Source organism: Amblyomma mixtum, chromosome 4 (genome assembly GCF_055824585.1).
Source record: "Amblyomma mixtum isolate Tamu chromosome 4, ASM5582458v1, whole genome shotgun sequence".
NCBI lineage: Eukaryota > Metazoa > Arthropoda > Arachnida > Ixodida > Ixodidae > Amblyomma > Amblyomma mixtum.
The window spans coordinates 80,143,349-80,401,263 of NC_143015.1; the positions used below are offsets into that span (position 1 = coordinate 80,143,349).

At 45.6% G+C, this 257,915-nt stretch overlaps 2 protein-coding genes and 3 pseudogenes across 8 annotated transcripts; 1 reads left to right on the forward strand and 4 right to left on the reverse strand.

Moving 5' to 3' along the window:
• Nucleotides 1–2,412: 2,412 nt before the first annotated feature.
• On the forward strand, nt 2,413–4,569 carry LOC149347158 (uncharacterized; annotated as a pseudogene).
• Nucleotides 4,570–14,941: 10,372 nt separating this feature from the next.
• LOC149347159 (uncharacterized) lies at nt 14,942–38,751 on the reverse strand (annotated as a pseudogene).
• An 8,619-nt stretch (nt 38,752–47,370) lies between these two features.
• LOC149347160 (uncharacterized) lies at nt 47,371–51,337 on the reverse strand. The gene is made up of 3 exons (XM_089541508.1): nt 49,973–51,337; nt 48,785–48,873; nt 47,371–48,008 (listed from the first exon to the last, which is right to left on the reverse strand). Exons 1-3 carry the CDS (start codon nt 51,335–51,337, stop codon nt 47,465–47,467), a joined length of 1,998 nt encoding a protein of 665 aa, XP_089397634.1. The 3' UTR covers nt 47,371–47,464.
• A 14,529-nt stretch (nt 51,338–65,866) lies between these two features.
• Nucleotides 65,867–169,210, reverse strand: LOC149347161 (uncharacterized; annotated as a pseudogene).
• A 13,398-nt stretch (nt 169,211–182,608) lies between these two features.
• LOC149347162 (uncharacterized) lies at nt 182,609–241,360 on the reverse strand. 7 transcript variants are annotated; one of them, XM_089585508.1, is made up of 17 exons: nt 241,282–241,360; nt 238,995–239,027; nt 235,620–235,661; nt 222,596–222,625; nt 222,471–222,494; nt 216,722–216,763; nt 212,735–212,767; nt 210,701–210,727; nt 204,932–204,964; nt 202,431–202,472; nt 201,661–201,744; nt 199,519–199,599; nt 196,481–196,504; nt 195,349–195,375; nt 193,471–193,529; nt 193,290–193,361; nt 182,609–183,204 (listed from the first exon to the last, which is right to left on the reverse strand). In XM_089585508.1, exons 1-17 carry the CDS (start codon nt 241,322–241,324, stop codon nt 182,983–182,985), a joined length of 918 nt encoding a protein of 305 aa, XP_089441634.1. In that variant the 5' UTR covers nt 241,325–241,360; the 3' UTR covers nt 182,609–182,982. The 7 variants fall into 7 exon arrangements, with proteins under 7 accessions (XP_089441634.1, XP_089441633.1, XP_089441635.1 ...); XM_089585507.1 differs by lacking the exon at nt 222,596–222,625 and adding an exon at nt 230,656–230,688; XM_089585509.1 differs by lacking the exon at nt 222,596–222,625.
• Between the last annotated feature and the right edge of the window lie 16,555 nt (nt 241,361–257,915).

The window sequence follows — 257,915 nt, forward strand, 5'->3', positions numbered from 1 at the left end:
AAAGCCCATTTCTCCCCTGCATAGCAGAAAATATAAACCATGCATTTTAACCTTGAAGGTTGTAGCACACGTTAGACGTCCACCCAGGAGGGGCTGCCATCCCTGTGCCAGACACACACACTTCGACGCACGGGCCACTACATTGATCACTCTTGGTATTCATTAACGAAACGAGCACGTGCCTTTTCTTGTAGCTTGTCGAAAAGCACATGTGCAGAATAATAATTAAAAAAAAAGATTATGGTGATACGGCTGCTGCCTGTGGGTAAAGCAACTCGACAGATACTTGCTGAAGCGGGAAAAGGTTCTATTGAAATTTTCTGCTATCTCCACTCCCATCGAGCAGGGAACGTTGCAAAGTTCGCTCCTAACAAGCTAATAAGCGGTGACAGCGACTGCGTCAGAGTTCCCGGCCCACATTTGTCGAACCACTGATGTGTAGTAGTGATGCTTTGTACAATATTTGAGAGAACTGTCATGATCCTCCATACTGGAATTGCAATTGACGGAGTGCATATGCAGGATGCCAACCAGGACAGCTGTGCGAATATTTAAATATTTTGATGCAGACATCCATGCTGATTTGTCTCCATGAATAGGTATACAAAAAGAACAGTTTTAATTTGCCCCGACGAAGTAGTGTTCACCCGGTTGTGAAACTCGAAAGACGGCACTATTGTTATAGAAACCGAAAAAGGCGGTATTCTCGTAACTAGAAGTGAAAAAATATGATCCGCACACAGCAACATGCATGGGTTACGAGCTCGGTACAGTTCGCGTGAAGTAGAATTCTGCGATAAATCTGGCTACTTGCACTTGCCAAGGTATGGGTTGAAGCCTGTTTCGTAACAAGCATTGCACGGACGTACACGAGTGCTGTTAAGCGATAGAAAAATGTATCTCATATCATATGTTTGTAATATAATTGTATGCAGCTCTATTATGCTGACTCCTGGCTATCCAGCATTACCCATCTCGCCTTGGCTTCTTGATCTCCGCGCCTCTCTTTTTTTTTCAAGCATTTTGATGTTCTGAAATGTACACCTAGCGGAACTCCTCAGAAATTGCGTTCTCAGTAGAATTCGATGGCGTGGCTCTTTGTAGACTTTTTTTTTTTGGTTTTCGGGCATCTAAGGTGCATTTCTTCATAACAAATTTTATTACTTTGAAATGACATTGTGACGTTTAAACCCGGAGTAAGATATCGCAATGTTCCAACCCACGAAGCGCAAACAGATCAGCTTTGCCGGCCGCTGCGCGAGAGGACTAGGCAATCGCCGCATCCGAACAGGCCTCGCGCTAAACTGCATTGCACATCGTCTTCTCCATAAACTAATACTACTCTTTAACATTCGCGCTTTGAGCTATGTGGCGGTAATGAGAGAGGTGAGCGCTGCATGCGTTGGCGAGGACAACGTTTTGGCCAAAACACGGCGCTAGAACAATACGGATTGGCGCTGACAGCACTGCTGTATAAACGCCTGCGTACATGGCGTAAACTGACATCGACAATAAAAATTTCAAGACGCGCATAACTGGCTCCCTGGATCAGTGGACACTCACTCGGGTTGTCGGGCACTTGGCAGTGGTCTGTACCAACAAAGAACTGCTTTCGCACAGTTTTTCGTGCTTAGCATTGTTAAACTGTCAGCCATTGTTTTAAAAATGGAATAGTTTATGTCGCCCCTTAAGCAACAACTGCTATCTAGAACAGAAAAGCACTCTATGATTGCCATTTCCAAGTCAATGGGAACAGCCGCCCGCACACAGAGCTAACTTCACGCACTGCTGTTCGCTTATGAGGATGGCTGGTAGAGTCACTAGCTCTATTTCTTTTCTTACTTTTCTCCATATCCTAAGAGCTTCTCTTCCGATTAAATTATCGTGTATTTCATTTCAAAGGAACGCGGCAATGTATCTCTAGAAACGAATTTAAATGTTATTGGAACATCCCTTTACGTAAACGCGTTTTTCTTCCTTGCACCGTTTTAAACAAATCAGCCTTATAAAAAAAACTAGCAGTGGCTTAGCTCAGCAGGGTCAGGATATACGTAGCGCAAGCAGTTTCGTCTACTGACATTTCGGTAGCGATACGCGGTCGTTGTCGTTCATCAGCTTGGCGGCGTCTCTTCGCAAGACGTTCCGCCTCGTTTGCACGCTGTCGGCCGGTCGTGTACAATGCGACGACTTTTGAATCGGAAGACCCAATTTCACGCAGCCTGTACTGCTACCGTGACGAGCGCTGCCGCCCTACTTCTTCCATGGTGCGCGTCTGAGGAGCGAGCGCATCGCTTCCGGCTTATATTCCAGCTGCACGGCGTGACTCTGCGCATGCGCAGTGCGCAGAGTCACGTGGCTGACGCCATGGTTGCTATGGTACTGGTTGCCTTGGTAACCAGTACCATAGCAACCATGGCGTCAGCCATGGTTGCTATGGTAGTGGCTGACGCCATGGTTGCTATGGTACTGGTTGCCTTGGTAACGGCGCATGCGCAGTGGTGGCCTTTGGCAGGCACGGCAGAATGCGCTTCTGCCAGCCTAGCGTAGCTTTCGCTACAGAAATAATTACATCTCAAGCCGCTTCGAATACCTAAATTCAGTAAGTGCTTCTTTTCAAAAGCGGGTTAGGAGTAGCGTCATTTTCTTTTTGTCTACCGAAAGCGCAGGATCAGAAGCTGTGGTATGCCCAGTGCTTTGAAACCTTGCCGCTACGTGATGTGATTAGAAAAGAGGAAGCACATTTTCAAAATTTATAAACATATGAAGAAATTATACGATACCAAATTAAACAGAAGACATAGCACTTTCTTAGTTTTCTGTTGTAAAAGATTTTGGAGAACATTGTACTGCTACATTTCTGTGTTCGAAAATAAGATATTACGGGATGCCCTACAATTCATACTGAAAACTGCGCAAAAAACGAAGACGCAGAACGAGAAGGCACGACACGGGCGCAGTTCTGCGCCCGTGTCGTGCCTTCTCGTTCTGTGTCTTCGTTTTTTGCGCAGTTTTCAGTATGAATTCCTACCAACTAGTCCAGTTTACCGTTCTTATGCCCTAAAAGGCGTTTTCAGGCTCTGCATGGAACGCATTTATTCATGCAAAACAAAAGCTAATTTAAAAGTACGAATGTTTGTCACGAGTAAAAAAGTACGATTCTAAAGTACAACTCTGTGCGCGGAGTAATTTACAATGCGTACAACGGATGCCCACTGGCAGAAATTCGCGCAGGATTCTTGAAGAGGAATGAAGACATAGAAATTTTGGATGCCAGACCTTTGGGCAAGTCAAAGGCGATTCAGATCACGTTCGGGGGGAAGCGCGTTCCCCGGCAAGTCATCTATTGGAACTGTCTGTACGCTGTGATCCCATATAGAGAGTTAGTCGAGACCTGCTATAACTGCAGACGAGTGGGACATCGGGCGGACGTTTGCTATCGTCCGAAGACTAATTTGTGTCGCCGCTGCGGGAAAGAACATCCTGCACCACCGGAGGGAGAGTCGCTGACCTGCACGCCGGACTGCATCGTGTGTCATGGGGCGCACAGCACGGGAAGTCGGAACTGCAAGTTTCGCCTAGCCCGTCAGCAGCCGATGGGTCTGCAGCAGAGCAACGAGGACAAGAGCCAAACTGGCAAGGAGGAGCGACGTTCGAGGCCCAGGAAGCGGTCATCTAGCGGTGTGAGAGGCGATAGCAAGAGCAGGGACCGGTCAGCTTCCTTCCCGCCACTGCCCGGACCCGAGCCTGGCAAAGGAGGAGGGCAAGGTTCCGGTCATGGACGAAGCCCAAGTGCCACGAGGAAAAAGGTGAGCTGGCCCAACGCGGGCTCCCAAAATGAGACTGCTCGAGAGAAGGAGCTACAAAGGCAGGTGCTGCAGCAGGCCGAAACTATCAAAAAGATGGAAGCTAGGATAGCAGAGATGGAACGCGCGCTTAAAACCGGCAGAGTAGAAAGGGTACAGACACCGTTGGCCCAGGCCCCACAGCAAGCGGCGCAGGCGAACGTTTCTCGCGTGGACGATAACACAGCTATGGAAGTGGAGAAAATGGAGAATCGGGGGACGGTCAAAAGGCCACCTCCGGCAGATGAGGGAGCTCAGGCAAAGAGAGTAGCAGAAACTTCGGCGGCGGACACGCCGCAGCCAGTAGTTAAAGTCACTTGTCTTAAGAGGGACATGCTTACCCTTGCGGAGAGAGTAGGAAAACTGGAAGACAGGATAGGTTGGAAGGCCGGGTCGACAGGATAGAAGCTAGACTAGGCAACATTGAGCAGCGTCTTGACGCCTTCACCAATGACATGCGGGGTTTCCAGACCCAGGTAATGGACATGTTTAAACAGCTAAATGCTATGCTAGAGGTTAGATTGCCTCCCGTAGTCGGCCAAGCGCCGATGTTAGTGAACCTAGGGCCTCACCATGGCCCCTCGCCAGCAAATTGAGGTTTGGCAGTGGAACTGCAGGGGCTTCCGTCGCAAGCGGGGGAACCTGCAGTTGCACATACAAAATCTGGATAGTAAGCCGGACATTATAGCTTTGCAGGAGGCTAGCGGCTCGGTGAAATTACCGGGATTTAAGACATTTACACCACCAGAGATTGATGGAGGGGGCGTATCGAGCGTCTTCACGGCCGTGTTAGTCCATCGCAACACCACAGTGATTCAGCATACCATAGATAGCAGCAGGGAGGACTACGTCCTGCTGGAGATTTTGCCCAAAAGAAAGGACGATAAGAGTCTATTTGTTCTTAATGTGTACTCTTCTCCAAAAGATAAGGGGGTGGGCTTGCCAGACCTTCTGATAAAGACGCAACGGCTAGCGGCTAGGTCTCAACTCATCGTGGTGGGAGATTTCAATGCGCCTCATCCGGAGTGGGGCTACATCCGAGCCAGCCCGAAGGGAAATAAGCTTTGGCAGGTTGCCCAGGACCTGCGATGGACGATCTTGAACAACCCGCTAGATCATACCAGGATAGGCAACAGCGTGAGCATAGACACCTCTCCAGACCTCACATTTGTGAATGGTATCAGGGATGCAAAGTGGGTAAACACGGGACAGCCACTTGGAAGTGATCACTATATCCTTTCCACGATATTTAGTGCTGCTAAGCACAAAGACACGGTGAAAGGAACTCGAGTGACGGACTGGGACCGATTTCGGCAATACAGGAATGACACAGTGAACGGGGAAATCGAGGACTTAGGAGCCTGGATTGTCACACTCAAGCAGGCCGTGAAGAGTACCACAGAAGAGGTTCCGACGGAGGAGGAGGGCTTTACGGCTGACTCTAGATTGTTACACATGTGGGAAGCACATGCGAGTCTCCTTCGGAGGTGGAGGAAACAAAGGCATAATGGTGTCCTCCGTAGGAAGATGGCCAAGCTAGAACGAGAAATCGAAACGTACACATTGGAGTTGCAGTGCAAACAGTGGGGGCAGATTTGTGACCGGATGAATGGGCAATTCGGATGCAAAAAAACATGGCAGTTGTTGAGGCACCTTTTAGACCCGGCGGCAACCAAATCTGCGCAGAAGGGGCAAATGGCTAGGTTAGTGCATCGGTATCAAGGCACGATTGGGGAATTTATACATGAACTCCGAAGTCGTTACATAAACAGAGAGGCGGGCGGTTGCTTGCCGGATTATTCGGGGGAGGAAAACCTTGACTTGGATGCAGACTTTACGGTGGCGGAGGTAGAGTTTGCAATGGGCCAGCTTCGTACCACGTCAGCAGCGGGTCCGGACGGGGTTACTAATAAAATGCTGAGGAACCTGGATTTCAAGTCAGTGGGGGCACTCACGAATTTAATGAATAAATTTTGGGCGGCCGGGGAGAGTCCGCCAGAGTGGAAGCATGCTAGGATTACATTTATTCCTAAAGCAGGGAAGAAGCTCTGCATTGAGAATCTGTGTCCCATCTCGCTAACGTCGTGCTTGGCCAAATTGATGGAGCATGTAGTCCTGAACAGGCTTCAGGGTTATGTAGAGGACAATGAGTTGATACCTGAAACAATGATTGGCTTCAGGGCTAATTTATCGACGCAGGATGTCCTGTTACAGCTCAAAAAAGACGTGGTTGATCCTGGGTACGGCACGGGCACCAAGGCTATCTTGGGGCTCGACCTCACTAAGGCCTTTGACAATGTTACCCATGAGGCAATATTGAGGAACCTATCGGACATAGGACCGGGGGGTAGAACCTTCCGGTACATCAGATCGTTTCTGGAGGGTAGGACTGCGGAGATTGTAGTCGGAGAAATGAAATCGGATCCCTTCCCATTGGGGGGCAGGGGGACACCGCAAGGGTCGGTATTATCGCCCTTCCTATTTAATCTCGCCCTGATCAAGATACCACCCAGGCTGCAAGGGATATCGGGACTTAAACATACATTTTATGCGGATGACATTACTCTATGGGTAACAAGAGGCAGTGATGCACAGTTGGAAGAAACTCTACAACAGGCGGTGGATATTGTGGAGGAGCTAGCAGGGGAAGCAGGACTCTCGTGTTCTCAGCCCAAGTCCGAGCTTTTTGTGCTGAGGGATAAACCAAGAGGGATACATGCGAGGCACTATGTGCCGCCACCACCTTTAGAGGTGAGAGTGGGGGGAGTACCGGTCGCTGAGGTCCAAACGATCAGGATCCTGGGTATGTATCTGCAGACTAACAGGAAGAATAGCGAGTCATTGCAAAGGCTTAAAAATACGGTCAATGCTACCGTGCGGCTAATCAGGAGAATCGCCAATCGTAAGAGAGGTGTTAAGGAAAAAGACTTGTGTAAGCTAGTGCAGGCATTTGTGCTCAGTAGAATAGTGTATGCGACGCCTTATTTGAAGCTGGACGCGGCGGAAAAAGGAAAGGTGGAGGCTATGATTAGGCAGGCGTATAAAGCGGCCCTTGGGTTGCCTCAGAATGCGTCTACCGAAAGGCTGCTGGGATTAGGGGTGCACAACACCCTGGAAGAACTACGGGAGGCGCACTTGGTTATGCAGCTCGGTAGGCTTTCAAAAACAAAAGCAGGGAGGGACATATTGGAAAGGATCGGCATTGGAGTTGACGTTCCAGCCGGTGACACGAAAATTCAGGTGAGGCGGGAAATGCACAAGGGCTTGTACATAAAACCTTTGCCCAAGAACATGCATCCAATACATCACGAGGACCGCAGGAAGGCAAGAGCCAAAGCTTTACATGCTAAGTACGGGAAGTACAACGGGGCAGTCTATGCAGATGTCGCCGAGTATAAGAACAAGGATGCATTTGCAATTGCGGTGGTGGACGGGCGGGGCCACTTGATCGCCTCTGGATCAGTCAAAACCCGCTCCCCAGAAATTGCAGAGGAAGCGGCAATAGCACTAGCTATGACTAGTAGTAATGCTGACCTGATCTTCAGCGATTCAAAAACAGCCATCCGAAATTTGGCGAGGGGCAGAATATCTGTCACAGCGGCGCGGTTGTTGAATCGGGCCACGGAGCGAGGGATTACGGAGGCGGAAATTGTCTGGGTACCTGCACACTCTGGGAACCCTGGGAACGAGACGGCTCACATGAATGCTCGAGGTTTCGTCAGCCGAGTAGGTGAGCCGGACGTCCCGGGAAGGTCCACGAGAGATGGGCTGGTATCGTTTCATGACATTACTACTCATTTCAGACTTAACCGGAGGATTTACCCACCCCCGGACAAGCAATTGGTGAAGGCGCAGGAATGCGTCTGGCGCCGATTGCAGACCAGATGTTTCTTCAACCCATACGTGTTGAGCAAAATCTACCCGGACATTCAGCCGGAGTGCAAATGGTGTCACGAATTGGCAACCTATGACCACGTATTATGGAGCTGTAGCATAGCACCGCCACCGGCGGACATTATGCGTGATCCTTCCCTCGAGCAGTGGGAGGCCGTGCTGGCCAGCTCAGACCCGGTCGTCCAGACCAGGGCCGTGGAGTGGGCCACCCAGGTCGCCGTCAGCCACGGGTTGATGGCCATCTAACACGGAATCGTCCACACATGCTCTCTGACGAAAATAAAGTTTTTCCATCCATCCATAAAGTACAGCTGTGGTTACAGGCGCGAAAAAGCACAGAACACAAGACAGAAAGACGGGAGGAAGCGCCTAAAGTACAAGACGCCTTTGTTTCATAAGTGGCAAAAGAACTTAACTGACGTCGATGATATAACGCTTCGCCATACAACTTTTATTGATTTAGTATCGCTTATTATCTCCACATAACTGTGACTTTAAGTGAAAGAGCGATGGCTGCAACAGCATTTAGGATGTGGCATCGCGACAGGTCATCGTCTACAACAAATATCAAGATAGAGTCACAAACATTTATGCTTAATACTGCCTACGCTTAATAGAGCAAAAGGTCTATTACCACATTTCTTCCAAGGTCTATCCTGATGCGCGTTTTACCTTGAGGCCCCGGAGCGCAGGCAAACCACGTGACTGCGCGGGCTAGCTGTCTTCGCAGTTGTGATACCACGTGACCAGGAGAGGGTGTAACAACCGCTACGTTGGCGGTTTCTTCAGTTTGACGATGAATGAGGCGCGCGCCGCACCGAGTGTGTGAACTCTTCGGCACCGCCCTCAAGCCACATCCGATCATCCAGTGGATATAGCTCGCCGAGAAGGGGAACTGCAGAGGACGCGAGCTAAAGAGCTGCTGAAACCGAGGAGGAACTTGAAGCTAGACTTGCGGAGCGACGGAAGTATGACTAGGAGAGAAAGCCAAACGGTTAACGGCGGAGGCTGCCGCTGATCATTACAATTAGAATTAAGCCAAACAAAGCTTTCGCTCTGTATAACTAGGTTTAGAAGAGTTAAACCTGATCAAATTTCATACTTTCCCCATTGTGTTTTAAACATGCCCTATGTTGTTCCTTACATGAAAATGATTGTGCACAAGAAAGGATGCATGGACAGTTCGTTATCTTTTGTGATGAAAGCTGAATAGGATGGGTGTATTTTTTGTCGAAGTGTTACAGCCGACAAGTTCTGCCTGGTGGGATGGCTTTTTATATTTTCATTAAAGCACCTGAGATATGCGTGTTGAGCACGCAATTGTTTCTTTTCTTTATTCTGCGAATACGCTCCTGAAAAGTTGCCGGGCAATTAGGTGAAGCGTCCACGCGTTCGCCTCATCAAAAAAAAATTACTGCTAAACACTAAATAACGTGCGAGAGGAGGTTTCTGCAGGTGGACACCAACGCCACGTACAGCCGGCCAGATCTTTAGCTAGCGGGCGTGTCGGCCGCATTTTATCGCACCTTCGCTTTGCGACGATTCAAACTTGCTGAAAGCTCAATATTAAGCGAGGGCTTAGTGAGCCTGCGCTTATATTTGATATTTGCGCAAGTTTGCTCCGTGATCAGCTGCAGGAGTACGGAAAACGAGGCCCTCACGCACGCCAACTAAAGATTTGGCCGGCTGTACCTGAAAGCACGATTGTAAGTGATTGTAGAAGGTAATCCGTTCGCGCTTTCATGGGTTCGAAAACCATTTGCGGCAACATTTATTTTATTTCTCCAGGTTAGCCAAGAAGGTCACCTTATTGAAAGTGTCGTTTATTTTTCTCCACTTCCCGCATCACGCGACTATAGGTTCAGACGCTTCAGCACGCAGCGGCATTCGCCACGTTAGGAAGCCAACAGCGCTTTCGAGCTAAAAATTATAGACAATCGATTCGATTGGTGCGGCACAATATGAGCATGCTGCTGACGGGTTCAAACTGCGAAAGAGGGTGGTGTTATCCAGTACGTCGATCACCATGTGCTGCGCAGTACTCCCTCCACCACTCTCAACCCCCAACACCAGTCGCCTCCCATCCTGTCGTCATTTACCCTCTCCCACGTTTCCCCTTCTCCAGCGTATCAAGGAGAGATTTTTCTGTCTCGCCACTTTGCCGTCTGTCAAACGAGGCTTGAGACGGACGGACGGACGGACAGATAGATTTTTCTGACATTGCCGTGCTACAGCTATCGTAATAATAGTCAATTATTTTTTTCGCTCGAAAGAGCAGGTGTTACTTTCTGCTGCCTCGTAGTCGTCCTACTCCAACGCCTGCATCCGCTATGCACGACACTCTCAGCTCAGACATGGAGGTTTAGATGACGTTTAGATAACGATCTAGAGTGACCTTTGGAAGCTATGCCAGTGCAATAGCAGGGTATAATTTATTTTTCTTTTTCACCATTTACCGATGGCGCCAGAAGAGGTTCTCTTACTTCAAAGAAATTGGTGTCCCTGGTCCCGAGCCCAGCCTGATATACGGAAACCTGCTGGAAATAAAAAGAAGGGTGGGTGAACTTTCATGAAAGGCATGTGTGCGCGAGTGCGTGTTAAAAGGGAATATGTATTGAATCCTTTATTAGTATCAAATTTAGCTATTCCTTTAAGCCTTTGTTTCTAGTTAAGAATATGCGCTGTCAGATCACTTTCCAGCAGAGGAAGAACTCGATGGTTCTGAAGTGTGAACAGCAGAGGCGCCTGTCTCAAGCTGTCGTATTCCAAAGAGCTTCCTCCAAAACTCGCGACGACTCGCAGAGGCACCCGCTTGTCTGAGCATTTTTGTCTTCTACTGTTTCGGGCTTTCCTTTGGTTCCTGGACAAAAATTGGGAATGAAGGTGGCTCACTGCTGCACAGACGAATTCGGCTTTGTGATTTCTTTGCTTCAGCGCATTCTTTAGGCTCTACAACAATTTTTTTGCACCAGCTGTGGCTCGGCAGTTCAGTACTGTTTCCCTAAGCATAATATCCATTCGTGAAAGCCAGCGGTACTGTGCGCTTTTTTATATTATGGCGCTTCATTTCTTCTAATGATAATGATAATTTTTTATTAGCTCGAAGGCAGCTTTTCCCGAACAGCGCATTGCAAAAAGGTACTTTGTCTACACAATGTGCGCTGAAAGATTGATTTTTAGAATAAAGGAACTCAAGCTAAGCCGAGAAACAGGCCAGGAGAATACTTGCACCCATTGTAGCACCGGTTGGCATCCGGCAGCATATTTGTGTACGTCTTCCAATTCTTTTTTTTCACTTCGTGGTATTATGTTCCAGTGTGTTGTTCAAATTTCTTGATCGCAGTTTTATCAAATCAATCTGACTTCCTATATACCAAGCCACCTATCGTAACTGCCTTGCCCAGGCATCTTACAACCCTCGCCGCTTCCACGTATTTTGTTCCGCTGAGCTTTCGTCTCAATTTACCACATTTTTATCAAGTAAACTGTTCCAATCCTTTTTACCATGTCCCGTGTCACCGCTCCCATTCGTGACCAGCCGTTGTTTCAAGGGAACGTTTCCGATCTAACAACCGTTCCCACTTCACAACTCTTCCTCCTTACAGGTGCTTCGTTCTCAAAGAGAACGCCCGATTTAACCCCAGGTTTTTAACCCCTCCATCTATTAACCCTCTGGCCAGACGGAGTGAAGTCCTCTTGTAGGACATATGCAGAGATATTCACTTGGCATACCAACTACCAACATAAGCGACAACCATTGATAACTAAAAAGACTGTATAATCTATTCCATAGGGGTCTTGAGCAAAGAGGTAGCGAACAGCCTCGACTGTGAAGCGTTCTCATGAACGCCGGCACTTAGAGTCTCTCATGATGTTGCTATTCATTAAAGAAACGGTGCTCAGCGATCGAGACCCCTGTGGTCTGAACCCATGTAGCATTTGTGACGAAGGGACGCAAAATGCCCCTGGCCACTATACTACACCGCATTTTCAAGGGTTCTCGTACTCCAGAATGGAGGCGTAAGACACATTTGACATCGTTTCCGCTGTATTCTTCGTGTAATGTGTGCGAGAGTATAGGACCATTAATATAGGAACATAGGCGTAATATGGCAATCTTACAACGTGGAGACGTGAGTCCTGCACGCTTCCTACAAAAGGGCTGTGGCGCCACATGGTTTATATCCAGACATTCTTTTCCAGCGTGGAAGCCGCTCACATAGGGTGGACGTTTCACGCCTTCTTATCACTTTTTTTCAAGACTCTGACTTAAACTAGACACACTGGCAGCAGCAGGTGATGATTATTCTAGGTGATTATGCTCGTTTTGGCATTCACCTGCAACGTCAGAGATCTGTGCCTCAAATTTCAGAGCTTCATTAATATCAAAGTGTCTCAACCATGCAGGAATTTCCCGACGGAACAACTTGAAGGCTAACTCCTTGAATAGCTGACTGTAAACTCAGCCTCCATGTCGAGTGGGTCTACGAAAACTGCTCGCCATCTTTTCACGCCAACTAGCCCCCTGAAATTATCATTGATAGCCTTGTTCTGCACGGTGCTTCCGACAGAGCCCTGTGATCTTCTCCTTGGGAAAATTTTTGCCCTATGAATCACCTGCGGCACTGAAAGCTAAACCTCCACTGAACAGACCCTCACACACAGAATGTACCGTTTTCGTACCAACATAACTCTCAACTTGGGGTCACAACTCACTTTCTTCATGTTGGGGATCAATTTTATACCTCGTTGCCTGTGTATTCCCAGTCTGAGAACAGCAAGAGGTCAATGACATGCACCTTCAGGCATAACAATTATTATTACGAGAATGTACCACCAAATAGTACTATTTTTGCCTGACTATAGCCTAGTGCTGGAAGCATTAGCATGTCTTCTCGTATTTACGAGCACTACGGAAGGTAACCCGCAACACTAAAACTCTTCTGACTTTCTCAAACGATCTAGTTTGCGTAGATTGTATTGCCTATTATCACCTCTATAAAAACTTGACCTCAGACAGGAATGAATGAAGGGTAAGCGCTATCTCTCGCTAGCACCCTTCGGTACTCAAGCCCTTTTGATCGCACTCTATACCGATCAATCTCTCGTTTTTTTCAGGGAGCGGCTGAATTGTTCGAAGAATGGATCAAGAAGTACGGGAATATTGTAGGCTATGAAGATACTTCTTTTTTAAACTGAGAATTCAAAGCATTCGCCGTCGTCTGTTCTCCACAAAGGGTGTCTAGAGCTAGTTAGGAAGAAACGTGAGTCTTGTTGGTATTGTAGTTTGAATTCATAATCCCAAGCGCTTTTGATAACCACAAACCGCAATATAGAAACACAAGTAGGCGCTCCCATCCACATTTTCTCTGTCTTTTCCTTGGTGTTCTTCCAAAGCGCTCAGTGCAACGAATTCAACCTACGGAAGTCAAATTTTAGACAGTGAATCAAGCTCACAAGGATAGGAATATTTGGGATTGATGGGAGGCAAACATAACGGTGTCGTATGTATTGGCCAGCAAGAGTTGTGATAACTCTTAAACTGCAACTTGAAGGAATACAACAGTACCATTGAAAGCCAACAAAGGCAGGGATGACTGTAATCATTTCTAAAAAAAATGTAAGTCGTCGTGCTGGGAAACCTGTTTATGTCACTTGGTAACGAAGCTTTATTTTCAGTGCCCGAGCACTGAAGCTTCCTGTGAGCTGCTTCGCCATTGTCTATGCATATAGGCTCGCTCCTGTACAAACTATGCAAAACAGATAACAAGAATGTATAATTGTGCCATTTTTTCGAACGCACCTGCCTATCTCTGCAACGGCTCTGCGGTTTCAGTAATAAGACTTAGGGCGCACTGTCCTTGGGTATGCACTCTAGTCTGTTCCGTTCCTGTGGCTAACAACTTCAACGCTCTCCAAGCAGAGCGCAGCCAATCGTTCCACAAGTGTTTTGAGCTTGACAAACGAACACAGGATTCTTTGTAAAGCAGACATACTGCTGGCGACCATTCTGGTGGGTGCTTTATCCCTTTAATTTTGTGCGGCCAACAACTTCTTCGCTTACAGCAAGGTTTGAGTTTTTATTCATATAATTTCGACATGATTCAAGAACGTATTGCGATAAGAAAAGCTACTTGTTGTTATTAAACGCAACTGTAGTCCTCAATACGTAGTTTCTTAATGTAGCATTGAAATGTAATGAGCCCCGTATCCGATATCCAATGTGATCAGGAATAGACTGAGTTACGTAAATATACAGAATGCCGCAACTTTAACAACCAGAGCTGTATCACAAAAATGCTAAGAACAACTGAGAAAAAAAAAACGGCGAGGCCTTGCTGAAATGTAAGGCGGAGACTTACGTTTCTTTTTAAAATGAAGGGATAGCCCTCACAATAATCATTCGGCCATTTTTAACACTATTTACACTATTTATGTAGCCAATATGGATTCCCCATCCAAAGTGCTTTCAGTCCGGATTTTCATTGGTTCGAACCACGGTGTAAGAGTAGGTTAGGTGAGAGAACGCCCGCGCCCAGCGCCCTGTCATAACATTCTACTTTTCAAGGCAGCCGACAGATGGCGCGACCAACTATTCCCCGCTCCGCGAGCGGCCGGGCCCCATCGGCGCGAGCGCTATACGTTGCTTTGGGCCTGTATTTTCTTGAACTGCGTGGTTAACTGGCCTTAAGATTTCCTCTTCTGGTAATTTACTTTGGGGATATAAGTTATCTTTATTTACACAAAAACATTTCACCTCTTTTAAACAAAGCGTCGAAATCAGTATAAGCAGCCGCTTAGGAGGGCCTAGGCGACGTGGCGTTGGTGGCATGCATATGCGTTTAATAAAACACTGCCGTTTATTTCGCACTGCAGGCTTCTTACTAACTCCACCAGTTATTAGATATTGCCAAATATTACCCTATGCAAGGAAAGGACCCATACCAATGCCGAAAATATACACGGGCGCATCACCTCGGATGTTAGCGCGATATTACGATAAAATGAACTATATCAATACTCGCCCCGCAAAGATCATGAAGACGCTTCACTGCACAAAAGTCAAAGCTCTTAAAAATTTATTGAACAATTTTGACAAAAGCACAAAGCGCGGAAACAACAGGTTAATGTGATAGAATGAAGTGAGGAAAATATGCGCTGCAAAGTAAATTTCAGCTCTCGTGCAGTCGCTTCGACCCATGGGCTCACACAACTTTTTACAACTTTCGCAAGTCCTGGCTCTTTTTGTCTTTCTGACTTTTCAACTGCCTACAATATTGGCGCATACGCAAGCACACGTAGTAGTGGATCAGTTTCGCAAGCATGTCTTCTTTGTGAAGACTGCATGGAAATGTAAACTGGAACTTTTCCAGAACAGCATCAATTGTCCTATCGAACGCATGCCTGTCACATGCATATTTTTGAAACTTTTCCTCGCAGTATTTGAAAAGATCAAAAAGATGCATATTCGGGTGCGTCAGCCTGCCTCTCGTTTTTAAATTCACCAGGTCGGCTTCAGGCACGTTTGCGATCCCTTTTGTTCCCTCAAGCGCCTCCTTGCAAATCGTACAGGAGGCCTCATTTGCAAGTTTTCTTGAGACAAAGCCAGTGACGTAGTATACAATGCAGTCTACAACGTCTGCGTCGCAGTCATTTAGCTCAAATATGTCATCACATTCCCAGCTGCCTTCTTCGATCAGCCCATCAAGCTTCTGCTTCAATTCTTGAAGTTTATTTGGGCGCTGCATATCAGAACTCTGATATATCTCCCTTAAATCCGCCAGAGTACACTGTAAAAAAAAATGCTCCTCAGTACAGAGAAACCCGCTGGTAATGCGTTGCCGGAGGGTTTTCCGCAACATGAATACAGCGACTCCGTCCGACGGTTGTCACATTCTTGGTAACGGAAAGTTACGCTATGCTATGAACGAGAATGAAATCGTTTCTTTGCAACGAATGCTTATGTTGTGTTCTTATTAAAGGTCCCGTAATGTGTATGCATACTTCCTCCGTTCACTTGGAAGTCATCTGATCGAGAACGGAAATAATCTGCATTGTAATTATGTACTATCGAGAGCAAAAATAATAGACCCCTGCCAGCGCGTGCCGATCCGCGCCAAACTGCATGTGAGCACCGCCTGACGAAGCGCTCCTAGTGCCGAGACCAGCGCAGTGGCATGCGCCCATCTCGAGGGGCGCTACGCATTGCGTGCCACTGTGCTCGTCTCAGCATCTGGAGTGCTTCGTCAAGCGGCGCTTGCATGCAGTCTGGCACAGATCGGCACGCGCTGGCAGGGGTCTGTTATTTTTGCTCTCGATAATACATTCAGTAGTACATGCACATGCATCTGTGTATAGCTTCTGCCCAGAACGTTCACTGCAGATATAGCAGTCCAGAGGCCGAGGAAATAAGTATTATGTACAAGACTTTCATGCATTTTATGTATTGCACACGTACAAAGAATGCAACTTAGAATGAAAGAGTGGCAAGTGTTTGGTTGAGTACAAGTACATACGTTTTATTTTCATGACAAATTGCACACATTGTACCTCTAAACATTGCTGTCGGATCCATCTGAAAAGATAAAAAAATCCTCATTTAGTAGCCACACAACACCTATTATAAATTTCACAAATACATTTGAACCATCTGCTATTGAACAATCGGCTTTCGTAGAAGCTTGTAAAAGCCATTTACTGAGAACCAAACCAATATGATTCATTGCCTAAAATTCATTTCTCATAACAGTAAACAGCAAAAACCACAGGGCCAGGAAGAAGCAGACAAAATGTGCTTACTCGGACACCACTGTGTGCATGAAAGTCTTTACGGTTGTCTACAATTTTGTGCAAATAGAAAGTAGCTAAGGATGGGTGCCAAATACAATTCAATGCAGACGCCTTTCATTACATAGTACTCAATGCACAACTTAGTGAGCAAGGAACATTGGTAACATCTGAAAAAGGCCAGACACTTGTCCACAAGCATGATGATGATTGTGATTTTTGATGGTGCGAGGGAATCTGAGGGCAAAGAGCACCATGGCACAAGGTATTTTCTTCATCTCAAGGTGGGGCAATGAACCATTTGGCAGGCATTTCACCCTAAAGAAGACGAGCACCAGGTGAGGAGGAAGCTTGTACCCATTGGATTGGTGGTTACACAGCACTTGCCCACAAGCAATCAGGAAGCATACTTCCCCGAAACGTTATGCTTTCAGTCATAGTTTCCATTATCTCAGCATCTGCACGAAAATGTACTAATCTATGATGTCAGTGAAAATGCAGCCACAGGTGCTGGTTGCAGCTCACTAAGGTATTCAAATATCTCTGCAGTGCGCCTCACGAGGAACAGATGCTTAAGTTTCCACAAAGGGCTGCTTGCAGAAATTTAACCGAAGGCCGCTGCCATGTTAACCTTTTCAAAATGATGGCCCAGAAAGACAAAGTGTAGTCATGTGTCTGATGTAGAAAAAGGATGAAGGCATGAATTTTTCAGCTTCTTCAACAGCTCTGATGTGTTTGTAACTGGTATCGCTTGGTTTGGTTATTAGGGTTTAACGTCCCAAAGCAACTCAGCCTATGAGGGACGCCGTGTTGAAGGGCTCCGGAAATTTCGACCACCTGGGGTTTTTTAACGTGCACTGACATCGCACAGCACACGGGCCCCTAGAAATTCACCTCCATCGAAACTTGGCCGCCGCGGCTGGGATCGAACCCGCGCCTTTCGGGTCAGCAGCCGAGCGCCATAACCACTGAGCCACCACGGCAGGGCTGTTGCTGGTATTGCTTCGCACAGCTTCAGGCTTCTCTTTGACATTTCGTGAAATCATTCCATATCTGTGAAAGATCTCGCTCGCAAACATTTTGGTTCTAATGAAGGAGCAAAAAAGACCCATGTCCTAGGCCTTTTTTTTTGTGACACTAAAGGAAGGCTCACTTTTAGGGTCATTATTACGAAGAGGTCCATGTGGCAACAAACTTTGAAACAATTTCTGCAAGGGCTGAGTGTTCTGAAGCCTAAGAATTTCTCATGAAGCGCCCTGTAGATTGAGTGCTCTGAAGCCTAAGAATCTCTCATAAGGTGCCCTGTAGATGCATCAGAACACCTAAGCTGTTACTGAGTCCTGTAAGTGCTATGTCATTTGACATTAAGGGTATGTACTTTTCCTCGACACATGCAGTGATGATGTATATGTCGAGCGAAAGCATAAATGACTTTGAAGAGTTGCGCTTCCAGATTGCTTGCGGAGGAAAGCACAAGAGTCTGGCCATGCTCAGCTGTTACCTTTGCTTCTTTTTTGTTGAGTTCTGCAGTGAGTACTACGTAATGACAGAAGGTATCTGCATCGACTCATGTTTAACATCTGTCTGTGCGACCTCCATCTTGCACAACACGACAGGCAACTCCATAATGCCCTTCATGCACCGAGTGTCAGTGTGTTCTGTCAGCTTCCTGGTCCTGTGTTTTCTATTCTTAAAGTTATTACTGCCTTCATTCTCCACTCCATGAAGCCTGAATGTGCTACACTGGGTTGCTCCACGCGTCATGCAGTAACCTGGCCATTTTTTTCATACATCGGAGGCACTCAGGTCGCAAGCCATGCTTACTATATTCAGCAGACAAGCGTACATGTGAGACATATCATTTATAACCAATTTTAACAGTGGTATTTCGTGCAAGAATATCTAAATGCTACTCAATTTTTGCTCAAATTTTCAAATACACACTCTTATTCAGATTAAAAACATAATTTGGCTACTGTGCTCTCGTGATGCCACGTCTTGAGTTTGCATCAGTAGCTTAGAATAGTGCCTCTGTTACCTCTGGCGATGAAATCGAAAATGTTTAGCAGAAGATTGTATGCATCTTTTGTGATAGATATATTGAGCGCTGTCGTTTCTAAGACTACGACTTTCTTCTAGCAGACCTTGGTTTGTTTTTGTTTTGTTTTGTTTATGGGGTTTAACGTCCCAAAGCGACTGAGGCTATGAGAGACGCCGTAGTGAAGGGCTCCGGAAATTTCGACCACCTGGGGTTCTTTAACGTGCACTGACATCGCACTGTACACGGGCCTCAAAAATTTCTCCTCCAAAGAAATTCCAGCCGCCGGGGCCGGGATCGAACCCGCAGCAGACCTTGCTATGTCTACCCTTTATGACATGGATTTTCTACATAAAGTTGTGCTCGGCTCTACTGACTGTGAGCCGTTATTGATGTCACTGCGATTTCGTGTGCCTTAGGGAAAAACCACCAAATGCTATGATAGATTTTATCCTGACATGCATGCCATTTCACCAATGACTCATTTGCAAATAACACAATTCAACTTTTTATGACACAGAAATATTTGCCTAATTTGCTGTTTTCATTGTTTACTCATTATGCTTGTTTTTCTTTACTATTATTATCATCGTATTTGTGACCATTTTTCTGTATTATGTCTGGTCACGTCATGGTGTTTGTATTGACTTAGTGTGCACTCGTTTAGGCCAATTGGCTGTTCAGGCACATTTAAAATCAAATATTTACCTATCTAAGCAGAAGCAAAGCACCAAGGTACTCACCAACTGTTTGAAGCACTGTGCGCAAGTTCTCGTGCCGACATGAATGCAGGTACTTTGGAATGCACACTGTCCAAGTCTTCATCATGCCATGCCGCTCAGACTCCCTGGTAGCAAAATTTTCCACTAAAAAAAAGAGCAATTTTGTTTATGTTAAACTAGTAATATTAAATTTTACTATATACTAGGTACTTCTCATCATTCTACCCCAGACTAAACCATACACCAGTGATCATCATGTTTTAATTTTGTTGTATATGATCACAAAATGTGGTGTAATTAACATGTTAGAAATTCCGGTCAAAATAAATCTGACAAAGTATTGTTTAAAAAAATCTGGGCACAAGGAAGAAGGAAGCTAGCCAGATAGCCTGGGCGAATGTTTTCAGTTTCATGCAAGCATCAGTACCCTTGCACACAAAATGTACAATTTAGTGGGTTTACCCTTCAAAAATGGAATTTCATGCTGCAACCATCTAGCTACGCAAAAAAAAAAATTAACTTCCATTCCAGACAAAGGAAAGAAAATTCCTCTGGTTTTTCTTCACAAGCCTCTGCAAGTATACAATTCAGTGAATCTACTCTGCAAGTACGTGAACATACCAGCACGAGACAATGACAAGAAAGGAGACAAAGCAGGCGCTGACTCGCAACTGAAGTTTATTGAAGTAAACAGGGAGTACACAGAAAAGCCAAATAACACCACAAACCACACAGTTACAGATATGCTATACCACAACATGAGTAAAAGATCGCTCTTAACTTTCCTCTCATGTAGATAGTCCAACTCGTTGCATATTAACACGATGGACAGCACACTCACAGATTTGTCACCGAGTCATAAGATGTGTCTAGCCTCGATAATTTTCCGGTTAATCTGCTCCGAATGTATCGCCAAAATGAGTGTTGCCAAAAGGAATGGCTAGCAGCCTTCACATTCCTTGCGATGTACAGATAAGTTAGAACCCCTACCAATATCCAAATATCTCTTGTGCTCCCGTAGTCTTACAGTCACACACTTTCGAGTTTGACCAACATAAACCCAACCCCAAGATAACAGTATCCGATGCACCACAAACATTTTACAAGGCACATATGCTTTTCCAGGACCAAATTCACAAAATTATTCTTAACAATTTTACAGTTTGTAGAGAACTTATTAGGGGCCAAGAGCACCATTTCTGCGTCATACCTTCTGACCACATTTTTCAAATTGTGCGACAATCTACGTATGTACAGTAACACAGTCGATCTTTTGGTATCTCGATGGCTGGCCCCGGCCGTATCCTGCCAATCCCTGTGAAGGGGTTTTAGCTTTAACATGCTAAAGGGAAGAATGGCGCAGCATCAAGTAATAAGGACAGCAGGACAACAAGCACACGCACAAGTGCCAACCTTGGAGTGTGTACAGAATCCAAGAGCATGAGCTTGGCAATCAGCACTGACAATCAAGGAAATGAGAAAACACTGATTTGAACATTCAAGATTGAATGAGCCCGACCCTTGACTGCCAACGCTGAATGTCAAGCACACGCTCTTGGATTCTGTATCTGCTCCAAGGTTGGCACTAATGCGTGTGTGCTCTCCTGCTGTCCTCGTTACATGATGCTATGCCATTCTTACCTTTAGCATGTCTGACCAACTTGATCAATCTTATATGCTCAGCTTTAACAATTTATCACACACTCCTGCATGGTTGGGGAATAATGCTTTCATAAGCCTTAAAATCTGCTCATGGAGACCACTTGTCATGCTGTGAAAGCATCACTTCATCAATACCGAGCCTAGCCTACATGACGCAATGCTATCTTTCACTAGCTTAGAATGATTCGGCCAATAGTCAAGTAGCTGCTTGACCCTCCTGGGTGAATATCGGCAGCATACATGGCATGTGCAGAACATCAAGGTGAAGCCCAGAAACCGCAGCTCTTTTTGATGGGACATTTCCTCTAAGGAAATGCTAAGTTAAAGAAAGGCCTTGCTCCTTAAACAACTTGGCAATATGCACAGGTCCCACACTATCGCAACCTTTTGTAAAAGACCAGAAAATCAGACGCAGAGAAAGATTTTCCCCCAGCCCATGCAAGTTCTTGGCAATCACTCCATCCACCCTGCTTAAGAGAATATTACTTAGCACAGAGGCATTCAATCGATACATATACTAGACTTTTGAACATATGCCGCACAGCCATACTCCAGAAACATGCTCTTCAAATAAAAGGAGGTAAGTCCAAAAAAAAGACTATTACGCACCTGTTCCTAAACACAAGCTCATCATTGTGCTCCGATATACACATTCACAAGCTTTTCATAAGGTCCTCATACGGGATGGAATAAAATAGTTCTACATCGACACTAACCACCAGACAATCTGCTGGATTGCCATTCTTCAGATACTCAACCACGCTGCGAATGGAGTACAAGAAACGGATCTTCAAGATGCGAAGTAGACAAATGCTTTTGCAAATAACCACACAAAATTTTGCAAGAACCCTTTTCTGAAATTTATCTAAGAGCATGCTAGTGAATAGCATTTATTTTAAGAGCATGGCTGTAGAGTACTGCAGTGTGGTATGTGTTCAAAAATCTGGTATATGTAGTGGTTCGAAGATGGGCCTTGTGCTAAGAGATATTTTAAGTAGGGTGTATAGAATGATTGTCAAGGACTTGCATGGACTGGGGGAAAAAATCTTTTGCTATGTTGATGATTTTCTGGTCTTTTACAAAGGTTCTGATAATTTGGGATGTGAACATATTCTTAGGTTTACCTTGGAGCAAATGTCGCCACAAAAAGAGCTGCGGTTTCTGGACCTTACCTTGATCTGCACACACCATGTGTGCTGGTGATATTTACCTAGGAGTGTTAAGCTGCTACTTGGACACAGGTTGGCTATTACAAGCTAGTGAAAGATAGCATTGGACTGTCAAGCCTAGGCTCAGAATTGATGAAGTCATGCTTTCTTAGCATGACGACTAGTTTCCAAAAGCACATTTTAGGTTAATGAACGCAGGATTTCCTAACCATGTTATTGCAAGAGCATACAATTAATTGTTAAAGAAGCCGAAAGCTTTTCACGGCGACCGGCGCAATCAGGCCGGGGCCAGCCAGCGAGATGCCAAAAGACCGGTTGTGTTACCGTACGCACATAGATTGTTGTACAAATTGAAAAATGCGGCCAGAAGGTATGATGGAAAAGCGATTTTCTTGGCCCCTAATAAGTTGTTTAAAATATGTAAAATTGTTAAGAATAATTCTGTGAATGTGGCTAGAGAAAAGTACACATGTGGTGTGAAATGTATATGTACCTTGTAAAATGAACATGGTATCAGACACTATCTTGTGGTCGGGTCTATATAGGTCAAACTGGAAGGTGTATCAATGTAAGATTACAGGAGCACAAGAGGGTAGGGGTTCTAACTTTTCTGTATATTGCAAGGGATTTGAAGGCTGCTACCCTTTCCTTTTGGCAGCACACATTTTGGCAGTAAATTCAGAGAAGATTAAATGGTAGATTATTGAGGCTAGACACACCTTACGACTCGGTGACTAATGTGCAAGTGTGTTGTCTATCGCACTAACACGCAATGAGCTGGACTATCTCGATCAGGGGAATGTTCAGGGCCATTTACTCATGTTGTCATGTATGCTTATCTGTAATTGTGTGGTTTGTGGTGTTGCTTGGCTTCTTCATGTATTCCCTATTCACTTCAATAAACTATGGCCGCGACTCAGCGACTGTCTTGTCTCTTGTCTCGTCTTTCGCACTGGTAGATTCACCATGATGTCTCACCTCTGCAGAAATCCAACACGACATTTTCCTCTTCACATTTGAGGTTCAGTGCATAATAAAGCCAACACCAGTCATCCGCAAGAAAAGTTCATGGCTCCATTAACACCGCCTCCTGCTTACAAGACACAGTGCGGCATTCATTGTAGATTCTAATTGCAACACAGAAAGCAAAGTTTTAGTTTGAGTGGACTAGACTAGGAAAGCAGCACAAAATATCTACAGCCAAACGGCCGAGCTGAAAGAAATAGAGGGTAGCATAATAGTGAATATACTGATATAGTTTTGTGTAACATCTTCTATTCATATTGCCACGCGCCTAACGCGCCGCGTGGCCTCCGCGCTGAGTCGAAGACGACGACGAAGCGGCAGTGGGCTCTCGTGGCACGCTGTTCTGTTCTGTGTCGTGGAAGCTGGCTCCATAATTAAAAGAAGGCTCCCGGTCTTGGGTTATTCTCGACGTCTACCTTCACGGCTCCTCTGGTCGTGACACTGGTGGAGGTGCGGCCGATGCTCCCTACTCCTGAGGACGACTCGACACGCCCGCCTCTTGTGACCACCCCTGTCCATCGTGCCAGCCGGAGGATCCGAGGCTTGTCCCCCGAGGCCCTCCCTTTTGTCGGTGAGCCCTCGACTACCCCTACACTCATGGCGACGCCAATACCCGCCCTGCCTCCGACTGTTCCTGCAGCCAGCCCTACCTATCTCACTCTTCAGACCCCACGAACGCCTAAGCCCTTTCACGGTGACCTGTTTGAAGATGCAGAAGATTGGTTGGCGCACTACGAACGGGTTGCGACCTTCAACTGCTGGGACGCCGCTACAAAGCTGCGTAACGTGTACTTTAGCCTTGAGGACTCTGCACGTACCTGGTTCGAAAACCGTGAGGCTACTTTCTCGACGTGGCAGGACTTTCGACGTCAGCTCCTGAGTACGTACGCCAACAGCGACCGCCGGGAGAGCGCGGAGCGTACCCTGTCCTCTAGAATTCAGCTCCCCAATGAGGGTGTTGCCATGTACGTCGAGGATGTGACGCGTCTTTGCCATCGCGCCGATCCGGCCATGCCTGAAGAAAAAAAGCTGCGGCACCTCATGCGCGGCGTGAAAGACCAGCTCTTTTCCGGACTCGTGCGGAACCCGCCCAACACCGTCGCGGAGTTTCTGGCCGAGGCCGTCCACATGGAGAAATTGCTGCAGCAGAGATCGCAACAGTACGCCCGGCAACTGCGTCCGTCGTCGACACTGTCAACGTTGGACCGATTCGACCATGATCCCAGGACGAATCCGGACTCCCTTCGCGAACTCATCCGTTCAGTGGTCCGCGAGGAGCTGCAGCACCTTCAAGGAACCTTTGCCCCTCGCGTCGATTCCGTCACCAGCGTCATCCGCGAGGAAGTCCGGCAGGCCCTCAGAGCACCAGACGCTGCAGTTGTGCCGGCGCCGCAACCGACTCCATACGATCCCGCGCCGTACCCGACTCCGGTCCAGCCAGTCACGTACGCGGACGTCGTGCGCCGCGCGGCCCCATCTCCTGGGCCTTTGCCTTACACCGCACCATTGGTCGCGGTGCACTCTGCTCAGCCTACTCCTTACTGGGCGGATCGGCGCCAGGCACCGCGGAAGACTGACCTCTGGCGCACTCCGGATCAACGCCCGCTCTGCTACCACTGTGGTGAGGCCGGCCATCTCTACCGGCGGTGCCCCTATCGCGAAATGGGACTACGCGGTTTTCCTGTCGACAGCCCCCGTCCACGCCCTGGAGAGCGCCCTCAAGACATCGCCGAGTATGTCACCCGCCAGCGTAGTTCACCATCTCCTCCGCGCCGCGAGTCGCGATCGCCCTCTCCACGCCGGTCTTCGCCCTCTGGGTCCCGTTTCGCCTCAGGACAACGTGGTTCCTCGAGCCCTCGTCGGGAAAACTAGCTCCGGCGGCCTTTGGAGGCGAGGCCGCCGAACGCCGTTCCGACGCAAAGCTTCCACCGCCGCAGCAACTTAATCGCCCCGACGTCGGATGCCGCAACGCTGCGCAGTTTTCCCCGACGCGCCTATCGACTCGCCGCGATGCCCTAACCCCAATCGCCGACCCGCTTCCGCCGCCGCACGTACCCAGTCGCCCCGACGCCGAACGCCGCATCGCCGAAGAGTTTCCCTCAACCCGCCGCTTGAATCGAACCGACGACGCAACCCCAGTCGCCGACCAGATTCCGCCGCCGCACCGACTGAGTCATCCACAACAGCCATCGACGGGCCGCGCTCAAAGAAGGGTCTCTTTGGATATCCCTGTTCTCGTCGACACAAAGGAGGTTAGCGCGTTGGTCGATACGGGCGCAGATTACTCTATCCTTAGCGGACGGCTTGCGACGGCCCTGAAAAAAGTGACGACACCCTGGGACGGTCCCGACATACGCACGGCAGGCGGACATCTTGTCGCACCACTCGGCATGTGTGCGGGCCGGGTTACGGTTCGAGGCTGCACATTCGTTGCCACGTTCCTCGTTCTCCGCGAATGTTCTCGCGATGTCATCCTTGGCATCGACTTTCTTCGCGAGCACGGTGCGATCATAGACCTCCCGAACTGCTTGGTGACGTTTTCTACCGCAATGGCCACAGAAGAACCAGCGCACCAGGGTTCTCGGTCCGCCCTGCGAGTCGCCGACGATAACGTTACGGTGCCACCACGTGCCAGCATTCTCACGAGAGTTACCTGCGACGAGCCACAAATGGGACTCCGGGTTGTCGAGCCTAATGTCTCCCTCGTACTCACTAAGGGGGTTGCGGTGGCACGGGGCCTTGGATCCTTTCATGAAGGTTGTACAGAGGTCCTTGTCACCAACTTCTGCAATGAACATCGACATCTGTTCCGTGGCACAGCCATCGCTTACGTCGACCATGTTCAGGAAGTGGCCGAATGCTTTGTTTGTGCGGAGGACACACCTGGAGCTGACGCCGAAGCGGTCACCAGCGTAGACATAAATCCTAGCCTTCCACCCACTGAAAAGAGGCAACTCCAGGACCTCTTGCGGGAGTTTGGTGCGTGTTTCACGTCGTCGTCCAAAGTGCGCCAAACGTCGATCGTTAAACACCGCATTATCACGCATGAAGGAGCCCGACCCATCCATCAGCAGCCCTATCGTGTGTCCCCTCGTGAGCGAGATGCTATTCAAACACAGGTCGAAGAGATGCTCACAGACGGCGTCATCCAACCGTCAAGCAGTCCGTGGTCGTCTCCTGTCGTCCTCGCGAAAAAGAAAGACGGGACACTACGGTTCTGCGTCGACTACAAGAAGCTGAACAGTGTGACCAAGAAAGACGTGTACCCGCTCCCACGTATCGACGACTCCCTCGACCGACTTCGTCAAGCCAAGTACTTCTCTTCGGTCGACCTCAGAAGTGGTTATTGGCAGATAGAAGTTGATGAGAGGGACCGTGAGAAAACCGCATTCATTACACCGGACGGGCTGTATGAATTTCGCGTCCTCCCATTCGGGCTCTGCTGTGCTCCTGCCACGTTCCAAAGAATGATGGACACCGTTCTCACCGGTTTGAAGTGGCAGACCTGTCTTGTTTATCTTGACGATGTCATCATTTTTTCCGCAACGTTCACGGAACATCTGCACCGCCTCAGGACTGTCCTCAAAGCCGTTCGATCCGCCAACCTCTCCCTCAAACCAGAAAAATGCCACTTTGGGTTCACCGAACTGAAGTTCCTCGGGCACGTCATTAGTGCTGACGGAATCCGCGCTGACCCAGAGAAGCTTGCTGCCGTTGCTGCCTTTCCGGTCCCCTCCCACAAAAAAGCAGTCCAACGTTTTCTGGGCCTGTGCTCCTATTATCGCCGCTTCATTAGAAACTTCGCCCAGCTCGCCAGCCCTCTGACTCTCTTAACCCGTGATGACACGTCATTTTCCTGGGGCAACGAACAACAGACTGCCTTCGACGAGTTACGACGCCTACTCCAATCACCGCCCATTCTGGCACATTTCGACGAAGATGCCGATACGGAGGTGCACACGGATGCGAGCAACGTCGGTCTTGGCGCCGTTCTAGTTCAGCGGCAAAACGGTGTCGACAAAGTAATTGCCTACGCCGGCCGCGCGCTGTCGCGTGCTGAGTTGAACTACTCTACCACGGAAAAAGAATGTTTAGCGGTAGTCTGGGCCGCCGCCAAGTTCCGCCCATACCTCTATGGCAGACCGTTTCGTATCGTCACCGACCACCACTCGCTGTGCTGGCTGAAAAATTTAAAGGACCCTTGCGGCCGCCTAGCACGTTGGGCATTACGCCTGCAGGAATTCGATTTCACCGTCACCTACAAGTCAGGCCGGAAACACACCGACGCTGATACCTTGTCACGCGCTCCCGTCGAACCTCCTCCGCAAGACACCACCGACGATGATAGCTTCCTTGGAGCGGTCAGCACGTCTGAGCTCGTTTCCAGACAGCGTGCCGACGCCGAGCTCCGTCTGCTCATCGAACATCTCGAAGGTGGGTGCCCTGAGATACCACGAAACCTAGCTCGTGGACTATCGTCGTTCTGCCTGCGGAGAGGGGTGCTTTATAAAAAGAACTCTACTTCAAGTCCGACAACTTACCTGCTCGTCATACCGTCTGATCTGCGGGATGAAGTCCTCCTTGCCTGCCATGATGAACCGACTTCCGGCCACCTTGGAGTTACCCGCACCTTATCCCGAATCCGGCAGAACTATTACTGGCCCAACCTAACTTCAAGTGTCAAGCATTATGTCCGGACATGCCGGCAATGCCAGCGGCGAAAAAAACCCGCGCTCAAGCCTCCTGGACTGCTTCAGTGCATCGAGCCGCCACAAATACCATTCGACAGAGTCGGCATGGACCTTCTGGGGCCATTTCCTCTCTCGTATTCCGGCCACAAGTGGATCGTAGTCGCCACAGACTACTTGACCCGCTACGCTGAAACGAAGGCCCTGGCGCGAGGTACTGCCGCCGAAGTTGCCCACTTCTTTATGCACGACATCGTGCTTAGACACGGCGCCCCATCGGCCATCATTACTGACCGAGGCAAGGCGCTTACAGCCCGACTCCTACGTGACATCTTAGCGCTTAGCCATACTGCTCATCGACCAACAACAGCGTATCATCCCCAAACCAATGGTCTAACGGAACGGCTCAACAAAACATTGGCGGACATGATCTCGATGTACGTCGACGTTGAACACAAAGCCTGGGATGAGGTCTTGCCGTACATCACCTTCGCATATAATACCGCGACGCAGGAAACCACCCAGTTCACCCCGTTCCGTCTCGTGTATGGCAGGGAGGTCCGCATGATGCTAGACGCCATGCTGCCGTACGGCGACGCAGAGCTTCCCCCTGAAGCTGGCCACTTCGTGGAGCAAGCAGAGCAGGCCCGTCAGCTGGCCCGCTTGCACATCAAGGACCAGCAATCCGCCGATGCCCGACTCTATAACCTTCGGCACAGGGACGTGCACTACGAGCCGGGCGACCACGTGTGGGTGTGGACACCAGTGCGCCGCAAGGGATTGTGCGAAAAGCTTTTAAATAGGTATTTTGGCCCGTACAGAGTCCTGCGCCGCCTGAACAGCGTCAATTACGAAGTTGTCCCCCATGGAACTGTGGTCGCCGGCCCTCAGCGTCAACGGCCTGAAATCGTGCATGTAGTGCGCTTGAAGCCGTACTTTTCGCGTGACTGAGCGCTGTGTTCACGCTGTTTCGTACCTTTTCCCCTTACCCCACGTGTGAACTTGACTCTCCCTGCATGTCATCTAGAGCGCACTGTATAATTCACCTCACCCCCAGTCTTTTTTTTTTGTTCCTCCTCCCCTCACTGTACATACCCCATTCCACATCGAGACGATGTTTGCTCTCGCGGGGGGGAATAATGCCACGCGCCTAACGCGCCGCGTGGCCTCCGCGCTGAGTCGAAGATGACGACGAAGCGGCAGTGGGCTCTCGTGGCGCGCTGTTCTGTTCTGTGTCGTGGAAGCTGGCTCCATAATTAAAAGAAGGCTCCCGGTCTTGGGTTATTCTCGACGTCGACCTTCACGGCTCCTCTGGTCGTGACAATATAAAATGTACACTTTTTTTTTCTTATGCTGACGCCTGGGCACACTATTTTGTGCACTTATCGCACGGGCCCGAACTAGCAGCTTGCTAAGGGCCCAGATGCTTTTATCACCCTGTTTGAATAACCTTCATCCAAAGTGAATAAACTGATACTGATATTGCATGCAAGATATATGCATGATATATTGTGATATTCAACACTGCTACCATTGGCTTAGCCAACTATTTATGCATAACAAAAAATGCAGTATCACATAAATACTGATACAGTACTATTAGTGTTAATATTAGCAGTGCAGGTTCAATGAAAAAAAAGGGGCCTAGTGTTAGCTGCCATTCCCACAGCAGGCTTGTGACCAATCGCCAGTTTAAAGGAAAAAGGAATGACTGAAAAGGGAGAGAGCCAGTAGGAAGGAAGACAGGCATAAAAAAAACATAAAAAGGACATAGGATACAATAGGCAGGCAAAGTTATTTAGACAGCAACCACAAAAGAAACATTAACACCCAAGTAAAGATGTACAAGACCAACCAGACCCTTGTCCACAGTGGATAACTTGTTAACCTCATTTAGCCCAAAATATATTTTCATATATACTTGTGCTATAAAGTGATTACATTCATTAATAGCATAACTGACCGACTGAAACCAAAACAGGGATGAAGGGCGGTGAATGAGCCCTAGGCGTGATGCTTTTGCCTTCCTAGTGGGACACAGAAGGATCATTCAGTCGAACATCAGGTCTCTGAGATTAATATGTAGTTTAATATTAGCGGAAAAATAGAAGTAGTAACAACAAAGCAAGCAATGTAGCTGAACATTGTTCTATGCACATGAGAAAAAAAAGCATTATGAATAACCAAGTATGCAATGTTTGTAGCTGCAAATTTCTTCATACACGTGTCTAAAACATATGCGCATGATTTGCCACAAGATAGTGTCTCGTTTAGATAGGGTACCTGCTATGGCAGTAGTGCGCAATCATGCTGGAATGAAATGCAAACAGCGCCTATGAACAAGACAAAATATTTCACCTGTGTGATTTCAGCTTGAGTATGCAGCTAGCCTGATTCCTGTTTCAGGTTAAGAGATCTACCTAATACACATATATGAACCCTTTCTAAATGTATACCTCGCTGCAAAGTAGAAAAGGCTGTCACTTCCAACACCAAGCAGATATGTGAAACCTGTAAGAACTCCTTGAAGGCAAGAGTCTGGAGACAAGCTTCTAGACCCACTCTGAAGGATGTAGATTTGGTGTTTAGTGTGGCATATAATTACTTCTGCATTAATAGCGAGCATGTAAGGCCAATACAAGGTGCTTCTAAATTGGTGGCCTAAAGTTTGCTTGGGAGAACGCAAAATAATGCTAAAGAGCAATCTATAGACACAATATTGCATGCTGAATAAACAACAATAAAAAAAGAAGCCAATGCTCTGGAAGCACCTTCAGTCATTCAAGACAAAAATGATGAGGCATGCTGATGCTGCTGCTTGAACAATAGAAAAAAGCCACTACTGCTTACTTACAATAAACGCTTTCTCTGAGCAAGCAATGAAAGAGAGCTGTAACTCATGAAACCTCACGTCATTCTTGTTACAAAAAAGGAATTTAAAAGGTTGCAATGCAAGAATCCCTGCCATAATAGTATTCTCCTCACACTTGGGTTACACAAGCCAAGGCTTTTAACAGCATGGGTTTTTGCATGTGTTCATTCTGAAGCATTACCCGGTTGAAGCGACACAAAATATTTACTTCCCCATGAACCTGTGCGTGTAGCATAATCACAGAAAATATTTTTTACACTGGACAGAAATACAACAGCATAGTGGCGTAACTGACACACAACAGGCTTCGGGGACAGTGCAAGACAATGATCTGAAATCCTACACAACAGACCTGCGACATTACAATAGCTAAATCCTTGATAGTAGTATTTAACAGCCATCTAAATGCTCGTGCGCAACAGGTGGGAGCACTATACTGCGAAGCAACAGTAAACCTTTGCACTAGTCTAAACAAAAGTGCGCCTCATTGCGACTTCCACTAAACTTTTTTGCTCCCAGTGCAACAAAGCAAATACACAGGGGGCTCGAATGGCAACGATACGATGTGTTAGGCTATCATGTCATCATCTTAACATAAACAATGCATGTGGTCTCTGTTCCGGACTGCCAATCAGCCTCGAGAAGACAAGAATGCTTATAAAAAAAGAACAAAGCAACAAGCTCTCAAACCTCACAGTGAACATAGAAGTAGTAGAACCATGTAACCTAGCCAATAGTTCGAAGCTAAGCAGCAGAAGAAAATATGTTAAGGCCAGGACTGAGCAAACAGAAAATCATGGAGGGAACCTAAAAGCAGCAATAAGCAATGAGAGTGGAGTTGCCTTGATGTTCATTGTCAATACCTACTGCTCAAAGTAAAGGAAACCAGGGTATAAGAAATACAGCATTTCATATTATGCTTTGAGCAAATGCAGTGAGAATGAAACAGACTAGAGACTTGTCTTAGAACATTTTCACTCTTTACTTTGCACCAGAGGAAAATAAATTTGTGTGCAGTTCACCTACTGCTTGGCACTGTCCTGGAAGGAATGAATCCAGGTCTCGAAAAGTCTACAGAGAGAATACTGATGCTGCATGTGCATTTTTCTCTAGACTCCCTCGTTTATTCCTTCCCTTAGGTTCAGGAGCCCACCGAGACACAGTTACTGCCCCATTTCCTTTCCTCAAAAACCAATTTTAATTTCATTTCTCTCAACTGTCCTGAAATGTGTATAAGTTACCATTTTTTTAGTGCCTAATTACATACTGTAATTTTTGCAAGGAATTTGAGATTGATGGACAGGAAAAAAAAGTCTGGAATGGTACCTTAGGTAACTTTGCACCTGGACAAACAGCTGACCCACTGGGCGTCCCCAAGGGCTCTGCTGCGAGGCGTCCCTAGCAACAGTAGCCGGTTGTCCAGATCCAAAGGAACCACGCGAATGATTACCGAAAAGTTTAAGGACAGCAGATGCATGAACACAAAACAGCTTTTCAGCACTGTTGCAGTGGGATGAACGGTTCCAAGTCTCGACTATACCTGGTAATAAATAAATTATCAGAAGACCATCTCGAGCGCAGAATGATCTCAAAGCACATTCGACACGCACTACCAACATGGACAGCCTGTGCTTAATTGAATCCAAAAGTTTACGCTGATCGACCAATGTTACTTCAAATAGAGACAGAAAGCGCATGCACGTTGTGCTGATGTTACCGTGAACATAACATGCGACGAGACACAGGATTACTATAGAAACAAAAAACCGCTTTCAAAATCTGATAACAAATTGCTCACCTTCTCACAAGTTCACAAAACCGGAGACGATGCCGTGTGGCTGCCGCCAGTCACTCGCGATGCACAGAAACAATAAAAATGCAATTCCGCTGACTTTCCTTGAGCAATTTTCAGTCGATTAAACTTCAAACTGTTCGTACTGACCACCGTTCACCTCACCAAGCATGTGTGCACGGAGGAAGCAAAATTTACGCGGGCAAGTCAGCCGCGCAAAACGCCGAGCACGATGCCATTTGCAGAGCTATGGCATAGGCTATGGTGGCTAGCAGAGTTGCACGGGAAATTCATAGCGTCATTCGCGTATTCGCATCCATGCTTACATCGCTGACGCCGCAAAAGCGCACCACCTTGAAAACATATCAGATGTATTTAATTTTACCGTAGCTTTTTTAGCTGACAATTTTAATGGTTTTACATATTAAAATTTTCTTTTCGTTTCATGAGCGTTGTTACCACAAGAGCGCAGTGCATGCAGCTTGGCCGTGACGAGTCGAAGCGCTAGCCAAGCCCGCAGTCGGAACCATGTGCGGATTGTGTGTGGTGTTGAGTGAACAGGTGCTTTAGAACGGTTTTTGTTCTTCCGTGTTCGCTGCGTGCGTCCTGCGCGCTGTATTGTCGTTACGGTGTGTGTATGTGTGCGGCCCGTACGCCGCATTGGAGTGTACAACCGCTTGCTGTCCCATGCGGCATCGATGCATATTAAAACGACCGTGCAGAATGTGCGTTACAATGCCAGTGGCCCTGAACGAAAGAGGAGACTTGAAGCCGGCGGAAAAGCTGCTCACCCTCGTGGGACTGCAAGAATCTGGTGAGGAACAGTCGACACACGTTTCGGTGGATGATTGCGTTTATCAAGCTAAAAAATTCAGCACTGGCCAATAGCACTGATGAGCTGCTGCTGCATCATGATAAACACCTGTCTAAAGTTTATTACAAGCTTGTTGGATGTGAACGTGGCCTTGAGTGGTATTCGTCGAGCAGCGGCCCTCAGGAGGTGGAACCAGTCGATACCTGAAGACGATTACTGTTTGCCCGCGCCTTGGCGCCTCGCTTCCAACCGCATGCGTTGGCGTTATTTATATCTGAATTTCACACGTAGTTGAACTTTCGCAAATATTACAGCCGCATCTTTCAAACGTGCCGTGTGAAGAGGACCCTTTTTCATATTTTTTTTTGATGGGAGGGGGTGGGGGAATGAGCGGCTGCTCAAATGTCATTCTTTATAATTTTGAGCTTATTTTCCATATATGTGCCAGGTTGGCCCATTCTTGCCTCTTGGTTGCATGTAAGCAGTGCATTTATTGGGCATAAATTTCTTTGCTGTTGTATTGGCACAGGGTTAATGATTCTCATTGTATTGTGGTGACACATCATTGTATGCACTCCTTGCAGAATGTCTAAGGGGGTAATAAATTACTGAGCAGAGAGTATACCTTGTGATAAATGCGAGGAACATTACTGATTTACTTCACACTTGGCATGTTCCGTTGTCGTTAGTGGTTGCAAATGCCTTGCCTGCTGCTTTCCAGTGTAGGGGCGAGAGGCATGTCAAGCTCTACTTTGCAGCTTTTTTCTGTCCACTCTTTACTGGTCAACATGGTAAAATAAACTGAACATAATGCATGCTTGCTGAGACTTAGCTTAGACTACAATTCATTTATTTACTCTCAGGGCCTATCAGCGCCAGATAGAGGAGTGGGTGGCTAACAAAAATACATGTGTAATAGGCAGATTAGTTAAGGTGATTATACACAGCATACTATACTTGAAGGCGTCGGATGCAGTGATGGACATGACGAAGGCAGAGAAGATGTGACAGTTGGAAACGTAGAAAAGTAGAGATCTGCGTGAGCTTACACATGACTTAAGGTGAACACTAGCAAAAAATTAAGAAGGTGCAGAAGACTGAGGTCAGAGTTAAAGCTAGTTTAACAAAGAAAAGAACCTCTCAGCAAGCCAAAATGAGCACATGCAAGCAGTTACGTAAACATGGAACATAAAACTTTTTGGATGGAAGAAAAGCCAAGGCACATTGCTCATTGTGACGTTGCTTAAAAAGTGGGTGTCTAGTTGTTCACCTTCATATCCGGTCCTTCCACACCTAGCAACTGAAATGCCATCAATGAGGAGCATCTCCAATCACTCTAATTGCATGGGAGGTACGCATCTCCAGATGTCACAGGCTTGGTGTCTCATTTTAGTCTAGATAGTTTGGTAGATATAAACATTACCACATCTAAGAGGCATGTGGTAGCCTTGCAGGGGGTGTGTTTTGTAAGTCTTACAGCATGTTGTGCAATGCTGGCATGTTTCATTATTTACATTGCAGTAATATGTTAGCACAGGCGAGAAAGTTTGTAACTGAGCAGAAAAAAACAATATTCATGCCATGTCTTAGCAGCATTCTTAGTACCATATAAAACATAGTGCGTATAAGGAACTCCTCATTTTTTTATAATTTTTCTTTCTGAGCACTGGTTTTTTGCAAGTTAGCAGGGTTCTACAGTCTTCTGTGGCTGTCGACTGGCCCGCATGTTTGTCAAAGCTGCAGAGTTTATGATGGGTCATGTCAGTGCAAGCTAAATAAAGGTGGATAGGAAATTCATGCTTCCAGAGTACATTCCAGAAACAACAGCTATTATTTCCTAGTCAGGATGAGGGAGCAGCACCGACGGTGCACATCCTCCTTGTCACTACAGCAATTATGGCTGCTCACTGCTTTTTTGCAGCGTTTCATTTATCCGCAGGAAGACCAGGCATGAATGGTCGGCTATAGGTACCTAATAAGTTGAACATTGCAATTAGCAATATTTTCTTGTGCCTGTGCTTTTGTTATCCGTGAAGGAGTTAGCGTTTTTGATTGATGGTTGTGTAGCAAAGATGTGACTGCTACATTGCACTTCATTCACAAATTTGTTTGCCCATGCTTTTGGCTTTCTCAGTGGTTCGTTTCCTTGTCAAATGGCAGACGGAAATTCGGCTTTCACCTTGTTTGTAATGTTTGTATGTAATGTTTGTAATGTATTTTCAGCTGGTGTTCAGTTTCAATTTAGAGAAGTTGTCTAACCATTGTCTGTGTCTAAATTTTTTTTATCTCTTGACCTCATTAAGCTGCATTTCTAAATTATTTATTAAATGCATTTATTAATTGTTACCCTGTCATGTGGTTAGCAACATCGTGAAAATATTTTTTTATGAAGTCAACGTTCTGCTTTTAAAGTTATAGCAAAGTAAGTCCTTTGCTATTTAATGTTGCTCACAATTTGTAGCAATCCCTCAACGTTGAAGCAACATTATGCGTCACTTGGGTCTAATTTGATTATCACCCCCCCTCGGATCTTCACCTTTGCACATGGGGTTAATCTCATTTTCGCCATGCTAGTTTGTGGACATTGTTGAACAAGAGTAAACCACACAGATCGGAAATGGGACGTCATGTGGTGCCTAGTCCGGGGGCCAACAGTTACGGCGAGTAATACGTTTCAGAAAATGCATAATACGGCCAGCCACCTTCACGAATGGGTTACGGATGGACCCTCCATTTCAGATGCAACAGAGCAAGCGTTTGTTCTGTTATGGAGAGTTTGTACGTAACATTCACGGAATTTTTTTGCAGTGTAGCAACGGCAGCCTGACTGGTATCAGGCGCTGCACAGTTTCCAAACTGCGGAGGTTTTAACAAAGAATACATGCTTAGCATGCGATATAACTGCAAGAATGTGGGAAAGGTCGGATGTTCATTTTGACCTCCCGCCTGTCTGATAATTCCGAAAAAGTATTCCAAGGGGTCCTGGTTCATTTTGGCCGACAACACGTACTTGAAACCGCAGTCTTTCAGAAGGTAGGTAGAAAGTTGTTGGACAGATTTCAGAGTAACGCGCAAACCTTCGGCAGTCGACTGGGTCAAAAAGAGGTCTTTTGGAATGTCTCCGTTTACAACCTGTTGTTCCCATGAGTCGAGCCATTCAGATGCAGTTTGGAGAGTAGTGAAATCTCTGCTTCCTAGTCGAATGCCCTCGGCAGGGTACCGGCGGTTCAGAGCATCGAACAGGTCGTTCAAAAAAAGTGTAAATTTAGCTGTCGGTTCAGCATCAGCCAACCTTGGCGCACCTCTGCGTGCATAAAACATGATTCCTTTGGCAACGGAATTGCTGAAAAGCTGTGTCGCCAGCTTCACCCTCATCTTGAGCATGTTCGATGGGTTTACATGATTGTAAGTAAGCTTGGGGCAGACTCGAAGCGCACCAGTGTTCTTGCTGCCGGCAACAAAGACAGCATCGTAGCACGACCATCTAATAAAGTGGCCATCTTTTTTAAGAACTTTCTTGTCGTGCAGACGGTTCCTAATGCACTTAAAGAGATGGGGTGCGTCGGAAAAAACGTATACCTTTCTTGAAGTGTCCGTTGGGTGCTCAAAGGAGTTAACCACTTCTCCCAGTATGCCACTGATGCCGAGCTGTTTCCACATCGCGCGGTTCGTGGAAGCACCGTCGCACACAACTCCGTCGACAAACAAGCCGGCGTTCTCTAGATGTACAATACACTGAATCAAGAGCTGAGCAAGGAGCGTTCCCTTTGTTGACCCTTTGGATGCAAACACAGCCACCGGCTGTAAATAATTTTCTCCGAAAGGAGAAAAGGCAAAAACGAGACCATGATCCGCCAGCTCACTGCTTTGATTTTCTCTTCCCCCATGATCGACGAGACCAGCGTATGTCATCGTTTTTGAGTTTACAGCCAACTCTTTCCTGACTTGAATTTCGTCCATTATCAATATTCCTCGGCGATGAAAAGGAGTTTTCTTGGAGACCTTCAGCTTCAAGGCTTGGAAGAAGTTTTCGTCGAAACCACATTTCAAGCCCACCAAGCTTATGTACTTCCTTGCAGTACTAACGCATGGCAAAGGCAAAATGTCGTTGCTCCTCAAAAAAGAGTACGTAGCAGGGCTGCGTATGTGTAGAAGGAGACACAAGAGAATCCAATCATCTGTGTATCGCCGGTTTCTTTTTGTCGTGCTCTTGGCAGCTGAAATGCATTCCTCTAACAAAAGCAGCTGCGCTGGTGGCATATACAGTGCCTGGAGTTTATCTTTGACCTCTTCCTCCTGCAATTTTATTAGCTCTTTCCGGGCGTCCTGTACCTGCTTGATCAACAGTTTGTTGCGTTTGATAAGCCGCGCTCGTGACTGCTGGAGCAGTGACTTTCCCCGGCGCAAAGCATTGAGCTTTTCTTGCTGGGAAGGCTGCACAGAAAGCCTGATGCGTTTCCATGGTCGCTCCTCTTTCGTTCTCGCAACTTGCCGGTCAGCGTGCCACCTCAAGGTGTCGGCGAGACCGCTGCAGTGATGACATATGGCTCCTCGAGGTAATAGTAGTAGGCACTTGTTGTGCCTCCAGCTCTGCTGGGAGTCTACCGAAGCACACTCCGGATGCACACTCGGGAAGTCCTTCAAGCTCGGCCCTCCCCGGCACACGTTAAGGCTATCAATAGTTTTGAGCATGGCTTCGATCTCAGATGGCGACGTGGCAAACGAACTTACACAAACAACAGCACAATCAATTAGCCTGCCAAAGACATGCACCTCAACTACGAGGTCACTCTTCACATGCAGAGTCTTCCTATTGAAAATTACAGAAGAACCGTCCCTTTGCCTGTGTATTACCTGTGCGTCAATATACACAATGTCTCTCACCCCTTCGACGTCGGTGCGATGAGCTGCCCATGAATGCTGAGGTAAGCAAATGCTGCCCACTTCATTGAAAAGTGTTTCAAACGGCGAGGCCTCGCAGGACTTCGCAATGTTGTCGCTTTCATCGGAAGAAGAGACAGGTTGAGTTGTGTCGGCGAGCAATCTTGATCCGACTGCGCTGGTGCTCTTTTGAGAGGCTGAAGACGAAGCTGCGCGACCAGACAGTCGCTTCGCTGTCTTGCGAGGGCTCTTGATCCGTTTTGAAAGGTAGCTCGGCGCCCCTTCGAAGATAGATGGGATGGCGTCTTTTGTAAGGCCCGCTCTTCTCTTGCCGGACATTATCACGTGGCCATCAATTTCAGCTGACCACGTCTTCAGGATGAAGTGGGGAGCAAAATGCCTCTCGCAAACACGATCCGTTATTTGTAGTACACGGTCCTTGCGAAGTATTGCTCGCCGCCACGCTTCGAGCCTTGCATCATCCTGGGGCGGCTTGAAAAGCGAGTACTTTTCCTTACACGATTTGTAGCCGCTGCTACAAAATGGCACGAAGCACTTCACCATCGCATTGCCGCATAGAATAAGTTGATCTGAGAGTCAGATTTAACAAAACGCACGCGTGAAAGCAGGAACAAGCCGAAGCAGTCAAAAACAAGCCAACGGCGCGAAGGGCGAAAGCGGGAGACCCGGGGAGCATTCAGTAGCGCCCTCTGTTGACCCGCCGTGTAAGCAGAATGCTCCCACCTCCTCTCTACGTAGCGGCTCGCTCGCGCCGTTCCGTCACCTAAACTATTTCTTACACCGTGGTTCGAACCCAGCCGTAGGGCCACGTTTCCGTGAAGGCAAACAGAAAAGGCGCCCGTGTGCCCTGTGATGTTCGTGCACGTTAAAGATCCTCAGGTGGCAGTAATTTTTCGCCAGCCATCCTCTACGTCACTACTTTCTCTCTTTTTTCTTCAACGCCCACTTTCCGCCCTTCCATCGTGGCGCGGTTGGGACGTCCGAAAAGAATAAAATAACGGCATAAGATCTTCTTGCAAAATTACCCGATACCTTACGCAGGGAAACGTCAAACCTGGAGCTTTTTGGTCACCACTCAGTTTCACTACACAATAGAATATATGTGCAGGAGATGTCGCATGAGCCGGAAAAAACTCATAATTGTAGCTTATTCTTCCCTGCACTGTGGTGATTAATTTTAAAAAAAAACGCAAACCATTACTCACGCACAAATACTAGGGCGCGTTGAGATACGTAAAACCCCGTCAAAAGTATACAGCCCAGAGGGGTTTGCTTGGGAGACCTGCAGCGTGCCTCGTTATATGTCTTCAGTGATCGTAATCTACTGAAAGATCAATGGCTTCGTGTCCTACATCCTACCAAGCTTTACACTTCTTGAGGTGGTAGAGAGCCGCGCTAAGCAGCTTAGAAGCAAATCTCTTGGGCTGTATACGTCTGATGGGAGCTGTACGTACTAAACGCGCACCCATTCCCATTAAAGACCTGGATGCCTGGAGAGCCTCATTGCTTCAGGACGCTCAAAATGCCAGCCCCGCGGCCACACAGGTGGAGGATGACCCCTGCCCTGACGCCAAACCCATCCACATCTGGGATGCACAGCGTAGCCTTCATGCTCGCTGGCTCCGACGCAAACACAACTCTTTCCAGCTTCGTCTCGCCCTCCTGGAGCGAGAAATCGAAGCTTACGCCACCGAGCTTAGTCGCGAGCAATAGAATCAATCATGGGACCACCTGAAGAGACAGCGAAGCTGTAAAAACTGATGGTTTCTCTTTAAACATCTCCTTGATGCGAACCACACTAAAGCCAGATCCCACAAGAACCTCACTCGAGTAGTACTCGCCTTTAAGGGTACAAATGCGCAACTGCTCGACACCCTCAGAAATAAGTACATTAACACCCAAACCGAAATCAGCATCTCCTGGGCCTACATAGAACTTCCCTACCCCGACATGGACACAGTCATCCCAACTTCCTAACTCCGTGCTGCAATGATTCACATCAAGAACACCGCATACACAGCTGATGATCATATAACCAACAAAATGCTCCGCAACGTCGACGACCAGTCCATCGAGACATTCACGTAACTTTTCAATTAGCACTGGCATGATGGCCGCCTTACGGATACCTGGAAGCATGCCAAAGTGACCTTCATTCCTAAACCGGGCAAAAAAACCTCAGCTGGGCAATCTCCAACTCATCTCTCATACATATTTCCTAATTAAGATCATGGAGCACATCATCCTCAACAGACTTGAGACCCACACAGATAAAGTTCTGCTCTCACTCACTATGATCGGGTGGCCCCAGTCTCCTTCCTAGCCACACGGGCTATTATTGAATTAGAAATATTATAGCGCAAACAAAGACACGGACAAAAAAGAGAGGAAACACACACACAAGCGCTAACTGTCAACTGACACGGGCTATTACCGGCCTCGGCGTTAGCAAGGCGTTTGACAACGTATCACAAGCCTCCATTTTGAGAAATCTCGGAGAGGTGAAGGTAGGTACTCGCACCTATAGTTATGTCTCAGACTTCCTATGCAACCACACCGCAGAACTCCACATTCGAGAACAAAGCAGTAACAAGGTCACCTTAGGCACCAGAGGCTCCCCTTTGCTTTTTAAAGTAACCATGAGCGGTCTTCTCCCACCCCCCCCTCCCCCGTCACCCTACTTTTGAACGCCATACCTCACGTAGAACGCTCCCTATACGCCGACGATATCGCCCTCTTGACCAACTCTGGCTCAGACGGGGAGAGATCCAGAGCTCTCTCCAGAGAGTCATTCACACCGTCCGCACCTTCGTATAGGTGAATTGCCTGACATGCTTTCCAACAAAATCGAAACTGCTTGTCATCCGTGAAAACAGAGTTCGCCGACCCGCCCCCGAAGCACGCGAGCTCATTACGCTCCACATCGACACGCACCCCATACCTTCCGTCCAGACCATACGGGTCCTGGGCAGGCTGGTGCAGAACAATACAAATGACGCAGAAGCACTACAGCGCCTCAACACCACAGCTCACCGTTTAATCGGCCTTATCAGCCGCATATACACACTCCATAGAGGCATGAAGGAGGACGACCTCTGCCGGCTATCACAGGCATTTCTCATCACCAGGATAGTATACTCCTGCATTTACTATCACCTTCGCCGAAAAGACGACGACGTGATACACAGCATCACCCGCTCAGGGTAAAAGGTTGCCCTAGGGTTACCACAATACGCCAGCACAAAACACCTCCTCCAACACGGCATTTAAAACACTTTTACGGAAATTATAGACTCCCGCAAAACAGCCCAAATTAATTGCCTCTACTGAACCAAGCACGGACGTCTCATTCTTGACCAGGTAAAGGGCCGGGTAAATACCCGTGCCACAATCCCCCTCCATACAGGCGTACATAGCCGCCTCGTTGTCCAACCACTACCAACTGAATGCTTCCTGGCCGACACGATACGTCCCGTCACCACCAAGCCCGAGCACAGGGTGATTTCTATCTCGCCTACCAAGACGCAACATTCGTGGACGCGGCAATTCAAAATGAAACAATCTTAGTGGTCTGTGCTACCACGAAGCAATCTTCCCTCATCTCCGCCGCAAGGGTGTGCGCCCCCTCCCCCACCGAAGCTCAAGAGACAGCGATAGCGCTGGCCATCGCTGACCGCGTACGCGCACAGCCCACAGTAACTCAAAACGAGGAATCCTAAATTACTCGGGAGACTACATCTACCTCCCTGCCGCATGCATCCTTGCGCGGCTGCAGTCCCGACCGAAAAATTAACCTAATATTGTCATGTGTGTTATTTTCCACTTAACGTCATCTTCAACCAGCGGGGAGCCGATCGCCGGCAAAGAGGAAGAGGCTCGGTGGGAAATCGCTCGTGAGCCCGGCCGCGACCGCTTGGACTGCTTGGACTGTCCCTGGCGCCTGCTCTCCTGTGGTCTCTAGCGTCCCCACGACCCGCGTCGTTTGAACGAGCCGTGACAATATGGTACACGCTCACGCGGGTAACTATCAAACCTAAAGGCCCTAACTACTTGTCCAAGGGTTAACAATCCGGGCGGCGGGCCTACGGATCTAGACATCCTCGCTGAAGCCCCCCAGACTTTTGCGGAAGTCACCAATTTTCATAAAGAAACGGGGTGCCGTTTTGCCTCATCCCCACCGCGACCTTGACCCACACCCTTCTCCGCAGAATGCAGACGCACTCAATTCTTACACACTCCGGGCTATCACTAATCCACAACGGGGAATATGACCCTACATGCCCAAATTGCAGCCACGGTGAACCCGCCACTCAGGCGCACATCTTCTGGAGATGTGAAAATACCCACCTCCCGCCACCCCCACTTCTCCAGCCCCCATGGGCCCTCTTGCCAGCTCCCTGTGCGCAATACTGGGGCCAACTTCTCACCCAGCCTGACAAGACCACTGAAATTGCACTGATTTCACGAGCCCAGTACACCGCCTCCACCTGAAGGCCCCCAGGTCCCACCTACCTTAATTTCCGACACATGTGGCAAAGAAAGTTGTGTCTCTACCTAACTTTATTGCGCTGCAGCAGGCTTGGTCTTGAAGGGTTGTTGCCGTGGTTCTGCCCAGACGTGGCTCCATCTGCTCAGCCTGCAACGCGCTTGACCTTTACTTACGGCACTGTATGCAGCTCGAAGGTCAGAACGCGTGCCGGTCTTTGTGCACAACAAACCGCGCCAACGAAGACTCGCAGAAAAGAGTTGAATGAAAGAAACTCGACCGCGCAAAAACTAACGCTTTCGCATTGCCACGCATAAACAGTCTTAAGAGTGTCTACCGAATTTTTTTTTTTATCTATTATACGGCTTCTAGGAGCACAACGCCGTGTGGAATGGAAGTTCCTTGAACAAGCGTGTATCCCTCATTCATAGCGGCTGTTAAGAGTACCTGTCAGCGCAAGCATGAATGGTTTGATAAACTTCAGCCATCGTTTTATTATACAATCGTAGGCGAGTGCAGCGCTTTACACTTTCCGTGCGGCCTGCGTCACTTTTCTGGTAGTGTGGCGTCTGTGCTCGACATAGATAGCTGTGAGCACTTCGCGACGTGTGCATGCTTCACCATGAAGCAATACTTAGGGAACGCGTATGTTAGCATTTTCTCGTTTGATGCTGATCACACACAATCGTTTGCAACAAAAACGGCATATAACAAGCGTGTCATATATCGACCCCCTATATTGGTGCTAAATTGAGCGGTGCCCTTCTAAGTGATTTCAAGCTCGTTCTATGCCAACAATTCTAAAACTAACCAGGCTGCCGTGCGCAAAGTGCATGCGCAAGAAACTTTTTTCTTAGTGATGTCGTGTTCTCTACGTACGCAGCCTAACATAGAAAGGATCAATGTATAAAAGAAACAGATCTGTTAGTTTAAGTTCGTAGGGATAAAATCTCTCGCCAAAATTTATCAGCAAAAGAACAGTGACCAGAATGTGAGCGGGTACCATCGGCAGTAGACTTGTCACGGCCACTAACTAGTTTATTCGTTAGAGATTCGTACAGCTTATGAGTTTTTTTTCTGTCCTGGGCTAGCGAAACTGACTCAGCGGTTTCCCAAACTCTGCTTCTTGCTATGCTACCTTATTGATGTTGATGTCCTGGAAACATTTCAACAGTGCGGCATGAATTACTGTGAGTAAATTTTCCTTGCCGTAACCATGAGGGAAACGTACTCAGGCGCTGTTTCCTTGCGCTGTATCCCATGCAGGTTCTACAGTGGTGCCGTACCTTTTTTACTGATCAGTGACCTGACACTCTTGAAGAGATTGCAGATCGAGGACTTCCAGAATTTTGCTGAACGAGGGGTGAGACCATGTTGATTTAGTTCGGTGACAAACATTGAATGTTAACCAGACTCCGCGTTATTCTCTGCAGGATGGCTTCCATACTCACAACACAAAAGGCAACTATGAAACTTTCGGTATTGCTGGTTAATTCTGCCATGTGTCTTAAAAACTGCGAGGACACTTTGACAACTAAAGTGTTGAAAGGCGGTAGCCGAAGGCGCTATGCCGTAACGACTTCCGGTGGATGTGACGTCACACCGTTCCCGTGGCTATATCGCTACCCAAATTATACATCTTTCGGGGATCTTAATTGTTAATTACGCTTAGTTAGATATTTTTCCATCTAATTTGACGCAAAATTGACGTTTTTCCGACCATTCTGTGACAATTTTCACTATGCCGTGAGGACTTACGGTGGATGTGACGTCACACAGTTCTCGTGGCTATATCGACGTCTGCGCTATTTCGACACAATTTCGACATTTTGCCTATAATTAATAAACTAGTTAATCTACAATCATCAAACGTGGCTTCTAGGTTAATTTTTTCCTCCTTTATCCCAAACAACAATTGGTTTTCTTCTATGTTTTTAGTTCTCGAGTTAAACACGTGTGACACGCTTTGTTAAAGGACCACAGTATGAGCCATTAAAGACTCTCGCCTTAAAATGTGAGAATAAGTGCCATCCACCAATTCAGCCCTGCACTACTTCCTACATGCCCCCTAAGCGACTCACCCATTTGATAATAGCGGTAGAACGAATGTGCTCAAGCATTATAAATCCTCCATAGCTAGATCAAGCTTTATGAGATGTATGTGCTACATTCTAATCCTAAATATTCTTGCATTGCTGGGTTTCCTCAGGGCCTTCAGTGCGCAGGAGACAGGTGTTGAGGACCTCGCGTGCTGTTTTCACACGATTTTATTTTCGATATTCGTCACGAGTACAAGTGTAACCTCCTCTGACGTTACGTCAAGACTTAGTTAAGTAGCGTTTTATGTCACTGGTATTACTGTTGAAGGTGATACGGGCCAAAGGCAAAGTGCAAAAGAATATATGTACAAGCAGTCAGCACAAAATATGTTTGCTTAGCTTATACCAAGGCGGAGGTGGCTCTGAGACTAAGCGCCCTTGCAGCCTCTCCGACAATTCTGCAGCGTAATGAACATTTGATAGTCATCCATTTTCTTACAGAACCTCATGTCCTGAAGTACAGGAACGACATGGTAGAGAAAGAGGTTAACAAGTGTTCGTGTCGTTCCTGAACTTCACATGACCAAATAGCCCGATATGCCATCTTCCTGTCCAGAGTGTCATCGAGATTCAGGCCGTGCCAGACTTTCACAAGAAACTCATCGTCACCGCTCCTGTCATCCGATGGCGCGAAATGCGAGCAGTGTTGAGTCCGGCTTTCACGACCAAGAAATTATCTCAGGTGAGCCGTTCTTAGTTCTCAGCATTCTCTGCGAATAGAAATGGATCATTCCGGAGACCTAAAGCCTATGATCAAATGGTAAACATTTTCCTCTTAAAAGTAGCGATTCAGTCAAAACCAAAAAGTTACGAAGTGATAACTAACGAAACTCTGACAATACATATACCAAGTGTTCAATTTCAAGTTTGCCCAATATATAGCTAGACGCTGTTTTCTTGCCCAGCAGGCGCTCGGCATGCTTGCGGTGCTTCGAGGTATTTGTATTGAGTTCCTCGGCTTCCTACTTAATTACGCATTATACTTAATTATTCATGATACGGGGCATAAACAACGTTTCTAAAAGCTTTGGGTAAGCAAGTAGCCTTGCCATGCGGAGAGGAAATGAACGCTGCCAAACAGGTTAATAAGTTTAGGAAAGATAAGGCGAGACGCGGACCTTTTTCAAAAGTACCAAATACAAAGTGTAGCGCTAACAAAGGCAGTTTTCTTTACTTCTTGTGTCGTGGGCTGCACCTAATTATAAACGTCTATCAATACATCTTCTCTGCGTTAGAGCTCTGTTTTCTTCGAGGTGTTGAAAAAACAATCACTTCGCGTGAACATTAGGCGAATTTGTGCTACTTTGGCGAACTTTGTGTAACTTGTTAAGGCATAAATTTTTCGGCATGCTATGACAAGGTTTCGGGTTGATTCTCTCTCCGAAGAAGCATAAGTTTAAACTGCAGTGAGGATCATTGTTTCTTTAGGGCGCCAGTTAACCTCACCGGGATGCAACTTCGGAAAACACATGTCTCGTGCCGGCACTTTCACCTTCAAGATCATACAAGGTCAAAGCGGTATTTATTCATTTCGCTACTGCCTAGAAATGTGTCTAGGCATAGCATATGTCATATAATCAACCATGAGTTTGGAACTTGAGTTCGGACCAATGGTTAATTGTTCACTTATATTGATTAATGAGTAGGTTGTGATTAATTAGCGTGAATTAGATAATAAAAATGAACAGCAAACTTTGCCCTATAACCTATACCACTGAAAAGCTTAGATCACGTGTAAATGCACGGGGCTAGTTAGCGACCAGGAGCAATTAGCGTTAATTAATTATTTACAATTAAAACCGAAACTTCTGCTACAGCACCGAGTCACCAACTGTTGGAAGGCTTAAATTAAGTGTAAGTGTATTCTGCTAGTTAGGGACTCGAATTAATTAGAGTTATTTAATTGCAAGAAAACCAAACTGTGAGCTATAGTATCGAGCCATATACCTGGGAAAGCTTATGTCAGGTGTGAATGCACTGTACTTGTTGGTGGCCCGAATTAATTACAGTTCATTATTTTAATTCAACTAGAACCGGAACAGAACACAACGACAGAGTTAATCCTCTACTAACTAGCTTAAACAGAGTTTAACCGTTGCAAATTTTTTCTCGTGGCTCGTTCATGCGTATGAGAATACGCTCATCTTTTATTTCTCTCGTTGGAATTCAGCCTGCATCTTAGAAAGCAAAGGCAGGCTGTAACTGAAGGATTAAGAAGCGCACAGCGCCATTTCCACAACCGGTATGGTTGCTGCGAAGGCTAGTGCATACATAACATTTTAATTATAAGAGCTGTTGCTTGCCAGTTCCTCCATAATCTTCTCACTTAGGGTGTTGAACCGCTTGCAATGCTGCCACAGTGTATCGGCTGTCACAGTCGATAGAACATGACAACACGGTTGCAGGGCAAAGGAGCCTTCGTGCTTTATTGCGCGCTGGTTTTATAGCCACCACTGGAAAGAAGGGCGACCTCCTCTCCCCAGAAGCCGACTGTGTGCGCATGTCCCGTGGCTTCCGGGACGATGACTTAGCTACCGATACATCCTCCTTCGTTTGGAAAAAAAAGAAAGAAGAGGAAAAGAGAAAAGAGAAGAAAACTCTGTTACAAACAAATCTGAATGGTGTATGGCCCTCGCACAGACGCCTTGTTGACTTCACTTGCATTGGAAATTTAGGGCACCTGTACAAAGTCCTTGTTGTACGAGAGCCGCCGAGGTGGTGCTATTTGTCTTGTTGATCTCCTTAGTGCTGGTGCTGGCGAGGCAGTGCGCGGGGGATCCTGCGTTGGAGGCGCTGTGCCGAGCTGTGGCATGATAGTACGCGACTGCGGTGGACCAGTGCGGGCCGAGGTTGCCGAATTGTCCGAGCTGTTTTCGTCGTCGACGAAGTCCGGCAGCTCCCGCTCAAAGGGTTCACTGGTCGGTAGCAGGTGCCGCCGGTTGCGTCGCAGAACTCTTCCACCTTCGGTGAGTACGTCGTACGACCTGGGAAACCTGGACTGACGCAAGATCCGAGCTTTCGGTGACCACGTGTTCTGCCTCACCCGAACGACGTCACCTTTCTGCAGTGGAGCCAACGGCCGCTTGAGGCTTTCGGTCTGGCGATGCTTGTACACCTGGTAGTTGGCACTACAGCGCAAGTCCGGCAATGTGGTGCGAAGCTCGCGGCCTTGGAGGATCTCTGCAGGGGTTCGACCGCACTCTAAAGGTGTGGTCCTGTAAGCAAGAAGTCCCAACCAAAAATCTTGTTTAAGTTCGGTGGTTTTCTTTAGGATGCGCTTTACAATTTGCACACCCTTCTCCGCGAGACCATTTGATTGAGGGAATCGTGGACTCGAGGTGGTGTGTTTGAAATCATATCGCTTTGCAAAGGCAGCGAAGTCGTTACATGCGAACTGCGGACCATTGTCTGTGCATACCTCCATTGGTATGCCGTATCGTGCAAAAATGGAGCTAGTTGACTCTATGACGCTCCTCGCTGACAAGTCGTTAAGCAGTTCTACTTCGGGGAAGTTTGACAACGCATCGTATAAACACAAGTAGGATTTCCTACCATACTGGAAGATGTCGATGCCCACTCGGTACCAGGGCTTTTCAGGCACAGGACGCATTTTCAATGGCTCTCTTGGTTGGCTGTAGGCGTACTGCATACATACGCTACACTTCTTCACAAACGCCTCAATGTCCGAGTTCATTCCAGGCCAGAAAACTAGACGCCGTGCCCTGAGTTTGTTCTTATTAATGCCCATATGACCATGATGTATTTTTTCTAACATTTCCCGTTGTAAAGTAGTTGGTATTATAACCTTGCAGCCTTTTAGCAGGACGCCTCTAACTTCGGACAGTTCGCCCTCGCTTGACTTCAGCGGCCCTTCGATAGGAATACCATTACTTAGGCATTTTAGAACGGAGCTCAGATAAGGATCGTTCCTCGTCTCTACGGCCAGTCGCTTCCACGTGTCGTCGCTGACAAGTGAGCAAACCACACTTACGGCATGAACTTCCACGTCATCGCTCTGGATGCTCTTATCGTCCTCGGCGGGGGCCCTTGATAGCATGTCGGCGAGCAGAAGTTTTTTTCCTGGAACGAAGAATATTGTGATCTCATAACGCATCAGCCTAAGAAAAAACCGCTGCAGCCTTGGCGGCATATCGCCAACTGCTTTTTTGTGGATGGCAACTAATGGGCGGTGGTCTGTTTCCACAATAACCTGCCGGCCGTAGAGGAAGTGGTGAAACTTTTCGCACCCGTATACGATAGCCAGTGCTGCCTTCTCTATTTGAGAGTACCGCTGCTGCGCGTCAGTGAGCACTTTGGAAGCATAAGCCACGGGTTTCCAGGAATCGCTATGACACTGCATTAAAGCTGCAGCAATCCCATTCTGTGATGCATCACAGGACACTTTTGTTGGTTTTTTGGGGTCAAACATTGACAGGAGCGGTTGTTGGCTCATGCTATGGCATAGCAGTTTCCATTCACTCGCATGGTTATCTGTCCATTCAAAAACTGCATCTTGTCTGATTAGGCTCCTGAGAAGAGTCGTTCTTTCCGCCAGCGTGGGTAAAAATTTTGCAAAGTAGTTTGCGACCCCCAGCATTCGCAGAACTCCCGATTTGTCAGAGGGGGCGGGCATTTCCAACATACTTTTCACTAGTGAAGGGCTCGGTTTTATACCTTCTGCACTGATAACGTCGCCCAAGAACTCAATTTCTTGAACGCCAACTGTGCACTTCTCACGATTAAATGCGAGACCGGCCTGCTCAGCTGCTTGCAGAGCTGACCGAAGGCGTACGTCGTGCTCCTGCCGGGAAGTGCCCCAGACTAGTATGTCGTCGACGTACACTTTCACGCCGGGAAGAGATTCAAAAACTTCATTTAGTGTTTTCTGAAACACTTCAGATGCCGACGAAATACCGAAAGGCATCCGTAAAAAACGATATCGACCGAACGGTGTTGCAAAAGTACAAATCCTGGAGGTTTCTTCGTGCAATGGGATCTGATGGAACCCCGAGTTTGCGTCAAGTCTGGAGAACACTGTTGCGCCCGCTAGCTCGGATTCTATATCTTCTCGCCTTGGCATTTCGTAGTGTTCTCGCTTAATGCATTCGTTTATCTTTCTAGGGTCCATGCACACTCGGATATTGCCGTCTTTTTTGCGAACGATAACGAGAGGACTCACCCAGTCTGTGGCTTCTGTGACTTTTGTGATGATCCCAGCCTTTTCCATGCGTTCAAGTTCTAGCCGAAGCGGTTCTCGCAGAGCCAGAGGTACCCGTCTCGCTGTTTGGACAACAGGTGTGGCGCCTTCGCTCAGGGCCATGCGGTATTCGCGTCGAACACAGCCTGTGCCGCTGAACAGGTGTTGGTAATCGTGAATGACTTTATCAGAACTGTTCACTGTTACGTTGTGAACTTCCCGCGGCAGAAGACCCAGTTCTTCGCTTGCTTCAAGACCAAGGATTGCTTGATTTCCTTTGCGCACTACAAAAAAGTTGCAAACGCTCTTTCGGTTATTCAGCTCCACTTGAGTTCTGAGGACACCCATATGTTTGATAATGCCGCCGCCATACGATCTCAGGATCACACTACTCGGCATTAATGATGGCTTGGGATTCATCTTCCTGTAAAGACCGAAGGGCAACAGGTTAGCTTGGGATCCCGTGTCCACTTTCAACTTCACCAGCAAACTGTTCATGCATACTTCAACGGTCCATTCACGTCGACTGCTGACGCTGCTAACCGACACGTCGAGTACGTTAAAGTCTTCTTCGGATTCTTGCAGTGCGTCCACCTGATTATTTGCCTTGCAGGAGACCGCGAAATGGTTCCTTGCTTGACACTTTCTGCATGTACGTACGAACGCTGGGCAGCTTCGCGGCGCATGAGTTCGGCCGCATTTTCTGCACTTGAATTGCTTTGATTGCGCTTTACCCAAAAACGGGCTTTCCTTTCGCACCAAGTCCACCGTTTGCTGCTGGCGCTCATTCCATATCTTTTGGTGTTCAGCTGCGCTCTCAGCGGCTTTGCAGATTCCTTCTGCTTTTTTGAGGGTGAGCTGGCTGTCTGCGAGCAACTTCTCTTGTACTTTGCTATCACTGGTGCCAAAAACTATTTGGTCTCTAATCATTGACTCCGTCAATGAGCCGAAATTGCATGAATGGGCTTGAGTCTTCAAATCACGCAAAAAATGTTCAAAGGGCTCACCGGAATCTTGCATCCGTTTCCTGAAGATATACCGCTCGTGGACTTCGTTCCGTTGGGCAGCACAGTATTCTTCAAACTTTTTCACCACCGTCGCATAGTCGAGCTTGTTCTCGCCATCCGCAAAGGTAAACGTGTTGTAGATTGCGATGCCTTCCTCACCTGCGATGCTCAAGAGCAGCGCGGCCTTCGCAGACTCTGGTCGAGGTTTTTCGGTTGGCTCCGATGCAGTTAAGAAGAGCTCAAACTTCTGTTTAAAGAGCTCCCAGTGCTTGCTGATGTCCCCTGTCACACGCAGCGGCTCCGGTGGCTTTAGGAATTCCATCTTGTTGGTCGGTGGCATCCCACTTCTGACACCATGTATCGGCTGTCACAGTCGATAGAACATGACAACACGGTTGCAGGGCAAAGGAGCCTTCGTGCTTTATTGCGCGCTGGTTTTATAGCCACCACTGGAAAGAAGGGCGACCTCCTCTCCCCAGAAGCCGACTGTGTGCGCATGTCCCGTGGCTTCCGGGACGATGACTTAGCTACCGATACACACAGGTCGTGCATTCAAGCCTTTATTTTGAGAACATTACTCGAGTCGTGCGAACCCTCCTCCCCTCCCCCCCCCCCCCCCCTCCTGTTGTCATCGGGAAGCCGTGGCAGTCTCGCGCGGCAGCCTCTTGGACCAATAGGCAATCACAAAAGTCGCAGCCGCCGCCCATTAAACACTCCTCCTCGCGCTGGGGAATGCGACTCTCCTCTTCCACTTTGTAGAAGCACAACGTTACACAAAGAGAAAAGAAGCTCGCGGCCACAGCTGCTTTTAGGGGAGAACAAAAAGCTTAAACTTGTCAGCATGGAGAAGGAAGCAGGAGGAAGAGTCTGCAGTTAGAGATTACACAAAAGGAAAAGTTTCCGCCGCCAATGTCAGCTAGCGTTGAGCTTTCGGAGAGGGAGACGGCGGCTCTATAGCGTCGTTTACGTGAATAGCAAGGTTTCCATAACGCCGACAAAGTCTCAGTGAGACCGGTTTTCCTCGCGTCGTTCGCTCACTTCACTACGGGGTTGTAGCGGAGTCGCACCGAAGTGGATGCGCCTTCCAGAAATGCATGTAAAGCCGTAAACGCGTCGCAGCGAAACGAGCGGACAAAATATTAAGTCGAAACTTGCGGTAGCCCATAAACGCCGCAATGAAGAATGTCAGTTTCTCCGCATGACCAAAATGGGAAGCACTTGTAAGCGCAAAGTGGCGTTTCTGTACATAGCGGACGTAGTTCGCAGGAGCCTCTGTCTGCACGAGACGGCCTAGAAACCGGAGACCGCAGACTGTGGAAGCGAAAGGGGACAAACCGAAGCGTCCTAACTCCCAGCTGCAGCACAAGGCGGCGCCACCAATGGGAAAACCTGGACGGGCTCCGCTTTAAACAGTGCTTTATAGCAGCGGCAGCTGAGACCCTGTAGCTGCCCTGTAACCGCGGCTAATGAATGGCCGTCATGTTAATTCGACAATGAAGGGTAGGTCGATAAAAGCCAAGTCGACTTGCGTGCTGCATGCAGAAAGGTTTGGAGGCGCCCTTCCTCTTTCCTACGGTGGCTATACGATAACCCTCCACCTGGATAACGAAGCAGACTGCGCTCATGATGGGGGCGACTGGACCCCTCCCTCGAGTGCATTAGTGGATAGGTCACCGTTCCGAAAGGTTTGATGTGGTATATGTAAACACTGGCGGGTCGTCTCCAAGGGATGCGTTGGGAACACGATGCACCACTGTCGTATTCACGTAAACGCGTATTATGGAGTCTGAATTGTCTGCAGTTGAACTGCTCGCGTCTACATCATCCAGCGAGACAGCAAAGCATGGCCGGAGGCTGCAGTTCAGAGCCGAGAAAGTACGAGACCATCGCAATGCAGCGGAAAAAAACTTCAGCCCCCAAGCCCCGAACAGCTCAGATACACACTCAGCGACAAGTAATGCTCTCGCCTTTACGCATGATAGGAATTGTTTAGGTGCCCCCATAATTTTTTTTTATTATAGCGATCTTGTTTCGCCTGCTGGGAACTGTTTCTTGCACTTTGGCGTTGCTTATTTTTCCAAAACATCTCCTATTGTAGCGTTCTTAATGTTCTTAATGCGCAAGATACTCGGGACCATTTACCTCTTGGTCTAAAGGATATGTTAAGGAAGAATCAGTGTGTCTTGTATACCATGTCAACACATCTTTGGATGCAATGACGAGCTTGCCTCTGTCAACCTATATTTACTGAGACAGGCGTGCCGAACAAAGAGAACGCAAGTTATCAAGAGAGATAAACGAGAAATTTCAAATTATGAAGATCAGTGAAGACGGTGTTAGCACTCTAACTGTGGCAGTACCTGAAATGATCTGATTTTCTTCAACACGCGAAAGACGTTGAGATGATGTCGACGCGACTCCTATGTATATTTATGGCCTTTCATTTTATTGATAAACCACTACTAGTCCTATTACGATAAAATCGGTGCCGTTTGTATGCGTGTATTAGCAGACGGTGCAGAAACTTCCACTGATGGTAAAAAACACGGTGACGTCATCAAGCGGCCGTATGACGCCCACAGCAAGCCGAGCACCACTGCATCATATGATCATCAACACATGATGATCATACGAGCATCACCATATGATCATCATATGATGATATGATTCATATCTCATATGCATCATATGACATGTAGTTCGTCTATATATACTCGCCTGGTATATACAGGGTGTTTCACCTAAGACTTTCTGCAATTTTTAAAAATAAGCTATTTGAATTAGATGCGCGCTTTTTCTGGCATAGCATTGTCAGTGGTGTAGTACATCATAATGCAGCTAAGACGTGCTAACTAGCAGGCTTGTTAACCAATATTTAATAGTTAACTTTTAAACTATTACCGTTGGGCTCCTTAATTATTGAGAGGCATGTAGCCCACCGTAAGTGATGTCCATATCCGTTTTTAGAATTTCGAGAACGCGATTATCCTCGGCGCTGTGACCCAACAAATTTTGGCTATTTCGACGAGTTACGTGCACTGGAGAGGTTGCTTTGCCTGCAAGCTTCTCAAACCGCATGTATTTTGGCGCGATGTAGGCGAAATTTGTTGGGCCACAGCGCCGAGCATTATTGCGTTCTCAAAATTCTAAAAACTGATATGGACATTACTTACGGTGGGCTGCATGCCTCTCAATAATTAAGGAACCCAACGGTAATAGTTTAAAAGTTAACTATTAAATATTGGTTAACAAGCCTGCTAGTTAGCACGTCTTAGCTGCATTATGATGTACTACGCCACTGACAATGCTATGACAGAAAAGCGCGCATCTAATTCAAATAGCTTATTTTTAAAAATTGCAGAAAGTCTTAGGTGAAACACCCTGTATAGTGAACCTCCATGAGGCCCCAGTTTTCCCGACAATCACTTCAAAATTCTGACGCAACCTTTAATCTTCGAGCCTTCCGGGTGTCGATGCTAAATCGAGGGTGGGCAGATGGTTCTTGATAATCACCAAGTGAACGAAGGAGGGAAGACCTCAAGCTTTCGCTCCCTTGTTCACTTTGTGATTAGCCTTTCGAGTGGTGTCATGCGACATCTCCGTGCAGGTAGCTTACGTGTTCTAGTCAAGTTGGGGGCTAGCTTGCGACATGGATTCGAACCAACGACACATGTACCTTGAATTGTACGCCCTCCGAGACATTCGTATACAAAGTGTGATGAAACACTGCGTCGTGCACTGTTCAGGGTGGTGTCACACGGGCGTCTGTGTGGGTGGCGTCGCACACCGTGCCACCGGAAACGGCTCAGACGGTGCAGCGAACTGCCTACGACGCGTCACAGTAATGGTTTCTCATTCTCACACGTAAAAAGTCTCAAGTGCCTCTCAGGATTTTTTTTACTCTTCCTGTGTTCTATGTATAATCTGCAAGCGCTGTTAAAAAAAACGTGCGCTAAAATCAACGACTCTTTCTTTGTTTCGTCCGACCTGTTTTCTGTGTCAGCGCTTTATCTACACGACAAATCGATCTCAGTACAGCCCCGATAAACGCGCCCAACGTTTTTCTATGTACAGATTAAGAAACAAATTGTTAGGTAAATGAAAAAGGCGGTGCACTGACATACTTTCCCCCTCTGCCTTACAGCACGCAGTACGATTCCCGTCGTTCTGTGCACATCTTTGTAGTTCGACTTGAGCATGATTTTTTTTTGCTCACACTGTTCGGATTGTTTTAATCTAGCGCAGTGGGCCGTCAAATAGCTGAGAGTATTGCTAAGGATGCAGAGATGTACTTGTGTTCTCTAAGCCATTCGTTGAGGCAGCGAACAGTTTGAGCTACATAAAGCATGTCACACAACAACTGTATTTTGTATACCAGTGCTTTATCGCAGTTTACAAACTTGATCTCGTTCCGGAAGTCTCACTTTTTCCAACCAGTGCACCTTCATGCAGCCATTCTAACCAGCCCGTTTGAGGCCTTTTTGAACCACTAACGGATAAATTAACTTTCACACCTTTTGGTGAATAATGAATACACTAGCACTAAGCACTTATGCTTAGGAGACAACTGGTTCACCCGCCGCGGTGGCTCAGTGGTTACGGCGCTCGGCTGCTGACCCGAAAGACGCGGGTTCGATCCCGGCCGCGGCGGCTGAATTTCTTGAAGGTGCAATTCTAGAGGCCCGTGTACTGTGCGATGTCAGTGCACGTTAAAGAACCCCAGGTGGTCGAAATTTCCGGAGCCCTTCACTACGCCGTCTCTCATAGCCTCAGTCGCTTTGGGACGTTAAACACCAATAAACCAAACCAAACAACTGGTTCACGAGACCTGTATCATCGAGCTTCAGAAACCCTACTGCGCAATATTTGATGGTAGCACCTATGAAATTACATTCAGGGCAAGGCAACTCTTTGTAATAACGCGTCGTTTACAGTCCCTTTAAGGTAACAATTGTTTATGCGGCAAGTCAGGGTTTACTTTCCCTGATCGCAGGGCTCTCATAAGAAACTTGAAAATATATCCAGTCTTGCATTTCCCGGTGTGTGCACATGCAGGTTCAGCTCGGAGAACAGGTCTCGCATCCACCCCGCCAGCTTCCAGCCTTTCGGCAGAGGTCCAAGAGAATGCCTGGGTCGCAATTTCGCACTTCTTGAAACTAAATTAATGCTTTCAAAATTCCTGGCAAACTATAAGATGTCCGTTGACGAAGAGAATCACAAGGTGCGTATAACTTCGAGTGCATCATGGCATTAATGCCCAGCATGAATTCACACTGTACGCGAAAGTGCTGATGCTAGCCTAATGGCGAAACAAATATCTGAAAGCGTCACTATATGTCTACGGCCATATAAGCAACAAATGAATAAGAAACTAAATCCTTTAAGCAACATTACAGAATTATTGCGAATAATTACCAGATTAAGAGGCAAGAAAAAGGGCTAAGTCCGTCGGAGTACGTTTTCGGTTCGCAGATACACAGCGGCAGAAAAAAAAAAGAACAAAAGGGCGTAAAGGCAGTAATGTACGAACCAGAATCTCGTTTCGGCAAATTGGGGGCCGTTCATGTTGAGTTGAAAGTGCGAAATACACAAGCACGGTAGGTTTAAAAGCGGCAGGTGCGGCCGCCTACTACAAAATGATTTTATTGAAACGTACGGATGGTTTACAGGAGGTATTTCGAGGCCTAGATTGGCAACAGTTCGGGATAAGAGTTAACAGAGAGTACCTAAGTAACATGCAATTCCCTGATGACACTGCCCTGTTAAGTCACTCGGGAGATGAACTGCAAAGCATGAAGAATGAGTTAGACACGCAGAGCAGAACGGTGGGTCTAAAAATTAGCGTGCAGAAAACCGAAGGGATGTTCAAAAGTCTCGCGAGGGAACAGCAGTTCAAAATTGGTAGCGAGCTACTGGACATGGTGAGCGAATAAGTCTACTTAGAGCAGGTAGTGACCGCTGATCGAGATTATGAGAGGAAAATTACAAGAAGAATAAGGATAGGGTGGAGCGCATATGGCAGGTTATCTCAGGTCGTGAACGGCAGGGCAGTTTGCCCAGATTCCTCAAGAGAAAAGTATACAGGAGCTCTATCTTACCAGTACCCACCTATGGCGCAGAGACGTTTAGGCTTGCGAAAAGGGTTCATCTTAAAGTGAGACAACGCAGCGAGCTATGGAAAGAAAAATTACACGTGTAGCAATGAGAGACCGGAAGCGAGCAGAGTGGGTGAAAGAAGAAACGAGTGTTAATGACATCCCAGTCGAAATCAAGAGGAGTATATTGGCTTGGGCAGGGCACGTAAAAGCCGGTGGTCCTTAAGAGTAACGCAATAGATTCCAAAAGAAGGCAAGCGTAGGAGGGGACGGCAGAAGATCAGGTAGGCGGATGACATTAAGAGGTTTGCGGGGATATGGAGGCCGCAGCTGGCAAAGGAGAGGTATAATTTGAGAAACGTTGGAGAGGCTTTTGCCCTGCAGAGGGCGTTGTCAGGCTGATGATGATGATGATTTTCAACATGGTGAAAGAGCATCAAATTTTTGCTTGTCGAGGTGACTGTATCGGAGGGAGTAGCTCCGCTTGCCTTTAGGGGCTCAGGGGATGTAAAACTCCAGACACCATTGGAAGACGACATCGACGAAAGCGTGCTACAATACTGCCGCATTAAAGTGACGCTTACGTTTCTATCTTAATGCGCAAATTAAGTGGTAGCTGGTAAGCTGTCCTTGCTGTGCGTAGATGAGCATGTGCAGCGCGGCGGTTCCGCACCAGTTCTGCGCCACGTTGACCCGAGTCGGCGCTGGCTAAATGTTTCGTCTTCCGCTCTGGCTCGCGATGCAGAACATCCTTACCCAACCACATAGCAGCGCATCCTTCGGCGGAGAAAATGAGGCTACTCACGTGGTAAATTGGCTCTTTCTTTAAACATATTTGAGGTCATCTTGACGGGGGCGCCTAACTAGCGCGCAGTATAGTGACCACGGTAGCCTAACTGCGCTATGAAAGCAGAGAACTCAGAGCGCCCGCTATACCCATTGCAGGAATGCTTGCACGCGACATAAAGAGGCCGTGAAAACAGCTCGCGCCGTGAAATATTTCCAAGGCTTCTTCGCAGGACAGCGCTCGATGTGATTAGCCAGTTTTCCCCGCGCGGGTTAGATGGATTGCCGCCCCTGAAAAATCATACAGGCTAGCTTGAGACCGAAACATCATATTCTGTCCTCTAGGGCACACCCTTTCAGCCTAATTTATTTTTACACCTTTTAGTTTAGACTGCATGGCAGTGCTGTCAGAAATAGCCTTCTTCAGGAACCAATCGTATAGGATCACATCAGCGGGTGGTGTCTCCGACACGTCACGAACTGGCATGGAGGACTTTTGGTGTCGAGCGTCATGGTGCAGCGGGTTGTCGAATTTGTTTGGCTGGAAGCCATTGGCCACTTGAACAGACCCCGGTTTTTTTTTTCTTCTGAGTGCGAGCCAAGGCCAGGTTATTCAAATATATAACCTGATAGAACTCTATTACACGCAGACGGAAACAATAAAACGGAACCCTTACAAAAGAAGTTTTAGACAGTCTATGGAGTCTTGGTAGACATATTTCTATAAAGTCTATAGGCAATACAAATACCATAGACAGGCTACAGACAATCTATATGATGTAAAAAATAGCGCACAGGGAACACACGGGACGGAAAGTAAACGACGCAGACAAGCGCTAACTCGCAACTGAGGTTTATTGCTGACGCGCGCAATATAAGGTAGTCACTTTAAAAACATAAAACAAAAACAACCACAAACAGTCCCTCCTGGAAAGACCAAGTCAGAGGAAAAAATTGAAATTGAAGCATCAGGCGCCACTCATCGCTGTGGAAGATCAGTTAAAAAACCATTATCAAAAAAGGAATTCAATGCAACGCTGAGGCTAAAAAATCGATTTCACAGTCTGCCAAGTTAACAGAGGGCTCACTGATACACGGATTCCGACATTTCCTAATATGGTATGCCTCCATTATCTCGCGTACACGCTGATCTCGATGTCTGAAAAGTATGACAGTACTAGAAAAAATCGGTTTACAAGTTTTCCCCTTCTGCTCTTCTTTTTTGCTACATTCAACGTACAGGGGTTTGCATCGGTTCGTGCGTAGCCCCCATTCTTAGTAACATTTTCCTCGCACAGGTGGACCGAAACATTGAACTTAAATCACCAGGTTTGGTTAAAAAAATTTGCAGATATGTTGACGACTACCTAGTGTTTTCATATCAGTGTGATCTAACTCATAGCATACCTGTCATTTTGAACGTTTTTAAAGAATGCAGCTCAGGTTTGAATTTCACCGTTGAGTCACCCAAAGAAGGGGTGCTACAGTTCTTAGACTTGTCGTTGTCCATGTGCAAGGATCACATTTGCTGGACTTACAGCCCCCGTTCTGCCAAGGCCCTTCTTAATTTTGCTTCGGGACACTCAAAAATCGTGAAGAATGGTATCGCGACGTCCTGCATTAAGGCAGCCATCACCAAATCGTGCATTCACTCCTTCCAAAAGAGCGTCTCTGCACAGGTGAACAGGCTCAAGGAATCAGGGTATCCCATGCATGTCATCTCGATGACGTGCGGCAAACTAGTGCGCTGGATTAAAAGTGCACAAAAATCCCAAGACGTTGGAAGGGAGCGGCAAAAAGTCGGCGTGGTGCCCTACGTGCATAGAATGGCACATGGGTTAAAGAAGGTAGGGAGCCGCTACGGCGTCCAGGTGGTTTTTTCCGGGCCAAGCAAGCTGAGCAGTTTATGCTCTCAGATACGGAACAGGCAAGAAGGTGTTGGAGATAAGCGAAAAAAGCGCGGATGCACCGTTAGGCACCGCGCCCCGTTTGTTCCCTGCAGCTTGGGTGTAGTGTACAAACTACCGTTGTCCTGCGGAGCTGTCTATGTAGGACAAACGGGGCGATGCCTCAACGTTAGGCTTGGTGAACACCGTAACTCCCTAAAAGATCATTATGGCAATCTTCCTGAGCATTGCCGGGAATGTAGCAAAAAAGAAGAGCAGAAGGGGAAAACTTGTAAACCGATTTTTTCTAGTACTGTCATACTTTTCAGACATCGAGATCAGCGTGTACGCGAGATAATGGAGGCATACCATATTAGGAAATGTCGGAATCCGTGTATCAGTGAGCCCTCTGTTAACTTGGCAGACTGTGAAATCGATTTTTTAGCCTCAGCGTTGCATTGAATTCCTTTTTTGATAATGGTTTTTTAACTGATCTTCCACAGCGATGAGTGGCGCCTGATGCTTCAATTTCAATTTTTTCCTCTGACTTGGTCTTTCCAGGAGGGACTGTTTGTGGTTGTTTTTGTTTTATGTTTTTAAAGTGACTACCTTATATTGCGCGCGTCAGCAATAAACCTCAGTTGCGAGTTAGCGCTTGTCTGCGTCGTTTACTTTCCGTCCCGTGTGTTCCCTGTGCGCTATTTTTTACATCATGAACGTTATCCAACTTGCCCAACTTTCCGCTTTGCTAGACAATCTATAGATTTATGACCATACACTTTTAGTAGACTTTTGTCTATAGACGGTCTATAGACTATGAATAGACAAAAATAAATATCTATAGGAACTCAATAGAGTCAATAAGAAGTTTATAGAATGTCTATAGACCATTTTTATAAGGGAAATAATAATAATAATAATAAATAAACAGCCAGCAGCAGCATCGCCTGCAACCTTAGCGACTACCGCCTCATTTCTTTCCTGCTGTGTTCTGGGATAGAATTTAAAATTCGGCCTTTCTAACATTGAAGCTCTTTCCAAAAAGAGAGCTATGGTTTGTCTTTATGTATTAGTGTTTGCAGTTAGTGTTTGTATCTTGTGTTTTAGTCTTTTTGTCTTAGATTAGAAAAGCTTTCTCTGAGTCCCACTCGGCGAGGCGATGTCCATTGTTTCTTGCCATCTTCATGCGCACAGTCTAGAACTATTACTGAAAAACAACTGATAAATATTTCTCTTCCCGCAACAGGAGCCTATCAAGCTCAGCTCGACGTTCCTCGCTGCTGTAGTACCAAACGGCGTGTGGATGAAGCTTGAGAAAGTCCACGTATGGAATGCTTTTTCATCACCGTCAAGATTCGAAACCCCGCAGAACAATAGCAAGATCTCCAGCTTCACCGCAACTTAAGCTGTTTAACGCATGGTGCCAATGCAAGCAAGCTTGTCCACCTATTCGCTCCTCCTCAAGCTCTGTCGCTGTTTACTTAAGTCGGTGCTAGAATCTAGCCGTCAAACAGTGAGACCACCAGCTCTGCACAGTATTATAGTCCTCCTGATCTCGTGAATTTCAGCTGGAATATACTCGTGCAGTAGTTCTTTAGTTTTGTGTTTTTTTAAGGTGACTTCTTTGGATGCCTTAATTCTGACCTTACCGTATCTTCCACTTGCGCTCTATTTTTGGGGAGTATAGGGGCCACTGAAGGTCATTGAGGCTTTGCTCTAGTCACAATGTAGTGTACCAGCACCGCGTTAAAATATTCTCGGGCTTCGTAGTTATGGAGTCATGTTCAGGGGAACTGTGTGTTCAACTGTGTTCTGCCTGAAATTAAGAGTTTCCTGTATTCGAATAACTGGAAAACTCTTTAGAAAATTTACTTATGGGGTTCGTAATACTGACGGCAATGAATCGTTTTAATATGACAAACCACAGCGATATTCGTGAAATGAAGTACCTTTTTTTAAAGGTTACTCTTCAAAAAACACAGGAGCAAGAAAGGCACTGCAGTTTTCACCAGGGAAACATAGCTAATGATGACCAGTCGCCAAACAACCGTAATGGAAATCGGAATTCTTGATACAGCATTCTGGCATTTTGGATGTTATACATGGGCGTCATAAAATGCATGACAATAAACGTGAATTCTTGTCTTTTGTGTCTGCACGGAATATTTCGCACTTTTGCCCCAACTATTGCCGCCTCTATGGGTTCTTGTCATAGAGTTACGATATCAGCATTTTGTAATTAGCTATATTTTTTCCGCACTGTGTGTGATCAAAGATTTCGAAAAATGGTTAATAGGCGCTATTCTCTTTGCCTATATCCTGCATACTATTTTGAATATTTTTGTTGCACTGATGCGTAAAAATAAAAGATCTTAAATGAATATAAGTACGTGTCAAATGAGCTCATGCGCTCTCAACATCCTTGACATAACAGGTGAACATTTTTATCGCGTACTGGCCTCTCTGTCAAAACGATCTATGTACTAAGAGGGTTGAGAACCACTTTTAGTCTTTTAATAAAACGTGTTATGGATGAGTGAAAATCGGGTCCCATGATTGAATACGCGTCACGCCACGGGAGGGAGCTTCAGCGTTTTTGCCGTACATATCCTAAATGATATAGACGGAAAAAGTAAAATATTTGTCTAGCTGCCAGCCGCTTTAAGTACTTTGATTTATATAAAATTTCCGCGGTCTCCAATTCGAAATGTCGAACTATGCTTTTAATTTAATGTCTACAGGCATGCGTTCACAATTTTTTGAATGAGGCGCGAGAATTGCGTGATGCTGAGTGGGATATCATGTTTCATGACGTAGTAAAGGTTTTAATGCAATGTAGTAACAGATACCGCCCTACATTTAGCACAGATAATCTACTAAAGTACTTAAGGTGTGGAGTTCATGTAAATTTTCGACATACATAACTACCAGGAAACGAATCTTTGCCGGCATCTTTCTCTTTGTACGACTGACACAGGCATTGGAGCTTGCTGACCCGTTTTCCCGCTCACGCATATCAAACAGAGGTCCCATCCCCCTCCCCCCCCCACCAAAAAAAAGGAATCTAAGAAACGAGCAAATATTGAGAGAATGATAGGGGTGTGCGAATATCAAATTTTTCGAATACGAATCGAATACGAATACTTAGTTCCAAATATCGAATCGAATATCGAATAAATAAGGACAGACGCATTTAATCACTACAAAACATTTATTTGGGCACCCAAAAACATCACAGTTCAACTATCGATGATTAAATAAACACAAAAGGCGTGTGTGGCTGCACATGGTCAGACAGAAGTAGTTCCCTTCTAACTGAAACGACTCCTCCAGCCACAGGAAATGCCCTCTCACTTGGCACTGACCTGGCACGTATTGCGAGGTACTTCGTGCACAGCTCTGACTATACCAGCTTCGCAGGTATAGCTCACCAGTGCAGTCAGCCACGGCATGGCCCTGAAAGGAAGAAAGAATTTTCCTTCCGTGTAGGCGCCGCCATGTTGTTATGTATCTGTCGATAGGGCTTGTGGACCGAAATGAACGCCGGTGCTCACGATGAATATTCGGTTAGATAGGAATATTCGCGTCGGGTCGAATATTCGAAACAACACGAATACTTGGATTTCGAATCGAATTCGAATACTAAAAATATATTATTCGAAATATATTCGAAAATTTCGAATATTCGCACACCCCTAGACAACGATATGATGTCCAATGCATGAATCTGTGAAAGTATTGCGCTTACGCGATTGTGATTTTGAAGATTTATGTTCTGCGTATAGTGCTTATAAAAGTTTGCCGCATCTCTATGCTTAACTCGCGATATTTAATTTCGTCTTACACCTTGCTTTCTGAATTCGCGCTGTAGACTCCATCATTTATTTGTTAGTTTATTGATGAAGGTTCCGGTTGGTGGTGGGCATACGCTTAACTACAGGGTTCCTGCAGAAAGATGGCTCGAGTGTGGTACTCGTGATGGGCAGCTGGCTTTTCCCATGCATTTTTTGAATTGAATTTCACCTTCACTTTTTTGTTGAGATGCTCTGTGGGCATATATTAGATAGAAGCTGTGTAGAAAGTAGAGGCAGGTAGGTTGGTGGTGGATGCATTGCTGAACGGTATAGTTGGGATTATGGTGGATGGTACTTCTCGGGTGGCGGTGAAAGCGGGTGGGGCTGGATCGGGGAGATGGATCTAATATGTCGATGGGCAGTCGAGAATTTCCCTAGCTAAGGGGCTGCAGCGGGGATGTGGCTGTTGTTCAGACGGGAGATGGCCGGAGGTCGCCTGGGCTCCAGGCTTGACTTCAACAGACATTAGATTTACGGGTATACCTGGGGAGGTTTGGGCACTTCAGTATTGCTTTCGCAGTTAACGTCGTATTTTGGCCAGCTCTAGCAGCGCGTGCGCGTGTATACAGTATAAGCGCACATGGCATATCTAGCTGTCCTGTTATATGCTTCTGATGGTCACTTAATCAGCAGCGAGTGTGAATAAGTCTAGTTTTTCCACAGACGCGTGCGAAGTTTTACTTTTGTGGCGCCTGGACTATTGTAGCAATGTGCACAGTCTTTAAGATTAGTAGGTCTGTCGTTGCCGAAAGCAATTTCTACGGCGTACTCCGGAATCACGCGATCGGCGGGATTAGGGTAATCTTGAGAATATCAACGCCCTAAAGAAACAGTTCATACGAAGGAATTCTTACTAAATGTAGATAAAATATTGAAGCGACGAAAGTTGCTTGGCTCTTTCTCACTACGTAATAATCCGGTGTATAAAGTTCCATCCGTGCAAACAACCGTCACCGCACATAACGCAGTTCACTTGCCTGTTATTGCCACGCCTTGTGAGAACACATCGAAAGCCTTGCCGTGCAAACGAGCAGTTAGTTCTGCGTCAACTGTATCCTGAGGAAGAGCGTATTCACGACTGGTTTGAGTGAGGGCAGGAAAAATGACTGGATTGCAGCAAAACGGTTCATTAAAACGAGTGCTTCAGACACTGACCCTGCATAAGCCTGCTTCCAAAACGAGACCAGCACTCCTCAGGCGGGCAACATCATCTTTCATGATTCCACAGTGTCCGTTGTTGTTCCAAGGCTCCGCGTTGTTCCAAGGTTCCAACATCTCCAACGCATGACGTTCCAGAAAGAAGGACCTTTTCGCTAAATATAGTGAAGGGAACAATACCATTGTCTTTTATATTTCGCGGTGCATAGAATCGACCATCCTGGCTTTGTATCGTGTCCCTAGGTAACTGTCCAAATATGTCACTTTTTCTTTCCCCGCTTTTAGGAACAGAAATCACTTTGGCTTCTTTCAGCCCAACCGCAACAGTTTGTGTAGTGATCCTCTGGTTGTTAATGCTGACCAAAATTTTGTTTATTACTTCGAAATGTTTTAATTCCTGGGCAAGTGGTGTGTTCAGGATTTTTTGCGAGCGCCATCAATGTATGTCACCATGAATTCATCATAATTATTTGCTTCTGTAAGCGCACCATTGTAGGTGCATTGCCCAAGCGGTAGACAATTCCCTTCACAGATTTAAAAGGGTGGTTTTCGGTATCAAAACGGGTATAATAAGACGGTTGGTGCTGGATACGCATCTGGCCTGAACTTCTTGATATTCAAAGCTAGAATAAATAAAATAAGCACAAATGGACTGATAGTTAAAAAAAAAGCTTAATATGCCGCCCTCAGGCATAGTATTGTCCATCTCTGTGTGATCAAGGCCGGTGCTGAAAAGTGTGCGGTCAGATAAAGCTCTCAGAACAATGCGGCGCTGCCAGTTCTTTTTCTAGCATTTTGTTTTACAGGTGAAGAAGCACAGTCTTTCAACTTTTCTAATTTCAACAAACAGTGCTTTTAGTCATGCAGAACTAGAATTCACAGCCGAAATGATATTTCCACACGAAATACGATAATTTTTTGTGTGCGTGGGAGTGTCATGAGTTTGAAATGAAAGAAAAGATGCAGTATTGTTGTTTAATGGGCCAAAGAAGGTAATGTTCTCCGGAGCGATGGTCTGCCCGTGGTCTTTCATTACACATTAACAACACCCCGAGAGATTAAATTTGAATAACGACCCAACGGGTTGTTGTCATTTCAAGCTCCGCTGAAGTAGCCGATAAAAATATCCTTCATCTCTCGATGAACTCCTCAGACAAATCATTTGAATCAGGGCATCCTGTAAGGAAAGAAACAACGTGTATTCGGGAAATGAGAACAAACGCGGTCCAAAGCTTCTCCAGTAAACTACCTATAGCACTTGTTTACGGGGCTTATTGAATACCATGACAGCAAAAGGCCGCAGTTAGTATCTCTTTCTGCATAATATGTTGTACATTTTACACGTTGCAATGATAGGCACTTAAAATAGGCACTCTAAACGGAGAGTGATGTAAAGACGCTGCACTCTCTAATAAGAATGATGATTAACGCCGTAAGTAATATTCCAGCGTATTTTGTTAGCACCTAAAATCTGGCACTCAGAGCCGCTTCAGACGCTTAAGTATTTTTCTGCGGAGTCAGAGTTGTTGATGCGCATTGTCACATAGCATGTACAGCCGCCAATATGATTGCCAAATTCCGATGACGCTTCGCTGATAACCAAATTCTGGTTTCCCTTTAGATGTTCCTCTGAAACAATTGCTCGACTGTGTTTAAAGGTGAAATGATAATATCCGCTATTACCTGATTGTTTTCCCAACTACGCGTACTAACAGCTTGGTCAGAGTGTTTACAGTTTACCAAAAAGCCTTTACATTTTTCCTTGCTTTAGTGCCCTTACAGAAAGTAGAAGTTACATCCAAAACTTTGATTTCAGGCCAATTTGTATTTTGTGTAAAAATGCAAACAAAATCTGAACGTTTTCTCTATCCAGAGTAAATCGCGAACCTCAGTCAAAGTTCAGTAATACATGCATCGTAGCGCAAGCGCCATGCACTCTTAGACTGTCTTCGCTGTTCTTCAAGAAGCGGCAGTACCCGATACTTTTTCAACAAATGACAACATAAATACATATTACGTGCTCGCGTAGTAATTTGGGCATACAGTCTTCAGCAGCCTCAAAGGCTGCTGAAGGTCTTTTTGCCCCCTTTCCGAGAGTACTCTTCATGCACAGGCTTCGCGCCTTCATGACTGCGTGCTGAGCGAAGCTGACGCAGTTCGCGAAGCTGCCGGCATTGTGTACTTTGCTCACCGATTCTACTCCCCCCCCCCCCCCCCCCCCAACAACGGCTCGAGGGCAGCGTCGCCGACCAATCGCGCGCACCGCTAATCCGCAAGCTTAGAGGGTGACGCCAGAGTGCGTGAAGCAAGACTACGAAATATAAAAAAAACACCCATGCAGCGTGGAGCTGTAGTTTGGAATCTAAACTGAGTGCATCGATGTTCTAATCAATGTTTCAACTTTCCTCTTTGGATATGTGTCATATACAGTAGATTGCGTACAAGGTAAATAATGAGGATATTTGTTGCTGATTATGTTTCCTGCCTAATAATGGGTGACGCTGTCGATTATAATTGTCGTTCTTTCATAGCAGATCCTATGTGGGTTGATTAATGTTGCTCACAGCAGCTTTGGCGGCTTTTGAGAGCATATATTCGTCAGAAGGCGGCCGAATAGAGATGAGTAGCAATCTCTGATTGTATCGGTTCATACTTCTTTTCAGCGAACATTCCAATAAATTTTGCACCCGAGCTATGACATAATTTCAAAATATAAGGGGGTAGTGTTGGAGCTTCCATTCTTTCCTTTCGACGTCTTTCGTGCTCTCTTTATGGGTGCGCTCGCACGCTGGCTTTGCTAACGCAAGTGGGTGGTGATTGGCGTAAATTGCAGCTGCAGATGCCAGCAGCACTCCGTTGACTCGTGTTTTGTGAGCAAGCAGCAGACAACACGAAATACAATCTAGAAAGCCATATTTAGAACTGACATAAGTATCCACGTGAACAGCTTTTATTATTCTCTGTGGGTAAGTTTTTGCTGTCAGAAAGCGAAAACAACGCCTACCAGAAATCTTCAACAACCCGTACCTAAGTCGCCACTTGAAAAAAAAGTCATGCTACAGCACAAAGCAAAGCCTTTTAAAAGGTTTGAGAATGACGAAACTGTGGCCTGAAGTGCGCATACGCAACAAAGTTTCTGCCTGGAATGATACACACTTCCTCCACTTGATATTTAGCGTCTAAGGAAATGATAAAGAAAGAAAGCAAGGTTGTCAGCTTTAAGAAATCACTCAGAGCTGAGTAATTCATTTAACTTCTGACTCTTAAACAGCTGCGCAAAAGAAATGTTTGCATATTTTGGCTAGGACAGGGACATCAATCCTTGTCCATTACAGTTATATACAGTTACAATTATTAAATTTACAGTTATATACCTTGATTGTAACGATATTCAGCCCTGGCAGGAGTCCAGACTACTTCCACTATAATGGATAAGCCTCTCCCACTAATCTTAAGCTCTCTCCTGCAAATGCGCCACCCCTGTGCTTCCGGAAATATCTTTAAACCATCCTCCTTCTAATTTGCTCTCTCCTGCGGATGTGTTTGTCTTCTGTTGAGTCCGCGTTGTTACCGTAAGACACCATCGCTTACCTATTCTGCGCATCGCATACTGCATGAGTGTGTGCATCTGTCGTGTATGTGTGCGCGTGCACTTGTGTGCGTGCATGCGTGCGTGTGTTCGTGCATTCGTGCGTTTTCTCGACTCTTGTTTGAAATTGCAGTAGCCTTATTTTAATGCATTGAAGAAACCATGAGAAGTAGGAAATTTCACTTTCTGGTGGCTACCCATCCCATTACTTGTCCCGGAGATATTTTCACGGGAACTAAATAACGCTCCCGGCATATAGATTTCGCATCCATTTTACGCTATCCTGCAGGCAAAACTAGTGGTCCAAGAAAATTAATATATAGAGGGCATAAAATGGTGCACTGAAAAAAAGAATTTTATTCCTTGTTGCTCACCCTCAGTCCTCCAACTATAGAAAGCTTTTCGTTCAGTCACTATCGCAAACTAATTTCGATACTGGATAATTAATGCACAGAGCATATCTATGTGGTCCAAAAGCGATCATTGCGCTTCCTCTCGAATGATGTGAGATGGAAAGATGGTTGAAGTTGAAGTTGATTTTATTTACTCAACAATGATAGGGAACATCGAGAGAAAGAAGCTCCATTGAGCTTGACAGGCTCTCGAGCCGCAAAAAAACAAACTAGACGGCAGCACTCGAAAGACAACAAGTACATCGCTCAAGTAAAACAGTGATACACAAAATGTGGAAGCATAAGATTTCCTATTTATCCTAAAGGCAAACGCAAGCGTGGCACTAGGAGCGGCTGTGGTTTATGTTACGCATAACTGGTAATTAAACCATTGGAGAAGCTTCAGCAATGATAATGATGATAATTAGTGGCTGCCTGTGACAGATGAGGCGTTTCATCAAAGCACTGAAGACGTACTCGTTTGCTATTAAAACATTTTTGCATTCACCCTTTAAAAATCGCCTGATCTGCATAGCCACAACAGCGCACTCCTTCTCCTGAGGCAGGAAAGGTCTGCAGAAAGAAACTCATTTGTTTTTCATAAAGACATATGAGGCAGCCTCACTATATTAATATATTCTATACGGTAACATGAACGCAGTGAAATCTGTAAGGACGCAAGCTCAGATTCCTGCAAGGAAAAAAGAATTAGGGAGAAGGCAGCGCAAAAAGAGCGGAAAATTAAGGATATGTCGATGTCGTGCGGAAGGTGGAACACTTACCGAGGGATTGGATTGTGTGGTTAAGTTCTCTCCACAGTACATCCAGTACCTTGTGAACTCCTTTCTTGCCCTGATTAACCAGAAAGATTGCCATAATATATGTTAATTACAACTCTAAAACGTACTTTTAGATCAGGTGATACTTTTTTTTTTGCTGCACTTATAAAGATTTTTTTTTTCAGTAAATTCTAGATTTTGGCACAATGTGCATCGTTTTTTTTGTGCGTTGTTCATCATGATTCACACATGCATTGGCGGGGTAGATAAGAAAAGATAAGACAGGCGTGCCTTCAAGGGTGGAGTGGTTTCTCATGGAAGTGAGTCTACATACGGTGGAAAAAAGGACAACTAGCCATTCGTACGTTGTAAACGAGTCCCCAGAGCGCGGGCCTTCCCACGAAGACCGCGCGGGCTCCGAGGCTTAGGGCCTTGGCGGCGTCTGCTCCCGAGCGCACGCCGCCGTCCAAGTATACCTCCATGCGATCTCCTACGGCTGCCACCACCTCGGGAAGGGCTTCGATCTAGATGGGAAATGTCGTACGAATTTCAGACACTGAGTAAAACTCAGAAAATCTATAACAAGCAATTTCTTGAGGCACCTATACGCAACATGATATCTTACCCCGCACAAAAGAAGCATAGCACATGAGGTCTGAATCTCAGTAAAGGTAAATCTAGAGTAAAGGCCAGAACCGAAAATAGCAGATTTTAGCGGGTGTTCGTTGAGAATGTTGTACAGGTGGGTCTAGTGCAAGCAAGGCGACGGGCATACGCGTGAGCCGCACGGCAATCGCCTGGTGCACGCTACCGGCTGGACTAGCTGACCTCGGACTGCTGTTGGCCCTGCTCCTGTTACGGAGCTCCTACAAATAAACCCCACTTTACACTAGGACATTTTGATGAGGAAATGGCAGTCTTGAGCGTGCGGCATCCAAAATCATGAAACCTACGTAGTCCTGACCAATTATGACTGCTCAGTGCGTAGCCTGTATGAGAATTAAGGTGAATGCGCAAAGCCGGAATCTAGATTAAGGTGATTATAATTCACCAGGGTGGAAATTTGGGCAAGTCAGTAATGATCCATAACATAAGAGTAGCGCAAAACCAGGACGACGGACAAAAGGGGAGAAAACACACACCAACAACACAGGCGCTGTGGCTAGCGTCACGCCCTGACGGGAGGAAAATGAGGCCAGCACAGTGATCTTTCGTTGTCAAGGAAAAGGCGCAGGTAGCCGCAGAGGGCCGCATTGAGGTCCTTTATTTTGATAACATAACAAGTTGCTGTCTTGCAAAAACCGCCCCGTTTCTCAGTAATAGGATTCCCTGGTTGACCGAGAGAGTCGTGACACTCACCATGTCGGCAAAATTTGAAAATTTGAGTTCTGGAATGTTCGAGTAAAAGGCACTGTACTATAACATAGAATTTTACTTACCAGGCCCGCTTTTCCACCTTGACCTACCCACTGATCCCCACTAAGCACCTTAATTCGATTTTCTGGGTGGGCCTACTTCCAGAATATTTTAGGTCATTTGGAATATTTAGGGTCGGTCAGCTTCCCAAAGCTATCACATTTTGTTCTTTAAGAAAGTGGTTTAAAAGGCTCCAAGTTTATTTTAATACCATCTGCTGTATGCCGGCAAGTTCAGTTGCTATTGAATGGGCGAACATTGCGAAGAATACAAGAGGCAGAAATGCCCGTAAATTGCTTATGGAAAGGCAGCTTCCAAGAGAAGGTGGGCGTAGCACTGGGCGGCAGAAAGTTATGTCAATAGGCAAGATTAAGAAGTTTGCCCCGCAACAGGCAAAGGAGAGGCTTGATTGTAGAGACATGGAAGAAGTATTTTCCCTGCAGTGGGCGAAGTCAGGCTGATGATGATGGTGACCTTCTTTTCTAGCTGCATATATAACCGGCGCAGCGAGACCTCAATTCTTGCTGCAAGTGTGTTTCAGAAGTAGAATAAAGCAAGTTCGTATCTCAAGCTCACTGCACATTGAAGAAAGCTCCAAAGAATACAGGCAAGAATATAAATAAACTGCCCTTTATTTCTGCACGTTATCCGGCTTCAAGTGGTTCGGGAACAAGAGGAGACAATGACCGGGTTTTTGGTATAAAATTGCCGGCAGAGCCGCTTCGCGTCGTTACTTTCCAGGCAAAAATAATTGCGTACGCTACAAATAATTGACTCCTCAAGCGGAGAACCACAAGCAACTAGTGTCTGTATATCGTCGCTTTCGTACTTTATTTTATCCTATCTATGCAGTCGCTCAATGAATAAGCGAAGTGTTAGCTGCTGCAAACGAGGAACTGAAAATTAAATCAATTCAGCACCCCGCATCCTAATTCCATTCAACGAACAGGTTGAAGAAAAGTTTTGAGCTGATCTCCAGGCACAACGAAATTTGTTTCTGGGCAAAGGGGGCGAAATGCCTGGAGCTACTTCAAATTATTCAATGAAGGAACGAACGAGAAGTAATTTAAAACTTCGCCTCATGCAAGTAGGTTTCGAAAACAGCGTCGCGTGGCGCGGTGTAGGCAGCCTGCTTCTTTGCCTATATAGTGCGTCTGCCGACTGCAGCACCGCTGCTGTTGACAAACAAGATGTTTTTATACATTACCATGCAAACCGTACCAAATCTAAAAGAATGTCTGGCTCCTTGGGGCCTGTATCCTCCTTCATTGTCACTTTTTTCTAAAAATGAATGTCGCACCACACTTGCAAAATTATTGGGTTTGATTGAATAGAGCAGCAGCAATCAACTTTGTATATTCGCTGAGTCAGTCTAAGAGTTTTATGTTTTGATTGAAGTGGTCAAGTATATCAGAAGTTTTATTTTTTTACCAAGTTAATGCTTTTCGCCTGGAGGAGATGTTTCTGATTTGACTGTTTTGTGAACGGCAGTTGATTCTTTGATAAATATGAGATGATTTAAGGGAAGGCCAGTTGCTGGAATGACGGCATACTGCTTACGCGGTAAGTATGAGCCGGAACTATGGCATTATTGTGAAACATACGATACAGAAAATATAGAAAAATTCGTGCTTTTCTAAAATGACTCTAAAGCGGATTTCATATCCTTTCGCTTCCAAATCTTTTTGCTCATGATGAAAATGAGGCCCTTATATATTTTAGGCTCTGCGTATTCATCGCCCAAATAGTCCGCAAAGCATCCGTATGTCCACTGTTTTCACTACATGAGCCTTAGAAAAAGAAGTTGTGTTATGAAAATCGCTATACAGAATGTTTTGGAAACACTTGGAGCTTCGGAGCGGAAGCAATGCTGCCGATGTTTTCGAAAAGGGCTGACACAATATTTGAATGTGTGAACGCCTGAAAGAAAGTAATATTTACTCCATGCACCGCTCAAAGGTTTTTTTGAACAGTTTGGCTGCCTAAAGCAACCGAAAGATGGCCCGGATGAGCTCCGATTTATGGTTCCGATAAAGAAAACGATTTTGGCTCGTATTGATACACGCCTGGTATAAATAATGACCCACACATTAGTTAGCACAGAACGCCGAAAAATACAAATTTGCGGGATGTTTTGCATCGTATTATTCGAATGATCAGTGCCTGCTTGTGAAAGGCCATATGGGATCAAAATATAATTAATGCTTAAATTATTCTAAGTTTTTATATATTTTGAAAAGTGTGTGCAAGGTCTTATGCCATTAGAATTTATTTCCTCTACGTATACCTAAAACAAGGTATAAAATGGTAAGTGGTGATCCCTTGCTATTGCCGAGCAGTGGTGCGTTCAGCTGACATTATCACGAGATGTCACAGCGACCTGGCTTTGTCCGCCCACTAAAATAGTCGTAGGGGACACATACCTCAGGGGCCGTAAAAGATATGCGTGTAGAAAAACTAACCTACACCACGTAAATGCTGTACTGAAGGTCTGTGAGTACTAGTTGGTTGTCCGGACCGTAATATTAATTTCTGATCTACCTAAATTTCGGCGTGGAGTTGATAGTTGTCAAAAATCATTGTTTGCAATATCGGCTTAAAAGAACATGAGTGTTTCCACTGATCGAGATATGGTCTGCTAAAAACTACGTTGCATTGAACAAAACCGGCACAGAATCTCTGCGTCACGAAATTTTATTCTGTGCCGGAAAAAAAGAACTCAGCTCCTCAATATTCAGTCGTCTGTCCCATTCTAGATTGCAGATGTGCGCGAGCAACGGATTTAATTTGAATATGCAGAAAGGCCAAATACTGTTGGTAAGGTAATGAAGGACGCATTTACCATAGGCATTGTTGTACTGTTGGCAGCAATATATTTCGTCTCGCTTGCTCACGCAGTGAGCACTAATTTCATTGATGAAAAAGGTATTACGCAGAAAAACAGAATGGGTTCCAGTGCACATGTCCATCAGCCTCAAGTTATGATCACCACCTTCACACTATCCCAAAAGTGAAAAGCACCTTACAGGTGCTTCCTGCCTGCTTTCACTTCGGGGTTTGGTACTTGGGGGCCAACTAGAAGGCCTAAAACTAGAATTAGCGCACAGTGTGCTTTCTTTTTTAGCCGTATGGCGGCGGTTGGGTTGATGGCAGTGAGTGATTACTCTCCTATTACAAGTCTACTGGACACTGGGTATTCCCCTAAACATTTTAACAGCACTGTTCCCGCTTCGAGTTATTGATGAATTGGCTCTCGCTCTGCCATATGCCAGGCGTCCCAGTTGCCTCAGCTGGTAGGGCGACTGCTAAAGTGTTGCGGTGGTCGCAGATTCGAACCACGGACCAAGACGAACTTTTGCTTAACTGTGAAGCTTCTGAGGAAACTGTACAGGTTTCCTCTGTCGGCGTATGGCTGTGCTTGGATGGATGCCAATGAGTAATTACTCCACTGTATATAACCCCTGTCAAGTGTGAGAAACAAACGTAGAGTATTGACGCTCATTCATGGAAGGGAGGAGCAAGGAATACAACTGGAGGCAACGATAGCCGGCCAGCAATGAAGAAGAGATAGACTTAGAGGACGGGTTTGTACCGTGGCCAAGCAGATAAGTCATTGTCTCTCAAGGCAGCAGAGAGAGCTTCAAGGCCATGAAAGCGCTGTTATGTGCTGAAGTAACATGTGTAGCAGTGGTTTCGAGACTGGCTGGGTTGGAGTGAGCGCATATCGCGGAATGACCTTTAACTCTTTTGCATAGATGATCGTATCAAATACTTCAGCTTGAGAAGCAGTCAAAGCTCACCGTTGCCGGAACTCCGTCCAGCTGCCGTCCACCGTGATTCGAGACGAGTATAGCATCGGCGCCATATTCCAGTGCTTTCTGTGCTGCATCAGCTGTAACCCAGGAAAGCGGTGGCATTTGCTACTTAGGCACAGTTCGAAACTCTGAGGGAACAACGCATCAAAGGTGACACTACATGTATGCATTCCAGAAGACAGCTCACGGGGTCCCTTGCTTGTAAGTCTTTGCACGAGTATAATGTCTAAAGTTTTAAAGACAAATTTCTACACTTAACACAACGCAGATATTTTCTAGAGATGTTCTGTGCCCAAACGTCCAGAAAAATATTTCGAAGAAAAATGCGAGCGTTTCGCCATGACGGCAAAACTATACTGCTGTACTCAAGACGTTCATGTATGTTGTCCAAGTACCAACCAGTGAGGACTCCCTTTACAACGATCGGTAGCTTAGAGATGCGCCGCAGCCAGAGGATGTCTTCCCACGTTGTGGAAGGTGAGATTAAGTTGTCTACGGAGTTCGCATTGCCCGGCTCTAGAGTGAACGAATGTCCGGGGCCCGATGCATCCAAGTTTGCAAGGCTGCACAGCAAAAGAAAGAAATAGAAGCCACTTGAGTGCTCCTTTACAAGTTGCTGAACATCAGAGTAACCGTCCATGGATCTGCTGTGCAGCAACGCATTCTTGCGTAAGTGGATGCATAAACGAGATGTAAATTTCGTCTACGAATAGATTTTGTACTTAACCTATGTTGGCAGCGCTCACACAAAATATTTTTCCTGTTCGTTACGCCGTATGTTGCTCACGAACGTCACATAAACGCTGTATATGGTAAAGCCTTTGCTTCACGGTGTTTCATATCGGTGAGCTGCTGAATCACGAAAAAGGACTATTTATGCGCCATTGCCAGCAAATAGGAAGCGGTAGAGAAAATGCCTCAGAGAAAAATGACTTTAGATGAGCGAAATTTTATCACAGCTCTCCAGCACTCCTATTGAAGAGCCCGATGAGAACGACATTGTGTATTTCACCTGATTAATTAAAATTTAAGCTTGGCTTCTATATCATATCTAAGCCTTTAAACTAATTATAAAAGTTTTACGTGCACTAGAAGGTTCATGCTTGATACTATGGGTTTCTCAGTGTTGAAAATACTGGTATGCTTTCTGGCTACCACGTTTATTAGCCTTAAAATAAAGGCATGAAAAGTGGCAGCTTGCTGTGGTTTTGAAAATAAAAGAGGTACTAAAAAAAGCGTCCACTTTTTGCTTTCAGCAAATATGTATTCTCTTGTTATTCATGGCTCCGAAGATGCTTTTCTGGAAGCAAAAGGTGAATATGCTGGAAACAAAATTTTGTTTCTGCACCAAAAAGTCTGCACCAAAAAGTACTCCCGGTTCAAATATAGGACATGAGTTCAGGTGCAGCCTAGGCACAAAGATTTTCACCCAGATGGCACTCTCATCGTACCGCAGGTTAGCTCTGTAATCAGCCGGTGATGGCAACAACTGCATTATACTTTTTTGGGCCTTGTATTTAGAATAACTCTATTTTTAGCTAAACTACTCTATGTGTCGTTAAACGCGGTCATCTATCGACACAGCTCTGCTTCAGCTAATCCTTTGTGCCTGTGATTGCCACTAGTGGCCTGTTAGAGCGCCAGGAATAAGTCCTTCATTGAGGAAAGGGGGTTTGTAAACAACGATTCTGTAGTTCTACTAAACGTAGGCCGACATTTTCTTGTGTCACTGCCGTATAACAGAGACTGTGGCTTACTCTATGAGGCTGATATTTTGACTGACTTCTGCGCCTCAGAAAACCTGCCTCCTCACCCTACCACTCAGCGAAACATCTGCTTATATGAGGCTCAGCTCTTGCAAACAGACTAATGACTAGGTCCTCAAATGTGCCAAGGTGACTGTCAACGATAGTTGAAATTCCCGTATTGATTTTGTACCCTATACAAATGGTGCGCTCTAAGATTAGGAGGATTCAATGGCACTCGTGTTCGGCCCAATACTTCTTTCCAAAGCTTAATTAAAGATATCATGTCCCCAAAAATGCTTGCTGAGCTTTACATTAACCCAACTACAATGCATCGTCTCGCTAATCTCAGTGCCGCACTTCGTAGAAAAAGCAACAGCGTTTACACAGCACGGCTCGAAGAGACCGAAACCGGAGTTAGGTTAATGAAGTAGGTGCTGAGGCAGTACGTACGGTAAGTGTCATAGATAGGGGCAGCGTGGAGACACACAGAGGTATCGGCGATTATAAAAACCATCTCCGGGTTTTCTTTCTCAACTTATGTACCGGACCGACCAAGGAAAAATAAAGATTATAGAGTGGCACTACCCTTCACAAACGATAGCATCAAACAGCCAACCTGCTTGGTTGTTAACATTTTTGCCCTTCGACCTCTCTCCACGGCTGCAGGAGAGTGTGGAAAGGAAGACATGCCGGTCTGTTGCGAATCGTGTGCCCCGCATTCATCGCTGTAGTTATCAGAAAGCCAGCAACAGCCCGTGACTGCTCACGTCATGAGCGCTGCATGCCGAGTTTGGCGAGATTTGAAGCGAAAGACCGCCACTGCAGGCAGGATGTTTTATGAAATTTGCGTAAATTATCGGCTCACTTCTGAGGACTTGTTGGCAGCATGGACACTGAGTGGCATTTATTTTACATAATGCACGCGTTCGATTGCCACTTCATACACCCCTTTTCAGGAACCGTTTAAGAGGAAAATACATATGCGGCAATTGTCTCCATAGCCTAGATGCCGATCTTGATCGGAGAAACATGCTTTAAAAACGCACGACATCTAAATCAATGCACAGTCGTCTAAAACAGCGCCTCCCATTGTCAGGTTGTCAGGTGCAGCTTCGGGATGCCACAACTGAATCAATCAGATCCGATGAGAAATCGTTAAACCCGCTCTTAGCACGCAAAAAATTCTGTTTCACTGCGAATCAGGAGCGCGTTGTCCAGTAGGTGGCGCACTTCATCTAGTCCAACACGGCTTTTTTGCGCCAGTGCATGAATTCAAGTGAAGAAAACAGCCGCTTTTTACGTCAAATACCCTCTTTATGCGGCGATGGCGTAGAGGTAGAGCATCCGCCTCGCGTGCAAGAGGACCGGGGTTCGAATCCCGGTGCCACGCAATTCTCCACCGGATTAAAAAAAAAAAGAAACTCCGCGTGTCGATGGAATTGCATAACCAGGCTTGGAGTGCGGCCTGATTTCGGTGACCAGAACCGACAACGCACTTCCTCACCAGAACAGGATTTGGCCACCCTGGTGTAGTACTTGGCCACAACCTTCTATGAACAAACCAATTAACCCTCGGCCCTCAGTCCCCAGCGGCTGCGGAGCAACTGACCAAGGCGGCGGTCAGATCTGTGACGCAGCGGAGGGTGCTAAGAATCTCTGGCTCCGGACAGGCCGCCATTGGAAACTGAACCTGGCAACGTTTAACGCAAGAACCTTATCAAGTGAGGCTAGCTTAGCAGTGCTATTGGAGGAATTAGCCGGTATTAAATGGGATGTCATAGGGCTTAGTGAGGTTAGGAGGACAGATGAGGCGTATACAGTATTAAAGGGCGGGCATGTACTGTGCTATCGTGGATTAGTAGATAGGCGAGAACTAGGTGTGGGATTCCTCATTAATCAGGATATAGCTGGCAACATCGAGGAGTTTTACAGTATTAACGAGAGAGTGGCAGCTATCGTAATTAGGCTTAATAAGAGGTACAAGCTGAAGGTGGTGCAGGCCTACGCGCCTACATCAAGCCATGATGACCAGATAGTTGAAAGCTTCTATGAGGATGTGGAATCGGCAATGACCAAAGTAAAATCACAGTACACTGTACTGATGGGCGACTTTAATGCAAAAATAGGTAAAAAGCAGGCTGGAGACAAGGCGGTAGGTGACTATGGCATAGGTTCTAGGAACAGTAGGGGAGTGTTATTAGTAGAGTTCGCAGATAGAAATAATTTACGGATTATGAATACCTTCTTCCGCAAACGAGCAAACAGGAAGTGGACTTGGAAGAGCCCCAATGGTGAGACTAAAAATGAAATAGATTTCATATTGTGCGCACAACCTGGCATCGTAGAGGATGTGGAGGTCCTCGGTAAGGTCCGTTGTAGCGACCACAGAATGGTAAGGTCTCGTGTTAGCTTAGATTTGAAGAGGGAACGGAGGAAACTGGTGAAGCGAAAGGCTATTAACGAGTTAGCATTAAGAGGGAAGGTAGAGGAATTCAGAATGTCGCTGCAAAACAGATTTTCCGCTTTAACTGATGAAGACGACCGCAGTGTTGAAACAATGAATGATAATCTTACAGCTATCGTTACAGAGTGCGCCGCAGAAGTAGGTGGTAGGATGGTTCGACAGGATACCAGCAAGCTATCTCAGGAGACCAAAGATCTGATTAAGAAACGCCAAAGCATGAGGACGTCTAACTCCACAGACAGGATAGAACTAGCAGAGCTATCGAAGTTAATAAATAAGCGCAAGGTAGCCGACATAAGAAAGTTTAACATGGAGAAAGTTGAGCATGCTCTAAGGAACGGCGGTAGCCTAAAATCAGTGAGGAGAAAACTGGGCATAGGTAAAAACCAGATGTATGCGCTAAAAGACAAACAGGGCAATGTCATCAGCAATATGGATAAGATAGTTGAATTAGCCGAAGAGTTCTACACAAATCTATACAGTAGCGAATGTAATCATCAAGTTACTGAGGGAGGCAGTCAAGCACAGCAATGGGACATCCTGCCAGTAACGAAGGAGGAAGTAAAAAAAGCCTTAGGAGCAATGCAAAGAGGGAAAGCAGCTGGTGAGGATCAGGTAACAGCAGATTTGTTGAAGGACGGAGGAGAGATTGTGCTACAAAAACTAGCCACCCTCTATACGCAATGCCTTGTGACCTCGAGAGTACCAGAAGCTTGGAAGAACGCTAACATTATCTTAATTCATAAGAAAGGAGATGTGAAGGACTTGAAGAATTACAGACCAATCAGCTTATTGTCCGTTGCCTACAAGGTATTTACTAAGGTAATCGCCAATAGAGTCAGGACAACCTTGGACTTTAGTCAACCAAATGATCAGGCAGGCTTTCGTAAAGGATACTCGACAATAGACCACATTCACACTATCAATCAGGTGATAGAGAAATGCGCAGAATATAACCAACCCTTATATATAGCCTTCATTGATTACGAGAAAGCATTTGACTCGGTGGAAACCTCAGCTGTCATGCAGGCATTGCGGAATCAGGGTGTAGAAGAGTGTTATGTGAAAATATTGGAAGATATTTATAACGACTGCACAGCTACTATAGTTCTCCATAAAGTCAGCAATAAAATTCCAATACGGAAAGGGGTCAGGCAGGGAGACACGATCTCGCCAATGCTCTTCACTGCCTGCTTACAGGAGGTATTCCGGGGACTGGAATGGGAACAGTTGGGGATAAGAGTTAATGGAGAATACCTGAGTAATTTGCGATTCGCTGATGACATTGCCTTGCTAAGCCACTCAGGACAAGAACTGCAAAGCATGATCAATCAGTTAGACAGGCAGAGCAGAACGGTGGGGCTAAGAATTAACATGCAGAAAACCAAAGTAATGTTCAACAGCCTAGCAAGGGAACAGCAGTTCGCAATTGGTAGCGAGGTGCTGGAAGTAGTAAGAGAATATGTCTACTTAGGGCAGGTAGTGACCGCAGATCCGGATCATGAGAGGGAAATAACTAGAAGAAAACGAATGGGGTGGAGCGCATATGGTAGGTTCTCTCAGATCATGAATGGTAGCTTACCAATATCCCTGAAGAGAAAAGTATACAACAGCTGTATCCTACCGGTACTCACCTATGGGGCAGAAACGTGGAGGCTAACAAAGAGGGTTCAGCTTAAGTTAAGAACAACGCAGCGAGCTATGGAAAGGAAAATGATAGGTGTAACGTTAAGAGATCGGAAGAGGGCGGAGTGGGTGAGGGAACAAACGCGGGTTAACGACATCTTAGTTGAAATCAAGAGGAAGAAATGGGCTTGGGCAGGGCATGTAATGCGAAGGCAAGATAACCGCTGGTCCTTAAGGGTAACGGAGTGGATTCCAAGAGAAAGCAAGCGTAGCAGGGGACGGCAGAAAGTTAGGTGGGCGGATGAGATTAAGAAGTTTGCAGGGATACAGTGGCGGCAACTGACAAAGGACAGGGTTAATTGGAGAGACATGGGAGAGGCCTTTGCCCTGCAGTGGGTGTAGTCAGGCTGATGATGATGATGATGATGATGACCCTCTTTATGTTTTCCCCTAAGTGTAGCTGCCACTTGTCGTGCCCGTTTTAGTACCTTTTAGATACCACAAGTACCCTCCACTGGTCGCTGTCTTGCTTTTCGGAATATCCTTCGCTCTTTAGGCCTTGGTTCAGTGCCTGTGTAGTAGTGTCACATCTCTGTCTTTTTGCGCTGTTTTCATCACTTGCCTTCAGCTAGCAAGCTCGATGATTATTTGTGCCTGCTACAGCTTCCGTGGCCACGCGGCGCTGGCACTCATCGGAGCGTGGGGCCACGAGTTGCCGCGTTCCCTCGGAGTATGGCACATACTCTACTTGGTCTACATAAAAGCGGCAGGCTTAATGCTTTAGAGATAAAACAACATATATGGAGATGCCAGCTTAACAGCTATTATCGTTTCGTTCATTATTATACGCAGTTTTGGTATCACGCTCTACCGTTCTGAAGATGCATGTTGGCTACGACAGAGTCCGTATTTGAAGTGTACTCTTTCATGTAGACACCCTGCAGTTCATTGCTGCGAACTCACCCCGAATGTACCATTTTATTGTTGCAGTCGAAAAAACCTTCAAAAAATTACAGGCTATTTCAAGAAGCTACATACTGAAAGAAAATAATTCTTCCTGGCAAATGTGTTATGCACCCGCGAATTGTAAAGAAAAAAATTGAACGTGGATAAATCTATTTTCTACATTTAGTAGTCAGCAAATTTTATTTCAGTTAATTTTCAAAATGCAGCGAACCGCCTTTGCAAAAAGTAAACAGGTAAAGGGGTTTTTTTTCTTGCTAGTGTAGTTGAGCACAGATGGCACCTCTCAAGCTCAAAATATGTGCAAGGCAAGAAGAACCATTGCACTCAGCATTCAACACCTTTGGCGTTTAGGGACTCTTTAACCGCTCCGCTATAACGCTGAGAAGCAAACCCCGTTACCATATTTCTTTCGGCTAAGACTCTACGTGATCATGTGTTTGGGTTAAATATTGTTACCAATGTCTTGAACAGTGAAGATTTGACATTCTGTTTTGCAGCCATTTCTAAAATGGGAGCATCTTTGAGTTCTATGCACACTGGCACTGAATTCTGATGCACTGAGGTGAACGTTCGTGGAAATAGGATTACCTGAGGCCAGGAGGCAGGCGGAACTTGTTCTTGGCCAGGCTGATGGCTTGTCCAGCTACAGGGGAGTCCACAGTGAGGACGATGGCGCCGAAGCCTTGGGCTGCAGCTCTCCTCACCAGAGACTCCGTTATGGAACGGTTGCGGAAAATGTACGTCTGCTGCCACAGAATGCAGTCAGGAACTCTGGCTCTGATGTCCTCGATTGAAACAGTGCTCATACCGCTCACGATCATAACCGTGCCGGCGTCTCGTGCCGCTGCCGAAAACAAGTAAAAACTCGGGTATACTTTATCTTCTAAACGCTGTAAAACTATGTCAGCCATGCTTCAATATCTTACGCAATTCATCACGCCATGCTTAAGCATAGTATAGAACATGGTTATTTCAGTATTGAACCATAGAGTAAGGGAACACCAAAAGCACTGAGCCCAAAAAAGGAGTAGGTTTCAGTGCACTGGTTTCTTCTTGTTCTAACCAGAGGCCCGACCCGGCAACAGCCGGACAAGTGCCGCGAGATCTTGTAGGGTCTGGGTTCCCTAAATTTATATCTACGTAATGTGCATAATCTTTTACACTGTTACCAGTGATTTTACAGACACAGAATGTCCCTACTAACCTTATCTCAATAAATCTCAGTTATTAATCTCAATTTTTTTACCTTGTTCTGAATCTGTGTTTCCTTTCTTTAGACAAACATGTTATTGCCCTCGCTTCACTGTACGTGACATTTGGTTAGGCTCTTTATGATTCTCTTTTAAGAATTTCGTGCTCACGTGGCCGCATAGGGCACCTCTTAATTAATGGACCACCTCGTTTTCAAAAATGAAGGCTGTCGTCCTTTTTGTTCATGTGCTTGGTATTTGTGCTCTTAATCCGGCAAGCATGAAATCAAACCAACCAGCCCAACAACGAGTACTGCCATTCACCTTTGTCCCCGACTGTACTACAGTACATCATGTGGGAACCAGGGAGAAATTAGAAGCAAAACGGTACGTGCGAAGACCATCCTTATTTCCCCATATTTTGCGCACCATAGGAACCAAACGTAGAGAACACGTACGCTTGCTCGGCTCATAGCAAAGAGTTTCTGTGTGGTTTCCTCTATCACTAGCTTTTAACCACGAATTGGTCATCATTTTCAGAAGTGTAAGGTGTCTCTAGAAAATAAATGACTGAACGTTCAACGCAGTCGCTGCGTTACAACGACGCGCGGTCACAGGCGCGACGAACTCATGAACCCGCACAGCGTGAGATATGCTTTGATAGCTCATCTCCCGAGTTTTAGAGCTTAAACTTCAATGTCATGAAATAGTGACTCCGAGTCCTAAAAAATCCTCTAGGTCCTAAAAATTAATGCGCTCCTGTGCTTACCTTGGGCAGTGCCGATTTCTCCGACTGGGTCGGCTATCATGTGTGCAGCCGTAGGCGAGAAGCCGATCGGAAACGAGATCTTCTGGCCTAACACTGTGGTGGCGGTGTTAATCTTAGACACGTCCACAAGAATCCGGGCTCGGAACCGCATTCTGTGAAGGGTAACAGAGGGAGGTAGAGCATGGGCTACGGGCACTTTGAGCTACGGAGAAACAAAAACAGGATTAGTCGTCAAGCCCGGACGTAATGAACAGGCGGTGGAACACACGTCTCAGGCCTGCGCAGTAAGGGTAGGAAACAGACGAATGATTCCTAGAGGCTGCGGCAAAGGCTAGGTTTATTAAAGTGATATCCCGGTACTGACTGTCGACAGTAGTACATTCACGCCGTCTCTTTAGCGTGATATGTCACCAAATAGAGACACGTTTTAAAATCCAGAACGTATGGGATAGCCCACTCAACCAACCACAAAAAAAAAAATTAAAAAGGTTGCATTTAAAACACATATATTCACAATAATTTTTATTGCCTGCCTGGAGCTTAGTAGGAATGAACTAATATTCGATCTAGTCTCTTTAATTTCAACTCAGCTGAGTATATGGCTCATTTACGCGGGACAAGCCGTTGGACTTGTGCAGCATGAATGCTATGTTTATATGTGAGAGAGAGGCAGAGAGATTGAAATCAATAAAGGAAAGGTATATGTGAGTACCTGGTTTATCTGAGTACCAGAGTCTATAGTTCGGAATCTGCGTCTGAATGCAGCCTCTCAATACACCAAAATCATTGTTGTTTTTTCTTACTGACACCTTGGCCTGATTCCTCGACTCTGTATTAAGAGGAATTGCCTCCAAATTTTAGTGGTGTCATATAATTGCGACTGTTGAAGGCTGTTTTCTTATTTCTAAACGTAGTAAGCTGCCTTTTGTAGCTGACAGATGCTGAAGTTTGGTTTGGTTTGGTTTATTGGGGTGTAACGTCCCAAAGAAACTCAGGCTATGAGAGACGCCCTAGTGAAGGGCTCCGGAAATTTCGACCACCTGGGGCTCTTTAACGTGCCCTGACGTCGCACAGCACACGGGCCTCTAGAATTTCGCCTCCATCGAAATTCAGCCGCCGCGGCCGGGATCGAACCCGCGTTCTTTCGGGTCAGCAGCCGAGCGCCGTAACCACTGAGACACCGCGGCGGGGGAGATGCTGAAGCGGTTGAATTCATTTTTTTTTTCGCATATGCACACTACTGCCCGTGACTTTTACGTGACGTCACAAATCCGGCTCCCTCGTTTGGGTTATCCGCATGTGACGGAGCCACTACAGCCTTTCGACTGCAGTTCCATTTTATAGTTATCACTTTTAGAAACCTGAAAGCTCACCTCATGAACGCTGCCGTGTTTTCTCTCAGAGTCTGTTCTCTCTCTGCACCGCTGCCGATGTAGGCTTTGGCGCCACTGTCGAGCTTCTCCTCCGCCACTCGCTGGATGTCGGCCAAGCTAAACACACGATCGCGTTCATCTCCAAGCGGCTGTGCGTGGATTCGATGGCAGATCACTGTTGTGGCACATAAAAGTGGCACAGGTTCTTGTGACCGTGCGCAATAATTGTAGCTCACTCAAATGGTCCTGACTGAATCCACGAAATCTGACTCATTGCGCGTGCGTGACAATGCGTATACGCAGCATGAACAACAAAATGCTTCGACTTATGACAATGTCATCCTTTGAAATGTATACAAAAGTGTCCTTTTGCGGATGGATGATGTTATAAAAGTAAGCCTAAAAGCAAGTTACATAACAAAGACGCTATCGAGACATATAAAGCCAGAATGGGGAGCAAATAAAGAAATGGACCTGAAATACGAAATCTTCATCTACATTCACGTTGCTTGCCCTAAAAGCGCCACACGTTCTAAATAGAATGCACGATATAGGCGCACATTTTATTTTGCCTTAGCAATCAGCAGGCTCCCCAGAACGAATTTCAGCTAGTCATGAAGCAGTGGAGTGGCTGGAAAGCGTACTGAAAACACATGTTCTGAAATAAAGCAAGGATGTTCACCTTTGACAGCCCAATCCCCTCCCCCCCCTCTTTTTCTGTGAGCGTTACGCTGGGCTAGATATTTTGTGGTTTATGAAAATGCGATGATAAATAGGTTTAAGCTCAAAACAAGACCTGCGTTTCCTTTTTTCGTAGGTCAGCCCGAGGTACCAAAATCAACTCTCAGTCTCACGAAGCTTAATGTGAAGAGGCTGTACTGAATGGAATCCTTTTACAACCTAAAAAAATACACAAAATACGCTTAAATTTCTGGTATCGTGAAGGTAAAGCGAAAATCACATTTGTTGTGTTACTTCACGAAGACGGTATAATCCAGGTGTTGTATGAAAGTATGTCAACTTATAGCTAAGAATAAGTCCCTAGCAGACCACCACTGCCTGCACGTGACGTTGCGAGATTACAGAGGGGACGGTGCTTCCGCTGAAGGACGAACATTTTTCATCAGAAGGGGCTAATTTCCGTCACTATGCGGAAACTGGGAACGTACCGTGTTACAGTACATCCGTGAATACCCTGAGACTTGTTATTATTGCCCCATAGTGCAGTCATGTGTTACCACGTCACACTATAGCCCTACTGTCAAGTTGTTGTAATTTACACTTCCCGACGAACGATCATTCATTGATTCGCTGTCGCCTTATAGCCAAGGATGGCTTGGGTCAACGGTAAATGTGAAACGACAAAACATCTATCGAGTTGCATACGGACGAAACGTATCTGCTTATTATCTGTTACCTGAAACTGGGCAGCACGTTTCGTAAAGTCACAGTGTAAATGTCGGCTCAGTGTTGCTAGGAAGAAATAAACATTCAACAATTCTTCATTCAACAATTAGCACTCCACCGCGATATTTTTTAGATACTTTGCCTTTTGCACAAATTATACATCAACTTCTAAGCACTTCGTGAAGGCCTTTTACGCGTTCCTTTGTAACCATCTTGCCGCTTAACACAAACAGTATACAGCATTTGATGAGTAATTACTTCCCCTCGCAAATTGAAGTGACACAGCGACTGCGAGCTATTCATCGCCCTTCAGTATGCCCCCTCTGTGAGAGCGTCGTTATTCGGCATTTTTTTAAAACAGTACCGATGTGCTGTAAACGAATGCAAGCTTGATAACCACATTGATACAGTGTCAGCAGCTTTTAACTTCCATCTATGTTTGCAAAGAGCTGCTCAGTTATGACCGTGCTGAATTGACGACAAGGATTGAACCACACTAGCGGCCAGATTGAGCAGAAGAAATCGCGTCATTGCTGCGCCGAATACTTCTCAATGAACATGGCAAAAGTTGCCTTTCTGAAAGTAAGCAAACTAACTACCTAAGTAGAATTCAAATGTGAAGCTCGTGCCTCCATTCTCATCTTACTGATCTAACGGGTGTGTATGTAACGATCGCTATCTCAGAACAAAGAGAAATGACAAGGAAGCGCAATTGTGTAAACTCACACTGCAGCACGCACACAGCGAACAGATATATAACCTTGCATTGCTTGTACGGTTCCCGCAACATGCTGCTGCGACCATGCACGGTGCTCAGTCAGATTTGCAGCAGATGAGGCGTTATTTCTGCGAATAAAGTGAGAGGTGGAAGCGTAACAGTCAGTGTATTCCGAAGGAGAAAACTCATAAAACAACTGTTTATAGAGGACGGACATCGGCAGACAAAAACACGTGACTTCGTCCTACTTGAGAGCAAAAGCGGCTTCCTAACTAGGCTTCCAATGATGCATACACTTTGCTTCTTGAAAGAAATGTTTGCGCGCTATTACCATCCATGTGATACGCGCTATCTGCTAAGGAAAAAAGAGCCCACGATGAAAGTACTTGGCGAAAGCTTCAGCGGAGAAGGAAAATAGATGGTGATGACAAAACAATCCTGTCTAACACTTTTTGTCTTGTCCAATCCTGAAGCTTCGAAAAATCTCAGACCCAATAAAAAGTGTTCAAAAGCAAAATACATTCAAGCACTCTAATCTCTCCAAAAGCGAAGATTGTTTTTTTTTTTCAGAATTCATCGCACAGTTCATCTGCACCCTCCTTGTCACTGGTAATACTGGAACGGTGAAGGAAAGAACATGCCAGACAACTTTAAATTACTTCGACATTGCTGAATAACACTACAATGAAGGCTGTGTGACAATGGGAGAGAAATGGCACATGAGATTAAAGAACGTGAATTTGTGATTTTCTAATGAAGTCCAAAAAAGTTTATTTTGAAAGTATGATGTTTTACAACTTTTGGACGGGGCTGTTCTTTTTTATCCGCGGCTAAAAAATAAGGTTAATTCAAAGCTTGCATTAGTGTGCGTATTTTGGCTTCAAGTGTCTTATGCGGCTTCTTTCTAGTAACAATTTTTTAAAGAAAAAATAGTTTTAAAGAACATTCAGCATTCTTAGAACAACAGGTTGCGAAGCCGCGAAAACAAAGGATTTAGACGATGTCGAAAAAAAATATTAATCAAAGGAAGAACGGTTGCCGTAATAAAGGCAAACACAGATTAATTGTATGTACTAAATACTGACATATTATTCAGTTCTTCTCTTCCTTTGTGCAACATATATTCTTATGTATACATTTCCGCTCAGGTTCTTAGCGTTACTTTACCCCGACGGCGCAAATCAGCGTCCCCTAAAAAAATACGAGTCGATAGGCCATAGGATTGGCCGTGACTGTTAGGGTAATTTTTTTGTTAGAGTAATTTAGAGAGTTAAAAAATAGAGCAACTTAACCATACTACATTGCACGGCTTACCGCGCAGGAAGACATCCTAATATGCAGAACAAATTTTTACAAAATTGACATTTTCAGGTAACATTAAGTACTGTTTGATTCAGTAGGTAAACCACTTCTTTTGGCGAATATAGAAAGCATTTTACTCAGTGTGTAACTTGTTGAGGGCGTTAGTGAGAGCCTAGTTATCTGCATTACAGGTTCGTAAATCAAGCACGGAATATCGCTGATCACTCAAAGACCCCATTGTTATGTACTGAGCTTGACGCAGAAGCATGCAAATAAGAAATAAGTTGTGATTTTTAAAAGAGTAGGGCAGATTTCGGCTTCTCTTGAGCTAAAAAATTTAATTCTTTGATGTCATACTACCATGTAAAGCGAAATAAAAAGGGCAGCGCTGCGATAACATGTTCTCTGGGTACGCAAACAATAATGTATTGCCCTAACTTTGGGTATCACTTGTAGGCTGGCAGCTTTTAATGATTGCGGTAATTTTGCTCTTAACAACTTCTATCCGGATTCCGAATGTCTTGCTGCAAAAGCTGCTCGCAATTTCGCACAGGGATGTTTTATTAAGAATATGTAAAAAAGAGCAGTTACGCTACATTCTCTGCTGTCCTTAACAGCTGAGACTCCTTACTTGCTTGTTGGAATTCTACATAATCGGAAGAAAATTAATAATCAGGTAAAAGAGTTCATAAAATGCGTATTAGTGGAACTTTTCCCAAAATGTTTTCCAAGGACATCTAATAAAAATACAACAGCAATAAGGAAGACTACAGGTATGGTAGAAGCCCGGAGTCACTACCTCTACGCTGACATTGTACTAACCGTTTCATAGCAGCACGATAAAACGAGGAACCTTGCGCGGGCGGAAAGACGTTCAGAAAACCTGCGTTTATTATGAATCCGCAGATTAGGTTTCTTTCGCGGTTGTCGCTTTCGACGTAGGTGCAAAGTTAGAAAGATTTTGCACTAAGGAAATATTAACATGCAGCTCTCAACCCCAGCGCCCCTGGCAGGCTGAAATGTGTATTATGTTGATATAAAGAACACAGAGATAAGCAATTTTCAGCCAGGCGTGAGTGCCGTGAGTGAGTATGCACTATTATGGGTTTTGCAGATCTTAATGCTCTGTGCTTCTTTCTCTTGTACTCTGTTATTAAGAACTTTCGGGCACCACTCATATACTGGCAAAAGTAATGGCTGGAGGGCTGCGGCCCAGGGCACATGGTAGCTCGGTTCCTCAATCAGAAAGATGAAGACTTCTCTGTAACATTGTTATACTAAATAAAGACCCTAAGGTCTAAAGAGCCGCAACGAAAAGATATTCACAATGATATGCAATCAATAAAAGACCAAGATAAAAACTAACGATAAGGGTACTGAATGTAGATTTTCCCCTGAGCAATTATTATGATAGAAAAACGAAACCCAGTGTAATAAAGCCTTATGTTCCTTTCTAGAGTACCCGCGAAGTTATAACTGCAGCTCATGCCAAACTGGGCTCAAATATCTTACCTGACAAACAAACCTCAGGTGAACACAAAACAACTTGCCACGAAACAGGCCCGCACAAAGCCCAAACTGCGAAACGCCACCCGTCAAAATTGGGGCACGCGACTCGATCACAGCTGTGCCGCTTCGGAAGCGGAGCGATCGTTGATCCGGAAATATGCAGGCCTCTTGTCATTTTTCAGTGCTGGTGAGTGGTGGAGAGTACATCTGTGCTTTTATGCAGCGAATTAGCAATTTACGTATAAGGGTTGAACAAACTGACCTGAAACTAAGGGCCGACGACATTTGCCCTTTGATTGCACCAAGCAACTAAATTATAACTTGACCGGATAACATGAGAAACACCACAGAGCGAAAGCAGAAAAGTACCTCGCCTCGTTGTGGACCCAGTCCTCGTGGCTGAATGGAGGCGATGTTTATTTTATCAGTGCACGGTAATTTAGGGTTAGGCAGTACAGCCCTGCCTATGTACAAAAGTGAATTTGCTATGCCTGGTGTACAAAAATAGAGTTCAGTATCTGGGTAGCGTCGTTTATCCTAAGCCCGTTGCAAATAAAGTTGACTTTACTCGCACATAGAAGGTCTGCAGCATGTCACTGTGTGAAGACGAAACTCACAAGTGACATTCTAACTAGTGAGTACTGAGTAATGGGCGTTTCGTAATGCTCATACTGAACAAGGCCTAATCATTTGTTTACTTTTGCGCTAAACGAAAAAATCTGAATTAAGAGATTGCAGTGACACACATTACATATTGTGTGTGCATAGTGTACTGCGTTCTGTCGCCTTAATTTTTTATAGACATTAAGGCAATCTGCACTTCTGGACAACACTGCGCACCGATGGTTGATATTTGTTAATGCAGTGTAAACGTTGCACGTCACAGGCCGCAAGCTTCTCGTTAAGTTGCAAGGGACACCCTGTTGTCAACTGAAAGTGAAATCATTATATACCTATAATTTATAGCTGAAAGCCCAATTTTTAGCATTGCTTGTACCAAAGCAACCCACTAACCCCTTTTCAGGCTGGCATATAAAGTAAGCGATCAACTAACATTCAAAACAACAAAAACTGAATTGAATATTTCACAACATAGCTTTAGCATGGCGCTCAAGCGAATTGATATTTCATACCATATGTAATGTAAAGGAGCGGGAAAAAATAATAGAGCTTATTGTTGATCATAGCAGGGCTTTTCAAATATAGGAAAATTTTCCGAACCTTAAATTGCCCTTTCGCTTATACAAGGTCTCATTTTTTGGTTTGCTTTGTTCTCAAACTCTCATATTTTCTAGTAAAGGGCACCTATAATTTAATTCCAGGAAATCGCTCCTTGGTGGGACGTGTTGAAATATGCATCGGCTGCTTAAACTATTCATATGCAATGCACTCGCAGTATGTTGGGAAGTCTTGATTGGAATCAGCGCCATGCCTCATTAGGTGATACGCACCAGTTGTCTTTACTCTGGATATTAAACTGAAGAAGGAAACTTGCGACTTTCGATTTCTATACACGAGTGCAGCATGAAAAGACTCCGTTTCGCATGCATGGATTTTTCACCTATAATTATAGAGACGCAACAGCAGCACCTTCGCATTTCGTACTTCCGAGACAGAAGCGTAGAAAGCGCTTTGATTTTCCCATTTATTGAAAATATTAGGGTAAATGTTGGCCCTTCCTCGATATACACCTATCGTCGATGGGTACTGAATGAAAAAACGCAATGCTGTACTTTTTGTACAGCGGTTATCTTGCCTTCGCATTACATGCCCTGCAAAAGCCAATTTCTTCTTCTTGATTTCGACTAGGATGTCCTTAACCCGCGTTTGTTCCCTGTTATCTTATTTATATTTTCTTATCATGCTCACTACCTTATAGTCTATTGCTGAAATGATGCGAGACCATGATGACGTCACTAAAGAAATTCCTGCCTGGACGGCGGTGGACGCTGGATTTTGTGTTAATGGGCTACATAACGCCTTGGCATTAAAAACACACAGGTACGCAAGCGCCTTAGATGTTAAAATCGAAATCATGGTATAAATTTCTGCCACATCCCAAAGTCAGCTGTTTCCAGCTGTCTGAAGTTCACTGAACTTCATTCTTGATTAACTTTTGATAAGAAATCGCACAACCGCTCAAGTGATGAATATATATAGGATTACCTCCTTTGTCAAGTATTGCCAATAGGTATGGTCGCTGATATGAGGTTCCAGCATGAAAGGCTTGGTGGAAACTTTTTAGAAAATTTAAAGACGGGCGACGGGTGATCCCGCATTCTCTGCATATAAATTGAACAGGTTGTTGCTCCCAAGAGTGTCAGAGAAAGCAGTCTTGGCCATGTTTTTTCCTCTGCGTTAAGTATATCGTTTTTGGTGGCTTATTGCGTTCGCGCGCGTTCGCATGTCGTTGCTGGTGGAGTTACAGAGTTCGGACGCATTTTCTGGTTCGGTAGTTATTACAAAGTTTTAACCGCTGCATGACTACTGCCACTGAGGCGTAATTGCGTTCTTTCAGCGCCGCAGTACCAGAAATTTCTATTCCTCCTGCCGGCTCACCTAATCGGTTCGTAAACGGCGTTTGGGGTTCTAGAACACGTTAGTATGCAACCTAAAAGCTAACGCAAAAAGCGGAGTTGCCAAATTATTTTCTAGCTGTTATTTATTGGTTAATAACAAAGACCACCAAAACATACCCAGAAATTCTGGACAAAAGCATATTTGAGCGGGAAAGCTTTTATGAACGTGATTTCCTCATACAACGTAAGATTTCACTATAACAATCAATATATCAATAGAAATAAGAATTAAATAATAAGAATAAATAAAGAATAATAAAAAGAAAATTAAAAATTTGCAGTGGCTTAGCTCAGCTATGCCAGGATATACGTTGCAAAAACTTGTTATCAGGCATACGACACAGCTGGGGAAGAGACCGGAGGCGAGCGCAAGGACGCGGCAAGCGGTTTGACGTCATAAGATGTCTACGACTAGTCGTTTCAGATCGCTCTAGAGAGCTCTGAGATGCAGCCGCACGTTCGGCTGGTCGAAATCAAGCGCTCTGACTGCATTCGGCTGGTTCTCTCAGAGCGCCCGCCTCCAGCTCAGAGCGCTCTGAGGCGCTCCGAGAAAAAAGTCGGAGCGGCCCCGAGATGTGTTCACGTGACAGAGCCACTTCCGCCGTCGTTGCTGTCGTTGACACCAGCGGCAGCGGCGGCGCCACTGCGGTGTGGCGGTTCCGGAAGTTACGTCCTTTTTCTGCTTCCTGTGCTTTCGCTCTGAAAACTTGTTGACCATTCGGCTTGACCGGTCTCGCCATGCGCTCGGAGCTAGAGCGGCTCTCACTTTGGCAAATCCGAACCGGATCGTGGGAGCGACCAGTCGAAGACACCAATACCAAACAGCAGCGGCGGCGAACGCGCGGTGTCCGCCAGCTGCGGCGGTTGCTAGAAAACGGCTCAAGGTCAGTCTGTGTGCCTCCTCGGAGAACCGCCACAGCGAAATCGCAACTTCGTGGCCATGTAGCTTTAGCTACAAAACAATTATTTCGCATTCAAAGAACGTGATTAGGCTTAACAGCCTTCCGTAATTTTTTTTTACATTTAATGTTCGTTGTAGAATGATAGTGCGCCGCTGAAACTCACAAAAAGAATACAATAACCATAAAACCGCCAGCCAGAACTGAGCCTGTGCTGTGTTTAAAAAACTTTATAGGGTTGCGAGCCCGCTAAAAATTGGTATCCATTCAGTTTTCTTGGTGTGAGCAGCAACGTCAACCTCAACCTCATCGGTCGTATGGCGGAATGTTAACTTGACCGAAAATGAGTTAATATTGGAGCATTAAACCAATGAGCCTGAGCCCTTTTAATTGTGCTGTTCAGCATTCTCATCCTTGTTTTACAGTTTGCCAGTAGGTGCGGTGTTCGACCACAAATACACGTGGTGACCTCGACCGGACGGACTGACAACTGTGGTAGCAACGTGACTGCGTTAAAAATATGAGTTATTTCCTTTAATATTCTGAAAGTAAGGTTTGTTTGATTTAGGCTAGTTAGCTGAAGTTCAGGCTAGAAAGCAGAATTTAGGTAATGACCTAACGGCCTGGTTTATTCTTGCTGGCAGATAGGATTTTCAGCGCTGATTTGTGAGTTAACTATTTTATAAAGCTACACTGTAAAACATTTCACACCTTTAAAGGGAACACACTGACTAATTTACTCTCGCATCCGACGACGTAGGAGCTTCCGTTACAGGTGCACCCATCCTGCACCCTATAATTGTAGGGGCGGGTGCATATTGCCACGTACCATTGTAGTGTCCGTTCGTTCGCGCAAGGCCGCAGGAAAGGGGTGTTATCATTTTTGTTCGTGAAGCGAGAAGCGACCGGACTAATCTCGATTGATCACAGCCATGAAGAGCTACATCATCGTGTTTCCAGATAACTCTAGTTGATCTCGACCTGCTATCTCGAAGTTTCCTTGCCGGCTTTAAATTGAACGATGCCGCGAGCAGCGGGCATTCGTAGTTCGACGACTGACGAGCACGTTTGTTGCTTACGCCGCCGCCGAGTGATTCAGTTCTTTTGCGGGCGCAAGTCAGCCCAAATAAAGAGCCTCGTTTCAAAGTTTTGTTGCTGTCTTCCTAAATGCTGGACTGCCGTCACTACAACGTGACATCTGGTGGAGGTGCGCGGTACCCTTCCATGTTCCGGACACCCCCTACAAGCCGTGACGCCAGCCCTCTGAGTCATTCCCGCAGGACCTGAGTCCAGTCCACCGCGCAAGCCGACGTCAGCTGGGGGACGCACCCGAGTTCGGGATTCTGCCGGACCCTACCCGGAAGCGAAAACCAGTAGCAGCGTCCACCATGAGCTTGCCCCAGACGACGACCCCAGTCATTCTTCAGCAGCCCCGGGTGCCACCAACCTTCGACGCTTCGCCTGGCGCCGATCCCGAAGAATGACTAGAACAGTTCCACCGTGTGGCTATTTTTAACCAATGGGACGATGCCACGAAATTAAGGTACATCTTCTTCGCACGGACCAGCACGAATCTTGTTTGAAAATGAGGAAGCTAGTCTCACGAACTGAGAAACCTTCAAGCAGCAGCTTCTGAAGACCTTCACAAACGTCGTGCGAAAGGAGAGAGCCCAGCAGCTGCTACAGTCTCGCATACAACATCCAAACGAGACCGTTGCAGTGTATACTGAGGAGATGAAGCGTCTCTTCCGGCGTGCCAACAAGAACATGAAGGAAGAAGAGAAGGTGAAGTTGCTTATGCGAGGAGTTAAAGAGCAACTCTTTGCCGGCCTCGTCCGCAACCCACCGAAAACCGTCGCGGAATTCGCAGAAGGGCATCCGCGATGGAAAAAAAAACTCTTGATGCCCCAGCCCGCCAGTATGACCGCCAGCAGCGCGTTTTCTCGGCAAGCTTCCTGGACACCGCTAACAACAATGACCTGCGGCAGGTTACACGTCAAGTTGTGCGCGAAGAGCTCCGTCATTGGCTGCCAACGGGAACGGAGCCGCAGCTTACATCACTCACTGACGTCATACGGGGCGAAGTCCAACAGTCCTTGGGTGTGACGACGACCACCACGCAGCCTATGGAGCCCCCAGCCATGACTTGCGCCGCAGCAGTGCGCCGTCCTGCGCCTCTACGACGGGACCCAAGCCCCTATCGCCCTCAGCCAGCTGCGCTGGACCGCCGCCCTCTTGCCCCAACCCGCCCGTCCTACAAGCGTCGCACAGGGCCGAGGAAATGCGACGAGTGGAGAACACCCGACCAGCGCCGCCCTTCGCCCTACCGCCTCGTGTGAGTCGCCCGCAGCCGTCGGCATGGCCGTTCCAGTACGCCGCTCAATTCACCGAGCACGCGCGCGTGCGCTCGCCTGCGCCGTATGCCGGCCCTCCCCTCAACGGCCTTCTCGCGACCGCTGGATCGCAGTGCGTGTTGTGCGCGCCCTGACATGCGCGCCCCGCGGCCAGAATCGCTACCGCGATCGCTACTTTACCGCGGGTTTTGTGCGCGCCCTGCCACTCGGCACTCCTCCTGCCTTGGTGACACCCCATCGACCATCAAGTTGGAGCCGACCGCTGCACTGCAGTAGCCAGGACACCGGCCCTCCCGCTGCAACCTCCCAGCTGCCCTTGAGCCTCATTGACAGTTCGGTGAACGACTGATTTGCTTCCCGACGCCCACGGACACTTACTAAAAACACGTGGCCATTCTCCGCGCTGTCGCGCCCTTCTAGAGTGTTTAGCCAGTATTGTGCTACACGTGGGCGCCCCCCGCTCCCTTTCTGAGTGTTTAGCCTGTGATTGTGCTAGCACGTGGCCGTCCCCCGCGTTTTCGCCCCTACCCAATGTGTTTGGCCAGTATCAGTGCTAGCACGTGGCCGTTTCCAGCACTTCCGCGCCTGTCCAGTGTGTTTAGCCAGTATCAGTGCTAGCGCGTGGCCGTTTCCCGCGCTTCCGCGCCTGTCCAGACTGTTTACCCAGTATAAGCGCTAGCACGTGGAGATTTCCCGCGCTTGTCCAGAGTGTTTAGCCTGTATCAGTGCTAGCACGTGACCGTTTCCCGCGCTTCCGCGCCTGTCCAGAGTGCTTAGCCAGCATTAGCGCCAGCACGTGGAGGTTTCCCGCGCTTGTCCAGAGTGTTTAGCCAGTATCAGTGATAGCACTTGGCCGTTTCCCGCGCTTCCTCGCCTGTCCAGAGTGTTTAGCCACTATCAGTGCTAGCACGTGGCCGTTTCCCGCGCTTATCCAGAGTGTTTACCCTTAGCGAAAAAGAGGATGTGCTTAAAATGCATTTCAAACATATTGTATTGATTTCATATTTATTTCGCCTTTTTCTGTCCCTATGCTTAAACTGCAATACGAATGCTTTCTAAGTATAATACAAATAATATTTTGAACGTTCTTTAAAATGCGTGAAAAGTACATTTTTGCCCGCTTAGCATATTTATAATGCATTGAAAATATACTAAAAATATGCAACAAATACATTAGATCTCATTACAAATATACTAAAAATATACAGTAAATACATTAAAAATATATCCACTTCGGATTAAAAAATGTCTACTGGTCGGCTTAACAGAATAAGATGGGTAAATGCTTCAAGTGCAGAACAAATTGTACAAGCGCAGTTATCATCAATCACAATGTGCATGAGATTATAAGGTCAGGTGATGGCATGGGAACGGCAAAGATACCTACACTGCAAATCATGACGCAAGTGCCTCAGCAAACAACAAATGCTCCGACAAGCTTCATACATTGCTTGCGTTATATACCGGGTGTTTTTTTTTATAAGGTCAAAAATTTTTTAAAAAAGGTAAATTGCTTTAGATTTATTTTAGCACTGGGGCTATACTGGAGGCTACGGCGGGCGCAAGGCAAGAGGAAAACTGTTTTAATTGGTACACTGATTAACTAAATATGTTAATTAACTTTTGTAATTTTTGTTCCAGGGGATATGTTGTATTCGCAGAATGGGAGATCACCTCTAAACAGTCCAACCGAGAAAAAACAATTTCCATTAAAACTTTTCACGCACGTTACGAGGCGCGAAAAAGTCACCCTGGTAGGCATCTTCACACCGTAACACAGCGGCGGGAGCGTCTCTGACGTATTCACATCGCCCTGCGCTTTGCGTCACGCGTCCCGGACGGGCGGCCTGCGCTACCGCTGCTTATCTCGCTTCGCTCCGCTGCCTCACGGAATGCCGCGCTGGAACAAAGACGCATTGACACAAAGTTCAGGGCGGAGCGAGCTACGTCACAGGTGCTCACAGACGCTGTGTTACAGTGTGAAGCTGCCTACATGGTGACTTTTTCTCGCTTCGTTACGCGCGCAAGAAATTTTTTCACGAAAATTTTTTTTTTGGGTGGACTGTTTGGAAGACGATCTCCAATAGACCCTTTAGAAAATTCATCGCCATCTGGTGTGTGGTGCGCAAACCGCGGTGCCTCCGCCATTACTTGGGCATACGCCTGCCGGTATGCGCTCGGGCCAGAATGAAAAGTACGGCGCCCGGCGAAGCCATAACAAGCGCAATTTTCTTGTTTTTGTGTCCTAGCCATGTTCCTTGACATTGGCTCTCTGCACCAAGTTATAGTCGCGATGCCGGCATGCTGCTGTGTGCCATTCTGCAGCCAGCGCGGCGAAGAGACGCGCACGGAAACAAGCTGTGTTTCCAGAGCACGGAGCGCACGGAGTAGCTGCATGCTTCTTTCTTCTCGTCCATTGAAAGAGCAGCGAAAAGTTCCTTCTACCGTGTAGCCGCTACCTTCGGCGCACTCGAGGACATGCATTCCGATGCTGGCGACTGTTTCGGCGCGTCACAAAATCAAAACGGAGCTCAAACGCGCTTGTTTTGGATTTTCAAGCATCCACGTCCATTCATAGAGAGTTCCGTGTGCGCGAAAAAGAGCACGACGATGCGGCGCGGCGAGGAGCGCCGTCGTTCTCTCCGTTGCGAACATGCAGCAAACGACGGCGACATAGGCGGAGTGCAGCAGCAGCAGCTGTGTGTTTTCGTTCGGTCAGTGCCTGTGCACTCTGGCTAAAGGCCGTTGTACGATCGTTTTTGGGCGGATCCGCCAGCGAGCGAACCGCTCGCTTTCGGCCTTCGCTCGGGCGTGGGGCGGAATGGGTGTTGTACGATCATTTTGGAGCTGGCGGACGAGGCGGATGGTTTAAAGCGTTCCGATTGGCGCGCCCGGGATTGCCGTCTGTCCAATAGCATGCTCCTGTTGGCAACCTAGACGGTGCGAAAACGTGGTCTTTTTTTGCTCCTCGGCGACCGGCACCTAGGCTGAAATGGCTATGCCGAAGTTCAGCCGGCAACAGGACGAAGAACTTTGCACACGCAAAGGTGACGCCACGCGGCGAACCACGGAGATGCGAACCGGTTTCAAAGTGAATCGTCTCCTGGGTTGATGCCTTGATTCCCCGCTGTGCCCGCGCATTGAGCCGCTGCGAAAGAGCTTCCGTACTACTGGGGCACGTGATGGAGGGCGAACGGGCGCATGTACAGTATGGTAGCACTCGAAATTAAGGCAGGCTGTGACCTGTACATTTCCGCGTGAGCGAATTCGGAAGCACATATTTGCGGAATCTGTAACGCGTACCAATCCCACGGATGCCGGGATGGATGCGCGCAATGTCAAGACCGCATACTAGGGGTATTTAAAATTAAGGATGTCAAATTTTCAGAAAGGAATGCTGCGACGGTCATACAATGACAAAGTATAACAAATTAACTGACAAAAGAGATTATGAAGTCTGCATTTATTGGGAGAAGCCCAAAAAACAACTAAGACGGGTGGAAAATGACATTATGGAGGAACATGTACCAGTGAACAGCCTCAAGAGGGAACAGTTATTGATGGATGAACTGAGGGGGCTAATTAGAAGCACTGTCCCCATAATGGGACAGAGGTGTGAAAAGTCCCAGGGAAAGTACCTGAAGGCATTCCTGAGGTTATAATTGAAAAGCAGGATTAATGATAGCCATCATGGGTGAACTGCTAACACCTACTGGGAATTCTTGTATGCAGTGCTGTACAGTTGGATACTAATTACCGCACATGCATTTGAGCATTGATCTTGCATAGTGATGGAAATGGGGCAATAGCTGCTGGGTGGTAACTGTAAAAGGCCAGCATTCTGAAGTCAGAAACAGTACGTGCAGCATGCACTCCATACATGCATATACACAGTGGTTCCTGCACTCTGTCGTTTGTTTCCACAAAATTGTTGCATAGGGTTCTCTGTGCTGCTGAATGATAGCAGTGATGTCGGGTGAATATGACTGTTATTATTTTCAACTGGTAACCGTCTGTGCAATCAAACACATGCTTTTAGTGAGTTTCCATTGTTTGCAGAAGCAAACCGACATCCTGAGTGGAGTACTTTAACACAGATGTTGGCTGCCTACCTACAACATAACTGCAAGTAAAAAAATAATGGTGTATTTCATGACAATGGTTTGCTGGATTTGAGGATGGTGACCTTGTGGAGCACACATCAAACATCTGAGCAAGATGAAATTGCTGTGACTGAAATTTTATGATTCTGGTTCACATACCGCGTACCTCATGTATAGTAGGATAAAACTTAAAAGAAACAGCAGTTGTTAGCACTCGGTCATGGCCCGAGACATCCTGTATTACTCCACTAACCAATAACAGTAAACAAAATAAGTTGTTCGATGTTTGACTTTATTAATCTATCCAGGTATCAGAATTCTAGACCTTATCATTTTTTCTTGTAATAAGCTTCTTATGGTAGTATACAATAAAAGATTTAACAGCGGACTACTTTTTTTGGCGCGGAAGAATTCTGTGCGGCAGTCCAGATGGCAGAGCTTCACTGTAGACTTATATTGAATCTGACTATAGTGTTCGGTGATAACATGTTCTGACAGCCAAAAACCAAAACTGAACATTGGTTGTTGGCTGAGATGCCAATTCAATGCAAACAAAAATATTTGTTGTAGGAATAGATACGCATAGTTAACATGAAACAAAAAGAGACAACCCGCAACAAACACCTCACTGATACTGCCAACTGTCCAAAGCGATATCACGAACAGTGTATGCTGGACTGTCCTACACAAGAGGTGACGTAGAGCAGATGCCTCTGTGTGCTCTTAGATAAAAGGGAATAGTACCGAGGCTTAGTCCATGCTACTGCTTCTGACGTCAAGGTGACCTTGGCAAGATTGGCTGTTGCATCTGTAGAGAGGGCATCTGCTGCTGCTGATGTGGACTGCTTGTTCACAGCCTTTAACAATGCTCTGTCATAGCACGTTAAAGAACCCCAGGTGGTCGAAATTTCCGGAGCCCTCCACTACGGCGTCTCTCATAGCCTTAGTCGCTTTGGGACGTTAAGCCCCATAAACCAAACCAAACCAGATCATTTTTGCCCAGCTTGGTTCTTCAGCTGTGGGAAATCCAGCATTACCTGTATATCATTCTTCTTGTGTCCCTGTTCACTCCCGCCGCACTTCAACTCTATCCACATCATAGTATGTGTGGTCAAATTACATCAAACACGCCACTGTCTCTCATTAAAGAAAAGGTGTATGTGTATGTGTGTATTATGCATGCCTGAAAAATCAGCATATTTTAGCATGTTGCCATCAGATATGAATGCATCTATGCATGAGGAAATTACAATGTTCCCAACCTTTACTAATATGGAAGATCAGTGTTAACTGCAGGTGTTTACAATATCACAGAAAAATGACGACGCAATAATACTGATTTCTTTTCTGATTTTTTTTCGTCATGTTTTTCACACCATTACGAAAATCGAAATACAAATACCACTCAGTGGCTTCAAAGCGGATATGGTGCGCATCACTGTACTAAAGTGCACGCTTTTGTTCTGCAGTGACAGTGGGCAGGCCGCTTCCTTTTACCAGTGCTTCCTGAGGTGACATTGCAGTGAACATTGTGCAAACCAGTATGCAGCATAGTGAACAAGTGTGGAAAGTTCTGTTGAGAGGCAATCAATGTTGACATACACAGAAACAAGGTGGCGTATTGTGCGTACAACCACAAAGCATACTTAACTGTCCCATGAATTTAAAACAAAGTGGTTGCTCCGTATTTCAGAAAAGCATACATGTGCCATCCTCATTAATCCATACATAATTAGATAAGGGAGTAAGTACACTGGCCTAGAGGTTAAGGAAATGCAAGAACCGATTTGTAAAGTTTACATAGCAAATATTGGCGGAGACTAGGATAGAATGCTTTGTATAGTCAAGGGAACGGGAACTGCTTCATATTTTGCAGTTACCTCAAACAAACAATCATATCAAGCAGAATGCGAAAAAGTTAATTTTCAGAAATAAGAGCTATGATGTCTCAGGACAGAATGAATTGAAAAATAAGCCATTGAAGTATGTGTGGGCCATAGATGCTTAAGTTCTCCAGTAAAGCTCTACAGCAATCTTGAAGGTACGTCCTTTCTGATCAGTAAAAAATAATATGAGAAATTTTAAGGGCAACTCTGATTCCCAAAGCAGCAAGCAAAAGAGAGAATCTGTATTTGTTAATCGATATCCGCACCACTTGTTATATATAGAATAATGTCGTACTAGTTACTAATTACCAATTTCTTAGCAAAATATCCTTATTCCACTGCCAGTCTGGGTTGCAAGGAAACGAATTAACTGAGCCATCAGTAGTCATAAGGAAGTTGGAAAAAAACCAAGTTGAAGTCAGGCCGAAGGATGACGAAGAAAAACAGAAAGGCAGTGATGACTTTTGTCTTTTATTGCTATCTCTTTGCTGCAATCTGATGATGAGAGCTTTTAAGCTCAACCAATTACCCAGTTAATAATATCCTTAGTACATTCGACTATATACAAGTTACATGCATAAGCATACAGATGTAGAATTCTAACCGAGCCACATCATGAAGTCAGTGTGTTGCTCAGCTGAGCAGAACAGACAAGCACAAAGAGAAGCCTGGTCAACAACAGGTGGGTGCACTAATGCATGTTTAGCTTTGCAGTCGGCGAATGGAGGTAGCTAGAGCTAGCTTGTGCAAAGTTAGCCCAAATGCTACTATTGTGTAAATCTGCCCCGATATAGCTTGAAATAAATTATGAACAAAGTTCTCAATGAACACGTTATGCATAAGAGAGCATTGTACTGGTTTGCCGAGGTGACCGAGTGACTGAGCACTATATCAGATCTATTTGTTTTCATATTTATCACACCTCAGTGGTCCTAAATGACGTTACTTTAGTAGCGAGCTTTAAAATGGTGTGCCAGGTAGGAGCTCATTGAGTTCGTAATTTATAGCATGATTTCTGTAGTAACCACTTCGAAGGACAGTAAGATACACAGCCTTCTGGGATGCAAGACCGTTACAGCCTTCTTTGGCACGAACAAAAACGAATCTTGAAATTCAGTGGCATATTATCTAAATGAGGCACAAGAGTGTTAGTGCACCTAGTGCACGAGAGACTACAAGTTGGGACTGATTAGTTGGGGACGTGTTGGTAAGGAGCAAAAAAAACCTGCATCAGATGAAGACATCCAAATATGCACTTTTGGCGCTGTCACACTGGACCTTCAAAAATGGCCTGAGAAAATAAAACAAGTGGCTCAGGACTGAACTAATTCAAGGATTCTAGTTAAGTTAGATTTGTGCCATGTGCCATTAGAATACCCAAGTTGATGACACACACGGGAATTGAATGCAAGTAACTTGGAAGATGGTGATACTAACAACACGTCATGGTGTAAATATCCTAGGTTGTGGGTGGGTGTATGAGGATTATTAGGTATTTGAACCAGTATACAGTGAATATACCTTTATCGGAAGGCCTTATAAGTTGGCAAAATGTAATGCTGACAATAAAAAACAATATTACTGCATTCTTAGTAACATTAGCAAACAGGACAATCCAGGGCATGCTAATTGTTGTTTTGAACAACTGAAATGCTAGTATTGATTGCAATATGTCACACACCATATGGCTGTCAGTGAAGGCATATGACAAAACACTGAAGGGACGGTAATAATGCAAGTAATGAAAAGCTGAGGCCCAAAGGAGTGCCTTGGCGGAAGTCCGAGATTGCAGGAAAAGGCAAGATACATAAGAATTGGCAATGGAAATCTGTCGAAGGCTGGCTGGCTTGGATCCAGTTTAGAGCTATTGGATGCAAGTTAAAGCACGAGAAAACCAGCCTCACAAATAGGGGAAATGCATGCTTTTTCAAAGCAAGGAACAAAAACATCATAGGGGGATGTTGCCGTCACGGTGCATGTCGTGAAGAACAAGAAAAAGTTGGCTATTGCAGAAATGTCTTCTAAAAGCTTGCCGATTTGAATCAAACAACTTAATGGGCCAAAACAATCTAGCAGGGTCAAGAGTATGAAATGTGTTTGGTGATTTGCAGCACATGCCAATAACACAAATAGGGCCATAGGTGCTGGGTGATGAAGGATTAAAAACAGAGGGGCCAGGCTATAATAAGGCAGGAAGCTATCTGTACAGCATGCACTAGATATGCCTATACAACCTAATTCCTCTCCCGTTGTTGCTTTCTGTAAATTTCACAGAACTTGATCATAGCGTACTGTGGGGTGCACCTGTGGCAAGTTGGCATGTCGAAACTGTGCTAAGGGATGACAACAGAGCAAGAATTGCTACCCTGTGCAGTGATGTTGTTACCATCGTCTTTGTTCCTAGCGTAGCTTTACCAGCTCCACAGGGCTTATTTTGCAGCCTGCAAGTAGTCATGTCTGTAGCAAGCAGTCACAGGCAAATGAAGGTGGTAGCAGACAGACATATGCAAGTGCATCGACGAGATCTTCTCAAAGCTTCGAGAATGGCTTGTTAAACAAAGTGCTGCGGCTGACCCAGGAAGCACCGCTGAATAACCACTTAACACCAATAAGGCCAATTTCGCAAGCAGCTCTGCAACAATAGCATTGCGAACACATCCAGTTTCGTACCACTGATCCCCAGATCGAAAACGACCATGAGCAAAATCAACAACAGACACTGTCATTGCCTATGAGGTGCTTCAAGACCACTGTATTTTTCTGATTGCAGTGGAAACCAACATCCCACTTAAACTGAATACTGCCAAGCATTTGTCAATATTGACTTAACACTGCTAAGTAAAAAGAGAAAAAAAGCAATGGCAAAGGTTTTCTCAATATATTTTTCTTCTTTTTCATCGACTCGTTATGCTCAACTTGCTCTGTGGTCAGTTTTGATTGCATAAGCTGCTGCCACACTTTTTTTTTCTGCGCTACATCAATTGAAATGCTCATGAAAAACAGACTTATGAGTTGGCACATATTAGAGATTTGTACACTGTCAATCAGTCGTGATTCAAAAGCGGCAATGATTCTTGTTTCCATGTTGTTACAACCTAAACCGAAATGGCTAGCGGAAGTGTTCAGTCACCCATTCATCACGCCGATATGTTTATTGCAGGCAAATGTGCGCAGAGCCGGCAGGAAATAAAAAGAAATGACGCTCCCGAAGATACATTTGCACTGCACCGATGTTTTAAAACAGGTTACACAGTTTCTCCGGCGAGTCGTAACCCGAGCACCCATCATCACAAAACGTACTGAATGGAGCACCAAAGCGCAGAAGGATGGCGACATCGCTGTTGTCGCCGCAAAACAGTCCTACGGCCGTGCAGCCAAGCTCGCGTCGCGTCACGTCGCACACACGGCAATTCTCAAGCACAGTGCCAACACGAATCGCGAACAAAATGGTAACGAATGCGTAGCCAGCAACAACGTCGTGTGCACGCTTCGGTCGCGATCACTGCAACCATCGCAACGAATGCGACTAGCTGCACAACGCCACGTTCATTTCAGCATTCGGAAAGCACGGCGTGCGTAGTGAGCTCTCGAAGGTGCACATTTCACTGCCTTGACGTAAAAGCACTCGCTTCGATCGCAATCACTTTCACTACGCGGACACTAGTCACTGTGCTAGGCACCTCATGCACGCACAGAAGTTCACCGTGAGCAGCTTTTGCTCGCCGCTGTGCGTGATGATCCTCGCAGGAATTAGGAACGCTTGCAGCAACCACAAACAGCTCCATATAAACACTTCGTGACACCGCCAACGCGTAGGTCTTGCGTCTGTTTGAAGAGGCGCTCTGTCAACTACATCAGCGTCGATTTCAACTCGGGAAACTGTCGCTGCTCGCCGCTGCTGCACGCGGAGAAGTTCGCAGTCGCTCTGAACACTCGTAATATCAACATGTGGTCAATATTGTATGCCTCGCGGCATAGGTGCCATCTCTACAGCCACGACCTATGCCTCGCTCCCCAGTTCAGTCGACGGACGGCCATCTTGCCCCGGCAGGAGCGGATGCCTACGTCACGTAAAAAGCAGCCAATCGCTGCAATTCGGTCGCCGGGCGGTTCGCTCGTCCGCCCCAAAGTTGAAGTTCACCAACTTTCCTTTCGCCTGCCGAACGGGGCGAATGCCTATTGTCTGGTCGTTCGGTCCGCCAGTCCACCTGCCTGGCGGATCCGCTCAAAAGCGATCGTACAACGGCCTTAAAGCAGGAGACGCATGTCCGGCAACACGTCCGGCGCGCCGCTCCGGTCGCCGCTTCCGAACTGCCACACACAGCAAGCAGGGACAGACGCAGCGGCAAGCACTGCTGCGCCGCTCTACAAAAGCTCCGCCCACAACCGGTGTCGCACTTCGCCGCAGCGCAGCAGTGCCTGAGCGCTGCTTGGCTTCGTGTACAAATATTTCAAGAAAAGACGGCATCGCCTTGTTATCAGAAAGACTGCCAGCTATACTCGAGCGGCGACAAAGCATGCCTGCTTATGTTGCGAGCTTTCGGCAACGGCACCGCTCGCGGGCGCTCCGCGCGAAGAGCTCTGCGACTGTGTCTGCCGTGGTCGTCGCTAGGCCTATAGCCTGCTTCGCATCGAAGCGGCAGGGGCCGGCGCTTCGGAAGTCGCCTGCGCTATAATTGAAGGCCTATTCTTCACTCCGCTTTGCTGTCAACAGATCATCTCACAATAAAATAATAGTATGGTCAATTTCTACGGCGCCTTCCGCAGCGGAGCTAGCGGGCGCCAGTCGAGCCGGACCCGAGCGTCGGGCCAGCGGCAGCTTCGAGGCGGTTGTCGCAACAAATTCGCTCGTACCAGAGTTGTCACTTTTACCAGCAACTCGGTATTGACCAATGACCAAGAAAAATGATATATTTTCTCATTTCCCTATCCCAGGGTTTATTATTTACGTCGAGAACACTCATTAGCTCGTTTTTATGACGCCGGCAGACGGGATCCAGGCTGGCAGGCCGGCAGGCTCGGCTTACTTCACGTTCGCACAAGAAAATACAAAACAGCCATGCTACCAGAAAGGATGCTTGCGAGATTCTAGCAACGACAGCATGCCTGTGCTAGAGTGGAGCTTTCGGCAACGACACCGCCTGCGGCCACGCCGGGCGACGAACTGCGCGCTGGTCCCCGACTGCCCTAGTCGTCGCTAGGCCTAGATGGTGAACAGCTACAACGCGACTGATTTCGCACCGACGGCTAGCGCACCGGCACTGCTGATCGAGCGCCCGTATCCGGATCCACACGCATTTCGCCCTGCAGTGCGCCTGCTCGTAGTCGAGTCCGGTCCAAGTGTTGTTAGCCCTCCTTTATCGACAGTAGATTCGACCTGCAAGGTGATATGGCAACGCGAACTGTCGACGGACCGCAGTAATACCGGCTTGTAGCTTCGCTGAGATGTGCGGCCGGACAATAGGAGTCCAAAAGCCTTTCCGAAAATCCGCCCGGGATGACAGTCAGGTCCCTCGACCACTGCAAATTTTCCGCAATCGCTTTCACAAACGCAACCAGACATGCCACAAGGTGGAAACTAGTGCAAAGGCTGTGCAGAGCGCTATAGCTGCGCGTCTTCCAGCCAAAGGTGCCCAAAATATGGCGCACAGCGCCGACGAAAGTTGCTGATGATGATGCCTGCCGAGTTGCCAGACTGAATTTTCTAAAGGGTCTTTCTGCTAATACAACACATCCCCTAAAATAAAAATTATAAAAGTTAATTACCGTATTCAGTTAATCAGCGAATAATTAAAGTAGTTTGCCTCTTACCTGGTGTCTGCCGTAGCCCTCAGTATAGCCCCAGGGTTAAAATAAATCTGAAGGAATTTACCTTTCTTTAGAAATTTTGGACCTTCTAAAAACAAACACCCGGTATACCCACTGAGTGCGAGGCACTTTCTTACCTGGTGAGGCGTTTTTTTTTGCGCAAAGACTGTGGGCCCAAAAATTATCCCAGAAGTGTCCTACTGGTCACGTTCGTATCGGGAGGCGATCGAGAACAGAATTGCTAGTCGAAACTTGCGTCAGAAATAGGTCAGCAGTAGAACTGCCAGGCCGACGGGACCCCGATGCCGAAGCGACGCCGACGATCGGCGGTCGCGTCGGCCAACCTGGTCGTTCCCCGACTCCAGTCACACTGCACCGACGACGACGACGACGCCCCCAACGACCAAGCGTCGTCCTAGTGTGACAACGCCGCCGACCAAAGATTCCGACGAGACCCGTCGGCCGACGTGTCTTGGGCAGATCGGTGGCCGAGCGAAAACATTCGCCGACCAAAAGCGAGTACCGAGCTCAGAGCGCGAAGTGCAATCATTATTTAGACAAATAATGCACGCGCAGCAACATTCATCAAGCCATATGGCCACTTGGCCGATGCGCCGCACCGATCGTCGCTTGCGAACTGCCGCCCCGCTGCAAGCAGGGACACACGGAGCGGTGAGCATTGCTGCGCCGCACTACCCAAGGTCCGCCCGCAACCGGCGTCACACTTCGCCGCCGTGCTGCAGTGCCTGAGCGCTGCTTGGGATGGTGTACAAATATCGCAAGAAAAGACCAGATCGCCTTGTTATCAGAGAGACTGCTCGAGCAGCGACAAAGCATGCCTGCTTATGTTTCGAGCTTTCGGCAAAGGCATCGCTCGCGGGCGCTCCGGGCGACGAGCTCTTCTGCTACCTGGTTGCTGTGGTCGTCGCTAGGCCTATAGCCTCTTTCGCATCGAAGCCGCAGCGGCCGGCGCTTCGGAAGTCGCCTGCGCTAGAGTGTACTAGAATAACCTATTCTAGTATCACCTATCATCCACAAACCAACGGACTCACAGAGCGTCTGAACAAGACTATCGCAGACATGCTCTCCATGTACATCGACGCCGAACACAAGACGTGGGACTCTATTCTGCCCTACGTGATCTTCGCCTATAATACTGCCGTCCAGGAGACAACCAGGTTCACTCCTTCCAGCTGGTATACGGCAGGAAGCCCACGACAACACTCGACGCAATGCTCCCGCACGTTTCCGACGAAGACATTCTCGACGTCGCCGGCTACCTTCATCGCGCCGAGGAAGCCCGAAGACTTGCGCGGCTTCGCTTTCAAGACCAGCAGCACACCGACGCCCGACGCTACAATCTGCACCGACGAGACACGCATTACAAACCAGGTGATCTGGTTTGAATATGGACGCCAGTTCGCCGCCGTGAATTGAGCGAAAAGTTGCTGCGACGCTACTTTGGCCAGTACAGGGTTCTCCTTCGCATCCACCGGGTGACCTCGACTATGAAGTCATCCCCGACGGCACGACAGCATCTCAGCGACGCCGCACACGCCCGGAAGTCGTACATGTCGAACGCCTGAAGCCATATTATGAACGCTAAAGGACTCGAAGTTTGCATTCTCCTTGTTTATTTTCATTTTAAAGCATCGAGACGATGCTTCTTTGGGAGGGGGGTAATGCCGCAGCCGATCACGCCTCGAGTATAATTGCAACACACTCTCGTGCTGTGCTTTGCACGTCGTGTTATCGGCCAACAAGTTCCATCTGTTGGCAAAAGCGGTCGCACGGCCTACTCGGTTTAACTGCGGAAGAACCCATAGAATATTTTTCTTTAATGAGCCAATTGAGTGGTGATTGTGGATGTATGGGGTACTTCTGACGTATTTTTCAACTTTCCCGATGAAATATCCGCCTTTTCACAGCGCAGAACATATGCAAGAGCACGCACTGGCATCATGCTTCACACGCAGATGACCTGCATACCTGCGCGTGTCTGCACGAGCGCGTGCCGCTCCCCGCCCCCTCCAGAAAAAAAAAAGAAGCTGGCACTTGGGAATTCCAGAACTCCCACAGCTTTCATGTAGCAAACTCGACAGCTGAACTGAGAAAAAAAGTTCTTCGCCGATCGCCTATCAAACACACCAGAGACTGAATGCCATTGAGATGCTGTGGTTCTGAATTTGCTGCGTATAAGGGCACACACGTAGCCTGAGTGCACACGATGTGAGGCGAAAGAATCAGCGCTCGCTCCTCATTGCGTCTAGAGCGATCGCACACAGAGGACGGGAAACCGATCGGATCGAGCTTCAGCTAATGGCAAGCTTTAAATTCAAAATAAAGAAGCAAAACTTGCATGAACAGATATTCCAAAATCATCTTGGTACGCGGGGCTCGTGTATGTCGTCTGCGGTAAGATAAAGCTCTCAGTGCATGCCCACGGTGCCATTGATTTTGCTTGCATTTTGTGTTTCAGGTGAACGAATAAAGTCTCCATGCTTTCTAACTTCTGTCAAGAGCGGCAAAACTATTCGCGTAAAAGCTCAAATCACCGCTGAGGTAAAATATAAACAAAAAAATCCGCACCTGCTTCTCTCTGTACTAGGGAGTATAATGAGAAGAAATAACCGAACGGAACTTAGCCTCAGGGGACACGGCACCTAGCTAGCCGACAGCATGCCTAAGTCGCCAATACTGTTGTTACGGGTTTGTTACTTGAGTGATGTTGAAACTTTTCAAAGTGACAGCCGCTGTTTGCTATTTCTGCCATGCCCTCATAGCTTTTTTTACCCTTCTGGTTGACACTTGGTCAATGCTATTGTCTCTGCTGGTCTTAGGAGATGTTGAGGAAAACGCCGGTCCTAAGATCACTGAAATGTTGCACTTATGTCTAGGTAACTAGTCTTCATCAAATGCTAAAATCGATGCAATAAGGGAGCGTTCACACTTGCCCAAAAACCCGGGAAGTGAACCGGATTCGACCGCCTTTGACGCCGGCCGGGGCATAAAAGCAGCGCGGCGAGGCCGATCGGCCCAGCAGGGATTTCTGGAGCCGGAAAAATTCCACTGCGACAAACGGGGTGGAGCCCTTCGAAGGAGGTCCCCTCCCTTCAGACTGAATACGTCGTTGTTGCTGCTTCTTTCAGTGCGTTCACTGGCCATAAATGGGGCACCAGTCTTTCGTTTCGTCTCATCTCAATTTAAGAAAACGTATAAGTGATGAATTTGCTTTATATTTTAATTAATGGGACGATTCTGCTGCTTCTAGGCTTAAGAAAAGCGTCGATTTATTCACAGTAATGGTTCCCGTCCTGATAACCAGATGCTACCACTGGGGTCCCAAACTAGGGACCTCCACCTAGTGCTTGTAATGATCAGTCGCTTACGGGCTGATCCAAACATACCTCCTGTCCCTTCCTAATAAATGTTTTCGCCACCACCTCACTTAACTGGACTCATCGTTGCATGTGTGTTTGAATACGCTGAACTAAATAAAAGTAGAAATGTGCTGACTTAAGCGTATTTAAGCGTACATGCGGTTGGGGTACACAGACAGCGTCGATTGTATGCTCTTTTCTAACTATATATGTGCACGCCACGATGATGCAGATCACGTTTTCACATAGCTTTAAGCTCATAGTTAAGGATTTCATAAGGGTTACGCCAAGGACGCAATCAATGTTGGACTTGGTTTTCGAATCCAGATAGTTTGCGTGGATGGTTTGCGGGATTGTATGATGAATATGTTCTTCGTGAATGTACTGTGTAACACACAAGTCCGTAAAAAAAAACCCGTGTTTTAGTACGTGTGAAAGATTATAGCCGGGCAAACGACACAGCTACTTAGATGCTTTAGAAAGAAAGATTGGTGATTTTGAAATTTCATCGCCCCGTGAAAGTGTCAAGGATTTGTGGCACTGATTTGGAGGCGCACTAAAATATTGCGCAAAAAAACATGTTCCTACTCGCTCAAAGAAATCAAAGCAGCGCAATCTCTGGGTTACTAGAGACATTATTCACCTGAAGCGCAAATAAAAAGAATACGAAAAACAACATAAGGCAGCTGAACTGTCAAATGTCAAGAAGAGGCTCAAGACTGTGTTAGTTGAGTCGAAAAAACTTTCAACAAAGCGCTGACTAGCTTACTGAAATGCTCTCCTTCAAAAATAGTTCTTGCAATATTTTTCAGATAGAACACAATTGAACAGATGAAGGATGGGGAAGAAGTCGCGAGTGAAAAAAGTGATATTGCGAACCTGTTTAATCCTTTTTTTGCAATCGGTGTTAGGCAGAGATAACATGGACAATGCGAGTGATTATTTATTTTCCACCTTAGCGTATCCAATGCAAGATCTTCGCATCAATAGGGAGGGTGTTCTTCAGCAGCTGCTAACTTCACAACGGAACAAATCTTGCGGCCCCGAAAAATAGTGACGGCATTCTTTAAACGGTATACTGAATGGAGGTCATATTTCTTGCAAGTATTATTTGAAAAGCTTTTGCTGGAGCATTCTGTACCTCATGGCAACATAAGTAAAGTAAGTCAGGAATGACGGTGCGTCCATCATTATAGATTCAGCATTTTTCTGCAACATTAACCTGCGGACAATCACTGTGCGTTCTCTTGATTTCAACCTCAGGCGAAGAGCCCAGAAAAATGGCCCTCAGCTCTCGATGAAATCTTCACACAAGTCGTTGGAATCGGGGCACCCTGAAAGACAAGAAACGCAGTTTATTATTAAAGCGCAAAAAACAAGTGCGGTTCATTTCATCACCAGAAAGCACATATTAGCATATTCACTGCGCTCATTGAGCACAGTTTGTGCAGAGGGTCTCGGTTTTAGTCTAGCTTTGTTTAAATTTATTCGCAAATTCATACCATGGTTCTGACATCCTCTTCCTGTCCGTATTCCTTGTGTCTTGCTTCGTTCCAATTCGGTTTTTGTTGCGTTCGTTACTCCGGATTATTCATACGCGCCTATCACTCATAAATATGTAAAGCAGTTTCGTGATAGTTTTCTGCGCCTTTCTACTGCCCCACTTGGGCTAAATGCAGAATTTCAGCCGGACAGAGAGAAGCACATAGCCACTAAGAAGACGCGCGTGCAGTGGCATGCTGTTTCGGTCTCTATTAAATACAGGGTCTCAGTCTGGGGCTCATTGTTTATTAAAATGTGGCAAATTTTTTGCGAAGTGACAATATAGAGTGTTTACTAATATCTTGTGAAAAAGCAAAAAAAAAATTAATATAAGCGCATCTGCTGTGCGATAATTGCCCTAGCATTGTGAGGTCTTCTGGGGTTTTCTGAGCAAGTATGACGTAGTTGTTATAAAGCACAAAATCATGACCGTAGCTGACTGAAGTTCCACATCGATAAAGCTTTAATTTCCACCGTAATATTTTCTTGCAGACAACAACAAACAATAGTAGCTACGAGGACACTAAAGAAAGCATCTCAAAGCATAAAGCAAGGCCGTTATAAAGTTCTGATAACAACGAATGTGTGCGCTCAAGCGTGCACACACGGAAAAGATTACGAATAGTATAAACGGCACTTGTCTTTCTTCGGTTGTCTCCGCGATATTCGCAGATTTAAGAAATCACTGAGAGCTGAGGTGCTCGTTAAACAGCTCTTCATAAGAATTCTTAGTCTGAATCCCAGTAAAATTTTTTAGTCGTTATTCCTATCATCAGGAGCAATAGCTGCAGTCCAGGGTATGTGAACTCCAAAGCAAAGACCTCTGCCAATAATCTTTCTCATTTCCCTCTGACGGCCCGAGCCCCGATATCCCAGCAAGTGTCCTTAAATGATTCTCCGCCTAATTTTTTCGCATCTGCGCCAGTGTATCTCTTCTGTTCTGTCTACACTGTTACTGCAAAAGGCCACCGCTTGCCGGTTCCGCACGTTTTATTCGCTACATGTGTGCGTGTATCTCGATCTTGCTTTTCTTCGCGTCTGCGAGCTTGTACTCATGTAACACGCTTTAAACTGTTGTACCGGGACCTGAACCTATTGGTAGAAAGCAGAATGAGATTACAATGCCACTTCCTTGCCGTGGCCCGCATGCATTTTTGTGCCGAGCATGTTTGAGCGGGAATTCAATAGTTCTCACCGCAATCAAATTTCAAGTGTGGTTTACATTTTGCTACAAAAATAACGTCATCAGGTGGTATGCAAAAAACAAATGCACGATGTGCACCACACCGTGTACGAAAATAAAAACAATCCACTGAGATGTCCTCCTGCTCAATTTGTTAGGTACAAAAAGCTGTCCGTTCAGACCAAATTATTAAAAAAAAACCATCGCGTATAGTATGTTCGATGCAAGTAAGATCCGTCAAGCGACGAGATGGGCAGATGGGAGGGAGAGGCAGACAAAGCGAGCGCAGCGCCACAGAGCGACTCTGGTTAGTATTGTCGGTTGCTGACTTCTTGGCCAAATGGGAGCGAAAATAACGACGGTTACAAAGGACGAGACTGTTATTAAAAAACCGAAGAAAGCGCTTATTTGCGAGTAAATGCAGGTGTGGAAGTGCCTAGCGCTTAAAAATTTTCATGATTTAATATCCACAAAACTGCGGTTCGGGGAGGTACTGAGCTAAATACTATAGACACATTTATTTCGTATATTATATGGGTTAAAATATTTCCAATTACTTTAACGAGCTCATCCAATAAGCCAGTCTAGGTCACTGGAGGCTGTCTCATGCAAGGCCCCCCCTTCACGCTTCTTTCACAAATGACTCAAGTCTAGAGGAGTATTTGCCAGAATTTGCGTAAATTTACGTCCTACAGTGGTGAAAGAAACCCTTGGTCTATTCTTGGGTCAAAAATTAGCGAATCGCGCGCCTAGAATTGATGACATTAGCACAACAACGAGAGGGCTGCAAAACAGCACTTATAGGCTTTATATTCGGAAAATTTGCACGGCATCACTACAGTACTGCATGCGCCACCAGTAACAGGCCACTGCACAAAATACTGGAGACCCCTTTATATGGGACCCTGACAGCGTATTTTAAGCAAAAGAGCAGCTGCAATCCAGGACACAAGAACTCCTTCAAGTTAAAAATGAAGTATTACGAAGAAGACAAGGTAAAGAGCCTGAAGGAAGGATACCATCATGCGATTTCGAATATGTGTCACTTACCAAGGAACCGGATTGTTCGGATAAATTCCCTCCTTAATACGTCCAGCACCTTATCAACTCCTGTTTTGCCCTAAAGAAGCACAGAAATTACAATAATGAATCTTATAACACTGAAGCTTCTTGTGGCAGGTATATTTATGTTAAGTAAAGATGTTTCTGAAACACGATCGATTTTTGCCGTTGGTTTTCGCTCTAGGAATGGTAGTATGATTTTCCTTCAAATGCACAGTTTCTGCGGAGAAACTATGCATTTTCTCCACATATTCTTCACCGGCGCCGCCATGTTCTTTGACGGACAGCATTTCCGTCTTTTCTTGCCGGCACTCTGAGAAAGCAGCTGTCATCCTACAGCGGAAACGCAAGGTGGACTCATGCCACGGTTCCTGCTAATCCGTTATATGAGAGCCCCAAACCACTTCAGGATCGTGAGATTGCTAGCCGTTTTATCTCCACCTATTTGATGTTTGAAAGGAGTACGTACTTGCGCGAAAGACGGGACGAAAACGAGGAAACACAAACGACACGTGCACGATGTTTTCGTCCCGTCTTTCGCGCAAGTACGTACTCGTTTCAAGCTAAGAACCAACTCGCCCAGATTAGCGTTTTACCTGAACTATTTGATGTGCTAGGTATAGCAACAAGACCGGCAGTTAGCCGAAACGAGCGCAACTGCAATTTAAATATATAGGTGTTCGCCTGCTTTGAAAACAAGTGGGTCGCACATGCGAAACATGAAAACTCCCAAAACAAGTCCAAATTTTCTACTGTCCTCCAGACGGACACAAATACACAAAGCACGTAACACTAAGGCGCCACGCCACAATGCCCTGACTGTAGCCGAGTCATTGGCTGTCCTCAAGGAACGCCATCTTGACGTCACGTTAGACCTCATTATCGCGAGAGCAAGAAACGAAAGTTTTTACTCTGGGGTAGCTGGATGAGTTCGGATGCGTACCGGTTGTCGGAAAAGAGAAGTTATTGAAATTGTAATGTTGACGTCTGGAGTTTCGCACACTTTGATACACCTAGTTGTCACGCAAGAGGCTTATATAGAAGCACCATCCAAGGTGAAGTTCGTGCTCACAGACGCGAGTATAAGGACCATCTGAATAAATGATGACGGAAATGCGTACATTGTAGGCTAGTCCCCATAGCACAGGCCTGCCCACGAATACTGCGCGGGCTCCAAGGCAGAGGGCCTTCGCAACGTCGGTCCCCGAGCGCACACCGCCGTCCAAGTAGACCTCCATCCGGTCTCCAACTGCAGCCACCACCTCTGGAAGGGCTTCGAGCTGGATAGGAGAGTTAGTTTGTTCGCAAAAATTCTCTGTATTACCAGTTCCACATTGTTATGTTGACCACAGTAAGACCGCATACATCACGTGTACCCTATACGACCAATGCACACAGAAAAATCTAAATTCCTAACGACGTTTAATCGCGCCACCCACAGCAAACGTTATCCATGCGAAAACTGTACCCAAGAATACGGAAGTTTACAGAAACGTATGAAAGACTATATCGATACCCTTATGTTTTTTTTTCATATCCTATAGACATTACCTTCCCTTTGTTTCGCATGCCCCACTTGTATAAGACGTTTCAGTAGGGCTATACGTCTATCAGAGAGTTGAAGACACTCACAAACCCGGAAACAAATTGTTCCTAGATTAAGCTAAGCGCCACAATTAAAACTTAGCTCGAACAATTTATGCGTTGCACATGACAGGTGTATCTTTTTGAACAGCGGTGTGGGATGAATTTCTTTAACAGGGTAAACGCCGGAGGCAGCAAAAGCCGCGGTGAACAGCTGGCCATCGAATGTAGCAAAGGGGAGTTTAGGGTATTTGAGATGGGAAAGACTTGCGGACGGCTAGTTTTATAGGAGCTGAAATAAATGCGTTACATCACTCGCGTTCACTTATTCATTGGAAGAGAACGGATAGTTTGAGAGCTTGATGATTTGTCGCTAGCGATTATTTACTCTGCAAGAAAATTTCATGCAATGGATTTTAAAATGTTGTTTTTTTTGCATTTGCCTGTTATCTGAGCAGCAGTTCATCCTTCGGTAAATATTATCCAGTTTAAGAAACAACCATTTGAACTCAAATGTTGGAGTCCTACTGAAGTGTTCAATATGAGCAGCAAATATGGAATTAATGCAAAACGCAGTAAAATTGTGTATGGTAATATGCACAAATTGCGCATATACTTGTGTTTATGACGTAGTTTAATTAACCTTAACACGTAGCTTCCTAATTATTTTCACATGATGACTATGGAGTAATAGAGAGTATTCATATACATCAATTCGTGCATTCCTAGTGTTAACAGTCCTTATAGCGCCCTTACGATTCATACAGTTTTCATGTACGCCATATAAAACACAGTTATAACAATTACCTTAAACAATATTTCACAATGATATGTACTACGATGCAAGGTGCAATAAGGCAGAAGTTTTGCAGAATGCACAGAAGTGAAGTTAATGAATAAAGGCAAAGAAAACAATTATTACTTACTCCAAGAACTGAACCATGTTATTCTGCAACTTCCAGTTTGCACACGTGACCGACGAATGAGCCCCCTCCCCCCCACCCCCCCCCTACCACCCCCCCCCCCCAGCACAAGATATGAGTTTTTGATGCGAAATAGAAACAATGATTCTGGCTCATATTCATTCAATGAGGAATTTAAACACCGCTTTGACATAACACTTGCCCATTATCGCTGTATACAGCCACGGCAACAGGTGCCTACAAAACGTGCTTTATATATTGTTACAACCAAATGTTGATGAAGTACCTAATGGGCGACAGGAGCCAGCTGGGGCCACTTGGGGAGATTAAGCTCGCGACAGCTCTACTCCATTCTTCTTCTGCGCGGTCAGCATAGCGTCTTCATGGGTGTCACACTTCCCCCACCGTGCCGAGACCCGCTGGTCGAGTTAAAAAGCGCCGCGCAAATGCTAGAGCATTGAAATGGGCAGCGTGTGCCACCTCAGGCTTCGCCCAAGGACGGCCGCTGGGCATGAGGCACGTTATGCGATAATCGAGCTCACCAATTTGGGAAATGGTTACGTAGGTTACGTCGTTACACACACACACACACGCGAACACACACACACACACACACACACACACACACACACACACACACACACACACACACACACACACACACACACACACACACACACACACACACACACACGCGCGCGCACGCGCGCGCGCACGCGCACACGCACACGCACACGCACACACGCACACGCACACGCACGCGCACGCACGCACGCACGCATAGGTTTTCGCTCAATGGTACGAGTACTGCTGACGCTGACGTTTAACACTAAGGTATGGAATAAAACCACAAAAATAAAACTCCAAGCCACACGAGCCTGACAGAAATCCAGAGGAGAAATAGACTTAGGGAGAGTGGGTTCGATTCCCAGTGCCGCCGGGTGCCCACCGGTGATACAATGGCTACAAGCTTTCCCTTGGTTTGGTGCTTGGCTTCTTTAGGGTGAACTGCTCGGGAAATGGGTCTTTGACCCCACCTTGAGTAAACGAAAATACCTTGCGCTGCTTTGACCGCAGATGCCCTTGCGCCATAAAACTTCATATTGATCACACTTCGGCGGAGTGGTCATCTAACGCCAGCAGGAGATAACTGAGAGTCTGTCAGCTTAGCATAGACCGCTACAATTCGGGGAAGGAGTAGTTGTGGTAGGAAGTGAGATGGGCAGACAGAATTCCTTGATCGGCTGGGATTGAATGACCGCAGTTAGCGCCATGCACGCCACTTCTCTTCCAAAGGTGCGGATATCAAAACACTTTGGCCTGTTAAGCAGTAAAAGCGTACCGTAGCGGGAACTCCATCCAGTAGCCGCCCTCCGTGGTTCGAGACGAGTACAGTGTCCGCGCCATATTCCAACGCTTTCTGTGCTGCCTCGGCTGTAAACACGAAAAGCGGTGTCAATCGCCGGTTAAGGCCATGATTTGGCCATGTTCAGACTGATTCATTTCTAAACAGCGTCGGAAGGCAGTACAGACAAAAAGCAATACAGCGCTTGTGTTGCGTGCTCTCTTTTGTGTTTGTCCTATCTTCTCAAGCTGTTTAACAATGCATCATTCCCTATTTAGACCCAGCACCAAATTTTGGCGAAAACGAGCGCACGACCGGCGACAATACACATCTTTATGCTATGTGAGTGCGCAGGAGGAAGTGCACTTAACTGTGAACATGCATGGTGGTATAATGTAATATGTCTTAAACTTATTTCTCCAATCAACAGAGCGTAAAGATATTCTGTGTCCAAACGTGCCATGAAATGTTCCGTGGTTGCGGTGCCAGCGTTTTCCGCCACCCCAAAACTACACATCTGTGCTGCACGCATGCAGGCGTCTCGTTTAAATACCAACCTGTGAGAACTCCTTTTAGGACGATAGGAAGGTTAGAGATTTGCCGCAGCCAGTGGATGTCTTCCCACGTAGTGGAAGCTGAGAGCAGGTGATCTATGGAGTTCGATTTGTCCGACTCCATTGTGAAGGAATGGCCGGGGCTCGATGCCTCCATGTTGGCAAGCCTGCACAGGAAAAGAAAGAAATGATTCCCTCGTCATTGTCTCCTGAACGGGATGCTTGAGCTCACAATAAGATTTTGCGGCTTGGTTGTGCACCAGCACATTGGTATTCAAAACACTGCATGGATCAGAACGTAACGTTGTCCGAAAATGGGCGTTTTTTTCACGTTAAGTTGGCAGCACAGGAATTTATTTTCCTTCTTGAACTGCGTCCTGCGTTGTACACAAATGTCATATTAAAGAGGTATATGGCAGCTGCTTTGGTTTATGCGAACCGTTGAATCAGTTGTGGGCTAGTAATACTCGAGTCAACTGGCTGGAAGAAGTCCACTCGATGAAAATCTGTACCGAAATTAAGTGCTCCTCAACCACCTCGCATTTTCCGTGTAACAACCACGTACGGTTCGATGGCTGCTAGGAACATTTTGAAAATTCGTTTAAATTCAAGAGCGTTAAGGCTGCCGTTGTGCAAAAAATCAGGCACCGTCTTCGTGGGTGTTGTGCGTGAAAAATCTCCGGCGAAGCATTATAGGTGGGCCACCTATGTTATGTGACCTCGCGGCGTAGTCGCAATTTGCTTAGTTGATTATGAGAAGACTGTGCACCATGGCTGGTGGCAGTTGAATTATTGAATATTCGGGAGAGGTTGATTGGCAAGAGCAACGTTCTTCGCGCAAGCTCCACCTTTGCAAGCACCTACCATCGGAGGGCACTTGCGCATCGCTTCACCACTGCACTACTGCGCCAGGTGTGGTGCGATGACTCCCAGGAATCTAGCAATGCAGCCGAGAATGAGCAATTCCACATATATTAAAGCTATCAGGTCATGCCCTTAGTGCAGAGCTTACGTGTACCCTCCCATTTTTGTTCTTAATTTCCCTTCTGCGGCAAGCACGCGCAATATTTGGACGCACAGGAAAAACATCAACCGTTTCGACGCTTCAAGTGTTGGCTCTCCGTCAATTCTTAGCCCAGCCAGGCGCCAAAATGTGCGACCTGAGCAACCTTCTGCCTTTTGTACCTGAAAGGGGGAACAGTTTCAATCTCCATTTAGGAACAAACGACCTGAAGAGCGAGGACACACAGATCGAGATTGATCGGCACGCAGGGATCTTCAATTTGATCCGCAAAGACCAGCCTGAGATTCAAAATATTTATGCCACCGTTGTACAATGGCGCGCCCCAAACCACTGGCAACACTTTAGTGATTGACGATCAGTTCAGAAATTCAATCGCTAAGCTAAGTTCAGTTATGAGCTTACTGATGTTTGTGAACGACACCAGCGCGTGTTTTTCCCTCACAGTTCTCAAGAGGTCTTTCGTCCAATTAGTGTTCTCGTGGCAGTTAGAGTTCTCCAAAATTTTTAATGGGGTTTTATTCCTGTCCTGTCACATCTATAAAGTTCTCCTCCAGTACCAGCGGCAGTGCTTAACGGCGCTGCAAGACCATCTGCCAACATCAGAATATTACACCTAGTCCCCCGTGTAACATCACGCCCCAAGAGTTGCCAGCTACTCTCAAGTTTTCAATAGCCTCCGGGAATATGCTTAGCAGAGTGAAACCCCACATTTCCCGACCGTCGCTGAGCCGCATCGACAGGTGGAGTAGGGACGAACACCTGTCCCACACGGGTACTGTCGCAAGAGACTGCAAGAATACCTGGATATTCCGTGCGAGAACGGCTGTGACCTAACGCCGAGCTCTCCTGATGGCAGCAACGCAGCAACTACCACTTCCTAGTAAGGACAGTAATGTGGTTCCCACCACGACCCTACGCCCAAGGACGCGACACGAGACAGGACCACCAAGAGTGGCTGTTCAACAACATGCCTTTGTACAGGAATCCACCGGCAGACAACTGCTGCCGAGGCCAAAAGGAAATATAACTCAACCCGGCCCTCGCTTCCTTCCTTCCATCCTCAGGGCAACACCAAAACCCGAAAACCCAAAGCAGACAGCGCCAGCACACCAGCAAGCTTCTGCTGGTATTCGGGGCTTTCTAGTGGAGTGCAGCGTCAGCTGCCTTCCACTATAGAAAGACATGTGCATTCCGTAACCAACGCGAAACCAAGAACTCCAAGCCCCCGCTGTATCGCGCTACGACCTCTGTAAACGCTGTGGTTCGGCACAGCGGGTACTGAGCAGTGGCATCCAGGTCGCGTGTATAAGCAGACAATCTTTTTCTCTCCCTGCCGACAGCCTTAATCAGATAACTTATAATTTTTAAAACAAAAAATTATGGAAAAAAGAATAAGGCACCAACTACATATCTATTGCCTAAAGGCTTATTTCTAATCCAAAATAGCACAAAATTATGTTCAACATTCTCGGAAAAAATTTAGAAAAATGAAAAATTGTGAGATACTGTTATGGAAAAATTGAAGGTAATGGTTCAATCTTGCGATGTGTAGGAAACTGTTACTTTTAAGCTGGTTCCATCAATTACACAGAGCATTTAGACTGCCACAGAAAAACAACAGGGAACGCTTCGGATGATAGGAGAAAGGTGAACAGAAAAACAAATGAGAAACTGCTTTCGGGTGATCCGCAGATACATTCACTGTTATTGTAAAATCTAACACTATATGGAAAAACTGCGTTCATAAACGGTTTCCACCTCAAAAATGTTTTGGCCTAGAATATTTGTGTTTTAAGTTTACGGGTGTCATTAACGCCACCAATTCGCAAACTGCGTGGCAACGACAAAGAGAGTGGAATTCGAGTACTACAATCTGCCATTTTAGATTTCCTTAAAATTACCATTACCCACTTTGAGAAGTTGTTCGTAACGGTGGGAATGGAAGAGAATCATGCTCGTCAACAAATCCCTTTTCTGCTCCAGAGGCCACCGAACCTACGCTCTTTGAAGGAAAGGAAATAAGAATGGAGGTATGCGAGAGCTGACGCAAAAAGTTCAGTCGTGATGGGGCTCCACCCTGCGCAAAAAATACACCACAACAATCAAAAGAACGATTGGCATTGGAAGCAGATGCCAATAAAAATCCTACAGTTACAAGCTCCGACCTCTATTTCGCGAATAATTTTAATCTATCAACCAGCCCGATAAGGATATAGGAAAGATTCTTTCTCTCTAGAGGCCATACTTTTGGCCTCACTACAAGAAAGTAGAATGAATTTTCTGTAATAAGAGACCTAGACTACTTTTCACGAAGGTAACGAATCGAAGAACACTTTTTCGATAGGCCAGAAGTTACAGCGGATTGCACACAATTCCACGCGAGAAACCGTCATTGATCTCCTGATATGAGGAAGGAAAAAAATTTTAGCGCGTATATTACTGCCATGCGGACTGACACCATTCGCGCCTAAAAAAGCAGCAAGCCAGTGAGGCAAAACGTTTCAAAAAGGAACGGGGTTCCATTGGAACCGCTCACCCGATGAATGGATGTAATCATAAAGCCAGCCGATAAGAGAGACTGTAAAATTGAAGTGGACAAGGGAAAGTACTTAGAGGAGCGTATGGGACAACTTTCTAACGCTCGTTTTTATCGATATTGTGAAGCAAACCGCGCTGCACAACCGCACAAATTTAAAGCAGGAATGCTGGCGATCTTCACAATAAATGGGGCATGTCCCTATGGTTGTGGAAAGCGCTTAGCGCATGACAGACCTCAACAGAATGATTCTACATGACATCGAAAGGCCACATCTACAATAATCGTGGTAGCTCTGTACTTTCCAACATAGGCACGATTACCGATCCACTTTTTAGTTACAATGACACAATATTAGACGCATGCCATCAACACATCCATCCTACCTATAGGACATGAACTATACTTTTGGTGAAACAGCAGCTTCCGGAAAGAGCCTTTCTAGCAACGTTCGGTGTAGTCTCTCACTATAAAATTATTGTGCATTTCGATGGCAGGAAATATTTGATCGAAGCATACGAAACATGTTACAAATACACAGCTCCACGTGTTTTAGAAAATGTTGACGAAACAGGTACTAGAAATAAAAACCTTGCATTCAGCAAGCAACATCTTAGCCCCCGCTATTGTCGATGATGGGGCTCAGAGGGTATGTAAACCGGAATTAATTACTTCAAGGCAATCGACGCGCTGAAGAAATATATTGCTGAACAAATTTACTAACAACGTTGAAATTCGGGCTTGTTGGTTCATACTTCGGAACAAAAGCGCAAAAAGGACAAGGGACCAAGAACGAGTAGACACACACAGCGCTAACTTTCAACCACTTTATTAGAAACCAAAGCACAAGAATTTATACATACATTTTTACCGTATCATCCCAAAGCATGCGCAAAATCACTGTGAGCGTAGGTAATCTACTTCGTTTTTTGATTTCTGACAGAAGGAGTGCTTACACAGGCACTTCCTAACCTGGCTATCTTTTCTGCTTCGATAATTTCACGAGTGCCCTTGTCATTACTTTTCCCAACTAAAAATCTGTCTAGTAACGGTTTGCACTTTACACATGCGTTGCAAAACGATGGTGAACTCGTGAAGCATTGCGACGCATGTGTAAAGTGCCAACCGTTACTTGACAGATGTTTTTTAGTTGGGAAAAGTAATGACAAGCGCACTCGTGAAATTATGGAAGCAGAAAAGATAGCCAGGTTAGGAAGTCCCTGTGTAAGCACTTCTTCTGTCAGACTCTCAAAAAAAGAAGTAGATTACCTACGCTCACAGTGATTTTGCGCATGCTTTGGGATGATACGGTAAAAATGTATGTATAAATTCTTGTGCTTTGGTTTCTAATAAAGTTGTGGAAGTTAGCGCTGTGTGTGTCTACTCGTTCTTGGTCCCTTGTCCTTTTTGCGCTTTTGCTCCGAAAAAATTTACTACTTACCTTAACAAGAACCACCCTACTGTAAAAAAAACAACCCTCGAGCAACATTTTCACTCTCTCGAAAGAAACGCACGCCTCGACAGAATGTTCACTGCTTTTATCGAGCTTACACAGTTTCTATATAAAGCGGTATCATTCTGCGGGTGCACGCTGATTACCCGAGATTGGGGGTTTGGCGTTTGTAAACTGATTACTTATGCACACTGACAACGTGCTGTTATTCAAATACAGTTTAAAAATGTTTGCATACATAAAAACGCAGAAAATTTTGCTGCGTAAGCCAGGTAGCTTAATTAATATTTCATTTTAGATGCGGGTCGCAATCACTTAAGCCAGAGTAATTGAGCCGGCTATAGCTCATTTGGACCGTAATTGGTCAAATGTTTAGGGGAATCCCCCAAGGTGGAGTAGATTTGTAATAAGGGAGTAATTACTCATTGGTATCCACCCGAGCGCAGCCATACGGCTACAAAGGAAAGCTATACAGCTTTCTCAGGAACTTCGTAGTTAAAGAAAAATTGGTCCTGGTCCGGGGTTCGAACCCAGGACCACCGCTTCACCGGGGCAGTCGCTCTACCAATTGAGCTAACCAGGACGGCAAGCTTATGGTAGAGCGAGAGCGAATTGATCAATAACTCGAAGTGGGAACTGTGTTGGTCAATGTTTAGGGGAATCCCCCAAGGTGGAGTAGAATTGTAATAAGGGAGTAATTACTCATTGGCGCTCGGGTGGATGCCAATGAGTAATTAGATCGTAATTGTCACATTTTTTTTCAGTAAATTTTTTGACGCAGCACGTCAGCTCATTTTTTCGGGTCAACAGTTGTTAACAGCACCTTCAGTATATTTGATCACTTCCCATTGTCGCCACGGTGTCTCAGTGGTTACGGCGCTCGGCTGCTGAGCCGAAAGACGCGGGTTCGATCTCGGCCGCGGAGGTCGAATTTCTATGGAGGCGAAATTCTGCAGGCCCGTATACTCTGGGATGTCAGTGCACGTTAAACAACCCCATGCGGCCAAATTACTACAGCGTACCTCATATCCTGTGTCACTTTGGGACGTTGAACCCGCATAAGCCAAACCAAGCCAATCATTTACCCTACTATCTTTGCACGAAGTTCCCAAATGAAAGCATTTTCGATAACTCTGAACAGCAGCACGGGGTTCTTGCCTACTGAGTGGAACGTATGGTCGAAAAGGCTAACCTAAGGTCCTCCGGGAGGCGGAACTTGTTCTTCGTTATTGCGATATGTTGTCCTGGAACTGGAGAGTCCACGGTAAAGACAATGGCGGCGAAACCTTGGGCTGCGGCCCTTCTCACTAGCGACTCCGTGATGGACCGGTTGCGGAAGATGTAGATCTGCTGCCACAGCACACAGTCAGGAACTCTGGCTCTGATGTCTTCGATTGTAGCGGTGCTCATGACGCTCAATATCATCACAGTGCCGGCGTCACGTACCGCTGCAGGAAGAAGGAGAGAGGTGTGCCCGCCATGTTTTCTAAATATTTTGAAATCGCAAAGCTTCACTAGGCTAGTCAACGCCGCGCTTCGCGTGAACCGGTGGCCAGATTTGCCATTTTTGCGCATGCGCGAAACCGAGCGACGTCACGCACGGCGCAGGTGGCCGCTGTCGCCGCCGCTGACTCCGTCGCCTGCCCTTTCGCCGCAGCCGCGCGCTTCTGCGCATGTGCGCCGCCGCTTCTCCTCCTCGCCATCGTTTGACCTTTCGCCGCAGCCGTGCGCAGTGCGCATTTGAAAGGAGGGTCATATAAGGCGCGCTTGACCATAGAACAAACGCAGACACTCGCCATGGAAGGAGAAGAAGAAGCAACAGTGGGACGGCGGAGAAACACCGATGCAGAAGTGGTAGCTTGGTAGTTGGCTGAAAAGCAGCTAGAGCTTTTCGCTTCGAGATATCCAGGCTTAACCTTAGCTAAGGCGCAGCCAATTTTTAAAATTCCGTTCATGCAAATGGACATGTCGCATTTTGGTTAAAAACGTGGCTATTTCTGTAGCAAAATATAGAGCTACAAGACAACCAGAAACTGAGTGCCAGAGATCAGTGCCAAGTGCAATCCCTAGGAGAAGCTTGGATTAATTACTTTTAGATAAACGAGTTATCGTAGCAAAGGTTGATAGGAGAGGACCTAATAGCATGTTTTGTGAGTGCGTATACTTTATAATATATGGACAAAAAGAGTAGCAAATAAGAGCTTTTAAGGTACTGATTACTTCTTGGGCTAAAAAGAGGCCCGATCAACCGACAGCCTTCATGGCACTCCTGAAATGATCGAGCATTGTTTCATCAATTGTAAATATACAATACTTTTCTTCCGCGTGCAACGGACATTGAAAAAGAAAGATTTATTTTTACGCCGTGTTTTGCAGGATATCTCACTGTACTGCCATTTGTTGTTGGCCCCCTAGATATGCTAATTTATCTGATTACACAACCTGTGAAAAACACGCAAGATTGACCGAGATTGTGAATGTGTTATTTTTGCTAAAGGCCACTTCAGTACAATGATTGTACGCCTAAAAGAATTGCATGGCAAGACCGAGTTTGAACCGGAGTGGCACTCACTCTTAGTGTTGTGCTGTTCATTGCCTTTTCTATAATTATTTACTGCTTGCATGTGTCGAATTATGATGTATTCGCATTGTACGTGCTCTGAAATGACTATTTTCTCGTCCTTCCTTGCATAGGTTTTTATTGTGAAAGCAATACTGCTTGCACTTTTCTGCCATCGATGGAGATTCATCCTTCGCTCCGGCGGAGCTGCGGCGCGCTACCACGTGACCGCGTGACGTCACGACAAGAGGAGAGCTGGGGGCCCAACTCGTCTCATCGATGGAGTCTCATCCTTCGCTCCGGCGCTGCTGCCGAGTGAGGGCGCTCGCTAGACTGGGATAAAACGGGGCTGCGGCTGAGCTCCTCGCAGTGCTGTGCTATGTCGGAGGATGCGTACAAGGCGAGGCTGGAACAGTGTGCCGCGGCCAAGCGACGGCGCCGTGCCGAAGAAACAGACGAAGAAAGGGAACAACGGTTGACAAAGCAAAAGCCATTTCTTTACGGATCACCAAAGCGTGTCCATCGGAATAAATAAAGCACATTTACAGTAGACCCATGTTGTGTCCAGAGTGAATCCATACGGATAACCATATTAGCAGAACCAAGTCGTGACCAGAGTTGCACTATACGGGAAACCATGTCCAACTACCAACAGAACCAAGCGCAGCCAGTAGGTGTTATTGCTTTCGCAATCAGCCAGGCTTAACCAAGCTGAGCTTTCAGCCAATTTTTTTGACTTGCCACTGTTTTCTTAATGCTTGCACACAGCTCATGTAGATAGCCGCAATGCCGGCCAATTTTTTTCGTGCCGACACGATGTGCGGACACGATCTAGTGACACGCTTTGTTGACACGCTTTGCCGACATGCTTTTCCGGCATGTTCTGCCAGCAAGTCCTCTACATGCCACTCATGAGACAAGAAATGCTTTCGCTTTAAAAGAGAGGACGCAGTGCGGCACAAGTTTGACACATGCGGTGGCTCGCATCTACTGTCATCATCTCAGAATCATCGAGAGGTTGTTAAATTTGCATGCACAACTTCGACGGAAAGAATCCATTACATAAGAACCGCTTATCACATCACACATATGTTGGAACGAAACAGTAATTAGATTTAAGCAATGCGCGTTAGCAGCGGAAACTATGCGTTACTACTCATATTTTGCATAACATGCGCACTCTATATTTTATTAATTGGGCGTGCTTTACTCTTACTGAATTATTTTAGGTTTTCTCCGACACTCTAGTGTGCCATAAATTTCACGTCATATATTTACGAGTTAAAGTGGGGTCTCAAAAATAACGGGCCGAGTATTCCAAAGCTTTCGCTACGTTACAACGACGGCTGATCGCCAGCGTGAAGATTTCGGGTGCAATCTTTGCGTGCGAAGTGCTTCAATAGTCGTCCTCGAATAGATTTTTCAGCGTTCGCTTCACTTCAGTTGCAGCAATGGTGCTTACATAATTTTTGTCTCATTCCACGAGCTTATTGTGGTTCTATGCTCACCTTCGGCAGTTCCAAATTCTCCGTCCGGGTCCGCTATCATTTGCGCTGCCGTCGGTGAGAAGCCTACCGGAATTGAAATCCTCCGGTCTAATACAGTGGTAGCGGTGTTAACCCTTGACACGTCCACAAGAAGACGAGGTCTGAATCGTAGCCTTCAATAGTACCACCGGAACGAAAAATATTGGGAGAGGCTGCCACGAGCGACTGAGACAAAAAAAAGGAGTCAAAATAATAAAACATGTCGCTATAGATAAGCTCGGGGGTCAAACAGAAGAGTCAGACACGCGTTGTAATGGTAGGACACAGGACGAGTATGGGCTCAAGATCAACGGAGATTGTCCGTACCGGAAATTGTCGCTGATTGCGGAAATCGCTTTGCTCCTCAGAATGGAATTCATCGCCCATAAAGCAATCCGGGCGCCTTATAAAAAGTGTGTGTTCTTTGTATGCAAAAGACATACGTTAGCTGTGTTCTGATTGTTATTATTTGGCCGGCTTAGTAAGAGCGTTCATTTTTCTCAAATGCTTCCTTGCAGTCATTGGTCCCCGTAAAAGGAAGGTAACACAGGTGGCTTACGAGTGTTGATATTGTTGAGCTAAACTTAGAAAACTGTTTGTGTACTAACTGCCCTGATAAAAAATTAGTGGTATTTTTCGGTGGGAAAGCCTAATTTCTTAAAAAAAAGCTGCTTGCTTCACAATATAAAGATATTCGAATTGATTGTGTTCTCTCAACAGTTAAATGAACACCAACAGAAATTTCACGGACAGGCTGGGAATGATCGAACTTTTGTGTTCACTGGGCTCATCTTTGCTGAAATATAAAAATATGGTAGTTGCTTTAAGAAACACATGGTTTCTTTTTAGGAATTAAAAAAAAAGTGGAATAGATCGAAAAGCCTGAGTAGAACAATACTGATGAGTAGAACAATACTAGAGCGCATTCAAAATTAACAAAAATTAGCATCCCTACACCACTGGACACTGCGAGGTTACCCCCGTTGAGCTTTTTGATTCCTCGGCAGGCAGCGACTTATTTTCTGAGTCGCTACGTTTGAGCGACCCTTATGCATCTCTGGTAGGCAACCCTTCGGCTTTGCTTCGAAAACTACCTCTGCTGCTTGCTTCAAAATATTTCAATTGTGTCTATATTCAGACAAAAGTTACTAGCATGTTGAGCCCCCGTTATTGTGAGTTATTCAGCATATCATCCGGCACAGTTGGGGAAACATGCATCGAACAGTGCGTCATAAACAGATCGTCTGTGATGAATGTGGATGGTAATCAGAAATTTCGTATTAGAGCTCAAAAACCCCAAATCGAAGCAGTGCGCTTTCCCACATAACAATGTTACCATAAACAAGATGGCCGACTTCGCTATAAAGAAACTATGTGGGCTATAGGACAGGCGCAAAGGTGTGGATAGAATGTAAGAAACGTATTTTGGAAGAATCAAACAAAAAACTAGTCTCTCTTGCTTTGTTGAAGCTGGAAACGCATGGTCAGCCATCTTGTTTTGGGCAACATTGTTGCGCGGGAAAGCGTACTTGCGGAATTTTCAATATCTTCTATTAAACGAGAAAGTTTACGTAGCCGGTTGCCTGGCTGAAAACGTTAAATACCTGGAGCAAAGGCGAGCCAAAAAGAAATGCTTACAACTTCTTCTGTGTCATAAAGGAATGGCAGAGATCCTAGTTATTTGTCTCAGGAAGCACATCATTTACACGAACTTGCGGCTTGGCTCTGCATTCTATACTGTTTAGTGCTGGGATACGCTTGCTGAGGCAACCATCCTTTACAGCCGCTATTTTTCTGCGCACCAGAATAATAATTTTTCTGGTCAACAGTTCAGAGCTTGAGACGCGCCGATTGCTGCATGTGAAGTCTAGTTTACCCTTATAACTATCAAGAAATGCCAGAGCTCACCTGGTGAACGCTTCCGTGTTTTCTCTCAGTGTCTGTTCCCGGTACGCGCCGCTGCCGATGTAGGCTCTGACGCTGCTGTCCAGCTTTGCTTCAGCCACGCGCTGGATGTCGGCTAAGCTGAACACATGATCGCGTTCATCTTGAAGCGGGTGAGCGTGGATTCGATGGAAGGTAACTGTGGTGGCACATGAGTGGGGCACAAATTGTAATGACGCTGCCAAATAATTGGAACTCACTTAAGCGACGAAATCAGAAAATTCCGCGCACGTGACATTTTATGTACATAGCAGGAGCAAGAAAAAGCATCGGGCCATGGCAGAGACTTTCAGTGACACAGAACAAAATGAGTTCATTTGCAACCGGAAGATGTGGGATGAATGCTATCTGAAAAGTGCGCGCCAAAAAGAAAAGCGGTTTGCGGAGGGCGCTAGACAAATATTCGTAAGGCACAAAATATTTTCCTGCTTTCCTGTCTCTTGCTCAGAAAGCGCAGCACGTCAAATTTTTATTTATTTATTTATTAATACTGATAGTATACTTCAAGCACATAAAGGATACGGTAAATAAAATGTACAAATTAAAACAGCAGGAAAAAAATGAGGATGGGAAACAAAATGGAGCGTGCGGTAAAAATCTGATATTATTCAAGTAACATCACTTATATGGTAACAAAACTCTCAACAATTTCAATAAAAACATGAACATTCGAAGAATTCACAATTTAACTTGGCAAAGAAACCTACATGTTCATTACCTTCGGAGAATAAGTATTAAAGAGTGTCGAGAAGCACCCGGTACGGCCACATTCATTTGTTGTTGTTAGCTCGAATAGATTGACGGTGGTTGTTTTCAAGTAACCATTCTTATTTGTATTTAACTGCATATAATAGAGGTTGAATATGAATTTCATTCCAGTTGTTTTACGGCGGCAAAGGAAGGGAGCTATTTGTGCACTAATCACGATGGGTCTTACGTTTTTTAGGCCAGAGTACTTAGTATGTGTGAACTGCAGTGCTTCGGGCTGAATTCTGTCTTTTCTTTCACATAATCTTGATGGGGGCCGCAAATTATGTTCGCATATTCAAGAATAGGTCGCACTAGTTATTTGTAGGCGCTTAGCTTGATATCTGACGGTGCTATTTTTAGTATTGCAAGAGGAAACCCTAGCTGCTTAAATGCACTGTTACATGTTTTACACTTGCACATTTCACTTTAAGTCTTGTGTAAGTGCTTAGTTAGTGTTTAGAGTGCCACTTTGGAATCGAAATAAGGTGATATATGTAGTCACTTGAGGGATCATACTCCTATTGCAGCACGAATTTCAGCTCGGCATGAAGCAGTGACGTGGGCCGACCGCACATATGCAGGATACGTCTTAAATATTGCCACGTATCATTGCAGTGTGTGTTCGTTCACGCTCAAGGCAGCAGGAAAGGGTCGTTATCACTTTTGTTCGTGGCGCGAGAAGCGACCAGACTAATCTCGATTGTTCGCAGCCATGCAAGGCTGCATCTAGGTTTTTCCAGATTACCGTAGATGATCTTGACCTGTTATCTGGAAGTTTCCTTGCCGGCTTTAAATTGAGCGATGCCGCGAGCGGCGGACATTGGTAGTTCGACGACCGCCGAGCACGCCTGTTGCTTACGCCGCCGCCGAGTGATTCAGTTATTTTGAGGGCGCAAGTCAGCCCAAATAAAGAGCTTCGTTTACAAGTCTTTCTGGTGTCTTCCTGACCGCTGGACTGCCGTCACTACAACGTGACATCTGGTGGAGGTGCTGGGTAGCCTCCCATGTTCCGGACACCCCCTACAAGTCGAGACGCCAGCCCTTTGAGTCATCTACCGCAGGACCTGAGTCCACTCCACCGCGCAAGCCGACGCCTGCAAGGGGACGAACCTGAGTTCGGGATTCTGCCGGACCCTACCCGGAAGCGAAAGCCAGCAGCAACATCTACCATGAGCTTGCCCCAGACGATGACTCCAATCATTCTTCAGCAGCCCCGGGTGCCACCAACCTTCGACGCTTCGCCTGGCGCCGACCCCGAAGAATGGCTGGAGCAGTTCGACCGCGTGGCGATCTTCAACAACTGGGACGATGCCACGAAACTTAGGTACGTGTTCTTCGCCTTGGAGGGACCAGCAAAAGTCTGGTTTGAGAATGAGGAAGCTAACCTCACGAACTGGGAAACCTTCAAGGAGCAGCTTCTAAAGACCTTCACGAACGTCGTGCGAAAGGAGAGAGCCCAGCAGCTGCTACAGTCTCGCATACAACACCCAAACGAGACCGTTGCTGTGTACACTGAGGAAATGAAGCGTCTCTTCCGGCGTACCGACGCAAACATGAAGGAAGAAGAAAAAGTAAAGCTGCTCATGCGAGGAGTTCAAGAGCAGCTCTTTGCCGGCCTCGTCCGCAACCCACCGAAAACTGTCGCGGAATTTGTAGAAGAGGCATCCAAGATGGAAAAAACTCTTGATGCCCGAGCCCGCCAGTATGACCGCCAGCAGCGCGTTTTCTCAGCAAGCTGCCTGGACACCGCTAACAGCAATGACCTGCGGGAGGTTATACGTCAAGTTGTGCGAGAGGAGCTCCGACGATTGCTGCCAACGGGAACGCAGCCGCAACCTTCACCGCTCACTGACGTCATCCGGGACGAGGTTCAACAGGCCTTGGGTGCGACGCCGACACCCATGCAGCCTATGCAGCCCCCAGTCATGCCTTACGCCGCAGCTGTGCGCCGTCCTGCACCTCGACGACGGGACCCAAGACACTATCGCCCTCAGCCAGCTGCGTTGGACCGCCGCTCACTCGCCCCAACCCGCCCGTCCTACGAGCGACGCGCGCAGCCGAGGAAATGCGACGAGTGGAGAACTCCCGACCAGCGCCGCCCACAATGCTTCCACTGTGGCGAAGCCGGTCACGTCCTCCGGCACTGCCCATACAGAAGACTGGGCATCCGAGGGTTCTCTTACGACGCTCCACGTCCCCGACCCGGCCAGCGACCAGCCGAAATCGAGGAGTTTGTGCGTCGGGAAGAATACTCATCGCCGAGCCGCCTATCACGTTCCCCGTCGCCATCGTCCCCGCGCTTTGTTTCTCCTAGCCGAGGTTACGCCGTGCGTGGACGCTCCCCCAGCCCCCGAAGGTTAAACTAAATAAAGCAGCCTCTGGAGGTGAGGTTGCTTCTAAGCGCAATGATAAAGATCCTCCATCGACGAGTACTCAAGACCATGCCTTAACTACGACGACAACACCGACGACGACAACACCGACGACGACAACACCGACGACGACAACACCGACGACGACAACACCGACGACGACAACACCGACGACGACAACACCGACGACGACAACACCGACGACGACAACACCGACGACGACAACACCGACGACGACAGCTCCGACGACGACGACACCGACGACGACGACACGGCCAGACTTGAAGCTTTTACCGTTGCCCAGTGAAGTAACGTCACAGTACGCCCACCGCAGCCTCACTACTCGACGAAGCCGAGATCGTACACCGAAGACAACGTGCAATGCGAAAACGCGAACAAGTGACCTTGAAGTTATGATCGACGATCACGCGGTTACTGCCTTGGTGGACACCGGAGCTGACTACTCCGTCATGAGTGGGCCACTCGCTGTCCGACTCAGGAAGGTGACAACAACCTGGGATGGCCCGCTGATCCGCACCGCAGGTGGCAACCTGATTACGCCGTCAGGACGCTGCACCGCGAGAGTTACTGTAAATGGGAGAACCTATGCGACAACCTTCCTGATCCTACAGCAATGCTCGAGAGACGTGATTTTGGGAATGGACTTCCTGAACGAACATCGGGCGATCATCGACCTTCGATCTAAGTCGATCAAGCTTTCCACGGAAAAAGCCATACCTGCTGCGACGGGCGCGACTCATCACGTTGCCTTAAACGTCCTCGATGAAGCATTGAGCGTGCCGCCCCGATCAAGTGTTCTCGTCGGCATAGGTACTGGAGACATCGAAAATGCCGAAGGTGTTATCGAGGGGAACACCCAGTTACTCCTGGATCGAGGATTGGGCGTCGCGAGGGGAGTCGCCGAAATCCGAAATGGCCGAGCCCAGGTGTTGCTAACCAACTTCACCGAAGAATACCGGCATCTAAACAAAGGTACGACGATCGCTTTCCTCGACGAGCTGGCAGACATCAGAGGCGTATTTGCCCTACCCGACAAACCTGCAGAACTATCTGAACAAGGCCATCAACCCACGTTCGACATCAACCCGGCATTACCCCGGAGCAGACAAGACCAAATACGCAGTCTTCTTCAAAGGTACACCGATTGCTTTTCATCAGCATCGAATGTGCGACGAACCCGGCTTGCCAAGCACCGCATTGTCACAGACGAACACGCACGACCACTGCGACAGAGCCCCTACCGCGTATCGCCGTTAGAACGCCAAGCTATCCGCAAGCAAGTTGAGGAAATGCTTCGTGACGACGTCATCCAGCCATCGAGGAGCCCCTGGGCAGCACCGGTCGTCCTAGTGAAAAAGAAAGACGACACCCTTTGCTTTTGCGTCGATTACCGCCGCCTGAACAACATTGCGAAGAAGGATGTCTACCCCCTCCCCCGCATCGACGATACACTGGACCGGCTGTGCAGCGCTAAGTACTTCTCATCGATGGACCTGAAGAGCGGCTACTGGCAAATTGAAGTCGACGAAAGAGATCGTGAGAAGACTGCGTTCATCACGCCAGACGGACTCTTCGAGTTCAAGGTGATGCCATTCGGCCTCTGCTCTGCCCCAGCGACGTTCCAGCGAGTAATGGATACGGTGCTCGCAGGCTTGAAATGGCAGATTTGCCTTGTCTACTTAGATGACGTTGTTGTCTTCTCCTCAAGCTTTGAAGACCACCTCAGAAGGCTTCGGATAGTGCTGGAAACGATCAAGTCTTCAGGCCTGACACTGAAACGAGAGAAGTGCCACTTCGCTTACGAGGAGCTGCTGTTCCTTGGTCACGTCGTAAGCAAGGATGGAGTTCGCCCAGACCCCAAGAAGACGGCTGCGATCGCAGAGTTTCCATAGCCTAATCACAAGAAGGCTATACGCAGATTCCTTGGATTATGCGCTTATTACCGACGATTCGTCAAGAACTTTTCGCGCATCGCTGAACCTTTGACTCAACTTACCAAGGCTGACGTGCCTTTTAAATGGGAAAGGCCGCAAGAGGAAGCTTTCAACGAACTGAAGCGCCGCTTACAGTCCCCTCCTGTGCTCGGGCACTTTGATGAAAACGCCGAAACCGAAGTTCATACCGATGCAAGCAGTGTGGGCTTAGGAGCGGTCCTCGTTCAGAAAAATGGCAGACAGGAGAAGGTTATTGCGTACGCTAGCCGTTCACTGTCGAAAGCCGAGGCCAACTACTCGACCACCGAGAAAGAATGTCTCGCCATTATTTGGGCCACGTCGAAATTTCGCCCCTACCTGTACGGACGACCATTCAAGGTTGTGAGCGATCACCATGCTCTGTGCTGGCTAGCCAATTTGAAAGATCCCTCCGGCCGCCTTGCTCGTTGGAGTCTGCGCCTTCAAGAATTCGACATAACTGTAGTCTACTAATCTGGCCGCAAGCATTCCGACGCAGACTGCTTGTCGCGAGCCCCCGTCGACGCAGCACCGGAAGAGGAAGACGACGACGCTTTCTTAGGACCGGTAAGCGCGAGCAGTTTCGCGCAGCAGCAGCGCTCGGATCCTGAGTTGCAAAGCCTGGTTGATTATCTGCAAGGCAAGACCACATCGCCTCCCCGAGGGTTCAAGCGCCAACTGTCGTCCTTCGTCCTTCACAATAATGTCCTTCTGAAGAAGAACTTCGCGCCCAACAGGACAGTGCATCTTCTTGTCGTGCCCAAAAATCTCAGGCAAGAAGTTATGCAGGCATGTCATGATGAGCCGACTGCAGGGCATCTCGGGATTGCTCGCACGTTGCACCGCATTCAGGAGAAGTACTATTGGCCGCGGCTAGCTACCGACGTTTCCCATTACGTGAAAACGTGCCGTGAGTGTCAACGACGCAAAACGCCTCCGACTAGACCAGCCGGACTCCTGAACCCCATACCACCGCCAACTAAGCCCTTTCAGCAAATCGGGATGGACCTACTCGGCCCCTTTCCTACTTCATCATCAGGTAACAAGTGGATCATCGTGGCCACCGACTACATGACCCGCTACGCCGAAGCAAAAGCGTTGCCTAGTGGTACCGCAACAGAAGTTGCAAAATTTTTTGTCGAACAAATTCTCCTCCGACACGGCGCACCCGAAGTACTCATCACAAACAGAGGAACAGCATTTACAGCGGAACTGACGCAAGCCATTTTAAAGTACAGCCAGACAAGCCATCGGAGGACAACTGCCTATCATCCGCAAACCAACGGACTCACAGAGCGTCTGAACAAGACCATCGCAGACATGCTCTCCATGTACATCGACGCCGAACACAAGACGTGGGACTCTATTCTGCCCTACGTGATCTTCGCCTATAATACTGCCACCCAGGAGACAACCAGGTTTACCCCATTCCAGCTGGTATACGGCAGGAAGCCCACGACAACACTCGACGCAATGCTCCCGCACGTTTCTGACGAAGACAACCTCGACGTCGCCGCCTACCTTCATCGCGCCGAGGAAGCCCGAAGACTTGCGCGGCTTCGCATTCAAGACCAGCAACACACCGACGCCCGACGCTACAATCTGCGCCGACGAGACACACATTACAAGCCAGGTGATCGTGTTTGGATATGGACGCGAGTTCGCCGCCGTGGATTGAGTGAAAAGTTGCTGCGACGCTACTTTGGCCCGTACAAGGTTCTCCGTCGCATCGGTGACCTCGACTACGAAGTCATCCCCGACGGCACGACAGCATCTCAGCGACGCCGCACACGCCCGGAAGTCGTACATGTCGTACGCCTGAAGCCATATTATGAACGCTAAAGGACTGGAAGTTTTCATTGTCCGTGTTTATTTTCATTTTAAAGCATCGAGACGATGCTTCTTTGGAAGGAGGGTAATGCCACGTATCATTGCAGTGTGTGTTCGTTCACGCTCAAGGCAGCAGGAAAGGGTCGTTATCACTTTTGTTCGTGGCGCGAGAAGCGAGCAGACTAATCTCGATTGTTCGCAGCCATGCAAGGCTGCATCTAGGTTTTTCCAGATTACCGTAGATGATCTTGACCTGTTATCTGGAAGTTTCCTTGCCGGCTTTAAATTGAGCGATGCCGCGAGCGGCGGACATTCGTAGTTCGACGACCGCCGAGCACGCCTGTTGCTTACGCCGCCGCCGAGTGATTCAGTTATTTTGAGGGCGCAAGGCAGCCCAAATAAAGAGCTTCGTTTACAAGTCTTTCTGGTGTCTTCCTGACCGCTGGACTGCCGTCACTACAACGTGACAATATGGATACGTTCGCTTTCGCAGGTCACCCCTACTGCCAGCGTCCCACAAGAATTTGGTTTTTAGCATGTTTACTCAAAAGGCTTACTGGCACTAAAAAAACGGAGACAAAACACACAACAAGACAGGACTGGCGCCAACTTCCAACTGAGTTTATTCACAGAAAAACCACTTAAAGGGACACTGAGGAGAGCACTATTAAGATATTTTTTATAGCAAAATCCGATAGTTCGGCATGTCATGGCTTTGTTGCCACTTGGCCGGCAGCGAAAAATGCATTTATTTCTAAGAAATTTGGATTCGAAGTTGAAAAGGTTTTTCCCGCCGCTGTGATTCAAACTTGGGATTCGGCTATGACGACAGAGGACTAAGTGACGTGAAACATGACGTGACATGACGTGACGCAGACTCCGTGATTTCTGGTGGCCAGCAGTGCGGCCTAGCAGCAGCCGAAAAGAAAGCTACCGCCGGCCGCACGTTGAAGGCATCTATCGGCTATTGCGGCCGTCGCTACAGTCGCTTCGCTTACGTTTGCACCGGCGTTTTGCGAGCGTTACGATGGATCTCGTTCTCGAAGTCGTCAACGAAGTTCTCGCAAATAGACACCTTTAGCATACCGTGTACCTTGATACCGCTAGCGGAATACCGGGAGCCCGCCTAACGCCGGCGAGCAGGCGCTGATTGGTCCCGATGCTTCAGGCGAGCGCGTAGCTGCCCGGCACGTGGCGCCATCTATCGACGTCAAGGAGATTTGCGCATGCATTGGCGGCGCCTCAGTGATTTGTGCTTCTCGTGTCCTAGCGTTGCTAGAACCATTGGTTCCAGCAACACTGTTTTGTTATATGACGTCATGACGCTTGTACTTGCGAGTTTGGCCTGTGGCGGCGATACCTGTATTTTGGTTCTTGCTCTTTTCTACGTTACAAGATCTTTGTTGTCAGTATGAGTGGCGTTTTTGTAATCAGGAGCTGGTATTCTGTCGATACAAGCCAACTTCAATTTCTCCTCAGTGTCCCTTTAATAACCACAATGCATGCAAAAAGATAAAGACAAACCAGATACAAGAGGCGATTTAACAAAGACACACGTGCCAAACGGACCAAAGCAATGATTATAACGCTGACAAAGACCCACTAAAAAACCTAATCTCTTCATCTGACAGCGACACAGATGGCTTGCTTATGCAAATATCGCCCCTCTGCTTGATGTAATAGGCTTCTATTATCTCACGCTCTAATCTGTCTTTTGACTTTGCAATAAATTTGGTGTTCTCAAAATCGGGACGGCATTTGCAGCTTTTGCAATGAGTGGCCATGTGGCTGGCATAGCCATTTTTTACATCAATTTTGTGCTGCCTCACTCTTTCATTGTAGCACTGACCTGTCTGGCCGATATATTCCTTACCGCAGCTTAGAGGAACAACGTACACAACCTCAGCCGTGCATTCAGTGGCGCGGATTTGGTGTTTCTTTTTGAACTGCCCAACCATTCTCACTCTGTTGAAAGTGCAAACGCGCGACAGCTTGCAGGGAGCAGAAAACACCACATTGATCTTATACCTGCTGGCCACTTTCTTCAACCAACTAGCTCAAATCAAAGTATTGTTGGTTTTGGGGTTTTGAGGGAAGGAAATGACGCAGTAATTGTCTCACATATCGCCGTGGACACCGAACTGCGTCGTAAGGGAAGGGATAAAGGAGGGAGTGAAAGAAAAAAGGAAGAAAGGGGTCCGTCCGACGGGCTTCCATATTTTATCGAATACGAGATACAAAAGGCGCGGCAAACTGGTTTTTGAGTCATTAAACCTTCTTTTACTTTTATAGAGGATCTGTACCAGTAAAGAAAAAATCCTTTGAAGTTGTCGAGATCACGGTGAAGTGGCTGTGTTGAATGCTTCCCCTTTCTCAAGCATTTCATAAGCACACTTATGTGGAATATTTAGGCAGTGTTCAACTCAAGCGACAATGACATGGACACTCCTACTACTTGAAGAGCAGTGTATCCAGGTGCCACGTGACAATATGCGTTCGTAGCGAAAACATTGATTCCATTAAAAGACGCCAACTCCTGCTGTTCCAGATATGAGCGCCCAAAATAATGGAACCACAGAGGAGGCTCTGGTTGCACGGACGGAAGGTTGTTTTGAAGAAGAGACGTCTTCATAGCATAGAGTGAGCGTTCTGGGACATAACAGTGCAATGGGCGCCTCAAGACTCGCGGGCCTTCCTGGTCATGTGTTTAACACATGACCAGGCACGGTGATGTGTTTAACTTCCCAGGGTGGCTTAACTCACAACATTACTCCCGCTGTACACTCCTACAAAACACCCGCACCTTAAGCAAGGATTTCAGCCCAGAGAAGGAGAAAGCGAATATTTTTTATTTGGCTGTTAGTGCCCCGCCAGACTCTCTTTTTTTTGCGGTCTAGTGCCTGCGTACCTCAACAGTGAATGTGGAATGGAAAAATATCCACCCAGTTGCCCACGAACGAAACTTATCGACTAATTCACTCAAAAGCGGTTCCCTCACCCACAGTGAGGGTGGCGATGTGCGCGATGGCAGTTGCAAAATAAGATAGTGCACCTCATATTGATTCATATAGTGATATTGCCGGACCTTTAAATACTTGTAATGTCAAATTGTTCAAGCTGAACGTCACCGGTACGCAGCTTCGTCAACTTGTGAGGCGAGATGCGGCAAGGGGGCCTTGGTGCCGTCCTCGTTCAAAAAAACTACGTTTGGAAAAGGCAATCGCATGCCCTATCCGTTACCTGTCACAAAGCGCAGGCTAACTCTTCGACGACCGAAAAGCAGTATTTCGCCATCAAGTGGGCTACATTGAAATTCCACCCCTACCTGTACGGGCGATTGCTCAAGGTTGTCAGCGATCACCGTGTTCTGCGCTAGCTTATCAGTTCCGAAGATCGCTCCAGCCGCCACGCTCGATACAGCTTGCGGCTTCATGAATTCGACAGCGTCATGATGTACAAGTTCGCGCGCAAGCGCACCGACGCCGGCTTTATTTCACGAGCCCCATCAACGCAGCTCCGAAACACGACGATGAAGACACCTTCCTCTTACCTAACAGCTACTGCATCTTTGCGCATCAGGAATACAATACTCGGACTCCGACCTACACCTCCGATTCGACTGCCTGGAAGGCAACTCGGACGCGTTCAAGCGTGGGTTATCCTCTTTCAGTCTGCAAAACAGATTCGCCCTGAAGAACGCGTACTACATTGCCGCTTACCTTCTGGTCGTTGCTAACAGCCTTCGAAAATAATGTTTACCTTCTCCGAAAGACCAACAAGCTCGCATTTACCAGCCCCATACTCCATAGTAACGACAATTTAAAAGGCCGCGACCAGCGACCAGCGTCGCACGGTAGGAAAAAACTTGCCGCGACTGCTTCCCATTGAAGCCGCCACTGGACAAGCCGGCAAGTCCGCTGACGTTTTAGCCAGCACCAAGAACACCATTCTAGCCGATCCGCATGGACATACTACGCCCTATCGTCACATCAAGGTCCAGAAACAAGTTGATTATACTGGCGAACTGATTGCCTCACCCGATACATCACCGCGGATAGCGTAATCCTGCGACACAGTGCATCCAAGGCACTCATAATGAACAGCTTGAAAGCGCTTACAGACGAGCTTACTCAGGCCATCCTGAGCTTAAGTCAGATCAGCCGCCAGGACTCAACTGCGTACCATCTGCAAAGAAACTACCCCAAGGAACACCTTAACACCATTGCCGACATTCTTGCCGACAGCACCTCGTAAAGTCACTGAGAACCGTTTGCGGGATGCGGACTCGTGGGAAAAGAAATTATCTTTGCGTAGCCTTGATAGTCAGTCAGATGGTATTCTTACAGAAGACAAAACACTCATGTTCCGTCGTGCTTCAATGCTTTTACTGACCTGCATTGCCCGACGACACAGAAATGAATTTTGTTGCGTAAACTCTCATCCCACACAACTTTCTACATGACACTGCGTAGACAGAGAACGCAAGACCTATGACTTCATTCTGCCCTTCCTGGTCAGTACGTTAAACGCCGCAATGAAGGAGACCACATAAATGTCATCGTTTAGCCTCTTCCGCGGGAAGGACCCTTCGACCACCCTCGACGTCATTCTCCCGAACGTCAAAGACTAAGGTAACCTCGATGTCGAATTACCTTCAACTCGCTAAACAAGCCGCACGGCTTGCCCGGCTTCGGATCAGACACCTGCAGCGCACTAATGCCAAAGGCTACAACCTACGCAGATAGGACGCAGAATACAAACCAGGCGACAGAGGGCGGGTTTTGACGGCCATTTTCCGCCGCGCACTGCGCAAAAAACTTTTGCAGCGCCAATTGCGCTGATACAAGGTCGTGTGCCGACTTGGAAATTTGACTACTAAGTGATCCGCGATGGAGCTGCAGGATCGCAGCTGCGCCGTGCACACCCCAGAAAGGGTACATGTCGTGCCCCTGAAACACTGATATGTGCGCTGATGGACAGTAATATCTGTATCTTAAGATTTATGTTTGTGATCCCTTTTCGCATGCTGATGGCTGTCTCAAGATCTGCATTTGTGCACTGGTTTGATGCTTATTCAAGAGAGGGGTAATTTCGTATGCTTATTTTTTCATACTGATGGAACCGGCACACGTTTTTTTTTTTTCAATTTGTTTGCAAAGTCAGATACCTCTACCTTTCTGTCGAACGATCACAGTCACGCGAGCTGCTTCTGCATGATTTCAGAAGGTTGCTGCTGCTTTTGGCATTTCGACTAAAAGGTTCTTTTTCAGCTTTAAATTGAACTCCATATAAAGAAGCGATGATTCTGCTCTCTGACAACCGCCGATATTCGTTTCGAAGCTTTTTGTTGACCTCCCGCCTACTGGATTGACCACAAGGTCACAATACTTGCTCAAGGGATCGCTGCAGCTCAGCAATATGCACTTATGTTCAAATAAAAAAAATATGAGCAGCGTTTCACCGTGCCGCTTATACGTGTTCACCTATATGGTTGCCATGACTGGACATAGTTCTGAGTGCCGCCAAAACCATTCGAACTCATAAACACTGTCTTACAACTCAGATCCCGCACTCAAAACGAAAATTGCTGGTTGTAATTTGTTTAAGTTTTTTCACCTTTGACGCAATTATTTTTACTGATTTTATGAAAAAACGGACTGTCTTCGAGGTGAGCCCAGAACAAGACATAAACGTTTACAAACTGTGAGGCTTTTAAGAAGCCTCATAGTTTATGGTTTATGGTTTATGGGGTTTTAACGTCCCAAAGCGACTAAGGCTATGAGAGACGCCGTAGTGGAGGGCTCCGGAAATTTCGACCACCTGGGGTTCTTTAACGTGCACTGACATCGCACAGTACACGGGCCTCTAGAATTTCTCCTCCAAAGAAATTCCAGCCGCCGCGGCCGGGATCGAACCCGCGTCTTTAGGGTCAGCAGCAGAGCACCATAACCGCTGAGCCACCGCGGCGGCAAGAAGCCTCATAGGTGTGGAGAACCGCGGGGTGAGCATTAACTTATAAAAGAGAAGTAATCAAGCAATACATAATCTTGCGAACATATTTATTTTTATAAATCGAACGTCTATGGGCGCTCTTGTATTTATATGATGCAATATTCTACTTAAGATATTTTTCTTGCTTGTTCTCTTGTTTATTTTTCCCTTTTCAAGGTCACTAGGATAACGCTGTATTCTAGCTCTAGTGATGAATATACTATCCTTAGTGATGAATTAATGGTCGCGTCAATGAAAGAGGCTTTATTCTTCCATGTATTACACAAAGGAGTACTTTTTATACAGTATAGAGCTTCAAAATTTTGAACCACTTTTCAAGTGTTCAATTCTGGGCGTGCATGCGGTTTATTATTTTGGTTCCCACTTCAATTTTGTGCCCTTCAAAAGACATCGCGGGTACGTCTTCCTCATTTGGCTCTCGTAAAACCAAATTTAATATTGCCTTCTGTGAAGGCCGGTGAATAAAGCATTTTGCAGTTATTTCAGAGGTCAGCCCATTTTAAATATTCCTGCTTTTCAATCCCTAATTCCAGCTCATAATTATTTCGCTTTACAAAAGGAGCATGGCACAGAATGAAAAGAGAGAGTTCCGTCTCGCTTGATGTTGCCGTCTTTCGTTGCGAAAACCCGGCTGTTTGAAATGAGAACACATGTGTTTCACGAAAATAAAAGTATAATGTCTGCATTTAACCATGTTTACCTTTTTCTGTCGTCCCTTAGAGTTAGCGAAGTGCTGCGCGACAAGCAGTATGCCGTAGTGAGGGCTAATGATTAATCGACGCCAAAGGACGGATTAAGCCGAAGCAGTAGTGTCTTTGCCTTGCCCAAAAGCATGGATAGTCACTGGCAAACTTTACTTTTTTTAAGTACTTTTATTCAAGTAGAATAAAACGCAAGTGAAAGCTTGCGCGTCATTCTCGTTCACGGATCTCTCCGATGTTTACAGAGCAACTGTTGTATTAAGAAAAAGGCAATGAACGGACTTCAATGCGAAATCCGAGGACTCACAGTGAAGCAGGCACACAGAAACCAAGGGCATCATGCGGCTTTGCAGGAATTCTTGCGGTAACATTTTATCATGACCTGACGCGATGCCCAATGTAATTTTCTGCAGGCGACACGTGTTTCCTTGAAAAAAAAAGCAGATTCAAGAAGTAGAGTACGTGTATTTGAAAACAGTCAACCAATGAACCAGTTACTTACGACCAAGTACTACGCAGGACAGGGGCCTAGGTTCTGCCAAATATAAGGGCAGCGTTGCCTAAAAGTTCTTATTACGGGCTACAGTCTGCTGCGAAAGCACACTTTGAAAGGACAAGCCGAGAGGCCAAATCCACTGTTATGTCAGAACTCTCTTCTCTCGCATTTTTGCCCCGTCCACTGAAGTGGAATTCTAATAGCTCAGGTTCAATAACACATGTGAAAATGTAGCTTACATTCAACAACCATCACATTATATCCAAAAAGCCAAGATTATATTTCTGACATTCCTTCCATTGTTAGCCAGTATCTTCGCTTTTACATAAATTCGGTTTAGTCAGAGAGAAAAGTTCAATCTTGAACTGAAGCCGCGTAAAGTAAAACAATGAATGCACAGGCGCGGACAAAAGTAAATGGAGCACGCAATTGTCTTCGAATATTTTTCAGGCGTCACCTAATTGAAATTTACAGCAGTGGTGCGCGCATGCTGGTAGCGGAGGTTGGTGGGCTTTCTTGTAGACAAACAACGCTTCTTCATTACCAATGGAGAAAGCGTGATTGCACTTCGAACGCAATAGCGTGCTCCGTTTACTTATGGCCGCGCCTGTACCACACAATGAAACGATACGTTGACACTGCTGGGGGGAAAGCTGTGGGACAGTGAATGGAGAAAAGGCACATAAATAAAAAAGATGTGAAGCGATGGCTGTATAACGGGTCACATTTAGGTGATAGCAAATAGGACATAGAAAGGTGCTGAATGAAAATAGGGTAAGGATGAGAAGAAATTACGAGGTTTCATATTTTCGCTTAAGGCCAGTCTTGCTTCCAAGAGACTTGGAACAAAAGTTTACTTAAAAGCATAAGTTAGCTATATTCCGTGTGATCTGGCGACGAAAATCTATGTCACACAGAAAAAAAACACTTTAAACAGACAACTATTAAATGCAAAGAAGAGTTCGGGTCATGTTAGCTGAACAAAACGGTAGCAAAAATTTGTCACTCATCGGAAATATTGCCCAGTGTTCTTTCGAATTTACAGTCGAGCGTAATTTGGAAATGTTTGATGCGAATAGAGGCGCGACGGCGAGCAAAAGTGATATTTTTGCAAATGTTGCATAATCTACGTTGAGAGAACGTTGACGGAACAATCAGTTTTCCTCCGAAGCAACATCAGCAAAATTCACATGCATGATAGCAAGCAAAACCTGAAAACCACAGGGCTCAAAAGTTCTAGCGATTAGATTAATTTACTTTTTTTAAAATATGTCTATCAATCTATAGTCTTCAGTATTGCGTTTTTCCTAGGAAAAGAAGTTTTCATCTGCATAGCCATCCGCTCAGGTCCGTGGTGCTGTCGCTTCAGCCTGGTCGCGCAAAACAGTCTAGGGATGAAAAAAAAAAGCACCATCGGTTTGGCAATGTTTCGGGGGCTACGGTAGCGTTTGAAACATGGCAAAGATCGATATGAAGTGAAGTGCTGTACCCATTTTCATTTCGCAATTCTTTTCACATTGTACAACCTTCTGCTTCTCTAACATTTTACAAACGTGAAGAAACTCGAAGGTCCTTTCTTGGGCTAGAGAAAAGCCCTCTAAGGGAAGAGTACAGGGGACCTCGCTGCCATATTGGAAGATTGATGTCTTTACTGCAAGCTCATAATTATTAACTTTTAAGAGCCGCAAGCGAAAGATGTTCGACAAGTGACCTAAAGCAAATGATATCAGACGAGAAAACAGAATAAAATACATCACGTGTCAGCTTTGCCTGTCGATTTAACTTTATTACCATTGTAATAAGCTTGACACCACCTACTGCAGGACAAAGACCTCTCCCATGTCAATCTAACACTGTACAGTGCTGACTTTGGTTTATCAGGGAAACAAAAATACACAAATATGCTTCTTTTTAGAGGACCTACGAAGGGAGAACTGCAGCAGTTGCCAAATTAAGTTATGTTCTCTTACGTTGTAAACAAAGCTGAGGTGTGCAATAAGCAGGTTCCAACACAGCCAAGTACAAAGCGGAAACTGCGAAACTGCCCCAGTTTACATTGGGGTGTCCGACTCGATCACAGCTGTGCGGTCTCGGGAGCATGGCGATCGTTGATCCAGGAAAATATCGTACTGCGCTCATTTTCCAATGCTTTAGGTTGGAAATGCCAACTACTGCTGCGCTTTTGGGTCAGTGATTTTTCCTTTTACATGAAGTGTTTAAAACCCTAACCTGAAATAGCGCTATTACGATGTTTACCTTTCATTGCGCATTTAAGCTACATGAACATCACCGGATAGCAAGAGAAACACCGAAAAGAGGGCAGAGAAATCACCCACCTCGTTGTCAGCACTTGTTCTCATGGCATGGCTGCACGGAGCTGCTGTTGATATTTTTAGTGCACAGTCATTAGGAAGAAGTATACCAATCTGTACGTAAAAAAACGGCTGGGGTTCAACATGACTTGAACCTAGTTATACGAGCGAAAGCTCTGTTAACATTAACTTCACTGCCTCAAATTAATTGTCTAATTCAAGGGTCAAGGTCAAGGGTCAGTTGTGGAGGTCGGATACCCAATGGTCATAGTCATACGATCAAGTGGTCATACTACCATAGCTTAGGCCATACCATCACGGAGTGTTTGGTTTGTCCTTGGGACGCATTTCGATATCGATGAGTGACCGATGTCGGTCACTGATCGACATCGAAATCGGAAGCTCTACCCTTAGGAGTATAGCTCTCGTTCAAGAAAGGGTTACATTGATCGGGTACCTCCGGTTTTCAGAACCCCCTTGAGATCTTATAGCTGGATTGACCATCACAAAGCAGTATTTTTTCATTTCAGTGTGCCGACGAAGTTCTGGATCTGCCATGTTCCAAAAATCTCAGTTGCAGAAAGCTGGACCCTTTCGTGCCTATACGTGTGGCGTAGCACGAGTGTTTTCACTGCTTTCGAAATGGCCACCAACCTGGAACTATCCAACGACAGGATCAACTCGGACAAGGTCATTACTGCCAAAGAGCGGATGGTCTTTGAGGCCACAATGCTGGAATTTATTTTTTCAACAAGAAACGGAGAGGCTGTGTCCGCAATTCCAAAACATTATCCCCAGACGTTCAGTCTTGATCAACCCAGTCACAGAAATGAGTAATAATTTCATCGTCAGTGCTCAAGTGTGGATGGACAGGATGAAAGCTGATTCCAGCAGCTATTTATATATGCTTCATCCTGAATGACATTGAAACCTCGGGATGAAGACGCTTTTGATACAAATCGGGTAAATATCAGTTTACTTACATGTCCACCCTTCTCCGACAAAAATTTAGAAAACTGGAAAATTGCAAGATACTCTTGCAAATATTGAAGGTAATGTTTCATTCGTCTGATATGCAGCAAAACCTTTGTTTAAATGTATTTCCATCCATCGCATTAAACAGTTAAGATTGCATAAAAATACCAATACCAAAAAAAATACCAATGGTGTCCTCGGTGATAATAAATTTTCATTTCAAAGTCAGCGCTCGTATTGTTGTGTGTGTAAACGTCGTCTTTTTCGCGCTGTTAAAGAATGGATTTTAATGAAATTGCGGACGACCCTTCAGGTCTTCTAAAACCCGGTGATGTCCCACTGGAACCTTTTTTTTGCTCGTTGGCCTCGAACTTCTAGGCCATTTTCCCACAATCCCGTCCGACAAAAAGTGGGTCGCTCTCGCGACGGACTATGCGACTAGGCACGCCATCACACGCGCCTTGCCGGCAGGATGTGCTACGGAGTTCGCAAATTTTCTCTTGCAAAATGTCATTCTTCAGCATAGAGCTCCTCGCCAACTACTCACCGACAAGGCCGTACTTTTCTCTCGGCAGTCGTTGACGACATCCGCCGTTCATGTTCCACGCAGCACAAGCTCGCAACAGTGCATACCCCACCCACCAATGGGCTTACCGAGTCGCTAAACCGAACTTTGACAGATTCTCCAATGTCCACCCAGATAGAGACAGCGCCCTGCCTTATGCGCCCTTTGGATATAATTTTTCGCTGAATGCCACCACGGGCTATTTATTCCCCTTTATAGATTTTGTTTTGTAGGCACGCCACCTTGCCCCTGGACACTTACTTACCTGCCACCTTGTCCAGTCCCCACTACTCTTTACACCCATGACGTCATTGCTGAGGCCACCCAGGCGCGCCAAATAGGTCACCGTCGGTTTCAAGCCTCTCGAGCGTCCCAACCGTCCGCTTACGATCGCTGACACCGCTAAGTCGACTACGAAGCCGCAACACTGGCTCTTCTATGGCCGCCTTCCCGTCGCTTTCTCTGAGAAACTTGTTTCAAACTGCAGTATCCTTTAACATGTGGGGTGCAAAGTGACTGCCGTCAACTCTGAAATCTTCTCCTATGCGTCCTCGCCCTCGTCCGCTCGCCCCTTCAGCGACATGGCCCACGTCCGCCGCCTTAAACCCTACCACGTCCCTCACATGTCGGCACCCTAACGCATGGACGGCGCTTCTACCCCCCGGGGTCATGCAGTGGGCGGACGACGACGAGCAGGAAGAGTACCTATCCACCTATGTCACGAGTCGCGCCGGTACGAAGACGACGAAAATCTATCTCTGTCCGTTCTGCGCGGCTCATAGCTACCCCGGCTGCCGTTATCACTTTCCTTATAAATATAGGCACGATAGGCTGTGACTTCAACGAACACTGACGTTTTAGAGTGACTTCAATTTTCTGTTATTCTCCTTTGTCTTTCTTTTTTTTTATCCCCTCACCCCCTTCCCCCCCCCCCCCCCCCGTGTAGGGTAGCAAACCGATTACTCTTCCGGGTAACCTCCCTGCCTTTCCTCCTCTACCTCCTCCTCCTCCTCCTAGTAAATATTAAGGCGAAAGCCTTTAATGCCTCATACTGTCGTGACCAAGACGTGTTAGAAAATGTGTCCGCGCTTCGGATGCATGCCTTACATGGGCATATGCCAATCAATAGCAAATCGATACTTATCAGGTGCAATTGAAAGACATCGGAGCATGATATAATGCGATTTCATGATTTTATCATTGTATTTCATCACTAAATGACTAATTGGTAATTAGTAAACACCAATTCGCATAATTAACCTTTCTAGTCAGAGCAGATAATTAAATAAAACCGTGTACGAATTTGGTCGATTTGGGAAATCGAACCAGGGTCTCCGGAGTGCGAGACGAGCGCGAACCATTCCGCCATGCCAGCCCGATGGTTTGGAATGAATAAAAGTACGTCTAGTTAATATGGCGTCTTCATTCACTCCCATCATCCTCCCTTCATTTACGGCGAGGCTCAGGTGTCCACCGATATATGCCAGACAGATACAGTTCCTAAAAAAAACAATATACCGACGAGCAAGGCGTAGAGCCGAACGGGCGATTGAGTTCTATGGACTCCCTGGCAGCGTTGCAAGACGCTGTCGCATTCCACTCTTAGAGGAGAAGCTTAACATCTTAACCACACATCAGTGGCACAAGCAGCAACACTGCGCTTAAGGCTTTCGCCTCACCGCACTTTAGGACAACGAAGTGCCCCCTGAATTTTTGTAAATCTATGCTTCTCCGCTACATTACGTTGCAGAAAGCTGGTTTAAATTAAGCAAAGTTAAAACAAGCAATTCTGTAATGTCCCGACTAAAAAACTTCCCTTCTGTCCCCCCCACCCCCTCGTTCTGTTCGCCCGTTCTGTACCATCTTCACTTGGGCAGAAAGCAGCGCGCGCCGCAGCGTCCAGAAAGATGCTCCGCCTGCAGTCACATGGCGTCGGAACAAACCCCTTGTTATCTCGGAAACTGAACTAGACGACATTCGCGAACTGAGACCTGCGTGAAAGCGAACCCGGATCTTGTCCGGAGTCTGTTCACAAACTGTTAGCAGCTCTATCGCAGGTGGAAGTGACATCAGGTTATGTGTTTCCATCTGCGGGCGTAAATTGCACGAGTAAGCCTATTGGATATGGCTTGGCAATTGAGTCAAGGGTAGTGGTATACCTAGACGACGCGGTTGTTGTCCCAAATTTCAAGAAGCAGCTTCGTGGCCTCGACGCGGTGCCGCCGGCCATAAAGTGATCCGGCGTTACAATGAAAGACAAAAAATCTCATTTTGCTTAACAGAAGCTGAATTTTATAGGCCATGGATTAATCCAGGAAGGGGGTCCTTCCAGATCCAGAGAAAACTGTCGCTGGTATGAATTTTTCGATGCCACGTTAACTGAAAGAAGTTCGCCGCTTCCTCGGCTTATGTGCATACTACCGCTGGTTTTTAAAAAAAACTGCTCAAAAGGCGCAGCGCCCCTTACCCGCCCGACCAAGGCTGATGTGCCGTGCATCCGGGGAAACCTGCAGTTGCAGGCAGTTCAGGAACACTAACGTCGCCTTCAGACACCACTCTTTCTAGCGTATTCGCCAAAAACGCCGACACAGAAATCGAAACCGATGTGAGCCATGCTGGTCTGGGCGCTATTATGCTTCAGGTGCAGTATGTACTACGACAACGTGTGATCGGCTACTTGCGTAGCCGATCACGATTAAAAAAAAAGCAGTTCGGTATATCGCTAATGTGCCTTTTTTGCATCAATCGGCCCCCCTTTTTGAAAAATATAATGTTCTCCCAGTGTTTTGCCTATATAACTATAGTTTAATGCTACTATATAAATCTTTTGTGAAAGAAAAAAGTAATTTTTTAATATCTTGAGCCCAACTACAAGAAAACGCCAGACCTCGCCTTACGAGGCACAAGGAAAAATGGCTTGTACCTACACCTCGCACCTCATACCATACGCAATCTTTGAAATATATTACTTCCACATTACTCAATAGTTTAGAGTAGTGGAATTTCGATCCAGCATACGAACCTAAACATACGATTAGTCTGTTCTGTCGGCAGAAATTATTATAGTTGTCTTAGATCTTGTAATGTGAGACGTTTTCTGCGCTGTAATTATTGTACCCATGTCCCTTGTAGAAATTTACTGTCGCTTCAATTCGTTACATACTGTGTCCAGAATGTGCAACACATTGTACTTCATCTGTTTTTTTCTTTGTTTTTCTTTTTTTTCTGTGTTTGAAGCGTTACAAACTGTTGTTTGCCTTGCAATGTTGAATTTGTATTTATTTGTTGCGCTTGAACTATATTGCCTCTGTAATATGTATCTGTATTTATTTTTCCTTTGTTATGGTGATGTTGTTTCCGACACGCTGCAGTGCCACCATATAGGGGGCCGGGGCCCCTGTCAAGCTGTTTTTACAGCTTTTAGTCCCGGCTCCTACCTTTTCGAAAGGAAAGGAAATAAAGAGGAAATGAAATGAAGTAGGGCTTTGTCGACGACCGAGGCCAACTTCTCAGCCATAGGAAAGGAATGCCTCGCCATCTTACCGTCTAATCCGACGCTTCGACTGTACGTCTTCGGAAGACCTTCCAAAGTCGTGGCCGATCATCAGCGCTTTGTTAGCAAGTCATCCTCAAGGATATCTAAGCGGGTCGAGCAAGACGGCGCCTATTCCTTCATAAATATGATATTACTGTGATATGCATGTCCCGCCGCAACAGTTATACGCCGACTGCCTTCTATGCAGTTCGACTCATTTAAAACGGGAGCGGAAAAAGAAACAAAGTACTTGACAAGAGAAAGTCGACGCTAGTGCTGCAACGTTGTTTTGCGCTAGTGTATCCAATATCACTAATACTCACCAACTAGCTCAGATATCTATTTTACTATGGCTAATATCACTGCTGGTTGAAGAAGTAGATCAACTCAGCATCCTCCTGCGGCACATTCTAGCCGCCCTGGCTAGCGTTGCTAACAGAGGAACCGCTTTCTACCAGGAATAAAGTTCTTCTGACCCCGAAACTAGAATAATACATAGGATTTCTTTGTAGCCATTGAGCCCGGCAGAGTTATGTCCTAATCTCAGGCCATGATTGAAAATTAGTATTATCCGGAGAAAAACTAAAATATTGGTGGCAGGTGGAACAATTACTAACAAAAGAAATGCATATAATTAGTAAGGAAACTATCTGAAGGGATGTTCAGAAAGGGGCACGGTGATATAGATATTTGCAGAATAGGCCACTACACATGCAAGCACAGCCATGAAGGCGTGTCTCACTAGCAGCATATTCATAGTTATCGACCATCAGGAGTTCAGTCAATGTTTTTTCAACCATTATGCCTAATCTGTTGCCGGCACAGGTGGCAGCCTAACAAGCCACCTCATGCTCTAGAGTAGAACGACTTACCTGCTGAGCCCCTGGTCTGGGAAGACCATGGTTGAAGCTTTCAAGTCCCGCATTCTCCAACATAAATTTTAATTCTGAGGCAAGCGTGAAATAGAGGCTTCGTTTTGGCTAGTTGGTTCAAGTTTCTTTTAAATGTAGAGCCCAAGAGAGGCAAGAACAACGGAGAACTAGACCAGTGTGACTCTTAGCTAGCTCATTAATTGTTGCTGGTTTTATTTTTCGTTTTCTCACGTTTAGTTATCCTGCAACAGCTGTTAATTTTTGGCCTTTAGATGTTTCAACTCTATCTTCTTCTGGACCGTTTTTGATACTGCGGTGGAATTGTTTCGAATCTTTTTCTGCTTTTCTCTTTTTTTTGAATTTATATATCCCCGGCACGCATTTTTTCCCTTCCACGTGCTGTACATCTTGCTTGTGGGGTTTGTTCAAAGCTCATATTCACAGACTGATTGTGGTTTGCTAAGTTTCCTTATAACCCCATGATGATTCCCTTTAAGGAAAGTTGAAATTAGCGCCACTCCTGTGCAGTTCGGTGTCGTCCATATCTGTTTTTTTTTTTCAGCTGTTTGTACGAAACTTTGGAATATGGTAAGATACTGTTGTGTATATGTTGATGAGAATGCTCTAATTATCCGATGCGTAGCAGAATCCTGCTCATTAAGTTTGCCCTGGGATCGCACCTGTTCGTTAAGACTGCCATGCAAAAACTGTTTGTATCGTTTTGACAACAAATAACAGAAACGTACAAGCGTCTCGAGGGGGGGGGGGTCTTCTAATATATTTATTGTTATGGTTCAATCTTAACTTATGCGAAGGCTTTGCGTTCACAATCAACTCAGCGCTGAAATTCGCTTAGGCAATAATTTTTGAATATTAGCGGCCCAAAAAAGGGTTACTATTCCTCCCAACGCAGCTTGCTTCCTAACAGTTGCATAAAGACAGCTGTGTGAGCTCCGACCTAATTTCATTTGTTGACTGCCTGTTACAGCTGACTGCTTGATTTCCGGTCTTCAGGGCTGGTGCAAAAATGGGGGTTAATTGTAGGCTCTTGATTGTCCCGCATATATTACAACTTCAGAAATTTAAGAAAGAAAGTATGTAAAATGTCCATTTATTTCCAAACTTCACCACAATCTGTTTATCGGCAAAAAGATTTGTATTAAAGGGGTAGAGACACCAAATTTTTGTGTTGTACCTCTGGGTTGTAAATAATGCGTAGCGATTCAGTGAGCATGGAACACCATCTTAGAAGCATGAACTCGCATTATATAATTAATAATCGTATTATTTGTACCCAGCAGTTTCGGTTTCGGTTCGTAGTTACCAGGTTTTGCCAGGCTCTTTCATGACGTCAAAAACCAGACAATGCGTTGTCACGCATTCAAGCAGCTTTTTTCCCTGCGTCCTCTCTCTCCCAGTAATACTTGTACTTGTACCACTGTAATACTTGTAATACTGTAATACTGTAAGTAATACTTGTACCACTGAGAGCGAGAAATAAACTTCAACTTCAACTTCAACTTCAACGTGGGTCCGGAAAGCCGTGACGTCGTGTAGGCATGTCGTCTGCTTGACACGCACATGGTGCGCGTAAACACGGAGAGCCGGGAGGAGGGCAAGTCGCAATGCCGAATAGCTCCGAGTCGGAAAGAAGAGTTTTATTTCGGCGAAGACACCGATTATGAGGAATCGCGGGATGACGCAGACGAGGAAGGAGACGCCGCGGTTCGAACCCCGACAACCACTTCATTTTTGATCCGCTGGCCAGCGATTCCGAAGAGGAGGCAGGCGTCAGGCCCGACGTAGCTCAGATTGTGCCAGCGAACGCCGAGCGTGTAGGCAACGTCAAATGGCCAAGGCGCGTTCGCACTAGGCCGACGATCGGCCGATTTCAGTCTGGCGATGGTCGGCGGCAGCGATTTTCGTGCCGTCGACGCGTCTGTCACACTGCGCAGGCGCCGACCGAGCGCCGGTCGTCGCCCGACGAGCACATCGCCGTCGGCCGACTCGTGTGTCACACTCTGGCGACAACAGCGCCGACCTCACGCCGACGTTGTTCTATCCCGACAGCTCGACGCTGCTGCTTCGTGCGCGCTGCTCGTCTGCTAGCTCCGTTGATGAAGGCGTCGTGGAAATCGAACTTATCTTCTATTATGGGACGAGTTCGCACTAAAGCGATGTGAAGAGTAGGCCTTTTATTATAGCACAGTCGACTTCCAAAGCGGCGTCAACTGCTGCTTCGAAGCGAAATCATCTAGGCCTAGCGACGACTAGGGCAGCCTGGGACCAGCGCGCAGTTCAGGCGCGTTCACACTAGGCCGACGGGACCCCGATGCCGACGGTCGCGTCGGCCAACCTGGTCGTTCCCCGACTAGCCAGTCACACTGCACGATGGAGGAAGAAAAAACTAGGAGGGACCATGACGTCACAATCTTGAAGCCTAGTCATAAAAAATATAATGGAAAGAATCATGGGAAATAGGCCCTCACGTGACAAGACAGCGGTAGCTCTTAGCCGGATTTCGGTTTCGGTTTCGCTCTCTCGCTGTACGAGCAACTGCGCGACCATCTGCTTGTGTTCACTGACGGCTCCGTGGTGAGCGCAAACTGCTCGCTCGCCGCAGCGGCCACCATCCCCGAGCGACGCGTGCGCTGACTGCGACGCAGTGGAGATATTGGAGCACATGCTCCTTCGCTGTGCCGCTTCTGCAGTGCCGCGTCGCGAGATTCTCGCGGCCTGCAGGGCGCTGGGAATCTTCCCGGACAGTCTCAAAGCGCTCCTGTGGCCGCGCGGCAGTGCGCGCACCCGTGGCAGAACAATGGTGAGCTTCTATGCGTTCATCAAGCAGGCGGGCTTGACTTCCCGCTCGCTCTTCGCCAGGTAGTGCACGCGTGACACGAACGCTCCGTGGGTGCTACCTCGGACGGTATACGCGGCCGGGCGCCCCACCCCGGCCGCTAGTACAGTGTGCCGCGCGCGCGATTAGTCCGAGACAGGACGGTACGAGCGCGCGGCTACGTAGTACATACAGTTTACTTCTTTTTGTAAGTAATTGTGCGCAGTGGCCGGGAGACCCCGCGCAGGGGCAGACGTAAAGCCGCCGGCACTCTCTCGACAGCGAGAGAGAAACATACTTCACTCCTGCATTTCACGTCGTAACCGCGTATGTGCGCGAGCGTACTCGGCGCGACTTGTGCCTCGAGAATCGCGGAGAACGGCGGGCCCATGGACGGGCCGAAGTCCGCCTGCCCGAGAAATAGAATCTTGCGCAGCGCGCCGGAGCACTCGTTAAACACGTCCGTGTGCCGTGAGCGCTCTGGAAGCCACTGCGCCCTTTTTTAGAGGCTCGTTTTCTTCGCCTACTGTCGAGTTCTCCGCTTATAGCATGTGCTGAAATAAACGCTCCGTATGTGTTTATAATTCCTCTCTATTCGCTTTATGAACCACAGCTGAACAGTGACGAGGTCGCGGCCGCACCCTTTGATGAAAAGTTTACCTGCAGTTTTTTACAGTGCACCCAAAAACTCGAGAGCGTAATCAACAGAGGAGTTGAGACGCGGAGCCTTCAGACAACGTCGAGCTCGGTACGCATTCCGCCAAAGCTGCAACACAGGCGCTGCGCTTCTGCGCTACATCGGAGCACGGACGTTCACTAGAAAGCACCGCTGGTTGGCAGTCTGGTAACTGTGGAGGAGGGCCTATTTCCCAAGAGTCATTGCGCAAAAGGGCCCTCGGCAGCGGCGTCAGAGGAGGATGGCTTGCAGAGGCTGAGCGCACTCTCTCCTAGTTTTTTTTCCTCCATGCACTGCACCGACGACGACGACGACGCCTCCAACGACCAAGCGTCGTCCTAGTGTGACAACGTCGCCGACCAAAGATGCCGACGCGTCTTGGGCAGTTCGGTGGCCGAGCGAAAACATTCGCCGACCAAAAGCGAGTACCGAGTTCAGAGCGCAAAATGCAATCATTATGTAGACAAATAATTCACGCGCAGCAACATTCAAACCATATGGCCACTTGGCCGACGCGCCGCACCGATCGTCGCTTGCGAACTGCCGTCCCGCTGCAAGCAGGCACACACGAAGCGGTGAGCATCGCTGCGCCGCTGTACCCAAGCTCCGCCCACAATCGGTGTCGCACTTCGCCGCCGTGCAGCAGTGCCTGAGCGCTGCTTGGGATGGTGTACAAATGTCACAAGAAAAGACAAGATCGCCTTGTTATCAGAAAGACTGCTCGAGCAGCGATAAAGAATGCCTGCTTATGTTTCGAGCTTTCGGCAACGGCACCGCTCGCGGGCGCTCCGGGCGGCGAGCTCTGCTGCTGCCTGGCTGCCGTGGTCGTCGCTAAGCCTACAGCCTCTTTCGCATTGGTGCCGCAGCGGCCGGCGCTTCGGTAGTCGCCTTAGCTATAATAAAAGGCCTACTCTACACATCGATTTACTGTCAACAGCATCATCTCACAATAAAATAATAGTATGATAAATCTCCGCGACGCCTTCAGCAGCGAAGCGAGAGGGCGCCAGGCGAGTCGGACCCGACCGTCGCGCCAGCGGCAGCTGCGAGGCGGTTGTGGCACGAAAGTTTGCTCGTATCACAGTCGTTACCTTTGCCAGCAGCTCAGTATTGGTCAGCGATCCTCAAGAATGACACATTTTTCACATTTCTTATCCCAGGGTTTATTATTTACGTCAAGAACACACTTTAGCTCGTTGTTATGACGCCGGCAGACGGGATCCAGGCTGGCCAGCCGGCCGGCATACTCCACGTTCGCACAAGAAAATACATAACATCCATGATACCAGAGAATACTTCCTAGATTAGAGCACCGGCAATATTCCTCTGCAAAAGTGGATCTTTCGGCAACGACATCGCCTGCGGCAACGCCGGGCATAAAGCACCATTGCACTCGCGAGCGTGCAGAAAAAAAGACTTCGTGAGCACTCGTAACCAAGGTTGCTAGGCCGCGAAACCGCAAAACGCGGTCCCGTACGTCAGAAAACTGTGCAATGACGTAGAAAATACTTGCTTGTGTTTTCTTCTCTGTTCCTACGTCCCATTGATGCACTAGCGATGGCTCAGACTTCAAGAGTGAGCATTCTCACAAACTTTAAAATGAAATTAAAATATGTTCTAGACATCCCTTAAATTTAATACTTCGCTCTTCTGGTCCTCACATACAAAGGAAACGTATGGCAGTCTTTTGTACAACCTTGGAATTTGATGTCTCTACCCCTTTAACGCCGATGTTTCAGCCATTCTATAAATGCGCGTACCTAGTAAATGGGCTGTATATTAAGCGTGGTAAAGCTTAAAGCATGTGACATCCCCTTTAAAATCTAATATCTCATTATCCTCAGTGATTTTGTTGCGAAAATTCGAAAAAACATTTTTTTTTGAAGAAGCAGAGTGTATTCGATGGAGTCGCAGGTCTAAAGTGGTGTCCAAAGAAGATTGGCGGATCATACTGAACGTACACAGCGCAACTTTTGCAAAGGAAAAGCTTAAAGGCTCCTGAACTTACGATGGTGGAGGAAAGCTTTTACACTAAAAACTTTAAGTGTTACTGTGCAAAAAAAAAACCGTGTACTGCATATAGAACTATATGAAGGAAGTCACCGAACCAAAGAACACAAGGAACACAAGGAATATTTTATTTTTTTAAAAGGACACTAATAGCGTGATTATTTTATCGCTTAAAGGTAATAGATTAGGAAGCAGATGGAAAAACATCCACAATGCGCTGGTGTGATCCGACCCACGACCTCTGAATTTCGTGTTCGATGCTCAGCAACTGAGCTAAGCACGGCGACGGCTGTTTAATTTAGTGGTTTAGCGATTTAGTATGCATTCAGGGGTAGTGTAACCGAACCTTTAGAGTGTTCATCAGCGCCACCCTCGTTCACTGCGGTGGACGTAGTGCGCTCTCTTTTACCGCGACTGCACGTGAAACTTGATCAAATGGCATGGGCGGACGCTACGAGAATCCTCTTTTGTATCTATGACAACAAGATTGCCAGGAGAGAGGCCCTTGTTATGATATTGAGCAGACAAGGAAAAGGAACAAGGAGGCTCTTTATGACATATATGAAGGAAGCCAACGGTCCCTGAGACCAAGGAGTAAAGCCGGTGTTTCTTCTTAAATGGGACATTAATAGCGTTAATATTTTATCGCTCAAAACTTTTCGTTGAGCAGTAGCTTAACGAGGCCCTCGGTTCAGGCAGTATTGTTGTCACAGGTAGCATAAGAGGGTTGCTGCAGAGCTTCCGCCTTCGCCGAATGAACGCGTTTCACGTGAACTCGCGGTAGCACAGGACGTACTGCGTCCGCCGCAATGGACTGGCGTGGCGCTGTGAAGCCTCTCAAGGTTCGGTTATACTACACATAAATCCCCCTAAAAGCAGAAGATTAAACGGACGTTGTCGTAAATCAGCTGGTAGAGCATCGAACGCGAAATTCAGAGGTGATGGGTTCGGATCCCATCAGCGCCATGGGCTTGTTTTTCTTAGTTCTTAATCAATTGTACTGAAGCAACCAAATAATTGCTCCATTAAATCTTCCATGAAAAAAAAAACATCCCTCATGCTTCTTGGTTTCGGTGCCTGTTTGCTTCCTTCATGCACGTCATAAAGAGCAGCTCTTTTTCCCTTTCCTTGTCTGCTGAATATAGGACCATAGGCATATATGGATTAATGTCACTTGTGGTGAGTAGCGCTGTCTACCATCCTTTCGACGGGTCTTGTCACTATAAAGAAAAATAGCCTTGCGCCATTGCATCATTTGTATTTTGGCTTGTTTATTTATCACTTATCGTAACTGAATTGATTTAAAAGCACCTTAAACTGAGCTTCAGCAAAGTTTCCTCCAAGATATAAGGTGCACAACGTCCGAGTGGAAACTGAAGACTATTCGGTTAATATTGCGCGGCATACACAGATCAGTAGCTGTAACCCAACTAAACATCGCACCCCATGAAAAAAGAAAGCCGGTAAAACGAGACTTCACTGCATGAAGATCACGTCGTGAACAATGTGTTTAGTCTACTCCAATAAACACAAAAGCTACGAAAGCGCAATTGTCATCTATTGATAGCCAAACGTTTCCTCGAGCATTCCGTATGTAGCCGAGTAGCTTTGCTGAAATCTGATCTTCTGGTTGGTGCCTTTTTTTCACCCCAGCGCACATGTAATATAGAATTTTGGCATTTCTTCCGGCGACTTGAAAAACAACTATCGCACTATCTGTTTGAGTCGAGCTTCCCCGTACAGCCCTCCGACGACTTCCCCCGTCATTCCTTGCTTAGCGACGATAGATAGTAAAATATTTGGCTTTTGAAGCCGTATTCGGTGACACATACGGCGCAAGGACCACGCCGGTACAGAGTAAAAGTGATCAGTCCTTGGCTCTGCTAAATGGAAGCGTGCGGACAACCGTGCATGGCACCGCTCTTCTTCTGTGGAGTGCACCCTCTACTGAATGATTCTCGTTAGTTCTCTCAGCGAGGCATCGGTGTTTACGCGTTGCCCCACCCTGTCTGTGGCGAACATTCGTCCCTTATAAAGCTCGTCAGTCGCGCATCTTTGACACTGCAGTGTAGCCATTCCGAGTAATTTTCCTTTGTTCGTCTCTAGCCGGTGACGGTTGTTCCGTTAGCAAGAAACGCCTTTTGTATCACCAGTTCTTCGTATTGCTTTATTCTCAAGGGCTTGCACCCATCCTTGTTCACTGATGGGTTTCGAACCAACCACCTGCCGCAGCCGAGATGGTGGGCCAAGACAACCCGTCGCGGTGGCTCAGTGGTAAGGCGCTCGTCTACCGAGCCGGAGTACCCGGGTTCGAACCCAACCACGGCAGCCGCGTTTCGATGGAGGAGGAACGCAAGAGGCGCCCGTGTGCTGTACGATGTAAATGCGCGTTAAAGATCCCCAGGTGGTCGAAATTATTTCGGAGACCCTCCACTACGGCACCTCTTTCTCTCTTCCTTCTTTCACTCCCACCTTACTCCCTTCCCTAACGGCGCGGTTCAGGTGTCCGCCGAGATATGTGAGACAGACACTGCGCCATTTCCTTTCCTGAAAAACCAATTACAATTACTCGACCAAGACACCAGGCATTCCGCCACTTTCCACCCGGTCTCCTTATTCCCTCTGCAGCTCGTTCTGTCTCTTAAAGGTGGAGAATGAGATTCTCCTCTCTCCGCTTCGCGCCTGCCAACCGAGGCAGGCGGCGGGTGGCGCCGCGGAACCGGACGACGGCGACACGAAACTGAGGAACGAGGTAATAAAAGTTCAAGCTCTAGAACGAATTCGCAAACGAAATCATTGTACCACGATGCTAACCCATTGTAATCTGACTATCCTGGCGGGTAGAATAATACAACTACCGTTTGATATTGCGCCCCGTTTTAGTTTCAGCTCCAGTAACCTCAACCCCAGCTTCTTTTGGGTACAAGGCAGTTTTTTTCCACAGTAATTTATTTTTCCTTGCAGTACAAATCTCTTTCTGTCAATAATGCCATGTCGCAAACCTGCGAGCCCTGTTTCTTGCAAACCTGTGTATTAGATTGTTCTCTGAGGGTCCCATACCAGAGAAACAAAGTTTATAACTTCCATGAAACAGTTTAAAAGCTGCGCATCTTTAGACGAATGTGAACAATTGAACCTTTATTGAAATTAACTACGTTCTCCGTCCGCTCTTGAAACCACATCCGTCTACGAACACTGTCAGAGAGCGCGGCTAAATACTTCAGTGCATGTATAATAGATCTAAATGGTTACTCTTGTAGAACCGAGCCCCATTTATTTTCTTTAGAGTTGAATTGCGAGCGAGAAAATATACTTTCTTTTTTTGGGGGGGTGGGGGTTAAATGCATATTTTGATGGCTTTGAGGTACATTCCGTTGGTAAGGTCTTTTAGAAGAAAAAATAACATCGCTAGCATGCAGGAAGCTAAACCCACCTGCTCAGTTATTTATATCGCCAATTTAATGTCTAATCCTAAGCAGACAGAGACTTCCCCATCAACCCTTGTTCACTTAGTTTCGTGACACAGTTATCTTGATGAAGATATGGTAGAGAGAGGGTGTGGCAGATGGTCCTTGGCGATCACAAAATGAACAAGGGAGAGGAAAACCTCAGGTTGCTTGAGCCAACGTTTCGACTAGGGACTTGTCTTCGTCTGGACAAAGCGTACATCATTGGCAGAGATTAAATAGAGCCTTCGCTCCGAGGAGGAAGGCCCCGGGGGTGGGGAAGGAAAGTGGTGTGAGAGGGGATGCGTGTCAGGAAGGGGAGGGAGGTGAACCTTGATTCGTTAAGCTGAAATAATGTTAGATGCCCTTGCTGCTTGTTGATATCATTTTATGCGTACATGTTTTATACACTGCAAAATTGTTTGTGGAGAAGCAGCACTAAAAATATCTTGACAAATTATATCTAACGTATAATAACGATAAGCATTGACCTAATGTGTGTTCTTGCTGAACTTTTTCCACGTTACCTCAGCATTCAGAGCTGAGAGTTACGTGTTGGCAGTGTTGGAAGAAAAAAACTTTGAGATCACTGCGGCGATCCGCATTGGAGCAATGCGAAAGCAAAACGCCCACACACTATATATGGACGTCCGTGGCTATTCTGACTTCCATTACTATATCGACGTCCATGGCTACTGTGACGTCTAAGTGTAGTTTTCGCGTTTAATCAATTAAATAATTAAACCTCATCAACCAAATTATTCCGACGGAAACATTTTGTCACACACTATCTGGCACAGTCACACTTTCACATATTGATCTTCAGAGAACGACGTAATCGTGCGGCCAAATTTGCGGACACTTTTTCTTGACGCGAGAGAGCCATATATTGCTGTCGCATTAGTATGGTCAGTCCATGTTATCAAAGCCAGAACAATTATTCAGAAAACATTTTCTTATTTGCTTTATCACTGCTATGACTTCAAGCATTAATAAACGTCATAAAAGGTTTATGTTAATTGGGGTTTAACGTCCCAAAGCAACTCAGGCTACGAGGGACGCCGTACTGAAGGGCTCCGGAAATTTCGACCGCCTGGGGTTCATTAACGTGCACTGACATCGCACAGTACACGGGCCTCTAGAGTTTCACCTTGTTCGAAATTCAGCCGCCGCGGCCGGGATCATAAAACGTACATGTTTATGAGATTTGTATCCTACAGAACACACGAGCGATAAGGTGTCGGACGCTTTATTTAAATCTCAATGCCCAGTTAGGCCACTTTCGTCAACTATAGAAAGATAGTTTCAAAAATTTTGACAATTTCTTCGGTAGTTAGCAGAGCGTATCAAGCCCATGTTTTCTTGTTCCTTGGCACCTTCGCACCTTTTGCACAAAATTTTTCAATAGACCTGTAGATTGCATCATCATTCCTTAAACAGCCTTCACTAGATATGCTTCACTAGATATGTCAGACCAACTAGCCCACCAATTCATGTTGTCCATAGGCTCGTAGGCTCGCCAGGCTACGCACTGTGCCATCGCAAGACCGCTGTAAGCAGCTCTAGGACCGCTGGCGCACGGGTATCTGCTACCTTCTCGGTGACTTACTACGGCTGTGGACGCCTCTCCGCAAGTGTCGTTTGTCCCAGAAGCTGCTGTCGCACTGCACAGGCCCTTTTACTGCGCTCTCTAGGATCAACGACCTCAACGGCGTGGTGCCTCAGAAGTCTTCACAATGTCGTCGCTATCGGCAAGCACAAGTTGAGCACGATGCACGAATGAAGATCAGCCGTACTCAGGACCCTGAGTAACGGGCCCAGGGGGCTTCGTCTGCGAACGGGGACGTGTCACGCGACGCTGAAGAGACGACGAAGGGTTGGTGAGGACACGAAAGAAGGAGCTCGCCACCTTTGCGCTAACGCACCAGGGTCAGGTCAACTCCCCCCTGTAAAGAAATCTCTAGCTGTATATAAAGCTTGAGTGCGCAGCCCTTTGTTCGCAATAGGATAGAAAGGTTAAGTGCATAGCACTGAAATCGTAAAAAAATGCAGAGTTAAGAAAACAGTATTACGCTGGGCTTAGGCAATCTAGGTGTGTAGAAAATTTCTTTTGAGAAGTACCGCGTGTTCCGTATTTATCTGTCCCTGTTACGAAAAATTCTCTTGCGCAATGTACTGAACTATATGGGCGCAAGCGCCGACTACAAGGTACCTTATGGTAGCCTTCGTCTTTCGATAAGTAATTTAACATTTAAACTTGCCTGCATTTTCAGGAATCGGCGAAAAACTGCATTCGGCTGCGGCAGAACGTTTCGTCCAGGCGAACAAAGCAGCCAGGTCACGGTGAGCCAGGTTGACAGGCTGCGCCATCTGGCGAGCGGTGAGGCAACCGTGTCACGGCTTGGGGCGGGAATGTGCACCTCGCGCGGTTTCTTCGAATGTGCGTGTCGTCTGCTGCTTGAAAGTAATGCGATCGGAAAGAGATATCATTCTCCTTTCTAAAAATAATTGAGAACAATGCTTAAAATAACATCCAATACACTAATAAACGGGACCTGGTCACTTCTGTTTTCCATCTTGTTTTCAATGCCGTCTGTTTTTGACGGTTCGGTCCGGACGTTACGGGAGCTTCGTTTTCGCCCTGTGGTTTGTGTTCGTGCTGTACGGAAAATAGCGATATGCCGTCATACTCCGCGGACCAGAAGGCTGCTGGCGACACGCACCTTCGAAGCCATTCCCGCCCCAAGCCGTGATATCGGCTGCCTCACCGCTCGCCAGATGGCGGGGCCTGTCAAACTGGCTCGCTTGGTCGAAAAGTTCTCCCGCAGCCGAATGCAGTTTTCCGCCGATTCCTGAAAATGCAGACCAGTTTTGAAGTTCACTTACTTATCGGAAGACCAAGACGATTATAAGCTACCTTATAGTTGGCGTTTGAGCCCATATAGTCCAGTAGTTTGCGCAGGAGAATTTTTCCTAACACGGACAGATAAATACGGAACAGGCGGTGGATCAATTCTGCGGACTGTGCGTTACACTGTTCCAGTTTTTCAGTGATAGCAATAAAGGTGACGCTGGATATCTCAGCGCTTGTACGAAGTTAGGATAGATTTTGTAGGACTCAGCAGTCCAGGATGGTGTGTGATAAGCCAGAGCGGTGCGAGCAGCTCCTAATGCCTTCAAAGTTGTGTAATGACTAACACCAAAATACGAGAGAACTTGCAGGGAGTGATAAGGCAGGGATTACTGAGTTTGCTATAGGAAGGGCGAAGCTTGATGGCATGAGTATGATGAAAGAAAGAACCTAAAAGCTTTGCTTTTCACTATTGACTTAGGACAGTAAATAATGTAATGCTCCTATTATTAAATATTGCAGAGGCCTATTATAAGGCTGAGCTTATGACGGAAGTTACATGCTTGAAGCCTTGTCTCAAGTTAGCGTAAACGGCTTCTGATGATTGCCAGTTTCCGAAATGGTTTGTTTTTGATGTAAAGTATGTCATAGGTCCAGCCTAAACACAGAGGAATTCTGGTGAAGCCCATTTTGCAACGGGATTTTGTTTATGATCAGCCATAGTTTGTATTACTCATTTATACGCGTTACTAGGCCTATGAATGACTGCGTAAAAGCGGTGAAGGGGACGAAGAACTGAGTTTTAAATTCCCCACACCACAATTGATACGATAGCTAAACTTGCCCTCCCCGAAGAGGCTGCTTTAGCAAGAAAGCGTCTGTTAAGAAGAAGAAACGAGAAAAATAAGCAAGCTATCTTCAAGAGCAGCCACTAGCAGTTTTAACTAGTGCCCTTAAATTTAGGTATGCTTGTAAACATTCGTACGACGCTATCAAGGAAGCTTTGCGTGTCTAACTTGCGTGCTTAATAGAGCCTCATCTTAAAGTAGCGCTCTGTAAACCTTTGTACTGCGAAACAGTAATTTTCGAAAAAAACATTTGATGGAATAATTTAGAACTCACGCACAACATTCCCAAAAGAACTGTCTGATGGCTCGTGTTTTGAATCAATAGGGGATATTCAAAATTCCGCAAGTGCGCTTTCCCATATAACTATGTTGGCAATGCCAAGATGGAAGACTTCTCTATAAAAAAACCGGCGAGGCCCACAGGACAGGCGCTAAGGGTGTGGACAGAATGTAAAAAAAAACGTTTTTTGGATGACTCAAGCCAAATAAGTGAGCAATAAGGGCATCCCTGCTATGCGGGACGGTGCCCTTGCGGAATTTTTAATATTCCCTATTAAAATTGCAGAGAAGTAGATAACATGTTTTGCGTACTGGAAATGCTGTATTTGAAGAGTACACCAGCCCTGAATGCTGTTCTGCTTAGAAATGACTAGTGTGCTGCTGGCCGAGTTGATATTGTGCACCGTTCTCACACCACCTACTTTGATTCCAGTGGTCTTCTTGATTTCAAATGCAATAATCTGGCTGAAAATATATGCTTGTAGGGCTGACCATGAGAACAACACCTTCTGATTTAGCAGTGAAGGTGGTTAATGGTTAAGCTCTTTGTTCAGTGGCAGATTTTGCTTCATAGTTTGTGTCGGTCCAACTTGACATTCGGGAGTGTCTTCTAACAGGGAAGTCTCGAGCGGTGAAATGACTGACGAGCCAAGTTCTTGATTTTAATTCATGTTACAATCTTCGTGGGATGGGTTTGGTGCTTTTGCCAGCCACTCCACATCTACTTAACAATTTCAAGGCTCACCCTTTTACATAAACCAGAAACACCAATAATAGCGTATGCGGGAATAGCACTTCAAAGTAGCACATTGGAGATGTGATAATTATGTTTAGTGCATAATAGGCGTGCATATCAGGCTTTTTATGGTAGCTGAAGGGGTACATACTGCGGCATTCGACTTTTCAAGATATGGAGCTGCATTTGTGCTCTGTGTTTCATTCCTTAAAATGCATCATTTAAATACATTGCTGACACCACTAACATGAACGTTGTTTTATGCTCATCTTTAATTCAATTGGTGACATTCCCACATTTGTTTCGATGTGGTTGAACTGCTTATAAAACTGCATCAACTGGCCGCCACGGTCTCTCGAGATTGCACGGAATATAGCGGGCTTGCGCTCTCGCATTTTTTAAAATCACAAAGTTACGTTGGGAGGGGTTTCTGCGAAAGACTGCCCAGGCTATATTTTGTAGTTTTTAGCACCTTTACATTCTCTGTCCACTACAATTTTTGGTTCTGGCAAACTAATCATGTGTATGCAGGAATTGATAGGTGTGCAGCATTAAGAATCGATGTTGTGAACCCTTCATTGCGTTATTTTTTGTCAACATTTTCTAAACCTATTTTCACTGAAATGGCTTTACCTCTAAACATTGTGCAGTTAGCTAAATGTGACTTCCAATGACATGCCTTTGTCTAGATAAGTGATGCTGATGATGACAGCTGATTAAAACAGGCAGATGACCGCTTGCATAAGGTTTGTATAAAAAAAAACCAATTTTAAATTGCTAAACACCTACGATGAACTAAAATAGAAATCTAAAGAGCTTATGGTCTCAGAGTTTAGGGAGCAGTAGGTAGGCTTACCAGAGTTCATCAAATAAATACTGCATAGAATAAAACTCTCTCTCATCTGGCCTCTGGTATACTTTTCCTCACTTCCACAAAAAGGAGTAACACCATGGACCGTCTTGAGAGATTGGTGCATTGTGGCAGAGACAGAAATTTCCTCAATGTAAACAATGCGAGTTCGGTCTTCTCGACGTTGCCACAGTGTTCGAGCAGTAAATCGCCTCTCTCCATTTTTAATACCTTGTAGCCAAGGCCCAATGCATCTGTTAAGCACTTTGATGCAAGGAACGGGTAAATTGTGCCAGCTTTTTTTTTCATCTGCTTCACCATGGATAATGTGGACTTTGGAGAATATTACCTTCTATGGGGGAAAAATGACAGCTGCTTCATTCTTGCCTCTTTTGGGCTTGAGGTCATTTGTGGAAAAGTGAAGAGTCATAAAGTATGTACCTTATTCGTCCAGGTTGCCAGCCATCCACCATGGAGCCCAGGAAGGAGTCCTGACATTAACTAGCAAGCAAGTCCTTTTAATGTCATCTGCACACTCCAACTATTTGCAAATTTGGAATAACACCAGGTAGTTATCCAAACAAGGTTAACCCAAGTGCCAGGAAGAAAAAAAGGAAAAGCAAGAAGTGCGCAGGAGACGGGAAGGTTGTGAGAAAGGGATAGGAAGCTGAAAAATAGAAGGATAGTAGAAGACAACTGCCAGTTTCTCTCGAACAGATAAACTACGAGGAGGCCCTTTACCCCGCACTTGGCGCCGCTACGCACGGCAATGGGCGGGTCCCTGGGGGCGCTCTACTCACCAATATCCCCCTGCGCAGGTGTGTCTGCGAGAGCAGAACACTTACTATTAAGTATGCGCTTAACCAGAAGGAAGAAATAAAGTGAGCAAACGCGTAGTAGAAAGTGCAGAAAGTTTGAGCTATATCCCTTTGACAGAAAAGAATCAGTATTTTGGCCTTTATTAAAGTATAAAATGAAAACGACACAGGAATCGTTCTTTGATAATTAATGAGGCAGTGCCCTGATATTTAATGCTAGGGACGGGTGTTTCAGCCCTGCAGCTAGGGAAATAAATGCGCAAGAGATGATGTGCTGCTCGGAGTAGGCATTAAAGGTGAAAAAATATTTCTGCACAATTTGCTAATTGAATTTTCATCCGAATGCATCCGGGCACTTTATATTTGGATATAATGTCGGTAATATATATATGCATCCGTGGTATATGTTACCAAGAATTGGGTGACGGGTGGCCGATATTCAAGTTAATGTTCTAAGGAAAGAGGTTAAGAATTCAAAGTAAGCATAGCCGAAAGCTCTGCAAATCTATTTTTATAAACGATGAAATTGAAGGCACAGCTCTGTGGTGTTAGATCATTACTAAACAGAAGAAAAAAACACCAAGAATTCTGGCAGCCGCCGCACACTTGTTTGGAGGAGGATGCTTTTAGCACCCGTTTATTTCCCTGCGTAATGTTTCGGCGATTGTTTTAGTGTGTGTACTGAAGTGAACGTTGCTGTACATTTCTTTGTTTATTCATTTCTGAGAGTATGTTTATGGGAGCAGAAACAATCTGCATAATTTTTAGCCAGTCGCCGACTGAAAAATGTCCGTGCTTGCAATGTATTCATACTAGCAGCGCGACAACGCCGCTCCTTATAGGTAGGTCTTGAATCATGATCATGAATCGTGATATTTAAGTAGCAAAGCTTTATAGTCGCGCTTTATCATAAACCTGACACTAGCCAGATCATACGAAAAAAATGGACGTTTTATTGCTGCAAAGTAGGTACTTAACTTAGGCGTAGATATGTCAAGAGCAACCACTATGACATAACTCAGAAGCACACCCCTGGCAGAAACGGTAACTTTTAGGTTTTGAATTCATGAGGTTGTGACAAGGGGAAAAGGAAGTAACGACAAGGAACATTTATTCTGCTACATAACATTTTTCTGATATTTATGTGCAACACTATTCCCTGTAGCCGTGTTCATTGTATTAATTCAAGCCGTAGCTGTCGTCATGTCCACTGCCGTGGTATTCATAATAACTTCGGTCGTCGTTACTATCATAGTAGTCAGAGTAGTAGTCTGTGCCGCTGTTACCGTAGTCATCGTAATAATGAGCCGTTCCTTCTGGCTTCTGGCAAGGCACCTCCCCTATGAAAGGACCCTTACATTGTCCATTATGGCAACTTCCCATTGTGCACAGTTTTCCGCGGTGGTTGAATCTTGGGCTTCTTCGCAGGGGCTGAAAGTTGAAAAACACACTGGCATTGTAAATCTTCGCCCGTAATGTTAATGACGGATGAGAGATTTTTGGCTATTAGCTCTATTCAGTTCTATGAGCTATTAGGGCCATTAAGTTGTCCTTCAAAGTTAGCCGCTTACATCAGTTAGGAAAGAAGGCATCCTTTTTCGGCATCGAAGACTATATACAATATTCGCTGTTTAAGGTCCCAGAGCAGTACGTGGCCTTTCATATAGTGGAGTCCTTGAATTTTTTCAAAGCACGTCTCTCGGTAAGACGCTTGCTTTGCAATGACTAGCAAAGACTTCTTCGATGTTGCCAAGTCATGAAAAAGCAGATTTTGGCCGAAATGAGTTCATTCGGGGAAGTGCTCTCGCGTCATGCCACGTACGTATCCTAAATATTTAAGCCTCCGTTTTAGTTTATTCACCTATGCAATATGACTCTCTGCGAACACTTTGTTTCCAAATACCCCGAAGGAGAAGTGTTTTCTAGTAGCTCTCCAAAGAAAGCCTGCGGCCTTAATAAGAGGATGGAACCTGCCGATTCGCCTGCAGGCTGTTGAACTGCCATTGAGGTACTAGTGTCGTTTCCGTTTCTACTGAACCGGGTGACTGCAATTCAGTGCGATGGTTATCAGTGTGGGCACAAATTCCGATTGATCCAGCGACTTCGACAACGTATTCCACACAACAGCAATTACGATTTTGCCATTCCCCTGAGAACTGTTCGACTAACTAGTATAGTATTTATACATACGACCATTTTCCTGCCACATTGACGATGACCGAACTGAAGTGTATAATGTTGTTCGGAACTAAAGAGCCTGCGGCCATGAACCACGCTAAATGATGGAATTAATGACAGCTGCCATTTTATAAAGCAGCCGAGTGCCTTTAGAGTGCATGGTACCATCCTCGCGATGACTAGCTGTGCGAAAAATACAGCATGCAGCATACACACAGCAGTGCCAAATTCGATCTTTGTTTTTAAGGCGGCATAACATTCTACGAAAGGCAGAAAGAGTCAAAAACCGAAAATGCGACCGCAGTGGTGGCCTAGTGGTTTGAGCATCCGCCCCGCTTACAGGAGGAGTGGGCTTCGATTCCCCAATGTCACAGGGTAGCCACAGGTGATAAAATGGGTACAAGCTTTCTACTGGCCCACCACTCATGTCCTTTAGGGTAAAATGCTTGGGATTCACCCTACCTTGAGGTGGAAAATACCTTGTGCCATGGTACTCTATGGACCAAGCTGTCCTTGAGCCATAAAAAATCGCACTCATCATAAAAAAGACACGCGTAGAAACTAGGCGTTATTAAGAGAAGCCACCATCCCGCATATCAACACCGACAAGAAAGAAGACTGAATTTCCAATGAAAACACGTGGAGGCCCGCTCTAGCTTAGATACAAATCTACTCAGTATTCATGAGTAAGTACTCAAAGTGCAAAGCAACCTGGCAGCGAAGTTCTTCAATGCAATGCGCTCTAGAGGTAGTAGTTTGGCTCTTTAGATTTTGCATTTCACGGTTTTCCGCTTTTGGTTCTCTAAAATTTGTTTCCATGTGTTGATAGCTCTTTCTTACACGCCTTGATGGTTTGATAGTTGACAGGTCATGAGCTTTTTCTGACACATCTTGATACCCTTGGTGGCTCTGTAAGACACACGCCCAGACGTCTCGCGTTTTTTACCAATTACTTTTGAAGTCGTCTTAGCGAAGCAGTTTTGAAAATCTGCACTGTTGCAGACCACCCCCAGGCCGTACACCCCATGTAGAAGACTCAATTATGTGTCTCATCACCGAATTTTACTGAAACTCGTTCGGAAGTTCAGTGTGCACCTATATTGGTAAATAATACTATATGCCTGCAGGCACACTGTCGCATTCATAAAATATTTCACTTTGTGAACATACTCCTCCATATTGAACTGATTTCTAATTGATGTCAAGGCTGCGCTCCAAATGTGTTGATCGGGTATTCAGCGTCTTCTTGAATGTTGACATTTGTGTGCGGAGCCATCGCATGCCTTTATCCCGCCTCCCTTGCACATGCACTACCCGCGGTTCGAGTATCACGATCCCTGATACCTTGACGCATTTCAGCAACTCGTTTGCATTCGTTTGCGGAAAGAAACACTTTCCCACACACTCGCAACCCTTAGAATTTAATAGCCAAGAACACGTTTAGTTTACCCTAGCGCCACCCATCGCAAAGCAAGCTGGACCGCTTGGGTCAAAAATTTACCCACACAGGATTAATTATGAGCGTCCATGAAGTGATGTCTCCTAATTGTTTGCACACCAATCCGCCGCGAAAGAACGGCAGGCATGGGCGTGCCTCCAATTCATCCAGCTAACCTAAAAAAATTCTGCGGAATTTTCAAAAGTTCTTGCGAGAAGCATACAAAAATAAAGATAGGGTTTAGGACTAATCACAAAGAAAAACGAAACGAATATATGGCTGGCATTCATAAAAGTACCGACAGTAGAGCCAGAGCAAATCTCCTACCATTTTGTATATAATATACTATAAGATTTCACTAACTCGTCCAAAGAAAAAGCAAGAAGTACCACATTTCGGTTCGTAGCATCCTTAGCCATGCCATAAGCGAAAATTAACTCGATTGGTTGTTCGATTGCGTCTAGTTGCAGTGCTCTCCTGCACTCAGCCATTAATCATTGCGGGGCACATATATTTGGCGAAAGCCCACATTACGCATGTTTCCCTGGGCCTTCATGGCGACGACATTCCTCCACATATATCCTATGTGTTCCAAAATTCGCTTCCTATTTTTAAAACATTACATTAAACACGATAGCTCAGACTAATCCGACTTGCATCAACCAACATTGGGGTCTATATACAGACGCACGCTTTCAATCTTTCAGTAAATCTTTCAGTCAGCTTTGGCCGGGTCAGAAATGTGCGAGTAGCTGCTGTGCCCTTGATAACTTACTCTTAGCGGAGTGCTCGTCCCCATTTGAGAAAACAAACTGGCGTCATACCCACTTTTCTTTCCCAATTTTATAAACACTTCCTGGCTTTCGTATCAACCTATATCAGCTGGCACAACAAAAATGCCGCTGAATGTATGGGCACGCACGGTTATCCTACAGGAGAGGAGCTCAAAGGCTGGCCCTCTCACTAGGTGCGGTACCTGCCGCCACTGGTGCTTCTGCGCAGTCAGTCCCGGGGCCCTTGACAAGCGCAGTCTGTTATAAATGCGACACCTATACACTCTCCCGAGTAGCATAGTCGATGTAGTGCTAGTGAGTCTGGTCACCTAATCTCCACCAAAATTGGTTAGGCTTGATTTATCGAGTATAACGTCCGAAAGCGACTCAGACTATGCTGGACGCCATAGAGGGGGGCTCCGGATAATTTCGATCAGCTGTAGTTCTTTAAATTGCACTGACATCTCAGAGTACACGGGTCTATCGCATTTCGCCACCATTGAAATGTGATCCCCGAGGGCGGGATCGAACCCACGTCTTTCGGGCCAGCAGCCGAGCACCACAACCACTGATTTACCGCGGCAATCTACGAAGTGCTCATCACTGAAATACCAGTTAGAAAGACTATTTTATGCGAAGCATACTAAAATAGCCCAACCCAGCTCCTCGAGCGCGGCGCTGTCGTTACCATTGACCTTTCGTGACCTCCATGTCATACCACGTGATGCGTGACGTCACAGCAGATGAAAAACGGGGGCCCACCTCGCGCCGTCGCGTGAGTCGTCGTGACCAAGGATGACCACGTGGTGCGTGACGTCACAGCAGATGAGAAACGGGGGCCCAGCTCGCGCCGTCGCACGAGGCGTCGCGACCAAGGAGGACCACGTGATGCGTGACGTAGCGACATAGGAGCAACGGGGCCCCAGCCCCCAGCTCGCGCCGTCGCGCGAGGCGTCGCGACCAATGTGTTTCCTGCTTCTGCCGCTAGGTGCGCTGTAGTGAACACGTGATGCTGGAGCGGCGGTATGCAAGGGGGTGCGCCTGCCTCTGCTAGGCGTACACGGGATAGAGATGCCTCCTGGAGACAGGGCTGCTCGTTGGAATGAGAAGCAAAAGTTTCGGCGTGCTACAGAGACTGATGAAGAGCGTGAAGAACGTCTAGCCAAGCGGCGTGCTCGATATGCAACTCGGCGACAATATGTTTCGCATCTGACTAGGCTTAACCTAAGCTAAGCCTCAGCTATTTTTCCCCCCCTTTCCTGGCAGTGGCCGAGTGATCGAAAACAAACCGAACAAAGTACTCTTTACAATTAGACGCGCCTGGTAATATTCTACAAGGTGCTTAAAATAATTATATTTTTTCTTCTTGAAAGTTGCACATATTAGAGCACCAACTAGTGTCAGTTACGGCTTTACTTTCGGTGTTTTGCCTCCGGTTACTGATAATGGGAGATACAAGCTTTCATTCCTGCAACTGGACTTCCAGGAAGCTTTGAATAAGAGCGGAAGGATATTCTGGCAGGCTGCTGGTTTTTATGGATTAAAAAAGAAGGCAGAGAGGAGTAGATAGTGTGGTTGCGCGAAACCATTAAGTAGCAATTTACACATCTACTGTCGCTTTTGAGTGTTATGAAACATTTACAAATTTTTTCGAGAAGTTCGTTTTCCTGCGCTGGTACCAAAGCGTTTTGTCAGCGCTTGCTGCCGAATCATTGCTGTAGGCGCAAATTTACTCTTCTTGAATTGTTTCTTTTGGGTCATTTTAAGGAGCAACATTCGGCGTAATTTTCTGAACTCGTCTTTCTTTATATAGGGCGCCTAAGCTGACAGAATACAAAATACGCGTTTAAAGCAAGGCAGGAATTTCATTTTGCCTGGGTGAGTGAAGATGGTAACTAGATTTTGGCAAAGCACAAGTTACGAGTAACATGAATTGACTGAGCATGCCAGGCTGCACATAATAAAATTTATACAGACTTGTGATTCGACATACCTTCTGCTATTTGGAGGGCACATTTTTGCTTAGAAATTGTAGGTTCGATTTGCGTATGTTCTTGATTTCGGCAAAGTACAAATACCGAAAACCATGAAATGACTATGGCAAGGTGCACATAAGAAAATTCATATACACGTTTGATTCGCCATATCTTTTGCTATTTGGAGAGCGCATTTTGTAACTTAGAAATTGTAGCTTCGATTTGCGTATGTTCTATTTATTGCGTATTTTCTATTTATTATATTTATTGCAGACGCACACTGCACTGGACGGCTCCTTGGTAGTTTCCAGTTTGGGTGGTGCAATAATGTGCACCTGAATTTGAGCACACGAATGTTTCTGTGTTTTGAATTCATGAAAATTTAGCCGCAATGAGTTCTTTCACGAGGGTAAAAAAATGGCGTCGATATCTCTGGCAAACATCATTCCACAGGCTTGCACTTTGCGAAACGTGATTATTAAACATATTTCTTACATGCGCATAATTTTTCCTTACTAATCAGGTGGAATTATCAAACGCAAATGATAAAGCAGTAATATTACATCATCAGGTTTCAACATTAACTACTTACACGAAGACAAGGACTTCCATCTCTAGATTTGATGTATTTTCGACCGCACCTGGCTGTGCACGTTGCTGTGAACTGAAATACAAGGAGATGTAATAACAGGAGGATGAATGATAGGAGGATAACTCGCGTTAAAAGGAGGATGATAGTACTCTGCTTACGAAATATGCACCGGTTTGCAGTGTTTTGTGCTCGCAGCCGTATGTGTCGAAGTAGGTACCTGTAAGAAATTTGAGTTCTTGTTTTCCCTACTACAGCCGTAGAAACCTACTGCAAACAGGTTATTGTTGCGGAGTCTTAATATTATTCGCTAATACCTCCTGCACTCCTTTGTTAGGCCATAGTGTTCAGTACGTGCTATTTGCCTGTGACCGAGAAACATAGAAAACAATCCCGTTCCGCATTTCAAGGCCACATACATTTCTTAAAGTTGGTGTCGATACTCACCACATTTTTCCTTATACCGCAGCATGCTACTATTGCTATCATCAGCTCTAGTTAATAGATGCGATTTTTTCGTTTCGTGACTACAGTTGAAACAATATTGCAAGACAATAAAAACCCTTCAACGCCACTGCACCGCAATAGTGAATTAAAGAGCACTGCCAGACAGACCTCAGGGCTAAACAAGTGGACCGTATCGCGACAAACTTATTAATCATTCCGTAAGCTTTTATTTTTCGGGAGTTCATTTTCGTGCTCCTAAGCCAATGGCCCACGTATGCTAACTCGGTGCCTAATACTTGGCTTGCTTTTCCTGTTCAAATTCACGCTCCCACGCCCTTGCCTCTAAACCCTTAAAAGAATCAAGCACATCGCACTCTCATTACTATTTCAGCGGTACATATAACATACCGCTAACAATAACACGCATAGTTTAAACATCTGTTATTTTACGTATTACACAAGAGTGTGCAGTGATACCACGAGTAAAAAAGTAAAGTAACGCGTTGCGGAAAACGTAGTTCGCTTTCACCATGCTAGAAAACACACCAGTTTATTATTACATATTTGCTTTACACACTTCTGCCACAGGGCACGCCCAAAGCCCTGCACTGACGTACGCGGTTGTGAAATGGTTTTGCTGCAGGTGTTGCTGGCCACATGGTGGAGGGGTACTATAGCATTATTGTGTAGTAATTCGCGGTTACTTAGTGCGCACTGCCTAACAATTTAATATTTCACAACTTACCGTACTCTTCGTTGTCATCTGGCCGGGGCGCTTAGAATAGGAATGAAAAAAAAAATTGAAAAAAATTATTTAGCTAGGAGGAAAAGGTAAAAATGTACCAGAAGTAAATATAAAGCATTTCTTGCTACCACTCAGCATACGTTCGCCACATATAAAGGCTTAGAAATTGCACTTTTAGTATTCAGTTGACTTCCACACAGATATGGGGCTAGGAAGAATTTAACATCCAAGAGAAATTAATATAGATCCGCAAATACATACGTGTTGGCCATTTTGTCGGTCGTCGCGTCTTCTTTGTTCCTGAAGTACAATTATTATTGAGTTATCAGAATTATGCCGGCATTTTTTACGCAATGTAAAAATTAGCATACGAGAGCTCCCTACTAGCGCATAGTAAGGTTGACATTTTTATCCTCCTTCATGTGATGAGGCAGCGAAAAAATATTTTTTCCTGTATCATTTCGTGAATTCCTGAGCCTAATTGTGTCATTTGCATTATTTATACTGCGAAACCATTGTTTTCTGAAATGATGTTTTGTTAAGAAGCGCAGACACTGCCAACGTAAAAATTTACTCTGAATGGTTTGCCCCTCCCCGGCAAAATACGTTAAAACGTGTGAGATAAGACACAGATGTATTAATTTTTATTATTTTACCCTGGGTATTCATGTGCAAGTGCTCAATGAAATTGACCAGCTATAATGAAATCACGGAATTTTGAGAAATGCGAACGCAGATTAAAAGCAAAATTGATAATCCAGAGGCCAGTGGTTACTATTGCCATCGCACTAGCCAATTTAATTCCAGCACAGGACATAGACGCCTGGGTAATAAATACGTGTGGGCTTCTATGACGCAACCCAAAATTACGTAACACATTCAGTGCCCATTTCAAGCGCTTTTTCACTGCAGCTGTCAGAAAACTCCACCAATCTGGAAAAGAAACCACATAGACTCTTGAAATTCTGTAAAACTGTGCAAAAATTCCCTTGTCTGAGATTTGCTGGCCAAATACTGTTGAAAAAGAGAAATTTGCAGAATATAAATTTGATTATAGTAGAGCCTCTAGCAATGAGAGCCTCGCGCTTAGAAGCATGCAAAAGTGGTCGATAGAAATTTTTTGTCGCCTAAGCGGTTAAGTATTCAAAAACAACGGGCAGTACATTAACAGAAGAAATCAGAGTAGCAAGACAGACAAGGGGCAAACGCTAGCTGCCGCCTGGCTTGCTTTGGGGAACAAGCAACCAATGCGAGAACGCAGGAGAGCGACGGAGACAAAATTCTACTCGTGGACGCCTTGCCGTGCGATGGATTTCAAACATTTCTGTCATTTTGTTCTTTTGTTAGTATGCCTCCAGTACGTTTTAATTTAGGTCTAACTAGTTTTTTTAATATGAGAGAAGCCAACAGCCACAGAAACCAAGGGGCACAGAGGATTTTAAATTTATTTATTTATATATTTTGTGATGTTGATCACTTTATAATATTACTAAATGTGTTATCGCTTAAAGCTAATTGATTAGAAAAGCAGAAGAAAAAACAACCACATGCCGCCGGTGGGATCCGAACCCACGACCTCCGAATTACGCGTCCGGTGCTCTACCTCTGAGCTACGGCGACGGCTGTCAAACCTTCTGCTTTCGGGGGTATTTATGTTTACAAATAACCTAACCTTCGGAGTGTTCACCAGCGCCACCCACGTTCTTAAGCGGCGGACGTAGCACGTCCTGAGTTACCGCTGATGTGACGTAGAACGTCATCAAACGGCGAGGGTGGAAGCTTTGTGAGAACTCTCTTATGCTTCCTAAGGCATCAAGGCTGCCAGAACCGAGGCCCTCGTTAAGCAGTTAAGCAGACAAGGAAAGGGGAATGAGGGGCTCGTTGTAAATATGAGAGAAGCCAACAGCCAACAGCCAACGGCCAGAAGCCAACAGTTGGCTCTCAAGTGTAACTTTACTGTTAGTGGAGTGTTTCTTGAAGAAGGAATATGTCTGAAAAATAAAAAGTTGTCTGTAATTGTACATACATGTCTTGCTCGCATTCTTTGCCTCAATCTATCCAAAAGCTGAAATAGCTGACGAGCTGCGCTCAAATTTAGCTTCAGGAAATAACGTAATCGTCGGCAATTTTTTTTAGCAAAGGAAATGCGCAGTATCTGTATCCTACAGCTGCGAAAACAGAAGAGCGGGGGCTTGAAAAGCAGAGGGTAAAATTTGAAAATTAGTGTTTGAGGAAAGGAAATGCGCAGTATTTTTCTCATATAACTCGGTGGACACCTGAACCAGAGGGAAGGCGCATAACTGCCCTCTTGGAACAGTGGACACCTCAATCGTGCTTTAAGCAACGTGCCGGTAGTGACAGACGTGAGCTGCATGCTTTGGCATTGACAACGTTGTGCCAGAAACGCTGCCACCTGCCAGGGTGCTAGGGTGGGTGGGGACTTTAATGTAGATATAAAGGCAAGCGGAAATTTCTTACCAATTATGCGGGAGAACATCCCATTCCTCTCGCTCGTAGCGGCTCCCACAGCTGCGACAAGCTCGCGAAGTACTTGCGCAGGCCTCGTCTTTGAGAACCAGGCATTGATGCAGCAAGTCGACCATAGATCCGTCCATTTCTCCGTCCACAAAGCTTCCTTCTTGACAATCAAGAACTGTTAGTTAAGTGTTTCTTGAAGAAGGAATATGTGTGAAAAATAACAAGTTGTCTGCAATTGTACATACATGTCTTGCTCGAATTATTTGGCTCAATCTATCGAAAAGCTGAAACAGCTGATGAGCTACGCTCAAATTTCGCATTAGGAAGTAACGTAATCGTCGGCAATTTTTTCTGCATGAACATTCATTTTGAATTTTCGGTTTCATCATTGCAAACTTCCTTTCATCCTGAAACAGAGATCAGTGCGGTCCTTTGTTTATTTGGGCTAAAGCACTCTCCCAGAAACATTATATCTATACAGGATGCGTAATTAGAAATTCACTGATTCAAAACAAGCAGCAATACGGACCTCAATACGAAAGCTATAGCATGTATGATTGCTCACGCTTCAGCGGATTAGTGAGACACAGAAATAATAAGGAGGCTATCTTTTTCCGAGCAATTCGTTAGGCGCCTACCTTGTTGTCTGAAAGAAGCGCATTTATTTGCTATCTCTTCAATTTCTATTCTTGTTAATACAGAAAAAAAAGAAGCAGGAAGAGGCGTGGCGTGGCGCTTGCGATGGGTCCGACAGGGTACAGGGAAGCTACAGGACAATTTCTCGAATAGAGAAGCCATGAGAGCGACTGAAACGCCACACGGCCTTCATGATTGCCGGATCGGAAAAAACTGTCGGGTGTCTTCGAGCACCTCGTCTGTGGGGTTTGGCAGCAAGTAATTTTTTTTTCACGACACTTAGCACTGCCTGAGTGCCGCTAGATGCGCCTTTGGACCACACTGCTACCAATCTTTCACCGCGAAGCGTATTCTGCACCTTCTCGAAGGCTGGCACTTTCGCATCCTGAAGACCATGAACTCATGACGTCCGCGCTCACGTTCAGCAACAATTCCTGCGCTCCCCGGGAAATTGGGCAGCTCGCGTGCATCTATGAATTTAGCAGCGTTATGCGTCATGCCAGCGGCAAGTAGCACGAGGATGCCTGCGCTCTTCATCGCGCCGAAAGAAAAACGCAGCTGACCACGGAAGGGCAGTCATCGACTTCACCTTCATGGCTGCAGCCCCGCGTTACCATGACGAAATACGTGAGCTGCGCATGCGCGTAAAGTACCTAGTGCTTGAGGACGCCTTTCTCCTTGGCTGCGGCAATCCCTTGATTCTCAATACGTCGACCAGTCAAACTCGACCATACACGCCTCGGCCCTCCCGCCGGACCGTCATTCACACCCTGCAGTCATTGCCTCATCTTTGCATCTGTGTAAACATCGACAGTTTACACCACCGCAGTGCGTCAGATGTCAGGAGTCCTACAACACTGCTACATTTTGACTTCGTTTGGAAAATTACTATTTCAGGAAACCCGTTTCAGACATCACTTGTCGATATTGTCGGTCCATTGCCTCCTGCTTGGAGCCATCGGTCCCTGTCAACATTCATCTACAGGTTCAATACATGGCCTTTAGCGATACCCGTCACGGACACCACGGCGACACGGTCGCACGCGGGCTCATTACTCTCTGAAATACCCGTTCCAGTGTCCCCTCAACAGTTCCCACTGGCCGTGACCGGCAATTTTAACTTGTCCTATTGGCCAAATCAGCGCTGACCAAACCAACACCGCCGGTTATCACCTGGCATCAAAATGTTTTAAGGCGAAAGGTTTTAATGGCTCACACTCTCGTCCGTTAACAAAGCGTGTCACACGCGTTTATCTCGGGAATTTAAATTAATAGAAGAAAACCAATGGTTTCTTCTGATAGAGAAGGAAGAAATAAATCTAGAAGCCAAATTTTTCACTGTACATTAATTAGTTAATTAATTAAAGGCAAGAACATTGAAATTGCATTGAAATAGCGCGGACGTCGATATAGCCACGGTGTGACGTCACATCCACCGAAAGTCGTCCCGGAATAGTGAAAATTGTCACAGAATGGTCGGAAAAACGTCGGATTTGTGTCAAACTAGACGGAAAAATGTGTAATTAAGCGCAGTTAACACTTAAGATCCCCGAAAGATGTAATTTGGGTATCGATATAGCCACGGGAACGGTGTGACGTCACATCCACCGGAAGTCATCACGGCATATTGTCCTCGGCTTTCGCCTCAAAACACTTTAGTTGCCAAAGTGTCCTCGCAAATTTTGTCGAGCACTTTTGTCTACAACTGAAGGCTTCGCTCATGGCGTTGAGTTTTCCAACACCATGGACGGAGCGTTTTCCGTTCGTTCTTCTAGTAATACGCATTTCGGATTGCAGTGGCTAATGCTGGTGTGCCACGGAGTTTACTTTCGGCACCACCCTTAGAGCGCCCGCCAAATTATTCGAATTGTCGTCCACTTAATGAGCTGACGCAAGCGACTACGTTAGTCGTCTATGCACCGCAATGAGTGCTGTGGTTCCACCACGCCAAGGAGAGGAACCTCAATGTGCCTGTGTCAACCCTGAGCTTCAATGCTCAAGGCACGCCGTCTTACACCGTGACGCTGTGCGCCCGGCACTGCGGTCATCATAGGATGGTCCATTCAAAGTGCTCAAGCGTGCTTCAAGCACACACCCCTGTTCATCAATGGCCGGGAAGATAGTCTCTTTTAACCGTCTCACCCCCGATTACTTAGACTGAGGTCATCGCTGTTAATGTTGACACTTCAGCTCTTGACCGCGATCACCATACTTGATTCGCCAACCAGCACGATCCGCTCTTCCCCACTCTGATATTCAGCCTCTCCGACTCTCAAGGTTTCCTCGCTAGAGGAAGGAGGGAGCCTTGTATCCTGCTCAAATAACTCGGCGGCCCGAGTGACGAAATCGAAGACGCGCGCCAGCACGTTCCCCTAACGCGTGGCGCCCTATGTCGGCTTGCCCACAACTTTGCTCTTTGGACACCAGACGCCGTCCTCCCTCAGGTACACTCGCAGTCAAAAGTAAATGAAAGGCGACAATGTCAAGAAAATTTAATTTCTCTAAATCTAAAGCATAATGATCCAGGCTTGTTGGTGCACAGTGAAATTCGGAAAATTAGAATTAGGCTGCACATATGTATTCAAGGATACATGAATTGGGGGGCCAGTGACTAAATTTTTTCGTGATTATTGCCTTCGATTTACTTTTGACGCACCTGTACTTTGGCTCCGCAAGTTGGTGCCCTGTGCACCTCCCATATTTCATGTTTTTGGCCTGCCGCCACATAACCTTGTGTGGGAGTGTTAGAGGTCATACTTCCGCAACTTCGGAGGCTTGTGATTCAGCAGTTTCAGAGCATTTAGTTTACAGCGCTTTTAAACCGATTTTTTTGTTGCGATAAGCGCCTCCTGATTCTCCACGACGTCAACCTGACCATGCTTGACCTCGTAGCTGGAAGCCCCATCATACCGAGACCTGACAAGACAAACTGACTGACCGATAGACGACAAAATAAAGACAATTCTGTGACCCTCACACGCGACGAACACACAAGATCGCTCACTCCCACAAAATGTTTGAGCGGATTTGGCTTCACTAAAGGAATAATTGGGGGAAGCGGTAAAAGGAAGTTGAAGCTCAGCCATTTCAAAACCAGTTTTCAACGCTGCGATACGATTTGCGCCTCGTGACGGCGTACACTCGCTGAAGAACAAAAAAACAAAAAACGATTTTTCAAAAATGTGGCGCTTCGGCACTAACATCTGTATGTTGCGCGAAATGAAGATTACAGTTAGCCTTGGTTATGGAACTCGGCTCCTGATGCGGGTTCGATCTCGGCCGTGGCGGTCAAATTTTGATGGAGGCGAAATTCTAGAGGCCCATGTACTGTGCGATGTCAGTGCACGCTAAAGAACACCAGGTGGCCGAAATTCGGAATTCCGTATGTAGTGCATTTCAGGCAGCAGAAAAAGGCAACACAAAAGCGCTGAAAGACAATTCATTTTTTATTGTGATACATCGCCTTTATGGATCACGAGTGATGGCATACGCAGGCGTACAGAAATAAACAATGAAGAATATTGACATCAAAAATTGAAATTGTGGCTGTTGTGTAAGGTGACACCTGGTGTAGAGCATATTCCCTATTAGTACGAGAATTTGGGTAATAATTTTGTGTGAGTTTTGCAGCGCCACGGTGATACTGTACAAGCATTGTTTTGAAATTGTCATGATCTTTGCTATTAGGCGAATATAACTGTACACTTTTTTTTGTTACATTAAAGACGTGTTTTTAATCTCAGTATACTTCTCCATGCAAAAGCTTAGCTCTCTTTTCGATTGGTTCTACATGGTTCATGAGTACAAAAAAAAAGACACTGGCGTAGAGCAAGCATATTTATTCCATATAATAGCTTCATACTCTTGCAGTACCCCTTTCTGAGCTGCCTTGTGCTCACTCGGCAAAACTTTCACGGTCGTCGACCTGTTCATAGCTGCTAAGGTAGTCGTAAAAAGTACCATCGTTGTAATTGTAGTCATCATAATAATGAATGGTGCCTTCAGGAACTTTGCAGTTAACCTTCCTGTAATAACCTTTACGACATTGTCCGCGATAACACATTCCCTCGAAGCATTTCTTCCCACGTTTCTTCTTCCCGCGACCCTTTGGCACGATCTGAAAGTTGAAAAACAGCGCAGCTTAAATGTCTGGTAACCATATTAACCAACACTAAAGTTTATTCTCCTGCTCTATCCTAGAGTTGCTTCCTTTAAATTTTTTATATGAGACGTGATCCCAGAGCCTCGATTTTCCTGTTATTGGTGTGAAACGACAGCGGGAGAAAGCTTTGTTCTGAAGAAAAATGAAAAGGCCAGGCAAAGAAGCATGCCTCAAACGGACACTGCACATTTGAGGAGATGGCTATGGGCAGTCACAGGTATAAAAAGAGAATGAATGCTTTAGTCAGGAGCACACGAGCTTTACAGTACATAAATTCCATACCTTGCGTGCACACACGTGGAAATCTCACGAAAAAAAAATGAGAAACCAGTTGGTCGGGTACGGTAGCTTTTGTGACAGCATTATAGGGTTGGAAGAAGACTGAGCAAATTAAGAAAATTACGTAAATTGAAATAATGGTGCAGACACAAAATACAACATAAAAATTACTTAAAAACTTTTGCAAATCTTCGACAAAATGCATCTCGCATCGAAGTTTTATCGTGTTAAATACCTAAAGAATCGAGCAAACAGCTTATAGAGCAGGAGCCTATTGAAGATCTACGCAGTTATACGAATACTCACGCAATAAGCCAATAAGTTTGTATGGTTACGAAAACTACACCAGGTTAGTCTGTATTGCTTTTGCATCTTATGTTCTAATACTGCAAAAGCTAGCCGTGTAAACACGGTGCATTAAACGGTCAGGTCAAATGTATACGCCACAGATATTGCAGATATTCTGGCCAGTACAGGGGTGGCAAAACTGTTATTCTACCTCGAGTTCTTTGCCTCAATTCATAACAATAACAAGATTTCAGGGCGTAATAGAAAGTCCCATGCAGGCGATATTGACCTGTAGTGATCCATCACTGAGTGCACCCAATTTTTTCGTATATCTTTATCGTGTAGCAACCTCTGAAAAAATTGGCCTCAGCACTTGAAGTGTTTTTCACCTCATGGTTTCCCTTCTACTGCGCGCGGGTTTTAGGAACACTTCGTAATGATGATGGTCAAAAATAAGCCATCGCCCCAAGATTTGCAGCTCGTATGAAGATTTCACTCAAAACTCCTGGCACCACAATAGTTTGAGCCTAGTTATGTTACAGTAGCTTTAGCAATTGACCCATTGCTGTCAGTAAAATATTCGTTGGTGTATTGTTGCCCATAAGTCGCCGGAAACCTGGCGGATGCTGTCTGTTTTTCTAATAAAATGTGAAGAGAACGATGCCTGGTTGCTCACTTATTCTGCGAAAGAACCCCACGCTTTGGTGAAACCAGCATATCATACCAGGTGTATTTTGTAATGAGGTTTTGGCAAGCGTGGACCGCATCCAGATAACAAGGACAGCCTTAATTGCGCCGCCAGAAGCAAGTAGAGAAGGAAGCTCAATAAACGTGCAGGTATTGCTCCCTTTAAGTAGAACAATTTTGCAGCCAGACTACTTTCTCCAGTTTCAAAAAAATCACGTTTGGTATTTATAATAATATTAATCATAAGTATTTATTTCGGTTTATGGAATAGAGAAAAACGAAGACGTATGAAAAAAAAAACACCTGAGGAGGGCCTGCCGTCCTCAAAGACGGCATTCGACAGCAAGCACCAGCATTTCTACAATGCTCCGCAGAAGCGCTCAGCGGACGATAAAAAACAGGGAAGCATAGCAAGGGAAGGTATGTAAAGCAAGATAAGTGTGAACTTCAACATAGAGCACAAAATGAACTTCAACTTAAAATTCATTTTGTGTGCTATTTTTAAGCACTAAATCTAGAACTCACCAGGACATGTTTTATAAACTTTGGTACTTGATAGGAGCAGCGTTTTGATGCCTTGTGGTGCCAGAATTAAGAGCAAAGGGTGAAATTCGATATTTTTCCTAAAAGACACATTTATTCAAGTAGATAATTTGCGTACCTAGTTTCTTTGTGTAGTTTTTATGAATTGTTAATAATTTATATCTGAAAAAGATGTTGGATGTGCACTTCCTAAAAGGGCTCTCTTATGTTTAGTGCAATTTTTTTTCGTTTGTTGTGGTGGCTTGCCCTGTACAAGCAATCGATAAAACATTAAGGAGTGAAAAAGTGATTTATATTTATGTAATTTTACCTTGCCTAGCAACATATTTCTGAATTTGGTTAGTAAGCCTAGAGATAGGGCGATCTTTGGACGATCGTATGTGGTGGTAGTCGTCCAAATAACATAATAAAAGTTCGTACTCAAGAATTTTATAAATATTCTTGAGCGAGCAGATCATCATCCAGTATTACGAAAAATATCTCTACTTAAAACCTTTTTTGCCTGGATATAATGTGCTTAGTTTTAGACACATGGTATTAGTTATTTGATTTCAGCCACAGCTAAATTCTTGTTGACAAACATTTGCCGTTTCCTCTACTACCTGACAGTTCTGCCCGGTAAAGGATATATTAGTATGGTATGTGTGTGTTATAATATTCTTGGTATGACCTAAATAACTATGCCATTTATGTAAAGCGGCTAAAGACCTGTCTCAAAAAAAGGGCCCTTAGATTGCACCAGTGGTGTGCAGACCCGCGTGGGAACTCGTATTATTAACTCTCCTAATCTGGAGCCTGTTACATAGGGAGTTGGCCAGTGGACAGTTTTAGTGGACCGGGTTTAATATCGTCAGCTCCAGAGGCGCAATGGTTCTTTAAACCCAAAATGACGTCCAGTATTTCATATTCGTCAGTTGGGGACAAAAATACAGTATTTTCACAATGTACTTTGACGAATTCCTCGCATGGTATCGCATCGCAGTCATTTGCGGAAGCACCCACGTTAATAAAATGTTCGTTGAACAGGTTTGCAACCTGTTCGTCACTCATAGATTCGCTGGGATAAGAAACCCGCTTTGGGGAGTTCGATTTACACGTGATGTCTATGACCGCTTGCCATACCAGACGGGGATTTCCTGCAATATTTGAAAACTTGTTCACATAGTATGATCTCTTTGCTTTTTTAATATCAGCATTCAATTTATTTCTCGCTTTCTTAAATACGCGGAGATCGCCTTCACTTCGTGTGTCTAAAAACTTTTGAAAAAGGATTTTGCGGTTTTTTATTCTGTTATACAGGTCGTGCGAGATCCAGGGCTTTCTTGCTCTCTTGTGTCTCTTAAGAGTTTTAAAAGCGAAGGATTCATTGTACGCAGAAATAAAAAACATCAAGAATGCCTTATAAGCGTTATTAGAATCCTTTTCCTTTGTAACGCTATCGCAGTCCTGTTGCATAATGAGTTCTTTAAACTTTAACATGTTTCTTTCCGAGTAATCTCTAATCAATATTTCTTTCTCCAGAAAAGAGCGTTTTTGCTTCGAAGGTATCAGACAGTAAATGGGTAAATGATCAGTAAGATCGCATATAATTGTACCTGATTTAACTTCATCGGGGCAGAAGCTTGTAATGCACAGGTCAAGTATTGTTTCAGAATTTGAAGTGACACGAGTAGGATCACTAATCACATTTGAAAAACCATACGACTCAAAGAGCTCTTGGAAATGCAAAAAAGTAATATTATTTGGAGAAGCATTTATATTGAAATCCCCAACAAAGACACATTCGAGGTTGAGCTCGAGGCTGCGCTCAAATATTTCTTCTGCAAAATGCATGAAATGCTTTAAACACCCAGATGGCGGTCGGTACACAAGAGCAAGTAGTATGTTATAACAGTGAATAATGACGCACTCAAAATTTTCATTCACAATGTTATAGTTTGTTAGAATTTGATACGGTAGTTGGCAACGCACATACAGAGCAACACCTCCTCCGCGCTTTGATGAACGGCAGGCTGACACACAATCAAATCCCGGCAAAAGAAAACAGTCGTCAGATGTGAACCACGTCTCACTAAAGCAAATAAAGTCAAACTCGTGGTTTAAATCTGATAAAAGCAAAGCAACCTCATCAAATTTATTTCGCAAACTTTGGGCGTTTAAATGAAATAAAGAAAAGCCGTAGCAGAAATAGTTAATAGTCCCCTTACACATATTCTGAACCTTATTCTTTCCACCGCAGTGTTCCCAGACGCAATGAAGTTAGCTCGTGTGGCTGTTATACACAAGGGCGGTTCCACTAACGATATGAACAATTACAGACCAATATCTGTGCTCCCTATCTTTGCGAAGGTAGCGGAAAATATTATACATAAAAGACTAGTAAGTTTTCTGAGTGTAAATAACATAATATCAAGTGAACAATTCGGCTTTAGAAAAAGTAAGTCATCCGAAATGGCCCTTCTTGAAGTGAAAGAACATATACTCGAAAACATTGAAAGGAAAATATTTACCCTCGGAATATTTCTGGATTTTAGAAAGGCTTTCGACTGTGTCCAACACGACGTGCTTTTAAAGAAGTTGCCATTGTATGGCTTCCGTGGCAACGCATGGTCTTTAATAAAAAGCTACTTAACATCTAGAGCCCAGTTCACATGTATAAATGGCGCAAAATCCGACAGCAGACTTCTAAAACAGGGCGTACCTCAAGGGTCATTACTTGGTCCGACATTATTTTTACTATGCATAAACGACATTGTAAACATAATAAATAACACTAAGTTAATTTTATATGCAGATGACACGAATGTGTTTTTCTCGGGCGCTGACGTTGTGGACGTGTTTCATCAGGCCAACGAATGGTTAACTGGACTGAACTTATGGCTTCATTCGAACAGACTCCAATTAAACACAGGTAAAACTAAATACATACTGTTTAGACCGAGGGGAACCCATCCACCCACGAACTTGCACTTAAAATTTCATAACATTACTATCGAACAATCGACTACAGTTAGATTTTTGGGGGTAATATTCCAAGAGAACCTTTCATGGACGCCTCACGTTGACGCACTGCGTAGGGACCTTGGGCGAGCCGTGGGAATTTTAAACAAGATAAGATACCATGTTCCGTCTGCTGTAAAAAAGCAAATCTACTATGGGCTTTTACATTCACGCTTCTGTTACTGCTTCCTAGTATGGGCTACAACGACTAAGACAAATTTGGATCGTCTTTTCTCTTTGCAAAAGCGAGCAGTGAGAGCAATAGGCAATTTGGATCTTTCGGAGGACACTGCACCTCATTTTAAAGGTAATAAAATAATGCCCATTCACAAACTCCATAAACACAAACTGGCCCTGGAAATTTCGCGTCTTCACCAAACAGATATAACATTTCAAACTAAATATCATGCGCAACCTGGTCCTTATTATCTACGACAAAACTTAATACCAAGGCCCCGTTCGCGTACAACATACGGTGATCAAAAACTAAGTTATTTGATTCCAGATTTCCTCAATGCGCACCCTGAATTAGCTGAGATACTGTTTACTGCCACCAAGGTGCAACGACTGAGGAGAACACTTAGAGATTTTTTCTTAAATGAAAACTAAAGACCATGCTGTGTTGATAACTTCGTTCGCCTTCACTCCGGATCTTTACCTTCACTGTGATGATTGAAGACGTGCGCACATACATCACTGTTTTTCATAACACCATACCACTGATCCAACTTATTGTTTTTATGTACCTGTATTTTTTGTGTTTTTTTCATGCACTTTCATATCATGCAGTATTGTTGTTCCTTTTGCTTTGTAATTATTATGCTTATGCTATGTTGTTTCCGCCGCAGCCAAGGGGGGCGCGGCCCCGTCAGGCATGTCTATTGCCTTTTGTCGCGTCCCCCAAGGCAATTCTGTAACGGAATGTCTTAAATAAAGAAAGAAAAAAAAGAACAACAGCTTGGGCTTCTTGGTTTTCTATCCTGATGTTAACAGCGCAGAACACAGCGCTCGTTGTGTGGGCTTTTCTTCTCGTGTCCGGTCTACGTTTTGCGCTAACACCGGGATCGGCTTGGAAGGTTTTGAAAAGTTCCAGTGCCCTTCCTCTTATTCCGTGGCAACTTAATTTTTTGAGCAAAATTTTATGACTTAGAGTCGAATGCTATATCGCGACCTGAAATATTCCTAATGTTATAAGCTTATTTTGGACGTTCCTAATGATTTTCGCTTATTTTTAATACCAAAGATTCACGATTCATACTTTTGCTCCGCAATTATATAATTTTTCCTGAGGTAATCCTCCAAAAGGCTGTTTATTATATTTCGGCCACGCTTGATTATATAGATTGAAAGGGAACAGCTCTGCAATTGTTCAAGTCGTTTACATCACCCCCTTTATGCACGACGCTAACACGAGCACTGTCGGCGGCGTTGTAGAACAGAATACAGCTGATGGGTGCTAACTAGCAGGCAGCTTAACCAGTATTGAATAGATAACTTTTTAACTATTACGTTAGGCTCCTTAGTTATTGAAATGCTTGTAACCTAGCGTAAGTAACATCCACATCATTTTTTAGTATATCGAAAACCTTGTTACCATAGGCCCTATGGCACTAGAAATGTCGGCTATTTCGACTAATTACGTACAATGCAGAGCTTCCTTTGCCTGCAAGCTTCTCGAAAGTGCATACATTTTGCCGCGGTGCAGCCAGAATTTGTTGGACCACAGTGCCGACGGTAATTCCATTTTCGAAATTCCACAAACTGATATGGATATTACTTAAGGTGGGCTAGATGTCTCAAAATAATTAAGGAGCCTAACGCGAAACGTTAGAATTGTAATTGGTTGGACAGAGTGCAATTTCCTCGTTTGACGTGCTACACCGCAATTTGACGGCCTACACTGTGACAATTTTATTTGGAAAAGAGCCCATTGAACTCAAAAAGCCTCGTTTAAAAATTCTGTAAATTCTTAGGTGAAACACTCTGTATGTAAGCTAGCAGTGTAGCGATCAGACCTGCTAATCATTTGATTGGCCTTTTTGAGAGGTCTACGACAGGGCCACTACTGTTAAAGAGACTAGCATTGAAAGTAATTGCCTCACTATAACTAATAGGGATAGTACACTGGAGTTATTGAATTTGCTGCCCTTATACTTTTCGGGCCCTTGTGATTGTTAGCTGCAGAAGGTGTTTGCCTGAAGCCACAAAATGGCCATTAAGTTTTTTGCTATAATCCGTGCTGCTAAGAGCTTTACATCAGTTTGAAGTGTAGGTAGCATGTTGTGTTTGTTAGGGCCGCGTAAATCATTTTTTAAATGCCGTGTTTCTTCTAAGCTGCAACAGTTTGCGAACATGATTTCTATAACTCCGTGTGCACGCCTTTTTCAGTTTTACTTTTACATTTTTCGTTTCTTAAAAACGTGATATAGTTCATCATTCTAGGGTTTTCAAAGCCCGCGAGGTATCCAAAGTCGTTCTTAGATTTTCCTTTATCGCGCAGTACTAAGTGCTTCCTACACATCTGCCAAACTAACGAAACAGATCGCTTATCGTTTTGAGTCAGTAAAGTAATTATATGCATGTGATTACACATTTCAAGCGCTAAAACATCAAGAAAAAACTTTTGGCTTGCGTCATTCTTGAAACGACTGTCTAACAATATGTTTGGACTATCTGTGGATCTCGAAGCTGATTCAAATATCAAAATAATACTGGAAATCAAAGAACATTTTTCTCAACCACTCGACCATTCACGTTTACATTTTCTGAGAGACTTTACTGCGCTCGTAGTATCCGGTAAATCATAAACCATTACGGGACTTAAACCCCATAAATCATAAACCTTTGCGACAAAATTGCTTCTACTGACCGAAGTTAACTGTATTTGTTTGATAACTTTTGATTAACCAAAAAAATGGAGCTTTGCATTGATTGAATAGCATAGCCACCAGTTAATAAACTTTTTTTCAAACAGTGCAATTACGCAATTACCATAATCTTAGTCAAAAGAGGTCCACATTTTGGGCCAAAACATGAGCGAGTCTCATTGCTGAAGGCTGAGTAGTTACTTAAAAATGGTGTTTATCTTGTTCTAGCTAACAAATTTCTTTTTAAACACCGCCATTTGCTTTGAAGTTTTTTACTTAAACATCACAAGCTGATTGTTAAAAATCATTGTGGGTGGCATTTGCAACTTGTGCTTTACTTCTTAAATATTGCAAAATTATCAAAACATATATAGGGCTATGTTGGCCCAGCGTCCAAATTAAAGAATGGACGGGCTGCGGTTACAACATAATTATATCATCACTGTTTTTATTTTAAATTCATAATTTCAAAATCAGTAAAGTTCATGTCCTATGTGACGTTGCGGAGAAATAAAACAAAAACTGAAGCTAAAGATTTTAACAGGGGAGTATTTGTTTACTGACATAGAAGCACAGCCCTGTTTCTTAAATGCAAAGCTATTCAATTGATTAAAAAGAAAGCTTCGCAGCTGGTATTCTTTCATATCGAGGTCTGATGCGGAACAGAAAAAGTACGACGGGAAGGCGCACTATCCCTGTATTCATTCGCTGTTGAAATTATTGCTTTAAAATATATTATATAGGCTCATTTAAAGCATAAAAAATGGCAGCTCTCTGCGCAATCGTTTTTGTGGCGATAGCTAAAGATGGGAGTGGTCGGGTTTGGTCAATGAGGAATGGTTTTGAGAAGAGCAACAGAAACATGATTGTTATAAATTGGTACGCTCTTACCAAAACACCAAGCTTCCACAACCCCGCTTCTGAGTAGATGGAATCGATTGCCAAAAAATGCAGATGCGCGAAGCCGTAGTAATGCGCACAACAATTACGGAGGACTATAGATATAGATCATAATTTGCAAGCCATTTCTCCACGAGAGCTTCCGCCATTACCCGAATACTTCAACTGAGGCCGTGACCTGGCCGCTAATTAACACCATTCGCAACGAAGCAAAGGGGTACCCTACCCGCTTTCTTCACCTAAGGAAGTTCTCTCTCCTCGCAACAATGCGCAGTGTTTTTTGTGGGCGCTTGAAATAAGCTACAAATAGCGGCGCCTAGTTGGATTGACTGGGGAACGCCATCTCAGTGATGCAGACCACGTGAATGCCTTTTCTTTTGCAGATCCGTTCCCTACCTGACACAATTTGTATTCACGATATACACAATTAAACTAATTTATAATTACTCATTGGCATCGAACCCAGCGCAACCATACGGCTACAAAGGGAAGTTATAGAGATTTCTCAGAAACTTCGTAGTTAACGAAGAATCTGTCCTGGTCCGAAGTTCGAACTCGGGACCACCGCTTCACCGGAGCAGTCGCTCTACCAACTGAGCTAACCGGGACGGCGACCTTATGGTAGGGCTTGAATTAATTGATCAATAACTCGTACTGGCAACTGTGTTGGTCAAATGTTTAGGCGAAACACCCAAGGTGGAGTGGATTTGTAATAAGGGAGTAGGTGCTCATTGACATCCACCCGAGCGCAGCCGTAGGGCTGCAAAGGAAAGCTATACAGGTTTCTCAGAAACTTCGTGCTTAACGAAAACCCCGGACCAAGACGAATTTTCCTATAGCTACGAAGTTTCCGAGAAATCTGCATAGCTTTCCTTTGCAACCCTACGGCTGCGCTCGTGTGGATGTCAATGAGCAGCTACTTCCTTATTACAAATCCTATTCCACCTTGGGGGTTTCGTGAAAACATTTGACCAACGCAATTTATGTGCGAATATTACACACCTCCTTCTGATACTAGAGCAGAACTTCGCTTTAACAAGGGGTTTCTAAAGGAAATAAGGTTATAAAAATGTAAAATGCTACACAACTTCTTTAAAACTCGCTCCCTAAGCTCTGAGGCCCATGATGTCACTGGAAAACACAGTCGCGCGTTCGTAAAGCTTAAATATTCGTTTGGTGCATGCATGAAGGACAACTCGGTGGGGTGTAGGTGCGCGTGTTGAAGGTTCTCGAGGCGCACATAGGCGGAACACGCAAAGTAGGCCATGTTTCTCCGCTATACATGTCAGGTAATCCCAGTGGCATGCTGCAGCTGCAACGTCGCTAACTGCTACGACGAAGAAATCGCGGGGTATTTCCAGCCTACTTATAACGAGGTTGAACTGTAGCTGCTATAACGTAATGCAGTTGTACCTTTGGTACACAGAGCTTTCACTAATGCTACTCGTAGAACACGTTCACGTCTGAGCTACTTACACGTAAGCACGCAGTTCCATCGACGATTGAGTATGTCCGCCCTTCGCACACTCCCGTACAGGTAGCTGTGTACTGTTGAGGAGAGAACACATGATTAATGCCGATGTAGCTGCTTATGCTGTAGTAACAATGGAAATGGCAATTTCCCATTTTTGAAAGAGGAAATAAGACCTCCGCTCACCAATTTGTCCTTGCGTTGCAGAATTTTGTGCTTACAGCCATTCTTGTCGATCAGTGTGCCTGCAATAAATTTTTTTTACATCAGCCACAGTTCTCACAAAGCTCGCTAAAAAAAGGTGTTTCGGTTGCTTGTACTCCTATTTCCGTGATGCCATGTAGTCTCGAGACGACGCAAATGTTTGAAACGACGACGACCTGTCACTTTCTGAAAGGAGCTACTAGCTGATGGTAAAACGGGATATTATCTGTACACATCATAATATTATACGCGTTCCATGACTATTATCTGTACACATCATAATATTATACGCGTTCCATGACTCACATGAAATTTTCTGTAAATATTTAGTTGATGACAAAAAATTTCTTAAATTCGGCGTTAATAATTCTCTCCAGGCTATTTTCTTTGCAACCGTTAGTGCACTGTGGTAAGCGCTATCACTCCATCGTGCACTGGCGGTTTTTTTCCTGGATTTAATGCAAAACGGCTAAGATAGCGCAGAAATCTCTCAAGGTTCCCGCTATAAGGAAAGCGACGTTCAGGTGTTGCGTCTTGGGGCATTCAAAATATGAAGCTAAAATTGGCTCAAATCTTGTTTAATTGGATGCTACTGGTTTCTGAACGAGTCATCGGGGCCAGATTCATTTCTCTGACCAACATGCGCAGAAGTCGCTAATGACTCCGCTTTTTAAAATAGCCTTTGTGAACAGGAAAGGCCTTACGCACTGTTATTGGATGCGGCATGCAATTTTTTTCCACTTGAGCCAAATAGTTGAATTTTTCTAATTATGATTAAACGGAGCGTTTGGTCTGAGATATTCATTTGCAGGTTAAGAGCGCCAAACACAAAACCAAATATTTGCCTGCGCGCAACCTGGACACATGAAGTTGCACTAGCTAGCATTTTTTCCGCATAAGAACGAAGATCACTAACGTTAGGCCACTTACAAGTAGAACGCCGGAGAAATGTTCTGCTGGTTTTAACTCGTAGCAGTGCCAACCCCGCGCATTTAATTTTCTTCCATCCCATTGAAAGATGAATCAAACTTATCTGCAGCACATTGGATACTACAACAATGCGTCAGTTCAATGCTTCCGGACTACCTGGCATTTACGTCGGGGCATAGTGTAGACCTGTAATTTGGAGCCTCTTAGCGGCTAGCTATTCACTACACCACGATTTTTGAGTACGCAGCTATTAGGACCAAAAAAGAAATTTCATTAACATGATTAACGTAAGAGTGGTGTAACTCGCATGATAATTCTAAAATGAAACAGTGTGTGCGGATCAACGATGAAACAGGCGCCGTTGAAAAGAGTCAGTGCAATAACAGCGTTCTCACAGACTTGTTTCTTGCCGACTTCCGCTCAATTAGATCAGTTTCATTTAAACTGTCAGAATGAAAAACGGAAGCTCATGATTCTTAACAATAAATAGTTCTTGACTTGACTGCTCCAGGAAGCACTAAGGACACGGCATAAGAGCGCCATTCGCTCGGCCACCATACCAACATTGCTACCCAGATGAAGCAAGTTATGGCTGTCATCGCAATTTGCCATTTTTTTTTTCTGGCAATGATCAGTCAACCACCCACATAAGCTTGCTTCACTGCAAATTATGTCCTGTGTGAAGTGTTCACCAGTGATATTCCCTATCTTCTATTCCCATATTTCCAGAATGAGAGATCGATATACCAGGAGATCGTGAAATTAAACTTAGACCTGTTAGCGAATTTCATATTTATGTACTACCATGTAATTAGCAGTGCGCTTAAGTTCTCCTGATAACTGATTCGTCACCCCCTTTCGCTGCACCACAATTATTCAGCGCTTGCCACTTACTCCATTCGCCTCATTCAGTGTTATTAGGCAACCTACCATATTGATTCTTTTTTGGGCGAGGACCTGAAAACAACGATGAAAATTTAGTTACGGAAGAAAACAATAGACATCAGCGTATAAAACAGACTGCCAAAGCCATTCACTCGAAATGTCAAGATTTTTCAACTCTATGTGCATTGTTACACTTGGGGTGTCAGATATCATACGCTTTCTAAAATGACGAAATAAACGCCTCATATTTTTTATTGCTTTATTTAATTATGCTGCCTCATCTAAAACATAATTTATAATAGTAGTACCGACATTATTTGTAATTCAAGCGAAGTACAGAAGATACACATGGCAAAGAGAGATATACTGGCACTGAATTAAGTGAAATGCACCATCAAACATTGTGGAGATCAAACTACAGCCTTTGATCGAAAGTGCTCGTGAGTCGTCACATTGTTTATTTCGGTACTTGCGGAAATAAATGTTTTCTTTGGACTCACAGCTCTAATGAAGACGTCTTATTTTGAAAATCATATTCAGTAGAGGTCTACTTCCGTTTAGTTTGCTTCGTTGACGAAGATAGTCGTAAGTTACATGAAAAAAAAAGTAATTACTTTGCCTGTGCTAACAGTTCTATAGTGAGTATCTAGCGACCAGGAAAATTTTCGAGAAATATTTAGACCTTGATGGTGGAGCTTTCCCAAGTATAGGTTGCTAGACCGTAGCCGCCGGAGAAAAAAAAATAAATTCACTCAATGCTCCCACATAAAACATAAATCTGTTGATTTTTCACTGTAATCTGTACAGCGTTACCTGCATATGCCACAAAGACATCATTGTTTGCACTATATCAATCGAGAGGAGCCCATACAGACTACACTAGATGTTAACCACTGATTTTTATAATAACTCACGCTAAACGTTAGCACAGCTAGCGCAAGAAACGGGTCGACATAGAGAGGACACACGAGGACACACCACGAGCGTAGTGTGTCCTCTCTATGTCGACCCGTTTCTTGCGGTAGCTGTTTTCATGTATAACCAACAGGCCAAAATTCATGCTTTAACGCACACACGCTAAGTCCCCCACACATAAAAAAAAACATCTAGTAGTGTGTGCCCTTAAGCACATCAGAGCTAAAAAAACCATGAAATGAAACCGGTATTTTTAACTTACGTCTGCGCTGCTTTCGTGTGGTCCCTTGAAATAAAAGAAAGACATACAAAACGTGAAATAGTAAACTGGATTGCGAAGCAGGCATTTTAACTGGCACGCGTCATTGTATCATCACATCCTGCGAGGGAGCAAAAAATTGAGAAGACAAGAAAGCGCCAACTCTGCACACTCAACTCGCTCGAGTTGAGCGTAGCGACATCATTCCTACGCTTCTTCACCACATAATGCACACAACAATCGTATTCGCTGCTGAAATATAGCTCCACTGATAGCAGGGCGCTGTTAAGTACATTGAACAATAACACGGTTTTCCGGGCCGCTAGGCGTCAATTCACAGCTTAAACTCGGCGTTACCCTGAAGGCATAGTGAAAAAAATGCATTTTGATTTAATTTACGCCGCGAAAATCGCTACGTTGAAGGTGCGTGGTCTGCTCGAACGAACAGCCTCGGCAGAATTTTTTTGCTTTTTTGTTTTGTGCAGATTGCGTATCTATTCTTTAAATGAAATGGAAGCAGCTCGTCGAATACTAGTGCGAAACTCTTAAAAACTGCGCTGATCGTTCTGCATACATCAGCAAAAAAAATTACCGACGATTACGTTACTTCCTAATGCGAAATTTGAGCGCAGCAATTAAGCTGTTTCACCTTTTCGATAGATTGAGGCAAAGAAATCGAGCAACACATGTATGCGCTATCACAGAATTTTTTTTTTATTTTTCACACGTATTCCTTTAACAAAGACTCCACTAACAGTTCTTGACAGTCATGAAGGAAGCTTTGTGGTCGGAGAAATAGACTGATATATGTTCGACTTGGTACACCAATGCTTGATTCTCAAAGACGAGATCTATACAAGTGCCTCGCGAGGTTGTCACAGCCGTGGGACGCGTTACGAGCGAGAGGAACGGGATGTTCTCCCGCATAAGTGTTAGGAAATTGCTGTTTGTCTTTATGTCAACATTAAAGTCCCCCACTACTAACATCGGTGTGGATCGATGGACGGTTAATGCGACTTGCAGGAAGTGCACGACGTCTTTCGTGAGTGCGGTAGGGGCGAAGTAGGCAGCTACTACCAGCAAGCCGTTGGGCAACTTTGCGGCGCACAGTTCGCCAACTTCATGTGACGTGCCAAACATTTCGACTGGTATTGCAGAGAGACCTGTGCGCAAGTAGATAGCGACTCCCGCCGCTCTGTTGTGGTCTCTGCGAGCACCACAGCAGTATAGGAAATCTATGATTTCGAGAGGCTCTTCGGGATCCATCCAGGTTTCAGCAAAGCAAAGTACAGAGGAATGGCGCAGAATGTGATCGTGGTGTACGTCCTTGGCATGTGCGGCAAGGGAGCGTACGTTAAGAATGTGGTTGTGAATGATGAATCAAGTGCTGCCAGCGAATGACGCGTCCATTGGCTGTCTGCGTGTGTTACTGATGTGTGGTTAACATGTTAAGCTTCGCCTGTAAGAGTGGAACGCGACAGCGTCTCGCAACGCTGCCAGGGAGTCCACAGAACGCCATCGCCAATTCGGCTGTACGCCTTGCTGGACGGTAAATTTATTTTTTGAGGAAAGGAAATGTATCTCTCTCGCATATCTGGGTGGACACCTGCACCTCGCCGTAAGGGAAAGGGGGAAGATGGGAGTGAACGAAGACGCCGTATTAGCTAGACGCGCCTTTGTTCATTCCAAACCATTCAGCTGGCATTACGGAGTGGCTAGCGTGCTCGTATCGCACTCCGGAGACCCTGGTTCGATTCCCCAACTCGACCAATTTCGTTCTCGGTTTTATTGATTTATGCGGTCTAACTAGAAAGATTAATTAGGCTATTTCATATTTATATTCTTGTATTTCTATCCATCGTGTTGTGTCATTAACCTGTCAATTGTTGGAACTGTCTAGGATGTTCGACACAACGTATATGAAACGAGCAACGTCTTACTGAGTGGGGAAGTGCGTTGTGGTGGAGGGAACGCGGCTTCGTACTTATCTGTTTTTTTTTCAGCAGCGTTTCCTTCCGCGGACGCTGTTGTCGCTGCGGCGCGCGTCTTTTCTTTTCTTCTGACCTCTTCATTCTCCTCTATATTAATTAGGCTAATTGATTAATTAAGCAATTAACTAAACTCAGTCCAACTTAGTTGCAGCATCACTATACGATCCCTTTGATTGGTTGCATGGTTACTAGCCAAGTACAATTGGCCCCATTTGAAATTCGCGCACTGTGACGTCACGAGCATTTCGACCAATTGAAAAGCGTGACATTGGGGGCGGAGCTGGTTACGAGGCCGACGCCGACGACGACGCGAAACCCAGGAACGGACGCCAAAGAGCTGCGCTCTAAAATAATGCTGTGTGATGTAAGCCCTGTAACAAAGCTAAATAACCAATCCCTGAAGACCACAACTTGCTGCTATATATAGGCGTGCAAAGATTCAGACAATTACGAAGAAGCAGGAAACACATTCAAATGGCCAATCCTAGCGCGGGAATCACAGTTGAACAGTTCATGCGCGGCAACGCAAAAAATAAAATATCATTAACGAGAGAAAGAGTCAACCTCTGAAGAACACAAGCGCAGAGCTAGGGGCAAAAATATTTAGCTCACGCTTCCTATTTTGTTCCTACAAACAGTTTCTACCTCCCTGATTCCACATCATTTAATGAAACAAGAGGCTCTAGAAGGACGGCAGAGTGGGCTAATTGGTGTTCCATGGTGACAAGAAAATTGAAACAGCGCTACGCAACAGGACCAGAAAGAGGAGGAGACAGTTGAGGAGGCGTAAGTTCACCGCAGTGTTTGTCTCCTCCCCTTTCTGGTCCAGTTGTCCAGCGCTGTTTCAATTTTCTTATCACAAAAGACTGCTCTTGACACATTAACGTCATTTATTTCTTGCGAATAACACCAAGAAGCTGTGCCATTTCATTGGTTGATATGCAGCAAAAGGGTGGAGCTTATCTAAATATGAAAAAAAAAAATTCAAGGAAATGCAGATGAATCAAGAATGCCGCAGACAATTAAGAGCGGTTCCATCGGAAGCCTTACCTGTAGATGTGCTCTCTACTGTAGTGGAAACACTTGTAGTTGTGGTACTCGCACTCGTAGGGGTTGCTTCAGTGCTGGTACCTGCCGGAAAAAGTAGCTGTTTAGCCTGCAGTACTGAGATGGATCAGGAATTGATGCTCTGTTAAGAACAACCAACTTTTACCCCGACTAGGTCAAGTGGTTCCTAACAACGCGAGCACAATAAGCTGCGTGTGAGAAATCATGATTTCAGGAGAATTACTGAGCGGCAAATTCATGGTACCGGAAAGCTGCCAACTAGTCTCCCAGTTTTGTCCCTCTGAGCGGCAAGCCTGAGTGTATTTCATATAGCGCCTTTGGACATCATGATCGTGTGTTCCCTTTTGTTTCCATTGGTTATTAATGCACTGTATTATATTTTTTTCGCCCCCCTTACACAATGCCCAATGGGCCTGTAAGGTATTTCATGTAAATAAATATTGTGGCCGTGGGATGAAACGAAGAGATCCTGCAATGGGCGTTGGTAATTTCACCGCAACCAAGACTGCTGCTGGTTGGTCTATCGTTCAGTGTATGAAGGTGTCGAGGACTCTATGACATTGCGGCCGTGGGGTACTTCAGTTTGACCGAGACAACGACTTTTGCTTCCAAAGTAACGCATTTTCAGGGAAAAATCAAAATGGTCTGTAAAAGAATTAAACGTGACTCTTCTCGATTTGGGAGGCTGGAAATTCTCTCCTCCCAAAGTTGAATTCGGAGCGTTTCAATGCTGCTGAGTTACATTGAACCTTTGCAAGCCAGAAATGAAATATTTCGAATCTTAAGACTAGAGAGCCTTCGTACAGCATTAGGGAATGAACAGCTTTGGAACGGCAAGCTTGTAGCTGAACAAAGCTTGATCTAGCACTAATATAGTAACTGTGAGCCAGCTCCCTGAAACATATATGTAAAGTTTGGCCATAAAAATTAGCAAATAGTAGAAGTGTGGGCACAGCAAAAATAAATTCACGAGAGGCAGACTCAATCTTTAAAGAACGTGTGTGCAAGTTACAACTAACTTTAAACTTGGGGGAAGAACCCACCTAGGCACAAATGATTTCGCGACACAAAAAGAGACGAGGAGACAACGGACAGGAGCCTGTCCGTTGTCTCCTCGTCTCTTTTTTGTGTCGTGAAATCATTTGCGCCTAGGTGGGTTTTTTCCCAAGTTTCAAGATGAATAACCAACTAGCCCGTCAACATGCCTTACTAAGTTACAACTAAGCTGACTGATTTCCCTCTTTCTATTGTTTGGTGTACTAGTCCTCAGTTCCATGATTCAAACTCTTTAGATCGAAAATAGAATCGTCTGGAGATATGAACATCCGCAAGCCTTTTTTCTGTTCAACACACGCTGTACCTTTTCCGGTATTGATATGGTGAGAGAGGCTGGTTGGTCATAAGAAGGAATCCAACAGCCACCGGAACCAAGGAGCAAAGGAGATTGTTTCTTTTTTTTTAAATTTGTGATCGTTATCCTTCGGAGATTTGTAGTTTAATTATTCTTTTACTTAAAGAGATCTGATAACAAAGCCAAGTAGTCTTCTCTGTCTGCTCAATGGCTAACGAGGGCCTACGTTCTGGCAGTGCAGTTGAAATAGGCGGCATTAGAGATTTCTCTCACCGTTCGATAACGTTACAAGCTAGCTCGTGATAACACAGGACGTACTACGTCCGCCTCTATCGACGAGGATGCCGCTTATGAACACTCTGAAAGTTTGGTTACACGCAGCATAAATACCCCATGGGAATAGAATATTAGACAGCCATCACCGTAGCTCACTTGGTAGAGCACAGGAAGCGCAACGCGGAACTCATGCGTTCGGATGCTAACGGTGGCATGCGGTTGAAATTTTCTTCTTTCTTGTGAGTTGTTTTAAACAGTAAATAAGTGCACCATTATCTCCTAATGTTCAACACAAAAATAAAAAGAAACGTTCCCTAAGCTCCTTGGTTTCGGTTGCTGTTCGCTTACGGCATATACGTCATTAAAGCCCTCATTTCCCTTCCTTTGTCTGCGTGATAAGGTGGAGGCTATCTAAAATCATAGGGTAGTATAAAATAAAAGGCGGACAATTCCAAAATGCCTGAGAAGAATTACCATGACATCTTTGTACTGCCTACCTGCTGTTGTGGTCTCTGCTGCAGTGGAAACGTTTGTAACCGCAGAATTGGCGCCCGTCGTGATTGTTGATTCAGTGCTGGTACCTGCCGGGGATGGGAGCTTTTTAGGAAGCAGTTCTTAATTGCTTAAGAAACTAATGCTGTATTAACAATCAGAACTATTACGCTGGCTAGGGCAAGCGATTCCTAACAACGCGGGAGAAACAAGGTGCCTCGAACGAACCACGTTTTCAGGTAAATATGACAGGCAAAACGCAAGATCGCACCACTTCAATGACAGTGACCTAAATTGACACATTTGGGCCGACAATTTCCTCTGTACATGACAAAACTGCCTTTACTATGCTCTTTCCGATGTTAAACAATTCCTCATGGTACGAAAGTAGAGACGAACAAAATTGGGATACAAGAAAGCGAAGCAGATGCAACCTACACTATCTGACAGTATCCTGAAAGCTTCAGCAGGGTACCGCCAAACGATAATTTGCAGACATTTAGATTGTAGGAGAATATTCTGCCGATCAAAGGCGCTATATGAAAAAAGAGAAGGAAATGCCTAAAAAATGAAATGACAGTTTGCTTTCAGTAATACCATATAACCATTTGCAAAGAACAACCTTAGTGCTCGTCACTTATTTGTTACTTTCGCGAATAAAAATTCGCTGCATTATTCGTTTTGCATTCACCGGATTAAAGTGTCCTAGAACTTAGTGATGCGTAAGCTCTCTGAGTACCTTTTTGTTCTTCAAGACATGCAACAAAATTCTTACCTTCTTCTGTTGCATTGGCTGGATTATTTGGAATATTTGGTTCTAGGTGGAGGAAGAGAGAAAGCAGTCATAATAGCGTCAAAAATGATGCCAAAATATTCTAGCAACGTGTGAGTCTTCGCTAAAACAGACATTCCCACACCTTGCCAAGCTATTGAACTCTACCCGCTACCGCTGAAAGTAAGAAAACCGTACTGATTCGTCGTGCAGTCTAGGCAACATTTTCAACAAATTTAACTGCATCTGTGCCAAAAATATATTATATGCCTTCTCTCAACAATGGCAAAAATTAATTGTTAATGATAATGTCCGCACACAGTTACACTCCTGATCATTACGTTAGACATATACGAGTGCGCGCCAGCTGCTGGAGCCTAGAAAACAAAAAAAAAGCAGCCGCATCATCAAGAGACTGAACACTGGTTTTAGATAAACGACGATCGAAAGCGGTAAGCCTATGTTGGGTGTTTAGAAAAAGGACTTCATCAAAAAACGTGCGAACTCAAATATTGCGTTTGTTATGACAGCGTTCATCATGGACTGATTACTTTGATTTGGACGGCAGAAGAGAGAAAAGACGTTTTTGCTGATGGGCCTAGAAAGCTCAAGTTCGGCATCAGAAAAAAATCTTCAACGTGCAAAAAGCAACGCTATATTACAGCACACCTTTTGCAGAGTTAGAAACGTATTTAATTGCTGCTCATTGTAGCCTTGTTTGTGATTTTTTATGGTAGATCCTGCTGGCTCCCTTTATGGTAATTGTGTAGGCTAAATATTACACACATTTTTATGAAGTCCGAAGTAACAAATTAGTGTGTCAATTCACCATGCATTGCAACAATTGGCATTCGGTTAAGAATAACTAATGCTACCAAATTAGTTTTCGTTCTGGTGGCCCCGTGAGGGAACTTTCATCAACACGAGTGAGTGGGCATAAAAACTACGAACATTTATAGTTTTATTACCAGAAGAGATCCGCAAAAAAGGTGTTAGGCATGGTAAACGGGGTAGATTTTTTTATTCAAGAATATCTTGGAATAGTTGTGCATGGCATAAATATGCTGTGCGCATTACCTCATTAGCTCATTACCTCATTCGCTCATTACCTCATTCGCTCATTACCCCATTAGCTACCGCGACACAGCGTTAAGGCGGAGCGCGGGTCGCGGTAAGAGGCCGACTGCCTTCACGAAGTTAAAGCGCAGATCACAAGGGATGCGGAACGGTATCGGCGGCGGCTACGTAGAGCCATGCAGACGTAGAATCGCCAGCTGCGTGGCACCGGGTTACACCACGCCTCTCCGCGCCGTTTTTAGCTCCGCATTTCAAAATCATTCAAAGCAACACTATAATTTTTTGGTTTACTTGAGTATGCATCAAGCATTTTTTTACAGCACGGAGCTGTACAATTTTCGGTGTTGGTATTCTGCGAAAGGGTCGTCGTATAAAGCGAGCCAAGAGCCAATGGAGCCACGGAACACACAACAATGTTTCTTGTTTATATTTGTGGCTTTGGTCATTGAGAGATTGCTAGTGTAACTAATTAATCGCTTTAGATGGTTGATAATAAAAGCGAATAGTCTGCTCTGTCTGGTGTCTCACATACCTCGGTGAACACCAGAACCGGGTCGTAAGGGAAGGGTGGAAGGTGGGAGTGAAAGAAGAAATGAAGAAAGAGGCGCCGTAGTGGAGGTCTTCGGAATAAATTTTGACCACCTGGGGATATTTAAAGTGCACTGACATCGCACAACACACGGGCGCCTGTTGCGTTTCGCCTCCATCTAAGCGCTGCCGCCGCGGTCGGGTTCGAACCCGGGTACTCCGGCTCGGTAGACGAGCGCCTTAATTACTTAGCCACTGCGGCGGGTTAGAAGTGAATTGAAAATGCGATCGGAAAGAGCTTAGTAAAGTCTGTTTGGCAAATAGAGAGGAAACAGGCAACCTAAAAGTGAACTAAATTCGCAAATTTGGGTCGACAATTTCCCCTCCATACTACTAAGCTCCTTCTGATGGAAAACAGTTTTTAAGGGCAAGAACGTAGAGACAAGCAGATTAGGACAAAATAAAGCAAAGGGAATGTAGCCTGCACTACCTGACACATTATATTGGGACTAAAAAAAGAAAAATGCGTTCCATCCCACACCACTAAGCATAACGGGCTTGGCAGTCTTCGCAATACTGCAAAACAGTACCGCTGAACGATAATTTGCAAACATTTAAATTAGCGGAGAAAATGCCGCCGATGAGAGGCGCCTTATGTAAAAAACGGGGCAAATGTCTAAAAATAAATGCCTTAGCTTTTCTGTCAGTATCGCCATATAACGAATTGAAAGGAGTAACCCTGGCGCTTATTATTTAGCTGTTACTTGCGTGAACGAAAATTTGCGGCATTTTTAATTCTCCATTCATCGCATTAAGGAGCCCTAGAACTAACTGATATCTAAGCCCTCTAAGTGACGCTGCTTCCATTTTGTACTTGGAGATATGAAAAAAAGGCTTACCTTCTTCACTGGCATTGCCTGTATTAATGGGGCCTTGGTGGGGAAAGAGAGAAAGCAAACATAATACCTTCAAAAATGATTCCAAGATATTCTAGGATTGTTCGAGTTCTGACTAAACTAGACATTCTCACCGCTTACTATGATATTGAACTGTACTACGCTAACCACTGAAAAAAAGGAAGCAGCAGTGACCAGTCACTAAGTCCAGATACCGATTAAGATAATTTTAACTGCATCTGTGCCAGAAAGATATTAGTCAAGAGCGGTAAAAGTTATTTGTAAATGATAATATCCCCGCAGTGTTACACTCCTGATCATTATTTATGCTAAACATGTACGAGTACGCGCAGCAGATCAAGTCTAACAAAAAAGCGGTCTTTTTATCAAAAGACTGAACATTTTCTTAGTATAAACAAGAGCAAAAGCGGTATTTGTAATTTGGGTATTGAAAGAAAGGACGTGATCAAAAAGTGTACCAGCTACACTATTTGGTTTGATATTACTGCGTTGATTTCGGCATAATGGCTATGATTCGAAGGACAGCAGTGGGACAGAACGTTTTAGTTGAAGGGCCTAAAAAGCCCACGTTCCGCATCAGAAAAAAAATGTTCACCTTGTGAAAAAGAAAGCTATGTTTTATCAACGCTGTCGCTAACTTGAAGACGTGTTTACTTGGTGCTCATCATTGCTATCTTTATGAATGCTATAAGGTACATACTGCTTGCTCCCATTATCGCAAGTGTATAGGCTATATATATATTACTCGTACTTTCATGAAATGTAAGTTACGAAGTACCGTGTCTATTAAGCTTATATTGCAACACATTGCCTTCTTTTATGTTTAATTAATGCTGCCAGCTTAGTTACCTCCCTCGCGGCCCCATCGCGGAACATTCATCAACACAAGTGAGTGGACACTGAAACAATGAACAATGTGGTCGCAGTGTTATCACGAGAAGAAATCCGCAAATAAGAAGTTGCCATGGGAGAACAAGTACATTATTTTATTTAACATTGTATTGGTATACTCGTGCACGGCAACGGTATGCTGTGCTCATGAAATTTTCTCGCAGCCTCCTGAACATTGACCTAACGAAACGTTTTCAGAAGTGTGTGTGCTTGTGTTTTTTTTCTGGGGGGGGGGGGGGGGCAGTAACTTAAGTCCGGTCGTATGTTGATATAATGCAAGACCTCAAAAGAGATAGCAGATATAACTGTAGATATGACTCTGGCCTAATTATCTGTTCTTGTTCTTTCATGTCTGCACTTTAAAAGCGGGAATCAAAATAACCAGCGACTAGGAGTAAGTCCCTGCCATTGCAACTGTTCGAAACTGGTCTGCGCTAAAGCAAGACTAATTGCTGTAGATATTCAACCCAATTTTTACATAGAATTACAAAAAAAAAATGATTGAGGCTTAACTTCGTTAAGCCTGGAGAATGCGAAGCATCATCGTGTCGCGTAATTTGGAGGCGCACAACCACAGCGACGGCGCGAGGTGGGCCCCCGTTTCTCCACTGTCGTGACGTCATCGTGTCACGTGGTGTGACGTCATGTATCACGTGATTTGGAGGCGCACAACCACAGCGACGGCGCGAGGTGGGCCCCCGTTTCTCCACTGGTGTGACGTCATCGCGTCATGTGGTGTGACGTCATGTATCACGTGATTTGGAGGCGCACAACCACAGCGACGGCGCGCGGTGGGCCCCCGTTTCTCTACTGTCGTGACGTCATCGTGTCACGTGGTGTGACGTCATGTATCACGTTATTTGGAGGCGCATAACCATGGTGAAGGGCTGAAGTGGTAGCTAAAGTAGTATGCTTCGCATAAAAACTCTGCCCCTCCCGTAACCGAGAGTAGAGTAAGCATGAAATGTTTACGGGCATAATGCGAAGCGCACGCGGACACGACGAGACGCAGGCCTGACAAGAATGTATATGCAGCGCGTTCGAAACTGTCCGAAGTAGTGCACTGCACGGGCTCGGGCCGGCCCGAAAGCCCGGGCCCGGCCCGGCCCGCGGGCCGGGTCGGGCCGGGGCATGATTTGTTTTGCCGGGCCTGGGCCGGGCCCGGGCCTGAAGTTGCGGGCCCGGGCCGGGCTCGGGCTTATAGCTGCGGACCCGAGCCGGCCTTCGGTTTGTACATAAACGGCTGATGTCCGACTATTCATTCATTATTGCAGAGTGAAATACACAACTGCGGCATTAAGTACACAACTGCGGCATTAGAGCAGCGACATGGATGAGCTATGGGTTATAGTACGCGCTGAGAAAAAAACTAAGCTTTATTCACTTATTTATTTCCCTATTTCCGCGCCGCGGTGGCTTAGCGGTCAAGTTTCTTGACTACTGAGCCGGTGAACCAGGGTTTGCTCCTAGCCTCGGCGGCCGCATTTTTATTTAGGTGGCAAGCATGACAGCCATATATTTTGTTGTATCATTGCTCGTTGAAGAAACCCAGGCGGTCGAAATGATCCGGAGTCCTTTGCTTCGGTGTCTCTCACAGCCCACAAAACACAGCTTTTATTTTTAGCTATATCTTTCTCATGAGAGAAAATTCACAAACAAATCGCGTTTGGTTTTCTTTTTAATCAGCTGGCCGGAAGATCTCGTAAATTAGATAGCCACAAAAGCTTGCGAGAGTATGTAGATCTCATCTCATAACCACATCTATCCCTCCTCGCTTCTTCAAGAGCCTTGTTGTCATGACAAGTGTTCTGCCCTTTAAGTTATCACGTGGTTCGCGCGTTATCTTTTGGTCAACCAGTAACAGTAAAATTCAACCTGCCTTAATTGGCTATTGATCGTTCGTCATCCCAAACATACCTATAAATTATTAGAAATGCATTCGGGAAGAACATATAAGTTTAGGATGCTTATAGTCTTCAAATACACACCGCGAAATACTCAAGCCTTTTAGCTTTTTTGTTTCTGCTGAAAGGCGACCAGTTCGGCTATGAGTTCAACCTGAGAGATCGCGTTCACTAAAAAAATGTCATCCCACTTCTTGCTAGCCAGCTTTAATGTTTATACTTCGCTGGCGGCAAAATATAACTGATCAAAATCATGGGGGAATGAAAAGTAGTCTATTACGCTCGTATGCAGCCCTTTTTATTTGGCTCTCGGAACTTCCGAGTTTATCTTTGCGCACGTACACGAGATCACTGTCCAAAAGACAGGCCTGGCGAGCGCTACTGTTAATCACTTCCTTCTGGGTTAAAAAGAACCAACTTTCTTCAACCCAAACTGTGGTTTCAGAACTTTTGTGGGCGAGTTCCTTATCGATCTAGTCGCGTTCTGCTTGGCCAGAGTGAGCAGTATACCTCAAGCGTTACTGTGATACGGGCCGGGCCGGGCCCGGGCTGGGCCTCACTCCGGGATTCACGGGCCGGGCCGGGCTCGCTACAGCGATAATTTAGCGGGCCTGGGCCGGGCCCGGGCTTGAAGCCGCGGGCCTGGGCCGGGCACGGGCTTCAGGTCTCGGGCCCGGGCCGGGCTTGGGCCTCAGATTGTGGCCCGTGCAGTGCTCTAGTCCGAAGTGCGTAGAGGCGAAAGCGTTTTCAGCACCACTTTGCGTATGTGACTGGTGATGTTACCACTGGATTACGTCACACATAATTCATGACGAAGTAATGACAAATTATTGATTAGTGTGTAATGACTGATTAGTGACTAAATACTAATAAACTGCTAATTAATGACGCTTAAGTTTCGTCTTTAGGAGTGGAATGCGACAGCGTGTTGTAGCGCTGCCAGGCAGTCCGCGGAACGCGACCACCCGTTCGGCGTGATGCTTCGTCCTTTGAACGCGACGCTTTTTGAGGAAAGGAAATTACGCAGTAATTCTCTGCCATCTCGGTGGACACCCGATCCGCACCTTACAGGAAGGTAGGAACGCCACCACCCGTTCGGCGCGATGCCCTTTGAACGCAACGTTTTTTGAGGACAGGAAATGGAGCAGTAATTCTCTGTCATCGCGGTGGACACCCGAACCGCACCGTACAGGAAGGGAGGAACGTCACCACCAGTTCGGCACGATGCGTTGCCCTTTGAACGAAACGCTTTTTGAGGAAAGGAAATGACGCAGTAATTCTCTGTCATCTCGGTGGACACCCGAACCGCACCATACAGGAAGGGAGGAACGCCACCACCCGTTCGGCGCGAAGCTACCGGCGCTTGTATGCCGGTCCTGTAGGAGGGCTTAGAAAGTCTCGTTAAATCTTGTACGGTGCCCCGATGTTCTCGTTTCAGTGCCCGGATGAGTGGAATTCAGTGCCCGGATGTTGGCTCTCGGGCTTGGCGTGACTATCACCACACTGCCGACAACGGGAGCTAAAAGCATTTCATGCTTAAATATTGTGGCATGTATGTGCTTTTTGCACGCGTTGTTAGAAATCGGAAATTATTATTCCGTGCATTATCAAACGCACAGCTCGACTGATATATTCATAAACATTGAGAAGGCACTGGCATCAGTTATTTTTTGTGACTCGTTTGGAGACCAACCGGCGCTTGCATGCCGGTCGTGTAGGATGGCTTAGAGAGTCTCGTTAAATCTCGTTAAGTCTCGTACGGTGCCCGGATGTTCTCGTTTCAGAGCCCGGATGACTGGAATTCAGTGCCCGGATGATGGCTCTCGGTCTCGGCGTGACGTCACCACACTGCCGACAACGGGAGCTAAAAGCATTTCATGCTTAAAAATGCGCTTCGTTCTTTTGGGAATCGGCTTGCTTCCTAAGATACTTTAATTGACCTCAAACAGAACTACTTCGTACAGGTGAACGTGCATGATTTGAAAACCTTTTCCTTTCCTATATCCTTTAACAGAGATCTGCATGGTAAAAGAACAGGTTAGGCCTCCTTCTGCTGCAAAGAAACGCAAGGAAAACACCCCAAAATCCCTAAACGCGAGTTCTTGGGCTATGCCCGCGCCGTATATAATTATGCAGCTGTATCAAGTATAACGCGGGCAGACATGCGCTGTGTTATTACTTATTTTGAAATTTTACTAGAGTTTTAGCAGGCAGATTGAATTCAGGCATTTTATTCGGTTACTTTAGTCAGCCTTGAATTCGTTTAGTTTTGTGGAGTGGTGTTTTTTCGCGGTTAAATCGGCAGATATTCTGACTAACTCATTTAGAATTCTCCAACGATAGAAGCAAAATTAACGTGGTGTTTTTTTTTTGTCCAGCGACGTGCGAAATACTCTTAGGCGCTGCAGAACCAAAACCAAAAGAGTTCCGAGTTGCGCAATGCGGTTTCGCTGTCAGCGCCATGATTTTCACAAAGGGGACGCAAAAGATGTGGAACATTTTTTAAAACAAAAATAAACCTGGTTATAGCACTTGTGTGTTTTGTTCTCCGATGCAAAATTAGTATTACATGACGCATCACATCAGTGGCAGTTTTGAGACCTGTAAACGGAGAATCAACTGGGTTCAAAATGGTTATCCCAGAAAGATTTATGTCAAATTATTCGAGATATGCGCTGAATGTAGACCCAATGAGCTGAAATACATGTTAGCGACTAAAGTGTTCTGTATAAACAATCAGCTTTACTACACTTGCAACGCGAATTTTATCACCACGCAACATCATCTATAGCAGCCATTGGGGAGCTAGATACATAATATTTATTGCTTAATACTAAAAGGGCATAATATCGGAAAGAATATGAAAGTTAATTCCTCTGTTTGTGGACACTGGTAGAAACTGTGCATCTTGGATTATGAACTAAACGCATTTTTCTTCCACTGGACAGTGACTCACCTTCAGAGATGGATATCTCGGTGCTCTCTAAATTGGGGAGAAAGAATACATGCCTAACTATTTAATTCTTTGCAACAAGAAAACAAACAGCTTCTAAAGACAGTTGTGGCTGGAGTAACACGGCAGCACTAGGAAGCAATCGCGCGCTTTTTTTTTCAGGCTACAAGAAAATAACAGGATGGAAGTGTGTTTTTGTAAAAAACTTAACCACCTGTTACTGACTTCGTTGTACACTTCAACTAAACGAGTTGGGGTAAAATTAGGCAATGTTTATTACGCCATGATCATTAATAGATAATGAGGCGAATTGAACCAACTTGGTCACCTCATCCGACGGCAAGTAGTAGGTCCATTGTTTGGTAAATAAGCTATACACCATCTTTTTAATTAGACAACGTTAAGTGCACTTCGCTGTTATATAGGTCAAGCTTCACTGTGCATCCAGTATTCTAATATTACGATTGCACTGATAAGCTACTTCAAAAATTTCTCTAACCGCTCAGTAAAAAGTCTTTATATTCAATTACTGCAGTTGCAGGTAACACTCCAACTGAAACCATCTAAAATGCGTCTCCTGCATCTTGCTTTGCTTTCAAATTTTGTTGCTGTGGACCAGTAGACAAGGCTGTAGCACAGCCACTAACACGACGTTATAAACTGAAACGCGGCCCTAATTTCAGTGTCACTAGAAAACGTCGTTAGCTTCGCAGAGGTGTTTGAATTCTCTAAGGCTTAGAAAATCAGGAATACCACAGTGTACTGAAATTTTTCTTTATGCTTCTTTTCAGTCTAACTTGCGGTTATGCAGCGCGTGATGTTTCAAACACCTGTGAGTAGCGAATTTACATTCGAGGAGAAATGGCCGGCCAAATACAGCGTAGAGAAGGAGCTGTGGAATGCCAAATTATTTACCGTAGAAAGTCCTTCCCTATAACACATGCATGAAACTTTCCCCACATACCAGGTCCATCTAGAGCTCACTTTATTATTCTTGCCGAGACCGACATAAAAACAAGTTACACTGCACGAGAGTTCTATAAACTGGCAGTTGAAAGCAACATTTGTACTGAGAAATTTATTCGGGGTAAACGCTTTCGCTACCCAACTCCAACTGGAACAGCACAATGACAATGCTGCCTAAACTGGCATTTGTGACCAGTACAATTGTGTATTGTATAGGCGTTGTCATGATCGCGCTACCTGTAATTCTGCTATACAAACAGCGTTTTCTAGATTGCACATCATGATATTTGGTCTCACGGTTACGTTCTCATACCTAAAGACGGGCAATTAGGCCACCTATAAAAATTTGTGAATTTTCCTTTTCCTGCATCCATCATTGTGGGAACCACATTTGGTTCCAGAGTTTTGCGCGCATTTTATGCTATCTAAAAATAAAAAAGTGAATTGCAAAATTCCAAATCGAGTTTATGTGCCCCTACTCTCTCGGAAGTCAAATGTATCTCTGTGCGATAATAAACGCAGTAGCGATTGACATGTATGCCAATAGTTGCTGCACTGTGTAGAGGGATTAACTAGATCACGACGTATAAAAAACTTTGTCCAAGTCGGGTGCTTGATCTGAAATTTAAAATTATACAGACAACCTTAAGCCCCGTAGAGCCCAACACAATTTTCGGCATACTTTCGCGACTGAAATTGCGGTACTTAAATTTAGGTTGATTCTTGCTACCGAAAACCAACCACACTACTAGGCATGTTTGAGTTCTTCCCAGACTTGGACGAAAAGCTAGAAAGGTAAGGATGTTGCCCAATATTTAGAAACTCTGACAATAGAAGCCATCAGTAGAAACGCTACATATTCTGAATAGCAAGCTTAAGAAGAACATTAAGTGAAGGTTGTTCAGACATTCAAACCTTTCTAATATCATTCTTGAAACCTTTATTACTGAACTTTTCGTAAATAAATCCATTCATAAGAGACGTTCTCATTCCCCACAGTGTGGTGGACAAAAAATATTCAGCTAATAGTTATTTTATCATGCTCTCTTGCGTTCACTATCAGGCACTTACCATCGCCTGTGCTGTTGCCATTTTGGTCTGTGCCTGAAAAGCACATTAATATCAGTTATTTCGCTGCGGTATTACTAGAAATTGTATTTACAGTGGGAGCCACTGATATTTATTAAATTAAGTGCGGAAGGCTACGTCATCATCTTTGGCAAGCGAATGAATCGCAGATTTTTTTATACCCTGCGCGATAATAAAATAGTAAATGTTCTTTCCGCTAAAGTGCATCTGACAGTGTTTTTTTCCTCTGTTGGTTATATTTTTTTAAAGCACTAACCAGCGGGCAATTAAATCTTTCTTACCTAATGAGAAACGCATTCATAAAAAAATGAAGGAGGTGCTGTTGACGGCGGCCGGTGCTGCCATCGGCGGAGCTTGTGAGACACAGTCTCGCGACTACCAGTCAATAATGTAGCTGCCATCTGCTGCGGTGAAAAGTTCGCTCACAATTCTCTGGGCAGCCCACATGGCCTAGAATGACATGATAAGGTCACGTGACTGACCCATTCATCGACCATGGCGAGTTGCGCGAAGACGAGTAGAATCTATGACCGACCCCAGGTTGGTCATAGGGTAGCCACCCTGGGTGCAAGGGTAGCAAACATTGGGACCAGCGAACAAACTGGATGAGTACACGGGGCAGCCCTGGACTAACATATGAAAATTACCAAAGAGCCAGCCAAGAATACCAAACGACGCATGCATATGCAACGAGCAAAACAGATGTGCCGAGTCGCCACTGCACCGCCTACAAATCCAGATTTATTCGGCACACGTTGCAAATTACAAATAAGTTTTTTGGTCTACCTGACCATCACGAGCACACTGTTGTTTATGAATCAAAACTCTTTATTCGTGAGATACAGTGAAGGTGCAGTGACGCATGTTTTAGTACCTTGCATCCTGATATCATAGGCTTCCAGTTGCTCCCTAGCTTCTATGTTTTATGCGAAGCATACCACTTTAGCTACCACTTCAGCCCTTCACCGTGGTTATGCGCCTCCAAATCTCGTGATACATGACGTCACATCACGTGACACGATGACGTCACGACAGTGGAGAAACGGGGGCCCACCTCGCGCCGTCGCTGTGGTTGTGCGCCTCCAAATTACGCGACACGATGATGCTTCGCATTCTCCAGGCTTAACCAAGTTAAGCCTCAGCCATTTTTTTTTCTTTTTTCTACTACTGAAATTTTTTCGAATGCTCAAACACAGTTTTCACACTGTCTACAATGACGAGGGAGCCTTTATTGGTCCGACATATTTTTCAGTACATTTTTATGTTCACGTGCAGGATCATGCATTGTAGTCACCTGGGCCACCCACCCCAGCCGATTTCTCGCTCATCATGCCGAAAACGACGACAGCGCCTGATTTTCTGCCCAGTGACCCGCAAGGTCCAAGAACACTTAAAATTTATTAACAGTAAATTTTTTTCCCTCCATCCATCTGTAGAACAGGAGCCTTAAGGTTAAGACGATGAAAAAGTACGAAAATCCGACATCATCACCAACAACCTTACCACACCCACTACAGCGCAAATACCACACCCATGCCTCTCCAATTAACTCTGTTTTCTTGCCAGCTGGCCAACTTATCCCCGCAAAATTCCTGATCTCATCCACCCACCTAACATTCTACCGCTCCATCCTATGACTGCCGCCTCTTGGAATCCGCTCTGTTACCCTTTAGGACCAGGGGGTATCTTGCCTTCACATTGCATTGCCTGCCCAATCCCATTTCCTGTCCTTAATTTCAACAAGGATGTCATTAACTTATAGTACGGTTCTGTACAGCCTACGTGCTGGTTAGCTAGTTTTCTGCTCCGTTATTTAACCGCAAGGAGACAATAATTAATCAATTAACTGCTGTTCTCTTGCGAGACTGTTGACCATTACTTTGGTTTTCTGCACGTTAATTTTTACACACCGTTCTGCTCTGCCTTTGTAACTCATTGATCATCCATAGCAGTTCATTGCTCGAGTAACAAGGCAATGTCATCAGCGAAGGGCCGATTACTTATGTATTTTCCTAGTCATGGGCCTAGGGGTCATGAGCCCAGTCAAGCTGTCGAGACAGCTTTTAGCCCTTGACCTTTTGTAGGATCCATTATTGCTGGAAAAATAAACAATTGCTTAAAAAAAGTCTTATCGCCAATTGTCCCCAGTCCAGGACTCGCAATACTTCCAGCAAAAGGGCGGTAAACAATATTTGCGAGATCATGCCTCGCTGTCTGCCACCCTTCATTATAGGGATTTTTGTGATGACTTCATGGCGGACTATGGTTTCCTTGAAGTCGTTGGAGATTTCGTCCAGTATTTTTCCTTGAAGCTATTCTATGCCCTGATTCCGCAATGCCTGCATGACTGCTGAGGTTAACACTGAGTCAAATGGTTTCTCACAATCAATGAAGGCTATATATATAGTGGTTCGTTACATTTTGCCTATTTCTATGTCACCTGTTTGATAGTGTGAATATGCTATATATTCGAGTATCCTTTATGAAACCTGCCTGTTCATTTGGTTGATTGCAGTGTAAGGTTCTCGTGACTGAATTAGCGATTACCTTAGACACACATTGTAGGCAACGGACAGTACGCTGATGGGTAATTTTTCAAGTTCTTGACGTCTCCTTTCTTATGAATGAAGAAACTTTAAACGTCCCCCCCCCCACCCACCCCCATCCTTGAAAAGACCTGCTGTCACCTGATCCTCACCAGCCGCTATCCCCGTTTGCATTGCGCCGAAGACTTTCTTTAGTTCCTCTCTCATTGGAAGCATCTTTCATGACCCCCGCAATTTTTTCTTTAACTAGTGGTTATTTACAGCGACAGGAATTTGTAATTCAAAATACCTCCGGTATAAGAGGTGGACAGCGTTCCTGCGCGCCATTGAGGTAATCAGTACACATGTTTAGATTTGTTTTTTACACACAACGGTTGCCTTGCTATTAATTATTTCTAATGATTATCTTGACTTCTCACTGCTAAGCGATTTTGTGAAAGAAAACCATCTTGAGGCTGTAGTTGTGTACATCGTCATTGATCTCGTCTTCTTCAGCGGCACCATTTCTTCAAATGCGAGATCTAAGTGCCTAAAAGATTCTGTGACTTGACAGCTTATTGGCCAGAAATCAATCGCGATAGCCCTTTTCATTCTGCTTGTTAAGAGCCAGGATTTGATGGTTGCGTAACAAGAGACAAATAGTCATTATTTTTCATTAAAATGTACCGAATTCGTCCAAAACGTTCTTACTGTCTCCATCTGAGCTGTGTGGCCTATAGGTGCACTTTTTCAAGGAGCTGTGTGGCCCAAGAGCGCTTTTTCTCTTTGATTTTGCTAGATTTAACCCGAATCAGCATTTCCTCTATTTAATGTGGTTTTTATCTCTTTCAATGTTACCGCTTACATTCTCCTCTTCATATGTCACTGCGCTGTAGATACACAGGTTTCAATAGTTTGGTAGCCGACGTTTCCTCTGCAGGTGAGGTACGTAAATTAAGTACCAAATCTAGAAAAATATCACCGCTTCTCTGGGTCATTAACCCACTGTTTCTAATTTGGCAACAGGAGATTGCCGACACCGTGTTCTACACACTAGCCAAATGCATTAGCAGGGGCAGAGTAGAAAATCTGCTGATGTCTGTTTAGCTAAACATATCATGATAGAGTCCGATCCGAGGACGCCACATCTCAATTAAGTCGAAAAGCAGAAAGCGTGAATGTGCTCAGGGATGAAATGAGGTAAAGAACACCAGGGACACAAACTGTTTTTCGAGCCTTCCATTACAGCGGCTCTTTCGTATCTGTTCTTTTATGCGTTCCTTCTCGACATGGTTCTAGCTGCCGAAGATATAAAGAAAAGGTGCACCGTTCTCTTTCTTCGCCCCATCCCCCGACCGACGAATTCCCTCTGGAAAATAAGTACTGCCGCTATTTTCTCGACCAAAAGCTGCAAAAAATGCGACGTGCAGTTGATTTGACTTACCATAGTTCAGAACATAATCAGGAGGGAAAGGAGGAGGTGATTCTGGGGGAAAAAGAAATACTATATTCAGTCACTTTCAACCAAACGTAAAGAAAGCACCACGAAATGTCAATAAAATGCTTAACGAACAGCTTGAAGATCACACTGCGGCTAATGATCGAAAAGGATCTACGGCGTCAATACGGGCCATATACAGTTCGCAGGGTTTTATTCGGGCAATTATTTTTTGTGCCACGTTTTTGAAATCATTTGGTTTTCTGACTCCTTCAAGTTGTTCGTGTTCCCGGAATCAGCACGTCAGCACTGTGCAACTACTCGTTTTTATAACATGATGCTTGCTTATTAGGGTAAATTTACGACAGTTTATGTTCTGAAATATATGTAAAGCCGAATGTGACGAATATATGGATATGTTTTAGAGAAATTAGCCACTTTTCTTTCGGGAATACATTTTCAGTAACCTTACTAATCGCAGACTTGTCGCGTAAAGCGTATACTAAAGGAAGTACTTTTTAAGCTGTAAACGAAACTTTTGAACATCTATTTACATAAAATTTTGTTTAATGTAGTTGATGACATTCTTCAGTTAAATACAACAAACAAAAAATACGCCAAAAAAACTGGAGGGTACGCAAAGCTCCGCCTTGAGGGTATGACGCGATAGCCTAATGGGAAACGCACGGGACTAAAGTTGCGGACGCAGGTCGTCGGCACATCGTTCTAGACAAAGCCGATGCCACGAACGCCAGCGTAGCTTCCGCGCCGAACAAACGGGCAGCAAGCCGCAGGTTTCGTGGTGAACGCGCCTTGGATATGCGCTCCGTTTTAGCCGCTTATCGCGTGATTACTGCGGCGCCGCACGGCCCTACTGCGCCCGAACGAGACTAGCGGGAGGCGCTGCTGTTGTGCGCTATCTGGTGGGGCAGTGGCGTAAATTGCGAGGAGAGTGATTTTAGTGGGTGCCGCCTGATGGCGCTACGTGCTCGCGAAGCGAAGAGGAAAAGTAGCGGAAATGTAATTTGTTACTCGCTTAATTGCGACTTCTGTTATTTCCGTGTTCATAACTACTAATATACACCACATAACATGTCTCTAAAGCACCCTTCTAAGACAACTCCGTATTCACTAGACGCGCCATTGTTCATCCCAAGCCATCGAGCTTGCGTAGCGGAGTGGTTAGCGTGCTCATATCGCACTCCGGAGGCCCTGGTTCGATTCCCCAACTCGACCAATTTCCTATCCGGTTTCTTTAACGAATGCATCTGGAATTTTTCGCTCACGGTCAACGCCGCAGATCCCGACGACGGCACTGGCTTTTTTGCGACACGGGGCCCTCAGAGCTATCGCGTTAAAAGGTATATGCCACCTAATCCCTCAATAGGAACATTTCGCATGCACAGCAACTAAAAAAAAATCATGGGGGTACTTTGTTGACCTAAAGTACGTGAGGCGAAAGCCTTAAGCGCGGTGTTGCTGCTTGTGTCACTGGTGTGGGGCTAAGATGCTAAGCTTCGCCTCTAAGTGTGGAATGCGACATCGTCTTGCAACGCTGCCAGGGAGTCCACAGAACGCCATCGCCCGTTGGGCTCTATGCCTTGCTGTTCCGTAAATTGCTTTTGAAGGAAAGAAATGAATCTGTCTCGCATATCTCGATGGACACTGGGACCTCACCGTAATGGGGAGGAAGATGGGAGTGAACGAAGACACCGTATTCACTACACGCGCCTTTGTTCATTCCAAACCATCGAGCTGGAATGGCGGAGTGGTTAGCGTGCTCGTCTCGCACTCCGGAGACCCTGGTTCGATTCCCCAACTCGACTAATTTCTTGCTCGGTTTTATTTATTTATCTGGTTTGACTAGAAAGGTTAATTATGGTAATCGATTAATTACGCGCTTAACTAAACTCTGTTCCACTTACTTGGAGCGTCACTATATGATCCCTTCAATTGGTCGCATGGTTACTAGCCAATGTAAAATTTGCCCCCGTTTGAAATTCGCGCACTGTGACGTCACAACCATTTCGATCAATTGAAACAAGGTCAGCGTAGCTACAGCTCGACGGCGGCCACCCGTGGTCTCGCTTTGGCTGTCGGAGTGTTGCTTTCGCAACGAGAATTGCAGGACGCTGAAGCTTCGCCTTTAAGAGCGGAACGCGAAAGCGTGTTGCAGCGCTGCCAGGGAGGCCACGGTACGCCATCGCCCGCTCGGCGCGACGCCGTGCCCGTTGGACAAATAGCTCGGAATCGCTAGGAGGCCTCTCAAAACAGCCCTATCCGCCGCCCGAAGAGGTCATGAGTGGGCTGCAGTGACGCTGCTCCTTGAATTGACCTTTGTGCGTCTGCGTTGTGATTGTAATTTTAGAGGAATGGAAAGGCGCAGTAGCTGTCGCACATATCAGTGGACACCTCAACCACACCGTGAGAGAAGTAAGTTTGGAGGGAAAGATAAAAGGCATAAAGAGAGGCAGTAACGGAGGTATGAGTCTTTTCTGGCGTCGTATTCGCGGACCGCAACAGCACACAGAAACGTAAATCACAGGCACTCGATTGGTATGGGTTCCATGCCCTCGCAGTGGCTGACACCCTCACAAAACGTGATGCGCACAGGTTCAGTTACCGCTGCCTACCAGCCTGGAGCCCGAAGAGGTCGCGAAGGGTTGCACCCACGCTGCCGCACGCAGTGCCGAAACCATCATGTTATCGACGGGCTCCGCGTTCGGACCAGCTGACGTCTTTAAAGATTTCGTTTGCTGGTCCTCTAAATTGAACTCCACAACCCCTGTAGGATGTCAGTGCACGTTAAATAACCCTAGATCACCGATATTACAGATGCCCTCCACTACAGCGGCCCTCCACTACGGCGTCAGTCGCTGTGGACCGTACAAATCTATAAACCCAAACTCCAGCTGAAGATGGCCATACCACCTATAGTACCTCACAGCAAGCTATTCGCTTTATAGAGTAGAACGCGATTTTATTGCAAAAGCAACAATCCGACAGGCAAAGTGAGACCTTAGGCGGCCGCCGTCACGCCGTAGCTACGCTTACCTTGTTTCAATTGGTCGAAGTGGTCGTGACGTCACAGTGCGCGAAAAACGGGGCCAATTGTACTTTGGCTAGTAACCATGCAAGCAAATAAAGCGATCGTATAGTGACGCTTCAAGTAAGGGGGACTGAGTGTAGTTAATTGCTTAATTAACGAATTGGCCTTATTACCTTTTCTAGTCAGACCAGACAAATGAACAAAACCGAGTATAAAATTGGTTGAGTTGGGGAATCGAACCAGGGTCTCCGGAGTGCGAGGCGAGCACGCTAACCACTCCGCCATGCCAGCTTTTTTTTTCTTTCATGGTATTTATTTACATGGTTTTGTATACAAAGCTCGATGGTTTGGAAGGAACAAAGGCGCGTCTGGTGAATACGGTGTTTTTGTTCACTCCCATCTTTCTCCCTTCCCGTTACGGCGAGGTTCAAGGGTTCACTGAGATATGCGAGAACGATACATTTCCATTCCTCAAAAAACAATTTACCGACGAGCAAGGCATAGAGCCGAACGGGCGATGGCGTTTTGTGGACTCCCTGGCAGCGTTTGCAAGAAACTGTCGCCTTCCACTCTTAGAGGCGAAGATTAACACCTTAACCAAACATCAGTGGCACAAGCAGCAGCATCGCGCTAAAGGCTTTCACCTCACCGCACTTTAGGTCAACAAAGTACCCCTTGAATTTTTTATCGGCTCCTGCTTCAAAATTTGCGTGGTCATATACGGCATATACGGATCAGCGCCCCTAAGTTTTAGTACACTAATTTATCTTTGTTTTAGTAACCTTTAAACGAATGCCACTAAATCTGGTGTTTTAAGCTCTGGCATTAGTGACCACCCACCAATATTTGCGCCTTTTCCAATACGACAGAGTGTTGTGCATGAAACTGTTCATATACGGTTCATAAACAAGCAGAAGGTTGAAGCCTTTATGTCTATGGTTGAGAAGGAGAAGTGGGCAGATATATACGATATTATGGATCTTTCTAAAGCCTACGATGTATTTATTACTAGAATGAAAAAATGCTATAATGATGCATTTCCTTACAAACCTGTGATTAATCACAAAATGGCTCGAAAAGAATGGGTGACTGGAGAGCTTTACAAGCGTATTAAACGCAAGGATAGATTATTTAACTTGTTTTTGCATACAAGTGATGCAGTACTACTACAGGAATTTAAACAAATCAGAAACAAACTGAGCAGTGACCTAAAGAAGGCGAGATCAGAATTCCATGCACGTAAATTTGAAGCTTGCAAAAATGACTGCAGTGAAATATGGAAAATATATCGTCAACTAACCGCCAGCAACGCGACTGGCATACCAGCTGAAGTGATTCTTAATGGAAAGGGTTATAAAGGTGCAACGCTTGCGGACGCATTTAATAACCACTTCTTAGACGCGGGGGCATCGGCCTCCACATTTCATGTTTCTTCACAACGCAGCTGTGAACGGTATATTAAGCAAACAATCAGCGACTCTTTATTCTTCCAACCCACGTCAGAGGATGAGATTATTTCTATTATTAATTCCTTAAACAATAGTTCGGCAGCTGGCGAAGATGAAATAAGAGTGATACCAATCAAAGCAGTTGCTGAATTTATAGCAGGACCTTTAGCACACATCTGCAATCGCATGTTCGAGACCGGTTGTTTTCCAGAAAAAATGAAAATCGCTCGTGTTGCTGTAATTCACAAAAAAGGACCATATAATTATAGGCCTATTTCGGTTCTTCCACTTCTTTCAAAAGTCGCTAACGTGTTACATATGTCCGTTTGACTAGCTTTCTTTCGTCACTGCATGCAATTAGGAACCGTCAATATGGGTTCCAAAAAGCCAAGTTGACTGAATCCGCATTACTACGAGTTAAGAAGCGCAATCTTAGCAATATAGAGAGCAAGCTTTTTACTGTAGGACTTTATTTAGACTTTCGAAAAGCATTTTATTCTATTAAACGCAACATTTTATTACGAAAACTTGAGTTATATGGAATAAGGGATATTGCACACCAACTAATGCGTAGTTATCTTCAGTCGAGACTGCAGTATACATCAGTGCACGGTGCTTCATCCGCATTGAGTGTTATAAAATATGGAGTTCCCCAGGGATCTATACTAGGGCCTTTACTTTTCATTATTTACATTAATGACATAGTACACATTCCTTTAACCAATGATATAATTTTATATGCCGATGATACTAACGTTTTATTTCATGGTGAAAATCTCAAACAACTGAAATCATTTCTGATACTTGGCTACTGGAACTTAGCACGTAGCTTTTCCTAAATGAACTTGAATTAAATACAATTAAAACGAGGTTTATGTTGATTTGTGCGAAAAATAAGCCCATATGCCATGTTGTGCGACTGTCGGTTTGAACTTCTGAGATTGAACAGGTTGAAAATCTTTCGTTTTTAGGAGTGACCTTTGACAGGAAACTTAGTTGGTCATATCATGTTAACAATGTCCGCATCAAGGTTGAAAAATCTGTTGGCATGCTATACAGGCTTCGTAATCTGTTGCCCGTTTGGCTCAAGAAGCGACTGTAATTACCACAAAGCGACTGTAACTACAAAGAGGCACTCGAGCTCCGAACTTGAAGCTGAGTGGCACATTGAGAGCAAATATCAAGCCACCTTTGGATGTGAGGATAACAATAACATTAAGTTCTAAGATACAGTGGTAAATAAAATTTTAAAACGTACCTTCAGTAATTACGTCTTCATCATCTGAAAAATAATAAACAAAATAGAGCGATGTTATGATTGAGAGAAAAAAGCAAAAAGGGGTAATATCACATTCTGGAATCTACAGGAGGCATTAAACATACCTTGCGTGCTGGTCGTTTCGTCCTGCGGGGCTAAATAAGGAAATATATATAAAAAACTTTAACTTAATGACGCCCCCAGAAAAAAACTAAGAATAGCACGCTAGGAGACATAACCTGACATTGCCGTTGCTCAAATAGGCCCTCTTCGATGCTCTCTTATGTATTTTAATTGCGAGAAAAAAGCGTTCTGGCTATCCTCCCCTTAGCCCCTTAGCCCTTATGCCCAGCGAGTTTATCAACTCAGCCCCAATTTATGTCCTCGGCACGCGCCCTTCAAGTCGTTATCCCAGTGTCTGGAAATTCGCTGGAATCTCCCTAGCAACCCATTACACCAATACAGCCCTCTCAGAAGACAGGCTCTGTCTTTCGAACCAAGTCCTGCTAGCCCTGAGCGGAGCATTGCATTAAGCTCTAGAATTTTGAGTTAGAAACCAATTCAGGAAAGGAAAAATCTATCAAGCCACCCGTCTCATTCACTGAAAACCACTTTTTCAATCTTTATGTTGCAATCGGTCAAAACCTTGTGATTTTATTTTTTTTCATAGTAGATGATGTTGCCATCGTAAGCGAAGTACCTGTGAATTCCGCCATGCGAGCTCGCCGCGTTCATATAGCGATCATAGACGCCGCGGCGATGCGAGGAGTTCTACTCAGATGATACTACGACATAAACATAGCGCAAAGGTCGCGGTGCCCGTTTCTGAACCTCTTCGCACAAGGCTGCAATATTCATGAATTTGGGTCCTTCATGCCATCAGGCAATGATTGAGTGCGACTGAATGCGGTTTTAAATGAAAAGTCAACGCGGAATGCTAGAGCCTGCTCTGTGGCTTGCATATTTAGAGATAGTTGCAATAATCGTTACATTCTCCATGGGCTGAGAGACTCTGAGATGCACAGCCTTCTACATTGCCCTTTACGGACTTATCTTAGTGCACCATGTTTTAAAATCTCAGCACCGTAACGATCAGCAGATTCCTGGTACTTTCATATTAATGTTCCAATGCCAATAGCAACTTTCATGCCTCGAGTTCGCAAGAAGCAGTTACCTTAGCACTAGGTTACACGATCGGGAAAACAGGACATTCCCGTTATCTGGAGGGACTAATCTGAAGATAATGGCTTAACTACTTGTTTTCAGGCTGTAAAATTGTTTTCATGCTGTCTATTGTAGCCCAGAAATAAAAAAAATAAAAACACTCAATGGCGACTAGTGTGCAGAAGATACGAAATAATTTCTGAGAGACAAGCAGAGCCAGCACCATCAATCGTATTGGTGTTGCCAAGGGCGAGTAACACAAATGAAAGGAGAAAAATAAAGAATATACAATGTAGGAACGGCATAAAAATACTAGCGAACCTCAGCATCCCACTCCATCTGAAAGGTAAGAGCACCTTCTTGCACAACGCATTCTGAAATGGAGCACACTCTATTAATATCTTGGTGGGGACTAGTTGGTGAATCGTCGTGGAAAGCGGCAGCGTGAAGCAACAAGCACGAAAGAGAGACACGAGAACACAGGGCAAGCGCGGAACAACAAAGATCAGCGCTTGTCCTGTGTTCTCATATTTTTCTTCCGTATTGCTTTCAGCTCCCACTTTCCACGAGGAGCGTGCTCTCTTCGACCTGACCTGGAATCATATTCAAAGCCTTGTGGTCACGAGACACAAATCACTAACCGAGCGATGTCGCATGTCCGTTCAGCTCGTTTGAGAAAAACAACAACTATGAGACCAAAATAAGAAGAAATTCGTACGATGGCCAGAAAAAAAAATCGTGTGCCCAGCCTGCATGCAAAGCACGACTGTGGAACTGCCTACGCTCTTTTGGGCCATGGCACAAACCATTGCCGGGTTCAGTTCAAGTAAAGTGTGTGTCATTCTGTTAGGGTCTTAAATATAGCGTATAATTTTATGATGACCACTCAATGCGCATTTACTGCAAAGATGCATAATAACTAGTTTTTGCAAGGCTGTTTCATTTGGCCCTGTGAATTGTCTCATTTTTCCCAACGGGTTGGCGCAAGATGTGTAATTCTGAAGTTTTTAACAATTCAATTCATTTTGCAAGGGTGGAAGAGCGGGCTAGTTGGTGTTCATCTTAAGGAAAAACACAGCGCGCTCCTAAGACACGGACAAAGAAAGGCAAGACGATACAGCCCTGTATCGTCTTGCCTTTCTTTGTCCGTGTCTCAATCTTTGTCCGTGTCCGTGTCTCAATCAAAGCAGTTGCTGAACTTATAGCAGGACCTTTAACACACATCTGCAATCGTATGTTCGAGACCGGTTGTTTTCCAGAAAAAATGAAAATCGCTCGAGTTGCTGTAATTCACAAAAGAGAACCATATAATGATCTAAGTAATTATAGGCCTATCTCAGTTCTTCCGCTTTTTTCGAAAATCGCAGAACGTGTTACATATGTCCGTTTGACTAGCTTTCTTTCGTCACGGCATGCAATTAGGAACCGTCAATATGCGTTCCAAAAAGCCAAGTCGACTGAATCCGCATTACTACGAGTTAAAAATAGCATTCTTAGCAATATAGAGAGCAAGCTTTTTACTGTAGGAATTTTTTTAGACTTTCGAAAGGCATTTGATTCTATTAAACACAACATTTTATTATTAAAACTTGAGTTATATGGAATAAGGGGTATTGCACACAAACTAATGCGTAGTTATCTTCAGTCGAGACTGCAGTATACATCAGTGCATGGTGTTTCATCCGCAATGAGTGTTATAAAATATGGAGTTCCACAGGGATCTATACTAGGGCCTTTACTTTTCATTATTTACATTAATGATATAGTAAACATTCCTTTAACCAATGATATAATTTTATATGCCGATGATACTAACATTTTCTTTCATGGGGAAAACCTTAAACAACTTGAAATTATTTCTAATACTTGGCTACTGGAACTTAGCACGTGGCTTTTCCTAAATGAACTTGAATTAAATACAAATAAAACGAAGTTTATGTTGTTTTGTGCAAAAAATAAGCCCATATCCCATGTTGTGCGATAGTCGTTTCGAACTTCTGAGATTGAACAGGTTGAAAACCTTTCGTTTTTAGGAGTTACTTTTGACAGGAAACTTAGTTGGTCATATCATGTTAATAATGTCCGCATCAAGGTTGCAAAATCAGTTGGCATGCTATACAGGCTTCGTAATCTGTTGCCCGTTTGGCTCAAGAAGCGACTGTATTTTTCTCTTGTTTAATCTCATATAAATTGTTGTCTGTTGGTATGGGGAACTACCACAAAAACTGATCGCGAATGACTATGTGTGCAAATTCGGAAAGCTGCACGTTTATTTTAGCCACCAAATGGACAAGTTAGTGCTTCTGAGCTTATGGTCCGCCACAATCTACCGTCTTTCATGTTTTCATATCACCTGAAACTGAGTCTGTACATATATAAAGAGATGACAACAAATTCTGCGGCGTTTTGTAATCTGTACCTTGATAGAGACACCGGTTATTCATTGCGCCGTACTACCTTACTGACAGAAAGCCCAAGAACAAATTACGGTACACAAACTATCCAAAAATCAAATTTCAAAGTTCTGCAATTCCTATCCAGATATAATAGCTACTGCAAAAAATGTTACATCTGTACATCAGTTTAGGCAAAGAGCACGTGCCCTATTGTGTCATTGATGTTCTTGTATGTTTTGTTGTTTTTGTTTTTTTTGTTTTTGTTAAATATTCCTATGTTTCTGCATGTCGCTATTAAGCAAAGTGCCATTTATGTCTCGCAGCTTGTGCATATGTATATTGCATGTAGGATTATATAATGATCTGATCTGATCGTGATTAGGATGTATACTTAAGGTGATATGGTATGTACTACTGCCTCTGCTGCGCTCGGCGAGGCCAAGACCTAGTCAGGAGACCAATAGTCTCCTTTTGTCTTGCCTCGTGGGCAATACTTGTATTGCCTAAAAAATGAATAAATAAAAAAATAATATCAATATCATTTTGTATCCAAAAGGTTCACTACGCTACTCAACACCGCGCTTCGCGTGAGCCGGCGTATGTCGGAGCACGAGTGACGTCACGCATGGCGCAGGCTACTGCGCATGTGCGCCGCCGCTTCTCCTCCTCACCACCATTTGACCTTTCGCCGCAGCCATGCGCAGTGAGCATTTGAAAGGAGGGGTATATAAGGCGCGCTTGCCCATAGAACAGGCGCACGCTGCCGCGCGCTATGCGTCATCGGTTGACGTTCGCCGCAAGCGCGTGTTTATCGCGGATCAGCGCAGCTGGCTCCTCCACAAGCAGTGAGCGTTGCGCAAAGAAGGTGAGAAGTATTAGGGAAATATTTGTTTTTATCCTTGTGGTCAATAAAACAAGGCGTCAATTTGGAGATTTATGTCAGGGTGTGCCCCACTCTATTTTAAATAATGTGGAATAAGTACTGCTTTAGTGCTTTTAGTGTTTATGACGTGACTATCGTATCTCTGCAACAGTGGTGCACTTGTTTTATTGAGATGAAGTGGTTTGTACGACATTTAATGCCGGAGCTCAGTCGTGCAGGTTTAGGTCTATTTGCCAGAGTTAGAATACCGGTTTCATTGAGGATTTCGATGGGTGAGTCCGTAGTCCGGTGCTTGGTAAATAAAATTTTCACTGCATCCCTTTGAATACCTTCTTGTTTGTCCGGTGGATGTAACGACCATCCCGTATTTGTTTCCTCTGCCGTCGTTTTTAGTTTGTTTTTCCATGATTGCGCGGCTTCTGATATCAAAACGTAAAGCTCAAGTCTTTGAAAATAAAAAACTCTAATCTAAGCAAACAAAGACCCTAAACAAAAGTTCATCTGTAAACCACTTATGTCTGTGGCTCCTGAAATTTTATTTAACTTGAGGAGTTCTCTCGTGGTGGGGATGAATGGGCGAACAAGAAATTCAGGTGCACAACTTCAGGATTTTTGGAGATCAATTATAATTGTGAGAGAACAATGAAGTATTGTAAGTTACTGTTAGGGAAATATTTAATGTAAGTGTGCATTCTTCCGATGCTAGCCAAATATATATTTTAAAGTTTGCCAATCTCTCGCGTCGAGTAGTATATAACCAAGGGGGAACGTTTTTGACAATAGCACAAAAGGTATAGCAAAGCAAATTCTATCCTGGCGAGGGGTTTATGAGCATGTATTGACTGAAAAGTACATGAAAAATCGCTTTTCATGTACTTTTGGCTTGGGACGAGGCGAATGTGTTTGCGTTAAATGCATTAATGGTTTAACAGCTTTTAAAAGACTTAATGCTGTTAGCACCAAGTTTGCCTAGTCAAGAAAAATTAACAGTTTTCTAGTAACAAAAATGGCAGGTTTTCAGCCCACAAAATATGAATCTCACCAAAGGAAGAAGAGAGATTAAGAGAGAGAGGTACGTTAACTGCCTATAACGCTCGGTTGGCTACGCTACCCAGACAAAGGTGGATAAATAACTTGATGTTTTAATTACTACCGAATAAAAGATTGCGTAACTGAAGAAAACCGAATTATGAGGAAGCTACTATAAGTTTCGAAAAAAAAAAGCGATCAGGATATGTGAAACGCACACATAAGGACTGAATCATATTATGTGCTACCAAATAAATACAGAATATGTTCATTAATACTTCCCAACAAAGATCTTCACACCATCGAAGCGATTATGGAGAAATAGTGTGCTTCCTTCTATAGCAAAAATATCTTCTTTTGTGCTGTTTATATCAACATTAATTTTTAGCATTTAATTTGACGCTGAATGTACCTCCATTACGTAATCTGCTCTTGGTTTCGGTCATTGTCGTCTTTTCTTAGTGTACGCTCAGAGTAGATAGGCACTGTCGATCCACGCACTTGTTATATATATTCATATACAATCTTTCCCGTCCACGTAGGACAAATATCGGCCGCTGTTTTGGAAATCGTGAGAACCCGCTTAGCTTGCCCGACAAGCATATCGCACATAATGTTCTGCAACCATGGGGTAATACAAATACTTGTTTTGACGCACTAATGAGGGTTGCCTTTTATTAAGATACCCGGAAAGCGGCTTGAGATCTAATAGAGTGCGCTGGTGGTATTTTCACACATAGTTTACGATTATGAACATGTCTGAAACCAGCCGCTAATATTTGAGTGCAAAATATTTTTTATTCCTATCTTTCTCCCCTTCTCGCACGTGCATAGCCAGAGGTGCCATTATTCTGTCGCTTCCAAGCCTCCCTCCACCGGGCCTAAATAACAGCACTGATTTTTATATTGTTGACTCAAAACCCGCTACAGGCTTCGTTGTGTCTTCTTGCCACAGCCTAGGTGTCGGATAAGTTTACTTTTTCGACATGAACTGCAGCATTTCTTTGTTTTCAAGCATCACCTTTTCGAAAGGCCATCCAGACTTGTTGACAGGGATTGTAGAAAAGCATGGTTGCGCCCTTTTCAGCTGAGAAAGGGAGCTGGCCCACTTTCTGTTTTTGCTACACGCTGCGTCAGCGTCAACTTCATGTCCTGTACAGCTGCTGCGGCACAGTTTTGGGTGACATATAGATTACTCATTTCGAACATATCCCACTAAACTTCTAGGCGACTGCAGAAGAGCTCCTTTTCTTTGAAATGCCCTTGTCGAGAACTACTTTCTCGTTTCTACACATGGTGACAGAGCCGTGAAAAGAAGTTTTATTTCGCCTTAAAATGAATTGATTATGGATGAATATTTACAATATATTGTCGAGAAAATAGCACACTCTAATTGAACAGAAATGGTGTATAACTGGGTCGATATGTGTGTCTGTAGTTCCTTAGGTACGTAGAGATAAAATTCGTTTGCTCGCGCTGAACACCGGAAGGATCTATTCTGATTATGTTAAGAGCTCAAGGGGTTACATATCGGCTAAGTAATGACATTATGTGACGACATCGCGAGGTAACACTGCACTCATACAAAATAAATATTTGTTTCTTGAGTGAGGGGTAGAGGAATGCATTTATGTTGTGGTGAACAAACTTTTACGAGGGGGATTACACGCATTGAATATATCATAGATTCAAGATCTTCTTTTATGAGCACTATGTTTATTCTGCTCACATGTGGTAAATTTCTAAGAAGGCTGTAACCGATCCTAGACTGAGTCTACAAGATGACTAAAAAAATGGCATTACTATTTCTCCTTAGCTTTAAAGCTGCTGATTGTGGCAGTAGGCAGAATGTCTTCTTCTCTGCAATGAAGTGTTACACTAGTGAAACCTTGGTTTCTTTACAAAATATTGAATATATCAGCGACTAGATTGAATGAATGTATGCAGTGTCGTCGAATACCCGTAAGAAAGAAGCTCAGGAGAGTTAAAAGCGATGTGCTGAAGATTGAGAATTCTACTTTAAAGCAGTATAGAGACCTAACTTTGGTGGCATGTTCTTCTCTAGAATACCCCACGTGAATACCACCGCGTGGTATTTGCTTACGACCGCAAAGTAATTTGCAATCGAATTTTTCTGTCACGCTGTTTTGGTTTCGCTTCAACAGCCGAACGATGGCTGTGACATTAAAGAGAGGTTATAGACCACTTGAGGCACGGAAACAATGCAATATAATCGCTATTCCATCATTTAAATTCACCACAGTGTTGAAGCCAGCCTTGCTCATGATACGGTATGACAATGAATGCAGAAGCACCGATTGAATTGCACTTTTTTGTGCCTCACGGGACCTAGAACCTCTGTTTGACATCACAGTCATCGTTTGGCTGTTGAAACCAAAACCGAAACAGCACGAGAAATTCAGTTATAAATTATTTAGTGGAAGTAGGTGTATACCACGTGGTAATCCGTGTGTAATAATGTCTTAAGCCTCATTACAAAGAAGAAAAAAGAAACCCAACTGTAAAGTGCTTATAATCCTTTAACGTTGCCAATTCCTTCGCACTTTCTGGATAAACTTGATACAAAGTTATAAACGCAGATCATTCGCAACAATACCAATACTCAGAGCTGGATGCTCAAAATATTCTAGGCAACTTCACAGTCCGCGCCTAGCAGTGTGTGGAACTGCTGTTCTTTAATTTTTTATGTTACCTTGAGCTGTGACATTATCAGTATTGCCTTGATCTGAAAAAGAAACCGAAATAGGGTTTACTTAATTTATCGTCAGGCGCAGCAAAAGCAACCGCTGGTTGCTTTTGCGACCTTAGGAAACATAAGAAAATTTTCACTGCCTTTAAAGCAACGACGAAACCATAGTAATGCAACGTTCATTGCCTTCATTCTTCTAGGAAAGGTCTAACGCGATTTTATGCCTAACATAATCATTTCACTCTTAGAAGCAGATTCAAAGCAATTTGCAAAAGTTAAGCCGACACCTTTTCAATAGTTAAGAGACGCCCTGAATGAGTTCCAATATACAAATTTATTAACACTCTTTCCTGTAAACAGGACTATTGATGTGAGGTTCAAGGAATTAATATTCATAGGCTGTCAGAAAATGACATGAAAGATAGCCCTTACCAACGCACGCTTTAACATAATAAGTGCAGCCACAAACCCCACTGATAATTTTAAACTCATCTCAAGACCGAAATACCCTTAGGTAATTTAGTAACAGTTACCTATGCAGCTAAGTCGATGGCAACCAAAAACAAGTCAAATTCTATAAATGTGCAGAAAGCTGCCACGGTGAAACTGTGCTGGAGGGAGCCAAACGAAAAGAACAATTTGCTTTGACCACTCCGCAGTCTGCCCAGTGACAGAAATAAAGAACGGTTTTCAAACTGATTCAAAAGTCTAGGTAGTACATCAGAATGAGCTTTTTAGCTCAGTGGGGGAAATGGTTTCTCGAAGTGCGCAACACCACCGTCATCATCAGCCTGACTACTCCCATAGCTGGAGAAAGGCCTCTTCCGTACCTCTGTAAATAACCCTGTCATGTACGAGCTTCGGCAATCTTATTGCGCAAACTTCTTAATCTGATCCGCCCACCTAACTATCTGCCGCCCTGTGTTAAGCTTCCATTCTCCTAGTATGCAGACCGTTACCCCTTGACGACGATCGGATATCTTGCATTTGTATTACGTGCTCTGTGCAAGCCCATTACTCTTTATTCAATACTCATGAGCAAATATGGAGAAAATTGTTGCAGAAAACAGGAATGCTGATGTGAAGTTTAATGAAATATTTTTAGAGGTACCCTGTAAAAAAAAAATGTGAGAAAAAAGGAAAACGCCTGGCAAATTTATGACAAAAAACCTCTGTTCTTGTCTGTTTTCTGCTTTGTTTTTCGCAGTAATTTTGCATATTTTGTCTGTTATTGCTATTCTGTAGTTCTACAGAGATTTTCTTTCGGATATCTTGTTGAAAAACCGGCTATTTGGTAATTGCACAGAAACTGTCTGCTAATGCTTTTTCTGTAATTCTACAGAAATTTTCTCTGCATAGTTCAGTTCATATAACAGGTCGATTTGTAATCAAGCACAATTTTTCAGTTAATGCAATTTGTGTAATATTACAGAAATTTTCTCTTCCTATGCTATTTTCTAGTAGCACACAATTTTCTGTTTTTATATTCCTCGTTATTTTGCAGAAATATGTTTTAACCCTGTACACACAAAGCCCTACACTACCAAATTTAAGAAAAATGAGCGCTGTTCCCTCTTTAACGCAGTAGATAATCTGAATTATACTTGAGGAATATGTGTACTCTCTTTGTGCGATCATATCCAAAAGCAGCAGTGCGCGCACCAACTTCAAATGCATGGTTTTAGCACTATCATCATCATCATCATCATCAGACTGACTACACCCACTGCAGGGCAAAGGCCTCTCCCATGTCTCTCCAATTAACCCTGTCCTTTGTCAGTGGCCGCCACTGTATCCCCGCAAACTTCTTAATCTCATCCGTCCACCTAACTTTCTGCCGTCCCCTGCTACTTTTGCTTTCTCTTGGAATCCACTCCCTTACCCTTAAGGACCAGCGGTTATCTTGCCGTCGCATTACATGCCCTGCCCAATCCCATTTCTTCCTCTTGATTTCAACTAAGATGTCATTAACCCGCGTTTGTTCCCTCACCCACTACGCCCGCTTTCGATCTCTTAACATTACACCTATCATTTTCCTTTCCATAGCTCGCTGCGTTGTTCTTAACTTAAGCTGAACCCTCTTTGTTAGCCTTCACGTTTCTGCCCCATAGGTGAGTACCGGTAGGATGCAGCTGTTGTATACTTTTCTCTTCAGGGATATTGGTAAGCTACCATTCATGATCTGAGAGAACCTGCCATATGCGCTCCACCCCATTCTTATTCTTTTAGTTATTTCCCTCTCATGATCCGGATCTGCGGTCACTACCTACCCTAAGTAGACATATTCTCTTACTACTTCCAGCATCTCGCTACCAATGGCGAACTGCTGTTCCCTTGCTAGGCTGTTGAACATTACTTTGGTTTTCTGCATGTTAATACTTAGCCCCACCGTTCTGCTCTGCCTGTCTAACTGATTGGTCATGCTTTGCAGTTCTTGTCCGGAGTGGCTTAGCAAGGCAATGTCATCAGCGAATCGCAAATTACTCAGGTATTCTCCATTAACTCTTATCCCCAACTGTTCCCATTCCAGTCCCCGGAATACGTCCTGTAAGCAGGCAGTGAAGAGCATGGCGAGATCGTGTCTCCCTGCCTGACACCTTTCCGTATTGGAATTTTATTGCTGGCTTTATGGAGAACTATAGTAGCTGTGCAATCGTTATAAATATCTTCCAATATTTTCACATAGCACTCTTCTACACCCTGATTTCGCAATGCCTGCATGACAGCTGAGGTTTCCACTCAGTCAAATGCTTTCTCGTAATCAATGAAGGCTATATATAGGGGTTGGTTATATTCTGCGCATTTCTCTATCACCTGATTGATAGTGTGAATGTGATCTATTGTCGAATATCCTTTACGAAAGCCTGCCTGATCATTTGGTTGACTAAAGTCCAAGGTTGTCCTGACTCTATTAGCGATTACCTTAGTAAATACCTTGTAGGCAACGGACAATAAGCTGATTGGTCTGTAATTCTTCAAGTCCTTGACGTCTCCTTTCTTATGAATTAAGATAATGTTAGCGTTCTTCCAAGCTTCTGGTACTCTCGAGGTCACAAAGCATTGCGCATACAGGGTGGCTAGTTTTTGTAGCACAATCTCTCCTCCGTCCTTCAGCAAATCTGCAGTTACCTGATCCTCACCAGCCGCTTTCCCTCTTTGCATTGCTCCTAAGGCTTTCTTTACCTCCTCCTTCGTTACTGGCAGGATGTCCCATTGCTGTGCTCGACTGCCTCCCTCAGTAACTTGATGATTAGATTCGCTACTGTATAGATGTGTGTAGAACTCTTCGGCTAATTCAACTATCTTATCCATATTGCTGATGACATTGCCCTGTTTGTCTTTTAGCGCATACATCTGGTTTTTACCTATGCCCAGTTTTCTCCTCACTGATTTTAGGCTACCTCCGTTCCTTAGAGCATGCTCGATTTTATCCATGTTAAACTTTCTTATGTCGGCTACCTTGCGCTTATTTATTAACTTCGATAGCTCTGCTAGTTCTATCCTGTCTGTGGAGTTAGACGTCCTCATGCTTTGACGTTTCTTAATCAGATCTTTAGTCTCCTGAGATAGCTTGCTGGTATCCTGTCGAACAATCCTACCACCTACTTCTGCGGCGCACTCTGTAACGATAGATGTAAGATTATCATTCATTGTTTCAACACTACGGTCGTCTTCTTCAGTTAAAGCGGAAAATCTGTTTTGCAGCGACATTCTGAATTCCTCTACCTTCCCTCTTAATGCTAACTCGTTAATAGCCTTTCTCTTCACCAGTTTCCTCCGTTCCCTCTTCAAATCTAAGCTAACACGAGCAATGACCAAAGTAAAATCACAGTACACTGTACTGATGGGCGACTTTAATGCAAAAGTAGGTAAAAAGCAGGCTGGAGACAAGGCGATAGGTGACTATGGCATAGGTTCTAGGAACAGTAGGGGAGAGTTATTAGTAGAGTTCGCAGATAGAAATAATTTACGGATTATGAATACCTTCTTCCGCAAACGAGCAAACAGGAAGTGGACGTGGAAGAGCCCCAATGGTGAGACTAAAAATGAAATAGACTTCATACTGTGTGCACACCCTGGCATCGTAGAGGATGTGGAGGTCCTCGGTAAGGTCCGTTGTAGCGACCACAGAATGGTAAGATCTCGTGTTAGCTTAGATTTAGCACTATAACCATGCCAAAAAATGACACGGACAATGTACTACTATAAAAAAAGGACGGCTTGACACAATTAGTTGCTAGCACTAACACACATCCTACGTCCGCCGCTTATGAACGTGGGTGGCGCTGATGAACACTCTCAAGGTTAGGGTACTTGTAAACATAAATAGCCCCGAAAACAGAAGATTTGACAGCCGTCGCCGTAGCTCAGAGGTAGAGCACCGGACGCGTAATTCGAGGTCGCGGGTTCGGATCCCACCGGCGGCATGTGGTTGTTTTTTCTTCTGCTTTTCTAATCAATTAGCTTTAAGCGATAACATATTCAGTAATATTCTAAATTGATGAACACCACAAAATAAATAAATGGATTAAAAAAAAAATCCCCTGTGCCCCTTGGTTTCTGCAGCTATTGGTTTCTTACACATCCTAACAGGTATTCTTAGCGCAGTATCACGACAGGCAGTGTATAAATTACAAGCTGTATAAAATGTTTTGATACCAATGTTCCCGTTCAACGTGACCCGAAATTGATCGTTATACATATAACATTGTCTCCTTACACACAACACATTAACCATGAAGATGAAATCAAGCTGTCGTTCAAATGCATCTGTTTATGCGGTTTAAGCCGCATAAACAGTCAGTCATTGACTAAAGTTGTTGATGCTAATTTTCGTACGCTTACATTGAGTTGAACATCCGATTCTGCGGAATAAAAGGGACTGCAGCAAGCACTGATCACCTTAAGAGCTTAGTATTATCAGTCAGAAAGAATAAATTTCTACAAGGGCAGGTTTTATACCTTACCTTCATTAATGATGGTCACAGCAGGCTGTGTTTGATTTCCATCTGGAAAGCAGATTGAGAGATTATATTTTTGTTCTGAATCATACAACACACATTTTCCCACCAGTGGTGTCGTGTACACTAGCGCATGGCGCTACTCTACGCGTAGAGTTCATTTTAAAATTTTGTTCCTAGCGCGAACTTTGCTCTGCTTTCCTACGCAGCATTACAATTAGCGTTCCCAACAAGTAACAGATAAGGTGTTCACATAGAGGTAAGCACTTGTCTCAGCATCACCGACACGTTTGCGCGCACAAAAAAATGGGAGCGAACATTCCATGAATGCCCACTGATAGATTTGCTTATTACAACTCAGAATATTGTAACCCAGAATATTGTTGGTGGCTCGTCGTGGCAGGCGTGCAAGATTTCTGGACAGAGTTCGGATGGCACAACCAGAAGAAAGGTTTCCGTGTTATGCGCGAAGTTCCTCTTGTAAAGGACGCCATCTCGGAGATTGTGGGAGCCCAAACCTCGAACGAAAAGCCGAGGAACAGCAACGTTAAGGCCCTCCAGATGCTCGATGAGCGGACGCAACTCTGAGTCAGCCTGTTGACGCCGGGCCATTCATGATCTGAGAGAACCTGCCATACGCGCTCCACTCCATTCTTATCCTTCTAGTTATTTCCCTCTCATGATCAGGATCTGCGGTCACTACCTGCCCTGAGCAGACATATTCTGTTATTACTTTCATTACCTCACCACCAATTGCGAACTGCTGTTTCCTTGCTAGGCTGTTGAACATTACTTTGGTTTTTTGCATGTTAATTCTTAGCCCCATCGTTCTGCTCTGCCTGTCTAACTCATTGATCATGCTTTGCAGTTCTTGTCCTGAGTGGCTTAGCAAGGAAATGTCATCAGCGAATTGCAAATTACTCAGGTATTCTCCGTTAACTCTTATCCCAACTCTTCCCCATTTCAGGCCCAGGAATACCTCCTGTAAGCAGGCGATGAATAGCATTGGCGAGATCGTCTCTCCCTGCCTGACACCTTTCCACATTGGAATTTATATAGCGCTCTGTATATAGCGCTCCACTGTATATAGCGTATACCACTGTATATAGCGCTAAAGAATGGCAGGCTATCATTATGATAGATGCACGACCTGCCCAAATTTACTTTCAGGAAAGAATAGACTGGTTTCATGCCATCCAGAAAGCCACTGCGGAGCCTCCCGAGTGGATCTCAAGCCTAGAGCCCTTGTGTATGTTACAAGAATTTTAACCTGACGAATCCAGAGTCGTGCTGACTGACCATGACAGTTTATTTGTACATAGTGTTTCGCGTGTTTTTTTCGTTAAATGTCGTGCCAAAGCCAGGCAGCTAATAAAAAAAACATTCATGGCGAGGTGGAAGTCTCCCCGTCTCGCATGCCGAAGGCTCGCGTTCGATTCCCACCTACACCAGAATTTTATTCCGTTTTTATTAACTCGGGCCGCTTCAGGGTCATACCTGCGCCGTAACATCACCTTCCAGGTTTGTACGTGAGAGGTGGAGCGTCCGCACCAAAAGGAGAAAAAGAGCGGTGAAGCAGAATCGGGAGTGGTTACAGCTCGAGAGATAGCAACGTACAAGTGGCGTTAGCGCGTGCGGCGTAGAAGCGATTCCTTCTACACGCTCCGTGTTTGTGTTTGGTGACTAAAGGCAACATACTACGCCTGTCAGCGGGCAATATCCACACTCAAGCGTGCGATGCATTCGAGTTGCTGAAAAACGTAATCGTCAATTTGTTTTTTAGTTAATACTAATATTTAAGTATGTTGTGATTACAGAATGGCGCCTGTGCATATTATAAATGCACTTGAATATATTACGAAAAGTTTTGCAGGTGTACTAAATTAAGGATATCTTAAGGGTAGAAAAAAATTGGACGACGCTTTAGCTTCGCTTTTAAGAGTGCAACGCGAGAGGGTGCTGCATGTCGTTATGGTGTAAATTAATGCACTTTGAATTGTTTACAAGTGTTTCAGTTAATAAATTTACCAATTACACTCTGTAACTTTTTTAATTACAATAATCAAGTAATGGCTTTTCATTCTGAGCATATTGAAACCATTTAACACCAATTTTCCAAATTTTGAGGCGGAAGCCTTTAATGCCTCATCGTTGTAAGCAGAAGTTGTCGACAGAAATGTCACGCTTTTCAATTGGTCGAAACGGTCTTGACGTCACCGCGTGCGAATTTCAATCGGGGTTAATTGTACTTAGGCTAGTAACCATGCAACCAATTACAGGGATCGTATAGTGATGCTCCAAGTAAGTGGGAATGAGTTGAGTTGATTGCTTAATTACCTAATTAGCCTAATTAACCTTTCTAGTCATGTCAGATAAATAAATAAAACCGAGTTGGAAACAGGTCGAGCTCGGGAATCGAACCCCGCTCTCCGGAGTGCAAGACGAGCACGCTACCACTCCGCCATGCCAGCTCGATGGTTTGGAATGAAAAAAGGCGCGTCTGGTGAATACGGTGTCTTCGTTCACTCCCATCTTCCTCCCTTCCCGTTACGGCGAGGTGCAGGTGTCCACCGAGGTATGCCAGACAGATACATTCCCTTTCCTCAAAAACCAATTTACCGACGAGCAAGGCGTAAAACCGAACGGGCGATGGCGTTCTGTGGACTCCCTGGCAGCGTTGTAAGGCGCTGTCGCGTTCCACCCTTCGAGGCGAAGCTTAACATCTTAACCACACATGAGTGACACAAGCAGCAACACTGAGCTTAAGGCTTTCGCCTCACCGCACTTTAAGTCAACAAAGTGCCCCCTTAATTTTTTTTCATTTCTTTTTCTTTTATTTGTTGATTAATTAATTCAATTATTTCATTAACTCGTCATAACCTATCACACACCAGTCAGTCCTCAATCACTAGAACCTCAAAACTCCACGATGCGATTTTTTTTCTAGGCAACCACCGATTATTTCCGACAGGCGGTGGCGACTCCTACTATAGCACCGACGTCTTGTCGACTGAACGAGCTGTTAGGCTGTGGCGTAAAACAATGCACATTGCCGAATATATATGGCCCTTAATTTTTCTATTGAACCAAATCTCCTTGCCTTCGGTGCAGGGTAAAAAGGTGTACTTCTGCTCACGTTATTTTGCAAGTATTCCGCTACTGTAACTTGAATGACATAGAGTAGGAGACATTTTGAGTGGTCTAAAAAATAAATTTACTTTTTATGCAGGGGCTATAAAAGCCGTGCTCAGAATGCGTCACAAATACTAGGCAGAACATTGTTATTTTTTCATTATACTATATTGGGGCCGGTTAACTGAGTTTATTTTGCAGTATTTGGGCGTGGTTGAAAAGGTGAAGAGTTAAAGTAGCGAGACATACCATCTTCCGAGATGTCTTCAGTTGTTGTTGACCCTGCATGAGATGAAAACCCCCATAAATTAATGTCACAATAAGCTTGAGCAACTGAGAGCGTTTACAAAATGAAGTGCATGGGAGATTGCCAGGCATGCACCTGCATGCCTGGCATGCAGGTGCATGCCAGGCAATGTACCGTGTTTCTTATACTTTGTAATTCCAGCCCCTGCAAACTACAGGTGGCTGAAGTTATCACTGTCTCTCCACTAAAGTGACCTTTGCCGCCAAAAAATACCATCGTGCCGTAACCACACGTACGATTAAAATGGGTTTCTTGTTCCTTAGGCACAACGTGCTTATTATTCCTAGATAGGATCAAACAGTAGGTGCACTGCCTAGTTTGTCTGTTTCCTGCTATGCAAATTTTCGATGGCGAAAAATATTCGTAGTGTAAGAAAGAGAGTTGGGGTTTGCTGCCTCAGCGTCTAGCGCTGCCGAACGAGAGGAAGAAGATAGAAGACGAAGCTGAAGAAGCTCGTGTGCGCTCTTGCGAACACCGGTCTCATCATCATCACCGGTCTACTGAGCAGCACTGCTGGGACAAGGACTGTGGCCGCCCACACTAACTGTGCGAGTTTCCACATTACACTTGGTGGAGGTGCTGCTTGTTCTCCCCGTGGATCTATGGTACGATGCCCAGGCTACCAGGCTCTACCACGATGTCCGACACCTCGGTCCAACCTGCCCAGCCGGTCATCTGTTCCGGTGCCGTCCGTCAGCGCGACCCCACGATCTTCAGCGGCACTGACGACACCGACGTAGAAGATTGGCTGGCCTCCTACGAACGCGTGAGCGCATATAACAAATGGGATGACGTCGTTAAGCTCACGAACGTCATCTTCTACTTGACCGACGTCGCCAACTTGTGGTTCCGCAATCACGAGGTGGATTTTCCTACCTGGTCGGCTCTCAAAACCAGCCTGACTGACGTCTTCGGCCGCCCCGTTGTCCGCAAACTTCGTGCCGAACAACGTTTGCGCAGTCGTGCTCAGCAGAATGGCGAGAATTTCACCAGCTACATCGAGGACGTTGTTGACTTGTGTAAGCGGCTCAATCCATCTATGACCGAGGCGTGTTGAGAAAGGATTGTTTCTGTTTATGAATATTTCTTCTGTGGTGAAAAATATTCCCTTAATACTGGGGTATTGCCAGGGTTGTTTATTCGTGAATATAGCATCTTTGAAAACCAAACCACCGTCTAGTGATGAAAGGAAAGGAGAACTATTTTTCACAGTGAAAACTGTGGCTGCTAGCCCTCGTCTGTTGGCAGTATAACCTATTTGACGTCAATCTATGCCACCTCTATTTTCTTCTGGAGGACAAGCACTCGCCTTATAGGACGAAAAACAATAAAGAGAGTGCGATCACTTTTGGCAAAAGGCGGTACGTTGCCACAAAAAATACGAGAACAAGTGTGCCGTTATAGTGTACACTATATTATAGTGTACGTTATGTCTCCTTTCCTCCTTTATGCTCTTTTCACGCAAGGTCTGGAGCAAGCAAAACCTTACGGCATACGTGTGCTCGGAAATAATGTTCTTGCGTTGCAATGTTACCCAGACGTTTTCAATTTATAATAGGTCATGACGCTTGTGCAAGTCCCCTCCAGGTAGCAGGTGTTTGTGTCGTCAGCGCGGTTAGTGACGTTTGTTCGGGCATCCAAAACACAAATTTTACAGCCGAATATACATTGGGAATCATGCACAACGGACATATGCTTCAATCCCTGAACGTAGATGTTCCGGTAAATGCATTTTAAGAATCAAGCGAACCTCAAAGATAACGTTGAAATCAAAAAACGCATGCAAGCAAATTCAATTCAGGTGCCAGCGCTTTCAAATGCCGGGAAAGGTTTTCGAGCTTAGAGCAGGCTACAAACTGCTATGCATCCACATTTGTTCAACTTAAGCAATTCTCCTCGAATCACCTTAAAAACCTGTCTCGTCGAGTTGTACTGCCCCTGTGTTACGGTGCGGTTTCTTAAACGGGCTTTAATTAACTTAGTTTGCTGCCTACTCTCCAGAAAGGACAAATAACATTAGATTCCTGACTACTCAGGAAAGTAGAAAATTCTGTATGTTCGTTTTTAACGCGAATGGCAGGACTGCTTAAGATATACATTTTCTTTTTAAAAACATTCGTTTATTGACTGGATTCATAAGGACTCAAAGCTATATCATTAGGCATGCAAACTTCGTGTAGATGTTTTTGGGCAAAACCAGTAGTCATTAGGATGCTAGTTACGACTTACGAATAAGAAGTAGTAAGCAGAAGATCCAAATTTCCCGACGCATGTTGCGTTGACTACCACCACGGACGTGAAGAGTGTGAATTCAGGAGCCGAGATATTAGGCTTTTGTAGTATTTTGTCCAGCCATAATGTTTCTTTTTTTTTCAGCCAAGAGACCAAGGGGAAGAGATATATGTTTGGAGAACAGAAGTAATTCGCTGAAGTGGAAAGAGGGCGTCGAAAAGATTGCGCCTCAGCAGAACATGATTTTTCGTGTTTTGACAGCGAGCTTGTCAAACGTAAGCTGCAGCTCACATGCGTCAGAGACTGTCACGAAGAGCTCAAAATTGCTGGGTTGTGAAGAAAGGGCGGCACAAGAAAGGGCGAGACAGTTTAATGTTCCCGAAACGACTAGCTGGGCAAGCACATAGAGAATCATTTGTTATCGGCGGATTCGCCGTCATTTCGATTTCAACTTTTCTCATTTATTTTCGTGGAACTTTCCTAGATTTCTGCACCTGAACAGCCTGGCGGCAGGGCCTAACATTTCGTGCTAGGCGAAAAAAGAACCCGTTATCTCGTTTGCTACGTGTCATACATATGGTGTTTGGAGAGGACGAACGCGCTGGGGCCATTTGTAGAGGTAATTGGGAGGTTTCTTTGCTCCGGATAGCAATTAGCCACCGTAACAATCAAGATGTACTATGTTTTCTTTGCAAACTGCCGAGGTGTCTTGAAAAAAGTGGACTGTAAGCAGACACAAAAAGCCTAAAGAAAAATGGGATCAAGTAACAAATTCACCAAAGCCCGGAACAGTCACCCTGGCTGCTTAACCAGGAAACCGAAAGGAAGGCATGTAATTTCAACACGCCTAAGCGTTCAAATAAAAAATGTTATTGCATAACAAAAGAGGTCTCGTTACACATTCAAAAGAATTCTGGACAAAATCAGTTTTGAAATAGAAAGAATTTCTTAATGCGATTTTTTCGTATATTGTGACATTTTCCTGTAACGTTCAATATATCCGCAGTTCTCTTGTTGACAGGCTCCTGTTTTTTGGCTATTAACGTGTTGCTATCGTAAGAGCGGCCGCCATTGTTTTTATATAGAATTCTTTACTGTTCGATGTAGTGATGAAAAAAATTGAAATGAAAAATTTTGCCACACATCGGAGGAATCAACCATTACCAGCAATATCTGCATAACAGTATGTTACGTTCATCCAATATTCAAAATTTTTCTCAAATATTGTCGGACATGTCTGCTACAATGTGAAGACGCGGCCAGGAGAATATCTGCCACTCATAGTTGGTCAAAGTTCTGTAAGCCGTTGCCTAGCGAGAGATATTGGTTGTCTGTTGTGTATGATAGAAATATTTGTTTTTGCGCTTGCACATGAAGGCAGCCAAGATTTTTTTTCCGTAACGAAATGCTACATAAGAGTTTGAATCCAGAAGCAGGGTCTATATTCTGTCCCCAACTGCACTTCTACTGATCCCACAAATGTTCACGTCATTTAAGAGCAACATCGTCATCCCCACCAGCAGCACAAGCTATGTGTTGTCTAGAGCAAGATAATGGCCTCTCGCATTGAACTTCAATACGCGGTCCTGTCACGGTGGCGTTAAGGGCAGGCTGGCTCACCCTTAAATTTAAACTCTCAGGAATCGCTGAGCTTGTACAGCGTAACCAAGGCAAAATGTAACACCTTGCGCTTCCCATAAAGGCCAGTGCCATGTACGAAAATCAAAAAGTAGCATTGCTAACAGGCGTCTTTTTAGTTCGTGGAAACTAATTTTTGTGTCCTTCACCAGCTGCGCCTACCCTGTCACCGCGAACTTTTCATACTCGTATCCACAAACCACTTTCTGTCGCGCTATGCAGCCTTTAATTTCGCTTTCATTCGATTCCGTTAATACACGGCAGCGTCTTGTACATTATTGGCTGCAGTACAACATCTGTTCATGATGATTTTGGCGTCTTGAATTTAGCTACAAATCCATTATCTCACGTTTTTTTCGCGCATATTCTGTTCTCTTTCCGTTATTCTTAAGTTCCCTGGAATATTATCGTCTTCATAGCTCACTGCGTGGTGTGCAATATGACGTTGAGCCTTTTTCTTAATATGCAAGTGCCTCCTCGAAAGACATCACTGTCTGTCTGTCTTACTGGTGATAGAGCTGTTATATTTCACTTTATTTTCCTACTCTCAGTGCCGGTCAGCGGTTACGGAGAGAAGTGGAAAAATAATGACAAAATGTGCAGAGGATATACTAAGTCCTTACAGTACGAAATTATAAACAGCATATTTGAATCTTAAATTGTAGATAAAAGTGATCCCGGAGGAACCCAGGTATTTCCAATCCGAAGCAGTTTTGCGGATTAAGGAGTTTATGAGCGGGTCACTCCTGCGCTCTGAAACATGAACTTTTAGGTGGTTATCTCTGCGGGACGTTGAGTGCACTAGAGGAGTAAACAGAGGTTGCTTAAGGCTATTGTGAGTGTAACATAGTTTATGATAAATCTTGCGGGGCACTTTTGAATTGATTTAAGTAAAGCTATGAGAGAGTTTGTGTTTGAATGCTACATTGAGGCAGCGCAGTCAAGTTTCGACCGTACTTTAGTTCTTTGCAAGAGTAGTTTTGAGAGGGACTGGGGCCAGGTAAAAGTTGCGACAAATGAAACCAAGAATCGGTTACCTTTATTAGCGACATATTCAATGTGCGACTTCCAGGAGAGATAATTTGTTAATTGAACACCAATAAACTTTTACTTGTTATCTTGGGTGATTGAGGCGTCGTTAAGGAGGGACAAGAGTAATATTGTTTCTGTGGTCCTGCTTGTAATTATGATCACTTTACATTTGTAAACCTTTATCTTCATAAGCCAGGTGTCACATCAAGGTACAATATTTATCAGCACATTTTGAAGAGCACATGCATCACCTACGCTAGTTACTGCTCTGTATAAAAACAATCATCAGAGAAAAGCCTTATTTTCGAAGTAACTAAGGAGGAGAAGAATAGATTAGGAAAAGAACAGTTGCTAGTACCGATCCTTGTGGAACGGCAGATGTTACAAAGCAAATCCGGGAGTCATTATCATTAACGGTTACATATTGGTACCGACGACTTAATAAACACTTAATCCATTATAGGAAAGCGCTATCAATATTTAATTTACTTAGTTTATAAAGGAACAGTTGTTTGCTGTTGCTATATACTCTTTCAGGGATTAATATTATCTTGAAAGCCTTAAGGAATTTTCAAGTGAGGTCTACAGTACTCGCAATCAAGCCGATTTTTTATTTTGATAATCTGGATCTGCAGTCGCTATGTTTAACGGACAGTCTATTATGCAGCACACTTCACAAATGTCTGGCTGCATTATCTTTTCTCTTCTTTCGATACAGTTGGTGGTTACTTAATTTTTCTTGCCGTGTAGGCTTGATCAGGTGGTAATGCTTTCGTTCTTTGTGTAACCGATCCTGCCTTAAACTTCCTCGCGTGAGTTATATACAGGCACAGTCGTAACAAAACGTAGCAATGTTGTTTTAGCAATGACGTTTTAACGTAGCAAAACCTAGCAGGCATGTGTTTAGCCTGATTGGCCCATGAATTTGCTTTGCGCGGTCGTCGGCATATGTGGGTTCAGTAGACTGAGGTTAAGCTGAGATCTAGGTAAGTTCGTCTTATCTGTTCGCACCGCAGATGGAAGCTGACGAAGACGATAGCGTGCAATGCACAGTACGACAGTGTGTCGCAGTTTAAATCGACTCGCCTGGAGCGATAGCATTGTGCGCTCGTGCAGGTGCCAGCGAAGATGATCTGTACGCGCAGCCGTGGTTTAGAAAGCCAGTAGCGCCAACATTTACATCATTCAAAGTCAAGGTCATGGCTTCAGCTATGGTCGGGCTTTTTAAGCTTTGGTCGTGAATCTTGAGCATTCGGTCAAAAAAAAAATCAGGGGTGCTAACGTGTCCGTCTCAACTTTTATTTTCAGCTCCCCGCCGTTCAATCCTCGCAATTTCTTTTGTAAAGAATTTTTCAATAACAGCACAGAAATGATGCAACCTTCTATGATACTCTTTATGATTTTACTCGTAATTATGTTACTTATTATGTGTAGGAACACGATGGCGTTAATCCACGATGGCGTTAATTCCCGCCCTTTTGGATGCATTTGTTCTGTACTCAAATTAAACACTGCTTTTTGCTTAAAGTCTCGAAATTACGGTATTGTTGATGTCCTAGGCAGGCTGGTTTGTTTAAACTGCAGCCACCTCCTTTATACAGCGGGAAGTGAGCTAATGGTTCTACTTTTTGTTTGTTGAAGAGCAGCGTCCTCAAGGAATAATATAATGTTAGTATTTTCAGTGGCTCCTCTTCGCGAGAAATTATGCAACATTCGCCATGTAAGATGGCAAACTTTCCGCATAGAAACGCTTATTGTTTTTCAAAGAGATGCTTGAGCTTTAAAAGCATTTGATTACTTGGAAGGTTTTGCCGACTCCCTCTATTAAAGCTGGACTAGTCTGCTCTTCAACTTTTTGCCCGCGAAACGTCGTGCACTCTAAGAACGGAGCAGTGAGAGGCTGTGTTGTCCTGCTCGAAGCTTGAAGGAGAGCTCAAGCTGATCGACAAAGCTCGCAAGACGGCAATGGCCACTGGGGCCCTGGACTGAGGGCCCAACCTTCGCCGGAAGAATCCCTTTGCGAGAATAAAGTTTTTTACTCACTCACTCACTCTGCTCTTCGGCTACTCTTCCATCGTCAAGGTTATATATATTAGGCTGATGCCGAATATATATTACCAGGACGAGACGTTCTGATTGGTGGCGTGTGATAAAGGCCCTGCTCAACTTTTTCTTTGAAACAGGCCTGGATACTAGACTGTGACTGCCTGTGCACAACCTACATGGTTAATGACATGTGTCGGTGTTTGTGTTGCAGACACCAGTTTTATGAGTTTTATGTGCGTCTACTAGCCGCGATGCGAGTGCCAGCCAGTGTGTGTGTGTGTGTGTGTGTGTGTGTGTGTGTGTGTGTGTGTGTGTAGACATCACCCGTGAAACTCATTGTATTATGCCATCATCAGCCTTCATTCGCACTTTCCTTTTCCTCCTCTTCCCTTTCCCCTATGTGGAGTAGCAGGCCAGGGCCATGTTACCACCGGCCGACCTCTCCACATTTCCCTCATTAAAATTCCTTTCTCTCTCTCTCTCTCTCTCTCTCCGAAACCCCTACAGGATTCACCGACTTCTTTATTACATAATCAAAAAAATGCTGATGTCATAGTCCTCAAAATTCCTTATGGCATAATTTTTGTTTTTATCATGTCCTATGAGCTCTTGGCTGATATGAGAACATGTGCACAGAAGGGTATGATACGCACGTCCTCTCAATAGTATACAATCTGATCTTGCTTATCTTTCCCTTGTTGTTCAGCCCTGGTGGGCCTGCTTTTATTATCATATCAGTGGGAGAGGTTCCGAGTACCTTGCCAAATAATGTGCCCCTAACATCTACTAAACACTACGGTACTGCTTTGTTAGGGCTCTGTCATCGCCTGCATGCTAAGTCGCCATTTTTTTTAAACAGATTCTATTTGCTTCCGTGCCACGTTAGGAGGTCCGCAGTTTCTCACTCACTGCCAAAGCGCCCCTTTGCTCATCCCTAAAAAAGTTTTCTTGGTTCGCTTTTCAAATTTAGCCTTTTTCCAGGCCTCATGTTTCAATGGATGGTACGCTTCTCATTGCCAAGCATCCCTGCATTCCTTAAGCGCCAAATCAAACGTGAACAAAACAGCCGAAAAGCGATCACAAGCAATAAAATTATTAGCGGCTCGTGATGAAATAAAGGCGTTGCCTATTTAAACTTCCAAATAGCGGTCTTTATGTTTTCGATGCAAAAATCAACCGCATTAGTATTGTGCCTGAAAAACTTAATATCTTCCAGTTTTGCAGTTCGCGTTTTAATTTTCTTGCCCTTGCTTCATTTCGCGCTCATATTACGTTTGCAGGATGGCTGGATGACCTCACAACATCAAGTATTTTTCATTTTTGCTTTGACAATTCCAGAATTTCCCCGCGCACTTCCTTCTGTTGCATTTTTGCAAGAAGGACTTCTTGATTCTTAGGTTTTGCTCTTCCTGTGCCATATGAGACGAAACGGAGAAGAGTAAATAAAGGCACGAGCGCTTCTACTGTACGCGCAACGCTGGTAGAAAGAAGCATCCCACTTAAAATGTAGAAAATCATACAAATTCCCGCCTTCTGCGCTCAAATAACAGCGTGGTATCACAGCTATCGTCCTCGCAAAGTAATTAAGGCAGCCGTGACGCCTCGCATGACTACCAGTTCCACTGACATGACTCACAAAAACATAAATAGTCGCAGCAGCCTGTAAAGAATTGGGCGAATTGCTGGCTGGGTGGAAGTGCAGTCTGTATCAGGCTTTTAATGAGATCCTTCAGTTGGAATTCTGTTGTCCAATTTGGCCTTCGCTGCAGGATATCGTCCACAGTAGAATGGCTGCAAAGTGTCCATGCCGTGGCCAGCAGCTTTATAATTATTAATATATTCTTCTTTTTGTTATGGTATTGGACCCGCGAACACTACGGCGACGACACCAGCGTGAGCACAAAACCAGTGGAACTGGAATACCCTACTGAAAAATCCCGTATGAATTTTAAACCGGAACCGCATACCGGGTTATTGTACAGGATTTGCGATACCGGATTACCGGAATATCCTGTATAAAACAGGACAGTCCTGTATAATACAGGACTCTCCTGTTTTGTACAGGATACTCCGGTAATCCGGTATCGCAAATCCTGTACAATAACCCGGTATGCGGTTCCGGTTTAAAATTCATACCTGATTACAGGACAGTCCTGTATTCTACAGGCTAGGCCCGTATTATACAGGAGGGCCCTGTATCACAGGACAAAGGCAGGAATAAAATGCTTCAATATATTCCACTTGGACTAAATCTGCCCAAAAACTGGGGCCATGAGTGTACATGCCAAATGCTGCAATATACAGAGCCTCAGACACTGGTAATCTGCGATTATCAGCGACTCGTATTGCAGTCGATGTGCAATCGTGTTATTTTCTCTCACCTTTTACCAAGTATTGCTAGCTTGGTGAGTATTATAATGCATCAAAAACTCCAAAAGATGTTTATTTTTTTTGCATGTCTTGAACCATCCCACTGAGGTAATAATTTAACTCTTTGCGGCGATCTACCGGCGCTGGGGTCTCTACAGGGTGCTGGCCAATGAAGTAGTGAAAAGCACCTGCAGAAAAGAAAATATGATTGGTAGTACATAATGCCCCCACCTTATCATTTAATTGGGCACTAACACACAACATAATGCATTGAGCACTGTGACATGCAACTTACGGCCAATGGCTTGTAGCTTTTCAGGGGTCATTGGCTTCCTGCCCACTGTCGAGGCTTCTGACTTCAGGTTCCGATGGCAAGCTTGCCCTGTAACGCGCCTTTCCAGGAGTTGTGGAGTCGTCCAAAGGCTGCGTCCTTGCAGAAACGCGAACCTTTGGGTGCCACCATAACTGCTGCCCACGTTGCCGAAGGAATAAAAATTCCATTCCCGAGGTACACCTGTATGCAATAATTACAAATGCATACCCCAGCAGCACAAACAGGGCTCTGAATTGCGGGCCCTCGTGGGCCCAGACAAGCCACAAACAAGCAAGGCGTCTCAAGACGCCAGGCCCTGAGCATTGGCAATGCTTAGTATCGTGAATGCACCTCACGCATTCCATATTTGAATCAATAATGTATTGAAACTCTGCGTCGTAACATTATTGGTGTGTAAACAGGTTGCTCGGACGATTCCGATGCTTGCGTCGTCATCCTCCATTATTTACGGCACATACCGCAGCATCGATGCGATGCTTCATGTTTGTTCAAGGGCTTGAGCCGCTCCCCCTCAGGACGCTTATCGATGATTGCTCCCGCACGTGTACACCACATGCCTCTGTAAAGAAAGAATACAAACTATAAAACTAATTTTAGTCGTGTTATCATGAAGGACAAGCAATTTCGGTATGTAACTGAAAGAAAATTTTGCGCTATTTCGTCCCTCTACGCTGTGCAATCTACAAAGTTTTAGTTAAAAAGACACTGGACAGTTAGAACGTTTCTGTTGACGCCGAGCATATACCCGAAACGGAGGCAGTATTTAAAGAACAGAGTGATTTAAAATGCGTACTTACGTCCTAGCAGCACGACGTCGCCGTCATAAAATCCGCCTTCACCGCCGTGGCCTCCACCGGTCAAATGTTCACCACTCACGTCTTTCGGAGCGAAGTCATTCATCACTGAGACAAGGATGATAGGGTTCCACCATATTTGCACTGGACGTACGCATTGAAGGCGATGTCATCTCTGATCATGGATTGATCAAGGCAACACGAAGAAAGGCGCAAAAAATTGTATAACACAAATTCAACGCCAACGAGCGAGTGCCAGCGTCTTTTCGCAGCTACCTTCATCGCTTGACACTCAACCAGCCGCAGGAGAGAAAAACCTGTTCCAAACAAAATCAGGAAAGGTGGGGGAGGACTTCTGCATAAAGTCACCGCGCTGCGACCGGGCACAGTGAACAAGCAGAATCGGAACCTCCTCACCACTTCATGGAAGCCTCGCGGGGAGCGTGGTCGGGAGGGCGGCTTAAAATGCTCGGTCGTGGGTTGTAGAGTGAGCGCCTCCGCGCCGCTTCGGGGAACGGCACTGGAAGGGACATGACGGACACAGAGGAGCCCAAGGGGAAGTAACAAAGGCCGATAGAAAAGCCAGGAATGCGCAGGTTTTTTTTTTTTTTGCGACCGGACCCAGGAAAAGGCAAGGCGGTGAGGAGAGAAAAGAAAAAAGCTTTAAAAAAAATTGCGCAAAGACGGGTTACTCGTGTAAGGTTTCTACAGGTGGTTTTTGTTTTTATTTTGTTCTCTCGAGCGCTGTATCTTTTAGCTAGCACGAAGCGTCGCCCTTAAGGGAACACCCCAAGCTGCCGGCTCCGTTGAATTAACCTTTTCTTGTTCGTCGATAGAAATGTTCTGGGCGATTTGTGATTTGTATGTGTTCCTGATAGAGTGAAGGGTGGGGCCTCTGGCGATGACGCTTGGACAAGTTGCGTTATCAGTGGGCGATCACTTGAAGAAGAAGTGCAAAGAATTCCTGCACGAAAACCAAGAATTTTCTTTCTTCATCGGTGCGTCGCTAGAGGCTGCCGCTAGCGAACATTAAGAAAGCTGCTGCAATGAACGCGACAGTAACAAACCTTTTTGAGCCTCTGGCGCAGTCACCGGAGGCTCGCCATGTTTATCAGCCAGTCTTGAAGTTCTGCACTGTGAAATCCAGAGTAATCTTCAAAGGACTTACGAAAGCTGCTGGCGGATATATACTAGCCGTTTGCCCGCACACAGCCGCTCTGGCTTTGTTAGGGTGCTGCACAGGCAGCCAATATGGCGGTTGCCCGCAAATCCCCTTCATGCAGCCCCCGCCTTTCATGCACAAACTGCATGTTTTGCCACTGCGAAGCTCACGCTTAGCCCTTTTCTTTTGCTAGCCCTTTCAGCAAAACCGTGTGTGTGTTGATTATCGCACTTATGCGCACGCTGCCCCCCCACCCCCCTTCCCCTAAAAAATATCTGCTGGCGTACAACAGTCAATCTGCAGACCAAGCACCAAAACCGCAGCACATATCGCTCTGAATACAGGCTGGTATGTCCGGTTTGAGCTCCGTACCGGACTAGTCTGTCCGGTTTGAGCTCCGTACCGGACTGGTCTGTCCGATTTGAGCTTCGAACCGGGAATGGACTGCCCGGTATGAGCTCCGTACCGGAACGGTCTGTCCGGTTTGGGATCGATACCGGACCGGTATGAACCGGTATAGCCATCTAACCGGACGGGTCTCGCCGGTATGAGAGTCATACCGGACCGGTATGAAACCGATATGTTCCGGTAAAATCCGGTTTGCCGCGATACCGGATTTTTCAATAGGGTAATTACGCAGCCATTGCAATTCGAAGTACGAAAGACGTATATGGTCCGCCGACAACACCGCTGCTTCCTAGGTGCCGCAGACAGACTGCACAAGGTCGGTTCTTTTATTTTTTGGCCTGCCTGATGTGTAAGACATTTTAAAACACATCACTGAAGGATCCTTCATGCGTCAGTCTTCTTTAAGTAGAGAAAAAAGGTTTTGCGCAGTAATGTCATAGTTTAGTACAGCAAGTTGACATTAATGGTAGCCTTAGCAACACAAGACATCCACATAAGCTTCTTCGTGAGACAGTGCATGCATTCGGTGGTTACTGTTATAGATATTGTTCTTGCGGCCTCTCCTTATATCTTTTCTCGCGGCTGCAATAATATATAGGGCAAATACGCAATAGCAATCTTCTAGGTGTCTGTGCAACGAGAAGAGGCGAGAAGAGAGCGGCATTAAAATGTGCCCTAAAATAGAACAGCTTTCAGGGTGACGCCCTAGTCAGAAGATCCCTGCAGTCGCAAAGGTACACAGATGACATTGCTGAAATAGGACTCACGTTCGTCTGTGACTGAACTGAGTTCAGCACGAGCCTCACTATGTTTGAGGTGTAACGACGAAGAAGTTCTTGTTCAGGCGAAGACGACGACGAACTTCTGACCGTTGTGTTGAGCGGCATTGCCATCGCTTTGTGTGTGAGCTCTCGGTGCTCGACCTGTGTGTCTACGAGGCCTGTGTCTCTGTGTCTACCACCGGCGCCCTGCTCCTTTAACCGTCCCAGTGCCCATCTTACATTTGGTGGAGGTGCGGGGTAGAAATCTCCATCGTGGAGCTGCGTAGCCGCACTCTTCCCACGCTTGAAATGCCAGAAGACGCCCAAAATCAATCTGTGCAAACGGGACCAGCTCTCATCTGCGCCGGCTCCCTTCGCCAGCGAGATCCGGCAATCTTCAGCGGAGCCGATGAGAATGACGTGGAAGACAGGCTCGCGTCATACGAACGGGTGAGCCTGTGCAATAGATGGGACGACGATACGAAGCTGAACAACGCAATTTTTTATCTAACGGGGGTCGCTAACCTCTGGTATCGGAACCATGAGGGAGACATCCAAACATGGACAGCCTTCAAAACGAAGCTTGCCGAAGTCTTTGGTCGCCCCACTGTCCGGAAACTTCGGGCTGAACAGCGTTTGCGTGAACGCTCGCAGCACGTCGGCGAAAGCTTCACCAGCTATATAGAAGAAGTCATTGACTTATGCAAACGTGTCAATGCGAACATGTCCGAAGCCGACAAGATAAAACACATCTTGAAAGGTATCGACGATGATGCCTTTCAGATGCTATTAGCCCGTGACTTGCGCAGCGTTAAGGAAGTGTTCACGCTCTACCAAAGCTTCGAGGAGCTGCGCAAACAGCGGTTATTGACTCGGAAACACCAACAAGCCCAGGTTGAATCGCTTTCTGGACTGGCGCCTGCAGCTGACAACACCTCTATGCTGCAACAAATCAAAGATTTCGTCCGTGAAGAGGTAGCTCGGCAACTTTCTCTTCTGCCTAGCCCTCAATAGGCGCCGCCTTATTTAGCCCCGGCTCTTCGACAGGCTATACAAGACCAGGTTACTGAGGCGCTTCCATCCTTCCATCCTCCGCCACCTGTCGCCGCACCCTTGATTTACGCCGATGCTGCTCCAAGGTCTGTCACCAGTCCCATGCCTTGCGCCGACGTCGCCCCAAGACCTGTAGCCGGTCCTCGGACTTACGCCGACGTTCTAGTACAGCCCCCGCCGTCGTCCTATCCTACAATGTACGTGCCTGTGCAAGCGTCGGCACCTGCCCTGCGACCAGCTCGAAGAGCAAGCAATCCGTGGCGCACCAGTGACAACCGTCCTGTATGCTACACTTGCGGAGTGCCTGGCCACGTCGCGCGCTACTGCCGTCGCCATCTCCAAGCGCCAGCCCCACGTGCCCAATCTTCGGGGTACTGGCCTTCAACCCGTCAGTATTCTGAGCCTGTCGACCAAACGCCAAGTCGTCCTTTCTCCCCTGATCGTTCAGCCCTCTCCAGTCGCCGCTCCCCTTCGCCTCGACGCCGCTCTATCTCCCCCATGCGACGTCGCCCTAATTCTCCTCAGCAGGAAAACTAGGCGCCGCAGTTCCGGAGGCAAGAACTGCGCCCCCGTCGAAATTTCGAAGACCTCATCGATCACCTGCAAACCTTATTGATGTTTTTGTTGAGGGCGTGTCTGTGATGGCTCTGATAGACACCGGTGCAGCGATTTCGGTAATGGACGAAAAGTTATGTACTTCTTTAAAGAAAGTTAAGACGCCAGTTTCGGGACTCACGCTGCGCACGGCCAGCGCACAGCCGATTACGCCGTTAGCAGCATGCACCGCTCGAGTTCGAATCCAGGACACACTATACTCCATCGAGTTCGTCGTGCTGCCTTCTTGCTCACATTCTTTAATTTTAGGGTGGGATTTCCTGTCGCGTCACGAAGCTGTCATCGACTGCGCTCGCGCAGAAGTTGGGTTCTCCGCTTTGCCTAATGTCTCGCCAGACGCTGCTCCTTCTTTTCCGTGCGCTAAAGCCGTCGTCACTGAAGACATCGTCCTTCCTCCCAGCTCCACTGCGCTTGTAAGCATCTCTTGTGACTCTGTTTGTGATGACGTTGTTCTCTTCACACCGGCCTGCACTTTCCTGCGCCGCAAGTCCCTCCCGCTGTCCTACGCTGTGCTCACTATTTCTGCAGGCCTTTCCGTGCTATGGGTCTCTAACCCGTTTTCCTTCCCTACTGCTTTGCGCCATGGCGAATGTCTCGGCAGTATACAATCTATTGCGTCCATTCTCACCTGTGAGGACCCCGCCGATTCACCTCATCTAGCCATGACTGCGCTCAGCCCTCCATCTTCTGCGCCTGATTCCTCCGCTACAGACCTCTCCCTTCGCTCTATCGACACCGATCTTCCTTCCCCGCCACGGACGCAGCTTCTTAACCTCCTTCACCAGTTCCGCTCCTCCTCCGACTGTCATCGGAGTTCCTTGGGCCAAACTTCCACGGTCACCCATCGTATCGACACCGGCAACCACGCACCTGTGCGGCAGCGCCCCTATCGTGTATCTGCCACCGAGCGCCATGTTATCGAAGAGCAAGTTGATAAAATGCTCCAAGACGGCGTGATCCAGCCCTCCAGTAGCCCTTGGGCTTCGCCTGTTGTGCTGGTCAAGAAGAAAGACGGCTCCATCCGATTTTGTGTCGACTACCGCCGCCTTAATAAGATTACGCGGAAGGATGTCTACCCTCTTCCGCGCATCGATGACGCTTTGGACTGTTTGCAAGGGGCCGAACTATTTTCTTCCCTCGATCTTCGTTCCGGATATTGGCAGGTCCCCATGGAAGCGGCCGATCGCCCCAAAACCGCTTTTGTAACCCCCGACGGCTTATACGAATTTACAGTTATGCCATTCGGCCTTTGTAATGCGCCTGCAACATTTGAGAGGATGATGGACACCATTTTGCGGGGATTAAAATGGAAGGTATGCCTCTACTACCTCGACGACATCGTCGTCTTTTCTGCGGATTTTGACACCCACCTCCATCGCCTGAGGCACGTCTTGAACTGCCTTTCTGACGCTGGTTTGCAGCTAAACTTGAAGAAATGCCGTTTTGCCGCTCGCAAACTCACTATCTTAGGGCACGTTGTCTCCAAGGAAGGCGTTTCTCCAGACCCAGCCAAACTTCGAGCGGTCGCTGCTTTTCCCAAGCCTACATCTGTCAAAGAACTGCGCAGCTTCCTTGGCCTGTGTTCCTACTTTCGTAGATTTATCCGAAACTTTGCATCGATTGCTGCCCCTTTAACACAACTCCTATCCAGCAGCTCCGACTTTTCACAATGGTCACCCGCATGCGACAACGCGTTTTATACCTTACGCCGCATCCTCACCGCACCACCTATCCTGCGCCATTTCGACCCGACGGCCCCTACCGAGGTCCACACCGACGCCAGTGGTGTTGGTCTCGGAGCTGTACTCGCGCAGCGCAAACCTGGCTTTCATGAGTACGTTGTCGCCTATGCAAGCCGCACCCTGACGAAGGCAGAGTCCAATTACTCAGTGACGGAAAAAGAGTGTTGGCTATCGTTTGGGCTCTTACCAAATTCCGCCCTTATCTCTATGGTCGTCCCTTTGATGTCGTGACGGACCACCATGGGCTTTGCTGGTTATCCTCCCTGAAAGACCCCTCCGGCCGCCTCGCAAGATGGGCTCTTCGTATGCAGGAATACGATGCCCGTGTAGTTTATCGCACCGGACGCAAGCACCAAGATGCCGACGCCCTTTCTCGCTGCCCACTTCCGGTTGAGCTCGCCGGCCTCTCAACACTCGACGACTCCCCTCCGTTGCTTCACATCAACGACATGCCTTCAGCGCAGCGCATGGACCCTTGGATTGCGTCTCCGCTTGATTTCCTCTCTAACACTACGGCGGCTTCTCCATCACGCGCTCTCCGTCGCCAAGCTCCTCACTTCGCCATTCGTGACAATCTCCTTTACCGCCGCAACTACAGCGCAGATGGTCGCAAGTGGTTATTGGTTGTTCCTCGCCACCTCCGCTCGCAAGTCTGTGATTATTTCTACGCTGACCCACAATGCGGACACGCAGGAGTATTCAAAACATACAATCGGATCCGGCTGCGTTACTACTGGCGCGGAATGTATAACTTCATCCTTAAGCACATCCGCTCATGCCTTCCCTGCCAACGTCGCAAGCGCCCTGCCCACCCTTCTGCAGGCGAGTTGCAGCCACTACCTTGCCACCGCGCCCATTCGACCGCGTAGGCATTGATTTGTATGGACCTCTTCCCTACACTGCAGCCGGTAACCGTTGGGCTATCGTCGCAGTTGACCACTTGACGAGGTATGCAGAAACCGCCGCCCTTCCATCCGCCTGAGCGTCTGACGTCGCCTCCTTCATTTTGCGACGGTTCATTCTTCGCCACGGCGCACCGCGCGAACTGCTGAGTGACAGAGGCCGCGTTTTCTTATCGGAAGTTGTGCAAGCCTTGCTCCGCAAGTGCAACATCATTCACCGAACAAGCTCTGCCTATCACCCGCAAACTAACGGCCTTACAGAAAAATTTAACTGTACCCTCGGCGATATGCTCTCTATATACGTCTCATCAGACCATTCCAACTGGGATCTCGTCCTTCCGTATGTGACGTACGCCTACAACACCGCAACGCAGTCGAATACTGGCTTCTCTCCGTTCTATCTTCTTTACGGCCGTCATCCTTCTGCTCCACTCGATACCATTCTCCCATACCAGCCTGACGCATCTGAGTGTACTCCTATTTCGCAAGCTTCACGACACGCAGAAGAGTGTCGCCAAATCGCCCGTTCTCTCACAACTGAGGCCCAATACCGTCGGAAATCCCGCCACGACAGCCAACACACGTCCCCGCACTTTTCTTCTGGTAGCCTCGTGTGGCTCTGGGTTCCATCCAGTACTCCAGGCCTCTCCTCGGAACTTCTTGCGAAGTTTCATGGCCCCTACCGAGTTGTGGAGCGCACCTCGCCTGTTAATTACGTGGTGGAACCGCTGATGCCGTCTCCTGATCTTCGCCGGCGCGGACGCGAGACTGTTCACGTGCAGCGCCTAAAGCCGTATTATGACCCTGCCATCTCACCCACGCCGTAAGTCGCCAGGATGGCTCCTCTCCTTCCCTTGGGGGGGGGGGGGGGGAGGGCAGTTGTAACGACGAAGAAGTTCTTGTTGAGGCGAAGACGACGACGAACTTCTGACCGTTGTGTTGAGCGGCATTGCCATCGCTTTGTGTGTGAGCTCTCGGTGCTCGACCTGTGTGTCTACGAGGCCTGTGTCTCTGTGTCTACCACCGGCGCCCTGCTCCTCTAACCGTCCCAGTGCCCATCTTACAGAGGGTACCAGTTCATTTAAATGATCCCTTTCACGGGTACAGTCATTCAGAAGTTAAAAAGGGTACAGAAAAGCCCTGCAAGGTTTGTGACTGGAAATTATCATTTTCATATAAAGGGCAAAGAACTTCGCTGTCCTTTTGGGTGGAAAACTTTGGCAACCCGAAGAAAAATCTGCAGAGTGAAGTTCTCGCACAGCATTTACAATGATTGCACCGGTGTTAATAAAAATACTTATCTAAAGCAGCCATATTACATTTCTGAGAGACTAGACAACATGAAAAAGATTAAGAGTTATGAATGCCTTATTAGAGCGTTTAAATATTCGTTTTTCCCTAACACAATTCTGGGCTGGAGTAAGCTTCCGAATGATGTGGTTTGTGCACCTGATTTCCAAAGTGCCGTTGAAAAGATGATCGTATGTATTTCTTCCAGCTCTCTGCTCTCGTGCGTTTACCAGTGTTTTGCCGATGTATGTTATGTTATCACTCACACTTGGGAACACATTTAGTCTTCATTTAGTATGTGGTGTACCTTTCTGACATGTTTCCAATATCTTCTTTGCATGCCTCATAGACGCTGTAGGTACTTGCAATAAATAAATAAAATGAGTGAACCCAGCTGCCCACTAGTAACTCTATTAGCGTGAGGGAACGTCAATACATGCGAGTAATCTAATTTTCCGAAGCAAGCATCATACACGTCAGCACA

What these genes read in the sequence shown, in the direction of transcription:
- LOC149347160 (XM_089541508.1), bottom strand. Translation starts at nt 51,337, where the DNA reads ATGCCACCGACCAACAAGATGGAATTCCTAAAGCCACCGGAGCCGCTG. An exon ending in TCACAGAAGCCACAGACTGG is followed by an intron (nt 48,874 to 49,972) that starts GTGAGTCCTCTC and finishes TCTTCGTTCCAG; the next exon opens with GAAAAAAACTTCTGCTCGCC. An exon ending in ATGACGTGGAAGTTCATGCC is followed by an intron (nt 48,009 to 48,784) that starts GTAAGTGTGGTT and finishes TCTTGCTTACAG; the next exon opens with GACCACACCTTTAGAGTGCG.
- LOC149347162 (XM_089585507.1), bottom strand. Translation starts at nt 241,324, where the DNA reads ATGCGTCGGGAAATTTGGATCTTCTGCTTACTACTTCTTATTC. An exon ending in TGATTATGTTCTGAACTATG is followed by an intron (nt 212,768 to 216,721) that starts GTAAGTCAAATC and finishes TGTGCTTTTCAG; the next exon opens with GCACAGACCAAAATGGCAAC. An exon ending in TGCAACGCAAGGACAAATTG is followed by an intron (nt 193,362 to 193,470) that starts GTGAGCGGAGGT and finishes TCTCCTCAACAG; the next exon opens with TACACAGCTACCTGTACGGG.